We start from the raw sequence: 285,619 nt of genomic DNA on the forward strand, positions 1-285,619 counted from the left end.
ACCCTTCCTACATACCTGGCTAACAGCCATGGATGGATCTAACCGCCATGAATTTAGCTAGTTTTTGTTCGAACCCTGTTAAAGTCCTGCTGTTCACAAGGTGCTCCGGTGAGGCGTTCCACAGGCTGACCATGGGCTGCAGGTTGAACCTCCTTCTGTTCGCTTTAACCTGCTACCCATTCATTTTATTCGGTGACCCCCCCTAGTGCTTTTGTTATGGGTACATAAATAATTTTTCCTCGTTCACTTTCTCCGCACCAGTCATGCTTTTATGGCCCTCCTTCATATTCCACCCCCCACCCTTAGTCTCCTCTTTTGCAAGCCGAGAAGTCTCAGTCTTTGAACTCTTTCTTCATAAGGCACCGGTTCCAAACCCCTCATCGTTTTTGTTGCACTTTTCTGAACCTTTGCCAATGCCAATACATTTTTTTTGAGATGGGGCAACCATGTCCGCACAAGGTCTTCCAGACGTGGATGTGCTGCGGCTTTATATGGAGGCAATAAAATATTCTCTGCCTTATTCCCTCTCCCTTTTTAATGATTCCTAACGTTCTGTTTGATTTTTTGACTGCTGCCGCACATTGAGCGGATGTTTTCGGAGACGTCTCCACAACGACTCCCAGATCTCTCTCGAGTTGCTGTAGCTAAATTAGGCCCCATCATTTTGTATGTACAGTTGGGATTATGTTGGGAGGCTCAGCACATCTCAGCCTCAGTGACTTGGCGAGCTGCACCCACAGGGTGAGATGTGTAGTCCCGGTGGAGGTCTGGGAAACTGAGGCTGAGAGGAGACATGAGTAATCCAAGGTCACCCAGCAAGTCAGTAGCAAAGCTGAGGTTGAAGTGCAGGTGACTTCCGTGCAAGAGAAAGATGCTGAATGTCAAAAGAAGGCAGTCACGTACACACACGAGGCCTGAGCCCCTGGCTTATGCATGCTGCCCTCAGGGATTCAACACACCTCAGCAGCTCCCTGCTGCCTTAGAAGGGCTGGTGTGGTATTCCCAGGCCCTGGTCCTCACAGGCACATGATGTGTAGGGGCTGTAGTCATGCAAGCAGCGGGAGGTGGTAACTGTCAGACTCCGCTCTTCATAGGGTTATTCCGCAGGGTGTGGGTATGGAAGAGGCCTATAGGTGTTTATCTTTGGCTCCCCAGCAGCTCTGCCAGGAGGGTGCCTGGGCCAGCCCTGAGCACAGAGGAATGCCAGGCCAGTTTTTCAGGGGTTAGCTGCCACACTTCTGCCAGACCAAGGGTTCAGGGCTGGGCGCCGAGCCCTGTGTTAAGATTTATAGAACTGGCGGGAACTGCACAGGAGGACCTGGCACCACTCCCCCACAAATCTAACCTGCCCCAGGCTCTTGGAAATGCCCCCACCCAGGGCTGAGCTGACAACCCTGGGCTTACAAGGCCAATGCTGTAACCACTGAACTATCCTTTCCACCCAGATGGGCCTAGCTGGGAAGAGGGGCTGTGCTGGTATGTTTGGACAGCCGCACACCAGCTGAAGCACAGGATTTAGACATGTGGGCCCAGCTTGGTCATATCCGCAGCAGGGGCGGCTTTATCCAGAGTGCAGCACCGTGCCAGTTATGCCCAGGTTTTCGTAGCAGGCACTGAGAGCGCCGCGGACAATCTGCAGCCCCCAAAATGAGCCACCCTCTGGGATATTCCAGCATTGGGCTCCCGCGCTCACGTGCTGTAATGTCACTGAAATAGCTGGAGCTGCTGCTGCTTACTCCGACAACTCACCATGGGCCAGATGGGGGTGAAAGCAGCCGGCCCTTGTCAGGTACCTCCAGGGCCTGGCACAGTTGCAGCTTTTGGGTCCTAGGGCTCTGGCTGCGCACAGAGGGTGGCATATGAGGATCCCACTAAGGAGGTACAGGCAACAATGCCTCTTGATTCTCCCCCTCGGTCAACACTTGTAGAGCACCTTGGAGCTCTCCTGCCCTTAGGCTTTGGCTTGTCCTTTTGCTTTTGCTTTTCACGTGGCTGCATTTCACAGATGGCACCGGAGCAGTCTGGCTGGCCACGTACATCTGCTGCCAACCCAGAGCCTGCACTTCTTAGCTCCAAAGTGCTTGGTGTTCGGCTTACAGAGAAGCTTCTCTGAGAAACTGCATCTACTGAACAACACGTTGCACGTTGGTCCTTGCCTGGCCCCACGTCTGCTGATGACAGGACCACCAAGGGCCTAGACTTGCCAAGCCCTTGTGGGCACCGGATCCAGACTGCATAGTTTTATAGATTCATGAGAACATGAACAGGAGAGTGGAAGCCAAATGCTACCCGTGGTTACTCAAACAGCAACCTGGACTTTGCCCCACTGAAGACTGCAGAGTTGCTCCCAAGGTACAAAGGTGCCACTGACATTAGGAAGAGACCCAGTGTGTCCAGAGCTCCAGCAGAAAGCCGGAGAATACCTAATTGAAATCACAGCGGCATCGTTCAGCGCAGGTGGAGGTCTGTACAAGAGAGGCTGAAATTTCTGGGTCTCCTGCATGCTGTAAGGAACCAGCACAGATATGTAAACATGCCCTCCTCCTGCAGCAATCTTATCAACAGCATGTGCAAGTGCATTAAGGTGATTGTAAGTAGCTTCCTCCATCTCTGTGCACATCTCTAAGGTATGAACCACTGTACGGTGTTGGCCCAGAGAACAGACTGCAGTGCATGGTGCAAACACCTAGAGCACCATTACACAGTTCAGTGTTTGCCAAGACGTTGTTATTGTTCGGCAGCAAAATGTCTGCAGTAGTACCCAGTTGTACTGTTATTTCAAAAGAACACAGAGAAATTTACTTACTTAAACCCTTGGACTCCCAGTGGAGCGTAGGTCTTCTCCAAGCCTCCTCCACTTCATACTGTCTCAGGACAAAACTTCTAGCTGATCCCAGGGTTCAGGTAACTCACCCCAGTCGTTGTCCTTCAGTCTCAGCAGATTTTCTCCACGTTGTCCGAAGTCTTCCCCTTTGGGGTTTTCCTTGAGGGTTCCATGTGAGAGCTTGACGGCCTGTGCCGGATGATGGTTTTCTGAGAGTGTAACCTCGCCGTGCTCACTTTCTCATCTTGATTTGAGTGTCAAATGGTTCCTGTCCTTCTCTGTTCCAAAGCTCCTCATTTGTGACCAAGTCTTGCTCTTCTGGGCCAGAAACAATGGCATCTTCGGAGCAGCTCGGACCCTGAAAGCACTTAACCAGCAAACTTCGGCAGGTGCTTTTAATGCAAATTAGGCTTGTGTTCTTAAGTGCTTTGCTGACCTGGACTTTAAGAAAAACCAGAGGCAGCGAAGGTGGCCCAAGGGATGGATACTACACCCGGGCCAGGACATTACAGTCACAGGCCTACTTCATAAGATGAGGCAAATGCTCTGCTGCCCCTTGGTGCTGTTGATCCTGAGACTTGGCAGCAGGGTAACGGAGAGCCAAGTTCTAATCCGCACTGGGGAGCCCAGCTCAGAGATAGGCAAGAATTCCCCGCAGGCGCATCGGAGTTCGGCTCCAGGGGGCAGGTCACAGGGACTTGGCCTTTAATTTCTGCACAGAACTGGTGCCTCCTGGTGACTCTGGATTATTGCCTGTCGCCACTGCAGTGAGACCGAAGGGGGAATACAAGGACATACCTGAAAAAACGGTTTCTGGGGGTCTTCTGGCTGGAGGAGCTTTTGACAATGAGATAAAAAGAGGCAGGACTCCTAAGCTGCGTCTACACGTGCACGCTACTTCGAAGTAGCGGCAGTAACTTCGAAATAGCGCCCGTCACGTCTACACGTGTTGGGCGCTATTTCGAAGTTGAAATCGACGTTAGGCGGCGAGACGTCGAAGTCGCTAACCCCATGAGGGGATGGGAATAGCGCCCTACTTCGACGTTCAACATCGAAGTAGGGACGTGTAGACGATCCGCGTCCCGCAACATCGAAATAGCGGGGTCCTCCATGGCGGCCATCAGCTGGGGGGTTGAGAGATACTCTCTCTCCAGCCCTTGCGGGGCTCTGTGGTCACCATGGGCAGCAGCCCTTAGCCCAGGGCTTCTGGCTGCTGCTGCTGCAGCTGGGGGTCCGTGCTGCATATACAGGGTCTGCAACTAGTTGTTGGCTCTGTGTATCTTGCACTGTTTAATGAAAGTGTGTCTGGGAGGGGCCCTTTAAGGGAGCGACTTGCTGTTGAGTCCGCCTCGTGACCCTGTCTGCAGCTGTGCCTGGCTCCCTTATTTCGATGTGTGCTACTTTGGCGTGTAGACGTTCCCTCGCTGTGCCTATTTCGATGTTGGGCTGAGCAACGTCGAAGTTGAACATCGACGTTGCCAGCCCTGGAGGACGTGTAGACGTTATTAATCGAAATAGCCTATTTCGATGTCGCAACATCGAAATAAGCTATTTCGAAGTTGGGTGCACGTGTAGACGTAGCCCTAATCTCCCCTCTGGCACTGTCTCTCGCTGTAGCTGGGGGCAAGGACCCAGATCTCTCCTGTCCTGCTCTGTAGAGGCAGGAAGTAACAACGTACTGTCTGCAAAGGCGCCAAGCGCATGAGCTGCTTGGCTGCAGAAAGGCAGCTGCACGGGCAGAGGACTCATTCTGCACCTTGTGACCCAGCCTCATCCACAGCCTCTGGGTGCTCGATCTCTCTGAAACAACGCAGGGATGTTAGGAGCCCAGGAACGCCACTTGCCTTGTATTGCCCAGCCGTGGGAGGATCAGGTTTGCACCAGTCTTCCTTGATGCTGTCACTAACGCGCTGCTGCCTTAGCATGAGCTGGGCTGGCGGCAGCCGTCCACAACGGGGTCGTTGTTTTGCCATTGGAACTTGTTGCCTGTCCCCAGTTGCCTGTGCCGGAAGAACGTCCATCTTGGCTCGTGCCCCCCGAGAGTCCTGCTCATGAGAACTGGCGGTGAGGCTCTCGGGAACCAACAGTGGCACTCCAGCCCTGTACTTTCCCTCCTCTGCTCCTGGGGCCAAACGTCTCCCGGGGATAACTCCATGGTTCCTCTGGCGATAAATGCAGCCTAGTGCACTTACACCACTTGCAACGTTGCTGCCAGACAGGTCCAAGGTCACTGGGCTGAGCTCCTGGGCCTCTTGACTCCCAGTCCTGTGCTAAAGCCACTCTGCGTCGCCTCTTGTTTGCCTGGCACTAAAGCTGTATGGAGCTCTTGCACCCAGGGCAAGCCTTGGAGAGAGGGGTTAGATTCTACAGTGAGCTGCTGGTGGTTTCTCTCCAGGGAAAGCCCCCTTGGTGATACCCCCATAGCCCCTCACCCATTATTTCTTGGAAGTACGGCTCAGAGACGGGGCAGGCAGTTATTTAGGGTCTTCTTGGCTCTCCTTTCACACACACACACTGCAGTCAAAGCCAAGGCTCGTCACTGCGAGGCCCCGGTGTCAGGGCAACACCCTTGTGAGGCCAAGAGCATGAGCAGGTACAGGCTGAGTTCCCTCGCTCACTGGCAGGGCAGCTGTGCCGGTGATTGATACCTGGCGTGTGCTGTAGCAGGCCATGAGTGACTCCCGTGAGCTCAGCTGAAAAGCAAGGAGCGGGTCAGCCCCGAGCCTGGGCCCAGCTCGGAGGGCAGGCAGAGGGCTGGCCACCAGCCTCCCAGCAGGGTTGGTGCTACGACCTTCTCTCAGGTGGGACTGAGCCGAGCCCACATGGTGGGAAATGGCCGATGCACCAGGGAACGCTTAATCCAGCCAATCAAGTGCAGCGCTTGGATAATGGAGTACGAGCCCCAGGCTGGCTCTGTGCAAGGCACGCCCCATAGCCCACACTGCAACCCTTCTCTCCGCCTGCTTCAGGACAAGGGAAGAACCTGCTTTTGCCAGTCTGTAGCCCCCATCCTCTGCTACTGCTGCCTCACCCTGCTCCTCCTCTTCCTCAGCCCCCCTCCGCCCTGCCCACCTGAGCTCCTCTCCCTCTTGTCCTTCTGCCCACCCTATTCCCTGCAGCCTTCCTGCCTCCCCATCCCTCCTCTGCCCCGATTCCCCATCTTTCTTCTCTGGCCCCCTTCCCACCTCCACCACTGCCTCCTCCTCACGCGTTGAAGGGTTCTTTGCCTCGGCACCCTCTCTTGGCAGGAGAGATGGGTGCCAGGGCTCTCAGAGGAGGAGCTTCATTTGCCAGAATTCACTGTCAGGCCAGATGTCCCTGAGGTTATTCCCGCAGGATGTATCACAGGAGGAGGCTGTCCTGGCTCACATCCCAGGAAGGGGGCAAGCAAGGGACTCAGAGGCAGGGAGTAGAATGAGGGGCCTGGCCCCTCAAAGGGAAGGGTGCAGGAAGGAGGATTTGCTCAATGCGCTGGTTGGCACAAGACCGGCACCAAGCAATCATTTCGCTCTGGATTTAGCTTTGAGTTTAGCTCGGCTTTGTGCCCTGTTAAAGGGCAGGGAGTCCGGAAGTGCACCAGCCTCTGCGCTTTGGGGTGTTGGGAATTCACCACCAGCGTGGGTCTGCTTTGCTCAGGGGGATTTTCTTCCTCTAATTAGCTGCACCAACCACGGTGCTCTTGAGGTCTCGCTTTTTCCTTTGAACCCTATAAAGCGTAGGGTTGCTTGGAGACATGGATTCACTGCGCGGAGCCCAGTGTAAATGCCAGGCTGGATTAGATGAGACAGAGCTGACTGTGCCAGTCAGACCTGGGCTCAGAAGCCAAAAACCAGGAAGTTCAGAGCTGGGGTTTGGTGCAGCGCTGCTTCTGACTTAAGCTAGTTAATACAGATGGACACATGATTGACAAGCCGTGCCTCTGGGCTCTGGGATCGTGCCTGTCACTCCCTGGCAGGAAGCTTGTGTGTGTAGCTTTTCATTACTAACTTTATTTCCAAATCCAGTGGTACAAATCCATATGCATGGACCAGACAGAACAGCTCTCCCCACGTGAGGTCCCCTTCAACTGTGCCTGCTGGCTATGGCGTTGCTAATTACATCAGTCTAACTAGAGCCACAGAGGTGACCTGAGCTGGAGCAGGGGTGTTTTCCGGTGGTATTACGCACTGCCATAGACATCTCCTATTAAATGGCCTCCCATTGCTCAGTAGATTCGATTTCTCCCACATCTATTCCTGTATGGCTCTCATGTGACTGCCTCTCTCACCTGTCGCCTCCAGTAATTGGAGCCAGACCTTTGCCAGCTTGTTTTGGGAGAGCTGTACTGCAGATTCACAATGTCTTAACTTTTTGAGGTGCAACCCCCCCCCATTGCCAGACCCCAGTGAAGTGTTACACACACTAAGCAATCAAATAAAATGCTCAGGAGAACACCAAGAAACCACCACCCACTCTTGCAATTGCTGCATGGGAATCCTGGCTGCTCCCCACCCCCAAACAGAGTGCAAAAATAGACAAAGGAAAACTATTTCCCATGCAGGTTGATGTTCTCATGCCAAAAGCTTCACAAACAATATAGCTGAGAGCCTGGAGCTGCAGCCTCCAGTGGGGCACCGCAAGGCCACCCCAAACACCTGGCTGCGTAGCAGTGCGGAGACAGGAAACTGGTGCAGCTTTTCAATGCCAACTGGTTTGCCTGTTTCTGTCTGGGGCAGAAACTTTCTTCTGTTCTGTACAGCACCAAGCACAAGGGAGGCCCTGTCCTAGGTGGGACTTTCGGGCCCCAGGATACTGATAATAATGCCGAATTTTGTACCTCCCATGCTCTTGTACCGAGTTCCCTGGGAGTGCTGGTATCTGCAAAGACAAGAAAGGAATTTGGTTCATAAGGTCTCATCTGGAAAGAGCCCCCTCCTCCATAAACTCCTTGGAGCAGAGTGTATCAGGATTTGCACAGCAAAGGGCTCCATTAATCCAGCTGGAATTCTGGGACACTTGACTCCATCTGTCTCAGCCAATGCCCCTTGAGCACCGAGTGAGTGCACAACTAGAGCCTGTGCCGTGGAAAGGTCACTCGCAGAGGGCTGCACCTTAGACCTGGCTTGACAGACCCAAGCCCTGATTTTCCCCCCACCCCAGCCATGCTGAGCACCTTCCGCTCCCATCAAAAACCATCAAACTGCCCAGGGGTTCTGTCAGGAAGGGGCCCAGGACACACAACCCCTCCAGGGGCCAAGTGAGCAGGACCGGACGTTGCTCTGCAGCTTGCAGAGCTGGGCCCAAACCTACCAGCCACCCTGTGCCTGGGAGCGCTTGCAGGCTCGGAAGAAGACAAGGCCCAGGTGATTAATTGGCACAATAAGACACCTGAGGATTTCAGTTGTGTGGCATCCCAGTTCCAAGCTGCCGCTCTCCGCAGGATGCTTGGGGCTGGTGAGATCCCAGCATGTACGGAGCGGGCTGTGTAACCACGTGTATTGGCCACTCTTGTTTCCTTGCACCTTTACTCACCCGCCCCGTGTTTTACCCCTTCAAGAGCCCTGCGCCTCTTGGAGCAGCAGCACTCTGCATCCTGGACTCCCTTGGGATCCGCTTGTCCCTTATAGTCTGGGACCTTGGAGGATGTCACCAGATAGGCTCTGCTGCCAGCTGTCTCCTCTTCTCCGGTCTCAAGAGACGGTGAAGCGCGTCAGCAGAGTCGCCTTCTCTGCTTCCCCCACCCACGTGACGTCCAGAATCCACAGGACTGCTGCTGACAGGCTCTGGGCTAGAATAAATTACCCCGGGGAAGGTGGAGGGGAACGTACTAAATCGGAGAGGTGCCGCTGCTTGCAGGGGACCATGCTTCCAGGCTGAAGCCGCGCCTGAATGAACTCACGCCAAGAAACACCAGCCTGAAAACTCCTGCGTACGCATTGGCCAAGTGTGGGACAATTGCCCTCAGAAGCAGCACTTCAGAGGCTCTACCTCCTGGGGTGACATCATGAAATATGGCCATGCCAGCTCAGATGCAATACATCCTCGGGTTAGGTCAGGCATCCAGCTGGTTAGCAGGCACGGCTGCAGACTCGTTCACACAACAACACTGCAGTGGGACAGACTGGGTTATCTGCAGCTGACTTTGGGTACTGTGATGATGGTTGCAGGTGCAACATCTTCAGCTCTTACGTGGACCAGGCAGCTGTTATAGGTGCACCAGATCTGGACTAAGAAGTCCTCTGATGCCATTTGCTTGATGAAATCTGCCATCGGATGTCTTGCACTGATTTTTATTCATAGCTTGAAATTATTTTCTCAGTCATTTCCATGCATGAAATCCTGACTTCTGAGCTGTTGTGATCAGGGCCATGGCATGTTTCTTTCCCCGGGTTGGCTTAAGATCACCTGCAGCCCAGGGGGAGCCATCAGGGTTCAGCATTTAAAAGGTTTGCAGCAGATGTACCATTTCCGTAGGCGTCTTTCTGGCTAGCTACTTCCTTAGAATCAACGGTAACAGGGCAAGATGGGCACAGGGAGTGAAGGGAAGGTGCCTGGAGTTTTATAAGTCACCACACTAAACGTTCAGTGTTCCCTTAGCTATAGGGTGAAGTAGTAGCATCCGACTGTCTCTTCTCAGCTGCCTGGCTGTACAAAGGAGCCAGCCCAGTACACAAATGGGTCAGCCTGAGGGTTGTAACAGGGTAGGTGGGTGCGGCTCCTATTGCTAAACTGGGAAGGGGTGTGTGTGTGTGTGTGAGAGAGAGAGAGAGAGAGAAGTGCTGGGGAGCAGAGCCTGAAAGAGGTTATTAGAGAATCCCCAAGGGTGCTTTGACTGACTGCCAGAGACTGAGCCCCAACCCCGTCTAACCCCAGAATAGGGCAACTCAGTCTGAGGGGGGGTCACTGATCTGGTCCGTAGAATCTCTTCTCCTCACCTCCAGTATCCACGGAGGAAACGGCTTCCCCAGCTCATAGCAGTCCTCATTAAGAGCACCTAAATACAGACCGTGCTCTGGACTCCGGCTCTGAAAAGGAGTGTGGTGAATCACCTCACACTTAGCTCACAGCGGCCGACCTTTGTCATGTGACGTTTCGCTCTACTGCCGGGATGCCTAGAATAAGGAGCCGGCCCGCTAGCCGTGTGACTGCCTGGTGCCCCGCTCTGCACAACGACCTGTCGCGTTTGCTCTCTGCCACGTGTCGAGAGCAGGGGAGCAGAGATCGCCCTGTCTCCACCAGCACTGGGCACGCTGCCCCCACAGGAATGCTGGCAGGCGGGCCCCAGCGGTTCAGCTAGCCAAGGCACGTAAGTGAATTCCTGCTAGTGCAGATTCTCCATTCTTTACAGGCAGCAGAGAAGTGACTGAGCGGTCGTGCGGGGGCCCCTGTGCAAGCTCAGGCAGGCGTTTGCCTACCTCCAGCTGCCTGTGCACAGACGGGGGTTTGGGACCAATCCTTTGTAAAGATCAGGGGTTTCCCTTGGGATCCAACAGGCACACACACTGACCAGCAGCTGGGGGCCAGATTCTCAGCCCCGCAGGCTGGAAGAGAGCAGAGGAGGTGAAGGTTCATTGGTGTCACCTTTGTGCCTGCCATAGTTCGGGGTGGTCTTTGGGCTGCTGGAGCTTCTGCTCTGTTCTCTGTGCCCCCTGTGGGACATAGGGGACGGCAGGACTGCAGTGCATTTGAGTCATGGAATTGGCCTTTCCGACCCCCCCATAATTCTGGGAGCTAAGGAATGAGGGTAACAGGGGCAGGGCCCTGATCGCTAGTGCCCAGGGAGCCTCCTTGCCGATGCGCTGCTCTTAGGGGGGCTTTAAGGCATGTCTACACTGCACCCTGAGCCCACGGCAGTGGCACCCAGGCTCAGGAACCTGGGTTTTTAAGCTGACTCTTGAACCTACTCTGGAAAGCTGGGTTCCCAGTTCTGGATCTCCTGGATGTGGTAGAGGCCTTGCTGCCCCCCTGGACTCAATTCTGCAGCTTGAGCTGCATCCACACTGCAGGGCTTTGACCGCCACAGTGGGACTTGGGCTCTGACCCACTTGCCAAGCTAGGACCTGGGTCCTGAATGCCTGCAGACCTGAGCCAGGCTGGTCAGTGTGTGGACAGAAAGGCAGCTTCGGCTTTGCAGCCAGGGCTGTGTGCACTGGGTGGCTGCATCAGAGTCCCTGGGATTCAGGCCCAGTGGGTGACATGGGTGCATTAAACTGAGGTGTGGGTTCCTTTAGCTTGTCCCCATGCACTGAAGACTCACTCGGTGGGACACGCTGTCGAAGGGGGAAGCTTTTCTGGAAACGCAGGAGAGGGTGAGGCTGCAGCAGGGCCCACAGCATCTGAGGCAGGAGAAGGAAGAGGCACATCTCTGTCAAATGTGTCACAACCTGAGCGGGAAACTCCCCAGACTACCAGGAATGGGGGGAAAGTCTCTGTGAAGTGAGAGAAACTCGGGGCTCCTGGGAGTGCAGGATAAAAGCTCGGCCAAAAGAAGAACAATTAGGGCTGGGGGAGGGCGTGGGGCAGGCCAGTCCCCAGGCAGCCTCTGGAGCCGGCACTGCAGAGGGAGCAGGGGGAAGGCACAGGTTGCTGTTCCCAGGTGGTGTCAATTAATCCTACTTCATTCAGAGGAACACAGGCAGGGAGGCTGCTGAGGGCTCCTGCTGATTAATTGCCACTTAGCCTCCAGATGGGAAAGGCAGTGCTGGAGCCGGGGTTAGACTGAAAGGGAGTGCCCGAGGAGATGGCTGGCTTGGAGCACCGTCTGAGAAGGGCAAGCTGAGTGAGTACCCTCTCTGCCAACATTTTACGGCCCTGTTACCTGGAGCTGCTGGGTTTCTCTGCCTTGGCACAGGGTAGAGGCTCTGCTGGGCCAGCATGCCCTGGGTGGAAGATTTCAGTCCATTCCTAGGAGCCAGTCCCTGGCTCAGGCTTGGTACCTGCTGTGACAGTGAGGTGGTCCCTTGACGTGCGGCCAGTGCGCTGGTTTGGTGACAACCCCAGATCTCCTCAAAGAATCAGCAGGGAAGGGGAATCCATGGTGCTCTGTGGGAGTTTCTCCTGGGCTGTGCTGAGCTATTGAGGCGATGCTGCTTTGGGAGCTGTGTTTCCCCCACAAGGGCATTGCTCGCTGTGCTCCTTGGAGAAAGGACAGGACAGCTGAGAGGCGCAAATCCAGATCTTCGTGAAGCTGTTCCCCTTGAAGTTTGGGCTTTGCTAGCAGTCAGGCTTGTGCGCTGGGTCGATTGTTCTCCCTGGGTGCGCAGGAAGCTGTCTGCATGTTTTATTTCCAAATATAGCCCAGGTGCCTCTGCCAAGGGTCTTTCGCACCCAAGCTCTCTGCTTGCCAGAAACCGCAGCAGTCACCGTTGTCTGTGTTATAAATCTGAAGGGGGGTGGGGGGAAGGGACACTGCTCTCCATAGCAACTCCCCTGCTTCCCAGTTTGCTTCTAAAGGTCATATTATTTATTTATATTTTGGCTTGTATTTCCATAGTGCCTAGGAGCTGCAGGAGTGGGCCAGAACTGGATTACGTTAGGAGCTGTACAAATGAGCTAAGTTAGGCTGAGGGGGTGTGTCTCTGGGCTGACAGAATCCCTTTTCCCCAACATACCCCTGGGACATCCTGGGGACTAACCCATGGTGCTAGCAGCTCAGAGAGAAGGTGATGTCACCCCAAGCTCCTCTCCTGGCCATCGGTGAGACCGGAGGGGTAGAACGTGAGCGGCTGGGGAGGCTGCTTTTGCCATGGGGGTGGACAAGCTGGTCACGGTTCTTTGACCCTTGTGCTACCGTTGGCAGGATAGAGCTCTGTGACAGACAGGCAGGAACTCAGCCCACGAGCTCTTCAGGGGCAGGGACCTGGCTTGTGTTCTGTGTTTGCACAGCGCCTAGCGCCACGGAGCAGCAGGGCTCCGGGGTTCTGTGTCCGTACAAATGCTCGTCCTGCTACAGCATTGCATAGGCTGGTTGTTAAAGCCGGCAGGAAGGCGGTAGGTTTCTATAGTGATTTCTCTTCCATTCCTGTTGAAGGCTCTCGCTTTCTCCCCTCTCGGGAGAAGCAGAGCCCTCAGGAGGGTGGGCTGAAGCAAGCGGACGCCACTTAGACTTCACCTTTTTATTTCCAGTCCCTTCCACCTTCTCCTATTCCCAAGCAGAGTTGGAGTTCCTGCCCAGCCTGCCAGCTGGCAAAGGTGGGGAGGGCTGGGGACGAGGCAAACCAAGCCTCCCTGGCTCTCATTCAAACAGGTAAACAGAAAACTCAGCTCTGCACTTCCTGCTTTGGTGTCTGGGCTTCAGTTCCTGCTGAGCGTCTCCCCACCACGTGTTTTGATCATAGCATTTGAGTCCCTGCCACCAGCCCGGTCAGTGCCATGAGAAATGAAACTCGCAGGTTGTGAACTGGGGCGGAAGGCAGTGTTGATTCAGGCTGAGAACCTCTGGCAGCCTCCAGCCATTCCCAGGGCAGCTGCTCTGCCAGCAGGCTGGGCCAACAAGTCCCGGTTACTCATGGCTCTGAGATGTCAGGGGGTGGTGGGAGGGGCAGTGTGGATGGATGAGGTGCTAGCGCAGCAGGGCTAGGTGATGCAACAGGGTGACCCTTGCCCAGTGGGGCTGGCCTCATGTTTGCCAGGTAACTTCATTGTGATATCGAGGACACTAGGTGGTGTACAGCAGTTGTTCCCTTTTATGCCTGATTCTCCTTTTCAGGCCTGGATGCCCTAGGCAACCATTTGTGCTTTTTTTTTTTTGCTTTTCCTTATTTTCTCCTCATTCTCAAAGAGTTAGCTGCTGGCTCAAGAGGCTAGTTTAGGGATGCCCTGTTTACCTTCAACAGGGTCTGAGATGGGTCCCAAGACTATCTGCCTGGTACGGGAGTCTCTGGGACGATCACATCATGTCCCCTTATACAACATATACAATGTTATACTTCCACAATCCCCCCTTTTGGTCAAGGCTACGCCCATGACCAACGACTTACTGGATTCCATACATCAATCGTTCTTTTTCATTACTTTCACTGGTTGTTTCAAGGAATCCTGACTATCCTATTTGGAATTCTAATAATCTTTGTGTGTTTTCAATTGATTTCTTGTTGTATCCAAAACTGCACAAGACACACCATCCATCAGGTTACCCCTAACCAGAGTGCTAATCTAATGTTGTTAAATGTCACCAGTGAAAGTAATGAAAAAGAACGATTGATGTATGGAATCCAGTAAGTCGTTGGCCATGGGCGTAGCCTTGACCAAAAGGGGGGATTGTGGAAGTATAACATTGTATAAGTATAACGTTGTATAAGGGGACGTGCTGGATACATTGTATATGAGAGGGACATGCCAAAACATGTTACTAAGTATCTGAGGGAGCACACGTAGGGACAGTTAGCTTTTGAATGGAGAAGCAATTAAAATGAAGCCAGCATGTCTAAGAAGCAGGCATCAGAATGGAAGGTGTGAAGGGCAATTAGTTAAGTTAACTGAAAGCTGTTAAAGGAGATTGTTAAGGGTGGCAGGTAATTGAAAATATGTAACTGGTCTCAGGGATCTCGAAGGGTGGTGACTAAAATCTTTTTCTTCTTTTGTCTGTAACTTCTCTGTAACTTGTTCTCCAAAAAACTGTATAAATTAAGAGACACAAGCCCCACTCGGGGGGGCTCACTTCTAAATGTATTAGCAGAGCGGCTTTGCTAATAAAACAGAGTGGTCTGATAAATTGTGAGTCTGAGTCAAACTTTGACAGGTGACTATTGGCTGCTTGCCAAGGCTACCTATCGGACCTGAGAAAATATGCAATGTGTCAACAACCTTGTCGGGTTCTCAAAACAAGGGGTGTGGTTAATGTAGATCCAATAGTATATAAATGCTGGGGATACGCCTCGTATCAGAAACCCGGCGTAGACCGGAGCTGTGGGAGGTGCTATGTACCAGCCACTGGGGTCCTTCTGCTGTCCTTCGGGGGTTCCCGGCAGCAGAAGGGATGTAAACGTTGCACTCTACTCTGCTGTGTGCTTAATAAAATCTTTTAAACCCATACCCAGTTTGCGTGCTTATTGCCTCCAAATCCGTTAAGGACAGAAGCATTGCCTCTTGGCAGGTCAGTAACGGATAGGTGAGACTCTTAAGGCCAGCCTCTGCCACATGGGCAGGTGGGTTGCAACAAACCCCTACAAATCCTAACAAGTATTTCTGTGGCATCCTTTTACCTGGAATCTCAAAGCATTGAGTGAGTCTCAGCACATCCATTTGGGGCTGGTGGCACAGGGGCGGGTCTGAGCACAGCAGGACGGGTCACACAGTAAATGGTCAAGATGAGATTAAACCCCCAGTTTTCAGCACCCCCACTCCTGTCTTAATGGGTTCCTCCTTTTGAAAGCCCAGCCAAATCGGTCACTACTGAGCTCCTTAGCACAAATCTGCATACTTACTGATTCTGGAAAGGGAGCATGGGAATGCTCCCCCACCACCGCCCCACATCCTGTCCCTTTAAGTTCCCTCGGCCGGTGTGTGAGCATGGATTTAGGGCGGCCACCAATGGAGTCTAAAGCGAGCGTAGGCACCAAGTTATAGCGGTGCCCTCGGAACAAGCTGTGAGCAGCGTCTCAGGTTTCGCTTACTATCGCTATTTTCAGGGCTGTAAATCCCAGGGCAGTGCTGCTGGGGGGATGGGGGGGCAGGGCTTGAGTACAACTCGCTTCCCAGGAACAACTGTAGTTAGCTCTTCGAAAAGCTGAGCTTGTCTTCGACTCTCCGAGCAGGAAGTTGTGTGTTTTTTTTTCCCCATCAAACTGTAGCAGTAACTGGAGGGGCCCACGACGAGGCCGAGGGTTTAGGGCACGTCTCCAGCACGAGGGAAAGCATGATGGGAGGTGGGCACCGTAGCCAGCAGAGGATGTGCCCTCATTCCTGGGCGGGTTTTTTTCCTGTACTGGTGCCCATGCTGTCATCACTTCATTGTTGTCGTCTGTGCTCGTTAGATTGAAGCTGGCACGGCAAGGGAAGCTGTGTCCTCTGAGTTGCCAATGCCTCACCCGGCAGCTCCAGGAAACTGCCCGCCCAAGTCCGCTAGCCAGAGCGAGCACCGCATGTGCCGTGGTCGCCTCCCAGGAGAGACAGGAGATCTGATTTCGCAGTCCCCTGAGAGGTCGGGGTCGGATGTGAGCCCCAGAGAGGGAGAAGCAGCGTTGACTGAAATACTAAGGGCTGGATTCTGACCGGAACCTTCTCCGGTGGGGTTCCATCGACGGGAGCGGCATGCTCTTGGGCAGGGAGTAAAGGTGGTGGTGTCTGGCCTGGTAATGGGCATGAGTGCAGTTGTTCGGAGTATGATGTTAGCTGTGCATTCAGGGCCCAGGCTGTGCTTTGCATCTCCCTGAGGAAGTTGGGTACCCAGGGAAATGTGAGGCCCTGCCTTAGAGCTGCTGGGCCTACTCTGATCCGCATCCTGGGGTGCGTCTCTCAGGGGCCCAGCCCACCCCGGGATGCCAGCTGCTCTGCTGCCACTGGAGATGCTGCTTTGAGGGGTAGGATGGGCATGGACTGGCTCTGCTACTTGAGCACTCTCCGTTGCCCTCCTGGGTGGCTGGTGTGGCTGTGAGTGGGGGGGTGAAGGACCTGTCTGGAGGTGGTTCACTAGGATTCTGTGGTGTTTTCCCCCCCCACACCCCAACACCTGCAGCTATAAAGGAACATCAGCTCAGTTCTTTCAAACAGTTCTCTGCTGCTGGTTCAGGCCGCGTCCTCTGACTTCAACAGGCGTCTGCCCTGAGTCCAGAGCTCCTGGCCTGGCCCGTAGCATCCATCCCCACAGTCTGTGCAAAGAGATCCTTCTGGTCCTTTTTGTCCACTGCCTGAGACAATAATGGCAGGCAGATACGAGCGCGTGGGCTGTGCAGGAGAGCTCCAGGGGTCTCCTTTGCGTAAACCGGCCAGGCACCTGTTGCATGCGGCTGGCTGAGTAGGTCACAGTGCGGCGGAGTGCAGGGGCAGCGTTCCCGAAAGGAAAGTCACACCTGGCATTACACCCACGTGCAGAGAGAAGCACAATGAGAGAGAGGCTGGCTGCGTGGGAAGCTCGCTCAGCCACTGGCTCTTGCTGAACTTGGGCCAGCAGCTGCCTCCAAGGCAGCAGAGCTGTTCCATGGCTCACAAGCTCTCGCCGCTCCCCACCCACTCTCCCCAGTCTGCCACTGGGGGGACAGAGAGGAGTACCCTCATACCAGGCTGCAGTGTGGGAGTCTTGCTGGCTCTTAACCTGTCTCCTCCACACCTACGTATGAGCCGGGGCGTGGGAGCCCTTTGCAGCTGATATGCCTAGCGATAAGAAGCCTGAGCTGCTCCCAGACTGAGCTCTGATTAAGGCCTGACCTTTCTTTTCCAGCCTGGGGAGCACGACTCATACGCAGTCCTGAACCTGGGTCTCCCGTAGTACCTGGCAGTCACGCCTGATGCATTCTGCGCATGGAGGATCGGCGTCCCACGGCTCTGTGCTGTGGCAGGGCTGGAGGGAGAGGAGGTGGAGGGGAGACATTTTCAGTGGAAAATTTAAACGAATGACTTAGCCGATCCCTGTGATAACGGGGCAGGTTGTTGCCTGGAAGCAGGTGGAACTGGCCACAGGAGCTGCCCTGGGGTGGGGGCAGAGCAGCTCCCTTGTCCCTGGGCAGGAACTCTTGTGTGTCCAGCCCTGTTTGCAAATGAGCACCCAGTGCCTGAGTTAGGAACCCACTGCAGGGGGCTGAACAGGGAAAGCCTCGGGAACAGGTTCCCCCTACAAATTCAGGCACAGCTGCTGCTGTCTCTTGTGAGTTGGCCTTCCCACTGCTTCATGGGGGGCTCTAGCTGGCCGCCACCAGGGGCTTTGGGATCAGTGGAGACTCTACCGCCCTCCTGTTTCAGCACACGCATCACTCTTGCTGCTGTGTCCAGAGCGTGAGCCGTGTGCTCCCTCTCTTTCCGAAGCCGGCTTCGTATCGGAGACGAGGCCTTCTGGTTACAGAAGGGATGTGTGGCTTCAGCGTTGGTTAGCAGCACGTATCGGCCAATGGCCAGGAGTGGCTTTTGCAGACTTCTAGACCCATCTTCTCTCTTATGGTGGTACCTCGGGACCAACCAAGAACAGGGCCCCATTGTGCTGGGTTCTGGACCACCAGTACTACAGACCCTGCCCTGCTGAACTTATGATGTAAAGAGACCAGAAGAAGGGTGGGGATGTGGAACACACCACACATGCAGACAGAATAATGCCCAGGAGGCAAAAGCCCCGATAAGTCCACAATTCGTTTTGTGTGTCTATTTTTGTTTGCTTTTAATTTATGAAGGAAATTTGATTTACAAGGAGTCCCATTAACAAGTCAGTCCACTGACTGTTTGTCCTGCCTCGTTTGTATTGGGTGTCTTTCATCCCTCCGTCTCCAAGCACTTTGGAAAAACAGGCTGCCCCACTAACCCCATGCTGCAGCAGGGGAAACTGAGGCACAGGGCCACGTCCAGCAACTTGCCCAAAATGACACAGAAGGTCAGTAAGCATGCGAAGCATCACCCAGGTCTGCTGACCTGCAGGTTGGTGGGCTCTCTGCTGGGCCACGCTGCTCCGTTCCTTTCTAGCCTGCCCTGCGGAGGCCTCCTTCCATTATTCATGAGCTTTGCTCTTTTCCTGTCGTCTTTCAGGTTAGAGGAGGGGGTGATTACGCTGCTGCCCATTGACATGCAGTGGGGACGAGAACGGTGATGCCAGATGTGTTCACCTTCTCTCCATGGGCAAGAGGCTGAGTGCTCCTTCCAATGCCTGCGTTCAGTTAGGGGAACTACCTGCTGTAAATCATTATGCTCTTTCCCCAACTTCCTGGCTTTTCCATAAAGCTGCTTCATCGTGGGGGTTATTAACAGATTGGACTGTCCCCTCCACTCACGGCTGGGCGGCTCAAGGACAAGGAGGACCAGGAGTTTGAAAACAAAGCACTCCGTCGCCCCTCCCTCCCCCAGCTAAAAGGCGTTGGGGGCAGGGGTGGCTCTGTGTGTGTGTGCGCTGTTTCAAAGATCAGTAGCCCCTTTGACTTTCTGTGGGCCCCTGACAAACAGTGTTCAGATGCCTCCTAGTACCAAGAGGACTGGGACTGTTGGGAATTTGTCTGACCTAGGGTGACCACATTGCCCTCTGGCAAATACAGGACACCCGCCTCTCAGGATGGGGTGCTGCTGACCCATGTCAGGGCTCCTTGGCGACGGGGGCTGCTGCCCCATGGTGATGCAGTGGGGATGGGGCCTCTGGAAGAGCAGGTGACGTATTCCAGCACTGGAAGCTGCAGGCACCCCTCTGCTATCTCTCGCTTCATGGGCAAGGAAAATCAATACCCACCACTTTGAGATGCACAGAAGGGATTGTTATCTCTGGGTTGAGCCCAGGAGATAAAGTCCGCATGAAGGACAAGTAAACACCTTCTGTGATCTTAGAAAGATGGGTTCAAAAAAAAAAAAAAAGGGTCTCCTCGTTAAGTTTCCACTCAAGGAGAATTTTGTTGGCACATTCTGAGCAGACAAATTAAGGGAAGTCCTGAGCATGGGTATATCATGCAGCCTTGATGTTAGACCTCTACCTCTGTCTGTCTGCTCTGTCAAGAAAAGGGAGTTGTCAACTTTGCTTTCTCAATAACCTCTCAAAAATCCAAGCGTCCGCAGGCTGGTTTCACCAGAGTAGAAAGCAAAAGCGTAAGGCTTCTACCATCTCTAACTGGGAAGTGCCAATGTGAGGGGGAGGTACCAAAGGGGAAAAGATAGCGAAGAAGGTAGTTGCTGGCTGGATAGCTTAACTGCTTGCCAGCACCTTGTTATAACATTTCAGGCATGTGTAAAGTTGGACTTGGAGAGGGTTGTGTTTCAAAGGTAACAAAGGGTTGTAATACTTCTGCCGTTTGCAGACAGCCATACAGAAACAGAACATACCTCCTTTTGGCTAATTGGGGAACGATGGCAATTTACAATGAATTTCCTGCCCATGGTGGGGTGAAGTAGAGGCTCTTTGAGCTCGTGGGCTGAGAAACCAATATCCTGTATAAGACCTATGCGTTTCAGCACTTACCTTTTCTCTCTGGCTTTTCAAAGTTTGCATTAGGGATAACTAACTGCATGTCGACTTATATATAATCATTCATCCTAAAATGGGAGATTGTTGCTCAAGTCATAGGAGTTGCCCTGGTGTATATGATGGCAGACATGGGCATTAAAAACTGAGAATCCTTTCATCTCCCTCTGAACTGAAGCTAGCAATGGTTGTATAGCATTGGCACTGTACACAGCAATGCTACACATGTGTCAGCTCTGCACCTGAAGAATGCTGTCAAATGTAGGCAGGCCGAATGTTGTCAACCCACTGGAAAGAGGCTAAGACACAGGAATTCTGTTCTCCTAAGAGACGCAGAAGGGTACATTCTCCCAGGAAGTCCTAAGACAATGAAGATGTTTCTCTCAAACTCCACAGAGAGAGATGAGTCAGTGCATCACGCACCTGGAAAATGTAACGCGTTGGGGAAATATTTGTCAGAGTTCTCTGTTCTTATTTCTCTATCATAGCCAAGTGGAGTTTTATCCAGCTGCTCGAGTGAGAATGCCAAGGGCCAGGCTGACCAGGGAGACTGAAAAACAGTGCACTAAAATATTCAGCAAGGCCCAGAATGCCAAAACTAACCTAGCTCACCAAGTCTCTTCCTGGCAGGGTGCACAGGCACCAGTTCAGCCCAGCCTAAAGGGGGTTGAAAAGAGAGCTCTTCCTTTTCCTGCCAGTACTGCAGCCAAGTTCTTTCTTGGACCGACAGGGTGGGTGTGTTCTGCGTTAACTGCCAGGTCAACAGGGAGCTGCTACTTTTGATTTGTGTTCAGTTATTAATTGGAGGTCAGGCTAGTGGTTAAAGCCAGGGTTATCTCCGCATTACAAAACTTGGCAAAGTCTCCTTGTCTAACCTTCAGAAACGGTCATTAGGTTTCCCTTTTAGGATGTCTATAATTCAGTCTGGAGATGGTTCGGGAGGCCTTGGTATGTGTCATTAACACCTTTTGAGTAGAGCTTTTAATGCATTATGAGCTAAAATTGCAAATTCTGCACAATGGCATGAGACTAGGCACAGAGGTTGGTGGCACTTTTCTGTTGATTTGATTCTGAAATTCCTGTGCCGTTGGAACGGGTGGTGAGCTCATGGGAAGGAATTTGGGAACCCACGCTCGGAAGCGGAAGGGTTGCTTTTGAAAATGGATAAAGCAAGAAGCGGGTCTGACCGTTCACAGCTCCCTTGGAGTACCTCAGGAAGCCTCTCTGAACTGGTGCAGTGTTCTTTCCTGTAAGGCTCTTTGGGTCTACAGCATTTCCATCCTCTGGCAGCTCCGGTCAAGAGTTTTCTCGATGCTGCCTGGTAGCGCAGATGTAGAGCTATAGCCCAGTACCAAGCAAAGCAAACTCCTGGACGCTTTCAGAATCTTCATCTGACAAGTTACCCGAATGCCTCTGTAATGCTGTGGTCCTGGGACGCCTCAGGGCTCTGTTCCTCAAACTCCCACTGAGGTGATAAATTGGATTTTTCTCTGCTACAAAGGGCCTGGACAATGGAAAGTCACCTTGACAAAAACCGGCCGAGGTAGTTAGGATCGCACAGTACATTAATCTCAAACTTTCTCACCGTGTGCCGCAGCTTTCTCTTCCCCAGCAAGCCCAGGGGCTTGTGGAAAGGCGAAGAAGGGCAAAGTTAACCCAGCTCATGGTGGGTTTGGCTTGGGCACAGTTCTGCTAACAAGAGATGGTTGCCCATGTTATCCATGAGACCTTCTGAACAGCAAAGAGTTGAGCCTTTTTAAAGGGTTTCTGGGCTCTGGTAGGAACAGGAAGAGCTGAAATACCACATAGAAAGTGACTTTCCTAGGTTGATAGACAGTCAAGTCCCCAAGAAGCCAGAGGCGCTCCCTGAGTTACAAAGGCCTGACTTACATACATCCACATGTACAAACAAATGCTCCATTCAGCATCAGGCAGGGGTCACCTCAGAATTTATGGGGCCCTATGCAACATGATTAGACTGGTGCTTCTCTATCCAATGACATCCCGGGCAGGAGGTGGGGGGTGATGTGTGGTGTGTTTTTATAACCCTCAGCAACACACTAATGAAATACTTTTAAAACAAACTTTAAACTGAGGCCCTGTAGATGAACAGTAAATTGAGGAACTGACCGTATAGACCTGAGGTTGGCAACTGCCTGTTAAATGGCTCCATAAGCCCTTGAATGGCTCTTTCACAGGTTCAGCGTTTTGCTCCTAGTGCTGGCCGGCTTTTTCACTTTGAAGTTAACTAGGTGCTCTCTGGAGGAAGCAGAGCCACAGACCAAGGATAGGAAGAGATGGGTGGACGTTAAGATCCAGTGGTGCCCCAAATATTTGGATGCAGCCCAGAGTAAGTTGAAGCTGTCTAAAGGCTGGAGGCCAGACCTACTGCCTCACCAGCTTCAGATCCAAAGGCTGTAAAGGTGAACCACAGATAACCCGGCCCCACCTTGAGCTAGGCCAGGTCTAACTTAGAATCTGGGCCTCTGTAAAGACTTCATCTCTGTTCCCAAGCTTCCTTCATCTGTGTCTTCCTGCTTTGGCTCTTCTCTGTGCCTCAAAACTCCAGGGCTTCACTGCTCTCACACACTTCCCTGTCCATGCTCTTTTCACCACATGGCCTATTTCGTACCATCCCGGGGAAGCTGCCCAGCTCAGGGGAGGACGGCTCCCTACAGTTCTTCCTTCCAGGAACAAGGGATGGTAGGAAGCCCTCTTCATTGCCAGGAGGTCTTGGAGTGCAAGGGACAGCTCAGCATTCCCCAAATAGCAGGGCCACGATGACCCTTCAAATCCTAATTCCTGTGGGCTCCTGGAAGTGGGTGGAAATGTGCTTTGCCAATGGAGCCGTCCATTAAGGCTTGGCACAAATAAAAGTGGCAGAAAAATTTTTAATTCCAGAAAACAAGCAGGTGGTGCTTGTCACTTGACTGTGCTAGGCTGACGAGGTAACTTGTACCATCTCCAATGCCAAGGAACGTGGATATTGTCCCTGGAGAGATGGCTCATTAAGGCTGCATGGACTTCTCTCTCCAGTAAACTCTTTGGAGAGAGGCTTAATGCTTTTTTCTTTCTGATCTCCCTCTGACCAGCTCAGCCTTACAGCTGGTGAATAATCGAAGGAGAAGAGGCTCATGAACTGTTCTAAGATTGAATCCCATGTTCGTCCATACAAACAGCATGGGAGAGGCTTCACAGAGTCCTGGCCTCCAGCACCCCTGTCTCAGCCCTATCCCCCCGTACAAATCTGCTAACCCACCTCAGTCCTTTGCCATACGACCATCAGGCTAGTCTGGCTCTAGGCCTTCCATGAGCAGCTGTTTCTAGAAATGTTCTACAGTTTCTCTCCGGTATGAAGTCCGTGGTCTCTAGACTGTTCTTGGGCTTCAGTAGCGAGGACTCTGTCAAACCTTATCAGGTCAGGCCCTTGACCCCATTCAATCTGCTTTGCCCTGCTCTTGTGGCACAAAGCAATCTATTAACTTCAGTGGCCTCCCTTGCACAGGGAAACCAGCTGTGGCCTACAGATGGCCCAGCCAGCTTCTTTCCGCCCCCCAGCAACCCCTCACAGTCCACTCCTGTGCAAGACTTGTGGCTGAAGAAGCACAGAACCCGGGGAAAGGTGGAGAAAGCCTGTCTCTGCACTCCTGGAATGGATGGGGCACTAGGAAGAAGGGCCAAGCCTGGGGCAACCAGCCTTCTGTGCTGCCCAGAGCACGCAGTGGCGTTCCCTGCCCCGCAAGCTCTCCGAGCCACACTGAGCATGCCGAGCAGCTTTCCAACAGCAATTTCCAGGGCCTGGGTCTCCAGCCACCACTGCTGCCGCAGCAGCAGCATCCAGGAGCCTCAGGCCCTCTTGAATCACTGGGCCCAGGGTGTTAGGCCCCCATTACCTCCCTCCCACCCTGCATTAGCAGGCCTGCTCAGAGCTCTTGAGCCCCAGCATAGCCAGACCCCGGAGGTCTCCCGAGGCTGGCAGGTAGGACTGGAGCAGAAGCTGTTGACTAGCCGTAGAAGTGGCAAGTTGTGACAAGGCCCCAAATCTCAGCGAGGCTCATGTCTGGCCCCTAAGCTTCAGTGGAGGATAGGGGCCGCTTGGTATGTGTGTGACACACCCCACAGAATTCCACTGAGTCAGCCCACCCTCTGTTACAGGGTGCTCCAGTTTCCCGACAGCATGAGTCACGTTTGAAATGAGACCGTGTCTCATGTCCCGTTCCCCTCCCTTAACGCCCTTGTGCAACGTGACTTCGCTCTGGCAGCATCAGCCACTGGTGAAATGGAGCAAGTAATGTGAGGGAAGAACATGATGGTCTCTTGCACTTCTGTACTACTGGGTAGAATTTGCTGGTGGACCTTCCAGCAAGGCTTGCTTGCCAGCACCCAGTATTCCTGGGCTTGTTACTCAACCGGTGAAGTGACATGTAATATATGGGCTTCATTTCTGTATTCTGCCCAAGCAGATTCCCCCAAGGTCCCAGGGAAACGGAGCAATTATTTGGAAGCTTCCTTTTCAACCGATTGCTCTTTTTTTGTAGGCCTTCATTAGTCACCGATTTTTATGGTCATCCTGACTTCCTGCTTCTCAAAGACCAGAGAAATTTACCCCTTTGTTCCTGCATTGTGCCTAATAACTTGTGGGTGGGTCTCTCTCAGCAATAACCAGTCTTGGTTTACATACTTGAAGAGATGAAGAATCTGCCCCACCCGTAAGAAACGAGGTGCTTCATGAAATACAGCTGCCTTCAGGGATTAGGTTCCAGCAGTATCCCTGCTGATCCCTCTGCTGGGTTTCAGCTGCCCTGGAGAGCTCTCCTTTGGCATCGTCCTTTCACTAGGGAGCCAGGAGAAGGCACATCATGAGTCTGAGGGTCCCTAAAGGGTCTGAGTTGCCTGTTGCACAGAAGGACGATCAGAGTTTGGGCTGTAATCGGGGGGGGGAAAAGCTCCTAGTAATATAGAAAGTCACGGGAACATTCTAGCTTTGCAGAACCAGTCTGGAAATGCCCTGAGAAGGGAACAGGCTCGCTCATGAGTTGTCCGGTGCACTCTGCTTCCAAGAAAGGCCAGAAATAACATGGGAGGCCCATCAGTGTGCCTTTGGAAGGGCGGGGCCTGTGGAGAGCACACCAGAAGCCTCCAATTTACCAACCACTTGTATTCCAAAAGTTTGTTTGCAAGTGGGCTGTTTGGAACTTGAGATGTATTTTCCCCATAGAAACACTGTTACAAATGGTAGCTGGGTTCTCTGGCCAGCCCACACAAAGCCTATTAAACCCATCCTGTGTCTGAAATACTGTGTATTTGCAAGGAAAGATATTAGAACCGCTGTATTTTAACCTTGCAGGCTGGTGCTTGTTGCTAGGGCCATCCATACCCCTACGCAACATAAACAGCTTTGTAGATCATTGCGTTAGTCAGAAGCATGCGCCGTAAGCATCCTAGCAGCTGGAGATGCTAGTTCAGCCATTGGAAGGGTCATTGCGACCCTGCCATTTGGGGAACCTTGAGCTATCCCTCACGGTCTAAGACCACCTGGCAATGAAGAGGGCTTCCTAACATCTCTCTGCTCCCAGAAGGAAGAACTGTACAGAGCCGCCACCATCCCCAGGGCTGGGCAGCCCCCTGGGCGAGAGTGAAATAGAGAATGTGGTGGAAGAGCATTGACAGGGAAGTGTGTGTGTGAGAGACTGGTGAAGCCCTGGAGTTTGGGGGAAAGGGTTTGGGACACGGACAAGAGCCCAAGCAGGGAGATGCAGCCTAGAGAGTTTGGGAATGGAGAAGAAGTCTTTAGAGAGGCCCAGATTGTGCTAGATCTGGCCAAGCTCAAGGAGGGGCTGAGTTGGCTTTGAGTCACTTCCATGGCCTCTGGATCTGAAGCTGGTAAGACAGTAGGTCTGGTCTCCCGCCTTTAGACAGCTTCAACTTGCTGTGGCCTGCCTGGAACCCCATGGCCCCTTCCCAGCAGCTTGGACTAGCCGTAGCATGGAGGGCCTGTAGCCCCACCCTATCGTCTTTGTCTTCTGGCTGTATCTGCATCAGCAGTTGCCAGCTGAGATAAACATACCTGCAGTACTTATGACAGCTCTGGCACATTGCAAATAGCCACGTGGCCGTGGAGGTGTCGGCAGCGGCCAAATCAGTGAGCCACCTGAGCACCTGGGTTGGTTTTTGGATGGGACTGTACTTGGGCAGCTAGCTTGTTCCATCACCGTGCAGGTGTGGCTGCCATTTTGAGCACAGCAGCTCGAGCAGAGGCAGCACAGGTCGGGCTACCCAAGCTGGAAGTCGTACTTCCAGCTGCGGCATAGACATGCCCTGTGTGTGTGGAGGCAGAGGGTGTACAGCCATGATTCTGGGCCACCCAAAGGATCCCCCCCAGAAGCGCATCTTGCATGGCTGGACCAGGGGTCCAGAATCCAACCCGAGGAGCCTTTAAAAGAACTGCAGCATGGCCCGTGCAGAGTACATGCGGGGATTTAAGCACCTTGCGAGAAAGAAGTCGAACTTCGAGGCGTAGGGGTGAGTACACAAGAGGGTGTTTGCTTAATCTTCCTGGTGAAGTCTGGAGCTCCCAACCAGGAGCCCAAACCAACTCAAAGGGCTCTGTCAGGCCAGGCTTCCTGTGGGGAAAGTGTTGTTTCCTTTGTTCGTGTCTGCTAGGAAGTGTCTGGGTTTTTGACTTGGGTCCTGGTTTTCCTGAGTTCCAGGGGGAAGGTGAGAGCAGGAGCTGGGAAACTAGGGGCGTGGGAGTCGGCACTGGTTCGTATTTATCAGCCGGGGCAGGCCTGAGGGAAACCAGGTGTCAGCACAGAGAACGCCATCTGTGCAGGTTCACACCAGCTCTCTGCTCTCCGCTGCCCTCGGCGCTGGGGACATCTGGGGGAGGGGAGAGCTCCCTTCAGCTGTGCTTTGTCACCCTGGCGTGAGAGAAGCACGGTCGTGGCTGTGGGGGGCTCATGTCCCCTTTTACTCTGCTTTCCCCAGCCACCTGAGGGGATCCTGATCTCTCGAAATGGCCAGCAAGTCCTTGTTCGGAACCAGGCGTCTTAGGAACGGGGCACAACAAGTAAGCCAGGGTGACCCAAGGGAGGGAATGTCTGTTCTGGCTGGGTGGGGGATGGCTGTGAATTATTTCCTGCTGCCCCGCAGCCGTTCAGTAGCATGTCTTGTTCTGCCCATGGTGTGACGCTGTAGCACGCGACAGCAGCTTGTTCCAAAACCATGGGTGAGATCACTTCACTCTCCAAGGCTGTCCGGGCAGCCCTTATCATGAGGGTGCTCCAGGGTAGCCTCAGCCATGGGGCTATTGTGCCTCAGTCTGGACCAAAATGGGGCATTCCTGGGGCTTAGGCGGCATTTTGATCTTAAAGTCCATTTAGTGCTTGGCTTTTTTCAGGTGGAAGTGCCGAGGACAATTAGTGCCGGGTGTGGCAAAGGCTTTTGTGATTTGGATATCTTCTACCGAGACCCACCAAACTCATTCTACCTACGCCAGCAAAGGGTTGGATGTGAAGAACATGAAGTCTGACCCAGAACCCAGATGGGGAGGGCTCTGAGTTACGACAGTTCTCTCCCAGTTGTCTGGTGCGTGGCTTTTGCTCAGGGTCTCTCTGATCATAGCTAGGGTTAGGAAGACCTCTTCTCCTGGATCAGATTGGCCGAGACCCTGTAAGGCTTTTGCCTTGCTCTGCAGCATGTAGCAAGGGTTACTTCTAGGTTTCATCTAGTGTAAATAAGGGATTCTCTGGAACTTGAAGTCTTTCAAACCATGATTTGAGGACTTGAGTAACTCAATCAGTGGCAAAGGACTTATTCCAGGACTGGGGTGGGGAAGTTTCTGTGTCTTGAAAAATGCAGGAGGTCAGATTGGATGATCTTAATGGTCCCATCAGGTCCCACTGAGCTTTCACGCAGGCCTGGTGCCCTTGTTGGTAAGGAGGAATTTCTTGCGGGTTGAGCACAGGGCTGAGTCCTCAGCTGTATTCCTGGCTCGGTCACGGCCTTCCTGTGCCTTTGAACGAGTTGCTTAACCACCCCGTACCTCAGTTTCCATGTAAGTGTGTGGGTTTTAAGTATACAAGGGGGCTGTGAGGCTTAAAGAATTTGGTGCTATCGTAGGTCAGGGTGCTCGGATCTCTGCTGTCTCTGCAGTTGTTGACTCTTGAAAGGCTTGGAGAGAATTGAGCGCTGCCTCTTGAAGTGGTTCAGGTTTCCCTTAAACGGGAAAATGACCCGTTCTCAGCTGGCTGCGATCAGAAGCCTTTCCCTCTGATTTAAGACCCCAGAGAGGGGTACTCTTTGTAAGCTTGGAGCTTTGCCGTTGATTAATGGTCCCTTCTGGCCAAAACCTCTGCTTTTGGCTTTGTGTGGGGCTGAGCTTTGCGGTTTCGTGTTCAACCCGGGCCTTGCAAGCTCCAAGCCAAGATCAGATACGGTCACTTGGGGGCTGTCATGGGGTGGGGTCTAGGAAGGGGTGGAAGCATCTGTGGGGGTGGCCAGGAGGAAAAACATGAGAAGCGGGGATATGGCCGGAGGCAGGGAATGCAGCTGGTGGGGGGGCATCTGGGTGAGAGCGAGGCTAGGAGGGGGGATGCAGCCAGTGGTGGGTCATGTCTGTGTGGGAGGAAGGGTATGAGGGGGGACTGGGTCTGTGCAGGAGGAAGGGGTGGGGAATTGGGGCACTTACTTCGTGCAGCTCCTATTGGGTGGTGGGAACAGGTGGTTCTTCACAAGCCTGTGCTTGCAGGCACTGCTCCCTTCTGCTCCCATTGGCCACAATTCCTAGGCAATGGGAGTGGTGGCGGGGAAAGCTACAGGCAAGCCCAGAGCCCAAGAGCTAAGTTTCCTGTGGTCCCACAAAGTTCGTTCACAGCCGCCAGTCCTGGTTCTCAGGGTTCTGTGCTGTTGTTTTAGCTCTAATTTACCCCTAAATGTCTTCTAAGAGCCCAGTGAGCAGCGGAAGTATTGGTAATGCTGCTAGACAATATTGACCATCCATGGTTTGTGGTTCGGCAAGTTCTCTCGTCCGGCACTGGTCCAGTCCCAAGCATGATCTACTAGAGAGGTTCAGTCTGTATGTGAATTGCACGATTGGGCCTGTATGCCTCTCAGAATCAAGATCAATGTCAGAGCAGGAAGAAATCTTCACTTTTTCTTCAATTCCCCCTCTCCCCACACCTTTTTTATGCTTCTCAGGGGAGAAAGAAAGGAGGTAAGCGGAAAGTGCTGGCAGGATTTGACTCGCTCATTTCTGTAGTCAGCAGGATTACATGACTATAATCCTGTATGTATTTATATGTAGGAAAACTTAAATTGCACCGTGAGAGACTTCAGTATTCTAATCCTTTTCACATCAATCTTTCCATTCTTTTGAGACTGTTTATTCTTTGGGTCTGACAGGTTGTTCTAAAAAAAACCTGCTGCCCTGGCGAACACAATGTGGGTTAACCAAGTTAAAGTAATATGAATGAATTGGTGTTTGTAAAAACGCTTTGCAACTGGCAAGCACTTGGCAGTGGGTGTCATTTAAAAAAACCCATCACGCTGCAAGTCCCGAATTCCCATGGTGTACTCTGTATGTGGAATGCTTATCACCATGATGTGTTTATGCTATGTCATGTTAAGGCAGCATTTCCCACATGGTGTTCTGCAAAATAAGGGTTCTGCAAGGAAGTTACATTGCAATAATGTTTTTATGATTTAAAAATAACTCATATTTAGGGATTTATGAATTTTATTAAAAACAATTTTCACTTGTTTGCCACGATAAGTGTCCCTGTGTAACGTCAGCTTAGCTAGCGAGTGGTGACCATGATGTCATTACTCAGCGCTGCATGTATATTCAGTTGGTATGATCGCCTGTTATATGCCACCGTATATCCTCGTACTTACCCTACCGAATCTAGTCAGGTAAATATAACTTTTGTGCTTAAGTATGTGCAAATAAAGTAAATGGTGATCTCCCGGCCTTGTTTAGAGTTTGTTTATTATTTTCCTTATTTATTTATGATCTACTTTTTCAGCGCCATATATAAAACTGTTAGGGATTCTGCAGATTTCTTTCATGTTTAAAAGGGATTCCATGGCCAAATAAAACTGGAAAACACTGAGCTGAGGTTATTGCTGCAAACGCTTCTGCACATGATTACTTAATATTTACTTAAGCTCAATTCTGTGGACACCCATGCTTGTTGGTAATGTATGTCAGTAGCCCTATTTATTTTCTTTTAATGACCTATTGTGTAGCTCAATACTAAAAGTTACATCTGGTTTTGATGTCATTGGCCTTTTAAAATGGGCTTTCTCATGTTTAAGCCCAGAACTTTTTTTTTAATGAATGATTAAATTTTGCAAAATCCCATAACAATGTTTTTCATTAGAGTTCCCTTCTTTAGTTGAAAGGAAAAGTCAGTATTTTTGGATTTTAAAACTTTTGCAGCCCAAACTCTGACGTATTGGAGAGGTGCATAAGACTGAGGAGGTGGAACTAACTAGAAAATAGACGTAACAGCTGCTAATCTGTTCTCCTTGTTCAAGGTAAATGAAATGCAAAAGGTGAGCAAATAACAAAACGAGAAACAATAAAATAGACTTCCTCCTGTTTTAATCATTTGCGGTGGAATTAGAAACCCAAGTCAGAAAATCTGATGGCTTTTTAATTTTAAAGAACAGGGCCAGCTCACTGGTGTAAAGCATCATACCTCCAGTGACTTCAATTAAACTGTACCCAGTTATACCAGTTGGTCTCTCCTGTGGATCTTTGCAAAAAAGAAAATTAAATCTCTCTCGCTAAAGTAGTGTTCAAAATGTATTGAGCTTATTGGCTCTGTCTAGGTTACAGGGATTTGTCGGCAGAAGTTTTTGTCGGAGGATATTTTCCAGCAAAGCTTCTGTCGACAGATCATGGCCAAATTGCCAAGCAGATCGCCAGGCTCTTTCTCCAGCAGCGGTCCGGCCACACGCAGAAACAGAGGAGGCCGGTGCCGAGAGCTGGAGACAAGGTTGAGTTCAGAGACGGGAGCCCAGTCTTCCTTCCTGTCTTTTCACATAGCAGCTGGGTTGAAGCACCCCTCCTGCTCTCTGTGGTGCTGCGTGCTGCAGTCACTGTTAGTAACAAGCAAACTGAGGTAAGCAAAGCCGCTGCGGCAGGAAAGGTAGAAAAGGAACGACCAGGCCTCAGGGGGCCCGTGAAGATGCTGCTGAATCCTAGCCTGGTGCTGGGGTGATTGGGATATACTGGAAAGTCACTGGCATGGCAAAGGGCTCTTTTGTCTCTTCATCTCCATGCAGACAAATGCTTTTTTTGTGCCCGGACGGGAGACAATGCGCCAGGAGTTAAAAGCAGATGGCATCAGCCAGGCGTGATCTCAAATCTCCATGACTTATGGGACTTGATTGGCCATCCGCTGTTCTTCTTAGTTACCCACCCACCACCCTCCTTAGTAACCGCTCTCCAGGTTGGAGCTGATTCCTTCTCTCTGGTTGGTTTTCAATTCCTATGTAAACTCGTCGATCTTTCAATTTTAGGCAGCTTCTTTTTTGTCCCATAGCCCATTCCCTGTCACTGATGTTAGGGCAGCATGTGGGGCATGGGTCATAAGGGACTGGCCTGTGCTAAGAACGGTGATCTTTATTTTACACAAATTTTACCACTCTGCAATAGAATCTGCCTTGCCAAGGGATGCTGCAGTTGTGGCAGACTTTAAAAGCACTAGCTACTGTTCAATCTATTGTTGGCTGCACAGCTTTTAAAAGCCAGGGGCCAAATCCCTAGGTGGTATAAATAAATAAAATTCTGATTTCATACAGCCTGGGATTGGTGCCCCCTCCCCGGCTGCTTTTTTCTCTGTTCCAGTACAGCTGGTTTAAAATTTTCCATTCCAAAATGTTTGCTTGAAAAACGGCCTTTCCTCTTGGAGCAAATCTTGAAAAGGAAATAATCTCTCTGAGCGTTTTGATTGTGAATGGACAAACCCAATTCTTTCAATTTTTCACTTGAACCAAAAATTCTGGCAAGGGTTCTCAATTTCTAAAGGCCTTCCTGAAAGCGTGGGCCGAGGGGGCGGCGGGGTTGGTAGCAGGTAAATTAATCTCAGATGTAATTTTTGGCTGAGGTTTGAAGCTGAGCATGACTTTAGCTTTTTGTCCCTCACTTTCCACAGCCACCTGACTGTGGTCGATGCCCATAGCGTCGGCTTTGTTAAAGCACCCCCAGCCACCCAAGGTTAATCTTGCACAAAGAACTGGTGCGTTCACCCTGTTGGATGCATCCATCTCCTCTGTTGGCAACATGCAGACTACCTACCTAGGCCCCTGGTGTCCTATATATCATATTTTTGCTGTGTCTGTCCATCTGTCTGTCCGGGCAAGGTCGTGCCAGGTTCTCCGCAGCAGATTCTGGAAAATTCTACCAAATTCTTCAGTGTTCTGGAACGTCTCCCACCAGAGACGATGATCGCGCTGTTACAGAACAGGGTGCCACGTGACGCTCTCTGCCATGGCACCCGTCTCTTGGTGAATCGGGCGGCACCTGGAGGAGCAAACCGTATGGGGCTTATTCCACGCAGGAGTTTTGTTCTGTGGCTGTCTTTCAGCCCAACTTCTGCTTGCGAGCGGAGCTGCAATAGGCCCTCGGGTGGGTATGAGGAGCTCGGTAGCCAGGAATGCACATCTTGGGGGAGCTGAGAGAAGGCACAGCTGTGGGGTGAGGGCATGGATGTAAGCGCAGAATTTACATGCTCTCCACCTGTCAGTGACCCTACTGTTCAGCGTCCCGCTGCCTCCACTGTGCTGGGGCCCTTCCCCTGCTGCAGAGGAAGGAGCACAACTGCCTTTCCCCACTGCCTCCCCGGCCGCAGCCTGTCCCTGACCCATGCCGCTCCACACGGCAGTGCGACCATCACCCATTTTTCACTGCAGGGGGTAGCTCGGCGGCTGGGGCTCCCCGCCACCACTGACGCGCACTAGCCTGAGGTGGCCTCTGCTGTGAAGCGCTTGGAGACAAAGGGCAGGTGGCTCAGCAGAACCAAAAAGAGGGCGAGTGACTTGGTCCTGGTGTCACAGCAGATCAGTGGCAGAGCTGAGAGTCCAAACCCAGGAGTCCTGAATCCCTGTACAGTGTCAGATCTCCTGGGCCAAGCTGCTGGTATTTTCTTGGTGGTATCCAGGAACCTTACTTCCATCCGGGCGAGATGTGGGTCCCTTTGAAATACCCCAGTATGGCTCCTCATCCCCTGCCTCTGGCATGCAGTAGCCAAGTCTTCCAAGGCTGTAATTTTGTCTAATTACAGGCTAATTTTGGATTGCTGAGTCTAGTTTGCAGACGGTGCTGGTGACCTGTGATGCACACAGGGTCAGATCAGCTGGTCTGGTGGCCCTTTTGGGTGAAACCACTGGTACGGTCCATGTCAGTGTATTGATCACAGCCTGTCCTTCAGTGGGCGAATGGCGCAGGGAGGCAGCAGAGACTGACAGCTGGAACGCTGGGTTGAGGGTGGAGGGGCTAAATGACCTGGTTTAGCCGTTGGCCTGTCAGCTGAACTGTGCTGGTAGTCTGAGGTCTGTTTTCACTCCTACCTTTGCTGGCTTAGAATGTAAAGGGTTGTCTCTTTCCATGGGTATGTGCAGAGCCTAACACAGGGGGCTCCTGCCATCTGTCGGAGGTCTGTGTGCAGTACTGTAACACAGACCGATGATACAGGGCATTTCCTCCTAGCCTTGGGAGACCTTCTAAAGGGAAACCCCTGTTGGGGTCATTCCCAATCACCCTCCTGAAAGGCTCTTTGGTAATTTATATCCTGTGACTGCTGTTCTTTCCCCTTGGTAGATCAGGGACACAATTCCTTTCCCTCCTCTTGTTTGTACCCCTCAGATGCTTGGAGATGGTTAGCATACTCCCTACCCCTTAGCTGTGGGGCCTTTCTTTGTCAGGGATACTTACCAGGCCCAAGGTGGCTTTCAGTATCAAGTGGCATGGTCACATGTCTTTCTAGGACCAACCATAGCTTGGACTTACTAGGCTAGTCACAGGTCGTTGGTTTGATTGCCGAACCATTCAGGTTCCGGGGGCTCAGTAATGACCCTGGTTTAGAAATCTAAACCAATCCATGCTTCATCTTTCCAGCTTCACATACAAGAATGACGTGTGCACAGAATAGGAAATGCAGATTGTAACTGTAAAATTGATATGTTGCCTCATCAGTTTTGCATAAAGTATCTTTGAGTTATGCATATTCAAAAGTAAACTTTCATAAAGCAGGGTAGGAGGCCATGACACCATCCTCTGCACCTCGAGAGCACAGGCATGCCCAGTCAAGGCAAGGCCTTTGGGAACCTGCTGCTCTTTATCCAGGCTCCTCTCCCTCCTTTGCACACCCAGCCCTTCAGTGACAGCGCTACAGCTTGTGCACCCAGAGGAGAAGGAAACTATCCAAAAGGAAACACATTTCCTACTGAAGGCAGGGCAGGGTGTTTGCCAACAGACGGGCTAGGCAGAACGCATCCCATGACAGGCATATGTAAAAGAGGGTCCTTCTTCAGGCCTGTGTCTCAGAGCGAACCACGCTGAGTCAGATTTACCTCCTTGTGCTAAGTCAGCTAGGGATGGCAAAATCGCTGGCTAATTCTAAGGCCCCATAACTTCGACTTAGGCTGCTCAGCCAGGAGAGCTAATCTGCCCCCAGTGAGTTTTTGTATGCTGAGCTGGGAATGATTCCAGGTAAGTTTTTTTTTGTAAAATAACTCTTCAGAGAAGATCAGATCTTACAGTGTAAAAGGCCTGACTGGCTGTTTAATTTAGGAAACAACAATATCTATTTCCCCTCCCCACCTTAGCAAAAATATGACAGTTCCTGTCCCAGTTGTCATGGATGGTATAGATTCCTTAACAGGGTTGTAGCACTCTAAATAAAATGCAGGTTTCTAAAAAGCAACAACTCTTTGAAGGGTATTTCCCATTAAACATAAGGAGAGAGATTTACCCCCTTTTTGTTTTCCGCATGCTTAATAAATGTTAGCCTTGTTTAAGATGATTCCTGGCTTTGCGTGCTTGCTAATTTCCAGCCATGCTTCTGATAATGCCTTTTTTTAATTGCAGGCCTGCCTTCCAAAAAGAGGGCTGCAGTTTAAATTATTAGCACTAATCATGCTTCCAAATTAATTAGTCAGGGAACTCTTTTGTGTTGTTCCCAAATAAATCAAATCCTAAATAGCATCTGTTATTTTAAAAAAAAAAAAAAAAAGTGCAGTTTATTTTGAAAAGCATCCGTTAATCTGAAACCCATCTGAAGCAGGATTCCTCTTCATGAGCCTTAAGAAGTGGGGTGGGGTGGGTGGTAGTCTGGTGTAGTGGAGAGCACATGGACCAGGAAGTCTGGAGGCATGGGTTTATTTCCCCACATCGACCAGACCAGACCAGACCTGGCCCCAGCAGTGGATGTTGTAGGAAATTGTGGCTTGGAACCCAAGGCACGTACCTTGCTCACTTTACACTAAGGCTGCATCTGTACCAGACTCACTGTAACCTTGAGCAGGTCCGCGTGCCTCCGTAAAATCAGGACTGGTGGTACTTCCCCTCCTTCGTGAAGCTCTTTAAGCAGTACAGATGACATGTATCATAGCAGAGGGGAGTATTTTAGCTTTTACTGCAATCGATTGCGACGGCTGGGGTTTAATGTCATCTGAAAGGAGCGTGGGTGTGTTGATTTTACAAGTTAAACTATTTTGACTCGTCAAGTCCCCTGCTGGAACTGCTCAGATGGTAAACTGAGCTTGGGAGAGGGAAGGGAGGTGTGTGCCCAGATTAAATCCATAGAATGGACTGGTTTGTCAGGTTCTCTGTGGCCTCTCGGTCCAGCCTGGCGTGTCTCGTCCGGGCTCGGTGCAGTCACACACAGCAATGCTCACCGTGGTGGGTGCTCTCTGGCGTTCTCTCCTTTTGTCCATGTTTCTCCTCTGGTCTTTGCAACTGCATGGCTGCCGGGGCTCCTAGCTTACCTCTCCAGTGCCTCCGTCTCTGTTATACTCCCGTGGCCTCGTGGCTCACATCATTGACCTCTGCAGCAGGCCCCCACACCTTGCGGTTCCCCACATGCTGTTGCCTCTCCAGGCGGCTAGTGCTCGGCACACTGTGGTTTCCTCTATCAGAAATGCGGCTCGTTCTCCCCCCACAGGGTGTCCCCATCAGGGATCTTTCCCTGAAAGTTAGCAGCTTGAGTAAAGTGCCAGAGTTTCTTCAAAGTATCTGAGTCAGAGCCTCAGCCCTCTTCGCCTTCCTTTGCTGTACTCTGGCCCTGGGGACCCCGGGTGAAGGAGGCCATGCCTCAGAAGCCCAGAACCTTGGTGGGGAGAATCTCCTGCCATTAGGGCAGTCCAGTGGTTATGATGCTAAGCTAGGCAGTGAGAGATCAGCATGCAAATCCCAGGCATACCACAGACTTCCCGTGTGGCCTTGGGAGTGTCACTTAGTCTCTGTGCTTCACCTGTTCCTGACGGGACAGTAGCACTGCTTCCAATGTCTCAGTGAAGCAGGGGATAAAGGCATGAGCGTGAGGTGCACCGACGTTGCGGTAGATGCCTTCAATTCAGCCTCGCTGCTCCCCACTTCCACCCTATCCATAACTCATATTTGGAACCAAAACTAACCAGAACCAAAGGCTTTCTCTTTCCCATGATGGGAAATCTTGTGCATTGTCTCAGGAGCTCATTGCTTCATTCTCCCAGCAGAGCCATTCACCAGGCGCTGGGAGTGGCTGGTGGATTGTCTGGGTTGGGACAGCTCTGCTGAATATAATTCTCACCAGAGAGATGGCTTTGGTCAGTGCAGAGCCCCACTGAAAACATGTTCACGGTAACACTGGTTACCCCTGAATATCCCTCCCCTGATGCATCCCAGAGCAGAATTTGTCCAGAGGCTGCCTTTGAGCTGACGGACCTAACACTGGTTCACTTTCTCCCCTGCCCACTTGTAACCAGAGAAGTGCACCGATGGTTTCAAGGGGAGCTGGTTTGGATGGAGAGATTATTTTTGTCCAGTTCCCAGGTACCCAGTGCACCATGCCACCACCTTGCTGAGCCTGCCTGGTGGTGGTGGCAGTAGAGAGGCCAAGGACTGAACAGGCTGCAAAATGTGCTCCACCGCTGTCAGAAGCGGTAGCATTTCAGCGGGGCCTGATGCATTGGCTTTGTAAAGCCCTTGAGATGCGTGTATCAGTGTGAAAGGCTCCAGCTGGAAAGGAAAATAACAAACAGCCACTGGACAGCTCCTGGTTATGTCAATCTGTATGGAGGGTTGAGCTGTTCACCACTGGTTGAGGGACGCCTGCTTCTTCCCTTCTGACGACTCCTGTAAGCTGCTGGCGGAACCCCCGCTTATCACCGTTTTGAAACAAGGAGCCCAGCTCAAGACCTCTGTACTACGTCAATTAATACAGTCTGTGGCAGTAAATGAGAGGGAAACAGGAATGGACTCAATGGGATTAGGTCACTGAAATGATAAAGTTTGGACCAAATCAGATTTCCTTGGGAAGTGAAACGGACAGCAGCAATATGTCAAACAGCAAGATGAGACAGGTTCAGAAGAACTCTTGGGCTGGATGTGCGAGTAAGAACCTCGTCCTTAGGAGGTCTCCTCCAGCCGTACCCTGTGCTCTCAGGGTGCCCTTGAATGCCAGACTAGCGGTAGAGTCTAGCGGAGGAATTGCAGGCCACGCACAGCTCCTTGTTAAATGCAGAGCACTTACAGAGCTGGATCCTCAGGACAAGCTTGGTTACTGCATGGGAAAATGGAATCTCATTTACTCGGTTAGGATTCTATGGAGCGGCAACCTATAGGACTGGTGCCATCGCTTTTTGGGTTTTGTCGAGACACCACACTGGAGGTGGTTGAAGAAACCAGGTGGTCGAGGGCTGTGAGGCCAAGTATTGTCATGTGCTAAAACAGGAGCTGGAGATGAATTAAATAGTCAGGTTGCACCACAGCTGCAAGTTATAACAAGGGCACAGGGCCTAGTGCAAAGTCCTGTGTCATTTATTGATGAGCTGAAACGAGGGCTGAGCAGTGAGTGGCAACTCCTGCTGATGAGACAGGTTCAGCAAGCCCAGGGAAACCACTGGGAGCTTCAGAGAGCCCCGGTTATCCCTGGGTAGCGTGGGAGCAGGTGAAATTCAGCCTTGATGGGTGGAGAGAAATGATAGAATGTCCGTCTCCCACACCTTTACAGGGCTCTAAACAGAGGTGAAAACAGTCACAAGCATGTGGTCTCCCAGCCCCTTCAGCGCTCTGCCATTGGCCAGAAGCGCCTTGTGGTAACGACTTGCCATGACAGCCCAGCCTAGGCCCCACCTCTCAGCATTTTGGTGCCTCCAGCCATGCCCAGAGCGGGGCATTCCCTGCCTTTGACACCCGCTGCAGCCTAATGCAACCAGGGCAGAAGACATAGACGCAGGCACCATGGGCTGTGCAGCCACAATGCACCGAGGCTCCACTCCCTAAGATCTGGTGGCTGGCCAGCGCAGTCCCTGACATCTCAGCCAGCCCTGGTGCTTGGATGGCTGGGCAGTGGGGTTCCAGTCAGCCAGTGTGGTGGCTGATCTCCCAGCCCTGACCTCCCCCATCCCACTAATCCTCCTGTCCTGACTCCTAACCCCCCAGCCTCCCTACCCCCTTGCACTGAGCCTCCTGCACTCCATCCCATGCTCAAATTTCCTACATGTACTGTCCTAACCCAACCCTCCCCACTGTGATAGCTCCGGAGCTGTAAGGAATTTGTTGCTCTCACCCCGGTTATAAATGATCAGTAACTGCTCGGGGTAGAGCCAAGGCACTGTTGTCAGCAGCTCGGTGCCCACCTGTTTTGTGGGCATCCATCCAGCACTGTCTTGCCTCTGAAATCTGAGCCCTGGTTGCATGACCTACCGCCAGCCAAGCTCCCGGAATCCCCTTGCTTCCATGCAAGCCATGCACACGTGGAAGGGCAGGTGGGAGTTTACCATAGCAGTAAGTCACCTTTCTGGCTGCTACTCCCGGCCTCGCTAGCCCATGCCTGACACCTTTTAAATTCATTCATATTCAAGTCCTTTTATGAATGAAGTCAGACGTTTGCCGGGATCACTTGCTTGTGCAGGGAGGGAGCTCCACAGCCTTGAGCAGCCCTGCTGGTTGTCTGATGTTCCTGAGCTGATGCAGGTGCCAGGTTGAAACCGTACCGCTGGGCTCACCAAGGAATCCCCACCTGCAGTGTATTTGGGGTTTGCAGGAGGGGGTTGTCTCTTTATAGAGCACCAGGGGTGGTCAAGAGTGGACATGTGGCAGGAAGGGCTGAGACTCTGGGGAGGCAATGAACACTGTCTGTCCCTTAATCTCATTTTGTTTGGCTGGTTCTTGCTCATCTCCTTGGGATCCAACTCATCACCATATGCGGGACCAGGAAGATGCTTTCCTTACCCCGCCCATGGTCTGGTCCAGGGTTTCTGGAACGGTGGGTTGAGACCCCAAAGGGTTTTGAGTTGCCAAGGCTGGCTTAGACTTGCTGGGGTCGAGGGCAGCCGCGTGAGCCCATTTCCCAGAGCTGACAGGCTGAACCCCAAGGGTTTTGGCTGAGCCATGGAGCTTAAGTTACAGGCTCCTGGTTGGGGCTGAAGCCCTGGGACATGCCTGCTACCACCAGAGGTGATGGGACTCTGGCTTTGGACCACCCGCCTGAGGCAGCAGGGCTCAGGTGGGCTCAGGCTTCATTTTTCCCCCTCCTGGGGCAGTATAGTAATTCTTGTCAAATGGGGGATTCAGTGCAAGAAAGTGTGAGAATCCCTGGCCTAGTCCTGTGTCTCGCATCCATTCAGCCACACTGTCTCACCAGCTTCAGTGAGTGTCATCCCTGGTCCTGACAGCCACTGTAGTTTCTGTTCACTGGTTTTCATCCGTCGCCTCAAGTGATCTCTCATCCCAGAGCAGCAGAATCAAACTTAGTGGTGGCTGCGCCTTGACGGTCAGTTCTGCAGCTCTGGAGCAGTGAGCAGCTCTGAAACAACTGCTCCTGAGTCCTGGAAACCGTTGCTGGGCATACCGTGCCCCTAGATCTGGAAGAGGAATTCCCATTGATCTCACTGGCAGGCGCGGTACATGACCCATGAAGCCAGTGATGAGATGAATGAAAACAAGCTGGGGTTTGTACGAGTAGTAACACTTGGCTCGGATCGTTTTCACAGAAGTGATTTGCAAAGGTAGGGAAGTGTCGTTCTTCCCCCCCCAGCATGTTACAGATGGAAAAGGCACCAAAAACTGTGGCTTACCGGAGGAAATACAGCCAGGGGACGGGAAAGCGGAACATCTATTTCAGATTCCTTCATCATTTATGCCCATGTCAATCCAGAATAACTCCATTATGTGCAGGGGGTGGGTTCAGGGTTCACGTCACCGTCACCCGGAGCAGAATCCGGTCCCAGCTCTTCTGGCTCCCTGCACTGTGTTCAGCCCACTGAACCGCCACTGCCCCTCCTCCATGCAGCCCTTGCTGCAGAAGTCGTCCTGCTTTTTAACTGCCCATGCGTGCGGCCCCACGGCCTTGCTGACCTGTGTCTTGCTCTGTGACTGACTCATGACTCCCTGCCGTGCAGAAGACCAGTGTGTGGGGAGCCTGTCTGTTGGTCACTCTGCTCAGCCCAGCCATGCTAGGCAGGGTAAATTTGGGGCTGCCATTTGAAGCCGTGTTATCTTTCAGCTAGCGGACAAAATCTCCAAAGAGCTGCCACTGAGTCACTTTGTAGTATCTTAATTAGTTCTTTTATGCAGACGTCTCGTTACCCTTCCCATTGCTTTCTGTCTACCTCGGATGTAACTGTCACACCAGACAGAGGGTAAGTGCCTAGATATTACAAAACCTGCCAGCTCTGACTGGCTGGACCATTGTTTAATTTGTTTTCTTTAAGAACTGCAGCTTTAATGAGACTTTTGTGGGTAGTTTCCAGTGCCATTTTGGCCTGGAGAGGTTGTTAGTGCCTGTGAAAATGCAGGGTCAGTTTCATCTGTTCTATCTCATGTATTCTTGTTACGTTGCCCCTTTATTTCTGTTGTTTGGGGATGGTAAGCGGGAGAGAGGATGGCTTCAGCACTTGTTAAAACCGAACACGATGGAAGTCAACAAACACTCCACTCTGTTCCAGCAGCTCTGTACTCCTCTTAATCAGCTCACACTCTCCTCATTTTTTTTTTTTAAAGACTCTGGACTTTCTTGGTGAGTATCATCCCAATCCTAATAAATGGTTCAGCCTTGAAGTAGGAAGCATGGCTCTCTGAAGACTCATCTAAGACCAGCCTGACTTATTTGTCTCTCTGCTGGTGTGATGAGGAGCCTGGATATGCCCAAGTGAAAGGCCCTGTGGTTCCTGACTCTTTACGGACATTTATGCTCGTTTTATACTTATACCTCAGTTGTACCAGAAAGTACCTGCGTGCTGTGTCCTATTCAGTTGTGTCAGAATCACAGAACACTACAACTGAAAGGGACCTTGAGAAGTCATTGAGTCCAGTCCACTTCCCTCATGGCAAGATCATTGTTGTATATTTATCAGACCTGTTCTTAAATATCTCCAAAGATGGAGATTCTACAACCACTGTAGGCAATTTATTCCTGTGTTTAACCACCCTGACACTTTTTCCAAACATCCAACCTAAACCTCCCTTTTTGCAGCTTAAGCCCATTCCTTCCTGTCCTATCTTCCGAGGCCAAGGAGAACATTTTTTTTTCTCCCTCCTTGTAACCCTCTTTTAGGTACTTTGTAAACCGTTATCCTGTCCCCTCTGTCTTTTCCTTTCTAAAGTAAACAAGCCCAGTTCTTCTGTCACAGCTCATGTTCTGTAGACCTTCACTCATTCTTCTTGCTCTCCTCAGGACCGTTTCCAGTTTCTCCACATCTTTCCTCAAATGTGGTGCCCAGAACTGGACGCAATACTAGCCTATAATGGTGTTCAGCCTGCTTCCCGCTACGGTCTTATTTGGATTTCTGACAACCTGAGGCCCATTGTGGGTTAGAGCATGCACACCCAAAAGGGAGCTAGGCAGCTAGCCTAGAACAGAGAGGAGTCCTGAGGGGCAGTTTTCCTTCTAGTGTAGCCAAGGGAGTTTATATGTCTGCCCTAAGTGGGCATAGGGAGCCATGAATACTGGTTTTTAAAGCCTATGGTGTCCATCTGGGGACACATACGTGGGGAATTGTTGCATTAGGCCCTCCGTGTCGACTTCTGTTCCACCCATCTACACATCTGCAGGCTTCTGCAATTGCCTTGTTTTTGGCTGTTGAGCCTGCTGTGGGAAGTGGAGACACCAGCAGTGAACTCACAGAGTTCAGACGCTGGCTAATAGGGTTAGGAAGCCAGTGGTTATTGCAAGACTTCCAGTGGGACATGGTAAATGAGCCCTAATTCTGTAATGTGATTTCCTTTTCCCGGCCAGACTAAATGTTCTTGGCCACTGGGGATTAACAAAAATAAACAAATAAACTGGCCTCCCGAGCTCTGTCAATCTTGATCACTCACATCAAAGACTTGGAAGAGCTCTTGGCTGTCTGTGCCCATCGCAGCTGACCTGTATGCTTGTATGACGCGCGCTGGTAGGATTTCTAATAGCAAACTTCACATTCATCTCCCTGGCATTGCTGGGACCCCGTGGACAAGGAAATCCATCTGTGGCTGTGATCGTATCTCAAATGCGGAGGGGCGAGAGATGCCTTCGGGGAGCCAGAGGGAGCTGGATTGGCCAGGGGGTGGGCCAGGGCCCTTTGCCAAGCAGGGGGTTGAGAGTCTCTGCGTGATGTAGGAAATTGGAGGTCTGGTTCTACTCTCGGCTCGGAGTGGAATTTCTCCTTTTGACATCTCTAATGGCAGGAGTTCACACATGGCCAAAATGTACCTGAATCCCATGTTCTTCCCTTGCTCTCAGGGCCACTGAAGTCATGGCTGTCCCTTTCCCCAGGGAGATGAGTGGGGTTTCATGAGGCATCGAAGAGGATAAAGTGACTTCTGCATACCTAAGAAAGGTGGGAAACTTTAATGGATCACTGTCAGTGATCCCTCTAATTGTTTCTCTCTGGGGCAGAATAAATTTTATTCTGTGCACCAAGGCTGGTGCGATGTGCACCACCACCAGAATCACATGCTGCCAGCTGTGGGCTCTCTGTAGCTGGGTGGCACATAAGTTGCTCCTGGGTTGCCGTCCGAGCGCTCAGCTTACAGGGAACACTGACCTCTGTATGTTGCCCCATCCACTGCAAGAGTCTAATGGGGTGGGACATCAAGGATGAGCATGAAACTCGCTTGACTTCGATAGGGCTAATGAAGAAATGAATTTGACCCAGGCTGTTTGCAACTCGGTCTTGGTATTGTGTGAATCAGAGGCCTGGGGGCCTTGTCATCTGACTGGCCTCACAAAGGGGTGCAAGAGCAGGGCAGCTCCTGCGTGACCGATGAGTAACCTGCTGCTGTGGAGGCAGGACCAAGAATCTGCCTCGCTACTGAACACAACCGCCTACCCTTAGGTAGAAAGGGTTGGCGGTGGCCAGGCAGCACACACAAAGCCGGGAGGTGCAATCGAAGCGTTGCTCCACTGGAGTTACTCAAGGGTAAAGTTCCTGAGTATGTATTTGCTCTGGGAAAGACTATCCATCTCCAACAAAGTGAAAATCCACTATGGGGATGGTCAGTAACAGAAACGCTTGTTCCTGATATCCTGGGACCATCTGTCCCCTGCTCTATTCAATGAGTCTTTCCTCTCAGAGATCAATGGCAAATGCTGCTCCTGAAAGCGCTGTGACTCCAAAGTGTTGGAGCCCAGCAAGGACAGGAACTCAACCCAAGAGCAGTGATACCTCTTAAACCTGTGATTACAGCACTTATGACCTAGAGACCGTGGAGCCATTAAAACAACCCTAACCCTTCTCCAACTCTTCCGGGAAGTGGTCAATAGATCATCAGAGTTCCTTCCTCTACCCCTTTACGTTGCGTGCCTTCCAGGCTGTGCAGCCTAGGCCTGGAGCAGACGGTGCCCTCTCTGTGAGAGGATCTGAATCTCAGAGCATGGGCTGATGGCTGGGACGTTTTTGCTTGAAATGTGAAAAGCGCCCTAGCATATTTTAGGTGCTGCCACAATCTAAATTAATAAAGAACATATGGAACTGATTCTGATATCTCAGTTCTACTCAGGTAATTCCATTAACGTGCATTGAATTACTGCAGATACACCAGCGTAATTGAATTCAGGATTGGGGCTGTAGAGTTAAGGCTTGACCCGAGGAAAACCCAGCTGTGCATGTCTTCTGGAAGCTCTGGTGATTTTTAGCTGAACAATAGGCTGAGAAAAGTAAGGAACGGGGAACTTGCGAAAGCCGCAGGTGTACTACTTCCACGTATGGCCTTCAGCTACCCTGGCTCTCCCATTGGTTCTCCCTTTGACCTGCAGCCCTCTAGCCAGTCTCCCTTCTGCTGGTCCAGCCCTGGCTCCCTGGCAGTGCATGTTAATCCCAGCTCTGTACCACCTTGAACTGCTGTGGGAACAAGGTGGAATTTCAATGGCTTCATGGTAGGCAGGGTCCATGTGGGAGGAGAGCCTTGCACTTGCATTGTGTGTGTGACTGTCCAAGAGGAAACGCAGTAACTGGTGTTCATAAATAGTTCTGAGAGCAAAGTTGTTGAACCTAGTACTGTACTATGCTGTGACTCCTCCTCCCTGCACAAGCCCTTGAGCTCAGAAGCTGGTTTCTGGCCACAATTTATTGCCCCTCCACCTGGCAACCGCCCCTCCCGCCTCCAACTTCTCTAAAATAGTCCTGAAGTTCCCTGTACCATTCTGTTTGCCCCCTCGCTTGCCTGGGTGCATTTTGAAGCCTGCGGATCCGAGCAGGACTTGTTCATTGAGCATTTAAGGATTGAATAAGGGCTGTTTCTTTTGCTTTTCTTGTTTTGGGCTGTTTTATTTGCACCTTTCCTGCCCCACCCCTCTTAACTTTCCTCAAGTGAAGGTGTGTTTTACCTTGAAGGTATAAAAATTAAGAGAGAACAGAAAAGCTTTTGACCTGCCAAGTCCTGGGCAATGTGTTTCACCTGCAGTTAGCAGAGAGGGTTTTCCAGGATTCCCTGTGCTGCTGCTGCTGCAGCAGAGATTAGGAGTTTAAGTTAACAATTGCCATGAACATGCTGTGTTCTGGGCTTGGCTGGTAAGCAAAGCAAAACACCACGTTTTAAATCCTTATTAAATCATGAAGTCTATGTCTATTCCCTTGGGATTAACCCCTGTGGGCTTCCCTTGGTTGAAACCCCTGGAAGGATTAGAACAACCTGCTGTGTCTCCGGAGACCTTATGAGCAGGGGGGATGAAGGCCACTCAGGGCAAGGGAATAAACCTTCTGAAAGGGGCCTCATCCTCTGTCAAAAATCAGTGCTGGACCAGGGGGATGGTGTAGTAGTGCTGAGGCCCAGTCCGCTTAGGTCTAGTTCTAAACAAGCAGTGCTGAAGGGGGCTCCAAAGAGGATGGAGAGAGACTATTCTCAGTGGTGTCAGAGGGCAGAACAAGGAGCAATGGTCTGAACTTATGGAGGGAGAGGTGTAGGTTGGATATTAGGAAAAACTGTTTCCCCAGGGGGGCGGTGAAGCACTGGAATGCGCTGCCGAGAGAGGTGGTGGATTCTCCATCTCTCGAGGTTTTTAAGTCCTGGTTTGACAAGGCCCTGGCTGGGATGACTTAGTTGGAGTTGACCCTGCTTGAAGGAGGAGGCTGGACTAGATGACCTCCTGAGGTCCCTTCCAGTCCTAGAATTCTATGTTAGCTGGCTGCTCTTAGCCAGGCATGTCACGTGTGCTGCATGCCCCAGTGCATGCTGGGAAAAACAGCGCTATTGGAATATTTGCCGTCTGGGACATATGGACTGCGGGTTGGCTGGCTGGGCAGCAATCAATCCATCGTAGATTCTATAAATCAACCGCTGAGCACTCTACCATTTGACTCTGGTATTCTGGCAAAACGAGAAGAGTAAGCAGCGCCAGCAGGACAGCCTCAGCTGTCAGCCTCCCATGGCGAAGCTATGGCAGTAGGCAGACCGAAGTATGTCTCTGTCTCTTTCAGACGCGTTACTCATGTCACTGAAGTTGTGTGACTTAGGCCCTGTCTATACTACCGCAATTTGTTGACCTTAGGAACAGGCTCCAGCTGCAGATTTTCACACCTGTGCCAGCCCTTCCCCTGCCCCACCCTTCCTCCATTTATATCCTCGCTAACAGGTACTGCAGGGTGAACACAAACAAGCTATAAACCCTGCAAATAGAACTCAGCAACAGAAAACTGTTTCCTTGTAAGTACCTCTGGTTTTGCTGGCCCAGTGTATTGTGCGCAGGAGTCCAACTACAGAGCCCTGGGTTCTAGTCACAGCTTGTGCTGCTGGGTGACCTTGGGCAAGTCGCAGCCCTGTTCTGTGCCTCGGTTTCCCCATCTCTCAAATGGCACTAGTCCATGTGACCTCCCTTGAATGCTTTGCTCATGACAAACGCCAGTGAAAAGTGAGGCATTAGTTATGGCAAGGATTTCACTAGCCGATGCCAGGGGTACCTGACCGGCCCATGCTCCCTTCACAGCCTGCATTTCTGCTTGAGCTGCAGAAAGATCCAGTGAAGGGGAGAAAATAGTTCTGGTGGCTGCTTCTGAGCAGGGAGCAGTGGAATAAAGCAGGGGAGGAAAGGTGCGGTAAGCCACAGCACCTCTGTGAGTCAGCGCCAGCTGCATGGCTATGCACACAGGGCTGGGTTTCCTATGCACGCCTGCTGTCTTCATAAAGAATCCAGAGCAGATTAAATGCACCAGACTGACAGCCCTGGAAATTGAAGTTCTCTGTTTATCCAGGAAATAAGGTACAGCATGGACTGTGGTGATGCAGGTACTCAGCTAATTGTCAGTGGACTTCTGTTCTGACCTGCAGGGACTCCTGCTAGCAGGGTGCTGGATGACTTGTACAGCGGGGGGGAGGGAACCACTGAACCAAGCTATAAACTCTACGCACCCTGCCCCCCATAATCCCCATTTTTGCCTAGAAGCGAGAACTAAAGCCCAACATCCGTGAGGCAGACCAATACAAGCCTCATCCCAGGTTCCAATCCAGGTCTCCACCAGGTAGTTCAACCCTCTCCCTAGCTTGACTCGGAGAGCGAGTGCTGAGCTGTGCAGGCATCCGGGGGCAGCTGAGTTTTGTCCTCGCTGCTCACGACGCGCCAGGAGGCCTTTGGAATGCGACTAGGGGACAAAGGGAGACTTTTCTGTGTTTTACCTTTCAGCTGCATTTCCCCTCCCTTCCCGCCACCCCTCTCTGCACGGCGATTGCCCCTCAGGGCGGCCCTGAGGGTGGCTGCATCTGGCCTGGGCTCCCAGACCCACTGCTGCCACACTGTTGTGGTACTCCCTGCTATTGCAGACTTGAAATGGTCCCCGATCAGCCGCCAGAGCTCTTGCGGGTCTCGCAGCACAGGCAGCGCATTCGGTCGTGTTCCCAGTGTACCCAATACATAGGCACAAAGTATCTATATCTCCACCTGGTTCCCTCAGTAGCACTTGGTTTGTTTGCTGGATGGTGCTGCCTCTCTCCGCATCCCCAGGTACGACCATGGCTACGGCTAACAGTTCCTATTTAACCAAATGCCTTTGCTCATCTCCTGTCTCCAAGGGCACCTACCCTGGGGATGACTAGGGTTAAGAGGCCGTTTTTACCTGACCACCGACAGCACATCACTGATTACGGGGTGATTTTCATAACGTGTGCCAGGGTTCCATCACCAGTACTTTGTCCTTCCTGAGCTCAGTCAAGATTTGAATCCAGGCCTCTTAAGTTCCCAAACCGATAGCCAGGGTGACTTCAGAGGGGATTAACCCACTCTGGCAACCTGCCCTCTGGCCGTGCACGCTGCGATTCTCATCTCAGCATTCTGTGTGCACTGCCCGAAGGGACCCAAATCTGGTTAGGATTTATTCCTTGGTGTAGCCCAGAAATGTAGCTGTGCATTGTTTTGCTTTACTGGAACTCTTCTAGTGTGAGATGAAGCCAGGAAAAGCATGCTAGCCTTGGAAGCAACCATTTGTGCCCAGCCATTACACACCTGAGTGGCCAGTTTGTCTTCTGTACCCTGTCCGTAACTGATGCCAGCTCTCCACTGTAACCTTAGACCTGTTTGACTGTGTCACTCAGCGGTGAAGTTATACTGAGCCAACCCTGGTGCAGACCATGCTAGATGGATGGGTGACTTTCTCTCACCAACATAGTATCCCCCTGCCAGAGAGGCTGACTAACTATGCCAACGAGAGAAGCTCTCCCAGCATCTTAACAGTCTCCTCCTCATTGAAGCACTGCAGAGGCTCAAGTGCCTGTGGGCAGCAGCATTTTAATGGTAGAGCTACCCTGAGCATGCGGGAGGAAGGAAAGCTTCATTCTATGGGAACGCCAGTCTGCCAGGCCAGGGAGGGCAATGTTCCCTGTCAGCTGAGCACTTGGGCAGTGGCCCAGGAGAGATTTAGGTGCCATCTAGCTAATTAGCAGAGCACCTACAGTAGACAGCATTTGTTTATATTGGTGGTGCACATCCACTCATGCCTTGCTGCAAATAATAAAAGTTATTCTGTCCATGCATGAAAAAAATTAGAGGGAAGTGTGGTGGTCAGTGTTTCTGGGGGGCATGCACTTTCATACAAAAAGCTCGTTCAGAGCAGGAAGAATCTAGCCAGCAGCTATAGAAGGTTTGGAGGTTTTTTGTTTTTTTTCTATAAATTTTATTTTAAATGTAATTTAAACCTGTCCATTTGTCATAGGCTTAGGCCGTATGAGTAATGGCACATAGAGCTGGTTGTTAATAGTTAATAGAATCTTGTTTCATTTAAACAGCACCCAGCGCAATGTTATGTGAGTGTAAGGCTGGAGCTCGTAAGAGCTAGGGTGACTCTGCCACAAGCCCTGTCTGAGGATGAGCGGGGGGGTTAATGCATGAATTAATGTGGAGGACCAGCCAACTTTATTCCAAAATTCCATGTCATGTTAGGAAAACAAGGCACAGCCGGGGGAATTGTCATACCAGTTTAGGCATCTCACCTCTCCTCATTTGGCCACGTGGGGCTCTCGCCCTGCCAGAGAGGATGAAACACAAACGGAAGCACTCGAGCTTCTGAAAAAGCCTCAAAATAATCCAATGCAGCTCTAAAACTGTGGGTTAAAGTAGTTAAACTTTTTGTTGTTGTAGTTACTTCTCTTGTGCAGAGAGCTTCTAACAAAGATCAAAAACCATGAGAAGTCCTGTGGCACCTTATAGACTGACAGATGTTTTGGAGCATCAGCTTCTGTGCGCAAAGACTCAACTGGCCAGAAAGCTTATGCTGCAAAATATTTGCTTAGGCTATAAAGTGCCACAGGACCTCTTGTTGTTTTTGAAGATACAACCTAACTCGGCTACCTCTCCCCTACTTAACAAAGATCAGACCCCTTAAAGGAAGGATCCTGCTGAGTTGGGGCAGCTTTCTGTAAGAAAGTGAAATCTGAAGTCTGATTACTTCCCAAATTAGTAGGTGGGTTCTGCTTAGCATATGGCAGCTATCGATGGCCTAGAGCTCTGAATTCAGGGTAGCTTTGTCTGTGTGGTATTGTCTTTGTCTTGTTTGGCTCTGCTCAAGTGGCATTCCTTGCAGAAAGAGCCTTTGTGAACCGCCAGAGGTAGGTGAATTCAGTTAAGTCCTATGAAAATTAATAGCAAAGCCACTTAAGAAATTGGTTATTCATGTTCTTTCCTTTCAGCCATCTGCATAAATGTTTGTGGAACTTATAATGGCATTCTTCAGTTAAAATGGCAAGATCTTTTTCATATACCCCGGTCTTCAAAGCCCATTTTGGTGACCTGACAAATTAATGAAAATGAGTCGTCTTAAAGGTGAAAGAAATGTCACTCTGTCGCCAAAGTCAGCTTCTATCTCGTCTCTGGGAAAGGAGGTTTAACTTCATCCTGGCTGAAAAGAGAGAAGCCATTAATACCTTTTTAAATTACTCCAGCATTTGAGTATCTGATTAAAATTATTCCAGAAATAAATCTAATTCCTGGCGAAGCATCTGAGGACTGCTTGCCAATCAATGCTGAGGCGGAGCAGAATTGCCCTTTCGTAGATTGCAGAGGCAGCACTGGGCTGAGGGCTTGGACCCACTGGTCTGCAGTTGATTTGACACTGTGTGAGAGAGATCACAGCTCATGTTTGTTTGCAGTGCAGTGATGCTGGTTCAGAACTGTGCAATTGATGCAGGTTCAACTTAATATCCACTGCCCACTCCCCGGAGCTCTTTATCAGAAAGATAGGGTGCTCCTCCGGTTGAGTTCACATATTCCCGTTGATTCATCTGCCTTGATGGAGGTGGCAGGTGACTCCTTTAACTCATGAATATCCAGGTCTGGGGGTGCATATGTATTCAGGTTACTATTTGTTGGCTAGACATTTATGGCTCTTTGGTTTTGGGGGTGTGGTGTTTTTGTTTTGTTTTGTTTTGTTTGTTTTTACAACTGAAGTTAGAACTGTAAACACTTTATTTTTCTTTTGTTGTTAGTTTTCTGAGTAGTTAATAGAACTGGATTTTTATTTATTTTAATATATGCACCTTATAATCCTTCCTTTCTCACACCCTTTATTTCTGTAGACACCAAAACCTTGGTGGCCTTAGGTTCAGTACTTTGCACAGTGTGGCCTCGAATTGACTGTATCCTCCATGCACTGCAGAAATATAATAACTTATAGTTTAGAGGTGTTTTTCTTTGAATTTTGGCAGTGTTTTTAAATTTAAGAACGATATACTTAAATATAGCCTTTTTATATGGTGGGGTGGTGGGTTATTAATGTATACGGCAGAGATTTCATGGGTCTTTTCAAGTGGGCAAGAAATTTAACAGGTCTTTTTTTTTTTTTTTTTCCCCCAAATGAGTAACTTTTAAAAGCCTCTTTTTGGCGGAGAAAGGTGTGTGTGTGTGTGTGTGTGTGTGTGTGTGTGTGTGTGTGTGTGTGTGTGTGTGTGTGTGTGTGTGTGTGAGAAAGAGAGAGAGAGGGTTAATACTTAAGCCCTAGTACTGCAAGCACTCAAGTGTTCACCACTATAAGTGTCAATAGTCTAAATGGAAGTCAGTGGGACCTCTGGTTCCATTAGAAAGGGCTTCAAGTCAGCCCTGGGGTGACCGGATATGCTGCTTTTAAAGGGACAGTCCTGTATTAAGCCCTTAATTTAAAAAAAAAAAAAAAAAGGCCAACTGTCCCATATTTTCTGTCTCTTCCCTCCCATCAGGCCAAGTGGGTTGTACTACTGGCCCAATCCTTGCTCACCTGCCCATCAGCAGTGAGTGGGGAGGATCCACTGGCTGATGATGACCAGGATGTCCTCAAATTTTTTCATCCCTGTGCAAAATAATTTTTGCCATGCTCACTGAGGCATGTGCGGACGTGTTCCACCAGTAGAATCAGGGGCTGTGCGCGCTCCACTAATCATCTGGGCACCATTTGAATCTCTGCTGCGCAGCTGCCCAAGCACTCTGCTTATAGGGCGTGGGCTGGTGGTTGCATGTCACCACTGCTGTCTACCCATTGGCTCTCAGTGTGATTCTCTGGAGGGGTAGCTCAGTGGTTTGAGCATTGGCCTGCCACACCCAGGGTTGTGAGTGTAGCCCTTGAGGGGGTCATTTAGGGATTTGGAGCAAATTAAAAAAAAAAAAAAAAAAAGGTGGGGAGGAGAATGGTGCTTGGTCCTGCTAAGAAGGCAGGGGACTGCACTCAATAACCTCCTGAAGTCCCTTTCAGTTCTAGGAGATGTATATCTCAATACACTATTATCCTCTCCTTGCATTTCTGGGTTCACCTCCCCTCAAACCCCTGTCCCCCAACCTGGCCTTGTGTGTTCCACTCCCAGCACTGTGTGGGGAACCAGCCCCTGGTCAGATCATTCAGCTCACCAACAACCTGGCTCCTTCCTCCCAGCTCTGCCTTTGAAATCTCAAGACTCTACAGCCCAGGGTGCCTGGTCAGGAGGATCCAAGCCCTGCATGTGTTGAAATCCTACACAGGCTGACATGGGGACGTTCCCCCCTAAGTGGTGAGGAGCAAGCTGCTTCTCTCCTTTTTGCACCCAGGCAGGGGCACTTAGCATCCTCTTCAAATGTTTCTCCTGCCCGAGGAGCTGGACTTAGGGGGTGCAGGGCTGCTCTGTCCCCAAGGTACCCTCCCCTGCTGACACACCTCTCAGGCTGGGTTTGCAGAAGCCCCTGCAGTCAGGTTCCATGGGCCAATGTGCTCCGTGTATCCCTAGGGCTTAAGCCTTTCCTGCCTGCACTACAGGCAGGGGAAAGGAGGTGGCTGGCTTATGTCCATGGCCTGCAGCAGCTTGGAGGTGTTAGCTGCCACTCTACACTATGCAGGCGGCTTCTAGCCCTAGGGATATGGGGATGGGGTGGGGAGGAGCCATGACCTCCTGGGAAAACATGGGCCAAGTTGTCCCAATCCCTTTAGAGGGAAGCCTCTCCCGTCCCTTCGCTCCTGCACAGTGCCGGCAGGAGGCCACTTTCTGGGAGTGGGAATCCCAACAGCAATCCGGGGAGAGCAGCAGGTGACCTTCTGGAGATGTGGTGCTAGGCACCTGGACAGGCAAGTCCGGCCCAGGGGCCCAGCCAGACCTGGTGGGTGGAGAGTACTGGGTAGTGAGGGTGGGTGAGGTTGGTCAGCCCCCCGCATCCCCATGGAAGAGGTGTCCAGCGGGGTCTCAGTCTTCCATCTGTGAGCCCCAGTCCTGCTGGGAGTACCAGCAGGCTGTGTCTGAATCTGTCCCTCAAGCTCCACCCCTTCCTGCCATTGCCCCGCTCTCTCCCTCCCTCGTAGCACCCCGCCCCGCCCCACGCCAAGAGAGGTGGCCTCAGGAATGACTGGGAGGGGCTGGAACAGGGCTGGGTCCCCTTCACTCCCCACAGTCGGGGAGAAAAGGGTGGTGTAGTGGCAGGAAGGAGCAGGGCTTGAGGGATGACATCAGACACTCCTGCTAGTCCTCAGGGACTGGATGGCCCAATGGCTCCATCAGCGGCGGCTCACTGGCATGAGTCCCGCAGTCTGGCACGGGTCACCTCTCCATGTGCGAACCTGGGGAGATCAGAGGTAAAGACAGACTCCAGCTTTGCCGTGTTTCTTTTCAATGGGGGCTCAGTCGACTCGATGTTAATTTGAACGTTCGTACTGAATAGTTCTGCTTGATTGCCATTGAACTCACTTGAATAGGAGAAATTTCACCAGGTGTCCCTTATTCATCATAGGGAAATATGGTCACCCTGCCCCTTATGTATTTCAGAGAGCTCATCTGTTCAGGAAGCCCTCCTGAATGGTAAGTGCTAGGACCACCAAATCCAGTAAATAGCATTCCCTTAACATAACTGAGAGCAAGGTCCTGGTGCGGTTGGCCAGGAAAATAGGAGAGGATGGGCATAGGATGGCGTCCCATTAAAAACAGATAGCAACAGAGAGGGAGCTGTGTTAGTCTGTATCCTAATGAAACAAAACAGCAGTCATGGAGCAGTTTAAAGGCTAACAAAATAATTCATTAGGTGATGAGCTTTCATGGGACAGACCCACTTCTTTAGAAGTGGGTCTGTCCCATGAAAGCTCATCACCTAATGAATTATTTTGTTAGCCTTTAAACTGCTCCGTGACTGCTACAAAACCCTGTAGAAGAGAGAATCACCAGGCAGGTGACAGGGACTGGCTGAGGACACGCCCCCTCGTCCATGACTGCTCCAGCCCCTGGCCTTCCACCCCACAGGTGCCCTTTTAAGGAGGGCTGGGGGCTGAAGCTCCCTCTGCCCCCCAATTCATAGGAGAGCATCGCTGGCTGTGCCCCTAAATCAGGGAGTGAGGGGAAAGTGCACAGTTTGCTGCATTCCTCACTCTGGCTGGGGACTGCAGGGAGCAGGCCACCCTGGACCTGCCCAAGCTGGGGGACATGTGCCTCTCCCCCAGCTGTGCTCAATGGAGCTGTAGCAGCCATGGAGAGGTGCTACTCACTTGGTCCCAAGCTGCTGTGAAAGAGAACTGAGGCAGTCCTCCTCCGTGGGGCAGCTGCATGCGGAACTCCCCTTCCCCAGCCCCACCCCAGAACGATGATTTAAATGCAGGATGGACATTTTCATTTTGTTTTCCAACCAAAAATGAATCGACTTGAGGACCCGAGAGACCCCAGGTAAATCCTCCAGTTCGGTATAAACATAAAGGTGGTAAATCACCCTGGTTCAGTCCCCTTTGAGGAGCCAGCTGAGGCTCTGGGAGCAAACATAAAGCTTTTTCACTTGCTAAAATACGTTGATCAGGGCTAAGAGGGGTAATGAGCATTTTGAAAACAGCAAATGAGCAACTTGGGGTAAGCTTGTACTGCTTCAGTAATATGAGGCACAGACAAGAATGGCTGGAAAAAGAGCATGCATTAAAAAGACACCCTCACACTCCTATATCTTCCCTGGATTCTAAGTATTTTCCTTAAAGTCTGAATGCTTGTGGAACTTCCATTAAAATGTATTAATAAAAAGAAACTCCCTACAGGGTTCTGCAGCCTGCGGCTCCGGGGGCACATGAAGCTCTTTAAGGACTTCTGTGTGGCTCATGGTGCTGCCATTGCAAAGTGGGGAAAAAAAACCTTCTTGATTATTTTCAATGAACGGTGAACATTAAAAGCTCAATGAACCACTCCTATCTAAACAGCAAATGGTATGTGATCCTGAAACATTGGCTAATTCCCCCTTTCATATGTGCCGTGCATTGTGGGATATGATACTGTATCTGTGTTTTGGTTGTATTGCTCATAAAGTCTTGATTTTCAAAAGGAAAAGAAAGCTTGCGGCATTCCTGCTGTGACAGGCAAGACGCATTTTCATTAAGAAAAGTGAAATTAAATATGAAATGAAACTGGCATAACTACAGTGGGTTTGGGAGTGAACATCAGGAAGACAGTTGTACAAACACCCATATGTAAAGTGTGAGGAACTAGAATATATAAAAAGTTTGTGAACATCCTGGAGTAAACACGGAACACGTTCCAAACCATTGTGTATGCGCTGTTATTAAAACAGGAGTTACCAAATGTATTTCAGCAATGGAAAGTGATGTTATTTATCTCGTAGTCATGTGCATTGCAGCTCTTGAATTATTGATTGTTTTTTTTTACCGAATTCGGAAAAAAAAGCTCTTCTTGCTGTTTTGGTTGCCGAGCCCTGCTCTAGAACACGGTAATCCTGAATGTGATTTTTGAAGTAAAAGAGGGAGAAATAAGGCAAAGAGAGACAGGTCCCTCTGTGGCACTGATATAAGGATGAAGGAGTTCTTCATTTCTGTGGCCCAAATTACAGATTTGTATCACTTTGGGGACTTTCAGAGAGTCAAGCTCGGTTCAATTCAGGAACTTATCACTTGTGCCATCTCCTGCTAGTTAATTGCCTTTTTTATTGGTGTTGGTAACTAGCCTAAGTATCCACATTTGCTCTTCAGGGTGTTCCAAAGAAATAACCTAGCTACGTGTACATTAACTGTTTAGGAATAGAGTCCCTGATTCAACAAGTACTCAACATTTAAACACGTGCTGAATGATTTCCCCGGACAGACCAAAGGAAGTGGAAAAGCTGCAATCCAGAGTGTGGTGCATGCTAGCACCTACCATTTGTGATTTGTTGTCCGGACAGGGGCTGAGAAGGAAAGGTTTCGCTTCAGGCTGACAGAAGGTAGGGAAGGAGGAAATTCAACAATAATCCCTCCTCGGGATACCTTTATATGACTCTTTGCCCCAACCTGTGTTAGCTCTCCATAGGATGGGTGATTCTTAAAGAGAAGTTAAATTTGCGATGAGCCAACTAGTATAAAATCACAGGATGATCAGGTCAGTTGCTAATAAGAAGTGACTTTTGCATGTTGGTTGAGGTCCGACTCAGTCTGCTGAAAATGTGCCTTAATTGAGAGGAAAGTGTGCATGTCGTGGGGAGGAGAGGTTGAAGGGTGAACAGGAATGAGATCGGACCTCAGGATTCTTCTCGTGGAGGTCAACCAGAGGTTCTGGGGCTGTTACAGGAATGGGCGGGTGAGGTTCTGGGGCCAGCGACGTGCAGGAAGGCAGATTAGAAAAGCACAGGGGGATCTGGGTCTGTATTTATGCCATCAGTGTGTTGGCACAAGTAACGTAGAAATCACAAAGCCCATAGCTTTCCAGGGACTTTCCAGCCCTCCCACGATGGTGTGTTGTTGGATAGGGGTGCAACAGTGCAGGTTCACTGCCACCTTTAGGTAAGCATTAGTATGGGCACCCTCCTGAGGTCCCTTCCAGCCCTATGATTCTGTGTGATTCTGCAGACTGGAGCAGAGAAAGCAATCCTGGGATCTCTCTGCGCCAGGCCACCTTCTATCAGCTGCTGTGCTGTGTATGTGTATGCAACTACCCAGGCTGTGAAGGGTTTGGTCTCAATCCATTCGGCTGTTCTTTATTTGCAGGACAGCCATTGCTCCAGGGCACTTACAATAATGCATAACAAGCATCTGAGACAGTCCAGAGCCACCACTCCATGCTGGATTGCTGCCTTGGTTACTGCAGCCAGGAGCCACGCTGGGGCTGTGGGTTTTTAAGGATTCAGAGCAGCCTGTTCTGGACAGACTGATTCTCAATTGGGCCCTTTGGAGGGAGCTTGTCTGAGGCTGACCTTAAAACTGCCCTAACCTGGGGAAGTGCCCCCCCTGCCATCCCCAGAAGCTCTGGATAATCAGCGTTTCCTCAGAGGGATGGGGGAAGGTGTGTCACTGAGGGAGAAGGGAACAGAGCGCAGCACCACCAGAGAAAAAAACTTCTCATTGAGTGTATGAGCTGTGAATAGGTTCTCTCGGCTCCTAGAACCACCCCCATGCGCTGATTGCCTGGAACAGTGCTCAAACCAGGTCTTTTGAAATGGGGGTGGGGGGCTTTCAAGCCATGGAGGCAATTTTTGGGAGGGAGGGAGGAAGGGAGGAAGTGTGTTCTGTTCTGAATTTTGGTGCATCCCAAAAGCAGAGCATTTGCACTTTCCAAATACTGCTCAAGGGTAGGGATGGGCCTTCCAAGAACTGGGCACCGTGGTCCAGGTTTGGGCTGCGACCTGGGGCATGGGGGAGGTGTACAGAGGGTTTGGGTGGTGACCTGGAGCAGAGGGGCTTGTCACCCAGGGCATGGGGTGTGTGGAGGGTTTGGTGGTGACTGGGGGCAGGTGAGGGTTTGAGTTGGGAGCTGGGGTGCAGGAGGCAGTGGGGTGCCCAGTTCAGGCTCTAGCTGGGAGGCGCTTAACTTTGGTGGCTCTCAACCAGCAGTCCAGAAGGACCCCCACCCGCTGCTCCAATTGGCTGCCTGCTGGGGCCAGTGTGCATGTCTCTGTGTGGTGCACCCTTTGGGGAAGGAGGGAGGGTCGGATCCGCCTTGCAGACTGTATTTTGCCTGTGCTTGTTCTATGAGCTGGTGACAAGATGTCACAGCCAGGAAGGGCCCACTGTTAGCTAGAAGTGGGATGATGCCACCACAGGAAGGTGCAGCCTCCCAACCCTCTCTTCCCTGGTGGGGCTCCAGCCCATCTCTGCTGAGCTGGGCATTGCTTGCTGTGCTTTCCTGGCTCTGCTGTAGGTGCTGGGCAGGCAATGATGCTGTGTTGGAGAAGGATCAGCATTTGAACGCTGGTAACCCACTTTCCCCCAGGGAAGGGAGGCGCAGACACAGAGAGCCCATTTGTGGACACTTGTTACTGGAAGATTAGTATCTCCCAGAGGAAGGTAAATATCTGCTACCCCAGCACCCAGGCCTGGCCTGGATTGGACTCACTGATGGGAGAAGGAGGCTCTTGGCTTTTTCTCTTGACATGAGTTGTCCTTTTGATTCCAGTTTGCCTGGCATGCCATCCATTAGATGCATTCCTATGGACCTGCAAAGGTCTTGGTGCAGGCCGGCTCCGAGTTACGGCTGGGAAAAGAGGGTGCACCGCTGCAGACAGCCAAAGAACTGGGGGGGGGTCTGATTTTGCACCCTAGGAGGGGTGGAATTGGCAGGGCCAAGAGCAATCCACCCTTACAGCAGTGCAGAGTGGTGCTGCCTGCAGTACTTCAAGGGGGCCTGGAGCTCCAGCTGCCGCCACTGCCAAAAAAGCAGAGCCGGTGGCGGGAGCTCCAGGTGCCTTTGAAAGGCTGGCCCCTTCCATACTCCCACATTGGTGGGCCTGGGAGCATCTTTGCACCAGGCCAGGGCTTGTGAAAATTAAGGAGGTGCAAAGAGGCTCGGGGCCCCTGGAATGCTTGTAGCACACACAGGGCCAAACTTGCTCTCTGCTGCACTGGTTTTACACCCAGGGAGCTGCAGCTTCAGCCATCATAAATCAGCTTTGCTCCCCTGCCTTCCATGCAGCTAGAGGTGTCAGGGCTGAGCGGGTTTGCACCTGTTCCACCTCCCGGCCTATGGACTTGTGCAGATTTCCCTGGTGTAACTGAGAACAGAACTTGACCAGCTGGGTGTTGCAAGTGGTTGCTCTGAATTCACAGCGATGCCCAGGACCTTGCTCCTGCACCCCTGCTGCAGGGAGTGGGAGCAGGGCCAGGATCTTGAGGAGGAAAGCAGAGACTGGTTCTGGTTAAGTGTGGGACAGGGAGCAGAGCTTCTCTCTTCTTAAAATATCTGCCAGTGAGGTTGTGTTGGATTCCTTGTACATCCCCTGCCACCCTCTGTCCCCCTCCACAAGAGAAAGCTATGCTGCTTGGAGAGCAGGCTCAGAACACCATCCTGGAGGACCCCTTTCCCTGGGCAGGTTTATGAGCCCTGTGCTGAAGTCAGGGACTGCTGGCCTAACACTGCCTCACTGTCCACAAGGCCTGGGCTCAGCCCAGCTGTCATTCAGCTGAGAGCCTGGGGGCCGAGCTGCACCAAGTGGATGTCTCCATATCATGTTGATCAGTCAGTCTTCTTCCCCCACAACCCCAGGCCTTAACTTGTGTCTGCCAGGCTCCTTTCCCTGCTGAGTGCTTTTAAGAAGATGCCTTTGGATAGCTTACTATTAAATTAGTCCCTCCTGCATCCAACCAGAGGTGATTATGTTTTCATTAGCCAGGGTGATGTATTACAGCTTGATGTAACAGGCATGCTCCGGGTGGTGGGGCTTTATTTCTTTTTTGAACTAACTGGCACAGCAACAAGCCTTCCCATCTTTCCCAGGCTGGGTTCTTAATTAGCCTATTGGTTCTTCCTCCCTCTCTTCAGAACCAAACGTCTGACACCTCCCAGGTTGGGGTGGCTGCTTGTTTTATCACCTGGGGAAAGTGTTCTGGGCGGCTGTTCTCTAGCAGATGAGCATGCCTTAGGAAGGTAGGCACTGTCTCCCTCTGGCCCTGCCTTGTTCCACCAGGAAAGCCCTGGGAGGGGTTGGCTTCGGCAAGACCCCAGAGCAGGTCTCTAGGTGCAGGATTCTCCTTGTGGGTCTCTGCAGAACAGCTGTTTTGGAGCTGGGGGGGGGGGTGGAGGTGCGGGCATGGATGGGCTGCCCCTGCAAAGTCCAAAGGCTGATGCCCAGCCTGGGTCCACACTAGGCTTTCTCCAGCGGTGTGACTGCTCCATCGGGGAAGGGAGCTCAAGACAGGTGGACAGACCCAGGTCCCTCCTTGCCTGGAGCTCTGGAGATGGATTATTCAACTGAGAACTGTATTCCCAGGTGGGGAAGAAGCAGGTCGACAGCTCGCTGCCCTAATCCACCCTCCCCCAAGCCCAGCCCAGGCCTTTCCTGGCAGTTTTTGCCTGGCTCTCTGCAGTGTAATTCATAGAGGGTGGTTGTAGAAGGGGGGTGTGTGTGTGTGTGTGTGGGTGTGTGTGTGGGTGTGTGTGTGTGTGTGTGTGTGTGTGTGTGTCCGTCCCTACACCTGGCTGCAGCCCCCTCTTCACCCTGGAAATAGGGGACAGGGGGAGCCCCAGGGCCCAGCATGCAGCTTAATTTCCATCTCTTGCTAGCCAGAGGGGGCCGCACCCCTCAGGGGGCCCTGGACCCAGCCCTGCGCTCCATCCTGCTCTCGCCGGCTCCCTGGGGGGACTGTATGCGAGCCTGAGGCGAGCTGGGGGTGCCGGGGGCGGGGCGCGGGCTGGCTGTGGGCGGCGGGGGGCAGCGCTGCTGCAAGAGGCGGTCCCCCGGGGGCGCTGACTTGGCCCCGGCTGGCGTGCAAGCCCCGCCCTTCCCCGGGCGCGGAGGCCCTATCAGAGGGGCGTGGGGCGGCGCAGGCCGGGCCCGGCCGCGGGGAAGGCTGCAGCGCCCCTCCCCCCGCCCCGCCCGGCTGGACGGGCCCCGCGCCCACAGGATAAAGGAGTAAACTCCTGGCGCTGCTTCCAGCTGCTGCTCCGGCTCCGCGCAAGAGCCGCGCGGCGCTGCCGGGCAGGAGAGGCGGGCGCGGCGCAGCGCTGCACTGGGACGGGACGGGACGGGACGGGACGGGACGGGAGCCGCCCCAGGTAAGGCCGGGGCCCGGCACCGGCGCTGCTCGCCTGCGGCTGGCGGCTTTCGCCCGGGGCCTGGCGAGGGGAGCGGCCGGGCGGGCTGGGCTGGGCTGGGCTCGGCTGTCGGGGCGCCGGGCTCCCCGGCTCGGGCGCGTTTCCCTGGCTGCGGAAGAGCCGGTAGCGCTGGGGGGGGGCCTCTGGCAAACTTTTCCACAACTTTTCGGGCTGTTCGGGGTGTGTGTGTGTGTGTCACTCTGTGTGTGTGTGTGTCTCTCTCTCTCTGTCTCTCTGCTTTTGTGTGTGTCACTGTGTGTGTGTGTGTGTGTGTGTGTGTGTCTGTCTGTCTCTGCTTTTGTGTGTGTGTGTGTGTGTGTGTCTGTCTGTCTCTGCTTTTGTATGTGTGTGTGTGTGTGTGTTCCTCTAGCCCCCAAAGCCGCCCTGGCGACGGCCGGAGGACAGGCGTGCAGGGAGAGGCGCTCACCTGGGCCTGGGAGCTGTAGCCGCCTTCAGCACGTGGCGAGTCTCTCTGCGGCGCGGTGCGGTGCCCGGCTGAGCCCGGCGGTGCGCGCCCCGGAGCGGAGCGGAGCCCAGGCGGTTACCTGTCCCTCGGCTCCGTCCGCGCTGCTCCGCCGCGGTTCCAGCTGGCTTCCGTGGGACGCGCTGCCGATCCCTGCGGGTTCCCTCTTCCTCCCACTGGCTGCGGGGTCCCCGCCCCGCGCTGCCTCCCGCAAAGAGCCGGTGGGCGGGAGCGGAGGGTTTCCCGGGGCCGGCGCTGCTGGGAGCCTTCGCCGATCGCCCCCTGGCCCCCCGCGGGCGGCGGCAACGGAGCGGCGGGTGAGTGCGCGCCGCAGGGCGGCCGCGGGCACTTGTTGGACGGAGCGCGGGGGCGGCCGGGCTGCGCTTCCCGGGCTCCGTGGGGCAGCTGCGGGGCGGGGGACTGGGCCGCCCTGCCACGATCCCGGAGCCGCGCTGCACGCGCTTGTGGCGAGCTGCCCTGGGCTGCGGCTCGGGCGAGGCTCCGGGCGGAGAGGGGAGGAAGCCGCCGCCGGGCGTTTGCCGCGGGCCTGGCCTCTCCCTGCGGCCCGGGCTCGGCAGCGGGGCGCGGGTCCCCCCCTCCGGCCGGAGCGACGGCTCGGCTCCTCCCCGCGCCCCCGGGCGCTGCCCTCTGGCCGCCCCCCCCCCCCCCCCGCCCGGCAGGCGCCGGAGGTGCACCGAGCTCGGCCCCGCTCCGCCCCGCCCCGCTCCCCGGAGCGGAGCCGGGCAAGTAAAGCCGCTGCCGGGTGCGCGGCGCTGCGGGGAGACGGGCGCGGAGCTGGGCTACCCCCGGCCCCACTGCTCGGCCGCCCCGCCAGCGCCCCCCAACCCGTGCCCGGCCCGGGGCCAGCGGCGGGCGGGAGGACTCCTGCTGCCGGGCGCCCGGCGCTGTCCGTGGTGCTGAAGCGGCTGTCCGGCCCCGGCGCGCCGTGGCTGCTGCAGCCCGGCCGGCCCAGGCGCCGTGGCTCCGGGGCCCGGGTCCGGCTGCGCGCCCGGCGCAGGGGAGGCTCCCCTCGGACCCTGGCACGGCTCTGCCAGCCGGGTGCCGCTGGCCCCACGCACCAGGGCAACGGCGGCTGGTTACAAGCCCGGGCTGGGCCGGGCCGGGGGCTCCCACCGCCCTCGGCTCGCTGCAGGCGCTGGCACCGGCGGGAGGCGTCTGGCGTTCCCCGGCACAATGCTACGTCCCTTGTTCCTCCCGGCCCAGGAGCTGTCCCCCGCCCTGGGCCGACTGGGAGTCACACGCGGTACCGCAGTACCGGGGCTCGGGGGCGGCCCATTAGACAAGACAAACTTCAGATCCAGATCGCGATTCGGATTTTGAAGCTCCCGCCCCTCCCCTAACCTGGGGTGCCCAGCACCCAGACGCGGCAGAGAGTGAGAAACCCCCTTGGCGAGCTCTCCCCGCCCATGGCAGCCTCTCTTCTGCCCAAGTGAAAGCCTCGAAGAGGAGGGGGCGAGCCTGGGGCTGGCCCAGCAAGGTGGGAATTTCGGTTCGCTCCTTGGTTCACGGAGATCGCAAAATAATTTTTTAATCTTTTAAAAATCCCAATTTGCTGCCACGTGGCGCAGAGGAGCTGTGCCCACTGACTCACCCTGGTCTGTGTGTGGTACTTGAGCATCCTGCCTCTAGCTGAGCCAAGGTGGGAGCTGGACCTGCTGGTTTGTTAACAAATAAAGCAAAGATGCTTTACAGGGTAACTAATGGCACATCCAAAGGGTCGGATCCCTGCCGGTGTAAATCAACATTGCCCCGTTCAAGTCAGTGGAACTGAGGCAGATTTACACCTTTGGAGGATATCTGCTTATCTGACTGCTTTGGATTACTTAGTGAGGTGCGTTGGTTTTGTTCCCAGGTTTTCAGGTTAGGATTTTCCCCCTGAAAATCTAGCCGGTTACTTAATAATTAGATACGAAATCCCTGAAGGTCAGAGCCACCTTCCACTGAAGTCAGGAAAGACAGATGCTCCCTGATTTAAAGCATCAGCTGTTTGGTGAGAAAGGAGCTGTGCAACTGTGTGAGAGATAAAGGGGAGAGTTGGAAAAGCACAATGCACTGAACTGCCAAAATCCCACAGCCTTCCAATGACAGAGAATGCCAGCCTCTGCAGAATTTACCATCTAGGCCTACATGTAACGCCTGGGTGGTGATGTAGCTTAGGAGCTGGGGCTCTCCAATGCTGTTCTTTTTTGCTAAAGTAGTCCATATTTGCATTTCAGGTCAGTAGTGGATCGTATAAAGGCTCAGGAAATCTGCCCAAATGTTCAGTGACTGAAAACTATGTATAGTAACTGATCAGTCATGTGCACTTTGCTTGCATGCGTTAACATTTACCTTTGCAGAGTAAGGCAAATACTGTTCAACAGCCCCACAACAAGTCCGTGTGAGGAGGCAGATATGTACAGAAACTCTGACTGTGTTATGCTACTCATGCATGGATACAATAACTGGCATCAGATCAGAATGTTGTGGATTATCTGGTCACTCATGAATGTCCATAAACAAACATGTTCTGACCTAAAAATAGAGTGATCCATAAGCCAGTGTCTTTATTAAAACAGTGGGAGTGTGTGTTTGCTGGCACCAGCCTGTTCCAAATGAATTTTCTAGTACAATGCGTGCAGTACCTGAATCAAAGTACTCCTGTTAATATCATCTGGTTGAAAGTCACCGTTTACTGCAGCTGTACTGCAAGCAGTGGTAAGCACCAATGTGGTGATGCACAACTGGTCAAAATTTGTGGGTGACTAGGTGTAGCATGGATGTAAATTTGGACATACCTGTTGAGAGGCACACGAACAGTTCAGAGCTGCATCACTTGAATAGCTGAGCACTGCAGAGGCTCGTATCTTGCCTTTCTATAGCACTTTTTATCTGAGGGGCTCAAAGCATTCTCAAAACAATTAACTGAGCTTCACAGCTCCACATATAGACAACTAGGCCTATATTTTCAAAAATGATGTGTGCCAAGCCTTCTAAAATTGAATCCTCTCACCCCGTTCCCCACCCCTCACCTCCCAAAAACCTGGGGAAACCAAAAATTAGTAGACACTTGAAAATGTGGATTTGGCCAGATTTCTAGAGGAGAGGTGTGATTGGAATCCCATGTGCTTCAGTCCCTCTGCCACTCTGAATGCCAAAGTAAAACTATCTTTATGAGTAGATCCATAGAGTACATTATGGCCCAAATGTAAGAGCTCATCTACTCCTGCTCTGAATTCACCCCTCTCGCCAGTGTACAATAATAACCTTCCATTTGCAATACTGTTCTTATTTCCAAATCAACCAGAAGTGATGATGTAAGCGCAGGATTGTGCCATGCGGGCAAGGGAGAAAGCATTCAGAACACTCTGAGGAACAGATTCTGCCTCTCTTGTTTAGCTGGAGTTGTAACTTTCATGGGGCTTGATTCTGCGGTCTGCTTCCAGCACTCAATGCAAGTGTTTTCAGGGACCGCAGTGGATGCAGGATCAGGTCATTGCAGAGTAGTCTGATTGAAACCATGGGCCTATTGCAAAGTAAGGTGCTACTTAGCACGAGTGAGGTCTCTCTTTTTTTTCGAAGACCCTTCCCCAAAAACAAAACAAACACAAGAGACTCAGGAACAGAGTACTGGAAGGGATGTCCTGGGCCACAGAGTCTAAGCCTAAAAGCCCAGAAGGAACCATCTGGTTTATAGAGCCCCGTCCCAAGCAACTACAGGCAACACAATCATATAGTCTTGTTTTGTAAACTCAAGCTCCAGCTAAAAACTAGTGAGAACTCCACTTACTTTTAAACCTCCACTAACTAAAAATGGGGAAAAACCCAAACTGCCACGCAAAACATGCACCCACAAAAACCCTTTCCCCAGCAGAACTTTGACCCCTAAAGGCAATTGCCAGAGACTCCATAAAGTTCACTAGAGACTTTGCTATTGCTATTAATTTTGCATGGAAGCCTTTCATGTACTGCAGGGCTAGGAGGGGCATAGACCCCTTCAAGAGAAGAAACTGGGTTTCTGGGCCTAAATCATCAGTGCTCTGTGCTTTGCACTGTCAAAGCCCCAGTGAAAAATGAGAGCAGAAAGATTGAACAGCAGCACCACACCCCACTATTGTAAACAATGGCTTACGGGGAAAGACAATGATAACTTTGGGCCCCCGCTTTTATGCCAGCGTCCCTAGAGCTAGAAGTAGCCATGCTGGGTGGGAACAGTAGAAGATGGAACTTTGGAGGAAGGATCTCTGCATGGAAAATACCATAAGGCACTGGCAGCAGATTGTGAATGCCACTCTGTCTCGAGAAGTGGCTGTGCTTCAAACCAAGAAACCGTAACTCATGCCAGGCAAAGCTTGGTGCTTTCATGAGGATTTTAAATAGTGATGTGAGTCATTCTTTCTGAAAGTCTGTGACAATGAGGTTTATTATCATTTTCTGTCTTAACTGGGCTGCTTCTCTCTCAGGCTTGTTATATTAGGAACATTTAACAGCAAGCTAGGAAGATTTCTGGGGAGTCAGCAGTAGAACGCATGTAAGGGCATCACGGCTTCTGTGAAATTGCTCTGAAGCTTAATCCCTGGAACATCTTAAGTTGAGATTTCTGCCATTAATTTTACTGCTTCTGGCTGGCTGCATTAGAGCTGTTAAAGTCTGAGCCAACCTGCAGCAAGTTTAAACTGCTGCTAAAATGGAAGCATGTTTTCTTTCTTGTGCCTTGATTGGATTTCAAAGCCATATATCAACATTACATTTTTTCATTTCTTTCCCATCCATCTCTTGTACTTTTGTTAAGAGTTGTGGACAAACTCTTGTCATATCAGCAGAGAATCATTTGTCAAATTGGAGCCTCCGATAAAATTCCATTCCACTTGGGAAATTGATATCAGTGAAATTTATGTTCTACAGATGGACCTGGACCTAATAACTTTAATTATGCTTGTGGGTGGGGTAGAAGTGAATATTTTGCTCAAATTGTTTCAATATCACATTTCAGATGCAATCTCCCTATCGCAAATCCACTGATGAAATTGAAGTGGCAATCTTGTTATTGAAATATGTTTAGCCCTGAAACTCTAAAAAAGCCGTTTCCATCATCAACATAGTTGTCTTGGCAACATTAAAATTTATTTCCCTCAATCTGTTTAGACAGCTGTAGGTTATTTCACTATGTTTCAAACAAACTCCGGTGACACTTTTTATAAATAGGATCCAGTCTTGCTCCTGCTGAGGGTCACATCCCAGTGAGACGGACGCAGTCACTGATTTCCCAGGGAACGTGGAGGAATGCTGTACGGATGAAATACAATTGGCTGTTATTGCAAGACCTGTCGGTTTCTGGACTTGGCATTACTTTGTCATGGAATGCACCAAGCAATGATGATTCAGATGAATATGCAACCCTGTCCTAGTAATTGCGCTTATGTACATTGGTTCGCACGGAAGAAAATACTGTATCGCTTGGCTTTAGTTCAGCTATATTGGGATGCGTAAACATGTACTGCTTTAATTTAATGAAAACAAAACCCTGATTAAAGACTAATGTATTCTCTTAGGAAATGAACACAGCTTTATTTATATCAGAAAGTAAGCAACAGTTTTATTAACTGCTTTCCCGCGGGTGCCCTTACTGTATACATCCATAAAGAATTTGTGCTATCCGTGCCGCTAAATATATCCCGCTGAGCATCTAGGCTGGACATTTAACTTCTCCACTGGGATGAAGGGGAGAAGAATGATTCCCATCTTGCAAAGCTGCATAAATACAACATAGCTAAGCTACTGTGCCCAGTGTCTGCTATGGTCTCTGTGATGCTAGCACACCCCACATCTCCTGGGGACAAAGGATCAAATGCCATGCATAGCAGCAGACACTCTCTGCATCCAGCTGCCCTGGCTGCTCCCTCTGATCTAACCATGGGGTACCTGCTGCAGCCTCTTTTCTCTCAACTCAAAGCAGCAGAACCACACCAGCTACGTTACCAGAGAGGCTCCCAAATGCATGGAGGAATAGGCAAGGGTTGCCCCCTAGGATTAAATCCTAGCATCTTTATTTAGACACAGCTTCCACTGGAACTGATGGGAGCTTTGACGGAGTAAGAACGGAAGGAGTTGTCTCTAACCAGCTGGCACTTTCATGGGGATGTTAAAGGGTGACACTAGCATATTTGGCGCAGTGGAGGTGCAGCAGGGAAGGAGTTAAAATGCACTGCTACAGTCTGCGTGGACCAGCTAGGTGATTCTAGTGGTCCCACCAAATTCCCGGGCGGCCACTGACATAAAAGTAATAGCTAGTGCAACACCAGTATGCACAGAGTGCTGGCAATGGCAAATAAAATGATTTCTTTTACCTATAGCAGTAAGTCAGCCTTGCAAAACAGTCAGGAAAATGTACCACCCCAGGCACACAATTTACTTTCCTGCCCTTTGCTATGTTGACTGATAACAAAATGCATAATGTTTTACGTGCCCCTCAGAGAAATGCTACCCTGTTCAAAGTGGAGGTTTGCGAGGCTGGGGTAGATGAATATTTGGGATTTCACAACAATATAATTATGGGAGCCAAAAGGCACAGGTACTGCACATATCTACCATTGCATTTGTTTGCAGCAGTCTGGTGTTTGGTGCAAAGCAGTTGGCCACAGTACAGAGGACTGTCAGTGAATCATTTCAATGCTCTGTTTTCAGGTCCATAAATGCAGGTTTACAATAGCTGTGCACACGCTGCATCCCGTCGCCCTTTGTCAGCTTTGCTGAAGCTCTGTGGGTAGTAAAAATTAAATAGGCATAAATCTATCAGCTCCAGGGCTCTGTCTAACCATATAAATCCCAAGAAAACTGATTTAAACAAGACAATATTGTGCATTTAAAGCTGGCACTTAAAAATGTCAGCCATTATCATAGCCAAGATTTATGAGGGAGAGAACTCTAATGGTTTTTCTGAAGACCTGGGGAAAGTGAGTGCCATTCCTGAGGGCAGGTGTGTAATATGTGTATGCTTCTGGTAGCCAGGAACTGATGGCTGGGCTTGTTAGGGGGCTGTATAATAAACCACACAAGATTATTTGTCTTCTGTCTTGCTTTTAAATAAAATCAGCCAATTAACATGTGCTGGATTTTATTACTTGAAAATGGATCTGGTGCCTCTAAAAGCTTTTCTTATCAGTTTTTGTGGGATTTGGGGTTTCTTAAACCAGGGACAGACAAGCTGTTTTGATTTTTATGCCTCAATAACCATTAGCTCTTTTCTAGGGCCCAATTCTGCCAGCCTCAGGTGGTGTTCCCTGTAAGGTAGTGTGGCCATTTGGAGAGATTTAGCTACCACCCAGCTGATTAGCAGATTGCCTAGAGCCAGATCTTTTGCATCGACCCATGGTGCACATTTGCACAGGCCTTGGTGCGGATAGAAAATTATTTTGCACACAGATGGGGAAAAAAAAATCTGCACGAGGAAAAGATTAGCGGGAGCATTGCCTGCCATCGTGCCGACTAGATCTTTGTTCTCTGAATGGTCCCACTGAAGCCAAAGGGACTGTTCAGGGGGTGATGTACAACTGGGTGGGAGGGAGTGGATCAGAATCTAGCCCTGGGTTGAGACCTTTGAGCAGAGGTTCTGGAAACACGTCACAAGCCATTAAACCTTGCAACGCCTTTGTGAAGTGTGTTGACTGGAGACGTTATCCCTATTGTACACACAAGCTGTGTCTACACTTGAGAGTTTCACTGACAAAACAGGGATTTTGTCTACAAAAGTAGTGGAGCGTCCACACTAACATTGCGTTCGGTCGACATACTGTAACAGAGCTCAGCACTTTTATCGATAGCCTTCTCCTTCTCCCCCACCAGGCAGAACTCCTTTCTCGACAGAATCTGTCCATAAAAAAGCTGTGTGGATGCTCCGGGTGACCTCTGTTGACAGACAGGGCTTTTGAGTCACTGGACAGCCCTGTCTGCTGTGCTTCCAGTTGGCCATTCTGTCAAGAGAACAACCAGGCAGTCCGGCCACTCTCTGTGGACAGAGCAATCCACTTTCCTGGGTGGCTGCGATCTGTCAACAGAAGTTTTGCTGGCAGATCTCTGCCGATGGTAACTTCTGTCGGCAGGCTGCTGTAGTGTAGACATAGCCACAGGGAAGCAAATGGAAGCAGAGAGGTGAACTGATTTGTCCATATTCCTGCAGACCAACTGGTAAGAGAATGCCAGAGCGCTGGTTCACAATCCCTCCTCGTTGTGACCATTGGCTGCATGGAAACCAGCCTAGCATCAGACTATTGCTTCTGGGTCTCAGTAGGCTACAATAAGGTGTGTATGTTGCCACTTCTGCGTCCTACAGCTGAGCACAGCCCTCCTTATCAACAGCAGCAGTTCTTCAGGAGGGAGCTGCAGTGTGAGCATGCAGCTGTTAACACAGCGTACTCTTAGGTGCCCCTGTGCCCTGCTACTGTTGTATCGGAGCAGTTCATGCTCTCCAGTGTTTTTGATCATCAGCCCACACCTGGGAGGCAGGGCAGAGCTATTAGCCCCATTTTACAGATGTGGAATCGAGGCTCAACAAAGTAAGGGATTGATTTGCCCACGATCACATAGGCATCCTGTGGCAAAATAAGGAATAAAACCTGAGTCTCCCATATCCTAGGCTAGTGCATTATTTAACCTGGCTCTCTCTTCTAGGGCTCTGAGAAGACAATGATCCATCAGTGCATTGACTGCACTCAAAGCCAAATCCGGCTCACTGTATCCATATGAGTTACGCCAATGAAAGTAAGCAGGATTTGACCCCTAGCAGATGTAATGCTCTGTTATCTCTTTATCTGAACCGTTGCTCTTGATTCATCACAACAAAAAAGCGGTCCAGTAGCACGTTAAAGGCTAACAAAATAGCGTATTGGGGATGAGCTTTCGTGGGAAAAGACCCACTTCTTCAGCCCGCTTCTTCAGAACAGACTCAATATTTAAGGCACAGAGAACCAGAAATGGTAATCAAGGTTGACAAGTCACAGCTACTGTATTTTTGCTGGTTTTGCTAAGTCTGTGGGCTCACACGGTTTTGCTGCCCCATCTCCTCTTTGCTTTCCACTAGTGGAACACTCAGCTTTGGTCCAAAATTTGTCCTTTCAAAGCATAAAAAGAGATATGCCAAAGTTGCGACGGTCCCAGGACCTGCTTGTGCCAGGAGCCAGCTAACCCAGGAAGGCAGCTTGATCTCATGAGCAAGCACTTCAGAGAGAATACTGATGCCCCATTTCACCTGCTGCCCCTCTGCCTGGACCCCGCTTTCTGTCCCAGTCCCCCCATGCCTCCATTTACAAGTTCCTAACCAACTCTTTGCTCTCAGATGTGTCTGTTTTAACCTCCACATACTTTGCAAAAATTTATGAAACCTTACCTTAACCAAGGCAAGTCAACTTATCCGTGTCGTAGCATGAGGGAAACTGAGGCATGGAAGGGTTACATGAGCCCAAGGCAGTGTTGCCTGTTTGCTAAGTGCTTGGGTGGCTGCCCAGGAGAGAGTCAGGGCCACCCCACCCATTAGCAGAACACCCAGAGCCACCCGCAGCAGGCAACGTGTGTTTTAAGGGTGGTGCTCCTCTGGACATGCCTTGGTGCACATAACAACATTTAATCTGTCCATCAATGGAAGACATGAGAGAGAACGGTGGTGGAAGCTCCCATGAAGTGTGTGATTTCATCAGTGCTGCAAAGCTCCTGTCCTCTCATTTTTGCCCAGGAAGGTGGGGAGGGATCCTTATCCCTTATTTCCACCTACTCCCTTCTCTTTCGAGAACAGTGATGGCCCAGATTTCAGGACAGGCTGCTGAGGGGCACAGATGGCTCTTATTTAAATGTTACATTTTTAAGTCTCCAGTTTTGGGGCAAATATGCAAAGACGGGTGTGTAAAATAGCATTCTGAATCCTGCTCTGCTTCACCTGTGCCGCTCCCTCACCTCTTTTTCTTGGTGGCAAGCCGGTGCTGTCAGCTGCACTATGAAATGAAGACGTGGCTGCAGGTCAGCACCTGGTAGAGAAGGGTTGGAATCACACAAGACGAGCTGCTTGTGGCTGGCACTGCGAGGCCCATCCACTGACACCGTGAAGCGTGGGGCTGCTGAGGACAGAAGACCTCACTAAAACTGAACTGTTGTCATCTTTGGCTTGGTTTGCCATAGCCTATGTGACCTTCCTGCTGGAAAGGTCTGGGACACATTACCGGGATCAGAGCAGGAGCCAGGCTGAGTCCCAGCTCTGTGGGTAAGTCTCCAGGCCAGGCATTTTGGCACCTTCCACAAACTAATTTTGCTAGGGAGCTGACTTGCTCTGAGATCACTGGGGGGGAAGCTCTGGAGAGGAGCAAGGCAGGACTATTGTTTGTTGCAAACAAAGGATTAGACTCAAGACGATTTCCTGTGGAGGAAAGTCTGAGTTCCACCACATGTCGATTCTAAAGGATGTTGTGAGCTGTGTGCACAAGTGGACTCTGTCCTGTCTAGACCTTTGGCTCTGGTCCTTGGGCTTCCCCTTTGGAGCAGGTGTCTGGAATGAGTGTTTCTTATTGCTACCTCTGACTTCTCCCTGCAGAAATGTCTCAGTTAATTGACATGTGATGGCCTCTAATGGGCTATTGTGTGTCTAGGGAAAACGTGTATAATGGGCATGCCTTGACAAGCAGAGGGAGAGCTTGGCCTCTCAGTTCCCACGCACTACAGAGGTGACACAATCTGCTCTCTCTAGCTTCCTTGCAATGGCACCGGCGGGGCCTTTAGGAGGGACGTTGACTAGGCTGGAGAAGACTAAGAGCGACAGAAGGGACTTGATTCAGATACTGTTTACAGCTGGGAGAGACGCTGCTGACACTGGCAGTTATATCTGTGTAAAACCAGCACAAGCAAGATCAGAATCCAGCCAACTGTGTCTACATCGGGTTTGGGAAGGTTGTACATGGGGAAAAGGAAAGAGAAGTCTGACCAGCTGGGTTTCCGACCTGTGGGTAATTTGCATCCAGCTGTTGCCATTGCTCTATGGGGATGCAGTGCTCCTGGGAATGTCCCTGAGGTGTCAGCATGTTCTTTGTCTCTGAGCAACTGGTTTGGCTGATCCCCACACTTCCCTGGAAAATATTTTTAGTCCTGATAGTTTCAGCTTCTGTACATAACTTCACCGATAATGCTGCTGGGTGCGTTATGCCCTGGTATGATTGATCAGCAAATTAAGGTTTTAAATGATACTGCACTAGGCATAGCTTGTACAAACATAATCACAATAGTGTATAGGGTACAAACACAGGGGTGTGTTCTGTCACGGGGAGGTCTAAAGAATGAATACCTACCTGTTGGCATTGAGAGAAGGGGTGATCTCTGGTAAGCTTTTTGGCATGTATGGCGGGTCTTTAATTGTTCTTAATGTTTTCTCTGTAGTGCTTTCACCTTAAGAATAACTGTGCTTGCTTAGACAGGGCTGTGGTAACTCACCATGGTTCGCAATTACATTGTTCAGAGCTTTCGAAGTATAAGCAAAATAAAGGCATTGGCATGATTAGACAGTCCAGCTTGCTGTAACATGACAATATGGGCAGGAAACTGGGTAGCCTGGAAAAATGCAGCTCGGGCAGGAGAGAAACATGGGTCTGGGCCCCAGAGGTGACTGCTGGAAGCCAGACATCTAAAAGTGAGGGCCTTTATTGGAACCACAGAGAGGAACAATTACTATGAACTGTGGTAATGGCCACCATATTAAGGTGCCTAGATAGGTTCTGGGATCTTCTGAAAGTTTGGCCTGGTGTGGTCTCTAAGCATCTTTGGAGGTGGGTCTTTAGACCTTAACTGACCTTAGGAGCTGGGAGCTTCTGTGCCATTACCTTGGCCAAGCCTCTTTGTCTGCCCCAGATTGTGTGTCTGACATAAACCCACTGGGCCTGGTACTCAGAAGTGTTGAATTGCCATGGCTCCCAGTGACTTCAGTGTGAGCTCGGGATCTGGCTTCTTCCCGTGTCATCTGCCCTGGCCTGCCCAATAGGGGTAATGCACACGCTGCCTGCCTCAGGTGCAAGGATGAAATCCGTAAATGGCTGGGAATTGCTCCCTGAGTGCTAAATTGTTGTTTCTATCCCGGTCGTGTCCAGGGACTCCAGCTCCAGACCAGGCCCCTGTGCGGCTGCAGAACAGAAAGACAATCCCACCCCGAGGAGCTGGCAAGCTAAACGCTGTTGATGTGTAAACTAGCATCAATCGAAACAAACAAGCAGTCCTTCAGCCCCTTGCAGACTAACAGTTGTATTGATTAGGTAAAACCCACACAAGCTCATTGCACTTGTGCCCTCAGCGGTTCCAGGGAAGAGTTTTGCTCACACAACACCTCAGCCTGCTCGGCCCAGGAGCTGGTCTCTGACTGGCAAGAGTAAAACTCTGCCCCAGGACAGACCCAGCCTCGCCCTGACTCAGGGCACGCCCCAGAGGGGCTGATGCAGCGTGGGCTTGAGCTCAGATTGCCTGGGGGCCGCACACTGTGGTTTTTTGTTTGGTTGTTTTTTTTTTTTTTGCTCCTTTCCAGCTCTAAGGACTGGCAGCAAAGACGCCCAAGGAAATGAAAATGCTTTCGCCCTGGGCAGCTCACACTCCAGCTGCTTGGCCTCGTCTCCAGCCTAGAACTGCTCTGGCCACTCTCCCTGGTGGTTTCAATGGTTTTGCAGTTCTTTGCCTGGGGATAGTGCAGGGGACCACGCCCGCCTTGCGCTGCGGGAGGAGTCTGCTGGCTCTAGAACAGGGCTTTCCTCAGAAATCGTCCTCCTCTCAGGCCGCCTGTTGTTCAAGGCCCTGAGCTGTGCGCCCATCCCACCCTGGCGTAAGCGCGAGGGCCTGGCACGGGGTGTGACGCTGCAGAAATGAGTTGATTTCTTCCCCGTCTGAGCCCAAGGCAGGAGGCAGCACCGCTGGGCCTACAGACTCTATGCCGGGCGCTTTGCTGGGAATCTTTGTGCTTCGGCCCTGAAATGCGGCATCCACGAGTCTGAAAGGCGACCGGCGCGTTAGATGCCCAACTCCTGTTGAATGTCAATGGGATCTGGGGCCCAAGCTCCCTTGCAGCCCTTTGAAAAGCCTGGCAAAGAGCAGGGGTCGCCTCCCCGCGAATCAATTTACACCTATATCTGCCCTCGGGCCCATTCCAAATGGGACACAATGTTTCTGGGCAAAGCTTTGCTGAGTGCCCGAGGAAGCCGCCTCCCCTGGCAGGGAGGGTCTCCGGGACCAGGTGAGTCCAGAGAGAGGCAACCCCAGCCCTGCCCTGCATTCAGGCTGGCAAAGTTAACCTTTTTCCTGCCTGCACCCTGGAGCCAGGAGGGTTAGATCCCTTGGCACTGGACAGGCTCCAGGCTCCAGCAAGTGAGCCGTAGACACTAGCCTGGATTATTCTTTATTCTTCTGCCCTTTTGTTTGGGCTGAACTGCAGATCCGTCTGCCCTCCTCAGAGCTCCCTTTGTGCCAATGGACGAGAGAATCACTAACACTGAGCTCCTGTTCCTCTCCTCGCACACTGGGCAGGACTCTGCTCCCTGCTGGGGGCCATGCTCCCATGCTGACAGGTTTTCTTTAGGCCAGCATGTGGCCCCTGAGGTCCCAGACACTTTCACCATTGCCACAGGATCCCCAGGAGGGAGGGGGGAAGTTACTGATCCTGTGTTGAAGGGGGCTCTTGACTATTCAGCTTCCAGTTGCAGAAGCTCTGTGGGAACTTGGGTGCAGACAGGGAAACTTTCAAAGCACTTAAGTGACTTAGGAGCCTAAGTTCTATTTTTAAATCTAGTTGTGACTCCAACAGACCCAGGTTGCCGGCTCTAGGGATAGAACCTGCGAACGTGGGGGCCGAAGTCCTGCACTCTACCACGTAAGCTAAAGGCGAGCTGGCACTCAGCTCAGGCTGTAAAGCAGAGACTTCACTCACCCCAGCCGAGGGCTCAGTGCCTCTGGGCACTACATAGGTTAGGTCAGTAGGAGCTTAGGCCTAGTGTACACAATGCAGCCAAGCACACTAGAGAGATGTGTATTCTGCAGCTCACCAACCTCTTGCACGATAAGGGTACCCACAGAACCGAGCGTTGATTCAACAGTGCTGTGTTGTTATGCAGTAGGGAATTTTGGTGCATGCCAGCAGGGCTGAAAGGGCTGGTCAGCGTGCAGCACGATGGTGCACTTGTGAATTCACATCCCTGCAGCGTGCATTGTCACAGCTGATACAAATAAGGGGATTTCGACGTTTGCGGGGTCCTTTCGAAAAGGGCCCTGTGTAGACGAGACACACACGATCGAAACTCAGCACTTTCAAAGTGCCATGGCTGGCAGCATGCTAATGAGGCACTGAATATTCATTTCAGTGCCTCATTAGCATTCTCTGATTTGGCCGTTAGCATGGCCCTTTCAAAATTTTGGCTAAGTGTAGACACATCCCTTCTGATGTATAGTAACAGAGAGGGAGCTGTGCTAGTCTGTGCTCCAACAAACCAAAGCAGCAGAAATGTAGCACTTTAAAGACTAATGAAATGATTTATTTGGTGATGAGCTTTCATGGGACAGACCCAATTTCCAATACAGACTGACAAATATAAGTACAGAGGACCAACAAAGAAAGAAAGAAAAGAAGAAACGGAAAAAAAAAATCACCCCCTTCCTTCAATCCTATTTGTTTTGTCGGTTTTACTGCAATTTTTTTCATTGTACTGATAAATGTCAGTCTGTATTGGAAATTAAATTGATCTGAAGAAGTGGGTCTGTCCCATGAAAGCTCCTCACCGAATAAATAATTTTGTTAGTCTTTTATAGTGCTACATTTCTGCCACCTTCTGATGTAGACAGGTATGACCCATCTCCACTCTGTTCCTTGGTTTGCACATTTTTCTAAAGGAGTGATGGACAGATTCTATTTCCCAATTATGTGTAGCTTTGAGGCTTCCTGGGACTGTTAGAAATGTAGTTTTATGACTGAGCCACAGAGACACTTTCAAGTAATTAACGTATATGAGTAATATGGATATGGTGCATATATTTGTAGTGTGTGTGGCATGTAGGTGTACAAATGGCACCACCTTATATTCAAGCATAGCCTTTCTTTTTCACTCTGGCATTGTGGGTTAGCCCTGGTGGCACTGGAAGTAGCAGCACACATCTATTAGGGCATGATTAAGACAATACCGCCTGCTCTATGATTGGGACTAGGCTGATGGTGTAGAAATACTGGGATAAGCATTATAATGGTGTGCTTTACAGAGCTTTACGGTATTTGAGAAGGGAATGAACTGTGGAGCAGCGCTGGTACAAACGAGGCCTTTACATATCAATGTTTTGTAATTAGTTCCTACCCAGGACTGACCATTTATGTTATAGGTTATCCTTACTACTGGTGGTTGCGCTTTGGGCAGGGAACAGGACAAGCTAGCTCACCTGTTCCATGGGTAGCACAGCTGTTGATGTAAGGATGTCGATTCAGGTATTGTTCTTAAGGGTTTTTTTTTTTCAGATAACCTACTGAACGGACCATAACCAATTTATTAAGTAATGCTGTGCCAGGATGTAGTACTGGCAGCCAGATTTAAAACAGATTGTTTTGAATACCATGCATCTCACTTAGGGTGGAGTGTCACAGATCCCACAGCATGGTTGATGCTACCAGGGAATTAGTTTGTAACCCAGTTTGTAATTAATGCTTAGCTTTTTTCCCTTGTACTAATTTTTTTGTATTTCATGTTGTTTGCTGCTGTTTACTTGTGTGTGTGTGTTGTTTTTTTTTTACTTCTGTGTTGATTAAACAGTTGAGTGAATTGTGCACATTGTAAATATTCTACAGAAATAATACAGCAACACAGAAAACACATTAAGGAATTAAAAAAAAAAGAAACGGGCTAACTTGATTCAAATAGTGGTTGCTGGCTGATTGCCAATTTAATTGTTCACATATGCTAGATGGAGGTGTAGTTGATTGTTTCTTTAATTTATAAAACCCTTTATTTTTCTTTTCTTTACTCGGTATATCTTCTGATTGTGGATGTGATATAGTTGCATGGTTGGTATAGTATGTGGAATGCCACTTTAAATAGATCAAGTTAATGAATATAATGAAATCTTCTGTTTATAGTTTTTTCTTGTCTTTAGCATTGTTTACAATGTAATAGGAACCAAACATTTTTGTAGCATGTGCTATGCTTTTGCAATTGTTACATATACATTCATTTTTATTTGAGGTGCGGGACCGATATTTTATACTAAAAATTATGTTTAACTGCTTAAATAGATGCTTGCAATTTTTATGTGTAGGTGTATTGCTTTCCTCACTGAGTTAAGAGTTAACATCAGAATTTTTACTCAAGCTGATATTTTTTTAATTAGCTTGCCTGTGATCCCAATTTCACTTCTGTAAACTGCTTACAGGCACAAATACTGAGAACCATGACTTTCCTTTAACATAACTTAAAAGAATAAAAATTAAGACAAAAGGAATTTTAAATACATGTTTATGCAAATATTTTGAGTGTGTTTAACTTTGGGAGTTTTGTTGAATATTTTTAAAACATTTTTGCTATGATATTTTTAGAGCTATTTATTTAGTACTTAATAAGGTGCAAACAAGTTTGTAAAAACCCAAACAAGGAACTGACATTTTATTACTCTTACCTTTACCTGAATGGTGAGATTTCCTTCATGTTTGCTGTTTTGTTTAAATAAAAAAAACCTAGGGTTCGGATGCACCTTGGGCCAAGCGTACGCTGTCCACTTAGATTGATCTAACTACAGGATAAATCCACACAGCTGAACGATACAGTTCTACTAACCTAACTAGCCCCTGGTGTAGACAACACTCCGTCAGCAGGAGGACTTATCTCGCTGATGGAGCCGCAGCCTCTCATGGAAGTAAATTAACTGTGCACCTTAGGAAATGCCGCAGCATTTTAGATGCAGCTCTGCCTTGAGTCAGTTCTGCCAGGCAGAGTTTGGCTCAGGAAGGTATTTTGAAGTATAGGAGCCAGAGCCTTTGTTGGTGTAAATCAATGTCGTTCAATACAGTTCAGTGGAATGATGTTGATTTGCACCAGCCAAAGGATTGCCCTCACATTTTCCTTACTGGGGCTTTGTGCCCCATCAGCTCTATTGTAGTGGGAAGAGCCAGGCAGTGCTGAAGCAATTGCAGAAGACAGAGATAAAATGCGGCTTGGGATGATTTCATGGTTTTGAAATCCAGCTCTGGAGAGGATCTCTGGGCTGAATGTTTGGTATCTGGGTCTCCGAGGCATCTCTGGGGCCCAGAATTAGCTCTGTCCAAACTCACCCCTCTCTCTCTCTCTCTCTCTCTTTCTCTTTTTAAATCCCTCTTTATAGCTAGAGTAACTCAAGATCTCTCCAGCATCTACGGAGATGCCTGTGAAGTGAGACAGCTCCCGAGCACACGATCAAGGGATGCTTCAGCGCTGTCCTGTCCCCTCTCGAATGTCTTGTCCCTGTTCAGAGAGATGCCTAGTTCTGTGCCTGCTCCTTCCAGCCCAGCCCTCTGTTGGTGACACGCGTGTGCTGTCCCAGTGAAGGTTACACGAGCTGCTGGCGTCATTCCCTTACAAAAGAAAGAGGGGAGGGAGGGATGAATGAATAAAATGATGCTGCTGAAGACACAGCTGGAAGTGATGTGCAACAACTGATGCTCTGCAGCATTTGCAAGGAGGCAAGGAATTCCAGAGCCACCAAGTTCCTCCTCGCAAGCAGGGAGAAGCCCACACTCTCCTCTTAGCGTCTAATCACTTGGCTCAGCAGTGGGCCAGCCTGGGCTGTGAAGGTCTAGAGGTCTTGGACAGCCAGCTAGAAGCACAAGGGCTACAATGGAAGAGAGTGTGTTCAGCGTGCAGCAGATACAACCCAATGTCATTTCAGTGAGACTCTTCAAGCGCAAGGTTGGGGGTCTTGGGTTCCTGGTGAAGGAACGTGTCAGCAAGCCCCCGGTGATCATCTCGGACCTGATCAGGGGAGGGGCAGCTGAGCAAAGTGGCCTCATCCAGGCTGGGGACATTATCCTGGCCGTCAATGGCCGGCCACTCGTGGACGTAAGTTATGAGGGTGCCCTGGAGACTCTGAGGAGCATCGCCTCGGAGACCTACGTGGTTCTGATCCTGAGAGGTCCCGAGGGCTTCACCACTCACCTGGAGACCACTTTTGCCGGCGATGGGCTGCCAAAGACTGTTCGAGTAACCAGACCTTTGTGCCCCACTACAAAAGCTGTCGACTTGTCCAATCCAAGTGTCCCCAGCGGAGACCTGCAGCAGGGCGCGGTCCATGCCGTGGGCTCAGCTAGGGAGAGCAGAGGGGAAGCCGAGTCCCTCGTGCACACCAACGGTGTGGTGGCCGGCACCGAAGGGGAGGACACTTTGAAGGGAAGGGCCAGTGCCAGTGCCAATCCTTGCCTCAATGGCAGGGTCGAAAACAACGAGCTGCTAAAAGAAATAGAACCAGTCCTGAAACTCCTAACGAGCAGCAGTCAGGAGCTCAATGGAGACGTGCCAACCAAGGTGGAGACAAGAGATGTGGAAGTCCAGGTGGACTGGTAAGTACCTGCATATGTGTTTGACATTTGGTTCAATGTACAGTACAGGTTAAGAAGACACAAGGCAAATGGCTTTGGTGGGGTCAGGTTAGAACTTTCTCCAGGTTATGGGCCCAATGGCTACCGAGGCTTGATGGCCAGGAGAGAGGGGCAGGGAAAGAGGATGATGGCTCGAAAGGAGGGGAAAGGGGGAGAGCAAAATGTGGAAGAGGTGAAATGGAGTAAAAGGACAGGTGAGCGGGGGAGAAAAGAGGTGAACAGGACACATGGGAAAACAGTCAGAGAAGGAAAAGGGGATTGGAAGAGGACAAAGGAGGGGGAAAGCAAAATTTCATGGACACTAACTGTAGTCAGCAGTGTGAAATGCCAGGCTGGGCACTGGACAGGCATATGGAAAACCTGGCTTCTGTTTCTTGTTCTGCCACTGATTTGCTGCATGACCCTTAGGCAGAGTTTGGTGCCCTCAGTTTCCCCATGCTATTGGCCCTCCTCGTAAGGTGCCTTGAGTTTAGCTCCTTTTAGGTGCTGTGCAAGAGCTAAATCTTTCATTATTCCAACCCAACCTTCCGGAAGAGAAGCTCAGCTTGGTGTAAACGATGCTTCTAACTGGCAGTGCACTTCCAAATGCCCTATGCCCGTTCTGGCGCCCAGACCCAGCTGTTAGGAGTCCAATCCTGCTCCTACACAAAGCAGTGGGAGTTCATCCACAGATACCAGTGAAAGAAGGTTTGGATCCTAGACTTATTGCTCTGCCTCTTGATTTTTACACAAGCAGGAGACATGCTGTAAGCTGAGCGTCTAAAGTGCCCTCGAGAGCTTGCAAAACTGCCTTTTGCTAGAAAGTAACTGATGAGCTGCGTAATTCCCCCCCTCCCCCTGTTTTTAATTGTTATTAATTGTTCTGGTGTTTGTGAGCTCCCAGGAGAAGGCTCCTTCTTGATTAGCTGTCTCCTCCCAGCCATTCATTGGCAGCAATGCATTACCATTTTCTTGTCCCTTTCCTGGGGATCCTCAACGCGTTTCGCAAACGTTTAGGGTATGCCAGCCCCAAAGCAGTGAATCTCAGAGCCCAGGTCAACCCACTCTGGTTTTTAGGGGTTTGTGCTTGGGGGCTGAAAATAGCCATGCAGTGACATTCCTGTTTAGGAAACAGGGCTGAGGAGAGGGATGTCCAAGCCCAGGAGCCTGCTGGACCCCAAATGTCTATGCTGCTATTTTAAGCCTGGTAGCAACAGCCTGAGTCAGTTGACCTAAGCTCTGACTCACTGCCACAGTGTGGGCCTGCTCTCAGTGTGCCAGCCCCAATGTGAGGGGTGATTCCTAATGAACAGCTGGGGAAACTGAGGCCCAGAGCAGTAAAGGCCGACATTTGCAGAAGCGATCACTGATTTTTGGTCCTCTCAATGTGTGGGCGCACCCCCATTTTGGGAGGTCCTCCTGCTCAATTCCAGCTGCTGTTGGCGGGATCTGTAAGGACTCTGCACCTCCAAAAAGGAGATTGTGGGTATCTCAGGTTGAGTGCTCGAAGCTAGAAAGATGTTAAAACCAATGGTTGGTCATTTTTGGAAAACTGTGGGCCTGAGGGAGTCATCAGCATCACACAATCAGTCAATGGCAGAATCAGCAGTGGAACCCAGGACTTTTGACTCCTTTATGCCTAATTTAACTTCTAGACATCAGCCTGTCTCCCTGTGTTCCCCAATCCCTATCGGGTGTCACATGACAGCTTGGGTGGCATCACAGCAACTTCTGTGCAATTTACAATGGTGTGCCAGGGACTTGCTGGAACGTTGCTGAAAAGGAGAAAGCTGATTGTAGGAGGAAGCACCCAAGGATAAACCAAATTAATTGTTTGCCATGCTAGGAAGGTAATAATCCCACGTGAATCCGGTACGTACATGGGAGTTTGCTGGTGAATTAGTCTAAAGGCATGTTTATACTCATGAGAGGATTGATGCTCTGGAGGTCAATCTTCCAAGGTGTGATTTAGCACATCAAGGTTACGTCTACACGTGAAGCCAACATCGAAATAGCTTATTTCGATGTAGCAACATCGAAATAGGCTATTTCGATGAATAACGTCTACACGTCCTCCAGGGCTGGCAATGTCGATGTTCAACTTCGACATTGCGCAGCACCACATCGAAATAGGCGCTGCGAGGGAACGTCTACACGCCAAAGTAGCACACATCGAAATAAGGGTGCCAGGCACAGCTGCAGACAGGGTCACAGGGCGGACTCAACAGCAAGCCACTCCCTTAAAGGGCCCCTCCCAGACACAGTTGCACTAAACAACACAAGATACACAGAGCCGACAACTGGTTGCAGACCCTGTGCCTGCAGCATGGATCCCCAGCTGCCGCAGCAGCAGCCAGAAGCCCTGGGCTAAGGGCTGCTGCCCACGGTGACCATAGAGCCCCGCAGGGGCTGGAGAGAGAGTGTCTCTCAACCCCTCAGCTGATGGCCGCCATGGAGGACCCGGCAATTTCGACGTTGCGGGATGCGGATTGTCTACACGGTCCCTACTTCGACGTTGAACATCGAAGTAGGGTGCTATTCCGATCCCCTCATGAGGTTAGCGACTTCGACGTCTCGCCGCCTAACGTCAAAGTTAACTTTGAAATAGCGCCCAACACGTGTAGCCGCGACGGGCGCTATTTCGAAGTTAGTGCCGCTACTTCGAAGTAGCGTGCACGTGTAGACACAGCTCAAGTGTGTTAAATCAAAGAGCCAGGGTGCTCCTGTTGACTCTGGAGCTCCTCACAGTTGCAATTCTCATAACTGGAGTTGTGTACCTGAAGCTGAATTTCTTTTCTGGTGTAGACCTGACCCACGTTTGAAAGCTTGCAAGGGTTGGGAGCAGGGAATTAGAGGGAGATGAGGAAAAAGGTTCTGAGAAGTCATACTGCTGAAAGGGGCCTTGTCCTTGGAATATCTGCATTAAATTGCAAATTTCTGTAAAAATTGTTTCAGAAAAAAGATGGCTTTGAAGCTTTGGAGAAGTATCAGCTTTCTGGGGTGAAGTCAGCCTTTCGACAAAGCATTAACCTCAAAGCAAAACAAAAATATTCCTACCTGGAAATGCCACCTTGGAACTTCCTGGGAATTACAAGCTTGGGATGTCTCATGCCTCTCCTCTATGGCCTGGGTTAAGTTGCTGGAGTATCTGTAATTTTCTGCACGCCCCCACCCAGAAAAAAAAAATCCAGACAGCTGTAGTGAGTATCTGATGAAACTTGCATTTAAAAAAAAAATTCCAAGTGAGTCGGTTTCTGCAGGGTCAGGATGAGAAAGGTGAGCAGCTTCGACTCTCTGCTTATGAAGAGAGGTCAAAGAGCAGACTGGTCTGTCTCAGGGTGTATTCTTGAGTCTTTGAATTGTATGAAACGCTGAGCCCCAGGTATAACAGCACACCAAGAACCCTCAACTCTCCCCATAGTCTGGGGGGGCCGAAGGTTCTCCTGTCCTAGCACTTTGGTGGAATCTGTCTTGAGCAGCTGCCCAAAGAACTAGCAAGACTAGGTGGCCCTGAAGAAGGTACTTATTTAATTACACCTCAAAGCGCACATTCATCCTTAGGGAAGCTTTAAAGTGGTCTCTGGCAAGAAACTCTGGCACAGGCTTCACTCAGAGGCTGAGAACAACCAGAAGTCCTGTGGCACCTTATAGACAAACAGATATTTTGGCGCATAAGCTTTCGTGGGCAAAGACCCGCTTCATCACCGGGCCTTTGCCCATGAAAGCTTATGCGCCAAAATATCTGTTCGTCTATAAGGTGCCACAGGACTTCTGCTTGTTCTCAAAGGTAGAGACTAACACAGCGACCTCTCTGATACTTGTCACCATTAGAGGCCGAGGGCGCATGCAGCCCTGTAAGGATAGAAAGGCAGTGGCGTAACTCACTGCACTGCGGGTGAAATCCTGCCCTCACTGAAGTCAAAGGCCGAGCTCCCCGGTCTTGAGTGGAGTCAGCATTTCACCTTGTCTTTAAATTCCACCTGATGTTCCTGCCCTCTCTGCCCCTGCCCCTGTTTCCCTGGGGGTTTCATTATGGTCTCTCACACTAGCCTCAAAGAAATTTGCCATGTGCGACAATAAAGCTTTCAAGTTCTCACTTGTTCTAGTGCGCTCACCCTGGCAGCACAATGGGAGATCAGCAGCGCTAGCAGTTTTAGCCAAAAACACTGTGGGGAAAGCGGCAGAGAGCAGCTCTTTGGGTCAAAGAGAGTGTGTCCCTCGAGAAAGTTGTGGGACAGTCACCCCCATTCCTACCCACCACTGACTGAAGATGGTCATCTCATTTCCTGTGATATCTGCTCAGTTTAAAGTGGAGATGGCCGCATTAGACAAGCCTGCTCCTATGCAGACAGTGGGACAGAAAGCTCATGGAGATGGGACAGCAGGGTAGCTAAGGATTCTGCAGTACCAGACACCACTGACGTGCCCATAAAACAAGTGAGCCTCAGAAGAAGCAGATCCTGGGTAGGTTAGCCCTGAGCCCTGGGTCTGTGACCTCTTCAGATCTTAACAGGGAACTGGAGATCTCCAGGTGAATCCCAATTATTGCAGGTGCTGATGTTCGCTCTTTTGTCCAAGTCAGTCGTGTACGTTCACCTCCGTACGGTGTTCAGGGACACCGTGGTGTTCGAGTCCAACTTTTGGTCAGAACTATAGCTGATGTGTTGACCACTCATGGTCATTGAAGATCTGGTGGCACTTGGTCTCACAGTAAAGGTGTTAGTCTCAGCTAGAGCCGATTGTAAGTAATCTGCCTTCCTCATTCTCCACCGCCTTTGCTACTGAGTGCCGTGTTGTTCTCCTCCTGACCTATCACATAACATTGCGTTTGTTGTTAAGGAGCTGCTGCATGGTCCGGTGATGGCAGCATTTCAGGAAAAAGCCAGTTCCCTTTTGCAGAGCTTTGGGGAGTCTCTGGAGGAAAAGAAGTGGGGCAAATATGGAGTTAATGAATAGGTCAAATAGTGAGGCTCTTACTCCAGGCAAGAATCAGAGAGGCAGCTGTGTTAGTCTGTATCTTCGAGAACAACGAGAAATCCTCCGGCACCCGGCTTATGCTTTCACAGGCTCCAAGATATCTGTTAGTCTATAAGGTGCCACAGGACTTCTTGTTTTACTCCAGACAAACTCCCTCAGAAATCAGTGAGTGTTTTGCTTGAGTAAAAAAGGAGTAAAAACCTTGGGGATCTGACCCACTACTACAATATCATATGTGAGCCCCTAAGACCACCACTGGCAGGTCTGTAGATTTCAGCCAATGCTTCATTGGTCTGCAGACGCTGTATTCACCAGGGAAGATGCCTCGGATATTAGATGCCATCCACCCACTGCTGTTTTCTGGGTACACGCTCATGCTGTGTATTTGCTGTATGTCTGCAGGGTGAGTTATAAGTACAGCTGAGTGTGTGCTGCTCGGGGCAAACCAGATGTAATAGGGTTAATATAAATACACCCTGGAAATGGGCAGCAAGGTCTGATGAGAAGCAGCCTCCTCTTGCAGGGTCTCGGCAGGCTACAGGGCAGATACAGAGTGCAATTCATTCACCGCCAGCTAACCTTGTTCTATTTTTGACTCTCTGCCAGAAGAGAATTGTCATATCCCATTTCCTTTTCGTGTTGCCAGCCTTTATGTTGTTTCACCCTGTGGGGTTATTATTTTATTTTTTTCCTTTTCTCATAGGGCCCTTTCCTTAGCTCGATAGAAACATGGCAGTTTTAAACAGTAATGGCTTAAAGACAAGTAAGAAGTAAAGTGAGATGGAACATGGAAGTCATTTCATGAAGAATTTAGAAATCTGGCTTTATTCCGTACCCAAATGAAACCCAAAATTTTAAAAATTCTCCATGAAGGAAAATTTTGAAAAAATATCACTCTGGGGCTGCGTCTACACGTGCACGCTACTTCGAAGTAGCGGCAGTAACTTCGAAATAGCGCCCGTCACGTCTACACGTGTTGGGCGCTATTTCGAAGTTGAAATCGACGTTAGGCGGCGAGACGTCGAAGTCGCTAACCCCATGAGCGGATGGGAATAGCGCCCTACTTCGACGTTCAACATCGAAGTAGGGACGTGTAGACGATCCGCGTCCCGCAACATCGAAATAGCGGGGTCCTCCATGGCGGCCATCAGCTGGGGGGTTGAGAGATACTTTCTCTCCAGCCCTTGCGGGGCTCTGTGGTCACCGTGTGCAGCAGCCCTTAGCCCAGGGCTTCTGGCTGCTGCTGCTGCAGCTGGGGGTCCGTGCTGCATATACAGGGTCTGCAACTAGTTGTTGGCTCTGTGTATCTTGCACTGTTTAATGAAAGTGTGTCTGGGAGGGGCCCTTTAAGGGAGCGACTTGCTGTTGAGTCCGCCCCGTGACCCTGTCTGCAGCTGTGCCTGGCTCCCTTATTTCGATGTGTGCTACTTTGCCGTGTAGACGTTCCCTCGCTGTGCCTATTTCGATGTTGGGCTGAGCAACGTCGAAGTTGAACATCGACGTTGCCAGCCCTGGAGGACGTGTAGACGTTATTCATCGAAATAGCCTATTTCGATGTCGCAACATCGAAATAAGCTATTTCGAAGTTGGGTGCACGTGTAGACGTAGCCTGGGGCAAGCAAAATATTAAGATGTGGAGTTTTTTATTTTGGATTAATTATATTATAAACACAAAATTAAAAAGCCGGAGAAAGAGCTTGGAACACTTCTTTTTGGAACAAAAAAGCAGTCAAGTAGCACTTTAAAGACTAACAAAATAATTTATCAGGTGAGCTTTCGTGGGACAGACCCACTTCTTCAGACCATAGCCAGACCAGAACAGACTCAATATTTAAGGCATAGAGAACCAAAAACAGCAATCAAGGTTGACAAATCAGAAAAAAGTTATCAGGCAAAGCCTTTCTGCTCTCTGATTTGCTCACCTTGATAATTTTTTTTCTGATTTGTCAACTTTGATTACTGTTTTTGGTTCTCTGTGCCTTAAATATTGAGTCTGTTCTGGTGTGGCTATGGTCTGAAGAAGTGGGTTTGTCCCCTGGAAGCTCACCAAATAAATTATTTTGTTAGTCTTTAAAGTGCTACTTGACTGCTTTTTTGTTTTGATAGTACATAGACTAGCACGGCTTCCTCTCTGTTACTAAGCGACATGCAAGGCACTTCTTTTTGGAAGTGTGGAGACCAGATGTTTTGAGGTTGTCAGGGTGTCTCTCTTGGTGTGTTCGGAGTTTGATGGAACCGCACGATCCGACAGAGCATGGTTCTATTGATGCTTCACCTTCCACCCCTAAAAAGGTAGACTGCTTGGGCCTCGTGTTGACGGCTGTTGTAAGTCTTTGAGTGGTCACGTTTTGTTGTGTGCCTCAAGCCGTCTATTCAAACCACTGACCTGCCTGGTAGCTGAGAAACCCCCTGCAGCAAGGCAGTTAAAATCCTCTGCCTGGGTCCATATGACTTAATACCTTTTCAGTGTGAGTTGCCCTCTTCTGAGCAGGTACTCTCCCAGCAGGCAGCATTCCAGCCAGGCCCAGAGAGGGAATACTGCATGCTGGGGTCTGTCCAGCTGCAAGCTCTAGCTCAGTGTCAAAAATGGGAATGACTTCCGTGTGCTGTCTGATGTGTTTCCAGTACTCGGTGCAGTCTCCTGCAAGCTGGGAGCAGTGTTTCCAGTAAGCTGAGCACTTGGGCAGCTGCTCATGAGAGAGTCAGGTGCCGCCCAGCTGATTAGCAGAGCCCCTGCAACCACCCATCCTTGGGAGCAGGTGTTTCTCTTGATGGCGCACATCTGCGCATGCCTTGGTGCACATAACAAAATTTTTATTCTGCACATCGATGGCAAAAATTAGAAGGAACACAGACCTGGAGGTCAGGGGCTGTAGTGATAAGGGTGAGTCATTAGGAAACCTCGAATCTATTCCAGACTCTATTTGTTCACCAAGTGGCTTTGGACAAATCACTTCACCCCTTGATGCCTTGGTTTCCCCACTTAATACAGCCTCTCTGGAGTGTTCTTTTAAATAATTTAACTCTCTCTAAAAACATAGGTTGAAGGTCTCTAGTCCAGCACTCTCGTGATCTGACCAGTGCCGAACCAGAGAATTTGCCAAAGGTCAATATTGTCTATCTGCATGAGCAACACTTCAGCTTCTTACTGGGCTCTTAGAAGATGTTTAGGGCTAACTTAGAGCTAACTCACAAAGCAGAACACTGAAAGCCAGGACTGGTGGCTGTGAACAAACTTCATGGGACTACAGAAAACTTGGCCACAGCCATGACAAGTGAACCAGCTAACTAAAATCATGCTGGACCGTGGACGTTACTGGTCCAGAGAGTGCTGGACTGGAGAGGTTCAACCTGTACTTCACAGCAGCACCATGAAATTGCCAGGGAGGGAAAAATTGGAGCGCATCCTGATTTAGCGTGGCTGAGCAAGGGGCTCAGTTTACACCTCAGGACCCTATGGCTGCTCCTACTGAGGCCCCTGGCAAAACTCGTCTTTACTAAAGCAAAACCAGGCTTTAGCCTTGGGACTGGTACGATTCACTGACCAAAACACAAGAGACACTTGAGAACAGGCAAGGTCTCAGTTCCCCAGGAAACAACGCTGGAATACGTCACTTAAGCGTGCAGAACTCCTAGGATCCTGGGGGGAAGGAAGAGAATAGCCGAGGGTGGGAACTTTCGTGGGTATGATGAACCATTGCCTATAAAGAAAACAGCAGCCGTGGGCAGCCTGCATTTGTTTTGCTCGCAGTCTGATGACTGGGCTGCTGCCAGGGGAACGTACAGCCTGTAACTCCTAAGGCACCAGGACTGAAATGAAACATAGCGATCACAGGAACGTCAATAGAACTTAGTGCAGTAACCCAAACCCACGATTGAGGCAGGGGGAGGTGTTGACAGGAGGCTGCAAGATCACAACACCCACAATTCATGTGCCAGCATAGAATCATAGGACACTAGAACTGGAAGGGACGTTGCGAGGTCATCGAGTCCAGCCCCCTGCCCTCACAGCAGGACCAAGTACCATCTAGACCATCCGCTATAGATGTCTGTCTAACCTGCTCTTAAATATCTCCAGTGAGGAGGATTCCACAACCTCCCTAGGTAACTTATTCCAATGTTTACCGCCCTGACAGTTAGGAAGATTTTCCTCATGTTCAACCTAAACCTTCCTTGCTGCAGTTTAAGCCCATTGCTCTTTGTCCTGTCCTCAGAGGCCAAAGAGAACAAGTTTTCTCCCTCTTCTGCGTAACCCTCTTTTAGGTACTTGTAAACTGCAATCATGTCCACTCTCGGTGTTCTCTTTTCTAAACTAAACAAGCCCAATTTTTTCGGTCTTCCCTCATCGCTCATGTTCTCTAGACAATTAATCATGCTTGTTGCTTTTTTCTGGGCCTTCACCAATTTCTCCACATCTTTCTTGAAACGTGGTGCCCAAAACTGGATGCAATAGTCCAACTGAGACCTAATCAGAGCAGCATAGATTTATTTACTGTCCCCACTGGAAAGACGAGCTTGGCTGATGTTGGAGTAGAATTTCTCCATCGATGCAGAGTTGCAGGGATGTGATGTGAAGGCTCGTATCTTTTGTTTTGTGTGTTCTGCCTCCTTAAGTCTGCAAGGCATCTTCTCTTTACAGAGGGGAGTCTCTCGCTCAGCTCTTTCATGGAGACCTTACATTTTTTCTTTCTTGTTTGCTGACTTGCTTAATCTATAGTAAGATATTCATGCTGACTATATCTTCTGGCTGCTCTTTATGTATTGGAAACCCAGCTGGGGAGAACATTCTATGATGCAGTTTCTGAACCTGGCTAAACCCCCACCAGTGAATTGTGTGGCAGTAGAGGTCAGGCACTTTTCTCCCACAGCCACTGCCAGATCCAGGAGAAGACGTCAGACCTTGCTTACATCTCAGCTACAGTTGGCTTGAACATCCACAAGGGAAAAACTAAGATCTTGAAAATCAACATCAGTCGCACAGAGCCAGTCAGACTTGGTGGCAGGGCACTGGAAGAAGTTGAGGTCCTCACATACCTGGGCAGCATCTTCGATAAAGAGGGAGGCACCAATGCTGATGTGAGAGTGAGGATTGGGGAAAAAGAACAGCTTTCCTGCCCATGAAAAACACTGAATTCTAAGCAGACCAGAACTCAGACTAAGATCAGGTTATTCAACTCTAATCTCCAGTCAGTCCTACTGTATGGAGCGAAAACTTGGAAAATACTAAAGAGGACTGGTGATAGGTGATAGGGTTTTTCCACACAAAAGGATCCATAAAGTCACTTCGGTTTCACTGGACCATCAGCCAGAAAACTAGATTGATCACATCTGTATCGGCAGTTCTTTCACAGGATTGATGCAGGATGTCCACACCAGAAGAGGAGCAGATGTAGGTTTAGACCACCATTTGGTCATAATCAAATTCAAGGTCAAGCTCAAGAGGTACACCACAAAGGCAACCAAGCCAGGATTGAGATTCAACATGGTGCAGCTGAAGGCTAGAGAGACGAGCTGGTTTCCAAGTGCAGCTGTCCAACAGACATGCATTTCTGATAAACTTTACCCCAGAAGATGCTACTGTGGAACAAATTTGAGAAGGCACTGAAACAGCCTGTAAAGAGACCTGAGATAAAACATTGGGAAAGAGGACAAGGTGTCACAAAGAATGGATCACAGCAGAAATGCTGAGAAAAGTGAACGAACAAAAGGACAGAAAAACAGCAATCAACAACAGCAAAACAAGAACAAGAACAGCCCAGGTGGAAGCTCAGAGACTGTATTCAGAAGTCAACAGAACAAGAAGAGCTTTGTGGAAAATTTTACATAGCAAGGAGAACAACCTATAGGACAGAGAAACTTGAAAGAGCTATATGACATCACACAGAAGCTAGCTGAGTCATGGATCAGCCAGTACTGGATAAGGAGGGGCAAGTTCTAACAAATCCAAGTGAGCAGCTCAATAAATGGAAGGAACCTCTGAACTTACCACTTGCAAATATACCTCTGCAAATTAACAGATGCTGACCTACAAAAGAAGAAATCAGAAAAGCCATTGCCCATCTGAAAAGCAGACAACATCCCTGAAGAAGCAATCAAGGCAGGTAGTAAGACAACAGTCAACATGATGTATAATCTATTTGGGACAGTGAGGAGATCCCACGAGGCTGGAAACTTGGCTACTTTATTAAGCTTCCAAAGAAAGGCAACCAGAAGGAATGCAAGAACTAGAGGGGCAGTATGTTACTGTCTCTTCCAGGACAAGCATTCAGTAGGATTCTCTTGGAGAGAATGAAGACCAAAATCAATAGACAGCTTAGGGAAGAACAGGCCGGCTTCTGAAGTGAGAGATCTCGCACCAGCCAAAGGGCAGCTCTCAGAGCGATCGTAGAGTACTCGCTTGAGTGGAACTCCCCCGTATGTAACCTTCATAGACTTTGAAAAAGCCTTTGACAGTGTTGATAGACACACTTTGTGGAAACTGCTGCAATGCTGTGGCATCCCATCCAAAATTGTTAACCGGATCCGTTCAAAGTACAAACCTTCGACATGCCAGGTTGTTCACAATGGTGTCTTGATGTAATCCTTCAGCATTCAGTCAGGAGTGCAACAAGGGTGCCTCTTGTTACCTTTCCTGTTCTTGATCACAGTGGACTGGATTATGAGCAGGACAACAGATGGCCATCAACGAGGCATTCAGTGGACACTTTACAAACAGCTAGGGGACATTGATTTTGCTGATGATGTCGCCCTCCTTTCATGCCAAGATGAAAGCATGGAAGAAAAGGTCACAACACTAGACAAAACTGCCTCAGTGACTGGACTTAACATTAACAAGAGAAAGACAAAGACCATGAGGATCAATCAGCCCAACAACAACACCATCACCCTGGGAGGAAATGACCTGGAAGATGTGGAGCAGTTCACCTACTTGGGGAGTATTATAGGCAAAGACGAAGGAACAGACAAGGGTATCAGTGCCAGGATAGGGAAAGCAATAATTCCATTCAAGACTCTCCATCGCATATGGAGTTCTCAGATAATATCTGTGAAAACAGAACTGCGGATCTTCAACACAAATGTGAAGCCTGTGCTCTTGTACAAATGCGAGACCTGGCTTACTAAAAGGTCTTCAAATCACAAGCCACAGACATTTGTAAACGAATGCCTGAGGTGTGTGCTTCATGTCAAATGGCAGGACTTGGTCACAAATGAGGAGCTTTGAAACAGAGCAGGACAAGAGCCACTTGACATTCAGATCAAGGGAAGAAAGTGGAGATGACTAGGGCACACTCTTGGAAAACCAGCATCGTCCGTCAAGCACTCACATGGAAGCTGCAAGGAAAACACAAAAGAGGAGGACCTCGGACAATGTGGAGAGGATCTTCTGAGACTGAAGGACAACAACTGGGGAACTCCTGGAGTCAGCTAGAAGTTTTGTCTTGAGACAGAGTGAAGTGGAGGAAACTTCTAGATGACCTATGCGCCACTCGGAGTACAAGAGTTTAAGTCAAGTAAGTTACATTGCAAAAAACCAAGCAGTCCTGTAGCACCTTAAAGATGAGCTATTTATTTATTAGTTAATGAGCTTTCGTGGGTTTTATGCATGACAGTTCATTACCTAATCAATAAATTGTTAGTCTTTTAGGTGCTACAGGACTGCTTGGGGTTTTTTTGAGAAGCTACAGACTAACCCAGGTACACCTCTGAGTACATTGTGAACTAAGCTGCTCCCTGGCGTAGTTGGTTTTGTGCAGCAGAGTGTGGGAGCTCCTTCTGAGCCCGAAACATTCCCTGCAGCAGGAACTGCCATCTGAGAAGGTGGAAACTTTGAGAGCAAGCGAAGGAGAGTCACTTAAAAACTCCCCTTTGGCCCAGCTGAGTTGGTGAGGGTGGGATTCCTGCCAGCGGAACACTTATGCCAATGCGGAAAGGTCAGGTGAGATGGGAAAAGAAACTTATTTCTCTTGCCCTAAGCAGAGAAATGTGCGTGCACGTGTTCTCACTCTCCCTCTCACGCAGACAGAGCGCCTTTCCTTCCGCAGCCCGGCACAGAGCCAACGTCAGCTTTTCGCCCACAGCACAAGTGCACTCAGAGGACTTGAGCTGCAAGCCACCCAGCCCCAGCAGCATCCTCACCATCTGGTTACTGTGCTAGGTGTTGCTTGCAGCATCGGTGCAAAACATCAGACTTCCAGGCTCTTATTTGCTCATGCAGACAGGCTGCCAGGGATCAGAGCAGTAATTGCTCTTGTTTATGCGAGGGAAATTGGAGATGATCTACGGCCAAACAAATTCAGCATAGGCTGAACCTCTCTCATCCGGCACCCTCGGGACCTGACCGGTGCCGGATGAGAATTTGCTGGACGATGGGAGGTCAATATTTTCTAGCACGTTACCAGCACTTCCACTGCTCACTGGGCTCTTGGAAGACATTTAGGGGTAAATTACAGCTAAGTAACAGCACAGAACACTGAGAGCCACGACTGGGGGCTGGAAACAAACTTTATGGGACCACAGGAAACTTAGCCACATCCATGGGTAAGTGGTTGTGCAGATAACTAAAGTCATGCCAGGTTACAGAGTTTGCTGGGTGAGAGAGTTCCGGATTAGAGAGGTTCAACCTGTGGATCAAAACAGGTTAAGAGGCTGGGACTGAAAAGATCTGGGCTGAAATCCTGGGAGCAGTGAAGTCAATGAGAGAACTCCCCTTGACTTTAGTGGGGTATTTTTTTTCAGCCCTGGGTTCTAGCCACAGCTCTGCAATTGACCTGCTGTGTGTCCTTAGGCAAGTTCCTTAACTTCCCTGTGCCTGTTTTTCCCTCCCACATCTTAGTGATGTAATTTAACAAGTTAGTATGTAATATAAACCTAGCCTAGGTGTCTGTGTGGTGCCTCACACAATGGGGGCTCCATTTCAATTGGGCCCACACTGGTGCAACCCAGCACTGTCCGGCAGGGGATGGCAGACAAAAGTTGCAGTTTGCCCCAGGTCCCCCATTTGAAAAGGTTCTCATACTGGATTTGGTAGATCAGCCTGGCCACACCTGAGTGGTGCTGCGACCCTATTTGTCAGGTTGCAATAACTAGCCTCCAGTGGCTGCCTTCCCCCTGCCCCCCTTCAAACAGCTTTTCACCCTTGATTTCTTGATGTCAGTGGGTGCTATTCTTTTGAAAATCCTCCATTCCCCTGGTAATGTTTTAGAAATGGGGGCGGGGGGGTGCTCAGAACCCCTCGGAACCTCTGTGTGGTCTTGGCACAACATGCATGCATATAAATAATAATAGCAGCCTCAGAGGTACCAGCAAGAATAATGCTTGATTATGCTAACAGAGAGTAAAAGGAAGGATGATCCAGTGGCTAGAGGCATTAATCTGAGGCTCAGAAAATGAGCTGGGTTCGGTTCCTGGCTCAACGCTTGATTCTCCTTGGTTGAGTCACTTAGCTTCTATGTACCTCAGTTTCCGTCTGTGAAATGGGAATAATAGCCACACACTGCCTCACAGAGGCTGCTGTGAGGGTAAATGTACTAACACCAGGGAGGGTGTTTGGCTATTACATTAATGGGGGACAAAAAACAACCAAAGCATTGTGCCTGCTTTGAAGAGTTGTTGTATTCTGTGAGGTCACTGTGGTTTTTGTTCTTGTGTCCAGCCCCTGCGGGGTTTATGGTGTGGCACAATAGGTAATCTGAGCCTCAAAGCCAGACCCCCGGCAGGTGTGGGGACAACACATGCAGAACGTTCACAGCAGGTTTGATGCACGCATTATTCTGCAGGTAGAACACAAGCATTGTTTTACGAGTTGCCTTCGACTTTGAATGGACCCCAGGAATGTCAGGTGTGGTTGTGTATTTTATCTGATCAGAACCCTTTCACATGCTCAGAAAAGCCAAGTTTGGAAAAGAACAATTGCTTCCTTGTAGTGATGACAGATGGGAATTTCAGTCCTGTTGGAAATATGAAGTGGAGGCTTTCACCAAAGGCTACCTAGTGTTTAGAAAAGATCCCCGGGAAGCGGTGTAACATCTTGGCTGCTGAAGGGCTCGGACTTCATTCCATAAATGAACTAGGAACGTCTGGATTGGTTTGAAGGAGAAGAAACAAGCTGAAAGCTGTTTTACTTTGTGTACACCAAAAGCCGCATGCCTCGGAAAATCCTTGTGGAAGTTAATTTGCTATGGGCATATCGCTACTTTTTAAGCTATAAATTACCTCACCATCAGGGCATCTTTTTCCAATTACATTTTCAATGCCCTGTCCCTGATTAGGAACCCAATTCCTCTAAAATCAAAGGGCAGGCTCTCACCAGCAGCAGCCGTCTTTTGAATAAGTTTTGCAACAGGAGTGACTTTCAGTGCTCGACCGTGTCAAAGGAAAAAAGATCAGACCCACAAAGAAAGAAAGGAATTCATAGTCCATTTAGTCCATTCATTTATAAAACCCAAACAGTGAGCAACTAAACACTAGCACTGCTGTGGAAGAATGGGCAGTGAACTGCTGGGTTACATCCAAAATCGTGAGTGCTGATATCATTTACATGTTTTCCCAGCTAGTTTGACTGGATTATATTTTTATCACTCATAAATATCTAATTCCTTTTTATTTTTTAGTATTTCTGTCACTGTAGCTTTTGGAGCCCACTAAATAATTATCCCCAATGATCTCTTGTGGCGGTAAGCTCCGCAGGTCAATTCGGCATTCCGGTGGTGGGTTTTGTTTTTTTTTTTAAACAAAACCAGGATTTCTCCGTGTTTCTCTCCAATGATCCAGACTGAGTAAAAATTTGCAATATTCTTTTTTGTTTTCCCCTTAGCCCTCCAGTCTTTGAAACATGAACAGTTTTACATACGTGAGCACTCTCACTCCAGTGGAATTCACCGGATAAAATTACATGCACCTTCCCTGGGTGTTTACGAGATCAGGTTCTCAGCGCATCCAACGCCTCCCTGGAGAGCCTTGTCTGTTTGTTGCTTCCCACTTAGCAAGAGCAACAAGTTCCCTCCTGCAAACAGAGCTGTCTTAGAATAACCACCAGCTGTCTGATAGTCTATCCCCCTTCTTTCCAATCCTGTTTGCAGACTGGGGCCCCTCATTTGCTTTGATGCGTTTGTACATTCAGCGCACTTTGGTTGTGCTCTTGTTCCATTGGGCAGTGTGGGCAGAGGGAACGGGAAAACTAAAAGGAGGTCCCGCTCCTCCAGAGGTCGCCAGCCTGTGGCTCCGGATTTGACTGTGGCTCTTCAGAAGTTAATATGTGGCCCTTGCACGTGTGCCAACTCTGGGGCTGGAGCTACAGGTGCCACCTTTCCAATGTGCTGGGGTGCTTGCTGCTCACCCCCCAGCTGTACCCCAGGCCCTGTCCCCACTCTTCCCCTCGTGGTCTAGATCCATGGGGGCCAACGCACTAGCCACACGTGGCTCTTGGGCCGGTTGAGTGTGGCTAGTTGGCTTAAGCAGTAAATATATTTTCAGAATAATGTGGCCATTCTCCAGAGCAGTAGCTGCGATAGTGGTTACTGCTTCAGAAATAGTTGGACACCACAGGTCTAGATGGTGCTTGGTCTTGGCCTGAGGACAGGGGACTGGACTTGATGACATCTCAAGGTTCCTTGAAATTCTGTGATTCTGTAATTCCCCAAGTCCCACCCGCCTCGTGCCCCCACCTCTGAACCTGCCACATCCTCTCTCCTGCCTTCTTCTCTCAAACCTCCTGCTGGCTGTGAGACAGCTGATCGCAGTGAGGAGGAGGCACAGGGAGGGAGAAGGAAGCGCTGATTGGCAGGAGGGGGGAGCTGATGGGGGCTGCTGATGTATTCCTGTGCTCTTTTGGCAACGTACACTGGTAAAATCTGGATCCTCCTCATGCTGAGGTTGGCCATCCCTGGGCTACTCTTCCCGGACTCCTGTGGTGGCGGATGTCGGGAGCGCTAGCAAATGATGCGCTTAGGAATACGGCTTCCTGGGAGTGCAGAGGTGTAAGCAGGAAGATTATCTCTTCACCACCTGGGCTTAGGGAGCATGTTTCAAAATTCCCAGTGCTTGTTGGTGAGCTAACACAAAGTGATTCCTGGTCTTTGCCAGAGTGGGCAGTTGCCCCCCAGCCCCACATCCTCCAAAAAAAAAAAAAAAAAAAATCTCATGCAACTTTTCAGGCCTGTGGGAAGCTGTCCAGGGCCAGTCCCGTACCGAAGCCATCAACGGGGTTTGCAGCACACTGGCTCCTGTTCGCTCCCTCATGCAGGAGGCTGGGAGGTTCTGTTCTCCGGCTGAGCCGCTTAGAATCCCCAACAGGAACAAGCAGCTGGTGGCTCTGGGAACGAAATGACGAATATTCCTCCACCCTCAGTTTCAGGGACGCGGAGAGCAAGTCCCAGAAACCTGCGCAAGCCGGGACGGAAACAGACAGAGTTTCCAACGACCGGGGACGGAAGAGCGACGGCCCCCTCGTCCAGAACAGCCCCTACTCGGGAAAAGAGCAGGTAGGTGCCTGTGTCCCAGTGCCTGCTGCTGCTGTTTGGGGTCGGGGGGGGGAAGGGAGAGGGTGTAGCAGCCCAGAATTGGCTGCGATCCACTTGTAATGGCTGCTCCAGGGGAGAAAGGAGTGGTGCCCGGCAGGGTGGGAGAACGCTTGGGAGTCGGGCTTCCTTTACAGCTGTGAGAAGGGGTGTGGCCAAGGAGAGCACGTGCCCGGACTGATCCTGCTCCCAGAAAGGCCACTGCTTTCCGTGGGAGATGAGGGGCTTGGCGAGGTGTGTCCGAGCCCAGGACTGAGAGCGGTGGGCTTCTAGAACTCAGCTGACAGCAGCCAGCGTAAGTCACCTTCCTCTTAAAGCTTCAGTCACGTGCCGCCTGGCTCCGGGGTATAAGGTGACTTAGGAGAAGATCACTGAAGCCTTGGGTTGGGCCCCATATTGAAGCGGCATCTTCTCTGCCCCAGGTGCAGCGCTCAAGCCCTCCTTCGTGCACCTGACAGCACTGGCCCGTTACGCCCGAGCCGCCCCATGTGTCGCAGGGGGGTCACACGGCTGCAGCCGCGAGCTAAGAGTGTCCCGTACGGTGGCTACGCCGTGTCACTGGCGAGATCCTTTTGCAGGCGGTACAGCTGCAGCTTGCACTGAGATTGAGTCGCTGCAGCCCCTTGCCATGGGTGTGCAGAGCACCACGGGCAGGAGGACAAAGGCCAGTCTCCGTATAATGGGAGGGTTGATTGTTAGCACAAAGCTGAGCATTCCCCAGTGCTGCAGTGTCCAGAACGGGACATCGAAATAAATAGAGCAGAACGGGTTGCATGTTCGTAACAGGCCTCTTGCCAGCAGAGCCCTCCGTGGTGTTACTCTGGTGCTGGACAAGAGAATTTGCTGGGTAATGGGCAGTCAATATTTTCTAGCACATTACCAACACTTCCACTGCTTGCGGGGCTCTGAAAAGACCGTGAGGAGTAAATTACAGCTGAACAACAGCACAGCACACTGCCAGCCAGGGCAGGCGGCTGGAAACAAACTTTCGGACCACGGGAAACTTGGCCACGCCCATGCTAACTGGTCGTCCGGGTAACAGAGTTTGCTGGATGAGAGAGTTCCGGATTAGCGAGGTTCAGCCTGTAATATAATTCAGCGTAGAACATCAGAGGATATTTCTGGGGTGCCTTTCATCTGCCAGCACTTCCCAAACACCGGCTGCTTCTCACACCACCTTGAGGGATCGGTATTAACCTCATGTTTGCAGGCTGGACGGAGAGGCAGAGGGATTTTCCCCCAGCTCAGCGGGATCACACTGCGAGAAAGCAGTGTGGAACTTGGCCTTTGGACCTGTTGAGCCAAGTGCAGCTCTCTGATGGGACCAGCTGCTGAGGTAGGGCTAGAACTTGGTAGTTCCTGGCACCTAGCCCTGGGCTCAGAGCTTCTGATAATTGCTCACCTTCATTCTCAGTAGGCCATGTGGTAAAGGACACTCTCCAAAGGGAAAAACAGAGGCACATTCTAATGAAGAACTCCAGGAAACTCAGTATTGTCTCCCCTCAGCTCCATCACCTTCTAACATGACGGGCTGCACAGCACGGGCCTCATCTCCTGCCCCGTTCCTGGCAAGGAGCAACAGGCATGCAGGCGTGTGTATCAGGTTTCATGCCTACACGGAGCAGCTCCTGTAGCTGGGCTGGTGTCAGCCCATGCTTGCAGCCCCCGTCTTGTTCACATTTTATCTCCATTCTCTGCAGTCCGCTTGCTCCAGTTAGGACCTGGGCACTGCAGTGGCTGTGCTGAATGGGAGTGAGGGCCTCCCACCACCCCACCCGAGAATGGACTAACAAGCAGGGTAGTATTGCCGCTACGCCAAACTATTCACAATCAGAAAGGTGTAAAATAGCTGCTGTCTTACCTGTCCTTCCCTCTCACCCTTATCCAGCAAGGTTGCATGCAGAGTCTGGGCTTAGGAGCACAACTCCGAGTCCTCCCCTGCCCTAACTAGAGAATTCTTTCTCAAAGTGACCTGGTTCTGGGCTGTCCTGTCCATACGACACAGGGTCTCCTTCACACGGTGCACTCCGTGCTCACTGAGAACCTGAGCCTGAAAGCTGCTGAGCATCTTTTACCAAGTGACAAGTGCCCTTAACGCCCATTGAAATGACCAGGACTTAAGGTACTCGGTACCTATGCAGAGAGCTTAATTCTCCCCCCGCGCCTTCAGTGTACTTAGTGAGGTGGTGCAGGCAGACGTAGTGGTGGACAATGATTTGGAGTGTGGTGTTTCCATGGGCCTCTGGGAAACGAGGCGCTCGGGGGGGACCTTTCTAAACATTTCAACCTCTTCCTGGACTTTCAGCCTCTCTGGGACGGGTAACACCTGCCAACGCTGCATGGTAAGGGATTGGGGTTTTTGCTCTGTCACATCTGCTGTGATCTGTCCAAAGGCAAAATCCACTGCAGAGTCCGTAAGTAAAGATTTTTTTCTCAATTGGCAGTACAGGCATTAACAAAAGAACCAACCCAACCCCACCCCAGCACACAGTCTACAGGGGCGTGCACACAGGAAAGAGAGCTTTTAACCCTGGTCCAGAGGCTGGTTTAGACTGAGGAAGGCCCGACAGTTGAGAGTAAAGGCTGGAAATTTGTCCTTATCTCCCACAAGTGCAGCCCCAGATTGCAGATGATCCGGTTCTCAGAACCTCCTGGCTGATCTTGCCATATGTGCTGTCGTATGTGGGCACAAGGAGGTGAGTCCAAGAACTGTGATGCTCCTCACTCAGGTGTCAGTTACCTCCCTGCTTAATTCTAACTCTTTCAGCCTAATTAAGAGGGGAACAAGGCTGTGACTCCTCTCCCAGCCACGTTCAGGTTACCGCTTTGGTGCTTTCCCCTGGGCCTGTAAGTGCAGTCTTCCTCTTTTACTTTGCTAAGCTCCTTGCATGGGTCTGTGACAATAAGCACTTCATAACCTCCTGTGTTCACAGCTTAATTTCGCTCCATGTTAGTGCTGCTCAAATCCCCAGTCTTAAGCTGCTATTAAACTCATTTTCCCCCCACTAAATGTGCAGCCTTCCCTTTTATCCTCCCATCCCATGCGTTCTGCATCCTCCTCCACTACCAGTTGTAATCTCTCCTCTCCCCCTCTGCCACAGCCAGCTTTAGGATTGCTACTGTGCCAAACAAGGCTGGCCTGCGTGGGTTCGGGCCAGGGGAGGTTGCATCTCAGCGTGTCCTTTGTGCAGCCAGGAGGGGACTTGGCACCCTGCCACTCAAATCCCCACCAACATGGGTTAATTGGGAACTAAAGAGGATCAATTAACAAGCAGACCTGAAGCTGTGCAGCTAATTAGAGGGGGATGCAGCCCCCGCCCTTGGGAGCTGGTGAATGGAGAAGAAGGTGCCCCTGCAAAGCGGGGTGACAAGCAAAGCTGGCCCCTGTATGGCCCCTCTCTCCCCCGGTAAGAGGGAGCTGTCTGGGACGTGTATAGCTGTAGGATGGGCTGCTGGATTCCACAGTAAAACAGGGTGGGGGTGATGGTGACCTGGTCTCAGAGCAGCCTGTTTCCAAGGAGACAGACTCCTGGAGGACCACCCCCTGCACAGCCACATACCTGCATGTGATGCTCCTCCCGAATGACGCCCCTCCACAGCCTCTGCTGGACACCTTCCTCGCAGCCAAGTCTGTTTCCTCTCAGCCCCGAAGCATCTCTGGGGCCCCCCAAGGGTCAGGCTTTCATCTGCATGTCCGTGTTCTGCGGCACATGGCCAAGAAAGGGGGCGGTCAGGGAAGAGAGAGGGTGCAGGAGGGGGCAGGGGAGTGGGGTGCTTATCTGGCGCAGCTCCTGTTTGGTGGGAGGAACAGGTGGTTCCATGCCACCCTGCACGTGTGGGCACTCCCCCCTGGCTGCTCCCATTGGCTGAGATTCCAGGCCAATGGGAGCAGTGGGGGAAAAGCCTGCGGGCAAGCCCAGAGACAGAGCATCCCTGGGCCTATGGCAATGCACACGGCTCCAGCCCGGCACAAAGGAATAAAGCCCACACCCAAGCAAAGCCCGTAATCTGGAGGCTGGACTGCCTTCTCCTATGCATCTGTGATGACTTCAGATGGATGGCTAATCTGCACCCTTCGTGCTTATGATCACATGCCTGGTTGTAAAAAGGCTTCTGCATAATGCATGTGCGCCCCTGACTGCTCCATTAATCTCTTCATTTGTCCCGCTCCTGAGCTGTTGAGATCACGGCTACCTAATTAGAACATAAAAGGTTCTAATAAACCCTCCCTGACAGAACCCCGGCTAATGTTTGGTTTCAAGCAGGCGAGCCCATGAGGCTGAGTGGAGCGACAGCAAGCGCTGTGCATTTTTCTGCCTGTCATCAGTTTCCGTACTGTTGCACTGCTCACAAGCACTAGTCTGAGCACTGCACTTTTTCCTAGGTGCTATCTCGCAAGCCAGGGGAGGCCACATCCTGCTATGGCCAGCTCATCTTTCCACATATGTTTCCTGCTGCCTGTCCCGCACTCATGCTCACTCACACGTACGCTCACTTGCCTTCACTAACCTCATGGGATTCCCCCAGGGAAAGCACCAAGCACCCCAGAGTATTTCAGGCTTGAGCAGCTGGATCCACATTTCAAATGGCCGCCCAGTTCACGCGGGCGTGGCAGCCGGTTTTTAGTTTGGCCGCTTCTAAAAATAGGAATGCTGGCGTTGCTGGCTTTAGAACGCACTGTGACCATGGGAGTGCGTTACCGCTGTGCTGCTGGTTAGAGGTCCGCTCGCCACATTCAGGAACCAGGAATTTCACGGTAATGCATAAGGTGTTTTCTGCAATTTGTTGTGTCTGGTGGAAGTGGGCAGGAGTTGTGATTTTGCGAGTTTTCACCCCCGAGCATTCAAAAATGAGGGGACTGGCCCCCCAGAGCTGTGTGATTGCTTAGAAATCCAAGATTTCAAAAATAACAACTCTTGGGACTCTGGGTTTTTGAGCCTGTAGGGTTCGCCCTTTCACTTTGTTTTCTGCAACCAGGAGGGCTAGAGACACTTTAAAACAGAAGCTGAGAGACTTATTTAATCATATTACTCCAGCAGCTGGGGAGATGACATACAGCCCAGGAGAGCACGATCCAGGGTAGAGAGAGACTCCAGAGCCTGGGAGAGCTAGTATATGCTACCAGATAGAAGTCTGTATCCCCTCCCTATCCTGACCCATACACATGGAGGAGGGGACCAGACGCTGCACCTGATCCTATTGGCATTGAAGTGAGTAACAAAATCCCCATTTTCCAGGGGAAAAAATACTAACTTACCGAAGATTTTGCAATCGCACCGCTGCTCTTTAACTAGGACACCGCACTTGTGTGGTAGCTGCTATCTCGCCTTCCTAAGGAACCCAGACCACACGTCTACTCTTGCAGGTTTCACAAAGTGGTTTCAGAGCCTTCCTGAACAAGCTGTGTGGGCAGAAGCTTTAGCTCTGCTGTTCTCTATTGAGCACTTAGGCATTTCTGGAGGGCATTTTCACATGGAGCAAAGTGGCCTAGTGGGAGGCTGGGGGGGCGACGCTTCTTTCAGCTGGGCCAGTGTTGAGCTGGAGCTCTTCCACTGAGGCCAGTGGTGATGGCCTAGTGCAATGAAATGCAAAGCGCACTAGGTCCCAGTGAGCAGCTGGAGCTCGTGGTCTTGTTTCCTGCTGCTGTGTTTGGAACGGAGGCTGCGGGCATGTCAGATTATGTGTCTTCCCTGGGGAGTTTTAGGCCATAAGCTGTTTTCTTGTGGTGGTCACAATGATGGCTTGGTGTGCTTGCCCGGTTATCTCCACAGCTATCAGGCTGGTCAAATGTGTCAAGTGAGGGGCTGGTTTTTAGTTTGGCCGCTTCTAAAGGTAGGAATGTTGATGTCGCTGGCTTTAGAACATGCTTCAGAAGAGTGAAGACCATTTCCTGGTCTGTGGAAGGGAGGAAAAGTTAGATCCAGGAAAAGCCAATGAATGTTAAGTGACAAGATCCTTTAAAGGGGCTTTCTAAGAACATTGTGTATTACCCAGAGGCACTGAGACCTCACACTAGGGTGAGTGAAGTCTCTGCTCTACAGCCTCAGCTGAGAGCCAGCTGACCTTTAGCTTGTGGTAGAGTGCTGGTCTTTAGACCCTATGATTGCAGGTTCAATCTCTGGTGCCAGCAACCTGGGTTTGTTGACGTTACAGGTGGTGCATTGGCTGGGAAGAACTGCTGGAAGGTCTCAGAAGCTTGGGATGTGCTTCCTCGGCCCCAGGAAGCATGTAGTATCCAGGGGCACTGAGACCTCATACTACAGAGAGTGTTGTCTCTGCTCTACAGCCTTGGTTGAGAGCCAGGAGGCCTTTAGCTCATGTGATAGAGCAGTGGGCTTTAGCCCCTATGATCACAGGTTCAATCCCTGGTGCCAGCAACCTGGGTCTGTCAGCCTTACAGTTGGGTTAAAATATGTAGGTTATATGCTCTTCCTGTGAGTTCCTTTCTTTTGACCCCCAGTGTATAAAAGCCTTGGCAAAGCTAGTTGGGTTGAAACATGGACTTCCTTCATCACAGACCATCTCATTCAGTGCAGTCGCCCTGCCAAATTTCTGCCATTGCAACTACTTCATGATGTGTGATGGTGTCGTGAGCACGGGATTACAGCTTCCGTACAGGACCAGGCAAAGGAGCGCCAATAGCTGCATCGTTTGGCCAGCCGGAGCTCCCATTGGCCCCTGTGTTCTGGTCCCAGCCAGTGGTAAAAAGGAATATGGAAAAATGCAGAAGAGTTGCTGATATTTTTTCTTTCAGCCTTGGTGTAAATTAGCCCAGCTGTACACCACAGCGTTAGGTTGACTCGAGGCAGTTTACGTCAAGCTAACTGTAAGTCCACACACTGAAATGACATTCCTGTGAGCCTAACTTGCCCACTGTGCTGACTTAATGACTCCCCCTCTGCTGAGACTGATGGAGTGAACTCAGCAGCGTCAGACATTGTGTTGTTTATATCGACGGCTGCTGGCTTTCAGAAGCCAATAAATTAGTCCCCCGATGCTCCACACTGACAAAAAAATCCTTTGGCTTGTCTTCAGCCCTACATTTCTCCAGCAACAAGGGGCACTGGAAAGGGCTGCTTCCTGTTCATTCGTTCAAGAAATTGTCAGATATCAATATACCCTTCCTTGGAGTAGTCAAATCACCAACACTGGCTTTGGTGCATTTAAAACTGTGGCAGATAATGCACTAGTGAATATAATGTGGGGAGAAAGCCCTACAGTGACAGCGAATGGACTAAATGATCTAATCAGTCATTTCCCTCTCTTATTTCTATGACTTTTTGCTGTTTCGTAGTTGGGCTGCTTCTGAGTAGTGTTAACTTCACAGATACACAGAGTAACATTTTAATTGTGGGCAAATATTCATGCGGGTAGAGGTCAAGATCATCCAGTTCTCACTTGTTACCCAGCTCTCCATAGGAGAAGAAGTTGTCCAAGGTCCGTCAGCTGTTTCATCCAGCTCTTCTCCTGGAAGTGATCAGTGAGCAACAGTCTGACACATCACTATTTTTCTCTCCTTCAGCCGCCACCATCGGGTAGACAGTCCCCAGCTAAGAACGTCATGAATGGAAGCCCTTCCAAGTGCCCACGGTTTGCCAAAGTCAAGAACTGGGAGACTGGTTCGGTGCTTCACGATACCTTGCATCTGCAGACAGCCATGGTGAGTGGGACCCAGTGGTCCTGATTTAACTAGAAGAATTAGTTGTTTGAACAGATTGAGCCCATCTTGTGTGCTGCCATTGCGTCTTCAGAGAGCTGCTCTGCCCTGGATGAACAAACCAAAGAGAGGCATCTGAGCTCTTTTGACCCTTCTGATGCTGGTGAAACACGAATGTTGGGATCCCAGTGTTCTCTTTCTTTGGCAATAGCAGACAATGAGACACCTTGCTGTAGATTCTGCAGGGAAATGTTGCAGAGGGGCTTACCGCTAGAGTAGGGGAAGCCTGCTGTAGGCTGTCAAGTTGGGAAGGTAAGGCATGGAGGTGGCCCTCGGTTATCCTCCAGCAGCTTGGAGTCAAGAAAGCAATCCTAGGATAATTAGGTTGGACTCTTATGAGTTGTACGCCCGACAGGGTGAGGGACATCCCTCAGTAGTATGACTGAGCTCGGTGCCTTCATGCCTCCATTGCCTGAAAATGCACACATGAAAGTAACCACACTGGAAATTTATATCTCTAGATCATAGAATTAGAAGGGACCTCAAGAGGTCACCAGATCTAGTCCCCTGCCTTCACAGCAGGACCTATCGTCATTCCCGACAGATTTTAGTTGAAATCTAACCTGTTCCAGGCCCTTGCAAGCACCCCTCAAGGACTGAGCTCACAACCCTGAGGTTTACCGAGCCAGTGCTCTAATCACTGAGAGATCCCCCCGATCCCTTGTTGGCATTTCACCAGCCTGTGTGCCACCCGTCCCTCTGGCCATGCCATTGTGACCAACGTGCGTCTAGTAATCTGAGCTTCCTCTGTGGCCCTTCCGCCCTTGCAGGCCAGCGCATGCACAGAGCAGATCTGCATGGGCTCAGTAATGATGCCGACCCAGCACGTCCGGAAGCCAGAAGACACTCGGACAAAAGAGCAGCTGCTTCCACTGGCTAAGGACTTCATTGATCAGTACTACTCCTCCATAAAGAGGCAAGCGCTCTGGCACTGGCGGGTGGGCAGTTGGCGCGAGTTACGCGGTGGGGTGAATACCTCGGACCTGTCACAGTCAGTGCTGGACTCGAACTCGGACATGGCGGCGTGATCAGGTGGCAGGGCCCGAGGTCAGCCAAGAGCTGAAAATCTGAAATCTGCGCTGGCCTCGAAAGGGTGCAAAAGAGTAGCAGGGCATTTACGGGCCCGTCAGCATGCTGCTCTAGTTTGGACAACCCTGTTGTGGGAGCGCTCTGCTTCAGTGCGCCAGGTGGGTGGGTGCGTCTAGCAGGGAACACAAGCAGGTGATCTGTGTGGCGACTGTAAGGGCAGCCGTGGCTGATTCCATCCTGCCATGTGGCACCTCCAGAATCTGACCCGTGGCTCGGAGGGACATATGCCCCCACTATGATCACAGCTGGAATGTATGTGCGTGTGCTGCAACCAGGCTGCAGACTTGTGCACCAATGGCAGCTAGTGCTACCAGTCGAGTTGGTCACTTCTTCTCCTTTCTCCGCGTGTGCAGGTTTGGCTCCAAGGCCCACCTGGAGAGGCTGGAAGAAGTGACCAAGGAGATCGAAACCACAGACACCTACCAGCTGCGGGACACTGAGCTGATCTATGGAGCAAAGCATGCCTGGCGCAACGCATCCCGCTGCGTAGGCAGGATTCAGTGGTCCAAGCTACAGGTAAGTGGCAGGTTGCTCTTTAAAGGTTCAGTGAGCATAGAAGGGCAATCCAGGGAGAGACCTCTGGATACTAAGGACACAGTGACTCATCCTAGGGTCGGAACAGATCTCAGGACATCATCAAATCCAACCCCTTGCCCAAAGCAGGGCCAATCCCAACTAAATCATCCCACTCAGGGTTTTGTCAAGCCGGGACTTAAAAACCTCTAGGGATGGAGATTCCACCACCTCTCTCAGTAACACATTCCACTGCTTCTCCACCCTCCTGGGGAAATAGATTTTCCTAATATCCCACCTACACCTCTCCCTCTCCAATTTCAGACCATTGCACCTTGTTCTGTCATCTGCCACCACTGAGAACAGCCTCTCTTCATCCTCTTTGTAGTCCCCTTTCAGGTAGTTGAAGGCTGCTATCAAAACCTCCTCCCTGGCTCTTCTGTAGACTAAATAAGCCTAAATCCCTCAGCCTTGCCTCATAACTCATTTGCTCCATCCCTTAATCGTTTTTGTTGCCCTCTGCTGGATTCTTTCCAATGCACCCACATCCAGTGCTTTGCCCAGAGTGTCTGTGGGCGCTGGGGCTTGTTTGGAGGCTCTGGAAAGGACAGAGCACTGCAAAAGAAGGTGCTCAAGGGGGCAAGGGGTTACGCAGATGGTGGAGGAGGTATCTGCCTTTGAAACTGCAAAGCAGACTTTGGGGATAACACTCGTCTTCCAAAATATTCTGGGTTCTGGGCTCTGCTTGCCAGCTACCACTTTAAAAACTGCTGTGGATGGAGGCCACGGAGAAACCTCTGATGCCAAAGGAACTCGGCCAGGGTTACATATGGCACAGCCCCAGCGCACTTTTGGCTGAAAGCTGGGGGTATTGTTTGAGTGCATTGTTTCCAGGGACAGTGGGCTGTGGCTGCAGTCTGAAGCCATGCACCCATCCCCCAACCCCCCCCACACACGCACACACATACGCAGAGCAGTCAGTCACACCAAAGCTGATGAACAATTTGTGTAGCAGTTTCAAACTGGGCCTCAGCAAGGAGCCAGCCAGCCAGCCAGCCTGCCTCTCACTTAAAGTGAAGCTTCCTGCTGCTTTTAATTAACATGGAGAGGAGCACTGGCCTATGAATAGGATGCAGCCAGGCCTAATGCAGGCTGCAGTTTGCAGGTCGCTGCACAACTCTGCAAAGGCAGGTGAGTCCTAGCTCTTGTTCCCTGTAAGCTGAGCACTTGGACAGGAGAGATTCAGGTGCTGCCCAACTGATGAGTAGAGCGCCCGCAGTGGGTAGCGTGTGTTTCTGTTGGTGGTACACACCTGCACATGCCTTAGTGCATGTAACAAAATTTATTCCACACAGGGATGTCAAAAATCAGAGGGGCCGCTGGGCCTAGCTCCAACAACTGCTCTGCCAGCCAGGGCCTCACTGCAGGAGAGCTGATGGGCTCTTTGGTTTGCTGGATATGTCTGTCACTATTTATGACTCCAGAAGGCTCCAAGCACAGAACCAGTTTTAGTCCTGACTCCAGCTCCCCAGAGTGGAAAGGGCTTTGGTGCTAGGTGTTGACGTAACCCCCCGCAGGGGGATTTGAACCTGGGACCTAGATGCTGGCACCTGTATAATTTGAGTGAAACACCAGCTGGCTCTCAGCTAAGGGTGTGGAGAAGACTCCTCCTCTCTTTGAGTAAGTGGTCTAAGGCCATTTGCATAGGCCAGTGAACCGCACCCTAGGTGTGGGGGTTCCCCTGAGCTACTGCATGGCTTCCTGTTGCTGCAAGTACTAGACACACATATGGCTAGCCAGAGCCCGCATTGGCCCCAGGGCTTTCCAGGGTGCTGGGCCTGCTCGGGCAGAGACACACACTTGTTTAGGGAGGAGCGAGTTCTGCAGACCTCCCCTTTCAACTCTTCCAGGTGTTCGATGCCCGAGACTGCACCACAGCTCATGGGATGTTCAATTACATCTGCAACCACATCAAATATGCCACCAACAAAGGGAACCTCAGGTGAGCCCCCGGGGCCTGGGAGGGAGCCCTGGGTCTGCAGTGAGGGTTTTGCTCTCTCCCCATCAGCTGCCCCAACCAAGCCCATGTGGCCAGGGAGCCTTTTGAGCTGCTGTTGGATGGGGACTAGGGACGCAGGCTCCATTGGGCTGGCTCCCTGCACATTTCTGCCGTGGGAGCTTCTCCTTTCCTGGGGGGTCTGGAGGTTAATCAGGTCCCAGGAATGTTCGCAAGCACAGACCACGGGGTAGAAGCCATGGCAGCTGAGGTGCTGTAAATGCTGGCAGGGGCTGTCCTTCATCCCATGCAATTGTCACTCAGCCTTGGCAAGGACACATGCCCTCCTGGCTGCTGCCTTTCACGTCACTAACGCCAGCGCCTTCCCATCCATGCCTTTCAGGTCTGCTATCACCATATTTCCGCAGAGGACAGACGGCAAGCATGACTTTCGCATCTGGAACGCCCAGCTCATCCGCTATGCTGGTTACAAGCAGCCAGACGGCACCATTCTGGGAGACCCAGCCAACGTGGAGCTCACCGAGGTAAGCAGTACACAGGGACAAAGACTCCATCCTTCCCAGAGGTCAGCCTCCCACAGGGGAGTGCCTCATGGCAAACCTTCCCAGGCAGTCAGACGGGATGCAAGTATCAGAGAGGTAGCCAAGTTAGTCTGTATCTTCAAAAACAAGATGTCTTGTATCGGAGGGGTAGCCGTGTTAGTCTGGATCTGTAACAGCAACGAAGGGTCCTGTGGCACCTTATCGACTAACAGAAAAGTTTTGAGCATGAGCTTTCGTGAGCACAGACTCACTTCATCAGATGGTGGTCATGGAAGTCTGCAGGGCCAGGTATAAATAAGCCAGAGCAAGGCTGGGGATAACAAGGTTAGCTCAGTCAGGAAGGGTGAGGCTTATTACCAGCAGTTGATCTGGAGGTGTGAACACCAAGGGAGGGGAAGCTGCTTCTGTATTTAGCCAGCCATTCGCAGTCTTTGTTCAAGCCTGAGCTGAGGGTGTCGAATTTGCAGAATAAGAAGTCTTGTGGCACCTTATAGACTAAGATATTTTGGAGCATCAGCTTTTATAGGCAAAGACCTGCTCATGCATCTGATGAAGCGGTCTTTGCCCACAAAAGCTTATGCTGCAAAATATCTGGTGGTCTATAAGACGGGTTAGGGTTAGGGTTAGATGGGCTGCAGACCTCTGCCTATAACACGGCAGTGTTTCAGTCCATCTAGGTGTAGTAAGATGAAGGCTTACACCCATGCAGCCAAGGCCTGGACTGAGGCCTGAGGCCTAGCTACCAATGGACAAAACATGGCTAGCGTAAAGCAATGCTAAGCTCTGAGCAAAAGCCAGGCCCCCGATACCAGAAGTTGGCACAAACCGGGCTGAGAATGCAAAATACTAATTGGTGCCTGGCCCATGTGCAGAACACTAATTGGTACCGGTCATGAGTTGAAATCACAAGGTACCACCAGCTCATTAAAAAAGACCTTGGTACCCACTCCCCTCAGATGCAGAGCCAGGTTCAGGAAAGGGTCTAAAGGACAGCTTGAGGGATAGGGAGGATCTAATCAACCCACAAGGTACAGGGTGTTGAGTGGTAACCTGACAATGTCAGAGGGTGGCAGTGAGGGGTGATTTCTTTGTACCAGTATATAACGTGGGCTACGTCTACACGTGAAGCCAACATCGAAATAGGCTATTTCGATCAGTAACGTCTACATGTCCTCCAGGGCTGGCAACGTCGATGTTCAACTTCGACGTTGCGCGGCACCACATCGAAACAGGCGCTGCGAGGGAACGTCTACACGCCAAAGTAGCACACATCGAAATAAGGGTGCCAGGCACAGCTGCAGACAGGGTCACAGGGCGGACTCAACAGCAAGCCGCTCCCTTAAAGGGCCCCTCCCAGACACAGTTGCACTAAACAACACAAGATACACAGAGCCGACAACTGGTTGCAGACCCTGTGCCTGCAGCATGGATCCCCAGCTGCCGCAGCAGCAGCCAGAAGCCCTGGGCTAAGGGCTGCTGCACACGGTGACCATAGAGCCCCGCAGGGGCTGGAGAGAGAGCATCTCTCAACCCCTCAGCTGATGGCTGCCATGGCGGACCCCGCTATTTCGAAGTTGCGGGACGTGCAACGACTACACGGTCCCTACTTCGACGTTGAACGTCGAAGTAGGGCGCTATTCCTATCCCCTCATGGGGTTAGCGACTTCGACGTCTCGCCGCCTAACGTCGAAGTTAACTTCGAAATAGCGCCCGGCGCGTGTAGCCGTGACGGGCGCTATTTCGAAGTTAGTGCCGCTACTTCGAAGTAGCGTGCACGTGTAGACACGGCTGTGGTGTCCTGGGGGGACCGTCTGCCTGACTAGGGGGCTGTGGAAATTTCCCACTGACTGAGTCAGTCCTCTGTTACTGTACTTTGCTTAACAATAAACCTGGCCTGGGGCCTTCAATCCTTATCGGGCGTGTGGTGTCTGGGGGCCCTCCCGGGGTCTGCTGTGGTCATTGGGCCCACATCATTGAGCACACATGCAAGCTGCATTCTGGGTATCATCCTCGACAGAGCCAAAGATCCATCAGGACACCCCGGCAGTAAACCCGCCAAACTGCACTAGGCAAGGGGGCCGATAGGATTGCTGGGTCCCAGGCAATGTGGTGGGGAACTGGGGGGAGGGTCCATGCAGGAAAGGGCAGAGCTGTACCACCCAGGCCAAACCCCTCCACACGCTCTGGCGCGCGGAGCTGCCTGGAGTGGGTGAGGCACGGAGCTCTGCAGCATGCTGCCTGTGGTCCAGCAGTGATTTAAAGCTCTCAAGGCTCCGGCCACTGTCAAACAGCGGTGGCGGCAGCTGGCAGCCCCAGGCCCTTTTCAGTCGCGGGGCCCCATGGCGATTAACTCCCCCTGTCGGCAGGACTGAATCTAGGCGACCCACCCTGGTCTGCTTGGCTTTTTCTGAGGCGGGTGGGGAGACGCTCAGTGGAGGGTCCCTGCGGATTGCCATGGGAGCATGTAATTGTGCTTGCGTGCGCCAGCAGCCCTGGAATCGGAGCTTGTGTGTCATAGTGTCTCTACTGCTACAGCGGGGGTGGGGAGCCGCCGGATTGTGGTACGGATCCGGACAGTGACTTGTCTGGATCCAGCTCCACTCCCACTCCCCAGCATCCGGCCCACCCCGAAGCAGGATGTGGGGGGCCCTGAGCCTCACAGGCCAGACCGGGCAAGCTGGGGCCCGGTCCGGCCAAATGGGAACAGGAAGCAGGGGTGCCCGAGCTCCTGCTGCAGCTGGGGGAACAGCAGGTCCTGGCTCCCTGGAGAGGCTTTTCCCCCGGCCTCTCCCAGCACTGGAATTCCGGCCAGCCGGAGCTACCGGCGGGTGGGGCCTGGGAGAGGCAGGGAGAAAAGCCTCTCTGGGGGGCATTTCGCCAAGCTGCCGTTCCTCCAGCTGGGGCAGCGGAGACACGCTGAGGTACGTGCACCTCCCCCTCGCCTAGACTCCCCCACTCCGAGGCTGTTCCCGCCCCCATCCTGCCCTCCCTTCCAGAGGGCTGGTGGCCCCACCACGCTGCTGCCCCCAGCTCACTATGCACTTTCTTTCTCCCCAGCCCGGTCCAGCCCCCACACCTGCTCTTTGGCAGCCCCTCCCCATGCAGCGAATCCTGAACCTCAGGCCCTCCACGCTCCTTCTCCATCCTCCTGAGGGGACTGACCCAAAAGGTTCCCCACCCCTGCGCCACAGACGACCCCCGCCATACTGTCAGCTCAGCGGGTGGCCCGGGTTCTAAACCCGCTGTCACCTCCAGGTCCCCGGTGGCTCAGGGCACACAACGCAGGGACAAGGGTGAAGGCCAAAGCGGCCCTGGATTTGAGCCCATGGGCCGGCGTCTGTGCACCAGGCAGGGCGTCGGCTGAGCTGCCTGTTGATTGCAGAACGTTGTCCTGCGACTCAGCCTGAGGTAGGGGCTCTCCCCAGCTCCGACTGAGGAGGGACACCACTGATTAACGAGAAGTACAAGAGCCGTCTGCTGTGCAGGGCTTGTGCGACCCCCACGTCCTGCCTGTGGTGCCTGACCGTTGTGCTGCTGAGAAGGGTAACGGGAGCTCTCTTTGGCTGCAGATTTGCATCCAGCAAGGGTGGAAGGCCCCCAAGGGGCGATTTGATGTCCTGCCGCTCCTCCTCCAGGCCAACGGCAATGACCCGGAGCTCTTCGAGATCCCCCCAGAGCTGGTGCTGGAAGTGCCCATCAGACATCCCAAGTAAGCTGGAGCACGTCTGCGTGCTGCTGGGGAGGCGCTGCGGAACTCTGCTCTGCTGGAGCCGCCGGTGCCTTTCCCCGGGCCCAGCCTCGGAGGGGTCCACGTTTGGACCTGGAGTCCCACCAGCAGAGAGCTGTGCCCGCTTCTGCATTGGTGCAACTCTGGGAGCTTCTTTCTCCCCCCCGCTCCCACCCCCAACAGGCTTGAAAGCCAGAGACCCTGGTCCCTTTCTCATGGCTGGTTCATGTCACTTCAGCGTCCCCTGTCCCTCCGCCCTCAGGCTCCTGTTCTCCCCACAACTCCCCCGGTGTGATGGCCCCTCCACGTGCCCAGCCAACGCCCGGCTGTCAGACCTGGGGGGGAGATGGCCACAGGGCTCTGCTCCCCTGTTCCCAAGAGCCATTCTGAGGGTTGGTGAGAAGAACTGGCTGGCTGGAGTAAGACAACGCCGCCTTCAGGCAGCCTGTGAATAGCTCTTGCGGCAGATCCCCTGCGTTCCCCTCCTTGGGAGGATCCAGCTTCCTGGCTGATCCGACCGTGTGCTCGGCAGGTTCGCCTGGTTCAAGGACCTGGGGCTGAAGTGGTATGGTTTGCCAGCTGTGTCCAGCATGCTGCTAGAGATCGGAGGCCTGGAATTCACTGCCTGCCCCTTCAGCGGCTGGTACATGGGCACTGAGATCGGCGTCCGAGATTACTGTGATAACTCCCGCTACAACATGCTGGAGGTAGCCCTGCCCTCTCGCCTGGGGGCAGCTGTGGGGCTGGCAGGGGGGCCTTGGGGTATACAGACATTGTGGGGAACAGAGCACCAAGCTGGGCGTGTCAGTGCTTTGTGTGGGACGGCGCATGAAATCTAAGTGCTGTCTTACATCTGCGGTGAAGATAAAGGTGAGTGCCAGCCGCTTATGCTGCCTCAGGGCCCTGTGCACCTGAGAGCCCGGGGCCCAGCTAGTCCCTGGTAAATGACCCATGTGACAGCTAGTCAGGGCAGATACCGTCCCTCCCCCAGGCTCTGGGGTGGGGAGGAAAATTAGGGGATTGGGGCATGAGAGGGGACTTCTGGGAAGCAGGCTGGGTGGCGATGGGGGGGTCTGGCAGGAGGGAGGGTGCAAAAGTGAGTTTGGAGTGTGGAGTCTGGAGGGGGTGCAGGAGCAGGGTGGGGGCTGAGCGGGGGGAGGGGCAGAACAGACTGAGCTGGGGGAGCGTGGAAGGGGGTGCAGGAGCAGGGTGGGGGCTGAGCGGGGGGAGGGGCAGAACAGACTGGGCTGGGGGAGCGTGGAAGGGGGTGCAGGAGCAGGGTGGGGGCTGAGCGGGGGGAGGGGCAGAACAGACTGAGCTGGGGGAGTGTGGAAGGGGGTGCAGGAGCAGGGTGGGGGCTGAGCAGGGGGAGGGGCAGAACAGACTGAGCTGGGGGAGTGTGGAAGGGGGTGCAGGAGCAGGGTGGGGGCTGAGCGGGGGGAGGGGCAGAACAGACTGAGCTGGGGGAGTGTGGAAGGGGGTGCAGGAGCAGGGTGGGGGCTGAGCGGGGGGAGGGTGCAGAACAGACTGGGCTGGGGGAGTGTGGAAGGGGGTGCAGGAGCAGGGTGGGGGCTGAGCGGGGGGACGGTGCAGAACAGACTGAGCTGGGGGAGCGTGGAAGGGGGTGCAGGAGCAGGGTGGGGGCTGAGCGGGGGGAGGGTGCAGAACAGACTGGGCTGGGGGAGTGTGGAAGGGGGTGCAGGAGCAGGGTGGGGGCTGAGCAGGGGGAGGGTGCAGAACAGACTGGGCTGGGGGAGCGTGGAAGGGGGAGCAGGAGCAGGGTGGGGGCTGAGCGGGGGGAGGGTGCAGAACAGACTGGGCTGGGGGAGCGTGGAAGGGGGTGCAGGAGCAGGGTGGGGGCTGAGCGGGGGGACGGTGCAGAACAGACTGAGCTGGGGGAGCGTGGAAGGGGGTGCAGGAGCAGGGTGGGGGCTGAGCGGGGGGAGGGTGCAGAACAGACTGGGCTGGGGGAGTGTGGAAGGGGGTGCAGGAGCAGGGTGGGGGCTGAGCAGGGGGAGGGTGCAGAACAGACTGGGCTGGGGGAGTGTGGAAGGGGGTGCAGGAGCAGGGTGGGGGCTGAGCAGGGGGAGGAGCAGAACAGACTGGGCTGGGGGAGCGTGGAAGGGGGTGCAGGAGCAGGGTGGGGGCTGAGCGGGGGGAGGGTGCAGAACAGACTGGGCTGGGGGAGCGTGGAAGGGGGTGCAGGAGCAGGGTGGGGGCTGAGCGGGGGGACGGTGCAGAACAGACTGAGCTGGGGGAGCGTGGAAGGGGGTGCAGGAGCAGGGTGGGGGCTGAGCAGGGGGAGGAGCAGAACAGACTGGGCTGGGGGAGCGTGGAAGGGGGTGCAGGAGCAGGGTGGGGGCTGAGCAGGGGGAGGGTGCAGAACAGACTGGGCTGGGGGAGCGTGGAAGGGGGTGCAGGAGCAGGGTGGGGGCTGAGCGGGGGGAGGGGCAGAACAGACTGGGCTGGGGGAGCGTGGAAGGGGGTGCAGGAGCAGGGTGGGGGCTGAGCGGGGGGAGGGTGCAGAACAGACTGGGCTGGGGGAGTGTGGAAGGGGGAGCAGGAGCAGGGTGGGGGCTGAGCAGGGGGAGGGGCAGAACAGACTGGGCTGGGGGAGCGTGGAAGGGGGTGCAGGAGCAGGGTGGGGGCTGAGCGGGGGGAGGGTGCAGAACAGACTGGGCTGGGGGAGTGTGGAAGGGGGAGCAGGAGCAGGGTGGGGGCTGAGCAGGGGGAGGGGCAGAACAGACTGGGCTGGGGGAGCGTGGAAGGGGGAGCAGGAGCAGGGTGGGGGCTGAGCAGGGGGAGGGGCAGAACAGACTGGGCTGGGGGAGCGTGGAAGGGGGTGCAGGAGCAGGGTGGGGGCTGAGCGGGGGGAGGGTGCAGAACAGACTGGGCTGGGGGAGTGTGGAAGGGGGTGCAGGAGCAGGGTGGGGGCTGAGCGGGGGGAGGGTGCAGAACAGACTGGGCTGGGGGAGTGTGGAAGGGGGTGCAGGAGCAGGGTGGGGGCTGAGCAGGGGGGAGGGGCAGAACAGACTGGGCTGGGGGAGTGTGGAAGGGGGTGCAGGAGCAGGGTGGGGGCTGAGCGGGGGGACGGTGCAGAACAGACTGGGCTGGGGGAGTGTGGAAGGGGGTGCAGGAGCAGGGTGGGGGCTGAGCGGGGGGAGGGTGCAGAACAGACTGGGCTGGGGGAGTGTGGAAGGGGGTGCAGGAGCAGGGTGGGGGCTGAGCGGGGGGAGGGTGCAGAACAGACTGAGCTGGGGGAGCGTGGAAGGGGGTGCAGGAGCAGGGTGGGGGCTGAGCGGGGGGAGGGTGCAGAACAGACTGAGCTGGGGGAGCGTGGAAGGGGGTGCAGGAGCAGGGTGGGGGCTGAGCGGGGGGACGGTGCAGAACAGACTGAGCTGGGGGAGCGTGGAAGGGGGTGCAGGAGCAGGGTGGGGGCTGAGCAGGGGGGAGGGGCAGAACAGACTGGGCTGGGGGAGTGTGGAAGGGGGTGCAGGAGCAGGGTGGGGGCTGAGCAGGGGGAGGGGCAGAACAGACTGGGCTGGGGGAGCGTGGAAGGGGGTGCAGGAGCAGGGTGGGGGCTGAGCGGGGGGACGGTGCAGAACAGACTGAGCTGGGGGAGCGTGGAAGGGGGAGCAGGAGCAGGGTGGGGGCTGAGCGGGGGGAGGGTGCAGAACAGACTGAGCTGGGGGAGCGTGGAAGGGGGTGCAGGAGCAGGGTGGGGGCTGAGCGGGGGGAGGGTGCAGAACAGACTGAGCTGGGGGAGTGTGGAAGGGGGTGCAGGAGCAGGGTGGGGGCTGAGCAGGGGGAGGGGCAGAACAGACTGGGCTGGGGGAGTGTGGAAGGGGGTGCAGGAGCAGGGTGGGGGCTGAGCGGGGGGAGGGGCAGAACAGACTGGGCTGGGGGAGTGTGGAAGGGGGTGCAGGAGCAGGGTGGGGGCTGAGCGGGGGGACGGTGCAGAACAGACTGGGCTGGGGGAGTGTGGAAGGGGGTGCAGGAGCAGGGTGGGGGCTGAGCGGGGGGACGGTGCAGAACAGACTGGGCTGGGGGAGCGTGGAAGGGGGAGCAGGAGCAGGGTGGGGGCTGAGCGGGGGGACGGTGCAGAACAGACTGAGCTGGGGGAGCGTGGAAGGGGGTGCAGGAGCAGGGTGGGGGCTGAGCAGGGGGAGGGTGCAGAACAGACTGGGCTGGGGGAGCGTGGAAGGGATTGCAGGAGCAGGGTGGGGGCTGAGCGGGGGGACGGTGCAGAACAGACTGGGCTGGGGGAGCGTGGAAGGGAGTGCAGGAGCAGGGTGGGGGCTGAGCGGGGGGACGGTGCAGAACAGACTGAGCTGGGGGAGCGTGGAAGGGGGTGCAGGAGCAGTGTGGAGGTCTCTTGCAGGAGCAGAGGGAGTGTGCAGGGTTTGAGTGGCCAGGGAGAGGTGCTGGGGCGTGGATGCCTAGCTGGCACAGGTTGGAGGCGGAGGACCACATGTGGCTCTGTGCTGGAGGGAAGCACCTTCAATGACCATGATTTGGAGCCCTTCCTTGTGCAGAGCCACTTCATCCACCTCCCAGGCACAGCCTGCGGCCCGATATGGCCCTGGCTTGGGCTCACGAGGCTCTCCCACCCTCGCAGCCGCACTCCAGCCACAGCGCCCCACCAACGGTGCTGGAGTGTCAGCACTGGCTTGCGCCCCTCGGCGGAGGGAGGAGGCTGAACCCTGAGCCCTGCAGGTTCCCTGGCCCTGGGCTAAGGATTTATAGCAGCCAAAGGAAATGAGAGCGTTATTTACAAGGTTAACGCCATTGAATGGGGACACAAATTAATTCCAGTCTCAAGTCTTAAAACGTAATAGTAGCATCTGGCCGAGCAAAGCTCTGGTGGCCCTCAGGGCTAAGCCAAGCCAAGCGCACAGGATCTTTTGCTTATGCTTAGTAATCCTTGGCCCTCCAAGTCCCAGCAGCATCAAGACCCGCATTCCTTCTCCCTAGAGACACTTCTCCTCACCTCCTGCCCCCACACCCCCGGCTCTTTGAGCTGCAAGCTCAGCTGACGGTAGGAAGTCGCTTGCCTGACTCTTTTCCGGGATGGGACAGGAGCACGGAGCAGAGGCTTTTGTCCTCTTCCGTGTTCCGCAAGAGTTCATTTGGCGTGGATGGGCCTTGCTTGTGGGGCAGGACGTGACACCCTTGGCTGGCGATCAGCACTCTGCATTCATGTCTGTCTCCTCCCGGTGGGTTCCCACAGTCACAGAAGCTTGCAGTACAAAAGGCTCAAATGTTGCCTTGTCCTGTGGTTTGCTACTGAGCGTCGGGCGGGCAGCAATTGCCAGCTGTTCTCGAACATCTAGTCCCCAGCACTGCCTCATAACCGAGGCTTGTTTTCACAGTGCTACCGCACGGGTGAACCTGCTCCGTGTTGTCCTTATTCAAGTGAGGCGTGGGGCTGGCACCTGGTCTGTGCTGAGGGCCCTTGTGCAAGGCTGGGCCCTGACTGTTCAGGAGGGAACCAGGCCACCAGGACGAGATGCAGTGAGACAGGCAGGTTATGTACCCAGCAGCTTTGCCTCCATCGTGGACGTTCCCAGCCAGAGGTGGAGACAGGGCTTCCCCGGTGCTAGCTCGCTCTCCACAGCAGAAGCCTCAGGCCCTACTTTGCAGCCAGGACTCGGCTGCACTCACTGGTTACTGCATCTTTGCAGGAAGTTGCCAAAAAGATGAACCTGGACATGCGCAAAACCTCCTCGCTGTGGAAGGACCAGGCGCTGGTGGAGATTAACATCGCTGTTCTGTACAGCTTCCAGGTACCCCTGGGGCAGGGTTATTATAAACGTATGAAGCTAGACCGTCCTCATAGAGCTGGAAGGGACCTTGAGAGATCATTGAGTCCAGTCCGACCCAGCACCATCCTCAGCAGTTTTTTTTAAAAAGTCTATTTGCCCCAGACCCTTTCAAGGATTGAACTCTCACCCTGGGGTCTAGCAGGCCAATGCTCAACCCACTGATGTGCAGTTATCCTCTGAAGGACTGGCATTAGGAATAAGACCAGCCCCTGGGGCTGCCTCAGGAGCTGGCCAGGAAGGGGCTGTGGTGAGATCTGCCCCAGCCCCATGGCAGCAAGTGGTTTCACATGCTTTGTTGCAGCACTGTCCTGACCCAGAGGGGATGGAGACCCACGTCTGGGCTGTGCCACTCAGCAGGGGCTTTGCCATTTTGGGGCCTCCTTAATGTGGGTTGTCCCAGGCCCTGGAGTGGCCCCCAGGAGAATGTTATCACACTCAGGCTGCTGGGCCTGGCACAGACGAGTGGCAGGAGGCTGCCGACCTTAGCTCTGTGCAAGCCTTGCCCAGAGGGGATCCCCAGCCGCGCTACACTGCAGCAGGGGCAGCAGGTCAAGGATCTGGCCCTGGGTATCCACATTTGCATTTAAAGAGATGCGAGCCTTTGGCTTGTCCAAGCCAAAACTAGTGGTTGGGTTAGAGAGCCGCCTGGCACTGGGAGACCCTGATGAGGATCCTAGTGCCCTGGTGTGTCACGCAGGAGGTACACGTGGGCAACAGCTGGGTCTTAGGGAGCAGCGTCTTCCAGCAGCAGTTTTCCTTGGCATGCTCAACGTGAGCTGGGAGGACAGCCCTCGAGGAAGGGAACAGAGCTGGGCTGCGTGGCTGGCGATCCACCTTGACCAGACCACGGGGGCTCTGGGTCCCTCCTACGGGTTGACCACCTCGGGGGGCTCTAATGAGGTGAAGTGCCATGGTGAGAGCTGCCTTCTCAATCAGCCACCTCCCTCCCCCACCCCCAGACCCTTCCAGATGGTTCCTCGCTCCCCGTTGCTGCTGACGGACTCCTTCCGTTGGAAGGACGAGCGGCCTGCTCCCAGCCTTTGACTTCTCCTGAGCAGAAGCCGTGGATTGTCCGAACGGCCGCTGCAGTTTTTCACGGGGACGCTCGTTTTTAGCCCTCCCGCGGGCTCTGCTCCCAGCTCTGCGTCTTAACGCTCCTGTGCTTGCAGCCCAAGGAGCGCTGCCCTGCACTTACACCTGGCTCTCTTCTCCCTCCCCGTGACAGAGCGACAAGGTGACCATTGTAGACCACCACTCGGCCACGGAGTCCTTCATCAAGCACATGGAGAACGAGTACCGCTGCCGGGGGGGGTGTCCTGCCGACTGGGTGTGGATCGTGCCCCCGATGTCCAGCAGCATCACCCCGGTCTTCCACCAGGAGATGCTCAATTACCGGCTCACGCCCTCCTTCGAGTACCAGGTACCATCCACAGCCCGTGCTACACATCCACCCTTTGCACGCAAGGATCTGGGCCTCTGCCCCCGCCTCGGATGGCTCTGTAGCCTGACAGTTGTCCCTGCAAGGCGCGGTTCTGGGTAACGAGCCCGAGTGCTACAAGGTGCAAGGTACAATCAGAGTCAGGTTTGCAAACCTTCTGCACGTGTCTCCCCCGGAGCAGGTGGCTATTCGCATCTCTGCCAGAGCCAGAGAATCAACACGGTCCCATCCTTCATCCCAGGGCAACCCAGCAGCACCCCTCCTGGAGCCCATCAGCCATGGGCGGGCCTGCTCTCCCCCAGCCCTGTCACCCCTGCTCTTTCTCTACCATCCTGTGAACTTGAGTGAGCTGCTCCTGCCAGCTTGAAGGTGGAAAACCTGACTCTGTTCTCTGGCCGGCTGGGCACAGCATGAGCACTAGGCTGTAAGGGCAGCAACGGAGCGCTTAGCCCTGCAAAGAATGTCCTCATTGGTCAAATGCCTGTGCTCTTGCAGCTTTCCTTCAGCACCTGCTTTAGGCTGCATCCCATAATGAATAACCCGGGAAAGGAGCCATCTGGTCATCTGGGTTCTCCACCTACCCTGAACCTGACCGTGGAGATGGCATTGAATCAGTGGGCACTGCACAACTGTTCACCCTCTCTCGTAGCATCCATCCCTTCTCAGGGCCCTGTGGGAAAGTGGAAGGGTGTGTTCCTGTATCTCCCTGCTCGTTCGCTCGCGATGCTCACTGGTATCAGAGGGGTCGCCGTGTTAGTCTGTATCTTCAAAAACAACAAGAAGTCCTGGGCCACCCTATAGATTAACAGATTTATTGGAGCATAAGCTTTCGGGGGCAAAGACCTGCTTCATCAGATGCATGTGTGGGGGGCATTTCAGAGGAGGATTTAAAGAGGGGGGTCTCAGTCAAGGGGAGGGCCAGGGCTGACACGGTCTCTTCAGTCAGGGTGGAAATCGCCCATTATCGGCAGTTCACATGGAGTTGTGAACATCAAGAGAGGAGAAAACAAGTCAGTTCATTGCGGGGGGGTGAGGCCTGTTGTCAGATGCTCACTGGGACAGTCTCGCAGCTGGGAGGCGAAAAGGGCTCTGTCCTCGACCAGGCAGTGGCAAGGCAGCAGGGCTCTCACCGGCCTGGGACAGCGAGGTGAAACCCTGGTGCAACCAGTCGTTCCTCGCAGCACCTGCAGAAAGGGTCATCTCAAAGCTTAAAGAGCTGGGTTGCTGGGGTGGCTGGCACCACACAAGAGTCCTGTAAATAAAGGCCCCTGAAGAGGATCTGAGGCCAGCTGGTCTCTAGCTGTGAATGTATCAAACCAAGCTGTTGTTCCAGGCCGACGCAATTCCATGGCTGGGCCCCGCAGACCTCACCCCCATTGAATAACAAAGCTCTGCCCCTCAGCTGATGACCGTCTTCTTCCTCCTAGCCCGACCCGTGGAACACACACGTCTGGAAAGGCATCAATGGGACTCCGACCAAAAAGAGAGCCATTGGTTTCAAAAAGCTAGCCAAGTGAGTACCAGAGAGATGTCGCGCGCAGGCCGGTGACTGTTCGGCTGGCTGTGCTGAGTGGGGGCGGTGATGCAGCTCCTCACCCCCTGTGATTCCTCTGTTGTCCTCTAACGGCCTCTCCTTTTGCCAGAGCATCTTAGCTGACACAGGAGATTGGTTCCTGGAGAAGTAGGCAGCATTCGGGGCCTGCCACTGGAGCAGCGAATGGGACAGGGAGGGATAAAATAACTAAAAGCCTTCATTGGGTCTCTTCCCCCACATCAGTGCCTTCTCCAGCAGTGTGTCTCTGGTTGTCCTAGCCAGGGGGAGAGGGTTCAAAGACCTCCTCCCGCTTCCTCTCTCTGGGGTGATAAGGCCCGATTCTCCTTCCTTCTCTCCTTCCTGACACGATGTAACTCCCTTGCCGTTTCTCCCCTTTAACGCGGGTTTAAATGAAGGGCAACTCCTGCTCCCAGCATCCTCGTCCTTGCCTTTTGGGATAGTCCATCAGACTGCTCCCCTGCCATTGGAGGGGACCAAACTCTTTTATAAGTGTGATGGGGGAATGGTAGGGGTCCCCGATCCACCTGGATATAAGAGATGAACTCAAACCAGGATTCTGCATCTGGACATTCTGCAATCTAAACCGGTCTTCATATTTTATAGACTGTCCCATCCCTCCCATGGGCAGAACAAACCCCCTAGAGCTAAGCGCCCCAGAATGTCAAGCAGGGATCGGTCCAATTGTAGTCAAGCAGCTTTGAAAAATCTTGGGATTTTATTCCTGGTCTGAAAGCCTCCCCTCCTCGGGGGAGTGGGAGAAGAGGTGGGGAACGCAATGGACTGGGACTCAGCAGACTCGTGTTCTATTTCTGAATCTGCTACTGGCTTGCTGGGTGACTTTGGGCAAGCCACATCATGCCTCTCTGCCACAGTTTTCCCATCTGTAAAATGGGGATAACAACACTAACCTTCTTTGGACAGTGCTTTTGAGACCTACTTATGAAAATGTCCTATACACAAGCAAATTGTTGTTATTATTACCTGTAACATGGGTGTCATGTCACAGACTACCCGAACATGGTCAATGATGTGACAGAATCCTCTAGACATGGCTACATCTGTGTTCCTGTTGGCAGGATTCTGTTCTCATCCAATGTCCCCAGTCCCATTAAGCTGGTTTCCCTGGTGCGTCCATGAAGCCACCGCAACCAGAATACACCCTTGGGGCCAATGCCTGGTGCAGGGGTTTCAACCAGAGTTTGTGGGGGGAGAAGATTCGAAAAGATTAACTGAGCTATTGAGTTAGAAGAGGACACAATGGCTGTTAATTATAGCAGCTCTGTGTGTGAGCACAGAACTGATAAACAGCCTTGCAAGTAGGTGAACTTGGCAGGTACGATTTTTAAATAATATCCCCTCCATTGTTCTGGGTGCGTAGGTGGTTTTAATTTTTTTATTTAATTTGCTGTTAATTCTGCCTGGCTCTGAGCTAATCTGCTTTTTGCCTGCTCCCGCACACAAGAGGGGACTGCTTGAGTGAGCAGAACGTTCCTGGCCAGGTGGGGTTTCGTAACAAGGCTGATTTAGATACTGTCCAGAACTGGCTGTGTCGGAGCCAGACCATTCATCTCTTGGCTTCCTCCTGGATCCATCCCTGCTTCTGCTGATCTGAGCAGTTCCAGGGCTGGGGGAGGCCAGTGGCGTCTGACATGAGTGGGTGAAATTGACATGGAAGGGTGAATACAGGAGGTGTGTTACAGCCGCAGGTAACTACCATAATGAACCAGGCTGAGAAGAGGACAGGAACTGCCCGGAGGCAAATACATTGAGATCATAATGCAGGTGGAGGGGCAAAAAAATCCATTTTGGACTTTTTCTCCTCCCTACCCCCCGAACCCCTGCCCCTTATTTTAAAAAAATCTGCCCTCTGCCCGAAACCAGGACAGATTTTGCTGTAACCGGGGCCAAAAGGGAAAGGGGAGGGCTGGGAGCTGGTCATCCCAATTAGATTCTCATCCACAGTCCAGTGTAGCTGAAACTTGGATATTTGATTGATCCGGTTGCTAACTTGGTGTAACTTTAGGAAAAAATAATAAAGAGAAAGTGCTGAATCTTTTTGAAAGCAGATCTCCTGTGCCTACAACCCAGCTATTAGGTATGACCCTACAATAACAGACAGGCGTGTACATCATTATATCCATGGCCTTACAGTACATTAAGCGATCTGACTCTGCCAGACCTTTTGCCCCAAATTTTCCCCTTTGCCACCACTGGTAGCTGTAGCAGTACAAGCATCTGGAAGGACTCTTCACGCCCAATGCATGCCTAGGATCCAAGGAAGGATTGTAGCCCTGGCACCGAGCCCGTCCCACTTCTTGCACCCCTATGGCTACTGTGTTTTTTGTTTTGTTTTGTTTTTTTTTAGCACACCCAGCTTGATTAAAACCGGTGCAGGTATGTCTCCTACAGCTGGAAATTACACCTCCAGAGTAGACATACCTGTAGAGTTGCTCTGAGCTGGGTTAGATAACATTGGGCTTCAACCACAGGTGATCCCCTGTCCACACTAGTGCGAGCGCTGCTGGAGATGAACTAACAGCAGAAATAGTGGAAAATTCTGGGGCAAGAAGTGTTAAGGGGTGCGTCTGCTCAAGGAAACAGATTCCAGCTGCAGGCTACAAAAGGCAGGTGGTTAGAGCCAATGCCCCGCAGCACCATGTGTAACCCCAGCGGCTCTGAGACCACTGACAAGGGGGAGCGAAGTCTCCAAACTACGGCCTTGCTGAGGGCCTGCTGGCTTTTTGCTCACGCGGTAGAGCACAGGGCTATAGCCCCTAAGGTCACGTGCTTATTCCCTCCTGCTGACGACCAGCATTTGTTGGCCTTATGCGTGTACGGGTGAGTTGGTCGGTGGGCTTGATCCGCCAGGGACTGCTCCTGGAAGTCGCATCATGCCTCTGGTGCATTCCCCACTGGGCCAGGACAGAACAAACATGCCAGTTGATAGCGGAGAGGGGCAGTTCAGGTTATGATGCTATTCCCAGAGCCCAGCCCAGTGTAGTGGGTGGACCCTGTGCACAAAGAAGGAAATGTTTGTTTTTTCTTATTAATACAAACTCAAAAGCTTTGTTGGCATCTGGGTCATTGGAAACAAGGGAAACAGCTGTTTCCCAAATGCTGCCTAAGTGTGGGTGAGTGCAGGGGATGGAGCGTGAGGGCGTGAGCTGGCAGACTTCCTGAAAGCCAGCAGTACACTGGGGTCTGTCCACAGGCAGCAGAGGGCTGGTTCCCACTGCCTGGAGCTCTGTGCGCTGCCTTAACAGGCATGGCTCTCCCTCCACCTCACCCACTTGTAAGTAATGACTGAGTGGGGTGCAGGGGCTATTTAAAACAAAGTTTCCTGCTTTTGCCAGACTCTCAAACTCTCACTTCATTCTGGGATGACACAGCCATGCTTGAAAGCCAGGAGAGGGAGGGAAGGAGGAACAGGTGGGCGGATGGGGGAACATGCAGACGGGGCTTATGTCCAAGTCCCTCACTGAGGTTTCCTTTTGCTTCCCAGAGCCGTGAAGTTCTCAGCCAAACTGATGGGGCAGGCAATGGCCAAGAGGGTCAAAGCCACCATCCTCTATGCCACTGAAACAGGGAAGTCCCAGGTCTACGCAAAAACCTTATGTGAAATCTTCAAGCACGCTTTCGATGCCAAGGTAGGGTGCCAGCTCTCTGCCCGCTGAGAACGGGGCATACGACTGTGACTTGCGTACACCTGCGTGCTGTTGGGCAGCCTGAACTCCCAGGGACATTCCCAGAAATAGCAGGCCCTCAGCACCTGGCAGGATTCCACCCTGGGAAAGGGTAGGAGAGAGAGGCCAGGAGGCAAATGAAGCTGTCTTCAATTTTAACCCGTTTGGAGAGCCTTTGGGCCCATCTTTGCCTCTGTTACTCACCTAGCCCTATGGAATTTGGATTGGCCCCAGGGGAGCACAAATTGTCTCTTCTCAGCTCTCTGGACCCCCCTCCCTTTTAATATTATGGGTTGGATCTCAGTGCCACGCTCTCTGCCAGAGCCTCAGGCCATGCTCCCAGCCAGCAGAACCCCACGGACATCAGCGAATGGCTTTGACCCCTGGCTGCAGAGCCGAGTCAACTGACTGGTCATGAGTGTCCCCATGCAGGAGGCTATTACCAGCGTCTCTGTCTGTCTCAGGTCATGTCCATGGACGAGTACGATATAGTCCACCTGGAGCATGAAACCCTAGTCCTGGTGGTCACCAGCACCTTTGGCAACGGAGACCCGCCGGAGAACGGGGAGGTAGGAAAGACGTAAGAACAATTCCATCACTGCGCATGGCAGTACTGGCATGGGAGGGGCCATGGCACCCCTGCGTAGCTCGCTCATTGCAGAGAGGGTGAATGTCATGATCATGAGGGTTAGCCGGCAGCCTGGGAGTAAAAGGGTTAACCTCCTTAGCCAGGTGGGGTTGGCCTGTAGGAATGTAGGTAAGAATTGAATTTTTTGGCTCCTCCCTTTTTCTGTCCTCTGGTCTTGTGGTTTCTTTCCAGCCATGAGGGAGAGAGAGACAGAATATCTCCCTCCGAAAACAGGCCTTCCAATCTTCTGTAAGTGGGGTAAAGTTTAGATCAGTCCGTTAGGCTTTATTGTTTTATGGTTTGGGAAGTGGGATCTGATGTCTGTGCACTTTTTAGAAATGTTCTTTTACTGTCCTTGTAGCTAAGTTCTGGGCCCATTGTGGAGACTCCCCATGTGTTTTACTTTGTGACTTTTCCATCTCATCGTGAGGCTTGCAACACGAATATTGTAGTAATAAAAATTCTCTTTTTCTTTTTGTTAACCTGGTATTGGTTAATGTTTGTGTCCTGGTTTTTACTTTTGGGGCTGAGATTTCCCAAGTCGTCTCTCCCTGGTTTCCTTATTATTGCTTGGGTAGTGGCAGCAAATTTTATCCCCAAAATCTAAGGTTTTTAGGATTTTGCGGGGGGAAGTTTATCCCAAAACCTGGTAGATAAGGTTTTGGAGGTACTTTGCTGGCCCCCACTTCTGCATTTATCTTGCTAGAGTGGGGAAGGAGCCATGAAAGGGAATACGGCACAGAGGTCAAAGCATATGAGTGGGCATCATGGGACTCAAACCTGCCTCGCAGCTTAAGCTTGCCTCAGTTTCCCCATCTGAGAAAAGGGAGAACATCTACCCATCTGTGAGGTTCGATTCATTAAAAACCAGCTCTGGGTCCCGTTAAAGTCAGTGGAAGAATGCCCATCATTTACAGTGAGTTGGATCAGGCCTCGGTGCTTAGATAACATCTGATGTAAGGCAGCATGTACGGGCAAACTATTATTGGCCAACTTGCTGAGCTCGACAGGTGTGCTTGGGGTTTACAGACCAATAGATGAGTTCAGGCCCAATGTGTGGTGGAGATGGCCAAAGGTCGGCTCCTGCTGGTGAAAGCAGGCTGGAGCAGCCACACAGACCCACCCTTACCTCTGGAGTCCCGCAGAATGGCCTGTAGACCTGACGACCCTGCTTTGTTCCTCTCTTCCCAGAAATTCGGCTGCGCCATGATGGAAATGAGGAATCCCAATTCACACCTGGAAGAGAGGAAGTAAGAGGCTCAGACGTGAGCCCTGTCTCACACCCATCACAGCAGAGCTGGCCCCTAGCTGGGGCAGCAGGGACCACATCTATCCCATGGGTTATCAGCTTTAAAATCCCAACTGAGGCTATAAGCAGGGCCTCCCATGCACTCAGACAGCCAGTCCAATGCCCTGACCTTCCCCTCTGGACCAGACTGAGGTTGCAGGTGAAATTCCTTTGGCAGTTTCACACCACTCCATTGCCTGGTGGATGTTCGTCTAGCCAGGACTGGCCTCACGGTCTGGAGGGATCCAAGCAAGAGATCGGGTGGGCCCTGCCGAGGGTTGGGATTCAGCCTTCTGAGAGGCTGTGGAACTGGGCCTGGTATGTCGTGCTCTGCTAGATGAGGGGAAGAACCAGGTCAGGAGCTGCCCTGTGGCCCTCCCAGAAGAAAAGGACCCTGGGCAGTTGCTTGAGGGTAAAGCTGATCCAGAATTCTAGTGTTTGGCAGGCTGTGGGGTTGCCTGGTAGGCCTGGCTCTGGAGGACCAAGTGTATGCCTTCCCTGGCATGAAATCCCCTTTCCTCCCTCCAGCAAGATACTCCAACAAGGCAAGAGATGGGACTCGGAAGCGGGTGTTACTTTTTCCTTTGCAATGCCTTTTCTATCGGTTTGTTGGCCATGGCAGCAAAGCCAGTCAGGCCTGCAGAAATCCCAGCTTGTGAGTTACCAAATCAAACAGAAGAGAAAATGCAAAGCTAATTCTCTTCCCCTAAAGGTCTAGTTACTTATGAGGACTCGCCCGAAACGCTCGCCTTTATACCAGGTGAAATCCTCAGGTCAGAACCGATCTTAAGTACTTTGTTTTCCTTAGGGTGTGTCAAGCAATTTTCAAGGCGGGATCAAGACAAAGATGGAGACAAAAGATGGAGGAATCCCCCAGGGTCCGTTTATACCTTTCCCCTGTGGAGGGCAGTCCCTTGTTCTCTTTGTGTAACCGTACAGCTGGACGGAGGCTGTCCCATGAGCGGCTCACCTGTCCAAGTCCTTTTCAGGCAATCAGCTGCTGTCTGTTTGCTGGGTCGCAAGTCCACCTACAAGTTCCTCAGATGTGGATTGACACCCCTTAAGCTGTCTGTCCCCTCCCCAGCCCTGCTCCTAGCCACGCCTCCTGAAGAGGTCTTCACAGAAGCCAGCATTTGGCATACAAATATGCAGACGACAGTTGTAACTTCGCCTACAGGAATGTAGTTACCCGGACAAAAGTAGGATTTACAAGTCCAGCAGGTTATAACAATGGTCAGTCACAAGCCACCTTTTTGTTCCAGGATCCAGGTCCCAGCCCTGGGTTTAGCAGGCCAATGTTAAAACCACTGAGCTGGGCTGTGCCACCCTCCTGAGGCTGCTGAGCCTCACTTCCCCGCAGGCGGCAGGAACCGGAGAGGGGCTCCATTCCCAGCTGCTGCTGGGAAGCGGGGTGCAGCGGGCTGGCAGGGCAGGGTGGCCCGGTGCAGTAGGGCGGCGTGCGCTCTTGCTCCGGCTGCCTGCATGGTGAGTGCAGAGATAAGGGAGGCGACCTCTTGGTGCCTCCACCATGCATGGCCCTCGGCTGTTGGTAACGTCCCACCCACAGGGTGAGCGCCACAGGGCCTGCAGCAGCTGTCCAGGTTCAACCTATGGATGGGACGGCTCTGCACAGACAGCTGGTGTGACCTTGAGTGAGTCGCTTCGGGTGCACCTACACAGCGAACAGCACAGCAGCCATCTCAGAGCCCAGGCTGGCTGAGTTGGGCTCATGCTCAGGGCTTGAAAGAGACACTCGGGTTCAGGCTGGACCCTGGGGAGGGGGAACCGGTCCCCGAGCCCAGGCTCCATGAAGAGCCAAAGGTCTGCACCACCGTTCTGAGCTTCAGCTCTCATCAAGTCAGTTGACCCAGGCTCTGAGACTCGCTGCTGGGGGTGGTTCGCGGTGTGGCTGGGCCCTCAGGCTCTCTGTGCCTCCGTTCCCTACGTGCAGAGTGAGGGCAGTGGCACTTCTCTGTCCAGGGAGGTGCCCAGCTCCTGTGGCAGTGAGGACTCCAGGAAGATTCCTGCTGCTGCAACATTGAACTCGTCCCGGAGAGAGTGAACTGAACATGAGCCCAGCGGGCCCAAGCCAAACGCCAGGATCCAGCTCCTCCCATATGTTCTGACTCTGGATCCAGATCTCACGGTTGTGCCTCTCTCTAATGAGAACTCTAGCTGAGACAGACATGGTCTGGAATCAGGCCTGCTGGCTGCCTCAGTTTGTTCCCTCAGAGCCTTCACCTGCTGCCTTGGAGGCTGCTGCAGGGCTCTTATGCAGGAGGCTTCAATGCACTGCAGCTCTGAGGTCATGGAGTCCTCAGGCTAAGCCAGAGTTCTCTCCGGGGAATAGCCTGAACTCTGAGGGCCCCCTCTATCCTCCTCAGGACTCTTTAGCCTTCCACTAGGCTTGGCTTCCAGCCCTTCTGGGATTCTGCCAGGCCCTTCTTCCCCTTCTTAACAGCAGACGGTTACAGCCACTCGAGAGTTGGCAGTTTGGAGACGCCCTGCCCACCCTCTCTTACAGGTCCCCATCCTGAGGACTCTAAGCGGTCATGTTGTTCAGGCTGCAGCCAAACTGCCCTGTCTTCCCTGAAGAGGGCCTCTGCTTGCTTCCTCAAGATTGCCTAGAGGGGTGGAATCCCCATCCCTAGCGGTTTTTAAGTTCCTGCTTGACAAAGCCCTGGCTGGGATGACTCAGTTGGGGCTGATCCTGCTTTGGGCAGGGGGCTGGACTCGATGACCTCCTGAGGTCCCTTCCAGCCCCAGGATTCTACGCTTCTATGGTTGGTGTGGCCCAACAGCAAGTGCCCCATGAGAAATTTGGTGATCTGGGAACCAAACACAAGTCTGTAGCTTTGCTTCACACGGAGCAGTGAAGCCCAATTACCTCTAGGTGGCAATGTGTCACAGCTTTCCCAGGCAGCTCTATGCCAGTACCGCCAGCCCTTACCTTGGAGAGTATTTAAAAATAATCAATGGCGGTTTCTTTCTTATTTGCCTTTGAGCCTTGAGGGATCACATTTTGGAACTCTTGCTTCCAGCCATCCAGGTGAGTGACTTGCTATAAAATGCTGAGATTCGTCCATGACTCCAGATGTTGGAGCTTCAAGGAAGACTCACGAATATAGTGAAACTCACCCTAGAATATGTTCGAGTGGGCTGAAAGGCCTACCAACATTAGAGGGGTTTGGCCTCAGCTTATTGCAGTGTTGTCCAAAAACACCTGCAAGGCGCACGAGTGCTGTACTCAAGCTAAGGTTGTGTCCTTCCTTGTAGGACATCTGGCTTGGGGTTGAGCAGGGAACTGGGGGTCAGTTTTCTGGCATCTGTTACGGGTTTGGCTACTGAAGCAGGCAGAGACTTGGGCAAGTCATTTGACGTCTGCCAGAAGAGTAACAGAGAGGATAGCCGTGCTAATCTATATTCTGTCAAAACAAAAAAGCAGTCCAGTAGCACTGTGCAGACTAACAAACTAATTTATTAGGTGGTGAGCTTTCGTGGGACAGACCCACTTCAGATCATAGCCATACCAGAATAGCTGCCAGAGTTAGTTAATATTTATCAGGAGCTTTGAGATCCCGGTTGCTGCAGCATGGCAAAATGTTAAACACTCATTGTCTGTTATGAATAGGTGTCAAATGCGGCATAGTCCACATAATTGGGACATCAGCTCCCTGTGAGGTCTCTTGTGTAAACCTAATGGTGACAATGAAAGTCTGCTGCTTAATCAGACAGAATTGGCATCTGGCCTGCGATAAGATAAGTGGGGTTCAATCTTGTGTTAATGTGCAGGACAGTCTTGGCTTTGGTCTTTTGCTTTGTACAGAGCAGTGATGTTAATTATTTGCATACTGATTGTGATGGTGGTGCCTGCCTGCTGGGCAGATGCGTACTGAGACAGATCCCCACAGGGCTCACAATCTGAAAACCCATAATGGTTTTGAATGGCCTTTCCCCTAATGGGGGCAGCGGATGGAGCAGGACAATAGTCCACCCCTGGGGTGCCTCAATGAAAAGGATTTCATGGCTTTATTCATGTGCTCTCACCCTGTCTCTTCCCTCTTGCCATACACCTTATGGGGTCTGCTGGCAGGCGATGTAGCTGAGTGTGATACACATCTCACAGAGCTGGAAGGGACCTCAGGAGGTCATCGAGTCCAGTCCTGCCCTCTTGGGAGGGCAGTCCTTTTTTTATTTTCCCCAGATCCCTAAATGGCCCCCTCAAGGGCTGAACTCACCGCCCTGGGCTTAGCAGGCCAATGTTCCAACCACTGGTGGGCAGCTATGTCTAACTCAAGTGTCCAAGCCCAGCACTGGCTGCTACAGTCACTTCCAAGCACAGCTTGAGGGGTTGGCTATGATCCGTAAGGACCTGCCTGGCCTGGAGCAGTACTCCTGGTAAGCTGAGCGCTTGGATGGCCTCTTGAGAGATTCTGGTGCCACCCAGCTGATTAGCAGAGTGCCAGAGCTGCCCAGAGCGGGAGGCTTGTGTTTCTATTCGTGGTGCACAAGGTGCCCAGAACAAATTGTATTCTGCCCATGGATGGAGACAGATTAGCGGTAACACTAGCCTGGAGCTTGGATCTATGACAGACAGTCTCTGTCCTTCTTGTCCCACAATGAGTTCCAGCCCAGGGATGGTTTTGCTGGGTGCAGGGGCCTCTCCAGTGCCAGAGGCTGACTAGCGACACTCCCAGCTTGGCCATTCTCTCTCTGTCTCTGGGGAGAAGCCACCAGAACCCCAGGGCAGTGGCCTTCAGACCAGCAGGTGAAGAGAACTGTGCGCTGGTCTGTGCGCTAAGGTCCGCTTTTCTGAACTGGAGTATCTGATGACTCTGGAATTCTCAATGGGGCTAAATCCCAGAGGCACCATTGGAAACCCCAGCCCAATAGTCATATTTAGGGCCCTACACTTCATAAGGATCTCTGCTTCCTGGAGGGGAATAGGAATACCTTGGAAAACTCCAGCCCAACCCTCCAGCAAGTCATGGACTGACAACTGGGAGCCGGGTCATGTAAAACCCTTCCCTGCTGCACCCAGCCTCCCAGCACTCCTGATGCCATGAACTGGGGACCCCCAAAATGTTAACAGAGAGGTAGCTGTGTTAGCTCTCTCTGCAGCTTCAGAGGCACAGCACCCTGCTCTGCTCTGGGCACCGCTAACAGCCCCCCCAGGACAGGCAAAGAGCACAGCCCCGAGCTCAGGCCCTGACTGGTGACAAACTTCTTAGCCCTCATCTGCCTGGGGTGGCGGCCCAGGAGCGGGGCCACAGGGGCCGTAACGCTCGCTGTCGTTGCCGTTTGCAGGAGCTACAAGGTCCGTTTTAACAGTGTCTCCTCTTACTCGGATGCACGGAAGTCTTCGAGCGATGGGCCCGAGGCCAGGGACAACTTCGAGAGCACAGGGCCTCTGGCTAATGTGAGGTGAGCACGATGGAGAGGGAGGGAGGTGGGAGCTTGAGGGCTGAGCCCGTCTCCAGCAGGCCGTTAGTGCCCCAGGGAAGGAGGGAGAAGGGATGCTCCTGCTGCTCAGGGCTCGTCATCCCAAGTTGCAGGGCATGCTGGCCAGGTAGCGCTCTCTGCTGACCTAGTGTGGCACTGGAGGGGCTCACAGCCTTCGCTTCCCTTCACTCGGGCCCCCTTACGAATTCCAGCCGGGGTGTAAGACAGTCCCCTGCTGGGGGTCTGCTTTATTTGATCCCCAAATAGCCTTGAAATGAAGTCTTGTTCTTGGACTCAGGGGTTGTAAGAGGCACTGGCCTGTCCCCCTCAGAGCTGTGGGTGTGGGAGCCCCCTGCCCTCCTCCGGATCTAAGCCCTGATGGCTCTTACCTGGCTCCGGTGTTTGTTAGTCAGTTAACTCTCTAGGGCCGTGTCTACACGTGCACGCTACTTCGAAGTAACGGCGCCAACTTCGAAATAGCGCCCGTCACAGCTACACGTGTTGGGCGCTATTTCGACGTTAACATTGACGTTAGGTGGTGAGACGTCGAAGCCGCTAACCCCATGAGGGGATGGGAATAGCGCCCTACTTCGACGTTCAACGTCGAAGTAGGGACCGTGTAGTCGTTGCGCGTCCTGCAACTTCGAAATAGCGGGGTCCGCCATGGCGGCCGTCAGCTGAGGGGTTGAGAGACGCTCTCTCTCCAGCCCCTGCGGGGCTCTATGGTCACCGTGTGCAGCAGCCCTTAGCCCAGGGCTTCTGGCTGCTGCTGCTGCAGCTGGGGATCCATGCTGCATGCACAGGGTCTGCAACCAGTTGTCGGCTCTGTGGATCTTGTGTTGTTTAGTGCAACTGTGTCTGGGAGGGGCCCTTTAAGGGAGCGGCTTGCTGTTGAGTCCGCCCTGTGACCCTGTCTGCAGCTGTGCCTGGCACCCTTATTTCGATGTGTGCTACTTTGGCGTGTAGACGTTCCCTCGCAGCGCCTATTTTGATGTGGTGCTGCCCAACGTCGAAGTTGAACATCGACGTTGCCAGCCCTGGAGGACGTGTAGACGTTATTCATCGAAATAGCTTATTTTGATGTCACTACGTCGAAATAAGCTATTTCAATGTAGCGTGCACATGTAGACGTAGCCTAGATGGGCTCCTTCCTCTTAAATTAGCTGGTCGGGGTAGCCTGGACCGGGGTCCCATTACAGGGGCTGGCAACCCCAAGACTCCTCCATGCCATCCCATGGTGCCTCAGAAGTGTGAGCACCAACCTCCAGGCAAACTGTTGAGAACCAGGCCCAAGCACCAAATCGGGGGTGAGTTCTGGACTGCGATTTCAGCAGGCAGCCAGCTGGTGTGAATGCCCCTGTGTGCTGTAGCACCTGCAAAACTAAGGGTTATTTATTAGATGATGAGCTCTGGAGGGGCCGACCCACGTCTTCAGATCTGTAACGTTTCTTCCCCCCCGCGCCCTGGCTTCAGACCGGGGAAGGCTTAGCCCTGCTGCCCTTGTTTTGGGGCACCCAGAGGGCTGCAGGAGGGTTTGTGTCTTTTTTCCTGCTGGGCCCGCAGGCTGGGCAAAGGCCCGTGTGCCTGAGCCTCGCCTCTGCAAGGAGATGCTGCCTGCTCTGCCTTCACCATGATCCTGGGGTAGTTACAGCTCTCTGGTCTGTTTGCAGGTTCTCGGTGTTCGGCCTAGGATCACGTGCCTACCCCCACTTCTGCGCCTTCGCCCGTGCCGTCGACACCCTCCTGGAGGAGCTGGGAGGGGAGCGCATCCTCCGCATGGGGGAGGGGGATGAGCTCTGTGGCCAGGAAGAGTCTTTCAGGACCTGGGCCAAGAAGGTCTTCAAGGTAGTCTGCTTCCTGCATCATTGGGAAGGGAGCTGGGGGAAAGAGCACAGGAAGCTGTCATTGGGCCAATCTATTTTCAGTTGAAGCCAGGCCTGAGCTTGCCCCACAGAGGCCCCAGCAATCTGGTGCAATACAAGTCTTCTGGAGTGTGTAGCCAGCTCTGCACTTTGTGAGGGGGCTGCAGCAAAGACTCAGTTTTGGCTCCTCAGGTCATCTGCCCGGGCATCACTGCTCCCAGGAGACCAGACAGGGTGCGGCGACCTCGCTGGCCTGGTTCAGGTGGCACAGGAGGTGGTTAAGAGCCCTGGTGGGGACCGAGAGCAGTGCTCAGGACAACACAGAGCCTTCTCACCAGGCTGGGTTGCTTTTCTGGTTCCGAGGAGGCACCTAAGGACATTCTGGAAGTTGGTTCTAGCCAGGTTGGGCTCATGACTAGCCCAGTATTCAGAGTGCTTAGACTCTGGGGTTTGGCTCAGCCAAGGTATAAAGAGAGGAGCTCTTTGCCAAGTGCGGGTGTGAATGCAGCATCACCAACCCCACCCCTTCAAAAACCACATTTGGCAAAAAACAAACTGGAGACCCGGTTAAGAGTTGTCGGCGCTGAGTTCAATTTATTGCCCTTCTAATGCCCTGAGCTGCTTGCGATCACAGGGTCAGAAGGTTCTCCTTTCCGCCCTGATATTTTCAGGTAAATCTGACTCCAGGGCACCTCAGATATGGGCAGAGTTGCTGTGGACACCCATGAGCTGGCCACGCTGTGGGGCGCGGAACCTGGCCACCTTCAAACTCCAGAGGTGATGGGAACCCAGGCGCTGGTCTGGCCCATCACAAAGGAGGGGCCATTTCTGAGTCCAAACGCCCCACACTCTGAGGGCATCAGAAATGGGCTTCTGGTTTGTCCCTCTGCAGCCGAGGAGGGCAAGAGGTAGGGAACTATCTCCCCAGGGGGCAGGTGTGTTGGACATGGATCTCACACGGCCGCCTGCGTGGTGTTGGCCAGGGCACCTCCTCAGAGCCAGGCTGGGCTGGAGGCCTGGCTGGGCTGGGTGTGGGGTCCCCTGACAGCCTGGTGTTGTGCTGCAGGCAGCCTGCGACGTGTTCTGTGTGGGAGATGACGTGAACATCGAGAAGGCCAACAACTCCCTCATCAGCAACGACCGGAGCTGGAAAAGGAGCAAGTTCCGCCTGACCTATGTGGCTGAGGCCCCTGAGCTCACCCAAGGTGGGACCGCTCGTCTCAGGGGGCTTTGCATCTGGGGCAGATCCTGGGGGAGATGACAATCCTTGCAGCCAGTAGTGGGCTAACCTGGGCCATGGGTGCAGGTCACCTGAGACAGAGCTCTGCTGAGAACCTTTCACTGCTCTCTGTGGGTATTAGACCCTCTCTTGTCCAGATCTTATCCTGTCTAGGCCTTATCCTCTCTCCTCATAAGAGCGGCCATACTGGGTCAGAGCAAAGTCATCCAGCCCAGTGTCCTGTCTTCTGACTGTGGCCAGTACCAGGTGCCCCAGAGGGAGAGAAGAGAGCAGGTAGTCACCAAAGCGATCCCTCTCCTGTCCTCCATTTCCAGCCTCCAACAAACAGAGGCGAAGGGACGCCATTCCTACCCAGCCTGGCTAATAAGTATTGATGGACCTACCCACCATGAATGTATCTAGTTCTTGTCTGAACCCTGATAAAGTCATGCTCTGCACAGCATCCTCTGGCAAGGAGTTCCACAGGTTGACTTGCATCTGACGAAGCGGGTCTTTGCCCACGAAAGCTTATGCTCCAAAATATCTGTCAGTCTATAAGGTGCCACAAAACTTCTTGTTGTTCTCGAAGCTACAGACTAACACAGCCACCTCTCTGATACAGGTTGACTGTGAGCTGCGTGAAGAAAAACTTCCTTTTGTTTGTTTTAAACCTCATCATCATCATCAACCATGGGCTCAGCGCCCATTGGTGTCCCATGCCTCCCTCACTATTTTCTTCCATCTTTCTCTGTCCAGTGCGGAGTGGCTCAGTTTCTGTACACTAGCTCTGCACCAGTCTACTGTATCATCTACCCATTCTCTGTGGGGTCTGCCTCTCCTATTCCAACCGTCCATTATGCCCAATACCAGGGTCTTGATTTTTTTATCCATTGTTCATTCTGCAGATATTCCCAAATAGCTGTAATTTCCGTTGTATAACCTTCGGCAGTAGGTTCCCTTTCAGCTGTACCTTCCTATATAATTCCTCATTCGTGACCTTCTGCATCCATCCTATTCTCAGGATCTTTCTCTAATAACTCCTCTCGAATGCCAATATCCTTCTGTTGAATCTTTTGTTATCACCCATGTCTCACATCCATACAACATGATGCAGAATACACGTTTTCAAGATGCTCAGCTTTGTTTCTAAGCTAATCACTTTGCTTTTCCCGATCGTATCCATCGCCTTCAAAGTCGCTCTTGCTTTCGCTATTCCTGTCGCTAGTTCCTTCCTATGGTCTAGATCATATGTTGTGTTGCTCCCCAGATAAGCGTATCAAATTAGTATCTCTCCATCTCCTTTCAAATCAGCTCTACTATTCCAGTCGCCCATGGTGTTCGGATGTTCCATCTTCCAACTGACTGTACATATGTTTGTTGTAATTTTCTTTCAGTTGCCAACTTATCAACTCTACCCTGATCGCTTGATTGTTGCCACGGACCTTGTTTATCCGGGCGAGGTCTGAACTGGCATCTTTTATCAGTTAGTCGTACTGGCATCAGATTTCATTTGTGCTGTTGTTTCACGATCAGCACACTGGCACTCATCTGACCAGCCCTCCTCCTTTATCCAGGCTTGGGACTGGCATGGAACCCCCAGAGCCTTTATGGTGGAGTCGTTTTAAACCTGCTCCCCATTAATTTCACTTGGTGACCCCTAGTTTTGATGTTAGGGGCACAAGTAAATAACTTTTCTGCTTTCTCTGTACCTCTCATGGTTTTATAGACCTGCATCAAACCCTTGCTCTCTCCGTTCTCTCCCTGATGCCTTCTCAGCTCCCTTCCTCTACTTCTCTTCTGCTCTCTGCTCTTCCCATACTCTTCACCCGATGGCCAGCCTAACGCTGGAGAGAGAACTCCCCCTCACCCCCCACCCCGTGCAACTTCCAGGGACTCCAGTCTGACCCACTGTGGCCCAAGAGCAGAATCGAGTTGAAGTTTTAACCGGTTTTGCCTCTTCTGTCACTCACACCCCCTGCCCCCAGGCCCAGCCAGGGCTCTGCTGGAGGGAGGTGCTGCAGACAGCCACGGTCCTCACATGCTGGCATAGGGCCAGCAATGGCGCCCCTGAACATCCAGGCATGCTCTAAGTCGCATATTCAAAATGTTCCCTCCCACAGCATAGCCCGGGGAGGACCCACCTGCTACACCACAGCTCCTGCAGCTGTTCTGTGTAGCGCTTCCTCTTTCCTCCTGAATTCAGCTGCCAAGCAAGTGAGATGGTGGTAAGAGGATGAAGGGTGCGTACAGGGCTGTGTGCATCCAGCTGGTGGTGAAGGGTCTTTCTCAGTCCCCCGGTTAATGGCCTGCTGAGAGCAGAGAGCTGCTGATTCAGTCACTCCTTTCCCATGGCCCTGCAGGCTCCCTGAAGCTCACCAGCACAGGCACTGTGGGCTCCCCATGAGGGAGCTGGAAGGCCCAAGCAAGGACAGCCATGGATTCAGCCAGCTGATGTAGGCCAGGCCAGGTTCTGAAGTGCTGCTCCTGGTGGTGCAGGATGGTAGGCAGGTCGTTCTCTGGCGCTTTCAGTGGATTGAATTGTCTCATCGACAGGTCTGTACGGCATTCACAAGAAGCGAGTCTACGCTGCCCGGCTTCTTGCGCGCCAGAATCTGCAGAGCCCAAAATCTAGGTAGGTGTGGCAGCCATGTATCTCACCCCATAAATGTAACACGTGCTCATGACCAGTACTTGTGCATTCACGTGACATGCACACTCACAGCCTGCACTTGTGCATTCTGGTGAGGGGCAGGCTCACAGCCAACACTTGTGCATTCACGTGACCTGCACGCTCACAACCTGCACTTGTGCATTCCAGTGACATGCATGTTCACGACTAGCATTTGCACATTCACATGACGTACACTCTCAACCTGCCTTTGTACGTGCATGCTCACAACTGGCACTTGTGCATTCACGTGACATTCACGCTCACAACCACATTTGTGCATTCACGTGACATGCACCAGCACGCTTTCACTTCTTAATTCCAAGTATTGCCAGTATCAATCAGGACCGTGCTGGAGGAGCAGGTTCTGGCTAGCAAAGAACACCATGTCACAGGGGGGTGGGTGGCTAGATCTGAACGTATGGCAGCTTCTTTCCTAAGCTCATGTTCTTGCTTCTCTTTGGGTCATTCAAACATGGGATCACCTGGGCAGACATGGTGGGCTGCTCCTGGTTCTTAGAAAATCCCACCAAAAGAGACAGCGCTCAGAGATGGGACTCGGTAGCTCAGGGCTTGGGGCTGTCCAGAGGCCCCATCACAGCCCTGAGTTTGTTTTGTTTTTCACCCTCCTGCCGTAGTCGGTCAACGATTTTCCTGCGGCTTCACACCAATGGGCAGCAGGAGCTGTGCTACCAGCCTGGAGACCACCTGGGAGTGTTTCCAGGCAACCATGAGGACTTGGTGAGTGCCCTGATTGAAAGGCTCGAGGACGCGCCTCCAACCAACCAGCTGGTGAAGGTGGAGCTTTTGGAAGAGAGGAGCACGGCTCTAGGTAAGGGGGGGTCAGTGCAGATGGGGTCCAGCTGGCCCTAGTCTGGCCATTTCCTCCACCCTCCTGTAGAGTCTCTGGATGTCATCCTTTGAGGGCCCCATTCCCTGCTGCATGTCCATAAGGACTTCTGGGTTTGCAGAGCTGGTTTTAGCTCCCTGCCGTGAAAGCGATTGCCTGGCTGAGCTGCCGGGTGCACAGAGGGGGACGTGACGGCACCGCAGGGCTGTAAGGGAGGGCGTCCTGTTCCTCTGGGAAGCTGAAACCTCTTCATGTCCATGGAAAGTGGCGTTAAAGGGCGTTGATCACATAGGAATGGCCACACTGGGTCAGACCAAAGGTCTGGCAGAATACAGTTTGTTCTGGGCACAGTGACCAAGGCCAGATGCCCCAGCGGGAGTGAACAGAGCAGGGAATCCTCGCGGGATCCCTCCCCTGTTATCCATTCCAGCCTCTGACAAACAGAGGCGAGGGACACCATTTCCACCCAGCCTGGCTAATACCCAGTGATGGACTGAACCTCCGTGAATATATCTAGTTTTTGTTTAAACCCTGGTAAAGTCCTGCTCTTCACAACCTCCTCTGGCCAGGACTTCCATAGGCCGGCTGTGTGCTGCATGAAGAAAAGCTTCCTTTTGTTAGTTGCAACCCTGCTGCCCATTAATTTCATTGACGGGGAGCACTGAGCCCTTGTGTGGTGGACTGTCTATGGACCTGACACCACATTGCCCTGCACTAAACAGGTGGCAAACCTTCCCCCAGTCCCGCCCCCAGCCCCAGAGCAACACAAGACTGGCAGAACCAGGCTTGGCATGGTGAGTGTGGCCAACATACAATGTAAAGTCATCATGAGACCCAGGAGATCCCGCCAGGCCTCTTCCTTCTAGCCCTTCCTCATTCACTGCCTCACACTGGAGTCCAAGCCTCCTTTGGCTTGTCCAAAGCGCATTGACAGGCTCAGCTGATCACAGCCTTGCCCTGGATTCTCTCCCGGCAGGTGTCATCAGTAACTGGACGGATGAGAACCGCATCCCGCCTTGCACCATCTTCCAGGCGTTTAAGTACTACCTGGACATCACCACACCTCCCACCCCTTTGCTGTTGCAGCAGTTTGCCTTACTGGCCACCAATGACAAAGAGAAGAAACGCCTGCAGGTGCTCAGCAAGGTAAACCCAAGGTGCAGTTGGCAGCCCCTTTCTAGGGCAGGAAGCTTACATGCCGCACGCTCCTACTTCTGCTGGCTTAGTGGGTGATTAGGATGACTCTGTCTGAGGAAAGTAGTTTGCCTAGGTAAATGGCTGCCAGTGATTTGTGCTCTCCACTCCTGGAGCTGGATTTCCCAAAGGAATCCCAGGATTCCACTGCAGCCTGTGGAAATTACGCATTGCCAATGCCAAGGTGCATTCTTCCATCCTGACCAACGAGGTCTTCCTGGCGGGCTTCTTACCAGGGCTACTGATGCAGTGAAATGGGTCGATGTCTTTGCGCTGATGCCGCTGGCCTCCGCGTGCTTAATGCTCTGTGAATTTAACCTCACCGCTCCTTGCTTCTTGGAAGAGGGCTCTGGAGTTAAGTGACTCGCCCAAGCTCTCACAGGGAGTCTCTGGCGGAGTTGGGGAGTGAATGTACAGCTCCTGACTCCCTGTCCTATGCCCCGACCACTCGACTAGCCTTCCCCAGAAATCAGTGTGGGTGTCTTGTGCTGCTGTGTCTGTGGAAGAGAGAGTCTCAGCCTGGGTCCCTTGTGATTGTGCATTACTACGGGAGAAGTTTGGAATCCATTGAAGGATCTGCCAGCAACTTTTAAGCCCTGCGACTCAGCCCCGGGGTGTCCTTGAGCCCTGGATCCCCTGCCAGAGCTCTCATTACCTGCTCCATCCTGGCACGGGGCCTGTGCGGTGCGGTGTGCCTGGCCTGGAATATGAGCTCACTCGTTCTCTCCCCCACCCCGACCCCTCGCTTCAGGGCTTGCAGGAGTACGAGGAATGGAAATGGTCCAAGAACCCCACCGTCGTGGAGGTGCTCGAGGAGTTCCCGTCCGTGCAGATGCCCTCCACCTTGCTGCTCACCCAGCTGCCCCTGCTGCAGCCTCGCTATTACTCCATCAGCTCCTCCCCCGACATGTCCCCGGACGAGGTGCACCTCACTGTGGCTGTGCTCTCCTACCGCACTAGAGGTACCGTGCCGGCAGGGCTGGAAGAGATCCGTGGTTTCCATGGTGGCAGCTGGCTGGGTCTGTCTTATACTGTGGCGCAAGGTGCCCACGCTAGCACTAGGTAGTACCGAGACGGGGGCCTTATCTCCGTTTGCATTGTGGGTGGGAGCCAGTGGTCCCACTCTTTTTTTCCCATCCAAGTGTGGAATAAATGTTGTTATGTGCGCAGAGACATGCGCTGAGGTGCACCACCAATAGAAACACAGGCTGCCAGCTGGGGGCTCTCTGCTAACCAGCGGGGCAGCGTTTGACTCTCTCCTGGGTGTCTGCCCCGGTGTACAGCTGACAGCAGGTGTGGGCAGTAATTTTTGATGGGGCCGCTCCAAGAATTTGCACGCGGTCAAGGGCCGCACTCTTCCACGGTATTAACGGAGGAGGTATGGGGTCAGGTGCAGAAGGGAGGTGGGGTGAGGGACTGGGGCACAGGAGGGGGTGTGGGATCTAGGAGGGAGTTTGGGGGAAGCAGGAAGTTGTGACCTCAGCCAGGGAGCTGGGGTGCAGGAGGCAGTAGAGGGGTTTGGGTTGTTCTTCAAACAGACAGTCCTCATTGGCTGGAAACTGGCCAATAGGAGCTGCAAGATTTTGCTGGAGGCAGGGCCAGTATGCAAAGCCTCTCCCACCCTCCTCTGCCCCGACCTTGCAGCTGTTCACAGACAAACAGGGCCCCACAGCCAGCAGGGCAGGCAGGGAGTCTGAGCAAAGCTCCCACAGCACCCAGGAGCCAGACCTGGCTGTCGGCCGTATTTTGCCCAGCCCTGGCTCACAGGGAACACTGATGGGCCCTCTCATATATATTTTGGGCTGCGCCTCTCTGACCATCTGTTCACACAGCACTGCCTCAGGCCAGGCCTGGCGGCTGTGGTCGCCAGACGCAGCTGCTGAAGCCAGGGGCTGTCAAGCTTTTCCAGGACGCTCTGCGCTACTCGGGTTGCCAACTCTGACGGACTCCGGGAGATTTTTTTTTTTTTCCTCCCCAGAACGATGTGATGTCATTTTCTTCAAACATCCTTTTAAAAAATCCAGCCTAGTGAGGTGGATTCTGGGAGACTCCAGGCCAGTCCTGGAAGATTGGCAACCCTCTGCAGCACAAAGGCTACCTGCGCTTTTTTCAGCTTCCTCATGGCCCTAGGACGGATCAGCCTGCCCCTCCCGCAGCTCCTGCCTCCCACTCCTGGGAAGCTCAAAGGGATGCTCAACGTTCCTCTCCACGTGGCACTGTGTAGTGCTGGTGCCAGCTTGCGTCATCTGGAGAACGTTGGCACGGCCCAGAAGCCTGTTCCCATCTTCTCCAGGCGTGTGGGAGGAACCCTAGCCAGGGGGACGGGGAGTCTGGTTCATAAACCCCCCAACAGGAGCCAGGGCCAAAGTTCCTTGCAAGACTCACCTGGCTGGAGACAGCTCCATTTGGCCCTTGGCAGGGAGAGCATCTTAGGGCCATGGGAAAACCATAGACTCCCCTTCTCTGGCCGATGGCTTCTCCCTGATGTTTGCTGTCCTTTGTGAGTGCCGCAAGGTCCTGCCCCGACGAGAGCATCGCGGGGCTGGTCCCAGGGACCGCTCTGTGCCAGGCCATTCTGACCCCAAGCTCCAGGTTGGCTGCTGCGGGTGCCGCATTGCAGTGAGGACGGGAGAGGTGCAGAGAGCCAAATGAGCAGGGTGTGCTGCAGTGATCCCTGCACAGTGCTGGGGCAGGGTCCAAACACTCTCCTCCTTTCCTCTCCTAGATGGGGAAGGACCGATCCACCACGGGGTCTGTTCCTCTTGGTTCAACCGGATACAGACCGATGAAATTGTGCCCTGTTTTGTAAGAGGGTGAGTGGCCCGTTCACTGCGTGTGGAGTCCTGGCGAGCCAGGGTGGGTTGGGGAGGGAGGCGGACACATCTTGAGCCCAAGAACAGAGAGCACACAGTCTGTAACGGGGACTTCTGCAGCTGGTCAGCCACCTCACCCTGAACGGCAGAGCCGGCTCGCCACCCCACGGTATACCAGAACACGGAGCTGGGTGTGGTGCCCCTGCGCAGCCAGGGGCGTAGAAGAGAGAGCGCAGTGCAGACTGCAGGTGGGGCCATTACCACGCGCTCTGCACGGATGTTCTGCGCCACTGCCTTCCACACTCCGCACCTGCCTGTCTGAGCGTCTCCGTCCCCACAAGGCTCAGGCTGACCCCGTCTTGGCCTTGCCCCGTAAGGGGCACCACTGACTCGATCGTTTGTTTGTCCAGAGCGCCTGGCTTCCACATGCCACAAGATCCCCGAGTTCCCTGCATCCTGATCGGCCCAGGCACGGGAATCGCTCCCTTCCGCAGCTTCTGGCAGCAGCGGCTCTTCGAAATTGAGCACAAAGGTGGGTCTGAGGTCCTGAGCCTCTGGTGAGGAACAGGGCGAGCGGGTGACTCCCCAGCGTGTAATACACTGGCTGCGTCTGTGTGAGCATATTGCCCTCCAGGGGCTGGTGTGGGTGAGGAATGGAGTTAATTACTGGCAGCTGATGGAGCTGCTCCGTGAACTCCAAGAACAGGCACCAGTGCGTTCAGTGCTAGAGGCGTCAGGCTAAGTCACAAGATGGCTGCTGAGGTGAGCTGGGCTGAGTGTGAGGTGAACTAACACACAGCTGGGTCAGTGTCTTTTTCACGAGCCTGTTTTAATGAAAACAACATGATTTTTTTTTTTTCTTCAGCTACCAGAGAGGTGCTGAGTTAGTCTGTGTCTTCAAAAACAACCGGAAGTCCTGTGGCACCTGCGAGACTAACAGCTATTTTGGAGCACCAGCTTTCGTGGGCAAAGACCCGCTTGGTCAGATGCATGAGTGGGAAGCGGGTCTTCGCCCGTGAAGCTGATGCTCCAAAATAGCTGTTCATCTCTAAGGCGCCACAGGGCTTCTGGTTGTTTTTCCTCAGCTGTCGCTTCATTCCATTTTTCCCTGTTTTCTCGAGGTAAAGTCCAAACATTTTGGTTCCAAAGTCATTTTTATTGCCAGAAAAATGTTTTGGTTTGGTTTTTTGAATCTCCCACAAAAATGACTGAGCTGTTTCACCCAGCGCTGTCTCCCTTCTCACACCTTCCATCTGCTGCCCTAGGGAACCATATCCACAGTAGCCTCCCTCCGAGTGCACCCAATGGCTGCTGGCAGGGAAAGACGGAGTCCAAATGCCGCAGGTGTCTGCTCCATGCAGCAGGGTGTGGGCTTGGAAACAGGGGTGCAGGTGATGGTTTCCATGACTCACTGTTTTCTCACTTGCCTCTGCTCCAGCACTGAAGCCCTGTCCGATGATTTTGGTCTTTGGCTGCCGACAGTCCAAGATCGACCACATTTACAAAGAGGAGACCCTCCTAGCCAAAAACAAAGGCGTCTTCAAAGAGCTGTACGCAGCCTACTCCCGGGAACCAGACAGACCAAAGGTAATGCCCAGCCAGAGCCCTGCTCTATCATCTGTGCCTGACCCTGAGTCGCCACAACCGATCAAAAGCAGATGGTGAGCAGAGCCCCAGTACCCCCAGGAGCTGTGGGTTCTCCCAGCCACCTAGGGGAAGTGTCAGGCCTCTCTTATATAGTCATCTGGGGGGATTTGCCTGTACAGGTTGAATCTCTCTCATCTGGAACTCTCTCGACCAGCAAACTCCATAATCCGGCATGATTTTAGTTAGCTGGACAACCACTTGTCCTAGGTGTGGCCAATTTTCCCGTGGTCCCATAAAATTTGCTTACAGTCACCAGTCGTGGCTCTCAGGGTTCTGTGCTGTTGTTTAACTGTAATTTACTCCTAAATGTCCTTCTCAGAGCCCATATTTTAACTGCAGGTTATTTTTTTGGACCTCTGTGCTCTCTCACTCAGCCTGGACTGGAAATGCTAGACATCTGATGAAGTGGGTCTGTCCCATGAAAGCTCATCACCTAATAAATCATTTTGTTAGTTTTTAAAGTGCTACGTGACTGCTGTTTTGCTTTCTAAGAGCTCAGTGAGCAGTAGAAGTGTTGGTAATGCTGCTGGACAATATTGACCACCCATGGTCCAGCAAATTCTCTCGTCTGGCACCAGTCAGGTCCTAAGGGTGCCGGACGACAGAGGTTCAACCTGTACTAGTTTGAGGAGGTGATCTTGCCTTGATTTTTTTTAACAGCTTCATGGGCCAATGAATCCTCTGTGTAAGGCTCAAGAAGTCATTTGTGGCCCTTAACAATCCACTGATGCTTTCCCCAGCCAAGATGCCAAGACACTGTCTCAGTCCCATTGTGCCTTCTGAGTTTCCCCCACAGGTACTGTGACACTGTGAGCCTGATTTTCATGGTGCAGCTGGGGAACTCCACTGACCTGAGCTGGAGTTTCTGGGGCTTAACACCTCCAAACAGGCAAGCTCTGATTGTCTTCACTTCCCATCCCCGGCAGTGGTGCAGCCTTGCTGTGTGCTGTGGAATGTCTGCTGTGTTTCGCCCCAATGGGGCTGCCCTGCGCCGATGAATGGGTGAAGTGACACCTTTGCACAAAGCTGGGAGCTGTGGGTGGCAGGCGCCATACAATGTCTGTTACTGTCTGTCCCCCAGAAATACGTGCAAGATGTGTTGCAAGAGCAGCTGGCCCAGCCTGTGTACAAAGCACTGAAGGAGCAGGGAGGCCACATCTATGTGTGCGGCGACGTCACCATGGCAGGAGATGTCTTCAAGGCCATTCAGCGCATCATCAGGCAACAAGGGCAGCTGTCCGTGGAGGAGGCCAGTGCTTTCATTAGCAAGCTGAGGGTGAGTAGCAGCTCCACAGCATGCTGCAGGGCTCCTCAAATGCGTGTGCCAAGGGCATGGGGGCCTTTGCACAATCACCCGGGATGGCAGCATTGTGGCCATGTGCTCTGGGAGTGTCAGCAGGAAACATCTCCGCCAGCCTCCTAACCTGACTTCAGGGTCCAGGCTCTTAGCTCATGTACCTTGTTCCTGATCCACTGATCCTCCCAGGCTCCTGACTTGCCAAAGGAGCTTGAGTGGGGAGTGAGCAGCTAGAGGACTAGGCTGAGGCTGGCCAAGTTCCCTTTCTCTTGTGACCTCAGTCTTTACCATCCAGAGCCCTGCCGCTGGCCACAAGGCTCTGGCTCTGTCCTCCCATTTAGTGACATGGCAGAATGGCACTTTACAAAGCCGGCTGGACAAGGCACAGCACACGGAGCATGTCTGGGGGAGCCAGTCTGCACAAAGGACTGGTTCCTGGGGGAATTCTTCATCTGTTGGGGGACAGCTTCTACTTCTTCAGATTAACCCCCTTGGCCTTGTGCACATTAGCGCTTCTCCCACTGCCAATCCAGCCCTGGTGCAGCTCCAGGGCCAGGGAAGTGCCAGCCCAAGCTCTTGTTCTGGGTCCTTTGGCAATGCTGGCACGACCCAGCAGATGCCTCTGGAACACAAGCAATGCCCAGCCACCTTAACAGCCTGTACCCATCAGGACGTTATTTACCATCCATAAACTGGCTCCAGCATCCTCACTGTGGTAAACAAATATAAAAACCCGTGTCCATCTGTCTGCTTCTCAGGTATCACACAGACCCTGCTGCTGCACAAGGGCAGGCGTCTACCCCTTGAGCTACCAGGGAAGCCCCTTTAGTTGTCGGCAGTACAGGGCTGATGACTGACAGTGAGGCGCTTCTGATTCCATGCAGCGGAGGGCACTGTTTGACACGCATTCTCGTGTGTTCGCTATGGCTGTAGGACAGTCTCTGGCTCCCCTGGGCTTTCTTTAGTTTTGTACTTTATGGCATAAGGACAAGTAGCCATGTAGAGGTAGCAGGCACTGGCCAGAGTGTCAAGAGACCTGGCTCTGCTCAACTTCCTGGGTGACCTTGGGGAAGTCACTTCCCCTGCTCCGTGCCTCAGTTCCCCCAGGTACGCTTTTTCTGTCTTGCCTCGCGTGTCAGCTCTCGGGGCAGGCACCGGCACACACGGTGTTCGCAGAGTACCCAGCACAATGGGATCTCATCTCAGCTAGCCTCTCTAGGTACCACAGAAGTGCAGCCACTACTTTCTCCCGGTGCTACGCCTCTGCTGTCCTTGGTTTCAGGACGACAACCGCTACCACGAGGATATTTTTGGAGTCACCTTGCGCACCTATGAAGTGACTAACCGCCTTAGGTCTGAGTCGATTGCGTTCATTGAGGAAAGCAAAAAAGACACAGACGAGTGAGTTGGCGTGCTTGTTTTAACCTGCACTATTGTTTCTCAGATGCATGTGGGTTGTGGATTAAAACTCGGAAGAATCCTTTCATTCATTTGCATGTATGGAGCCTGTAAAGCCAGAGACGGGAACATGCGCCTGATCTGAATGGCAGAAACAGACAAAGCTGCGGTACCATTGCTTGGAGAGAATGGGCAACTCAGTGGGCCAAATCCCTTCCTGGTGTAACTCTTGCTTCCCAAAGGAATTACGCCAGGGGGTCTCTGACCCATTGCATCCACTAACGAAGCCTTTCCCAGACCCGGGCCACAACAGACAAGGGAAGCGAGAGTGGGCAGTCAAAACTGGAGCTGGCCGAAAATTTCCCAGTGGAATAAAATCCAGTGGAAGGGGCCAATTGGATGAAACTGACTTGTTCTCTGAGAAGGTGGTAGTTTTGCCAGTGGGAGCCAGGCTGGTCTGCTGTCAGGCTCCCTGGGACCTGTGGCTCTCCAGAGCCTGGGCTGCACATGGGGAGGGAAGCCCAGTGGCCAGCTCCCCAGCCAGAGGAACTAACTGAAGACCTGCTCACACTAGCGCTGAAAGGGCAGAATACACATTAGGCTCCCAGGGAGCTTTACTGGCTCCATGTTGACTCCCAGGTGACTCCACTGGTTCAGTAGCGACCCCCGTTGACTGTCGTGAGGCAGAGAGGCCGCACTTTGCATCGGCCCATGCTCCATGCCGGCTGGTGGCCCAGTGTGCTCTCTGCCTTTAAACACTCACTGTCCCCCACCGGGAAGCGGGAGCGCTGGGCTAAGCGTGGGGAGATGCACAGGGAGCTGGTCATTCTCTCCTTTCCCTTGCAGGGTTTTCTGCTCATAACCAGAGCCCACCGCCCCCGATGGGATGCCAAACCAGTTGCAGCAGCAGCCGCCCCCTTGTGCCGGCGGGCGCTGGGTTTTGTATTCACACGGACACGGCGGCTCCTTTTCTGCGGGGCCCGCCCATGGAAAACGCTCTGCCCCTCGTCCTGTCGTCGCGTCCCGGTGCTGATGAGTTCCCTTCCCTTCCTCTCTCTCTCGTCCTGTGGCAGTTTCCTTTCGCTCCCTGGCGCACTCCTCGGAACTCCCTGCTGGAGTGCGGTGGCTTTATAATCCGCAGTGGCGCTCACGAAACTCCGTTCCTTCGTCTCTCGGTCCGACGAGGGCGTTCCGCGGCTGCATGAAATCACCGCCTTGGTGGGCGCCTGCGTTCTGTAGCATGGGGGCGGGCTGGGAGGGATGGGGAGCCGTTCCTGATGGGGCAAGAATCTGTTTTGCCCAAGCCCCCTTCCCCCACTCCAGCTGGCACTTGGCTGAATTGCTGCACCTTCCTTGCTTTCCTTTGGACTCCCCGGGCCTGGCCCGTGCAGACATCGGATGGAGAGGCAGAGCCGCCCCCTCCGTGGCAGCGGGCTTTGTGGCTGTGAGTGGGAAACCTGGAGGGACCACGGCTTCCGTCTGTTTAAGGGTTGGTCTGCGTTCAGTGGGTAACAATTCACCTAAGTTAGCTCTGTGCTCTTGGGGTTGCCAGTCTCGCCTCCTGCCCCTTCTGGCTCCGTCCTTTGTCCCTTCTGGCCCTGGGCTGATCATGCTGGTCCAAAGGTCTTCACATGGCGCGTCCACGCTGAGCCCTGCAGGCTGGTGGTGTGCAAAGGCCAGCGTGGAGAAGCCCTCTGGTCACGGGAAAGCACAGGGCGTATGGTGCACTCTGCTTCTCAGCTCTCCCAGCCCGCAGCGGGAGCTAAGGGAACCGGTGGCCAGCTGGTCTGAGAGGACAACCGCTTAGCTGAGAGGCCTGGATGCGGAATTGGGACTCAGGCCTGGGCTGTGTCCCTCAGCGTCTCTGGACTAACGGTGGTGGGGGACACGTGAGTCCTCCGCAGCAAGGCAAGAGCACATAGAAGCAACAAGGCTTGACGATGGCGTGGCTCTGAAGCCGTCTCTGCCCAGGTCCAAGCAGCCCCTGCTTATCACACAGGCTGATAGGAATCCTGCTCTAACAGGTCCCCTGCAGCTGTTCCCAGCCTTTGGTACCAGCCCTTCTGGAAGCCCCAGTCACACCCCCTTCCATAAAGAGCAGCTGCCCTTGGAAACGCAAAGCACGGCAAGTCCATCCGAGTGTGATCTTGTGAGCTGGCCTCTCTCACCTGCGCCCCTCTCCCAGGACCTGAAAAGCTCTTGTGTCGCCAGGCTGGCTGTTCCTCTGCTGCATGCTTGGTGCCATCGTTCCACCTGCAAGCTGCCCAAGGGGCCGGGAGCTCTAAGGAGACAAGGGGGACAAGCCCAAACAAAGGCCCAGGTCCTGTTTAAAGCCAGACTGTGAGGTGCTGACCTCTTGGACCCATGCAGAAATGCAGCCCCATGAGCAGGGCCATCCCTACAGCTGTGTTGTCTGGGACAACGCCCCCCCCAGCCCCCACACCAAACCCCCCTCCCCAGGGGGCTAGCGGCAGGCCTGGCAACCGCAGCAGGGGTCAGGCTCACCTCTGCACTCACTGGCACTGAGGGGAAGCAGTGACCTGGCCCCTGCCTGCTGCAGCCCTCTGCTTGCCACCTGCTGCCAGTGTGGGGCCAGTTCCACCCCTGCCCCCCCACCCCCTCTCCTCAGCAATGCAGGGGGGAGCCGGGGGAGAGGAGCAGGCCTGGGCTGGCAGCTCTGAGTCAGCCCATGGACAGGACAGCTGCGCCCACGAGAGAGACTGACAGGGACTGCTATGGTGCTGCCAGCCCTGAGGCGCAGTCCCCTTCGCCTGAGAGAAGCTTTGCCCCAGCCCCTGGCTGCGCACTTTGTCTGGCTCTTCTCAGGGTGGCAGCTTTTCCTTCCGCTCTCCCCTCCCTCCCTAGGTGCCCAGTTCCTTGGGGGTGTCCAGAGCCCTCATCCCCTCTCCTGCCTCCACTGCATGCAGCCATCAGCTGTGACTAGACTGGAGGCAGCAACAGCAAGTTGCTTGCAAGTGGGTGCTGGCCCCCTCCTGCCGACAGCCAGCAAGGGGAGTTAATGCTCGAGGGGGCCAGGGCTGAGGCGTGGCAAAGAAAGAGAGTCCCTGCAACCGTGGGGCTGTTTTCTGAGACCAAGACCTGCCACCGACTCCCCGAGCCAACCTGCAGACACAACAGGGCCCGGTGAGGTTCGCAGCCTGCCCCGGCCTATGGGCAATGCGGCAGCTGGGTTGCACAGCTTCCGGTCGCGTTCGCTGGCCTCATGCTAGGTACCAGCCCCATGATTGCTTCAGTTCTGCTGCCTCCACCTGTCCACGTGGCTAAGTGCTCCTGTGTGCTGCCCCCTGCCACAGCAGCATCCTTGGGCTTGACCCCTCCCTGACCCCTCCAGATGGATCTGACCCAAAGGCCTGGGCTCAGAGGCCCCAGCGCTTCGGGAGAGCTCAGCCCCAGGGGCTTCACTGCTCCAATCCATCTCTCCAGCGTGTGCGGCTCAGCCCCAAGCCAGCAGGACTCTGTAAGGCTTGTGTGCTAATGCTGCCACCTGCTGGTCATTTGCATGCACATTGCTGTGGGAGGGTGGCCCGGCGGAGAAGGGGTAAATCCCTGGCTAAGCCCGTGTCCACACGACAGCGGTGACTTTGTCACTGGTTACAGCTGACACAGTTCAGTTTGCAACAGCCTCTGTGCCTCCCCACCTGCCCTGCTGCCTTGATGTCCCAATGCAGTATGGGAAGCTACCCTGCAGGGCCTCCTCGAGGATGGCTGAGCCCAGGGAATGTACCCAGAGCGCCGGTCATGGAGGAATGGACTCCAGGATGGCCCACTCTGCAGAGCACTGGGGCAAAGGGAACCAGCTCAGCTGAGGGGAGATGGGGCTTCTGTCTACACTGCAACCCCCCAGGGTGCTGAGCCGGTAGCTCCCTGGCAGGGGGAGGCGGAGTTGGCTGCTGTGGTTACTACGCGGGCAGGTATAAATGGGAACTGTCAGTCCCACTTGCTGGTTGCAAACTCTGGTCACTGTTGTATATCCTGGCCGAGAGCGCTCTAGCCTGCAGCAGCTGTAGGGAGCTCTTCGAGGGGGCAGGGGGGAGCAGGTGAGAACTCAGGCAGATGCTGACCCTTCCAGGTGCAGGTCCTGATCGCAGGAATGCAGATAGGAGGAGAAGCGGGGAGGGAATGAGAAGTATGCCATGGGCAGAAGAGAGCGTTTGCTAGAGATTGTGCCTCCTAGTGCTCTGCAGGGTGCAGAGAGGAAGAGACAACTGGCCTTGCCCCTGTCCCGCACCCTGGGGGAGTTTAGGTCCAGGTCCCACTGAGAGATCCATGGCTGACCATTCTGTAAGGTGCTGGATCAGAACCCTGCGTCTCCTTTCATCCCACTCCACCCAAACCTCTGGAGAGGTGGACTTTGGAGCCAAGCCGTGCCAAGGCCCATCTCTCCTGGAACTGTAGGTGCTGCCAGAAGCAAGGGAGGCCCAAAGAACTGTCCTTCTCCCCTTCCTCTTTTCACTCGTGCCCTTCATGTTCATCGCTGCTGGTCATTTTCCATTTGGTCCTTTGGCCCTGAAACAGCCACTAGCTGGAATGAGCTCCCTGTGTCTGGCTGACGTGGGGGTCTGGCTTTGGCAGGATGGATTGTTTCTCCTCCAGTCCAATAGACCCATGACCGGTCCTAAAAAGTTCAGCAATGGAAGAGGCGTGGCAATCTGATTCAGACTCTCCCCTTGCTTAAGGCTGGGATTTCCCCAGGCATCTGAGGAGCTAAGCACCCAACGTCCATTGAAATGACCACCTGAGTCCCATAGTTCTCTCTGGCCATCCCATCCAAGGGAAAGGGGCAAATAACAGAAAAACCCTATTATGGTGGGGTACGTTGAATTCAAGGGCTCCAGAAGCTGCCAGCAGCCTGACCTGCTGGGAAAGTAGACTTTGAACATGTGGGCTGACTTTCTTTTTAACTGAGCAAGTTCTGTTTACTTGTAAGCAGTTTCCGGCCTTCCCCTGCAAAGGTTTCACATGCTTAATTTGCTCCCTCAGCAAATGATCCTGCCAATCTCCTGTGCCATGCCAAAAATACACCTTTTTCACCCGCCATCTGCACGCGGGTTGGTTGGGTGAAATGTGTATGTATAATGCATGCATCGCACATGGGTAATGGAGATAGCACGGTGATGGATTGTATGTATGGCAGTTGATGGCTTTGCCTGCCCTCTGTCCATTAATCCCAGCCCCTCCCTTCCTGCTAGTTCCAACACTGCAAGCTTCGGAGCAGCTCCTGCAGCAACTGGCAGGCAGTTGGGATGGCTCAGTGGGCTGCTGAAACCTGGGAATTCCCATGAATGGCAAAGACGGCCGTCGCCACCACCAAAATGCTTCATAGTTGCTGCTCCAGCGTGTTAACACCCAGGCAGCTCCTTCCTAGCCCTGGCCAAGAATTAACTGTCGCTGAAAAATGGTCCCCATTCTTTACAACCAGCTCCACCCTTTACCTTAGGAGTGACAAGCCACTAACCAGCTGTACTGAGCCATAACAACTGTCCCCAAGGCTTTCCTTCTGCATCGCAGCTGCTGGGAAGTTTATACAGGGGCCAATGTACAGACCATTCTGCATATTTCAGCTCCTGGGGAAGGAGGCAGGTAACAAGACTCCTTTCTGCCCTGGCAAATTTACAAGCTAAGATACCAAAATGCAGAAGCCTGTCTCTGACCTGGCTGTAGCTTACCCCTAACCTATACTCAGTATTGATTAGAAAGTCTCAGAGGTATAGCCATGTTGATCTGTAGCTTTAAAAACAACAAGCAGTCCTGTGGCCCCTTAAAAGCTAACACATTTTTTAGGTCATGAGCTTTCGTGGGTAAAACCCACTTCCTTAGCTGAGGTGGAGTGGAAATGACGATCCTGGATTCTGTAATTTGCACTCCAGCTCGTCTGAGGACGTGGGTCTTACCCATGAAAGCTTGTGACCTAATAAATGTGTTAGTCTCTAAAGGGCCACAGGACTGCTCATCGTGTTCAATATTGATTAATTATTGACCTCTGTAAAATGCTTATTTTTTCCCCTCCCAAATCAATTCACTTCCTTAGCCTGTTACCAACGAATGGACTGTCCCTCCTGCACACCCCACTGGAGTGGCTGTCCCAGCATCCAGCCCTGGCTTAGCCAGGCGAAAGCAGGCAGTCGCAGTTCAGTAAAGGTTCTGATGATGGCAATGAGCCGTGAAGCGGCTAGAGGGAGGATGATGCTAGCACTCTGGACACATGCTCCTCTGCCAGTGGCTTGCTCCAGGATGATCCCCCGCATATGGAGAGACTGGGGGATGGCAGGAGCAAGGAACTGCACCTTAAAAAACCAAATTCTGCTCTCAGCTCTGGTGGCCAATTCCCACAGGTAGTGAATTTAAACTTGCCTAAATGGCAGCAGAAGTTACCCTACCTTGTGAGCCCTGTTCTGCCATCACGTACTTGGAGCACTGTGTGAGTAGGAAGAGGCTGCGGGAGCAGCTGTTTAGAAGTAGCCCTGGGTGCAAACTGGGTGCAAGATCCTTAAGACACATTTGGGACACAGAGACTTTATTATCGATGAGAGCAAAGGACTGTGACCTTGGTGGGGTTTCCATAAACTAAGTCAAGTACATGAGGCCGAAGTCAAAGCTGTTGTAAATCTCTGTAACACAGCTGACATCTGTAGAATTACTCTGATGTGCCCTGTGGGAGGGTCTCCTGGGGTTTCTGATATTCACTGAAGGAGAATTTTATGGTCTATGCTAAGGCTGCTGCTGTTAGGCTACATAGTTGTGGCTATTGCTAGACTGAGCCCTGTTGTTGGATTTGGAATTATAATAATAATTTCCTAATTACTTGCATAGTTCCCTAGAGGGTCGTGGCCCTTCCCAGAACAGACACAGAGGGGTGGTGCTCAGTGTGCCCTAACTTTGCTTCTGTGGGAGTGGTCAGGTGGTGCACAGTGTGCCCTAACTTTGCTTCTTCTGGGACATTCAGCAAAAGACCAGCCCTGCTGGGTCAGAGCAAAGGGCCATCAAGCCCAGCAGCCTGTCTAGTGGTGGCCAATGCCAGCTGCCCCAGAGGAAGTGAACAGAACACGTAATCCTAGAGTGAGCCATCCCCTGTTGCTCATTCCCAGCCCTGGCAAACAGACTAGGGATGCCAACCCTGCCCACCTGGGCTAGTAGCCGTGGATGGACCTGTCCTCCATGAACTTACCTGATATCAGTGGGAGCCGTGGTAAGGCCATGCTGAGTGCTTATGAAATCCCAGCCTGCAGCAGCATTGTTTACCACCTGTAGTGAGATCGCACAGGCTTGTGAGGCACTGGGGACCCCGCAACTTCCATTGGTTCCAGTACAGGAGGGGTCATCCCTGCAGCATCGGGCCAAAGGCAGCAGCAGTTCCAGTGATTTATTGCTTGGCATGCACCGACCCATACTCGTCCACAATGCATTATTCTCTAATAACCCTGGTCGAATTCTGTCCCAAGCGGCAGGATCTCAGCTCTGGCTTCTCCCATGCAATTATCTTTGTTTACTAAAAGTTCAGGGAACGGCTAATGAGAGAGTAAATTCAAAGCGCTTCTTTCTGGGACTGCAAGGGGCTCTAGTGGGGGTCAGTATTTTCTGGGTTTTGCTGAAGATAGGGGAATGGCATCTGAACCATTGAAACATCACAGCATGGGACTATCTTCTCCCATTAAAACAGGGTGAAAAACGGTCTGGACTCTAAAATGCTCCATGCTGGCAGTGTTGTTTATAGAGGCCAATGACAAGAAGCTGCAAAGCTCTTTTCAAACATTGCTGTTTGTAGAATCTCTGCTGGGGAGAGCTGCTCGCAGTGATGTGCTGATTACCTTTCTCACTCCTAGCACTAGGAGTGGGCCAGAGAGTGTGGGCATGATTCAAAGGCAATAAACCCAGCTGTGTTTGGGTCCCTGCAGATTTAAACAATCCCACAACACAAGCTTGGTCTGACTCACCACCGAATAAAGCTAGTTGAAAACTGGTCTGCATGTGGGGGTGGAAGGGTTTCCATGGAAAATGCAGCTTTTGTTGGAGATGGGGCTGGCAGAAATTCAAACTCTGAACACTTGGAAAACGGAAATCTTTTGGGTTTGGGGCACTGGTTTTTGGTTTGGGGCACTTTGAGAGGGGGGAAAAAGTATAGGTGAAAACTCAATTCTCAACGATAAAAGTTTGGATAGAAAATTTTCCACCAGCCCTAGATGGGAATGCAGAAAAACAGACATTGAATGCAACAACCCTGCCCCATCTGCGCTGGAGTTTATCCTGCGTCTGAAACCTTCGTTTTTTTTATTTTGTTTTGTTTTGTTTTTAAGTCATGCGTTCAAAAAATGTGAAAGTTTGTGATTCCACAAGTGCCAACCAACAAGCAGCTTTGGCTTTACTAATGAGGCTCCAGATGTACTGCATGTGTGTGAGACCTGCTCCCCTCAGTTTCAGCATGAGCAGCGTGCACCTTCCCAGGCTGTGTTTGGCTCAGCTAAAGAGTGCGGCGTTCATAGCAGAATCCGGTCACTTCATTTCCAAAACGGCAGCTGGTTGAACAATGCAAACCCCCAAATGGGAAACTATTTGTGGACTATTTTCACGGAAATTCCAAAATTAGACCAAGGTTTGACTAGCTCTTTAGCTGGTCAATAAAAGGGGGGGAAATTGGAAACATGTTTTCAAAAGATGGATGGGGGTGGGGATCTGAAAAAAAATCATGGCAGCTTTTTTTTTTTTTTAAATACTACCTTCAGAGGAAACAAAACAATGTTTTCAAAACCATATGTAAATCCACTCTTAGCCAATAAACCTGAATGACTCCAAAGCAGCCACTCACGTCTGTGTGGAGTACAGAATGGCGTGTGAAAACTCAGATGACACCTCTGTGGTAGGAATCCATTTTAGACACCTTCCTTCAATGACGTTTGCTGACGTGTAGCACAGAAGGCCGAGAAAATGCAGTGGAAACATCATTTCTGGGCACGATGCCGTAAAACAGACAGATTCCAGGAACGTCCCAAGTTTGGGTCAATTCCTGAGCTAGAAGACACAGCTTTGGCCCGTTTGGGAAGCCCCTCAGAAATCCTGGTTTCTCTGCTTGGAAAGGAAATGACGGAGAACTCCACTTTCATTTTGGCAAAGCTTGAGTTCAGGCCTGTATATGATTGGGGCAGGGCTGGAAGGACTGTCCGGTTGGACTGGTTTTAAGGCACCGCTCCCATCTAGTTAGAAAGACGGGCTCCAATTCATTTTAAAGGGACCTGAGTATCCAGTTCCCTTTGGTGGCTTTGACACAGGTTTGTAAATGATTGGTCTCACGAAGAGCTGTGGCACAAAAGGCCAATGGGACCCTGTATGAAATGTGACAAAGCTTTGGCAAAACTGCTGCATCCTAGAGGTTTCCTGAATCCTCTGACTTGCCTGGGTTTGCCCCTGCTAGCTGGAACGCCGTCGTTTCCAAATTCGCTCAGCCTAGTGATCCTTCCACCATCCCCTTATATCACGTGCCTTCAGTTTATTTTTTAAACGATGCCAGGGGTTAAGACTGGAGCATCGCCTTGACTCTCACGTGGTGTTTCCTAAGGTGGGGGGAGGGTGGGCAGATGGGTTCATTTTGTAGCAACAAATGTGATTCAGACGTAGGTTTCTTTGGAGGAAGGAGGGTGGGGGGTGTTGTATTTGATCATACCAGCGCTTTAAGCAGTCAGAAACATGGTTTCCCCTACCTCCGAGCTCTCAATGCTGCTAAAAATCTTTGCTGTTCATACAATGTACTCCAACACCTCTCTCATGGACTGACTCCTGCTCTGTTTGCGAGGTATCCACACTATTCTAACGCATGCACCTCTCTGTATAGTCCCAATCTTTTGATTTTACGGAATAAAATACCTGTGCCTGTTTGCATTACAGTCGAAATAAAAAAGTGGATTACATCTAGCGGCCTGTCTTGTTCGTCGGCTTTTTTTTTCTCTCGCATAGAGAAATGCTGAAAATCCCCCGCCTACATCCCAGTGTCCCTCCGTTGACTAACAATAGCAGAAAATGGCCAGTGTTTTAAAAAAGAAGGCTGTTATTTCTCAATGAGCTGTATTTCTCTGCGAGGGATGCGCATTTCCCTGCCGGGCTGCTTGGGTTCTGAGTGTTACATCATAACCCTGTTTGCATAGAGAGACCTCAATGGAGGAAAGTGCTCTAAGCTAAACAGGGTTAGATACCTGCTCTCCAGCTATTCCACAGCATCTGCAGTTGGAGTCAGGGTGTCAGGGTGGACTGGAAGGCTTGTCTGGCATGAAGAATGGTGGCAGGGGGCAGGTGAGATCTCTGTGTAGCTAAAATACTGCCTGACCTACTGTCATCTGATGCACATTTGCCTTTGCTTCAATACACTTGCTTTTTAACACACACACACACACACACACAGGGTGGGGGAATAAGAACAGAACACAGTGAGGCCCAAGCCGAAAGACTGGACCCTGCCATACCTGTACTTTGGATGCAAGTTTTAAGATCAGACTTCAGATCCAAATTTTGCATCTCAGGATTCAGTCTCCAAAACAATTAAAAACAACAAGAAGTCCCATGACACCTTATAGTCTGACAGACAGACAGTCAGGACTTCTCACTGTTTTTGCGGATATGGACTAACACGGCTACCCCTCTGATTAGGGCGACCATATCTCCCTCTCCCAAATAAAGGACAGGGAGATATGCAAGGGGAGGGGGTGGCTCCTCACGGCTCCACCAAGCCCCTGGGAGCCGGGAAGACGGTGGCAGTTGCCCACCCTCCCTGGGACACCAGGGAAGCAGCAGCCACCAGCCTCCACCAGAAGCCCCAGGGAAGCAGCAGCCACCAGGACTCCCCGAGCCCCAGGGAAGCCTCAGGGACGTGGCAGCTGCCCACGCTCCCCTGGCTTGCCTGAGGCTCAGGGAAGCGACACCTGCGCAGCTGCTGATGGAAAAGGTCAGCGGGGGATGGCCCAAATACAGGACAATTGGTCCCAAATACAGGGTCATCCTACTTAATCTGGGATGCATGGGCACCCTACCTCTGACACAAAACAATTGGCTTACTTATGAAGCTTTTCAGGCCACCAAAATCCAGATCCTGTGGCCTGTATCCCCAGGGCATGGCTAGTGGGAGGCTCACACCACAGACAAAGGGCTGCCTCCTGTACATGGGAAATGTAATAGAAACCTGAAGAACCAGGATAAAAAAAAGGCAGAACAGGTCCCAGGGCAGAGATTGAAATGGCCAACAGTTCCGAGACAGCAGCTCTCGTTAATAGGGTGGCACAATGCCCATGACCGCCCCTCTCCAGGATGGTCCTTCCAAAAGCTGGTCCGCTGCAACATGAGACCAGTCAGGTGCGGACTGGACATGGCAAAGTGGTAACATGACCACCCTGGGTACGCCCCCGCCACAGGGGCAGGTTAATGGGAGTGAGCAGAGAATAAGCTGCTTCAGCGGGACACCAGTGGCCTGAGTTCCCAACTCCTCCAGCCTTGGTCTGGGTGCAGTCCTGCCCGTGCAGCTGAGGTGGGGAGGGTTGTACAGATGGATGAGCTTTGCTGGTGTGGGAACAGCCTCATCCTGTGCAGGCAGAGCAAATTGAACAGGGGACCCGACTTTGACAGAGAACCCGGGCTCAGGTGGAGAACCTGGGCTCAGATGGAGAACCCGGGCTCAGGTGGAGAACCCGGGCTCTGATAGAGATCCCGGGCTCAGGTGGAGAACCCGGGCTCAGGTGGAGATCCCGGGCTCAGATGGAGAACCCAGGCTCAGGTGGAGAACCCGGGCTCTGATAGAGATCCTGGGCTCTGATAGAGATCCTGGGCTCTGGTGGAGAACCCGGGCTCAGGTGGAGAACCCAGGCTCTGATGGAGAACCCAAGCTCAGATGGAGAACCCGGGCTCTGATAGAGATCCCGGGCTCAGGTGGAGATCCCGGGCTCAGGTGGAGAACCCAGGCTCAGGTGGAGAACCCGGGCTCTGATAGAGATCCTGGGCTCAGGTGGAGAACCTGGGCTCTGATGGAGAACCCAGGCTCAGGCGGAGAACCCGGGCTCTGATAGAGATCCTGGGCTCAGGTGGAGAACCCGGGCTCTGATGGAGAACCCGGGCTCAGGCGGAGAACTCTTCCAGCAGACCTCTGCCTAAGCCTGTGACTTGTGCCGGCTGGGTGGCCCACGGCTCTGCTTTGCGCTTTCTGGGCAACATGGAATTAGCCGACGCTCCCTCACGCCTCTGGCCCCTGCCGCGCGGCTGGCGCGGAGGGCGCAGCGCCACGCCCTCATTTAAATGTTCCGCCCCGCTCACGCCTTCCCTCGGCGTCTTTCTGGCGATCGGCCCTTTGCCGACGCTCCCTGGCCGCGGCGAGTCCCGGCCGCGCGCCGGAGGGGGGCGGGGCCGCGCGCGGGTCGCCCGCTCAGGTAAACAGCCAAGATGGCGGCGGCGGAGGCCGGTGGGATGGGCCTCACCGACCTGCCCGGCGAGCTGCTGGAGCTGATCCTGTGCAGCGAGGTGCTGAGCGCCGCCGACATCGGCCGCGTCTCCTGCACCTGCCGCCGGCTGCGGGAGGCCTGCCAGGGTCGCGGCAAGGTCTGGCGGGAGCGCTTCCGCCTCCGGTGAGCGTCGGGCTGCGGCGCCGTCCCGACCCTGCCGGGGGGGCTCCGGGGTGTGTCCTGGGGGGGGGTCCCGACCCGGCGGGGGGGGGGCTGACCCAGTGGGGGGGGGGCTGCCGGGGTGTGTCCTGGGAGGGGGTCCCGACCCGGCGGGGGGGGGCTGACCCAGTGGGGGGGGGCTGCCGGGGTGTGTCCTGGGAGGGGGTCCCGACCCGGCGGGGGGGGGCTGACCCAGTGGGGGGGGGGCTGCCGGGGTGTGTCCTGGGAGGGGGTCCCGACCCGGTGGGGGGGGGCTGACCCAGTGGTGGGGGGGCTGCCGGGGTGTGTCCTGGGGGGTGGTCCCGACCCGGCGGGGGGGGGCTGACCCAGTGGGGGGGGGGGGGCTGCCGGGGTGTGTCCTGGGAGGGGGTCCCGACCCAGTGGGGGGGCTTCAGGACAGAGCAGGGGGGTGGTCCCGACCTAACGGGGTGGAAGCAGGGACAGATCTTGTGGGGTGGGGGGGTTTGATCCTGATCCTGCAATTGGGAGCACTGGGAGGGAGCCAGGTGGGGGTGGTCCTGACCCAGCGGGATGGGCACCGATACCAAGATGAGGGGAGGCGGTTCTGACTCAGTGGGAATTTTAGGCTCTCTGAGCTACTCTGTAGCAGGGCCCTTGGCCCTGCGTGTTTGGTGTCAGACTTACGTGTGTGTGGCTGGAGTGGGGCTTGGGCTCAAACCTGAGTCTGAGCCGGGGTCCAGGATGCTGGGTAGAGCCGCTGTCGTGGGCTCCATGGGAGAGCACCTTGACCCACCTGCCGTACAGTACCCTGGGTAACTCTGCACGGCAATTAGAGGCTGGTGTCTGGCTGGTGTCACAATGAGTGTGCAGAGCTGTAAAGCTATGGTATAGACACTCTCACTGCCCTGGGAGCTCCCTGGGCTCTGGCTGCAGCCACAGCCCCCATCTACACTGCAGTCCTACAGCCCTGTAATGTTGGCCCTGTGAGCCCGAGTTAGCTGATGCCTACTAGATGTGTCTGTGTTTAATTGGCGTGTAGACATACTTCTGGGACACCAATATGTGGAATGAACTGCCTCCTTCATATTCCCAGCAGAGCTCTGGGTTTGCCAGAAACGGTGACAAATATCTTTAATGTGTGTGTGGGTTTTTTAGAGTTGAATAGGTAATTGATTTTTTTTTGTTCATGGATAATAAAGTAATAAAATTATTAAAAATATTCACTAATTCAGGGAAAGTACATGCCAACCTAAGCCCGCTGCTGCACAATGACCAGCCGCGCACTTGTCATCACATCATCCATTATATCCTCATCTGTCATGCCAGGATGTTGGGGAACAGACACCCTGGCAAGAGCAATGCATATCTGTTATAATTCCCAACCAATCCCGTCTTGCTGACCCCACCATCTTCCTGTCTGCTTTTGACCCACCCCATTGTCAGTGGTCCCTATTGAGCAGGTTCCAGACTGGCCAATTTGTCTTCTGCAGCCAAACAGCATTGCCAAGGCTTTTGTGATAGCATTTGTGCAGCTGTGGCACAGCATAGGCGATGATGCACTATGTTGATGAATGCCTGCTAAGTTCAGCGGTGGTCTAGAAGACCTGCATCCCACCACTGAAGATGCTGTTGCTTGGCTAGATGACTCTGTTTGTGCAAAATAAACAAATATTACTTCAGTTTTTTCAGGCCGATGCCCACCCCCATAACATTTTGTTGAACGCGAAACAAAAGTTTTGTTGAATGCAAAATGGGAGTTTTTTAATTTCCTTTGTTTGGTCATTTTTAGATTTCGCCCTGTGTTGCTGCTGTTTGTTAAGAATAGCTAATTTATAAATGAAATGCCTTTTCAATATTTTTTCATTTTGCTTTGCCAAAGCTGTTCACCAACTTTGGGCTGTATTCTTGAATAGATTGTGTGTGTTAAAAAGTGCATTTGGGGGCAAGTTTGCTCTTTGCTGGAGATGTTTGCCCAGCTCTAAGAGATTAGAGGGCAAATATCCCACTTGTCAGATGGATGCGACTCGGTGCTACTCACTCCAGTAATTTTGGTGGTAAAATCAAATAAACAAGACATAAATATCTGCTAAATAAGTGACCTTCATTTTTCTGAATCAAAATTATTATACTCCCCATTACTGTCATGTCAAGAAGCGTGCCTGTGTAGACGCCCTTCTAGTAATGGAAGAAATGTTATATTCTAAGTTCCCATGAAGCTGCACAGCCACCCAGCAGGCTATCAAGGGCTGCATGTGTACACACCTGTAGGGCTTGGAAAATAGCGATGGTGGGTGGCAGGAAGCAAACTGGGGTGTACAGAGTTGTGGCTGGGGAGAGATGTCACTCCTTGCCTCTACCAGCTGCAGCAGCTCCAGGACTGGGAGAAGTCCCTTCTCCCCACCACAGCCCTGGGCAGCCAGCTGCTCAAACCTCTCATCTTTGGCCCCAGCCAGAGCCGAAACACTGCTGCACCTCAAGTCTAATCCTCTGCCCTCGCCCTGAGCCCTAATCTGTACCCCAAAAGCTTGTTCCCTGCCAGAGCCCTCATCCCCCCACATACCCTGAACCACTTGTAATTGAAAGGACAAATGGCAAATTAGAGAATTCTTTTGCCCTGCCACATGTCACCCATATCCATTACTGTGTTTGGTAACCCATACTGAGCAAGTGAACCTAACTTTGAGATTCTGGCTTGGTGGAATAAGGAGAGTAATGTTCATCGCTCCTATCCCAAGCCTTGGTGAAAGTTTGCATCTCTGCTGAAAAGGAATTTTCACAACACTTTGGAAAGAGGCTGCTGAACTCTCTTCTGTATTCAAATTCAACACATTAACAGGCGGTTTGAACCAAGATGGGAATTTTTTAGGTCATTATAGGGTCTCTTGCATACTTGGCTTAATCTAATTCTTGACTCCCCCCCACTTCTGCCCCTCTGCTCTCTGATTTGCTCACCTTGATAATATTTTTCTGATTTGTCAACCTTGATTACTGTTTTTGGTTCTCTGTGCCTTAAATATTGAGTCTGTTCTGGTATGGCTATGGTCTGAAGAAGTGGGTCTGTCCCACAAAAGCTCATCACCTAATAAATTATTTTGTTAGTCTTTAAAGTGCTGCTGGACTGCTTTTCTGTATTGGTTAGATACGTATGTATATACAGTAGTTCAGAAGCCTTTCAGTATAAGTTATTGCAAATCAAATTGGTTTGTGAGGCTGCCAAATTGGGTTGAATGAAAGAGTACATCCATTAATGCTTTCAGAAATCATAGACTTGATAGATAAAATTTTTCTAATTAACTTTTACATAAAATTGAACTCCCACAAAATCTCAGTTTGCATATACAACATACTGTTCTATGGACTAGGATTAATATGTAATCTTTGATTATTAAAATAAATAGAAAATATATTACATTAAATGAAAAATATGGGAGGCATAAAGTAATTTTCATTGTAATGCAGATACTGTACAGCTAGAATCTCCTGTTATAAAACTAAATAAAATTCACTAAATTCACATGGAAGTTGGAGCTATATGACGACTGTTGATATTCTTAGTTTTCACCCTACTTTAGCTTCAGTGACTGCAGAAGTAGTAGATCAGGGGTCAGCATCCCCCATCATGTGTGCCAAGAGGGGCAACTGAGCCAATTTTCATTGGCATGCAAGACAGGAGCTCAGCCCCACTCCTCCTCTAAGCAACCGAAAGCTTGCTCAAAGTCAGGCTGCCTGTGAATTAACAAAAGATCAGATAGTGCTACCAACCACCACCTACATGGTAAAACTCTGCAACTTTATTTATTTATTTACGAAGCTGTTGTTAGTCGGACTGTTATTGACTTTTAAAAGTCTCACCAGCACTGGGACCCTACATAGAGGTCAGAAGGTCAAATTTCCACATTCTGCCTCTGAAAGTTTGCTGACCGTTGTACTAGATGGGTGTCTATAATTCACTAAAGCCACTGGGCTTTCTAAAATAGAGTAAGTTCATCTGCTGTGTGGTTTTGTTCATGTCTTGGCACAAGAAGATAAACTGTTGCATTCTCTAACTGCCAGTTGGCTTCTAAAATTTAGTTTGGTTCCAATGATTTTTTTTTCTTTCTCCACCTGTGAAAGAGGCTACAGAACAATAGCTAGTTCATCAATTCAGCAAGCAGTGACTTTGGATAGCTAGCCAGATACCTTCATCACTAGTTATACTTTCAGGAGCAAGCCTGAACTTTTAGAAAGATTCAGAGCCGTTTTTTAAATTGATTGTGGGTGGCGATTAGTAGATCCTCATGTCCCAGTAGCATCCCCTTCTTTGGTAACAAAACTTTTGGCAAGAGTTTAGAATCTGACCTTGTAATCCTGGCCAGATTCCATCCTGAGTAATTACATTTTCTTTCTCTATAATTCTCACTGTAATTTCAGTTGGACCAATTATTCTTTACTTAACATCCTAATATAAACAGTTATTAGTACTATTGCAGTGTGGCTACATTTTAGTCATGGGTGAGCATGGGAATCCATTAGAATGACAGGTGCTATAGAAATACAAATGTATATGGGTAGCTTCTGAGTTTGTGTGTCAGCACAAAGTATTCTTATTTATAACTAATACTAAAATATTCTCCATATACTTCAAACAGTACAGTTGCACATTTATTAATATCTATAAAATATAAACGAAACCTGTTGTTATTTATTCTAAGAATCTGATCCCATTTTATTTAAAGCAAGTCATGTCATATTGCTTGGAGAACTTTTTTTTTGTTTATTTTCTAGATTTGTGACAGGAAACGGATTCATGAAAACCTGTAACGTTCTGTTAAAATTTAAAAAATATTAAAAATTACAGCGACTTGCAAGTGACCTCTTATCTTAAGAAGCTGCACACGGTTTCCAACTCTGCTGAGTGCAGTTCTGTTTTATCTTTTAAACACCTTCATTGTTGTGTCTTTTGAGCAGTCCTAGATATCACTGTGGTTTTTCCTGCTCTCTTACATTGAGGCTGCCACTCAGTAGGGTCTCATCAGTTTATTGAAAAAGTGCTTTTGTCAGTACTAGCCTCCGAAATATCGTTTGTGGTTGTATTTTCATTGCAAATATATTTTGTGGCTTAGAGATGGTGGTAAGGGCTTCATGCTTTGTTAGATTTCAGACTGAAGAGCTGATCTTGAAACGTGTGTGGGTTTCTATTTTAAAAGTACTAGAAGAAGCCTTTAATAAGATCTGATTTCAGAATTGTGTGATTTTTCCTGCTGTAGTTGACGTCTTTGTTTACATTTATCTAATTTGGTGTGCAGAGCTCCATTCTGCGTGCCCTTTCAGTTTTTAGAGATGTCAGTTGTAGCAGAAGAAACAAAATGCCACAAGATGAGAACAGTGTCCTCTTTAAGTGTTCAAGATTAGAAAATATATATAATTTAAAACTATTGGGTTATTATCCTATTGAGCTGAGGACTTAAAATTATTTTGTAAAGCTTTAGGAGAAGATTCTGAAAAATTCCTAAGGTATGTAGGAGCGTAAGTCCCACCACTGAAGTCTCTAACACCTATGCCTATTCAGTACTTTTACCTGTAATGCTTGCTTTTGTTTACTGTAATTTCTTCTGATTTAACCGCAACTAATCAGACTGGATGGGAATAGGAATCATACTCTGCTTCTTTTACTTCAGTACTGGATAACTTTTTAAAAAATACAACACGCCTTGACTTGGTTTCAAGTACTCAAGTCACAGATGGCTAACAATGTAGATGCGTAACATTTCACAATATTAAACATTTTCTGGAGGTTGCACCATTAACTGTTAAACTTGTTGCTCTGTGTGTGTTATAGGTGGCCATCGCTACTGAAATACTATAGCCAGACAGAAAGTGTTAATTGGCTAAAGGAATACAAAGCACGGCACAGTGCTGGCCTAGAAGCTCGAAGAATTGTAGCATCTTTCTCTAAAAGATTCTTCTCAGAACATGTAAGGCTTCTAATTTATCATATGCTTGAAAATAACCTAGCCATATGGGCACAAATATCTCTTATTGCATATTTTTCTGATTCTGAGGTTGAATGCTTATATTTCCTTCTTCTAGCCATTATTCTCATTATTTATGGGCATTGTAGTAGTATTTAGAAACTCCAGTCACGGCCCAGCACCTCATATGCTAAGTGATGTACAAACCATAGACCACAAAGACTGTCCTTGTCCTAAAGAGGTTCCAATCTAAATGTAATAGACAAGAGAACAGATGGTTACCAGGGGAAGTACAAGGAAACAATTCTCTATTATTGGCTAAATAGACAAGATGACTGTAGGGTGGGGGAAGGCATATATCATAAAAGAGTGAAAAATATGATGTTGATAAATGTCATGTTAGTTCAGTGATTCCCCACCTCCGCCACACACCCCTTTGGTGGGGCAGTTAACTGAGAAAGGGAACATCCAAAGGGAAAGGAAGAGGACAGTTCAAGGGAAAAGGGGCAGAAGTGGACTGAAGCTGATGCGAAGGGACTATGAGGGGGTTGGCAGCAGCAAATAGCCAATCAGTGCACAACAGGCAAAGTCTCTTATTGTTTTCAGTTTAGTTGGCTCTGCCATTTTTGTAGATTGTAGTATGACACTGCCGTCTTCTCATGAGTGGAGGGTGCTAGAAGTGGAGTGGGACGAGAAAAGCATCTTGTAAGAAACAATATGGATATAAGCAACAGACGTGCAAAGCACTGTGTTTTCTAGTCAAGTAAAAATAACTTGAATATGTTCCTTGTTCATTTCCATAGTACCCTGTAAACTTCTACATTCAGTGTAAAACTAACAGAGCAATGGTAATCACCCAGGCATGAAGAATTATTGCCCTGTTATATGTTTACTGAGGGCTCCCGTTGGTCATTCATGTTTACTTACATGCATCTTTATCATTGCTGAATGACAGCACATCTTCAGATCGCTTCAATTATTGGATACCTAGTACTGTAAATAAGTCCCCTGCAATGAGAATTCTCATTTGCCATGCCTGGAAAATCTGTTTTCAATTCAATTTCATGTGTAGACACTAAGTACAAAATTCGGTCTTGAAATTTCTTTGAAATGGTCTATTCCTGCTTGAGAAAGTGGAATCTTCTGGAGTGTATAACGCACTGTTTTGTTTACCAGGTTCCATGTGATGGCTTCAGTGACATTGAGACCCTTGGGTGCCCAGGTCATTTTTTTGAGGATGAGCTGATGTCTATCCTTAACATGGAAGGAAGGTGAGAGAAAATCAAAGGCATTGGAAAAGTTAAAAGACTTATTTCATGTTTGCTGAGTGGAGTTGAATCCTACAGGATCCAATATACTTTGTCAAATTCAGTCTCATTTCATCCTCCCTTGCTAAAATAAACAGATAAATGTCACAGCCTAATAAATCTCAGTATTGTGAAGTTTGTCTTGATATTCAGTTTTCTCTGCCATAGCTCTTGGTTTTTAAGCTTCAGAGAAAAGTTAATGGAAATAACTTTCCAGAAGGAATCCATTTTAAATATTGTACTGTGTTCGTGACTTTTGGCACAAAGTAATCCTTTCTGTTGTTTTTCTGGTTTTTGATAGGGAAGTGCAGCTTGTCACGTTTTTGTCTTGAAATCAGCTTGTTTGAGCCATTACAAATGGCACTGTTTGGTTAAATTGCCTAAATACAGGTGTGTTATGTTAATCACTTACAGAAAGATAGAAAGAAACCCATATGCCTCTGGTTCTTCTCTGTGTAAATATTTTTGTTGCCACTGTTAATCTCTGGAGTGGTGAAGAGGTGAGCGTTATCATTTAAACAAGGCTCCATTACAGTGCCATTCTATCAGTGGCATACAAACAGTAGAGGATGGTGCTCTGTTGGGATTGAAATGATAGTATATTGCTCTTAATGTGCCCTGGTAGCCTGTTGCCTTGATTAAAGGGGCTGTTTGAAAAAATATGAACTAGAATGAAACTATTCATTTAATTGTCTCTTCACATTTATTTTGTAATTTTTGTGTTGAAACTGTAGCTTTCATTTAATATTTGACAACTGGTTAAACACGGTTTGAGCCTTTGCACTTGCCAAATGCATTCCTATAAAGCAGAATTCATGCTAATTACACCCTGATTGAGCTGTACTCCTTGCCATTCAATATAGTTAGGCTAAATTATTTCTCTGAAAAATGTCCCATAAAGTGGCTGTCCCTATAGAGCATCCTGATTGATTAGTGTAGGATAAAGTACTAAGAGATTTGATTCTTTCAGTTGGCAGGATAGAAAGTAGGGACTTGGACTGTGACTATGCCATGGCTGGGAGGAGAAGGAAGAAGAGCAATGGGAAGGAATTGTCTTCAGATGTGTTCTAGTGAAAATGCCACAGCATAAGGCAGGAAACCAGACTAAACAACATTTATTTTCTGAAAAAATACAGGAAATTGTGCATCCCAGAGGACTCCCCGTCTATAACACACTGACCTGCATATATAATTCCACATATGCTACAAAACTCTGTAGAAGGACCTCAGAAAACTGAGACATAATTTTGTGTACCTTACGTACTCCAGAAGAGACCATCTCAAACAAGAAATCATGTTTCCAAACACTGGAAGAAAAAAATAAACTGGGAGGCCTACCTAGTGAGCATGCAGAAAACACAAATCAACTATTTAAATAAAACGCACATCTGACAGCCATCCAGCACCCAAAGTGGAACCCCACAACTCCACAGTGCACAGAACACCATCTCTCAGAGAAACCAAAGACACTCTGGCCAAGCACAGGGACACTGAGCGACAAACCACCTTCATCAATCAGTCAACACTACTCTTAAGGGGAACTGAAATATCCATTCTCTCCAAGAGACAGAATTTGTGTCTCACTGCAGAACCTGCTACAGTACTAGCATGTGGAAAACTAAAAAATTTCATCTGCTGACTCCATGACAACACTATCCACATTTACCACATTCCCACTGATGATTTTTTTTCTTATGGGCTGAGTGGATGCACCCCAATGGACAAAACCACATATGGTATCATTACATCTGTTCTTCATAAGAAAAAAACGTGACTCTGAAATCCTCAGCAAACATAGCCACCCCTATTTCTAGCGCTGATAGGATAGCTGTGCAATACCTGACATTCCCATCACCAGATAATGTTCAAAACTTCATATAACATAGGTGCATAATTAGTCCTTAATTATGATGTGTACAATCAAAGAAGAAAAACGAGAACTCTCAGATATCATGTAGTGAAAATAAGTCAAAAAAGACCCCCACACTATCTTTCACACAGGAATTTAATGATATCATCAAAATTTTCCCCAAACAATTCTTTGAAAAACTTCACAATTCCATCTGACAGAAACCCATTTCAGGAACTTTCTGCATATGATGGTATCATTAAATTCCTGTATAAGTGGGGGTGGTGGGGTCTTTGTTGAAATTGTTCTTGAATTCACTTCTCCGTCCTTGTCCTCAAAAGAAATACGCAAAACACCTTCAGAGTCAAGCTTGTGAGCATAAATTCTTAGTTCTGCCAGACAGTAAATGCCATGTACTCAGTAAATACACCATTTTTATGGCTTATTATGATGACTTGTGACACACCCCGCTGTCTGCTATAACCCTCAGTGGCTCATTTCATTTAGGTAGTTTCTTAACGTTAGGAACCCCATTTGGTTAATAGTCTGTTCCAGTGTCGTCTTAGTTCAGGCACACTGTGAGGCCTGAAAGCTTGTGCCTTCCTCCAAGAGAAGCTGGTCCAGTAAAATACATTTCCTCATCTGTGTATCTCTCTTAAACACATGGTAATAATAGTGGGTAAAGTAAAAGTATGGGAATTCTACGTTGCCATTCTGGATTTGGGACCTGTTCAGCTGTTCATTTTCTGGAACAGAATTTTGAGGGATCATTTAATGGTAAATTGGCAAAGGCCAACGGTGAACCTGATCAGTGTGATTTGACTGTAAATTGAAGCTGTTGGCATATAAGTCTGCTGATCAAATATGCCTTGGCTGCACTCAAGATCACTTCTTTAACCCCTAATGGGTCTTTGAAGCAACAGGCTTGCAGAGATTCTGCCATTATTTGTTAATACGGTACCTGATAAGATATTTATGTTTTTGTTTAATTCTGCAGGAAGTGTCTAACCTGGAAGTATTATGCAAAGAAAATTCTTTATTTTCTACGACAACAGAGTATTTTAAAAAAACTGAAGGCATATCTTGAACGACCAGGGGACCAACAGTCATTTTTAGAAGGTGAGTCTTGGCCTGAAAGAAGTCTCCTGGGTTATTGTGACAAGTTCATGATGTATAGCCTCTGCCTTACCCTGTAACTAGTCTGCCAGGTGTTTGACTGCACCACAGCAGACTCCAAGGATCTACACAGATCCACGGGGCAGAGCTGTGGCCTCTGCGACTCCGAATCTAGCTTTCAGGCACCAGTGATGCCTGTCTTTTTCAATGGTTCTCTGCAGCAAGCCCAGCCAAGCTAGGCTCCTGGGGCAGACTCATTCCCTCCCCTTTAGGGCACCGTGCTCTGCGTAAGTATCTGCAGTGACACTAGGCAGCCTTTTCAGAGCAAGGTAACCCTTGATTAATCCCTTGCAGTACAGAAACTGAAATTCTTTAGGTTAGCATGAGAGAGCCAGGTTTGAGGATATGGTTCCTATTGTTGGAAGCCAGGGAACTGGCATGCCCTCCTCTCCTTTTGTCTCCCAGTACCAGGAGAGAATCTTCTCTTGTGTCAATGTACTGTGCTCTTAATATAGACATACACTGAGACAAAAATGGGAAATTATTTGAAGAATAGTGGACATATTAAATGAAGAAGACCTCAAGAGTTGGGGGAGCATTAAAATGGAGCAATAAGAAGAGAGACTGAAGGGATATGGGGAGCTAGGCTCTGGTAGAAAGAAGTCTGAGAGGAAAAGGAGCCAGATGGAGAGCATGCAAGACTTTAAAGGTGAGGTTTTTGAGTTAGACATGGTAAGAAATAGCAAGCTTCTGAAAAGATTCTAAGGCAGGGAAGAAAGATGACTGGTACAGAATTGATCTAATTGCAGCTTTGCCTGTTTTACCTAAGATTGCATTACTTCTGCTTTCAAGACACTGGGGGACAACATAAGTTTCAAAATGTGAAAGTCTATCTGAGAAGTTGTTGCAAGATTAAAGTCTGAGTCACAGGCTCCACAACATTTGTATTAGTGTGTCCATATTTTATGAATTTGGCTGTGACTTTATATCAGAACGAATGACAGTTTTTAAAAAAGTCTGTTCTGCTAAAACAAGTGTTTTTAAATAGAACTGGAAAATAGACATACAAAACTAAGTGAAGCAAATAACCAAAATCATGTTTTTGTAAATAGTTTATTTGTTTCAGGTGCTGTTTTAATTGACCAGTACTGTAATCCTCTGTCAGACATCTGTCTAGCAAGTGTCCAGGCGCAGGTTGACGAGATCACAGATAAAGTTCGCAATGTCCTACGGACCAAAAATCCTAGACATCCAAGCTTGGCTCCAAAGGCAGGTACTGTAGAGAAGTGTTTAGTCAGCTCTTCCAGAGTGATGTTGCTAGTCTTGATGTTGCCTAAACAATGCTTATTTTGTTTGACTTACTCCGTAATTTTTAAATAGCCCTAATGTGGGTCCCAAGGAGATCTGGCACCTGGGAAATATCCACCTCCTTGGAGCTATTACGAAGTGATCAGCAATTGAATCACTGTACCTTTTAAGATGTGAAGGAGGAGAACCTTCTGAAGTGTTCTGTGCTGTTTGTGCTCTTTCAAGGAAGGAGCAGGCAGTTTGTGTATAATTACTCAAGTAGTAATCTGTTTTCTCAGTCAAGTTACTCTCTGTTCATTTTAGGAGAGGTCTTGATGGTTCCTGAGTTGGAGTTTCAAAGGCAGGTGCTGGACGCTATGAACTGTGTCCTATATGAACAATTAAAATACAAAGGAAATGAGATGGATTACTACAACTCCTTGAATTCATACATTCACCAGGCAAGTGTATATTTACTGAATCAGCCTAGAAATTACCCACTTCTAGTACAAGTTTGAGACACAATTCTCCTTAAGCTTTTTGTCACATTTGCATGGATGGACAAGTAAAATAAACATGTGAACACCGATGTTGCAAAGGGGTGGCTTGCTGTAAATTGCTCAGTGTTTTAACTCTGTGTATTTGCTGCCGAGTGAGTGAATTATGAGGCATTTTGAATAAAATTGCGTTTCAGCTGAGAACCATGATATTCTGTAAACTGAATTTTTTAACAGCTTGTGTTATGTGATCTATGGTTTGTAAGCTTCCCTCTGATTTAGTCTCATTTTTCAGGTTTTAATACGGAGGACAGGAATCCCTATTAGCTTGTCTGTTCTCTATTTAACAATTGCCAGGCAGCTGGGAGTCATACTTGAGCCAGTCAACTTTCCTAGTCACTTCCTGCTGCGATGGTGCCAAGGGACAGAAGGGTAAGATTTCTGTTATAGTCCGTTTGGCTTTTGGGAAGACTAATAAACCATGTTCCCCCTATAAGACAGTTCTCCCAGCCTGAAACTCCTTAGGCAGAGAGGTCAAGAAAAGCAATCATCTCTAACAGCAAGTTGTTAAAATAGGTCAGGTTGAAAGTTGCTAGTTAACTATTTTTTCACTGTATTTTTTCTCCTGATGCACATAGAACAGTTATTTTAATGCTCAAAAAAGAAGCGTTTTCTGCGGTAAACCATAAATGCAGGTGCATTCTGTCCAGTATACATCTGTGCTGTTTAATTGCTAAATCTAAACATCAGCATCAGCTGTGCATCATGTAAAGGGTTCTGGATGACAATAAACTTCCTGAATAACTGTAAGAGTACACTAGGGTAGTGCTTATGGTTTTTATAATTTTATAGCTTTTTTTCCCCCAAGGAATTTCATTTAATCATTTGTACAGCATAACTGGAAGAAGCAGAAGCTAGTGTATCACACACCAACCTGCTCTCTGAATCAGTGTTGGTGACTCCTTCAATGACCAAATTGGCAGTGGTGATACACCAAGAAGTAACAAGTTCAGGGGTAACGTTAGTGATCTCAATACAATGAACTTGGTTACACATAGGCCTGCTGGGTATTTGACTCCATCCAGACACCATATATTGCTATGGGCTGCATTGTGCACCAGTCTCTCATTAGGTAAACATGGCCTTCTTATATGTCATAGATAGCATCAGGTAGAGCAAACCTGAGAATCGTTTGCAAGCCTCTCTGTGGAGGAGCATAACTGATAAAATATTTTGTTTTATACCAAAACTCCCCACTTCAATGCTATGGTTATGCTCCTCAAAAGTCCTACTTTAAGTGAAATCCAATTTCCCCATAAGAATTAATGTAAATGGGGGGGTTAGGTTCCAAAGAAAGTTTTTCAGCAGACAAGACAGTATATACCAGGGGTCAGCAACCTTTCCAAGGCGGAGTGCTGAAATGTGACCTTTTGACCTCTATCTATGGTCCAAGTGTCAGTGATAACTTTTTAAAAGTCACTAATACTCCTACTTACAACATCTTCATTAATAAATTAATATGCAGAGCTTTGCCATTTAGGTGGTGGTGGATAGCAACAGCTGGTCTTTTGTTAATCCACAGGGGGCATGGCTTTGAGCAAGCTTCCAGCTGCATGGGGGAGGAGGGGCAGGGCTGAACTCCCACCTCATGTGCCAATGAAAATTTGCTCACATGCCACTCTTGACACCGGTGCTGGGGGTTGCTGACCCAAGGTATATACATATACAGTGTACGTATTAAACAACTTAATACGAAATACAGCGATAGTGATCGTAAAGCTTGGTTGAGGCGGTAGATTGAGGGGATGGAATATTTCCCAGGGAATGTCTTGCTACAAAATGATGAACTAGCAGTCGGCTAATCCCTCGAGGGCTAACACGTTGAAGTTGATGTAGCCCCACGCTCTGTAAGACAGCCTGGACTGAGGTGTGAGGGAGGAAACACAATAAATGCAGGGCAGTGGCTGCAAACGCTTCTCTGCAGAAACAGAACTTGATACTGAAGCCACATTATCCCACTGAAGTGCACCACTCTCTCTTCTCCAGATGGTACATATGTGGCGTGTGTGTGTGTGTAAAAAAGTGAGACACAGCTGCTCACTGTGTGTGTGAGAGGCAGACAAAAACGTGAATTGTTCTTTTAACTATGCTGGCCCCACTCCAAGTACGCTGCCCTTGTAAGTGGACCAGGAAGTCCAGACACAAGACGAAATCCTGCTTTGTGGAGATGGGATACAGAATGGGAGGCTTGAGGGAGGGAGGACATCCTGGCATCAGCACCCTTCACCCCATTTTCATCCCCCATCCCTCTTGCACAATGAGTAGGAGGCTCTGGGAGCAGCTCCACGAGAGAGGTAGGAGCAGCGCAGATTTGGGGCACAGGGGTAGCTGAACTTCATAGAGGAGCTGGTAGTGGGAGGCTGCCAGTCTATCCTTGTTTCAGACCCTCACAAGGACATGCTGCTTTTGCAGAAAATCCTGCACGAAGTAGACAAAGCAGGCAGCCAAACATTGTAAATGAGCACTGCACGGCTTTAAAAGAGTGCATGCTGTTATTGATAAGCAAGGTAACAAAGAAACAACGTTAACCCACCCTTAATCGGGGCAGCATTATGTTAGAAGTTACTGTAGTCTTTTGCCATGTTTGTAAGAAGGTAAATAAGAGGAAACTAACTAAATCCCATCACTAAAGTAGCTTGAGATACTGATAATATTCATCTCATAATAAAACACAAGAATAAGACTTCTGAAAAGGACAAATACATAATCCTATTTAAATGAGATGCCCATGTCTGAGTTTTATTTTCTTGATGTTTCTTTAGAAGCACAGACATCTTTGACTACATGTATATAGATGCCTTTGGAAAGGGAAAGCAGCTAACAGTGAAAGAATGTGAGTATCTGATTGGCCACCATGTTACAGAGGAGTTCTATGGAGTGGTTACCTCAAAGGAAGTCTTGCAGCGTATGGTGGGAAACCTCTTAAACCTTGGAAAGCGGTAAGATTTGCTTAAGCCTTATGAAGAATTTAAAGCCTTATGTAAATGTGGAGCTGAAAAATGCTGCTTTGCCTGGTAATATGCTTCTTTGTGGTAGTCATGAATATCTGTGAGGCATAAGCCATGCCAGTCACTTGGCATTTTTATCCATCGCTACTTATTATTTAAACAAAAAAGTAGTAAAGTAGCACTTTAAAGACTAACAAAATAATTTATTAGGTGAGCTTTCGTGGAACAGACCCACTTCTTCAGACCATAGCCAGACCAGAACAGACTCAATATTTAAGGCATAGAGAACCAAAAATAGTAATCAAGGTGGACAAATCAGGAAAAAATTTGCTTACCTTGATAAATTTTTTCCTGATTTGTCCACCTTGATTACTATTTTTGGTTCTCTATGCCTTAAATATTGAGTCTGTTCTGGTATGGCTATGGTCTAAAGAAGTGGGTCTGTCCCACGAAAGCTCACCTAATAAATTGTTTTGTTAATTTTTAAAGTGCTACTTTACTCCTTTTTTGTTTTGATAGTATATAAACTAGCATGGCTTTCTCTCTTACTTATTATTTAGTGACTTACTCGACAAGAATATTCTTGTCATAGAAAGTACTTAGCAAAACATATTTCATACAAGCAAATCAAGGTCTTGATTTTCTTTTGGGGCATAATTTTTACCATCCTGTAGAGAAAAAGGATCTATAATGTTTTGGTGCATTTATCCCGCATGATGAACTTTGTGTGATTACACTGGGGCTGTCATAATTGGACTTGTAATTCTGTTTCTCTTCATGAACACCTTTCTTCATATTGTTTAGGGTTCTTCACTGTTGATTATAGAAGACCAAAATGCCCAAAAACGAATAGCTCCAAGTATAAATGAGCAAGGAGACCCATATCACAATGCGAGAGAAAATAAGTTTGCAACTTGAAGAGCGAATTTTCTGAAAGGAGATATTGAAAACATGAGAATATTTTTCCTCCAAAGGGAAGGTATAGAGTTTGGAGGGCAGTTTTTATGCAGTTCCCTCCTACCAGAGTAGTGAATGCTTTAGTAACAATAAGCCTCTCCAGTTGGATGAGGGTACAAGTGCTTTCTAATGTCTTTAGTGATCAGGATGCTGAAGTAAGAGGAAAAGGAAATTAAGATTTAACCGTAAAACTGAATTTCTTCTTGTTGGTAGGGAAAGCACTGATCAGTCGTACCAGCTCTTGAGAGACTCCTTGGATCTGTACCTGGCCATGTATCCAGACAATGTGCAGCATCTAATGCTCCAGGCTAGGTTATACTTCCACCTGGGAATCTGGCCAGAAAAGGTACCCTAACATTTGGTCATATTTTTTTTTATCGGGGGTAAGCTGTAAAACAATAGGTAGATTCTGGGCTGTAATACTTGTGCGAGTCAGCCAACACTGTTTCTGTTGTATAAAAAAATGTAAAAATTATCATGAGTCAAATCAGTATTTCCCTCATATAGAAGTGACTTTCCTTTTTGTATTCCCCACTGCAAACCAGTGGATAGCCTCTGATCTGGGTGAAAGTTAGGATTTCTGTCTTATAGCTGTATTTTCATTTTAACTTGGGCTACCAGATACTCTTGATTATATCTAATAATCTACTTTAAAATCCAGGTTGTATGTTTCTAGATAGACTTAAACAGCCCTAGATACACAGTTGTTTTTTTTCTACATAGGGCGTAAGAGCTCTCACCAGATTACGGAAAACTGTTGCCTGACAAAGTAGATCTTTGGGATGACTGTTATGAACTAAAATAAAACTGCATCTTGGCGCTCTCAACCCATTCCCATTTTCTTTCATAATAAAAGAACTGCAAAAGGATGAGCCTGAGGATAATGGGGCTGATGCTTCAGGAAACCAAATAATTTGATGGACAGAGAACCTGGACATACAAATTATCTGGGTCACTCAAGCCATCCATCAAGCTGAGAATAAAGTACATAATTTGGGAAACCGTTTAATTACATTGAGCATGTTGCTGCAGTGCTGGTGCATATAACAGCAAAATTCATATACATATACAGTATACATATTGAACAACTTAACTGTACAAGCAATATTGATTGTAAAGCTTGGTTGAGGTGGTAGAGTTAGAGGGTGGAATATTTCCCAGGGAATGTCTTGCTACAAAATGATGAACTAGCGGTTGGCTATTCCCTCAAGGGCTAACACGTTGAAGTTAATGTAGCCCCACGCTCTGCAAGGCAGCCTGGACTGAGGTGTGAGGGAGGAAGTGCAATAAATGTGGGGCAGTCACTGCAAAATTGTGCAGACGTTTAGAATTGAGCACTTAAGCGCTATGGAGAAGGTAGGATATTTTTTTAAAGCTACTGTAGAAACTGCTGACAAACATAGTTTTCGTTCTCTCACTGCTCAAGGTTCTGGACATTCTGCAGCATGTTCAAGCGTTGGATCCGTCCCAGCATGGGGCAGTAGGGTATTTAGTTCAGCATACCCTAGAGCATATTGAACGCCGGAAGGAGGAAGTGGGACCTGAGGTGAAGCACCGTTCTGATGAGAAACACAAAGATATCAGCTTTTCCGTTGGCCTGATTATGAAACACAAGAGGTAATCGACTCTGATCTTTGTTTCAAGGAGTTGGCAATGTAACACCGTGTGCTCTTGATTGTATATGGAATGAAGCCTTTAGCTGCTTGCTTGCTTATTGCGATAAAATGTCATTTTTATGACTAGCTCAACTAGAGTTAGAGAAGTGTCTGCCCTATGTGCACATATGAAACCTGACTTCTGCATATTTCAACTTATTTGCCTAGTACGACGACCATGGAGATGAGCCATCCGAACCCTAAGAGCAGTTTTCATTGTAATAACTTTAGGGTACCAGGGTTTTGCAGGGATCTGTTTTTGGACCAGTTCTGTTCAATATCTTCATCAACGATTTAGATATTGGCATAGAGAGTATGCTTAGTAAGTTTGCAGATGATACCAAGCTGAGAGGGGTTGCAACTGCTTTGGAGGATAGGGTCATAATTCAAAATGATCTGGACAAACTGGAAAAATGGTCTGAGATAAACAGGATGAAGTTTAATAAGAACAAAAGCAAAGTACTCCACTTAGGAAGGAATCATCAGTTTCACACATACCGAATGAGAAATGACTGTCTAGAAAGGAGTACTTCAGAAAGGGATCTAGGGATCATAGTAGCCCACAGGTTAAATATATGTCAACAGTGCGACGCTGTTGCCAAAAAAGCAAACGTGATTCTGGAATGCATTAACAGGCATGTTGTGAGCAAGACACGAGAAGTCATTCTTCTGCTCAACTCTCTGCTAATTAGGCCTCAGTTGGAGTAGTCCAGTTTTGGCACCACATTTCAAGAAAGATGTGGAGAAAATGGAGAAGGTCCAGAGAAGAGCAACAAGAATGATTTAAAGGTCTAGAAAACGTGAGCTATGAGAAAAGACTGAAAGAATTGAGCTTATTTAGTTTCAAAAAGAGAAGACTGAGAAGAGGCGTGATAGTGATTTACAAATACCTAAAAGAGTGTTACAAGGAGGGAGAAAAATTGTTCTCCTTGGCCTCTGAGGATAGGACAAGCAGCAATGGGCTTAAACTGCAGCCTGCATGGTTTAGTTTGGACATTAGGAAAAACTTCCTGTCAGGGTGGCTAAACACTGGAACAAATTGCCTAGGGAGGTTGTGGAGTCTCCATCATTGGAGATATTCAGGAACAGCTTAGACAGACATCTATCAGGTATGGTCTAGATGGTGCTTAATTCTGCCATGAGAGCAGGGGACTGAACTTGATGACCTCTTGAGGTCCCTTCCAGTTCTAGTGATCTATGATTCTGTTTGCTGCAGAATAAGATGTATAATGTATAGTCTGAGAGCTAGTGGATGCTGTCCTGCTCTGGGTATTCAAATACTATGGTGAAGTTGAAGTTGGGACTGATCCATGAGTGAGTAAAGAGAAAGAAGGTCTCGGCATCTCTGAAGTGATTTACATGGGGTGGGTGTGAGGCAGAAACGGTGGTGGTGATGATTGTTGGTTTATCAACCAAAGATGAGAAGAAAATGGCTATGTTCAATTTTAAAAATTTGAGTTGCTTTACTGACACAGAGTTAAATTACAAGTTGACTAGATGACTATTCCAGTAGTCTCTGGGAATATTATAGAAGGTTTTCTTTGAACAACTCTACTTGCAGTTCCATCCTCAGGTGAATTGGATTAGAATTGGCAACAGGAGAAAGTTTTTGTTTTCAAAATTATTCTTAATTGGCTTTATCTTCAGTTTGGAGGTAGAATCCTGAATTTCTTAATCTTGTTTCAGTCAATGGTGTTCATCATAGAGGATGTGCCAGGAGCTCATGAGTACAAGCATGAAGCTCCCAGGTCCCTTAGTGACTCCCCTACTCTTTCAACACCAGTATGTAGCTGTGTACCTTTCAAAGTTGTTTTTTTTCCTACTTCTCTTTAGATATGGCTATAATTGTGTCATCTATGGCTGGGATCCCACCTGCCTCATGGGACAAGAATGGATTAGAAATATGAATGTCCACAGCCTACCTCATGGCCCCCATCAACCTTTTTACAATGTGCTGGTGGAGGATGGATCCTGCCGATATGCTGCTCAAGGTGAGCAAACAAGTCAGCATGTGGCTCATACACGTGTATTTCACTTTTATGTGGAGGTGTGGGATATCAGATCTGTTATACTTACTGTTTGAACACTTAATATTTACACTAAGGTTATCTGAATATTAAAACACTTGTGCTTATTATTTAAACACATGAGTATGAGCTCTGAAAATCCAGATTCAAGCAAGAATGAAACTGATAAGATTTGAATTATCTTGCTTCTGAATGCCTCCATAATTTGTCAGTGAAGTCAGTGCTGCTAGGAATAAACTCAAATGCTAATTTCAGTTTAACTTGCCACCTTCTGATATGTATTTTTAAATACATTTAGTAGTTTACCTGATTAAAAACACTGCTGAAAATGTTGTGTTTGAGAGAATAGATCCAACTTTCATTTAAATGTGAAAAATATTTGGTTATTTCAGAAGATGTAGTTCTGCAAGGGGCCTTAGAAGAGCCCTAAACAAATACCAAATGAGCTTTGTTATCTAGGCAGACAATGTTAAGGATGGAATTTCAGCCTTAACCCTGAATTTCTTGGCTTTTGTGTGTGTGTTTTCATCTTTGGGGACAGGTTCCTAAGGAGATTTGGACAAAAATCAAGACTAAAGTAATTGTGTAATGGAAGGTTTCATTTTTATGATTGCTGCGCCTCTTACAGAAATTGTTTGGGCCATTTTGTAATGCACTGTGCTATATATGGAAGTTAAATCTTGTGGTCAGAACGCAGGAATATTGGGTGCTAGAAACGTCTCAATTCTAATCCTTCCTGTGACACTCACTTCCCCTTTGATCTTGGCCAGAGTACTCCACTTGTCTTCTTCTCACTGTCTATAAAATGGAGGCAATACTTTTGTCATAGGATGTTGCAAATATTAAATATTTCTGAACTCTTTGATTTTGAACATTTATTCTGACTGAATATCGTTCAGCTTTCACTAGAGGGTGCTATCTAAATTAGTTTGCAGTACAATACATGAGAGTAATTTTAAAAAAAATTAAAGGTCAGATACACATGTAGGTGTAAAATACCTGGATATTTTTGATTCTAGATTTCCCCCAAATAATTTACTTTTCCCTTTGTAGTCCAACACTAAGTATTACTGGGAATTCTTGAATGTGCACCTCTGCTCCAATGCACATGTGGTTATTCAGCAGCTTACTAGATTGGTACCTAATGCCCAAATGCCCTTGTTCTCTCTTCAGTCAGAACCATCCCCTTCTCTTCTGCACAGCGAGCTGGTATCTTTGAAGGCCTTCACAGTAACAGACAGTCTGCTTAATTCCGACAGTGCTGTTCTCAGATGCTATAGTTTGGTAAAAGAATAAAAAATATCAGCCCTGCTCAGAAAGCAGAACAGGTGAAAGAAACTCTGAAGTAGAAAACTGACCAGATGAAGGCAGAGACAATATTGCTGGGCATTAGTATGTTAATTGTTCTTATTTCTCCATGCAGAGAACCTGGAGTACAACTTGGAGCCTCATGAAATCCTTCACCCTGACACTGGCCGCTACTTTTCGGAGTTTACAGGCACTTACTACTTGGCAAATGAGGAACTGGAGATTAGGTACCCTGAGGATTTGGAACTTACTTGTGCAACAGTCCAAAAGATCTACAGCACAGTCAAGGAATGAGTGTAACCTGAACACAAGGACAGAAGAAAGTCTGAGTTTCTTCTAAAGCCTCTTTTGTGGACAGAATTATGGAAGTCAGTTTTCTCAATGATCTTCAGGCTAATACCCTGTGAATTGCTTCACACTTTGTACCTGAGAGATAGCATATATCCAACAACCACTCAGTTACTATCTGCATACACTAGTCACTTAATTTGCGATGCATTGGTGTTCTGGACAAGGCAGTAATTATCTTGAAGTGACAATCACAGTAATGTGTGTTGTCCTCTTGAACTTTAATATCATGTTTATGATCCATTTTTCATATTTAGGTTGTGAGCATGTTATGACTCTACCTGGAGTCTGGAATAATCCATATTCTGGGTAAGGAGGTTGCTCATACCTTCAGTATTTTTATCTATATCTTTATATATCAATATATAGGTAGATATACTCTGTATATGGGGTACTTTTAAGGTCTCTTTGAAGTTCCACAACTGTTTCCTCAATTTTGATTTTCCCCTTACACTGAAAATGATTAGCATTGCTATCGTTCCAATGCTGAGATCGCTTGTCAGCCGTGGCAATGGTGCTGTACTGTTCCCAAACAAGAATCATGAGGTCCCATGTGGTGGTGAATTCAGCAGTAATTTGAATGGACTTCGTACGTATAATGCTTCCAGCTGTTACAAATGTACAGTTGAACCATTTTATAGAAAATAGGATCCTGGCAATTTTCTCTTCCCTATAAACTTCATGCTGGGACCCTGATTCCCCTTCATGATGTTGAATTTGCAATATGATCGTGTGTATCTTTCTACATGCCTCCTCTTACCTGGTTGAAACTGTTAAAACTCCTAGTTTGGTAGCGTAATAACTATTTTGTGATGACAAACTGCTGAAATCTTTGTAGCTATCTGACAGTTGTCAGATTGCAGTTGTGGCATGAAAGCCAGTAGCAACCAGCAGCTGGCAAACAGGGAACGGAGACCATATTTCCTATATCTTGCTGCCTTCTTTCTTTTGGTCAAAAGAAAAATTCCTCTCGAAGGGGAAAAGGGGGATTAACGACTTTTTCCAATTCTGACTTGGATCTGACATTCCAAATTATTTACAGAGGTATAGAATGTCCACAGCACTTTTGTTTCTAAATTAATAATTCTAGGCAGGCTGCAGTCATTGTTTCTAATTGCCCTCTGGTTTCAGAGTCTTCTCTATATAACTAAGTTATCCTGCCCTGTAGAGTAAGATGACACCCTTATTATTGTAACATTTTAAATCTCTGTACACTAACATGCACTCATCTTTTTAAGATAATCATTGATTTGCACGCAGTATTGTCTAAATATTGAACAAACTTATGCTTTCCACAGTGAAACTGTATGATCTGCACATTTAACACTTTAAAGGGGCAGTAGGAAAAATGATTAGTGCTAATAAAAAGGAAAGAATAAAATTGCAATACATTTTCGAGTTATCCCTGCTAAACTGAAGGAGGATTTAGCTTACAAATGGTCATTGATTTGTGAGGAATGTAGCTAAATCCTTCTGCAAATGCTGCAGACTTTAAACTAAAATCCAAATCTGCCTCTAAGGGCTTGAAAATGTCATTTTTAGAACATATCCTGAAAGATTGCCCATGTTTCAAGGACTGTACTAGTGGAGTAAGTGAGGGAACACTGCATTCAGTTCTGATTTCTAGGCTGTTGTGCATCTGACTCTGAAACATACAGTAGAAAGAGGCAGATTCCTCGGAATAAGGATTTCCAGGTTCTCATCTCTGCCACTACCTACTGTGGGACCTTTGTCAAGTCACTTCTCTCCGCCTCATTTTGTCGTCTATCGAATGGGTGGTCTGATATTTGCCTTTTGAAAATATTTGGAAAATGCTTTGAAATCCTCTGCTGAAAGGTGCTTTATAAATGCGAACTGTTATTCTGCTATTGAATATCAATGGTACATATGCAATTAGACTCCTACGCAACCTCTGGTCACACAGGAGTTTATTTTAGGATCATATTTTAGTGTGACTTGGTTTTCTTCTGCTTTTAAAAAACCATGAAACCAAAATTGAACCTCAAGTTATAATTGTAAATATGTATTTAGACACATTTTAAATATATACTATTTATTCACTGATGCTGGATGGTCTCTTAAGTACCCCCTACATCCTGATGTGTAAATTTTGATTTGGGCACTTTTTTTTTAGAAAGTGGATTCTGGACCTGATAAATCATAGTTACTATTTTTGATCTGTTTCGCAAATCTCTGACATCATCCTTTGTCACACTTAACCTGTTTCAGTTTGTGAGGTAGAATCATTGCAAGGTACTACTGGATATGAGACTTAAAAGTGATTTTTTTATAGCTACTTTCAAACAGTTGTTCCACTGTTAACTTGTATTTATATTATAGACTAGGCTGAGCTTGTCTATACAGTGGGCCTGTGATCTGCAGAATTATGTACGGTGAGTTACTTGTGAATCAAAGGATCGCTAGAACACCTCTGCACGTGTGTGAACTAAACATAGCAGATGTCTGTGGATGTTAGAAGGGAAATATCTTTTATATGGGAAAGTTTAACCCTGACTGTAGTTCTTCTCTGCCATGTGATTCTGTAAAAACTGCAGAGTTTTTTCAGTTTTCTTTTCATATGACCTAAGTTTAGGAGTAAAAAGATGGTGATTCCCAGTCCTACACACCCAGTTTGAGATCTGAGTCAAGTTTGGCTCCTTAGACACAATCAGTAAATGCCTTTCATTTTTTCATCAGTAAAAAGGGGTTTGTGGGAGAAATTACTTCCTCAATGATACCCATGCAATTCCATTTTTCCATGAGGGTGCAGAAGTGTAAGCATTTTGGATTTAGTAAACAATTCTCTTGCATAAGAATGAATTGCTCATTCCTAGTTTCATGCCTTGTGCATAGTTAACTGGAGTAAAAAAGAAGCGTGAGCTTATACTAATTACTAAAGTGGTCAAAATTATGTCTACACAGAGGGAGCAGATCTGATAAGTCAAGTGCCATTTTCACTGTGACTTCTTGGAGCAGAACTGTAGTTCAACCAGAGTACATAAGTAGTAGATGATGTTTCAGGAAAATGAAAGATGAGGGCCTTAGGGAAAAGTCCTTTGACAGGATTACAGATGTATATAGGGTCAGACTTGCTTAGCTTGACAAATCACTTCACTTGATCATTTTATCCTGAATAAATTACATCCAAAGCCAAATTCTTGCATTACTACTTCATGCTCCACATATAGTGCCCATCGTGATGTTATGTACGTATTTCTTATTTCAGCTTCTCTCACACTTAGAGAAAGTGAAGGTATGTATTTCAGTATCCCAAAGTAGCTCTGTAATATAGACATAGCCCTATAGATTAACAGGAGCTTTTATTGCCCCAGCCTTGTTTGGTTTTTCAAGGAGTACACTTTGTGACCGTTGGCACTCCCTGGGATGTCACCAGATGAGCTGAGGTACCACTGAGCCAATCTGGGCACTCTTTAAGCCTGTCTTGCTGAGTCAGGCTCTTAAACCCCCTCCAACGTGCACACGCAGGCAGGGCCATGCCCAGCTGCAGAAAGATACGATGACTGAGATGAGCTCCGGTGGAGCTTAGCTTAAGTGACTTGCCTCAGCACATACATGTCCACCTGCCACCGATGCACATCCAAAGTTCTGTGGCATTGGTTTCCTCCCCCTGTGGATGAAGGTACAGACGACTGCCTGCTCCCACACCCCCGGTTCAAACGTACATCAACTAGGTTACATTGTGAAGAAGCTGAGTGGTAAAAGGGTGTACTTTAAGTGGTGGAATAGAGCACAAAGAGCAATGCAAACTAAGCTAAAGTCACTAAAGAAACTGGTTACAACTAATGTGGCTGGTGATGAGAGCTGAGGGTATACTAGAGACGATGCCACCTGCAGTGCCAGGTTCTGATGCCAGAAGCCACCTTTGCCATGAGTGGAGATAGATACTCACGTGTCCTCTACTCCCCTATCCACATGGTCTGTGTAGGTCTACTTTTGAAAGAGTCTGTTTTATACTCTGGGACTAGCTTAGCCCTTGACAAGCTATAACAATACTTAAGTGCATCTTACCGGCCAGAGGAGCTTCGCTTGCCTTCTAGTTAAAGGCATAAGTGAGGAGGCTCTTTTTAACGGTGACAGAGTGGTGGCATGCTGAGCTCCATAGCCATTTGTACTGTGCCTTTGCCTTCCTCTCTACAAAGTTAACATCAAGGGCCACAATCAATGGGAACTTAAGTCTGTTGCAAAAAAGCAGCTTTACAATTGTTTCAGACATTTCCCTTCCGTGTGCTGTCCTCTCCTCAAAGGTTGGGTTTTGGTTCTGCTCATCACCTAGGAAATGCCTTTCATTTTTTTTTTCCTCCCTTAGACAAGCTCAGAATCACACTAGATCTGTACAGCACTAAACATGACAAGGTCTTGGCTTCCACGCACCACTGTCCTGCAAATATGGCTTATTAACATACAGCCTCTTTGTTTACTAAGGAAGCAGGAGCCCAGATAGGCTGGCTGCACAGTGTCAGCTAATTTTTACACTTACAGCTGCCGCCTGGGCGGTATGTTTGACCATGCAGCACCAGGCGGTGAGCGTGTAAAGAGAGAAGATAAGGGAGCAACGAAAAAGAAGAACAGAGTTTAGTGTGATGGCCGTGGTCGCCTCAAAGCATTGAGAAAGGATGTGGAATTGCTTACGCATGCTGAGCAAGTGTATCTAAACACCAGCTGACGAGTGACCACGAAATGCTGCTGGTTAGACTTGGGGTGGGGGTTGCGTTTTGGGGGGTTTTTTTCTTCAAAGAAACTGCCAAGGTGTGACACTTTAGCAGTGAGTGTGCCTCTGCAGAGCAAAATAAACCAAGCAGTTCCTGTAGCATCTAAAAGACTAACCCTATCATTTATGAGGTGATGAGCTTTTGTGAGACAGACCTGCTTCTTCTGAGCTGGAGAATTTAGCGAGAGGAAGGAAAAAACAGAGAGGAAACCAGATGAATCAGCTAACGGGGGGTGGGGAAGGAAGGAGGGGGCGAAAGAGAAATAAAACCCTCTGCGAAGTGTCACTTAAGTGGGAGGTCTGCCGTCACTGCAAATATGAAAGGTGGGGCAATTGTCCTTGTAATGCATAAGATAATTAAGATTTTCAGTGAGTCCCCGGTAATAGGTATCAAGCTTGAAAACGTTATCTGAGGGCCAGTTTGTATCCGCAAAAAACAATGCGACCTCCTGTGGCACCTTATAGACTAACAATTTTTTTGAAGCATAAGCTTTCGTGGGCAAAGACAAGGCATCTGATGAAGTGGGTCTTTGTCTACGAAAGTTTATGCTTCAAAAGAATCTGTTAGTCTCTAAGGTGCCGCAGGACTGCTCGTTGTTTAAACTTGAAAACGAATTCCAATTCAGAGGTCTCCCATTGTACTCTGGTGTTGAGATCTCTATGCTGGTGTTTGTGGATTGTTTTACAATACAATTAATCCTGACGTGTTAGGCAGGCAAAGATACGGATATAAAATCTCATCTTCAGGGTCTACACCGATGAAGAGAGGAATCAAACATGGCTAACCTATATAAACCATAATACTAACCTGTATATTCTGTAGGTGGTAAAAAGAAGCGGGGATTGTTGGCCTTTGTGGAGAAGGTGGGATGCATCAGTAGTTTAATGATGCCAACTGTTTTCCCCCTCACTTGTGTATTGCTGCCTACACAGTAGAAAGGGGATTGAGCTTTTTCCAGGTGCTTGAGGATAAGGGATACTCTGTGTCCCTGTGAGGCACATAGCCCCCTCAGGGTGGGTATGAATGAGCTATGAACTTGTGAAGGGGGCGACCTTGGAGGTAAACTGGCTGCCCAATGACCAGCCCACTGACTTCTAACAACCGCTAACCACAGGGACTTTTGGGCGGTGGAGGGGCAAGTTACTTGTGTGACCAGGAAGGGGGAGTGGCTGGGAAACCCCAGATGGGGAGGGGGGGTTAGTATCTGTGTGAAGTGCACAGCTGCAAGTGGAACAAAGAACTGAGTCAGAAGAAGCCTGCATGGAGGCCAGTGCTCTCCTCATGGCAGGTGATCCAGTCCCCAGTGAGTGGGTGAGGCAGCGAGGTTTTCTGCAGCAAGCATTGAGCTGTCCTGGCTGGGGCACAACTGAGCAAGCAGAAGAAGCTGTTGCGTTAGATGAGACACGCAGGGTGCCTTTGCTTTACCACATGAACTTAACATCTCCAGCTTGGAAAAGGCTGTCCTGCTACTGCACACACCTGCCGAGCTCCCACCAACGACGGCTCCGACGGGGGGCCCAGGTCTTCTGCATCAGATGAGGATGCAATGAGGCCTCTGCCCATGGCCGCCTTGCTTCAGCTCTTTGCCCACGAAAGCTTATGCTCCAAAAAATATTAGTCTATATGGTGCCACAGGACTGCTAGTTGCGTTTAGCAAGAGAGAGAGACAGAGACAGCTCCTCCTTGCTACGGATTTTTAACTCCCTTCGCTTGTTCTGTGCTGTGCTGCAAACTTTGCTGATAGGAATTCACTTGCCAGGCTCATCTTCGGCAGGAAGGGCAGATGAGTAAGCCACAAAGTCTATTGGCCTGAGCCAGCCAGTGGGCCTGGTCCTTCCTGAGCAGCCAGAACCTCCTGTCTAACTAAGGTCTCTCTCCCAGCTGGCCATTTACACAGGGCCAGAGCTCGCAATCGGGCCTGAAGGGGGGTGGGAATAAAGTTTCTTACTGGTACCGTCCTATTCCAATCAGCTCTTTAAATAGCTCCCTGCTGGCTTTTGCCACAGCTCAGCCAGCTGGAACTGCACACCAGGGCTCACCTGCTTCCTTTCACCTCCGCTTTGCATTGCAAACATGCACATATTACCTTCGTTTCTTTTCTGGGGTACCGATGTTCTACACGAGAGCAATACAGGCTGCAACTCCCCAGCAGCCCACACTGTCAAAATGCATTCTTATCCTTCTGAGAGTGGTTGGGTTTTTTTTTTTTTTGTAACTCTGACCCAGAGATGAGCCACGTGGTCGTCAGCTGTGTGGTCAGAAATGTTCAGTGGACACCTGAGCACCTGGTCTGCCAGCATTACAGGCACGACCATCCTGCTCAAAAAAATATCCAACACAGGTTGCTGTAGTAGAAGCTGCAAGAAAGCAGAACAAACTTCTTGTTGTTGTTGTAAGGGCTTTGTAATACAGGCAGCTGTGTGTGTCGGGGGCAGGTGTTGTAGCAAAAAACCTTACTACGCATGAGGCCACAAATGGTGGGTATTTTTAGAGGTGCTATTAAGTTATTTTAGAGCAATGATGGGATTGCCACTGCAGTCCTTATCTCTGGCCTTAAGCAGGGGCTGGCTTTGTTGTCTGGCCAGGACAAAGGGGACCTGCTGGGTGAGACGGGAGAACTGTGTAACGAGCCACCATGAAAGAAGTACCTGAAAAACACTACTGTGAGGTCACAGCTGAACGAGGAATTCCTCCCATGGGCTGAGTCAGGCGAGCTTTCCAAACACTGAGGAATGAAGCCAAGGTAACCTGGCTGAGGTTGGCAAGCAGCAGGGTTTTGAGCTTACAGCACAGGTGAGATAATTAATTGTTCCTGCTGCACCATTGACTCCAGTGGAGCTGCACCAGCATGACTTTAATCTAGTGGCATTGTGTTTTATACCCGGTCCAGGGGGAGCATTTGCTAGAACAGATGGAATTTCCACTGAGCAGTTCTTGGTGCTCAGCCCTTTGTCCATGAAATAACTCTCATTCGCTGGGGTTTCCTGGGCATCATATGTCCCCATTGCCCTTGGTTGAATCCCCAGAAATCATTTTGCACATGTGCTTTTTGCATTGTCAAACTGGGCATCCTACCCCCTTTCTGGCAGTGTAGCCAAATTGCCACATGAGCGTGGGAAGGAGGTGAAGCTGCAGGATAAGCCTCGAGTGGACACAGGAGGCTAAAAAAATGTACGCAGGATGCCTTGGCAAACTTTAGCCTATCAGGGGAAGGAAGGGCCTTTCACCAGGTTGGGTTATCCATGGCGCTCCTCAGCGGCTAAGTTAGTGGCACTGTTCACTGTCATTGATTTCAGTTCTAGGTGATTTATGTGACTTGCTAGCCACACCAAGGTTCATGTAACAAGGGGCACAGGGCGTAAGGCACTCACTGAGACGCCCCATAGCTGCTGGACTACGGTCCAGCAAACGGCCACCCAACCTGTCGGCTGACGTCTCCTATGCACCTAGCCACTGCTGTGCCGGTTGTGGGCATTGATGCGCACTCGTTGCGTGGCTCTTCACGTTCGGCTGCGTGGCTTTACCGTGCAGCCACCTAGGCCTTGCGATCACTTCGGGTCAGGAGTACACGAGAACGGCATCCAGAAGGTAGGCATGTCTCCTTCTTGTTTACAAGGAGGAGACTTAGGGCTGGGTGGCCCCTTTATAGCGGCCGAGCGATCCAAAGGAGCCATCCATAAGGGTGAATCAGGTCTTATGTCTTGTCCTTGCTGAATATGCCAGCCTGGGGTTGAACTGGGCTAGTCTGCGGTCACTGGGTGCCTTTTTCCTGGGAACTGTTGTCATAGGCTTCAGCATCTGCCCTGCCGTCTAACAAAACCAAGGCGATGCTAGAGGTGAGAGGGCACATGGGAAAACGCTCAGGAGTGCCTGCAAATGTTATGCTCAGCCCTGGAGGGAGCCTGAAACAATCGCTCTGAGCAGTGTGAACTGCATCACCATTTATCTCGTGAGGGGCTTGTCCCAGACCCTCCAGGTGCTCACTGGGGCCCACACACTGCACCTATGTACTTCTAAACTCCCTACAGCTGAGCAGAACCCAAGCCCTGGCTCTGGTGCCAAAGCCCATGCTTGGGGTACAGCTCGTCTGGCTAGCGCCTGCTTTCTAAAACTCAAAACCCTGTATTTCAGCTGCCCTGGACCAGTGCTAACCCCCAAACCATTCCAGTTGTTTAAATATCGCCTTCCAGAGGACACAGTATAAGGGAAGCACATAGGGCACAGGCTTTGCAGAAGGCATTTTAAATCATTACTTTTTTTTTTTTTGACAGCACAATAGAGATACAGGGACAAATGAAACATCTTCCCCTTTCTCGGTTGCCTCGCCACGCTGGGCCATTCTTCAGGGCAGTGTCTTCTAAAGAGCCTGGGATCCTCCATCTTCTGTTCATGGCATCTCCTCTCATTCAGTTCCCTCTTTTCTCATGCTCCACTTTGGCCATGGCACAGTGGGAAACTTTTTTATATCCTCCTTAGGTGACCCTCCGATCAGCCTCCTCAGATGACCAAAGTCCTCTAACACATAAGTCCTTACGTATATCCCGACCCATTTGTGCAGACTGCTTTCTCTGGGCCAGAGCCAACTCTTTGTCCAAAGCTGCAGCCATGTGACGACAGGACCCTAAAGCTGTAGCAGTGTTTCCTTGTGAGCCTCTGGGAATTCCAGTCCATCATGGAGGTAAGAAGTAGCATTAATAAATGTGAGTACTCCACACCCGTGCTTGCCACCGGGGTGGGGGGGTGGGACACAGCGTAATACACTTGTCTTAATAGTGTTTCTTCTACTGCAGTGCTAAATGCAAAAAACATTGGTGTGCTCCAAGTGTGTTCACGACAGATGCTCACCCTGCCAGCCTAAACAAGTCTCTTTCAAACTTGGAGGGCTCTTGGACCCTGCGGAAGCCTGGAGCACTTTAGATATATGTAACTCTGTATTATAATGAGTGCCTCACACTTCCTCAAGATTTAAACTGATGCACTGTACAGGCGTCCAGCTGGCACCGCTGCTTGTCAGCACCTTAACCCCTCCCGGCTCAGGGCTGCTTCATTCTCTGCTATCTTCAGTTGGTCGAACAACATTCGCTCGCCACCACCGGGCTCATATTCCTCCCACTCTCGACTCTAGCGTGGGGTAACTGGCTGCCTGAGGTTGTTTCAGCATATTGCTTTATACATTTAAAGGGATGGGTTCCTCCAACTCTATGCCAGAAGAGAGTCAAGAACTTGCTGACAAGACCGGCTGTGAGTACTGCGCTGTGTTTCGTTTCCCTATTGCCAATGTTTTGTTTTTAATCACTGCAAATGTCTTTCACGAGAAGCTGGCCAGGTCTCTTTCTTGTCGGATGCGTCTCCAGCGGCCGGCTGCTCCCGCAAGGTTGGCAAAGCGTGGAACGGCTGCGGAACGTGGTTTGACTGCAGAAGGGGCGCCAGCCTGGTTTCGAGGTTGTTCTCTGTTGTTGCAGTTTACGGTGGCTTTCGAAACCTAAACCAGCAAGATGACAGTGCGGGTGGGAGCAGGAAGGTTGTGTAAGTGAACTCAGAACATGAGTCTTTTTGACTTGGTTCTTCCTCGCTGCAGAGCCCTGTGAAGAGATGAGTTCGTTTTGAGTCTCTCTAGCCACTGACTGTGGGACAGATGGGTTCATGGGGACCACTCAGAGCTGAGAAATGAAATATAGCAACCTGCAGTGTTTTAACGACAACTGCCAATCCTTCAACCTCGCTGTACCTTGACATCCCTGGAGATAATACCAGCCTCCTAGGAGTGTGGAACCTCTGATCGTGTTGCTAAAGTGTGATGAGCTCCGTAAATGGGAGGTACTGTAGCTAGGCACTGAGTGCTCCACCAAGGAAGAAATGGGAAATGCCTTGTGAACGTAACACTCCTGGACAGGGCTCCTTTGCCATGTCAATGTTAGTACCACCGAAATGTGGGGTCCCACAGGCAGAGGGGGAGAAAGTGTATCCAAAAAGTTACTTGAGTAAAAGTTCAGCTGCTTTGGGAGGAATGTACACACGCACACATCACATCTAGATTGTACTCAAGTACCCAGACGTGAAAGCAGCTGCGCTTTTACTCAAGTAACTTTTGGGGTACTTTTTCCACCACTGCCGACAGGGATTGGTTCTTGGCCTTACACACCCTGTGGGGCCCCACATTATGGCATTCCCAACATTAACGCAGCAAAGGAGGGCAACCTAGGATGTCTATATTCACAAGGCATTACCACATCTGGGAGAAAAACCTAACAGCCTCACTGATAAAGTTTGCCCATGACACACAAATTGGGGGAGTAGTAAATAACCAAGCAGAGAGCAGTATACGTTTTAGTCTGGCTAGTTGTAAATGCATCTATCCAGGAAGAAAGCCCAACGGCCATGTGGCCATGGAGAGGTGCTCTAGGAGGGGAGCAGTGGTTCTGAAAAAGATTTAAAGGTTAATCCCCAGAAATTGAGCCCCGCCCCCCCACTGCAAAGGACTGGTGTAAGCATGGGATTCATAAGCAGGGGAGTCTGGAGTAGGAGCAGAGAGGTTAGTGTACACCTGGATTTGGCACTGGTGGGACCAGTGCTGGGTTATTCTGCCCACAACTCAAGATGTTTGATAAATTGGAGTAGGGTCAGAGAAGAGCTATGAGGCTGAGCAAAGGATTAGAAAACGTGCCATTTCGGCCAGGTGCACACAAGGCCTGAAAGTCGATCCTAGATAAACAATTCCAGCTACATCAATTGCACAGCTGGAATGGATGTAACTAGGATCGACTTATCTGGCCTTCCTCACAGCCGGAGGTTGACTGGAAACACTCTCCTATCAACCGCCTTTATTCCTTGCAATAGTGAGGCGTACAGGGGTCAACTGGCAATTTCACATGTCCCCACTAGATGCACAATATTGAACCCCAAAAGCTTAACCCTGACCAGGTCGATCTCCCGGTAAGGGTTAGACTCAAAGAGCTCGGGCTGGTTAGCTTACCGAGGAGAAGGTTGGGGGTAACACTTAACAATAGACTCTCAGCCCAGCAGAAGAAGGTGTAACACTGCCAGGGCTGGACGTTGAAGCCAGACAAATTTGGATTGGAAATAAGGGGCACAGGTTAATGGGGAGAGTAATTAACCTTGTGAACCGCTTACCCTGGATTGTGGTGGACTCCCCATCCCTGATCTTTAAAGCAAGGCGGGATAGTTTGGTAAAAAAGCTGCTCTGGGAATTTATTCTTAGGGCAAAATCGAAACAGAGAAAACAAGACCCATTCCTGCACACTTGGTACCAGCCTCTGGGACATTTCGCCCGACTCCAACATGAGGCTTTTGCAGGGACAGGCTTTTGTCAGCACAGGTGAGGCCCCCCCCTGTGAGCCTGTCAGTTTGTTGAATCAAAACAAAGGCTGCAAATCAGTTCAAGCTCACCCCAGTAAACCAAAAGCCCTTTCTTTCCTATCACTGCAAAACCCAGCCTAAGCCACTATAGACAAGCCATTCTGGGGGTGGTGGTACCATGCCAGGATTTGTTCAGTCTCAGGGGCGATCCACCGCCCACCACAGCTCCCACAGTTTTTGGGTCCTGGAGGAGCTATGGTAATTGTCCCCCATCGAGTACAACCCTACATGCACTATTCATAAGTTTATTGTAACGATGCTCCCAAAAGACAACTCACGGTGTTGCACAGGCTGTTGCACTGGGAATGCATATGGTCCAGCTGTTGGCCTGATCCTAAAATGGATCCAAGCAACCTGCAGCTGGAAAAGTCAAAATTCAGTTCTCGATTCTAGTCCCCGCCCCCAAATCTCAAGAGATTCAGTTGGGACCTTTTTGTCATCGGACAAACTGAGATCTGTGGCTCTGGCTGTAGAGGCACACCATATTTGCAGTCAACCATAAAGCCTGTCCTCCTTTCGCCCATCAACCTCACTCCTTGTGTGAGCAGCACTGCAGGGAGGTCAACTGCCGACCCCAGAGGAACCAATTTTGCATGGCTTTGTCAGAAGCGCAAAATCAGACTCCGGGAGAGCAACCTTGAATGGGTGACGCGCCTGTTAAGTGTACACAAATCCTTAGTATGAGCAGGTTTCATTTTAAAAAGTGTGTGTGTGTGCACAGATGTAATATAGAAAATCACTTACATGCATTTTGTAGTTAGTACCTTAGAGGAAGGTGAACATAGCCATTTTCTCACTTCAGATGCTCTGTTTCTGTACTTCTCTGAACTTTTAGCAGCGTGAGGGATTGCTCAGTGGTCAGTGCATTAGCCTCATAAAGCCAGCGTAGACAGTTTGGTCCCTAAGGGGGCTGTTCAAGGGGCAGGGGCAGGTTTGACATGAATTAAAAAAAATTCTCAGGGAGTATAGGTCCTGCCATGAGTGCTAGACTTGCTGACTTTGTAAAGTCCCTGCCTGTCTTATGATAGGATACAGCCCTCTCACCTGGTGCCCTCAGGACCTGACTGGTGCTCGACAGGAGAATTTTTGAAAATATTTAAGGGTACACAACAGCACAGAACACCGAGAGCCAGGACTGGTGGCCATAAACAAACTTTATGGGCCCATGAGAAACTTGGTCACACCCAGGATGTGTGGTCATCCAGCTAACTAACATTGTGCCGGATTACAGATAGCTCTGGGATGACAGACTTCTGGAGTAGAGAGGTTCACCCTGTAGCAGTTTCGCCCCCTAGTTCACCATTTGTTCTCTTAGACATTACTAGAATTTTTTTAATGCAAACTCTTCTTGAGTACAAACAAAACACATGCCACAGCAAAGCAAAAGCAATAGCGCTGCAGGTGATGAAGTCTTCTGTTTACAGAAAAATTAGCCTGTCTGCTGCAATCAAGGCAGACACACCACATTAAGTAAAACAATAGTGGGCCAATTCATTAAAACCAAATGAACTTGGACTCAGTCTAACATACAGTCCTCCAGAGTCTCACCCAAATGGTTAAACTTACAGCTAGGAAGCTCACCTGTTACATGAGGGCCTTTGGTTAGGAGATGAATAAATTTTACTCTGATCTGGAGCATCAGCAAAAGAAAATACTGTTTTACTGCTACAAGGGCAAAGGCATGGCCATAAGCAGCCACAGTGTCATGAAAGTCCCTGGATTTGTACCACTGTGAAAACGTTTCCTTATCACTAATTGGGGGGGTAATTATATGCAGGATACCCAATACGACACAGATGTGGCTTGCCCCAAGATTCTTTCCCTTTTTCCTATATTGCTTAAGCTCACAGGATCGGTACTGTGGCGTTTAGCAGCCCTCACTGGAATAGCCCTGAAAAGTTAGAAACGAGCAGCTTTCTAGCAATAAAAGCCTTCCATGGAAATAACTGATCTTTCCAGCCGTGGGCTGGAAACTAGAGAACAGGTTGTAATAACCTTCCTGCTTCTAACACTCTGCAGTGTCAAGGAGCTTATGGCCAGGAAATGAGCTCGCCCTTTGTAGCTGGGATTCAAATCAGGTTGGAGAGGTGTGACAGTTTCAGCCAGAAATCATGTAGTGTTGTCCTGTGGGGTGGGGGTGGGGGGGGATGCCGTGTTTCAGACATGCCTAAAGTGCTATAAATCTGGGCTGATTTAGCAGAGTGTGTTGTGATGGTTTCAAACCAGATGAGACAATTCGCATCCTGCCAGAAGTGCAGAAGCCTGGGCTAGATGACCTCACCAGGGCCTTCCCAGGCCTTACAGTTCCAGGATCCGCTGACTTTTGCAAGCTCATGAAAGTGCTGCTTATCACACAGTTTCATAACAGACCCATGTTTCTGTGTGACACCCCAGACAAACCACCCCACCCACCCACCCCTTCCCGCAGGGCTGGATTTGTTTTAAAGCAGCCAAGAGCAGAACTTGGGCTCGCGAGGGTTTTAGGCCTCAGTCTAAAAGAAAAAAGTTGCATGACACGCTCCCCCTGCCTCCCACCTCATCCCTGGTGAGCTTCCCTGCAGAGCTGGCTGGCGCGACATTCGGTCCTCAAGCTGTACTGACAGGGCAGCCTTGTGCCAGTAAAGAGTTTTTCATTTTGCAGTTTAAAGTGATGAGTTTGTTTGAGGGTTTTTTTGGATGTCACTGCGGTTTTCTCCCTTGAGGATTGAAATCTGTTTCAGTCATCTTTGCCCCTGTCGCAGGCTACAGCTGACAGCGAGGACACATGGGAAGGTGTGAGAAAGGACTTGATTACAAACAGCAGGTTACCAGCTGAGTCTGTTGGTTTCATTCAGTCCGTAAAGGAGAGCTGGAGAGCACTGGGTTATTTTCCTTCGTGTTTCTGAATTAATACAGGCCTAGCGCCCAGCACAGTGTCAATTTCCCATGGGGGGGCACAAAAGAAGTCGCAAATCTGTTGTGAACTCAGTTGCCCGCAGTTTGAAACATTCGTAGAGGACGTCTTGGCCCTGCTAAGCCGTCATTTGATTTTGGTCTCGGTTTGCAATTGTTTCAATGCGTAATTTCAAAACTAGAGCATGTACGGGGCAGTTTGTGCAGCCCTCAGACAATGGGGTTATGGGCCATAAAACAGATTCCTGGAGGCTACCACAGTACAAATGGGGTGAGCTGAGACATACGCACCATAAAAATTATCCTCACTGCCGTTGCAAAGCTCTGTAGTCTTAATGAGACCTGCTGTGCCCTGGGGCTTAATTATGCAGGCAAACGCCCCCACTCCCAAATGATGCGTTTCAGCACCAGTGGAAACCTAAACAACAGTAACCCTCTGAAAGTGCATTTGAGTCCAATGCTCAAATAATTTGGATGGACAAATCATAAATGCAACTGCACCAGAAATTAAGCAGCAACGAATAAATTTTGGCATCAGAAACATGTTCCCCATCGATCTATCTCTAAACGGATGCTGTGTTTGGCTGTACAAATCAGTAAATCTTAATTCTTCACTGCTACTTCACTTTGCAAAGCCTCTTTCATTCAGCTTGTGCCCCGAAAAGCTTTATGGCATGAATACAGTTACAGAATTGACTAATCGGAGGCGACACAGGAGAAACCATTTTTCTAACCAGCGGAGATTTGAAATGAGCAGAATTGAGGGTAGAGAGAAGCGGGGCAGCCATTCCCGATGTGATGAGTGGCAGAGCAGAAGGCTCTGTTGTGTGAACGGAAGGGCCTGTTGCCATAAAGGGAGAGAGCTAGAGAGGCTGCAGCAAGCCCAGGATTAACTCTAGTCGTGGCATGATGTTTGAGTGGGCGTCGCAAGGACAAGTGATGCTATTGCACCTGCCCCGGAGAGCTGGTGTCCTAGCTGTTTTATACTGCAAGAAGTAAGGGCTGTAAACAGCCAAAAGAGAGACAAAGTGGTCTAGTGGATAGTGCACTGGGCGACCTAGTGTCTATTCCTGGCTCTGCCACAGACTTGCTGCGTATCCTTGGGCATTTCACCTCTCCCTTCTTTGCTGCTCTTTCCCCACCCACTCTGTTTGTTCCATCCCCTAGACTGGGGCAAGGCTTGGCTTGTATTATGCAACTGTAGTGACTGCCTAGCACTGGGGGTCAGCAACCAGAATAGCAAGCAGAGCCATTTTTTCCAATTCGGTTAAAAAAAAAACCCCAATGATTCAAGAGCCACAACACACGTGAATATGAGATGGTCCTTAATGAATATTGGCAACCCATATTTTTGTAACCCCCTTGTTTAAGAACAGCGCACACAATGATTTGGAATGCGAGCCACATTTACTGCAAGACATTCACAAACCTGGCACAGATTCTAGTGCCTCACACTTTACATGTGTGGGTTTGTGCCACCGTCTTCCTGACTTCCACTCCTGAACTGTCTCTCTCTCTCTGGAGACCGCTGTGGGAGCGACCCAACATTTCGAGCTCACATTTGCTAGCTCGATAGGAGTTGTTCATTTGGGGGCTTTCAGAAGGTCACTGTTTAGCGAAAATAATCAGGAGGGTATTGGTTTTTTTTTAAAAAAAACCTTTGCAATTGTCGCATCGGGGCCCACACTGAAGTCCTTAAAGAGCCACTTGTGGCACCAGAGCTGCAGGTTGCATCCCCCCCCCCCCCCCCCCGCCCCCAGCGCAGTGAACCCCAAGCTTGACAACTGCTGGGCTAGAGGGTGCTCTAAACCAAAGAGCAATGGCAAGCGGTCGCCGTTAGCCGAAGCCCCCCCCCCGACCCCCAAAAGGCAGCTTGAATCAGGCTGCTCTGATGTGAAGCTATTTGCAGCTCACCCTGTGGGGCTCGGGGGTTGGAGGGGAGGTTGCACAGTGGATTCAACCTTCTCTTGTTTGGCTACATTCCGGCAAGTGCCCTTGGAATGCCTGCAGCGGCCGGTACAGCAAAAGGGCCCTGCCACATTCCAGTGAGACCCTCTAAAGAGCGTGTTGAGAGTCCAGCACGGCGAGCACGCTGCTGTGGCACTGTGCGTTTGCATACGCTCGTACTGCACTGGGCTCCAGTCTGCACTTTAAGTGCCTGTGCTTGCAGACAGGTGGATAGATTGGCCTAGTGGAGAGCTCGCTCGGCTGTGGCTATTAGATTAACATTTTAGACCGGGAGAAAGGCTGGAGCCCTGGCTTTTCCTGATTGGCTGCATGTGCGTCTGAGTCAAGCCCCATGCGCACCAAGCCAGGAAGGGTTGTTTGCAGGAGGAGGAAGTGGTTTGTTTTAAATCATTGTTTAAAGAAAGTCAAACCCAACGATTGGAACCGGCTCGGGGGTGGGATTCCGTCGGGATAAGGTTCAGAACGGACCACGACCCTCCATTGCCACAGCGACATCAGACACAGAGCGAGGCATGGTCCTTTGCGGCGTTTTTGACAGAGGATGGACTCCAGGGACGACCAGTGACGCTGCCATGGTTGCTGTGGGGATGAACGTAGACATGTCCTTTCTAAGGTTGAGCTGGGGGATGAGTGGCCGCACAAGGCCCTGCCTCATGGGGCTGGGGTGATCCACATTCTCCATCTTACGCTTGCAGTACGGTCAAGGCCAACACGCCCATTGACTGCCAGTTGCTGAACCCAGGGATCAGGCCGGTGAGCTCCTGCTGCTTGGCCAGGTGACATTGGAGCAACACTAAGACTAATGGAGGAAAAGTCTCGGCTAGTTTTCCCTCACCAGCTGTGGGGAGAGTGCTGTGAGACATGGTCAATGCTCATATGCAAGTCCCTCACGGCTGTGTATCCACGCTGGGCCTCCTGCTGCCTTAATCCATTCTCAGAGAGGCAGGGGCCTGGAGAGCGAAGGGCAGGGAGAGGAGAACAGGGCGGTGGTCAACAGCCACCAAAAAGCCAGTGATTTTTTTTTTATTTTACAAATATATCACATGCTTGTATGTGAGCACCCGGAGGTGCGTCTCCCTCACTCCTCAGCCTCCAAAGAAGTCAGTCACTGAAGGGCTACACCCAGCATGGAACAACACAGCCCATTTGGGCTCCAGTACCCAGGGAAGGTGGACAATCTAGTCAGAACAGTGGTCACCTGCTGCTCTCAGCCAGGGCTTGGGCGCTGCTCTGCGGGCTGCAGAGGCTTGTGCCGATTACATTAACCACTTATTGGACAGAACTGCGCACATCACAGAGCTGAGCCTTTCCCTCTAGCTGGAGCTGGAAGGACAGAGTGGAGGAGAGAGTAAGGTAATGGCAGCGGTGGGGTGAATGGGACAATTGTTCCAAGGATTTTAGGGGGAGAGATCAGACAAAGTAGCTCGGGGTTGGGGGCGGGGGGGGGGGGGGGGGGGGGGGTCCCTCAGGTCAAACCAGGACCATTTTAGGATGATACCGGGAAGTGGTTCCTAACAATGCAGCTGTCGGACCACGAGAGTCTGGAGCTGTTTGCAACCGGATTAGCCCAGCCCCACCTGTAAATGTCCCAGGGAATCATCCTGCCTTGGCGGGGAGGTGTTCCAGGTAACTCAGCAGGTCTCTGACTCCCCTGATAGTCTGCTCAGGCCTTCACCCAGGAAGGGAGCGAGGCGGCTTTTACCACCTGGCTTTGGCTGGAGGAGAAATCTGATTGTTTACGGCCACACCGTGCTGATGAGCCAGTGACTCATGCAGGCCAGAGCTCCTGAGCCAGAATAGTAAATCAGCCACCTGAGAAGTTAAATGCGTACCCTGCCCCGGTGGGGAGAGACCGGAGTGATGATTAGTCATTACCAGCTGTCTCTTCGGTGGCTTTTGTGAAACGAGCTGATGAGCACAAAGCAAGTTTCCAGGGCACAGGTGTTTCTATTACCCAACTATCTGTCACGACAGGCTCAGCAGCCGCCTAGTGGGGGGGGGGTGGGGCGGGGAAGAAATCTGCATTGGCTTCTGTGATCTACATCTATCCAGCACCTTCCAAGCCCACAAACATTGGCTTCGACAAAAATAAACCTGCCATGCGTCCTCTCTCTCACAAACATGATAATGATAAAGTGATATAGCTTAAATTCCTCTCCCCTACCGGGGTTCTCCATTGGGGTGTCTCTGGGTGCCCAGGAAAAAGCTTAGTCAGCTACCTCACAACTGAAGCTCCCATATTTACAGTATAGCTTTGGTTCCAGGCACGCTGCTGCAAAGGCTACATTCTTGGGCTCAGCTCTTCAAAGGTGTTTAGATAACATATTCCTGTTGATGTCAAAGGGCATTAGGCGCCCAGATATCTTTGCACTTGGTCTCTGTGTAGACAGCAAGATGGGATTCCATGTGCACTGTGGCCCAATGAGCCCACATCAAGGCTTCTCAGCTTGCGAGTAAAAACGTTTGGCTGGCTAAGAGCCTACTGAGCTCAGCCTGAGCTCTGGCAGCTAAACTGGGCCAAAGTGATGCTGCAGGGCCGAGGAGGCGCTCGATTTCACCTGCGCAAAGCCGAACTCTTTTCACACTAGGCTCTCAGTTATACCTGCACAAAGTCCCGGCCGGCTAATGGAGGCCACGAGGGGAAGGGGGCAGGCTGGCTGCTAAGCAGCAAACAAAGCCCCCTCAGCTGTTTGCTTGCAGACAGAGCAGGTTTGAGCTGGACTCAGTGAATATTGGCTAGGTAACCAGCAGATGCTGTTTATTGAGGGGGGTGGTATGGGTGTTATTCCTGGCTCTGCTACTGGCCTGTTGGGTGAACTTGGGCAAGTCACTTCATCCCTCTGTACCTTAGTTTCCCCATCTGTCAAATGGGCTTGATGGTACCTGACCTTTATAAACCACCCCAAGAGTGATGAACAGAAGCTTTGTCTAAGAACTATGGCCACTTTTCTCAGCATCACTTTTCAGGGCAGCATCATAGTTAAGTACTTCTCAGCTGGGGCTAGATTCTGTGCTTGCCCCAGGGAGACCCAAGCTGAAGAGGGGCCATGCGCTTGCGAGGCCACATCTGGAGTACTGCGGCTCGTTCTGCCCCCACCCCCACAATACAGAAAGGGTGGAGATGCTTTGGAAAGGGTCCAGAGGAGGACAAAGAAAATGACTGGGGGAGGGGCTGGCGCACATGACCTGCAAGGAGAGGGCTGACAGAGCTGGGCTGATTTAGTTTGCAGACGAGGTGACGAGTAAGAGGCAGGGTTTGGTAGCAGCCAGCAACCTCCTGAAGAGGCTGGTGAGAGGCTGTTCTCAGCAGTAACAAATGGCACGACAAGGCACAGTGGGCTGACATTCCAGAGCAGGAGGTCTGGGTGGGCTATTAGGAAAAAGGAGGCTGGGGGGTGAAGCGCTGAAGTGCATTAGCAAGACAGCTGGCGGAACCACCACCCCTGCAGGTTGTCAAGTCCCGGCTTGGCGAGGTCCTGGCTGGGGAAGATTTAGTTGGGGTTGATCCTGGTTGGGGGGGTGGTGGACTGGATGACCTCTGGCGGTCCCTTCCAGCCCTAGGCTTCTACAGTTCTTTCCTGCGGGTGCTGTGTCGACTCAGAAGCTGCCTCCCTCCAGCGTGCAAGCTGTGGGGAAAGGGAAAGGCAGGCTAGCTCCATTTCCTACCTGTAGCAGCTGCGCAGGGCGCAGCGGTGCTGTTGTGCAGAGGCTGTTTTCCCTCTGCCATTTGTAGTATAACTGCAGCTGGTGCAGGCGAGGGAGCGGGCTGCCACTGAGCGGCCAGAACGGAGGGGAGCGTTCTGAAGGGAGTGTGACAGTCTGGCCTGCAGGCGCCCTTGGCCGCATGGCTGAGGAGATGTTTGCAGAGGGGCTGTCCCCTGCCAGAAGCCTCCGCTAAGCACAGGCTGCCCGGACTGAGGCACAAGTACATGGACGTCAGAACAAAATGGACCTCTTGGCCTCTACAAGGGTCGGCCCCGGATTCCTGGCTGTTTACGTGTGTGCATTGGCTGGCAGGGTGGGAAGCAGAGAGTTTGTTAGAAGACAAATATGTATAGGGTTGGCCCAGCCCCAGCATGAGCTGAGCTCCGGGAACGCTGCTGGGAAATGGATTCCCACGACTGCCACCAGACCTAGACAGTCGTCTCCCCAGGATGGGGACGGGCTTGCGTTGTGCTGGCCTGGGTGGCGCTGGGCTTCAGACCCTGCCTAGATCCACAGCACAGCGTGAACAGACGGACGACTCCCCTGTCTTTGCGGCTCGAGGCAGCTGTGCCAGCCTAGGGTGGCTGCGAACTGGGCCCCGAAGCCCTGTGGGGGTGTGGAGCCAAGGGCCTGTGTTTCATAGGGCTCTGAGTGCCTGGAGATGCAGCTAAGTGCCTGTGGGAATAACCAAAGCACCTGGAGGCCTACCTGTGCCACCTTTAACAAGCTGCCCTCGCTCCGCAGGCGGTACCCTCGGGCGACAGTGGGAGCTGGAGCTGTTAGAAGTGCAATTGGAGCTCACTCGCCACCCCGCACCCCACACCCTCAGGCAGAAGGGGCTCAGGCGCCAGGGCCCTAGGCCGGCCTGACTTCGGGCAGGTGTCTGGCTGCTGGGGCTCACCCACATGCTCAGGATCGCCACATTTGGGGAAGGGATGTTAATGTTTCACTGGTACCGCCTCAGGGGTACGCCTCCCCCTGAACGGAGGAGTCTTACCAGGTCCGGCTTATTGATGAGTGTTGGAGCCCACCACAAGGCTGGGAATCCAGCCCTGTGCAGCCATCCTGGGCAGAGGTGGTCCAGCCCAGCCAGAGCAATCCCTATCTGCAGCAGCATGGGGAGCTGGGGGTAGTGGCCTTTCCAGCCACCCCCTCCCCTTAATAAGTTAACTGGTTAAACTGGAGCTGGCAGGAGCACTGTCGACCCACTCAGCTCAAATGCTAACGCTTTCTGACCTGCTGCATCACGACGCGTACGAGACACTGGTTAGGGTTAAATTCTTAGTGCTCATTCTCACGCCGTTACTCAGTCAGTGGAGAGAGAGAGACGGTCGGGACGCCTGGGTTTTAGCTCAGCTCTGGAAGGGCAGTGGCATCTCGTGGGTGACAGCAAGGGGCAGATACATTTGGTCTCTATCTAAGAACATCAAAATGGCCGTAATGGGTCAGACCAATGGTCCATCTAGCCCAGTAGCCTGTCTTCCAACAGTGGCCGATGCCAGGTGCTTCAGAAGAAATGAGGAGAAGAGGCCATCGTCAATCCATCTCATAGGCCGAGCCTCCTTGAGCTTGTTTCTTTCTTACTGGAACCCTGTCACTGTTTGGGCCTTTCCATCAGTCCATAGCAAAGAGTTCCACAGGTTGACCATAAAGAACTACTGTAATATCTTTCGTTTGCTTTAAATCTGCTGCCTATAAATATGATTGGGCGACCTTCTCTTGTTAGCAAAAGAAAAAAAAGCAGTCAAGTAGCCCTTTAAAGACTAACAGAATAATTTATTAGGTGATGAGCTTTCGTGGGACAGACCCACGAAAGTTCATCACCTAATTAAATTACTTTGTTAGGCTTTGAAGTGCTACTTGACTGCTTTTTTTGGTTTGATAGAACACAGACTGACTCGGCTCTCTCTCTGTCACTGCTCGTGTTATGTTAGCGAAGGAGTAGATAACATTTCCTATTCAATTTTTTTTACACCATTCATGATTTTCTAGACCTCTCACATATCTCCCAACTGTTAGTTGTTTCTTTTCCGTGCTCAGATGTCCCAGCACTTTTTTAATCTCTCCTCACAAGGAATCTGTTCTTTATCCCTAATCATTTCGCTTACCCTTTTTTCTAAATCCAATGTACCATTTTTTAACCGGTGCCCACAGGCTCAGGTGACCCATAGATTTAAACTAGTGCAAATGGTGGATTTTCTGGAACTTGAACGCTATAAATCGTGCTTTGGGACCTTCAACAGCCAGTGACTCCGAGGATGTGTCGACACTTGCACTCCTCTTTCGAACAAGGTACACAAATGAGGTAAATTGAAAATGCAAATGAGGTATAAATTTGCATACCATGCACCTAATTTGCATATTCTAATTTCAAAAGAAGAAAGTCTGTGTAGACGCTGCTGTTTGGAAAGTAAATCCCATCTTTGAAAGAATCCTTCTTCCCATTAAATAAAGGGAAGAAGGAGTCTTTCGAAGATGGGGTTTACTTTCCAAACAGCAGCGTCTACACTGGCTTTCTTCTTTCAAAAGAAGCTCTTTTGAAATTAGAATATGCAAATGAGGTGCTGAATATGTAAATTTATGCTTCGTTTGCATTTTTATTTACCTCATTTGCATACCTCTTTGGAAAGATGCATGCAAGTGTAGACACACCCCCTGAGTCTTTTACAGGCGTAAGCGAGTGAGGGGCTGTTGCCTGAGGTTCAGGCTAGATGAGCATGGCAGCCCCTTCTGCCCTTAAAGTCTATGGCCCTTTCGAAAGGGGGATGCTAATGAGCCACTTCGGCAGCTGCTAATAAGACACTGCCATGCATATGCAGCACCTCATTAGCATAATGGCAGCCGTGCGCATTTCGAAAGTGCCACTTTAGAAACACGCGCCACCAGTGTAAGGGGGGGGGGGCCTTCTGAAAGGACCCCTGTGGATTTCAAAAGCCCCTTCTCCCCATAAACCAGCTGGGGGGGGGGCTACACTGGCAGCATGCGCTTTCTAAATGCGCGCGGCCGCCATTATGCTAATGAGGCACTGCATATGCATGGCAGCGCCTCATCAGCATCTGCCAAAGTGGCTCATTAGCACCCTCCCCCCTTTCAAAAGGGGGGTGCCAGTGTAGCCACAGCCATTGGTAACTTCCCAGTCGGTGGATCAAGACCTGTAAAATATTTCGGCCACTAAAATGATGATGAGGTTTCCAGTCAAGGCTGTAAAACAAAAATAAAAATGGAACAAAGCCAATTTCTAGGAAGTAGGAAAAAATACCAGTGCAGACCTGTTATCTTTTTGGCAACTGTTGTTAGGATCGTAGAGCTGCCAATGATTTTTAATGTGCTTGTGAGCTTACCCACCCTGCTGTGAAAGGCCCATTAGCAAAAGTGAGTTTTCTGTCAAATCCCATGTGCTTGACTGTGCCATGTCTCTCATTTCTGGGCCAGGGTAGCAGGGAGTGGGCAGCTCAAATGGCACATGGACAAGAGCTAATAGCATGTGCAAACAAAGCTGACGGCTGCTTTTCCCCCTGCTGATAATTTTTATGGTCAATATTTGTGCATGGCTGAAAAGTACCAGCCCATGTCTGCTTTGAGTCCTTGTATGAACACGAGTTTCTGGCAAGGCGTAAGTGAAAAGAAACTAACTTCCAGTAAGAAATTAAAAAGGCAAGATATCAGTGAATGGTCGTGCCAGAATTTATTTCAGATTATTGGGTCCAGTTCCTCTGCAATGGGAAGGGAGCCCTGCCTAGTGGTTAGAGCATTAGTTCCAGAGTCTGGAGTTTGTCCCAGATGCTGTATGACTCACAATGTGCTGCTGTGCAAGTTGCCTTCCATCTCTTGCCTCAGCTTTCCCATCTGTAAAGTGGGCATAATACCCACGCCTTTTGTGGTGTATGTGGCATAATCCATGTTTGTAAATCTCCTTGAGGTTGCCAACAAACAGTGCTGTATGCCAGTGACTGGGATGGCATTCATTCCCAGGTCTGGGGTTTCTGAACAAGGCTGTATTATTAGTTGTAAGTTCTCTGGAGTTAGGGATAAATGTCAGAGGTTCTGCTGGCATTGCATCAAGTGCCCCCCAGCCAGTTCAGTTACAGCACATACCTGTAAGTACTGAATTATTGTACCTGATTAGTCTTCAGATGCAATTACATGTGTTCCACCATGAGGACATAAAATCTGCCGCACTGCAGCAGAACAAGTATCAGAGAGGTCGCCATGTTAGTCTGTATTTTCGAGAACAACAAGAAGTCCTGTGGCACCTTATAGACTGACAGACATTTTGGAGCATAAGCTCACGTGGGCAAAGACCTGCTTCGTCAGATGCATTGGGCGGGCAGTGTTTCAGAGGGGTATTTAAAGAGTGGGGTCCCAGTGAAAGGGAGGCCCAGAGCCGACACAGTCTAGTCAGCAAGGTGGAGATGGCCCATTGTCACAGTCTAATGGGGCGATATTAACACCCAGGGCAGAGAAGCTGCTTTTGTAAGCAGCCAGCCACTCCCACTCTCTGTTTAATCCTTGGTTAATTGAGTCATATTTGCAAATAAATTGCAGCTCAGAGATTTCTCTCTCCATCTGATTTTTGAAATTTCTTTGTTTCAGGACTGCCACCCTTAAATCTGCCACTGAGTGTCCAGGGAGATTGAAGTGTCCCCCCCCGCCGCCACCCCCCGCAACAGGCTTCTGTACATTACTGGTCCTGATGTCTGATTTATGTCCATTTACGTAGAGACTGCCCAGTTTGGCCAATGTAAATTGCAGACGGGCATTGCTGGCATATGATGGCAGATACTATATTAGTAGAGGTGCAGGTAAAGGAGCCACTGCTGCTATAGTTCATGTTAATTAACCAAGAGGTTAATAGTGGAGTTACCCCTCCAGGAATCTGGTCTCACCCACTCCTCCTGGAAACGTGAATGGCGACTACAGATACAAACCAGCACCCTCCTTGCAGCACCCATTACTCCCCCTCCTTCAGGCCAGCTCAGGTGTAGGTGCACAGCTCCTGGCCGTAACTGGCCCCTCCCTGGTAAGCCCTGTATCTTTTTCTCCCTTGGAAGAGGGCCAAACTTGAGTGATCAGGCCCCTGGATTCCTCAGCACCAGGAGTGGCTTTTCGGACACCGGCCTCTCCCTGCAGGTTTTCCTCCAACACACATATTTCTGTGCACCCTAAGGCTGGCCCTGCTCTCTGCTGCCTCTCCGCTTCTCCTGAACAGTTCACAGCTTGAACAGACATCCTTGAGCTAGGCAACAACTCAGGGCTTCCTCCACCCTTCCTTTCACTGCAAATTGCCTAGCCCCACTGGAGAAGAAGCAAGGGAACAATCTCTTATTTCCTCCATGGCCCCTTTGGCTTTTCCTCCCCTCTGTGGAATTTCAGCACAAGATTCCTTCTCACTGCTCATGGTTCCTGGGATGGACTCAGCCCCTTTCACAAAGTCATTTCCCAAAATAAATGGGGCCAAAAAATTCTCTGACACGGCAGCAAGAGTTAACAAGCCTGGTTTTGCCTGCTCTGAACCATGCATCTGCCGAAAGCGGGTCTTTTCCCACGAAAGCTGATGCTCCAAAATACCTGTTAGTCCCTAAGGTGCCACAGGGCTTCTTGCTGCTTCCCCAGAGAAAGTCTGGAAGAGTCTGGGAGCCCTGTGCTGAGACGTCATCTGGTTAGGTTTCAGGTGTTGCCTGCTTTGCTGGGTCGGGAGATGTTATTGACAAACAGTGTTTCCTTTTTCCTAGTCACTTTGGAACAAATTGAGCACCTTCATCGGCGATTCAAGCAGATAAGTGGGGACCGACCAACCATCCGGTAGGATGCTTCCTATTGCTCTCTCCTTTGCTCATTGCCCTGGCTGTGGTGTTGTTTATAAGCTCATTCCTTTACAAGACCCTTGTGAGCTTCTTGCCCTGTCTCCCTCTGGGATCACAAAATCCTGCAGAGCACCATCTGGATTATATCAACACCGTGCTCTACAGCCCAGCGAGAGAGAAAGAAAATGAGAGTAGCGGCTCAGGTCAGAAAGGGACCATGTTTGAGTCAGACAGGAACGGACACCACAGCACAGTGGAAAAGTTTCCCTTTTTTGGACTTAGACCTTCAAGCTGAGTTCCTGATCTCTTTCTGGTCGTCAAAGGTCCCACAGCATTTTTCATAAGTCAGTGGTGTCCATGTTGAATCCTCCACCGGGGAGTTACTTAAGCTCTGATCTCAGTTTTTAGCTCCCAACGGTGCCCTTGTCTTTACTTTACTTTCTATGTGGCTGTGTGCAGTTGTTTATATGCTGTGAAACATCCACTTTGCTTTCTTCAGCTGCTAAAATATGAGAGATGGTTACAAAATATGCATAGAGTTGGTTTTTTTTTACTCCAGCACAAAATAGCTTTCTGGCTAAAACACACATTTAAAAACCCCTGAAAAATTAAAAGCTTTTGGTTACAAAAAAAAAAAAAAAGTTCAGTGTTTAAAAAAAATATTTGTAACCAGAAGTCCCATTTTTTTAAAAAAAAATATGTATTTTTGAAGAGCGAGAGGTTCTTGGGGTATTTTTTCAGTTTTGTTTTTCATAAAGGGAAATAAGTTGATAGAAGATTTTGAACAAAAAGCTGTTTGTGTGCAGGGGCTCTGGAATCAGCGCTGGGGGGTTGGATGTTTTGTGGGGAGTAGTGGGGGGTGAGGCTGGCTGGTAGACAGTGGAGCAAATTCTAAAACCACTGAGTTACAATAACTCTCCATCCCTACTTGGGCCCTCTGAGGATAGGTCCATGCAGGGAGCTGTACCAAGCACGTCAGAGAGGGCAGAAAAAGAACCAGGGAAGGTGACAGTGAACAATCTGGTCTCCATTTCCTGCTATTGTAACTGGTTCTCTAAATCCTGTAAGTGACCTTACCCCGTGGGGCCACTTCCTGCTTGTAAATTGACTGCTCCTGTTGTTAATAAGCTGCGGCTCTGGCAGGCAGTGGGGCTTCTGAAGAAGCTTATTTTATACACATCCATATGTTTATCTCTAAGCATGGCCTTTTCCCCCTCCTGAGCCAGGGAGGAGAAGCCACTTCCAGAAATGCTGTGTGGGAGGTAGGGGTTGGGGAGCCTCCAGCAGCTTTTCCCAGACGTGGGAGGAGAATGAGAACATACGCAGACTGCAGGGACACCTTCCCCTGCCTGGCTGGGGGAATTAAAAGGAATCCCTCTCTCCAGCCAGAAAGGAGGCCTGCTTCCCCCTGCCTCCCTGCTGGGGACACCACCTACGCTTAAGGGAAGTGGATATAAAGTGCTAACATCAGGGCAACCACTGGAGGATTTGGATACCTGCTTATCCAGCCCCTCTACCTTTGCCCAGGTGCAAATGACTCCTGAGGGTGCAGGGCCGTGACAGGAGTGGTCTGGGGCTTAGATCGTTCCAAAGCTGTCAGAGAGGTTTGCTAGCAGCCCCGTTCCCGGCCCAGCCCACCACAGAATGGTCCGGCTCCGTGGACACTTCTGGTACAAAATGGGGTGGAGCAGCCAGCATGGTGGATCCCTTCCAGAAGGACCATGCTGCCATCCAGATGTGGCCTCCATGCTCCCAGGGATAATGGTCGGGAAGCAGAAGCTACCAGCTGAGGAGCTGGGACCTTGACTCCTGGCCTGGTGAAGGTGAGGCAGGTTCTATGCTACCTGTTGTCCACGGCACGGAAAGCCCACCCCTCCCGCCTCAGCATCCCCCAGTTACTGAACTACAACCTACCCCCGCGCACTGGTTGGGGCTTTGCTCATTGGTTAGAGGTCCCAACACTCTTCTCCCCCCCGTCCAATGGCAAAGACTTATCGCGTGTCCAGGCTCAGTCCCTGCCCCTGCCTTCGCTTTGGCCAGCTAGCTCTGAAGACTCCACTCTGGGTTCTCCAGGAGAGCCGCTGGCTGCAGGGACAAGACACTGGGCCCTCCCTCTCATGTTGTGTCCCCCTCCGTGGGAGACCAGCCCTGCTCAGGAAAGCTGCTCCTTCCATAGTGAGTTTTCCTGCCCTGATGCAATCGCTCAGTAACCAGCCACCCCACGCTCTCCCCGGCCCTGTGATGAGTCAGCCCCACCTGCAAGGAGCCACCGGTCGACCTTTCTGCTGCAGCGCAGGCAGCCGGAGCCCCAGCCGTGACAAGGTGGCACCACGGTGCGGTGAAAGCTGTCTGGCAGGAAGGTGCCCCTGGCAGGCACAGAGAGCCACAGGCACCTGCTTTGCATAAGTTGTCTGTCACTCTCCCCCCTCGTCTTCGAGAGAGGAAACAAACCGCAGCTGTCGCAGTGGCTGAGAAAGGAAATCCGCCCCCCAGCAGCGTGGTGCAAATGTCTCAGCCCGCCAGAGGCCCCCCCCTGCCTTTTCCAGGGGTTGGGGACAAGCACCAGGCTCATTAAAACTGGTGTCACAGCAGCAGAGCACGGGCTGTGGGCTGAACCGAGGTGACTCCCTTCCCCTACTGAGAGGCCCAGGCCCAGAGGCCTTGTTCTCCTGAGGGGAGGTGGGAGGTTTGTTGGTAGGGGCTGTGCCCCTGGAGCAGGCGAGAGTCTCTTCCCCTTGCCAGTGCCCTGCGGGGCTTTCTCCACCGCAGCCTCCTTTATGGTGCAGCTTAGGAACCCCAAGACAAGCGCCCAGGGTGGCTATCGGAGTGGGATGGTGCAATACCTGGATGAACTGCACCTCTGGCCCCTTGGGGTCTAGTCAAGTGCCACAGTGAACTACCTCGCTAACCAGATGCCTTAGCATCGTCCGTGAGGGACTGGCTCCCTACACACCCTGCCTCAGAGCCCTTCCTTACCCCTGCCACATACAACTTCTCCTCCTCCCTGGGCTTTTGGCTGATGAGTGCCCTTTTGATCTCCACACTCCAAGCCTGGCCCCACGCTGCTGTGTCACCGGGGCCTGGAGCCAGGCGCCCGCCATCTCTGCTGTACTGTCCTTCCGTGGCCTGTGGGGACGTGCCAAACCAGAGAGCTACGGCATCGATTTGCTGCCCAGCCCCATTGAGCGCCAGCCATATAGGCACAGGGCAACCAGTCCGCTCCCGTGCCAGCATAGAACGATGCAACCTACAGGAGATGCCACTAACCCCATGCACCACGACCTCCCTCACTGCCTGGGCCACATACAGCATTCATACAACTGGTCCATCTCTACACCGCCTGCTGTCCCAGGAGAGACCAGGTCCCCTGGCCCCGGCTCCTTGCTTACACTCAGCCCCTGGCCCATTCTTGGTGCCTTTCTCAAGATGGTTTGTGCTAGCAGGTTTGCATCCACCCAACTGGCCCCAGCTGGGGTTCGCACCCATTTTTCTTCAGTAGCAGCAACTGCCAAGAGGTGGCCAGGTTAGCGTGTTCTGAATGATTTGATTCAGGTCCTTCCTCCTGCAAGCTCAGCTGCTGAAACATGTTCCCCACTCAGCTCCCCGGGGAAAGCTAGGAGGAGATGGTACATTTTGCAGAGCTCCTGTCCTTTCCCCCCCTACAGAACATCCAGCCTTCTTAGGCAGAGGGGGAACTCTCTGATTCAGTCCCTGTCTCCATATATGACCATCCCCTCCTCTTCCCTGGAGCCTGGCACGTGAGGCTCAGAGCTCACTGACCCCCCAGCCACGGGCAGGGGAGAAAATTGCCTGCACTGTCCCTAGGGCTGATGCATGGGCCTGTTAACTCCTGTGGGGCCTGTATATCTCTGCCACTGCGCACCTGGGCCTGCCTTTGCTCCCTCCCCACGAAGCACAGCTGACTTCTGCAGGGGAATGCCAAGCACACCAGGAAGCAGCAGTTTCCTGGAAGGGCTGTTAATACTCTGGAGCTTCACCCTGGCTGCTTCATGCCAGTCGTGCACATGTGCAGCTTCAGAGAGGCAGGGGTGGAAGCGGCAGCTTTGCTTCCCCAAATTCAGACCACTAAAAAGTCACCAGTCAGGCCCCTAAAATCACGCGCTTAGGAAAAAAGAACACATTGGGCACTTTTAATTTGCTTTCTGGTATTGGGTCTTTTAGGGATAATGTTTTTCAAGCTTTTCTGCGCTATGAGGATTAAAATCTTTTTTTAAAACGTCTTTCTACATAATCACAGGACTCCAGGAGCTGGGGCTTTCTGTAAACATGCCTCCAAGTAGCACGACCTGGCAATGCTGGCAGCCTGGCTTCCATAGCATACAGTATCGCTCAAATCATAGAATTACAGAGCTGGAAGGGACCTCAAGAGGTCATCTAGTCCAGCCCCCTGCTTCAAGCAGGATCAACTCTAACTAAGTCAACCCAGCCATGACTATGTCAAGCCGGGACTTAAAAACTTCTAGGGATGGAGATTCCACCACCTCAATGGCCAAGGCACTCCAGTGCTTCATCAACTCCTGGTGAAGTAGTTTTTCCTAATATCCAACCTACTCCTCTCCTCTCTAACTTCAGACCATTGCTCCTTGTTCTGCCCCCTGTCACCCCTGAGAACAGTTTCTCTCCATCCTCTATAGAGCTCAGCTCCAGGAAATTGAAGGCTGCTATTAAATCACCCCTTAGTCTTCTCTTCTGCAAACTAAATAAGCCCAAATCCCTCAGCCTCTCCTCATAGGTCATGTGCTCCAGCCTCTTAATCATTTTCATTGCCCTCCACTGAACCTGCTCCAGCAAATCCACATCCTTTCTATACTAGGGGGCCCAAAACTGGATGCAACACTCCAGATGCGGCCTCACCAGTGCCGAATAGAGGGGAACAACAACTTCTCTAGATCTGCTTGAAATGCTCCTCCTAATGCACCCAATATGCCGTTGGCCTTTTTGGCTACAAGGGCGCACTGTTTACTCATATCCAGCCTTCCATCCACCATAACCCCTAGGTCCCTTTCCACTGTAGTGCTGCTTAGCCCAGTCAGTCCCCAGCCTACAGCAATGCTTGAGATTAAGTGCAGGACTCTACACTTCTCCTTGTTGAACTGCATTAGATTTCTTTTGGCTCAATCTTCCATTGTCCAGGTCACTCTGGATCCTATCTCTACCCTCCAATGCATCTCTCTCTCCCCCTTAGCTTCATATATCATCTGCAAACTTGCTGAGGGTGCAATCCAGTTCCCCACCCAGGTCATTAATAAAGATGTTGAACAACACCGGCCCCAGAACCAAGCGTTGGGGCACTCTGCTTGAAACCGACCACCATCCAGATATTGAGCCATTGATCACTACCCATTGGGCCCGACCGTCAAGCCAGCTTTCTATCCATCTTACAGTCCAGGTATCCAATCCATACTTCCTTAACTTATGGGCAAGAATGTAGTGGGAGACTGTATCAAAAGCTTTGCTGAAGTCAAGGTATATCACACCACTGACTTCCCCATGTCCACAGAGCTTGTTACCTTACCAGAGAAGCTAATCAGATCGCTCAGGCAGGACTTCCCTTTGGTGAATACACGTTGACTACTTTTGATTACTTTCCCCTCTTCCAAGTGTTCCCAAACGGATTCCTTCAGGATCCCATCCATTATTTTCCCTGGGTTGAGGTAAGGCTGACAGGTCTATTATTCCCTGGATTGTCCTCCTTTCCTTTTTTAAAGATTGGAAAAAGGCAAATGTAGTGCCCATCATCTACACTACAGCAACCTGTCAAAAGAAGTCCTTCCAGAAGATCTCTTCCAAAAGAACTTCTTCTGAAAGGGCACATCCACACACAAAAATGTGTGATAACCTCAGAGCTGGGAGGCTGGTTTTTTAATGGCAAAGCAGCACAACCCAAAAGGAAGGTTAGGCTATCCCACTAGGAAACAGCTGTTGGTGGCTGTATGCTCCTCTTTCATGAGCTGCATGGTACCTGTCTGGTGGTCTCCTTCCTCCCTGAACACGGTTGCTTAATCAGCTTAATGAAGCTGGTGAATCTGACTCAGTGGTTGTGCTCTGGAGAATGGAAACGGGTTAGTGCATAGCAGGCTGTGACCAAATGGTCTTGAGGTCTTCATGGAACCAGATCCTGTTTCCTGTCCCTGCTCTGATGTCTTAAAGCAGTAACTGATGTCTCAGTTCTCTCTTCTGCTCACATTCACCCATAAGTTGTTGGTGTCTATGTTCTCTTTGCAGCAAGGAGAGCTTTGACAGGATCCCCGACCTGGAGTTCAATCCAATTAGAGCCAAAATTGTCCGTGCCTTTTTTGACAAGAGGTAAGACAAACATCTCTGGCAGCTAGCCTGTGTGTGTGTGTGTGTGTGTGTGCGCGCGCGCAGGTGAGAGTGAGAGAGACAGACACACACACACACACACACCAGGACACCTTTGGGATACTCCGTAGAACCTCAGAGTTACGAAAAGCTCAGGAACGGAGGCTGGTTCTGACTTTGAAAAGTTTGCAACTCTGAACAAAATGTTGACTGTTGTTTCAAAAGTTTCCACTAAACATGGACTTAATATAGCTTTGAAACTTTATTATACAGAAGAAAACTGCTGCATTCCTCGTTTGTTTTTGTTTGTTGTCATTTACAGTTAATACAGGTACAGCTTGACCCTCTCTAGTCCAGCACCCTCGGGACCTGATCAGTGCCGGATGCGAGCATTTGCTGGATGACAGGAGGTCAATATTGTCTAGCGCATTACCAGCATTTCCACTGTTCACTGGGCTCTTAGAAAACATTTAGGGTTAAATTACATTAAATAACAGCACAGAACACTGACAGCCAGAACTGGTGGCTGTTAACAAACTTTACGGAACACAGGAAACTTGGCCACACCCATAATAAGTGTCATCCGGCTCGCTAAAATCGCTCCGGATTACGGATGTTGCTGGACGAGAGAGTTCTGGATTAGAGGTTCGACCTGCACTGCATTTGCTTTTTCTCCTGTCTCTGCTGCTACCGCAGTGCATAGTAATACTTCAGACGAGGGGCGTGGTTGGCTGGTCAGTGTGTAACATTGGTCTTTGCAACCCTGAGGTGCAACTGTATATCACAACAGTGCGTTAAGTGCGGTGAATATGCCACACGAGTGGCTAAGCACCCATCAGCCTCAGTGTCACAGACCTTCAATGTTAGACTGGGCAAAGGACTAGAAATACAGGGCAGGAATCTAGTCCAGGCCACCCTGCACTGACCAGACCTGGACAGAGAAGATGAGCTAAGTGGCTTCATCTCTCTTCTGCTATGGAAAGCCACTTGCTGCCTGAATCTGGCTGCCAGTAACGTCATCTCTGGCCTCTCCATCATTTCTCCCTTGTCTTCATCTCACGCCTCCACAGGAACCTACGGCAAGCGCCGGAGGGGTTGGCTGACGAGATCAACTTTGAAGACTTCCTGACCATCATGTCCTATTTCAGGCCTATTGAGATGAACATGGACGAAGGGCAGCTGGATCGCTTCCGGAAGGAGAAACTCAAATGTGAGCCTTACTCGGGGTCCCTGGTTTTCTGGGCGGGCTGGGCAGAAACACTGCTTCTCTAGCTCGTCCCAGTATGCCTTTGGGGCTCCATGACTGGGATTTGGCTGTCAGCTACTGGAGCCCATAACCGAGCTCTCTTCTTCCCTAGTTCTCTTTCACATGTATGACTCGGACAACGACGGGAAGATCACCCTGCACGAATACAGAAAAGTAATGTGTTCTTCTAGCCTACCCCTCCCCCAAAGACCGCCCCAAGAGCCGTGCCACTCCTCACGCCGCTCTCACTTGCTCCCTGCTAGGTAGTGGAAGAGCTGCTGTCTGGGAACCCCCACCTGGAAAAGGAGTCAGCAAGGTCAATTGCGGATGGAGCCATGATGGAGGCTGCCAGCATCTGTGTGGGACAAATGGTGGGAGCCCTTTGGGTGCTAGCATGGGGTGTAGCTATTGTGCCCTGCAGAGGGATCAGGTGCTGCTCCCTGGGAGAACGTGCTGCACAGCCCCGGTGTGTTCTGTGTAGCGCAGTCTGCAGCCGGGGACCTCTTACTGCCCTAGGGGGCTGTTCTGGGGCTGGGCACAGAGGCCTTAAGGTGGTGCTGTACATGGCATTGACACTTGGCTCCCTGCCTTGTTGTCAGTCATTCCAGTTGCAGCTGGTCATAGGTCTGCAAACTGGGCGTGCACGCACCTCGCTGCTGGAGTAAATGGCTCAGCTCTCACCAGCGTTCCCCCTAATTTTTTCCATCCATGGGCAGAATAAATCTGATGTGCGCCGAGGCCTGTGTGGGTGCGCACCAGCAATAGAAGGACAGACTGCTGGCTTTGGGCAGCTGCGTGCGCTCTGCTAATCAGCTTAGCTTGCAGGGAACACTGGCGCTACCCACAGTGTGTGTATCGACAGCTCTCATCCTGCTTCCACTTGCGCCCCCCTGCAGCCTCGGCGCCGGGAAGGCTGGAACTCCCAGGCTGTGCACCAAAGTAATTTGCCCCTTTTCACTGTCCTGAGTCAGCATTTGATGCCTGTTCCTTGGGCCCAGATCAGAGGGGCAGCTGTTCTGCTGCTACCACATCTAGATGCAACTGAGAAGCGGGTGATGGTGGCCAGCTCTGAGAGTGGAGCTGCACCAGCCATCAGGGCACTGGGGCTTGTTTGCTCGGTGAGTGATACTGCAGGGTTCCTACACCAGTGGCTGTGTCTGACCAGCCCAGCATCTTCAGTCCCTAGAAATCCACTTGCCTTGTGATTGGCTTTCTACTCCATGAGGTTTGTGCCTGTATTCTTTTTCTCTAGCTGGTAGTGTGGGTGTCTCTTCCAGCCTCACCAAGAGCAGCCCATGCCAACAAACTGGTTACACTTGGCCCTTTTTTGCCTGGTCTTATATAACAACAACCCTTTGCACCCTAGCACAGAGCGCTAGCTAGGTCTTATCCCGGTTTTGCTGGGGGAGGAGGGGAGACAGGCACAAATGCAGAACAAGCCAGGTCTCCTGACTCCCAGGCCCCTGCCCAGAAATCCTCTCTCCTCTCAATGTCATCAGTGCTGTTAACAGAACAGGAGTGGCATTAATTCTGTGTCTCTTCCAACACCCTAGGAGCCAGACCAGGTGTACGAGGGAATTACTTTCGAAGACTTTCTGAAGGTTAGCAAAGACTCGTGTGTTGGTCCCTCTAACGAGCGAGAGCCTCGTTGGGGTGGGAGGAGCCCTGGAGCTGAATTCAGCAGAATCTTTTCCCCCAATCTGCCTCGTGCAGCTGTTGCAACGCAATCCCTGGGGTGTCAATGACCGTGTAACCCACACAGCTACTGGGTGCAGCTCACTGTTCCACGTAATGGTGCTCAGCCCACTTACAGAGAAAATGAACGCGTCACCTCGGCAGCCTTAGCTGAGAGCCAGCTGGCTTTTCACTCCTGCCATGGAGTCTCCGGCACTCAGCTCTAGAGGTCACAGGTTTGGTTCCACCTCTTGGGTGTTACAACAGCAAAAGTACTTGTGCATGGCACCTAGCCCTCTTGCACTAATGTGCACGAGGCTGATTCTGGGCAGGGCTGGCTCCCAGTGACATTACAAAGTGTCATTCAGAAGGAGGAGTTTGGGATGGAGGCTGCCAGCGAGGGGGGCCAGAGGGTTTCTGGAATGTGGTCCTTGACCCCAGCTGAACTGGGCCGAGACAATGAACTAGCTTCACAGGAGCTGCCTGGTGGCAGCAATGTGCAGCCCTTACCAGCGCAGGCCCCCTGCGTGGGCATTCAGTGTCAGCATGGAATGGCTGGACTGAGAAGGCCCCCCGCCTTGCTGGAGCACCAGGCAAGACCATTGCTATTACAGACACTCCCAGCCCATTTAACCCCCCCTGCTCCAATTCCAGGTGTGGCAGGGGATCGACATCGACACCAAGATGCACGTCCGCTTTCTGAACATGGAGCCCATCGCCCCTTGCCACTGACCGCCGCCGCCGGAGCAGAGATGCTGAGCTGCAGGGAGATCGTGGAGCCTGGAGCAGAGGAGCAAGGCCAGCGACCGGCAATGGCAGGTCCCCCTTTTGGGTACCAGACACCTGTTGTTTTGCTGCTGGTGCATGAGTGATGAAACCCTGTGCAGTCGCCGTGTTCCCACAGGGACAGTGTTGTGCTGGGTAGAAATGTCCGACTGCCGAGCCCTTTGTATCATAAAGCAGTTCTGTTTTGTATTCTCTGCTTGAGGAACGTTTTCCCCCGTCCAGGCGGCCTCCAACCTGGGCCTGCAGCACCTTTCCATGCCCACTGCCAGGGCAGGAAAGTGCTCTCTTCTGCACTCTTGCAGCCAAGGATAGGCTCAAGCGCGCAGCAGAGGTGTGGCCAGGGAGGGGAGGAGAATTTTTTTTTTTTTTTTTTTTTAAAATCTCAGCTTGCAATTTGTGCGCTGGTCTTTTCTGAATCGTTGACAACAGCAGCCAGAAAACCCCAAAGGCGGGACCTGTGCTTGATTTAACAGGCAAACGCATTCAGATGCACTGTACAGGCAGGCCTCCTCCAGTCAACCTGTGACTCATAACCTACACACGAACCCTCAGCTCACCTTGTTCCTCATACTCACCTGCCCTCTGCCCACTAACTACAGGGCCTCAGGAGTTCCCACCTGCTGAGCAGCTTCAAGCAACCCCGTCCACCTGTTTGCATGTAGGCTCTTGCGGGGGAGCAGGATCTCTTGCAAATAAACTCGTACAGCATCGACCCTTGGGAGATCTCCGTCGGCATTTCTACGTCCTGTCGGAATACGCAGGATAACTGCAGCGTAAGAAACAAAAGCACCTGCCTTAAAACATTTGCTTTTTGTTTGCACATTTCCCGTTCTAAACGAGCCCAGCCCCGGCTGGAACAGGGACACATTTAAAATGTTGCCAAAGGGAGGGCCCAGAAATGAAAACCTTTCGCCAGTGAAAGGGGCTAAGAGCCAATAGCCACTGGGATGGTCACTTCCTCCTAGGCCTGCCCCATTGAAACACCGTATTATCTGCAGAAAAGCAAACTGAGAACCTCTTGTTGCTGATATTGTGAATATATTTCTTCCCTTGGACACCTGTTCCCAAGGTAGTCTTTGGTAAGCCGAATGAGGGGAAAAATACTATTTTCAGAAGCTCCAGGCTGCTTTTTAAAATACAGATTTCTGCAAAATACAGGGCACAAACAATTCAGGGGAGATCAGCAAAAATGCTCCTGTTCCACAAAGGGGCAGGGCAGCCCCCCTCTCGCACCTGCCAGTAAAACCATTATGCCAGCGCACAGGGCGTGGGTGTACCCCGGAGCTGGTTTACAGCATGTCTCTGCCTCAAGCAAGCACCCTAGGGCCCGGTTTTGTTTGGTTGCCTAGCAGAGATTTGCTCTTATTAAAGGGTGAGCCCATGCTATGCTGGGAATGGTGAAGATACTTGAAAGCTAGCAAGTTCTTAAGCCTGGACACTGCCAGTGAGGGAGGTTTCCTAGCGAAGGGACGTTCACTGTATGGGTGGGTCTACACTGGCCTAAATGGTTATGTTATGTTGCTCTGGGGTACAAAGAAGCCCCCCACCCTAGCTGTACATCCCCCCTTCCCAGTGATGCAGGTTGCACAGTCCCCACTGGCATTGTCACTGGAGGCGCTGCTGGAGGGTTGGATTTTACACCAGCTCTGCGCAGCATTTCTGATCTCCCCTGAATTGTCATCTTCCCCCACACCGTGGGGCTCACAGAAAGCACAGCACCCAAGGGGAGAAAGTCTTCAGTCTTAGCACTGCTGCTGTTAGGCTCTACCCTCTAGCCCTTGCTCAGCTACAAATTCCCTGGGCCTGTAATGGTCCATACCGGTCCCATCCTGCAATGCTGCCAGCCCAACCTCCATCTTTCCTCTCGCCAGCCCTGCTGCATGGCAGCTCTAACCCACGGTGTTAGCGCAAGGGATGAACAAGCTACACCTGCCAGTAATGCCTGGCCTTTACATAGGGCTGTGTAGCAGGGCTGCCAAGTGTCTGGGCTTCTCCTGGCGCCTCTGGTCAAAACGGGGTGCTGGCAACTCCGTCTGCCCCATTTTGGGATGGAGATGGGACAGGGCACCAGCAAACTCCCTATTTGGCTCAACCCAGCTCCTAGCAGTGGGGGCACTTCCCTCTGGCTCCTGGGCAAAGGGACGACAGGGGTGTAGGGAACCCATCATACATCGCCCTGGCCCTGTGCACCAGCTCTGCAGCTCCTGCTGGCCAGGAACTGCAACACAGGGACAAGTCAGCACTTCCAGGCAGTCCCCCAAGCTAAGTAACACCCAGATCCTACTCCCTGGACCCCCTTTTCACACCCACGCCCCTGCCTCAGCCCTGATCCCCCTCCCAGTCTCAAAAATCCTGCCGGCACCTGCACTCCACCCCCAGCCCTGCCCTGAGTCAACCTCCTGCAGCTCACGTGGCCGATAAGAGCCATCCAGGGCCTCCCTTTGTTACCTCCTCTCTTCTTTACCCTGTCCTTGCACCCCTCACAAATGGCTGGCCCTGAAGAGGGAGGCAGATGGGAGGGTAACAGCAGGGAAGGTGAGAGAGTAGCCCACTTTAGTAACACCTCAGCTCTTTGGCACGAAAAGCTGGCAAGAGGAGAAAAAATCCCACCTCTGTCCTCCTCTAACCCCACCCTCTCCCTGAGAAGAGTACTCAGCCCCAGGAGAAAGGCAAGGTCCCGTCAGGGAGCAGTCTTGCTTGCTGCCACTCACTTCCGTCTTGCAAGCTACATCCTGCCTGATAAAATGGGTCCCTGGGCTTTATTTATAGCCTGTGGTTATATTTTACAAAATGCCTGGGTGAGCGTGGAGGGAGGGAAAGGAATATACATAGGGCTGATCAACTTGGCAAAACCAACAAGAAGTCCTGGTGCACCTGATAGACTAACATATTTTGGAGCATAAGCTCTTGGGGGCAAAGACCCGCTTTGTGAGATGCATCTGATGAAGTGGATCTTTGCCCACAAAAGCTTATGCTCCAAAATAGCTGTTAAATCTATAAGGTGCCACAGGACTTCTCGTTGGTTTTGAAGATACAAACTAACTCGGCGACCTCTCTGCGACTTGGCAAATTACTTCAGCCTCCAGCTGCAGTTAAGGTGACCTCACCCCCAGAAGTAAAGTCCTTAGGGGTGTGGAAGGGTGGCCACCTGAGGAATAATTAATAAGGCTGGGGCTTTTTTGGTTAGAAGAGAAACCACTAAGAAGAGAGGGAACAAGAGGTCTACAGAATCATGGCCAGGGTGGAGAAAGTAAATAAGGAAAAGTTATTTCCTCCTCATAACACACGAATGGGCAGTGGGGTGTGTGCGTGCCAGCAAATGAAATGAATAGGCAGCAGATTTAAAACAAACAGGTGGAAGTAATTCTTCCCACGAGGTGCAGTTGACCTGTGAAACGCCTTGCCTGAGGGTGCTGTGGAGGTCAAAATCGTAACAGGGTTCAGAAAAGAACCAGGTAAGTTGATGGTCCATCAACAGCTGCTAGCTGGGATGGTGCCCCTAGCCCCTGCCTGCCAGAGCTGGGAATGGCCAACGGAGGAGGGGTCATTTGATGATTATCTGGACCTTCCCTCTGGAGCCCCAGACTGTCAGAAGACTTGCTGCTGGGCTAGATGCACATGACTCAATGCACGTATGTAGACAGAGGGAGGGCAAGGGAGGAACAAGCCAACTGACGGAGCTACTGCCAGCTGGACAGCCCGTTAACGACAGCAAGGGGAGCATGCTATTTTGGCTCGGTAGTGGGGCTATCCACGGTAAGTCTGCAGCATTTTAAATGTGGACATCGCTCGAGTGAGTGGAAGGCAAGAGGTGAGGGTGCTTGTGCGGAGCGACACGAAGAGAGGGGCAACCACAGCGCTGTCCCTGGAAGGAAAGATGCAGGGTGGAGCACTGACTGCCACGTACGGTGGGTGGAGCGCAGCAGCTGCATGTCCTACATGAGAACATGAACATTTCCCTAGTAGAGCCGAGCAAACCTGGTAGAAGTGAAGTGCAATTGTGGAGTCAGACAGTTACAAAAACACAGCAAAGCCTGAAGACGCTTGGAAAGGGGCTGTAATCCTGTTACAGCGCAGGGCAAAATCTGGCCGAGTACTGGTGTTCTCCTGGCTGGGAAGCAGATGCAGCAGCCGAGTGCAAAGCTGCAGTGGTGACTGACGTCTATACTGTGGCTGGTGCTTTGCAGGCAGGCAGACTTCCAGTGAGGGAGCCCGGATTCACGCCCAGGGAGGGTTAGCACTGTGCACGGAGAAAACAACAACGAGCCCCTCCCCACACACAGGATGACAGCTGCTATGGGGCAGCTCCACAGAGAGACCAGAGCTGGGGTGGAGCACAGTCCCAGTTCCAGGCCCACTGCTCTCCCCACAGGACAAGACAGGTGGAGGGGAGCCGAGGGTGCAACTATTAGCATTGGAGACCATTTCTGGCAATGACAATTCAGACCAACTGTATTGCAAGGGGGAGATGTGGGATATTCAAGGTGTGGCTGTGTAGAGCCACATGTTCAGGAGCTTCTGGACAGCCTGACAATTCTTCACAACACACACTCTATCAAAATTTACTCTGCAGTTTCTCTTTCACAGCAACCCCTTCAGTCTCTTAAAGAACAATAAAGGGAGACAAAATAAAAACAATTAGATGAGGCAAGGAAGGAATGTGCAATCGTCACGATGGATTCCAGGAGAAGCTGGGACAATGTGCAAGAGGCTTTGGCTACCAACCAAAGGGAGGGACACTGTTGTATAGGATCAAGGAGGCAAGGTTAACGAGTGGCCTAGTGACTCAGAGCCTGGCACAAGGCTGAGCAAAGGTTTACTGGGCACAAAAATCATTGTATTGTATGGAGGACAGAGACACAGAGGTGGGATATCTGGCCACCCTTGCATGTTCACAGTAGATTAAAGAGAGGGACATTTTGGACCAGATAATGAAATGCCTAGTTAGAGCAAGAACGTCTCCAGTGGATTTCTACTACAGGTTGAACCTCTCTGATCCAGAATGCTCTCCTCCGGCAACATCCGTAATCCAGCTTGATTTTAGTTAGCTGGACAGCCACTTACCATGGGTGTGGCCAAGTTTCCCGTGATCCCATAATGTTTGTTCCTAGCCACCAGTCCTGGTTCTCAGTGTTCTGTGCTGTTATTTAGCTGTAATTTACCCCAAATGTCTTCTGAGAGCCCAGTAAGCAGTGAAAATGGTAATGCTGCTAGCCAATGGTCTGTCAAATTCTCTAGTCAAACAATGGTCAAGTCCCAAGGCTGCCAGATTAGGAGGTTCAACCTGTACATGCCTGAATGAAACCAGAGGCCCAGGCTGTAAACCACAGAGCAATAGGAGGGAAGTTGGCCTCTCCAGAATGGAAATGATTGATAAACTATGCTGCAGAGATCAGAAATACCAAAGGCTTCTTGGAAACACAAAATGTATTTTATTGCATAGTCAACTTGGTTGAGTTTTGTCTACACATTTCCATTAATGTGCTGTGTTAAAGAAAGGTAACAGGGTTGTCACAACCCAACAACGTGTAAAAATGTGCCTGGGGGTCATGGAAAACACCACCAGACAAATACAATAAATAATTGTAAATGATTTCTTTTTTCGGGCTGGAAAAATTACCCTGGGACTATTTTCAGTATCCAGGGTGGTTAATTTAATGAAGAGGCAGCCCACTTCACAAACAGACTTCCTAGGACACTCGTAACATAAAATTGTGTCAATTTAATTAAAGGTGTAATTTTAAACCCATTGAGTTAAACCACTGAAAACATGTAGATAATCTGAATCCACTTTAAACCTGATTCCTGTTAGTTTAGCATGCACTGAAAAAAATACAGGTACAACCTACACCAACAACCCACCAGTTTTAAACTGATGGAAGTTAAACATGCAGGATTTGGCACCAGCTTAGCCAAATGAGTTTTACCCCACCAGCTTAGCCAAATGAGTTTTGCCCCACATTTAGTTAATCCAGTGCAGCCTCTGGCTCTGGACAAGGCCTTAGCTCTACTCTTCTTGTTGAGGGTCAGACCCAGCCTTCCTTGAGCATGTACAATTCTCAAAGGGAACAACATGAGCTAATCACAATTGCCAGGGTGCAAGACAGAACCTGCATAACCATCTACCTTGGCAGTTATGTTCTCTCTACTTTGCTGAATGGGCATGATCAGCCTCAAGTGTCACGTTACCTAAGAAGGTAAATCTGGAATGAGAACAACTTCAGAGACAGTGAAGGGATGCTGCTGAATTTCAAGGCGCTGCAGAGAGCAGGCAAATGACATCTGTGTGCAAGGCATTAGCCCACCCAAAAACCTGCAAGGAAGGAAGTCCTTTTGGAAATTTTTAGTATACAGATTAAAAACTGTATTTCAAAGTAATCGCCAGGTGCATGGCAAGCTTTGTTCCCAACCTGCTCCAGCATGGATGAGAGCGAGCTGCCCCCTAAGAAGAGCATATTGTGCTTGGTTCAGTTGCAGATCACTGGACATGCTCTGCAGCACATGCAGGTTGTGACTCTCCAGCAGGCCTTCTCCCAGTTCCAGTTTCTTTTGCTCAAGAAAGCAAAGCATCTGCATGTGTTTGTGCTCTTCTGCACCCTTGTCACCCTGTCGAGAAAGTAGCCATTCTTTCTCCCTCTGTCACTCAGGGCTCTCCTTTCCGCCCCCCACCATCACTCACAAATTTGCCAAGAGGATGAGGTCACCACTCTTTTCACTATGAGCAGTGAGAATGGGCCGTTTCCTCTGGCTTCAGTCTCCCACTCATTCTTCAACTTCCGTTGACCAGAAAGCAAAATGTAAAGGTCATTTTGGATCATCAGTATATTCCAGTGATAGTTTTAGCGGCAGCCTCAGAATCTGCTCTTGCAGATACCTTCAGTTTTCAGCAAGAACTCAGCTCATTAAATAGGCTGTGACAAATCAACACAATCTTTAGTAACCATCTTTTGTGATTCGCAGTCTCCTTTCTGCTCCATGATGGCTGGTTAGGGTCTGGGTCACAAAACCATTCCTAAATGTTGTCGTAGGGGACAGTAAGGCCAATGTTGTAGTTGTAACCAGTCACTTCATCGTAGGAAGAACGACAAATAGGAAGGACACTCTCTTGAGTCAACTGGTCCACTGAGAATTCATAAGCATAGATGATTCCTCGATGCCTGGGCCAAAAAAATATACACAATGTACCATTTCTAACAGTGCTAGAAAGAAAGTCAGATCTTTACCAACATCTGAGAAATCTAGTATCCTGCTTGCAGAAGCAGCCAACATTGGTTGCTTTAAGAAAGCAAATAAGGTCTCAATACACCATGAACATTTGTGCAATATTTTAGGTAAAAGGAAATCCCTTCCTAACACCCAAAATGTTCATTGTATGCCCTTCGAGACGAGATTTGATTCACTTACTTTAGCAATGCATGGATGTAACTGTTACCTGCCCTAAAACGATCTAATCTGATGCAGGGACAGGGAAAATCAGTATATTACAGCTTGGTACTTGGAATCAGAAAGGGAAAGTGAACTGATCTGAAAAAATACCAAGACTTTAGTTTAGGCTTCAGCATTGTCTCTTCCTGAGCTAATGCCACCAACTAACATTTAAAGGAAGACAAGGAGCATGTTCCCTGTGCTGCTTCAGTGGCCTGTGTGTTCTCCTACAGAAGAGGCGACTTCTGAGTTCAGAGAGAAAGAAAGAGCACTTTCTTCAAGGGTCTTGGGAAACCCTGATCTGCTTTTAAACATTGCACATCTATCTGGTTACTGGTTTTGCATCAAAACCTGGGTGGGTTTTAACTGACATTTTCACAAGCGTCTCTGCTTCTCTAAGACGGGGTAAAGTGCAGAAAGTTCTGTCCTCCCAGACTAGTTCACTCACCTACGATGAGCTGTCAGGTCATCATCCATGATGCTGGCACCCCGGGGGTTCTTCTCATCTGGGATGTTTGCTGTGATGAGGCTGTGAGTATTGAACCAGATATGACGGACTGGGTGTCTGGAAAATAAACAGCAGAAATGGGGGAGAGAACCCACTTACACCCGGGTCAGACAACTAATGACCTAATCGGAACACAGGAATTGTTATAGCAAGTTAGCCAATGATCCACCTGACTTAGCACACTGTCTTTACTCACAGGCTGAGATCCTAGACTGTCATTTCTCCGGGCAGTGCAGTAGGACATCAGAGTTACAAACACCTCATGAATGGTGGGTATTTGTAATGCTGAGCAAACACCGTGGTTGTTCTTTCTCAAGTTTACAAATGAACATTGTCCGAGTACAGCTTTGAAATTTTACTGTGCAGAAGGAAATTTCTGCTTTCCTTTTATTTTTCTTAACTTATATTTGACACGGTATTGCACTATACTTGCTGATAGGGGTTTTTTTTTTGTTTTTTTTTTGGTGGCGGGTGGGGGGGGGGATCTCAGCTGATGCCTAATGGTTATTTCAGGTTCCAAATGAGGTGTGGATGAGCGGTCAGTTTGCAAATCTGGTGTTAACTTGAGAGTCTATGCTGTACCTATTTAAATAACAAAATGATGCTTTTAGCACCATCTAGTGGAGTATTGCTAGAATGCAGATGGAACTGGGACCACATCCCAGGAACTGCTGCGAGGTATCACATATGCTCATCGTCTCTGTGAATACACTAACATCCAAGTTAACTGGATCTACACGCCTCAGGTGGAACTGTGAGTTGTGAACGTTTCAGACCTTCACTGCATGACACAAAGCTGAAGTGTTCTTCCCATCCTTCACTCATGAATAGTTTAAATATTGACCTCAGAGCTCCTGGTTTCAAGGCAGGATTCTTTCAGTATGAGACACTCCCAGAAGATGATGAAATAGCTTATCTCATCGGCCTGCTTACATCATCTGTCATCCCCCAAACAAACAAATCACCTCCTCTGCTTCCCCATCCCTGGTTGTGGGTTATGGACACAGACACCTGATAATGTGTCTCCTTTCAGTGAAGGCCTCCAGGTGCTATTTATTCAGATTATCTATTTTTGGCTCACCTACAGGTTAATAATTGTATAACTGCTAATTCTAATGACTTCAGTCAGAGGCTGTTTCCTCTTCCACCCTTAACACTCATCACATACCAATTGCCCTCTTCTCTGCCATGCTCATTAAGTATTGACTTGGAAGATAATCAATGCAATAATGTCCCTAATGCAACAGCTGCATCAACGGAACTTAACTCATGGGTCAAAAGAGAAGGAAACCACTTGATATCAATCAATGACCTGACTTGACTTCACCCGACAGTAAATACCTTGTCTCATCCACCTGGGCCCTTGGGAAAGAGTCATTAAAATTAGGACATATCTCTTCATTTTATCAAGAGATAACAGGAGTATATCACTCCCAGTGTTACTAAGGGCTAAACTCTATGATCTTCGCTTGGGCAGAACTGAAATTGAATGTAAATTTTGCCTGAATAAGAACCATCTAAGGAAATGGTTAAGACTTGGCCCATGAAAATAAAGTTTCTTTCTTCACTTCCAAGATATTATTCAAGCATTGTGTACTTTGAGGACAAATAGCTGTAGCTATGTCAGCCTACTGGTGCAGAAGCATCAGATTTGGCACTCTGAGGTCTGCATTTTAAAGGGATGTGAACGTGTTGGAGCAGGGTGTGTGTATGCTTGAAATTAGAATAATCTCTGTAGTCTAATTTTTTTTTTAATTTTAAATTCTAAAGTCTACTTTTTCTTTTTTCTTTTTTTTTTTAATTCTAAAGTTGTTTTTTTTTTATTGAAGTCCTCCCTTTTGACCATCGGAGGCGCTGAGTAAACAGATAACACAAGAATAAAACTGGCAAGCCAAAACTGCCTGAAAATCAGGATTTGTATAGTGAGAGATTTCACTAAAGTGAAGACAAATGAAATTTAACCAAAATTCAACACCCCACACACCAGTATATGATACTCTCCTACGCACCCTGCACCAACCCTGACAAAAATATTTCCCTTTGGTAGTGTTTTCAAGCAATACATGGCAACATTGTCCTATGGAAGGGAAGCAAATGAAATTAACAATTGTCTAATCTGAGAAAAATGCAAAAAAATAAACCACCAAAAATAAATCAGATTAACAAAATTACCGTCACTGCAGAAATGATGTGTTAGAAGAAACTTATTAAAAGGACCTTGGTCTATTTAGCATTTTTGTTTTGTTAGTGCTCCTTTAAATTAAATGAGCAACAACTCCCATGAAAATTATGGCAGAACACGCTCGCTCGCTCGCTCACACCCACCGCCATCTGGAACCTTCTTTAATCGAAGAGTCCAACTGAACAGACCACAGATTCCACTAGAGACTGAAAACTAACAACTATTGTACTGTCTTCAGCAACTTTAGGCATAGGATGTTCAGGACCAAAGTGACAACATGCCAGCTCAGTCATTCCTAGTGCCCACTGGATCTGGTAATGCTCTGGCAGCAAACCCTTTGAGCAGCTGAAGTTACCTGGCGTGCATTTCCCAGAGCTTGGTGCCCATCCTCTGATCCCACACGCAGACCAGACCCTCCTCTCCTCCACTGACAATCTTCCAGTCATCCATCTGTACAGCAGACACTCCTAAATGGTGGGCATAGAGTGAGCACAAAGATTTGCTTCTGCGGAGGTCAAATACCCTGACCCTGAACAAATGGAAATAAGAACAGATAGAGGCAGCTGTTAACACTCCAATCTCCAGCTCCTGAGAATTCAAACACTGTTTGGATTATATTAGGGCATTGATTACAGTTGCATTACACTTACAAAACACCAGAATACTTTTAAAGCGTCTGCAATTCATTGGTAAAGGCAGAAACCCAATAAAAAAAAAACATCTGCAACTAAAAAGCTATCAGCAATCCGACTGCTCTATTGGTTAGATGCCATCTGAGGCCATGTCTACACTACAGGCACTATGTTTCGTAGCTGTGCCACAGTAACTCGAGTTCTAAGAATTTCCGCCCAGCAGATCGTTCCTTTGTCTTGTGAACTGCTTACAGTGCAGTGAGTAATAAACGACAATCTAGCTGCGGAATTGCTATGGCACCTGTCTCCTTAGTTTCTAAGCACTATCCGTAAAAACCTCAGGACAATACCAAAGATGCAGTTAAGGGACAAGGAACCAAATATGACATCAAAGAGGAAAAAATCAAGGGACTCTTTGGCTAAGATGCACAAGAGCTGACATTAACTCTGAATAAAGCCACCCACAAGCATCCAAACAGATGCCTTTTTTAAGTTTCTTTGGCCTAGATTATAAAAAACAACTAGTGACGGGGGCTGTCCATCTTCAGACACTTTAAAAAAAAAAAATCCCGATTTTCAGCAAGTTCCTAATACTCTTTAATTTAGCAAGTCAGAAATCAAACCGCACTCCGAGCAGCAAAGTCCTGGATGAACAGCTGAGATTGCAACTGCTGGAGCAATTAACCAAAATAGTCTGTATTGTCTATTGAAGGCATACCCACAGCCATTATTCTTTAAAGTTTCTATTCCCATCAGCATGAGCAAAAAAAGTCTGCCTACAATATTTCATTCCAAGTTTGGTCTTCTTCAGTATCCTGTCCTATGTTATCACTACAAGAACTTTAAATGTGTGGGAAGGGCTGAGAAGATCTATATTATTCTTTTTTACCAGATACACACACACACTTTTGCCAGTGGCCAATTCCGATCTTACAACAATTTCACACAGATGCAAACTCTCGCTCCTATTTTATAATAATACTAATGAGATCAGAATTAAGACCACTAATATTTTTTTTCCCTCAAAAAGACCAGGTGGGTGAGGTAATATCTTTATTTGGATGTTTTATTTTATCTCATCCACCTTGTGTGTAATATCCTGGGATCAACATAGCTACAACAACATTGCACACAATATTTTTACGAGTCAATCTCTATGCTAAAGCTCCTTATTACTAAGGGACCATTAAGATCCTAGTGGTCTCCAAATAGATTGTGAAACTGAAAAAAATTAGTTCTATTAATTTATGTTTGGCTATGATCACATATGACTGGAAAGAAAATTCTGTTTTTATACTAGGGCCCCAATTCAGGAAAATTAAGGACAAGTTTAGGTGCATTTTTGAATAATAATGTTCTCCTGAATCAAGAACTTGAGATACATAATGATTGGGTAGAAGAGAGAAAAGTTTCAAACCCATCTAAGAGCAAAAAGTACCCATTAGAGAGGGAGAAACATCTATGAACTCTCATTTTGAGATAAAGAAAGGAGTTCATCAGTCACTTCTTTCCTTATTTACATAGACAATGAGAATGGATGTCTTTGTGCATGGTAAGGATCACTTATACCAATTAAAATCTGTCTCAGAGCTCAGATGAATACAAATCTATATCACTGCCTGATATGCCTAAGAAATCATGCTGTGCTAAAAGCCCGAATGCAGTAAAAAAGGGGAGTCTCTTTTTTAAAAAACTTAGTATTAAGATAATATGATAAATGTCAGAAATGGAACAATCCAGCATACTAAAGTCCAAATTGTATTATGTTCATTATTCATGGCGTGATCCTTGTGCTTTTCCAAGAAGCCCTCCCTTTTCCCCTGTTCTAATGAAAACCACACCATAGGAGTTTGCAAATAACTCTATTCCAACAATTAAAACAAAAGGTGACAGAACCATCCAAAGACTCCAACAGGGTAGCATCCATCTGACAGGCAGAAAAACATGTTGGAACAGAGACGGGAGTACACTGAGGATGGTTCTGTTGCAACACCTATGGCTTAACTCATCAGAACACTTCCAGACAGAACAAAAAGCACTCCTGGCTTTCTCCCACTTCAGCAGCGAGAAAGGAGTCTCTGGTGTGTATTAGAACATTGGGTAAGGATATAATATTGCTGAACCTCTCTTATGCACAGCACTCTCCCCATCTTTGGCTGCAAGTGCCTTCTATAATAATGAAAGTTTCCCTATTAGTAAGCACGGTTGGAAATGAAACTGCCTCCATCCCAGTTGATACATCAGCAAGGGTCCAGCTTTCAGGCACATTTCCATCCTGCGAGCCCAAGGAAAACTAAAAAGAACAGTTGAACTGTTTACAAGCATCAGAGGGGTCACTGTGTTAGTCTGTATCCGCAAAAACAAGGAGAAGTCCTGTGGCACGGCATGGTGTACACTAACAGATATATGGTGTACATGGTGCACACTAACAGATATACTGGAGCATAAGCTTTGTGGGCAAAGACCCGCTTCGTCAGACACATCTGAGGAAGTGGGACTTTGTCCACAACAATTTATGCTGTAATATATGTTAGCCTATATGGTGCCACTGGACTTTGTGCTGGGTTTTTTGAATTGTTTGTGTTTGTTTTAAAAATAAAAGGCCTTTTACACACCTGAGATGAAGCTCCAAATAACTGGTGCCTCAGTTATCACAGAGGCTGCCATTCCCCTCTACGCTCTGCCGTGACAGTTATGCTCAGTGGGAACGCCTCAGTTCTCTACTAGTCCAAATGAGGAGCAAGCCTTTGCCTCTGTTATTTGATTGCTCCAGAAATAAATCTAGCCAGGTTCAGGGGTAGATGTAAACCACTATATTCTCAGCCAGCTTTCCCACAATGGCAGGAACCTGATTCCCCAACAGACAGATTTCCAATGTTCACACAGCAATATTGTCAATCTATCCAACTACACACTCAGCCCAGTAGAAGAGTCTGTCCTATCACAGGGATTCTCTTTTTACCCCACCACCCACACAAACATGATGCAGTTCTGAAGGGACCTAGAAGCCTATTTTTTCCACCTCCGACTCCAGGAATACCTTCAATATGACACTGAGCAGAGCACTGACCCACAGACACCCTCCCACCAACAAGAAGAAGAATTTTGCACGGACTCCTCCTGATGGTCAAAGTGACAGACTGGACCTGTACACAGAGTGCTTCCGCCAACACGCACAGGCTGAAATTGTGGAAAAGCAGCACTGTTTGCCCCATAACTGCAGCCGTGCAGAACGCAATGCCATCCACAGCCTCAGAGACAGCTCTGACATTATAATCAAAGAGGCTGACAAAGGCGGTGCTGTTGTCATCATGAATAGGACAGACTACCAAAAGGAGGCTATGAGGCAACCCTCCAACACCACATTCTACAGGCTACTATCCTCTGATCCCACTGAGGAGTACCTAGAGAAACTACACCATCTGCTCAAGATACTCCCTACAAAGCACAGGAACATACACACCCCTAGAGCCCCAACCAGTGCTACTAACCAAGATCCATAAACCTGGAAATCCTGGATGCCCCATCATCTCAGGCATTGGCACTCTCGCCGCAGGACTGTCTGGCTATGTAAGCTCTCTACTAAGACCAGCACTCCTAGTTATCTTCAAGACACCACCGACTTCCTGAGGAAACTACATTGCATTGGTGATCTTCCTGAAAACGCCATCTGGCCACCCTGGATGTAAAGGCCCTTTACATCAACATCCCACACGAAGATGGACTACAAGCTGTCAGGAACAGTATTGCTGATGAGGCCAAGGCACAAATGGTGATGGAGCTTTGTGACTTTGTCCTCACCCACAACTATTTTAGATATGGGGACAATTTATACCTTCCAATCAGGGGCACCACACAGCATGCCAACATTTTTATAGCTAGCCTGGAACAACGCTTCCTCAACCTACGCTTCCTGGAACAATGTCTCCTAGCACCCCTCCTCTGCTTGCTCGACACTGATGACATCTTCATCATTTGGACCCCTGAGAAGGAGGCTCTGGAAGAGTTCCACTGTGATTTCAATAGTTTCCACCCCACCATTAACCTCAGCCTGGACCAGTCCATATAAGAGATCCACTTCCTGGACACTACAGTGCTAATAAGAGATGGTCGCATAAACACCACCCTAAACCGGAAACCTACTGACCACTATGCTTACCTACATGCCTCCAGTTTCTACGTGGGGCACACCACAATCCTCTGTTTACAGCCAAGCACTTAAGTACAACCACATTTGCTCCAGTCCCTCAGACAGTCACTTACAACACCCTTACCAAGCATTCCTAAATCTACAATACCCACCTGAGGAAGTGAGGAAACAGATTGACAGAGCCAGACATGTACCTAGAAGCCACCTGCTATAACACAGGCCCAACAAGGAAAACAACAGAACACCACTGGCCATCACCTACAGCCCCCAGTTAAAATCAATCCAGCACACCCTCTGATCTACAGCCCATTCTGGCCAATGATCCCTCAACCTCACAGACCCTGGGAGTAAGGCCAGTCCTCACCTGCAGACAGCCCACCAACCTGAAGAGAATTGTCACCAGCAATTACACACAACGCCACAGTAACTCTAACTTCAAGAACCAATCCCTGTAACAAACCTCAGTTCTAACTCTGCCCACATATCTACATCTGTGATGCCATCACAGGATCTAACATCAGCCACGCCATCAGGAGTTTATTCACCTGCACACTTACTAATCTGATATATGCCATCACATGCCAGCAATGCCCCTCTACCATATACATTGGCCAAACTGGACAGACTCTATGTAAAAGTATAAATGGACACAAATCAAATATCAGGAACAGTAACAGAGGAGAATACTTCAATTTCCCTAGACACTCAGTAGCAGATTTAAAATTAGCCATCCTGCAACAAAAACACTTCCAAAGCAAACTGCAAAGAGAAACTGCAGAGCTACAATTCATTTGCAAATTTGACACCATCCATTTTGGATTGAACAAAGACTGGGAATGGCTGGCCAGCTACAAAAACAGTTTCCCCTCTCTTGGGGTTCACACCTCCACATCAGCAGCTGGAAGTGGGCCACATCCTCCCTGACTGACTTCATTAACTCTCGCCTTCCTCTTGATTGGTACTCCCTTCTCTTCATGTGCCTCTATATTTATACCCGCCTCTGGAATTTCACTCTAATGCATGTGACGAAGTGGGCCTTTGCCCATGAAAGCTTATGATCCAATATACCTGTTAGTCTATAAAGTGCCACGGGACTCCTCGTTGTTTTGGCAGACACAGATTAACACGGCTACCCCTCTGGTACTTTCCCGATGTTATCCACCATTTTAGGTACCCTCACGGAAGGCAAGGTAGCTGCTGTTGAGTGTCACAATACGTGCTCCTCATGCTCATGATGGTATTTCGTTCTCGTTATTTGCTATGAAGTGCATCTAGACTGAGTCCTGTGACTCCTCCCAAAAGAATCGCTCCTTTCCTCAAAGGAAGGGAGATAGGATTTTTGGCTTTGTTTTTAACAGATGATGTTGAATAGATGATTTCCCCAATCCCATAACAATAAGGTCAAATTTTGGCCTCAAATCCCAAGGAAGGCCATTTTAACTCCAGCAGCAGATTTCTCCATTGGCCATTATTATTTAACATTCCTACTGTGAATGCTTCATTGAGAATACTTGTTCTGCAGCAGGAATCTGGGGATGTGAGGTCCACTTGATATGGATGGGGGTCCAACTAAGAAAAATTTATGCTGCTGCTAAAACCCTTTAAACACACCTTCAAAGTAATTTCACTGTGTTTTAGATGGAGGATGGTCTCTTTTCAGAGATCCTATTTAACTGCTAACCCTCTGGACTTCTGGTTTCCTGTTAGCTTAGCTCCAGCCCGGCCCCCATCCACAGACACCCGGGCTATAAAATTCAGAATGAAAAGCTTTACATATTCATATTCTGAGAGCAGAGGACTTCAGCATTTCCCCTCGTATAAGGGGAGTTGCTTTCAATTTCCTACATCAACAGGGATATCAAATTTGTCTGTGCTCTTCTGTTTCCACATAGACATATCGACGCACCATTAAACAAGAGAACAAAACCACAAACAGATTTTTTGGATTCACAGAACCCAGCCATACTGAGGAGAAATTATTACCTATTAATTTAAGAAAAACTTCTTAAGGATTCTGTTACCTACATCAAACTCAAGCTGCTTCTTTTCTTTGTTGATGAAGTAGGCAGTTTGCTTACATTGTCTCTTTGCAGAAAAGAAAAAAATTGTTTGACAAAATAATCATTTTTGCAAGCTGCTCCACTGGCAGGACAGAGGTCTGGGATTTGGCAATGGAAAGTATCCGCCTCACAATCTGATACCCACCACCGAACCAGACCACCACCTGCAGCCACATACCCAGCACTGAAGGGAGGAGGCAAGGAACGAGAGCCATTAAAGACTGGCCTTTTGCCATCCCACATCTCTTTGGTGCAGTGGAGTGACCCTGCAGATCACCAGCCAAAAAAGAAAACCTAAAAATTGGACTCAAAGGGTCTTTTTAAGCACTTTAATCCTTTCACACTGACTGTTCCCAGTGCGTCCGTTTCTGGCACCGCATACGATGCAGGGAAAAATCCAGCTCAGCAAGCCAAGGAGTTAAAGAGAAGCCTGTTAATCAGCTAAATAGAAGCTGGAATCTGTTCACATGGAAGTCTCTTTGCTGTCACCTGAGGGACTCTGCAGTGTTCTGAAATACACTCTTGACATCCTTTGGCAGGTGGACCCATCTCATCCTACATGATTCATCCCTTAGGTTATTTTTTTTAATATCAGAAAGTGAGCTTTTAAATGCCAAACTAATTTTGTGGGTGGGGGTCGGGGACAGGGAAGTGGAAGATATTCCAAGTGATCTCGCTGGGCTGTACAGCAACTGTGTCCACCAAATGGCTTAAAAAGAAAGCCTTTCCATTGTGCTTTCAGAAACAAAGTAAAACGGCAGCCACATCCAACTATTACCTAATACTTTGTTCCTGAAGTTCATGCACACTGTGCTCGCAGTATATGGGGGAGAACTTAACTCTCTCAGCTCCAGATACTGGCCAGCAGGAAATAAGGGACAGAAAGTTAACTGTAGCTCTAGATAAGGTATTGCTCTTGCTTGTACGTACCTCCTGTCTTTATTGCCTGAAACAAGCATCCATGGAGGACTATTCTGGAGGTTGACACATGTGAAGTCACCCAACGAGCTGCCTAGCTTTGTTAAACACTGACCTGTTTCCAGGTTGTAGAGAAGTATCTGGCAGAAGGAGGGAAAAAATACACAAGATGAAATATAACAGGGCCATGCTGAGTGCATTTTGCTGTAGCATAAACCAGAGCATTGTCATTACCGCTCAGATTTCATTAAATAAATGATTTACGGGCCTAGTTCTCAAACTTCTAGCATGTCATCAGGATACAGACACGCCTCTACTGAGGAGAGCAGCAATAAAATGCATACCAGTACGGCAGGCAAGCAGATTGGCACTGTAATAGACTATCATGAATTAGGGATAAGTAGCTTGAACACTAGACCAGGACAACCCTGGTGGAAAAGGTACAAATTCTGCCAGCCCAAAGGAAGCTACGCTGTGTTTGCTTGCTCCGGTCATACTGAATCCATATTGAAAAGTGGATCTGCTCATGAACAAACTCTGAATTGTATTTGAAATAGGACTGGAATCAAAGCAAAATGGTCTTAGAAAGGGTACCAGATAAAGAACTGTGAGAGAAAGATTCCATGAACTATGGCAAGGAGAACAACAGAGAAACATAATTTGTATTGATCTTATAGGAATGCAGAAAAGTCTTGCTTAGATGTTCAATTAGACAGATAAAAGGATCTTTCAACTAAAAAAAAAAAATCACAGTTTGGCAAGGGGGTTAATTTTTTTTTATTTTTAACCTACTACAATTAACTCACAAGGTCACTGCCGCAAAGAGTAGAAAAAGTAATTTTCCTATTTGTGTAAGTTCTGCATTTGAAAGCACTATGTTTAAAACCAGTTTGACCATTTTCCAGCCTGTCAGCTTCACCTGTTTAAGCAGGACTTTCCCAAAGCAAGAGCAGACCAAAAGTATGTTCAAAAACAGGACAATGCGATCACACCATAAAAATTGGCAAGGAGGCTGAGCAGACAGTGGAAAGCCTAAACATACATTTTAAAAAATTGTGACGTTAACTAGATTTCAAGCTTGTCCCATGTTAAAAAGCAAAAATTTACGTCCATTTAATTTTAAGGTTGCATAGTTAATATCAATCAAAATGAAAAAAAAAAACCCATGGGTTTCTATAGCAACATTAACAAGGTCATGTGGTACAGATGCAATATTTTCAAGTCCTATTTTTCCTGCTATAGCCCAGCGGTGGGCAATAATTTTTGATAGGAGACCCCTCCAAGACTGGTAAGTGGTCAAGGGCCACACTACTCTATGGAAGAGATGCAGAAGGGAGCTTGGGGTGGGGACTGGGGTGCTGGAGAGGGTGTGAGTAAAGGAGGGTGTTGTGATCCAGGACAGAGGGTTGGGAGACAGCAACTGGGATTGGTTATGGGTGCAGGAGAGGACTCTGACCTGGGGGAGGGGCACAGGGTTTGGGAAGAAATTGTGACTTGGGGGAAAGGGTTGCAGAGGATTTGTGTTGTGACTTGAGGGACAGGAGAGGCAGCATCTAGCTGGGAGGTACTTACTAGGCAGCAGCCCAGAAGGACTCTGAGGCAGCTACCCTGCCTGCTTCAGCCCCAGATAGCTCAAAACTGCTGCTCACTCCATATTGTTTTCTGCTCCAGACACACTGGAGGTCGGGGAAGGCTTTGCCCTCTGGTCCTCTCCCCAGCAAAATCTCTTGACTCCCATTAGCCAGAAACAGGCCAATGACAGGCGAGATTTTTTCTGCTAGGGGCAGGGCAATGCATGAAGCCTTCCCCACCCCAGGATCCAGAGCAGAGAGCTACACAGAGAAGGAAGCATCTTAACATCTGCTCTGTGCCTGAGCATCCCGTGGGGCGGTCCAGTGGCTTGGTGGGCTAGATCCAGCCTATGGGCTGTATCTTGCTCACCCCTGCTATACCCTGAGATTCTTAATAAATTTTACGTCATGGCTTAAAACAAACATGAAATATCCGGTATGTGCAACATAGGCAAGTTAGTTCTGTTGTATGAACCTTAATATTTGCATTATCTGATTTTCAAATTTCAACTGAGCAACCTTGAAATTGCATTACCAGTTTGTTTGTTTTTTTTAAAAAGGTAGGTCAGAAAAAGTTACCCATACCCAATGCAGATAAGTGTGTGGACAGCTTTCACTGGACTTTTAAGTTCACACCTGACCAAGAACTCCTCTCAATTTTCCCTCAAGGTAGTTTCTGCAAGGCTGAATTACAGCGGTAACACACCTCTTGTAATGGCTGTCTTTTGGCAACAGAAAGGTTTTTTTTTTTTCCCCCAACATTTAGAAAATGTGAGGAATGCAGCAAAAATTGATGAAAGATTAGTTTTTCCCACATTTCTTCTGTCCCTGCGAAGAAGGCAATCGTGTCTGTAGGATGGATTTTGCACAATACATCACTGCGATTTTTACAGATTTCCCTCATGCAAGCTGTCCTAGCAACAGCCAGTGTGCTTGATCCAACCCGTTTCCCCCTCAGGCCACGAGAAAAGAACATATATTAGGATGATGCTGTAAAAAGAAAAGGCTTCATCAGGCTTTACTAAATATATTAGCAGCAATTCAGTAAGCATCCATAAATGAATTCTCTTCAATAGTATGTTATGTTTATCATTACCCAACCAGACAACTCTGCCCCACAAATCTTGGTCCTGGACAGTTTCCTTTGTGAGAGTTATCCAAGTTTGTCTATTAACATCCATCAATATAGTACTGATGTACCATGTCTCAAAATTAAGCCATTTTTAGTGTGTGTTTTTCATCATCGCAGAACTCAAATATACCTGAAGAAATTTTACTCAGTTTTATAGAAGTAATTATCTTTTAAATAAAGACCAAGTAATGAAGATACCATCCCAAAAAGATTAATTCATTTGAAAATCAGAACCTGTGAAATGGATACAGTTTCATAGATATTTGGGGGACAAGAGGGTGATGTAATATCACCATCTTTCGTCTCAGGCTCTGGGACCAACACAGCTACAACAACAATGCAAACACCACTGAGATTTCACATAAATCACCAATGAAATGCACCTGTTTCTGAAGAAAGACAGAGCAATCCACTAGTGCACACTGCACGTAACTCAAGAGGAAAAGACATTCTGACCAAGGCACTGTGGCAAAACCATTAAAATTGCAGAAGAAACTAATGGCCATGCTTGGCACACCTGACTTCTGCTTTGAAGTCTCATTTGAAAAACAATAATCTCCACTGAATTCAGTTTATTTATCCTGAGCTGTCCCTGTCAAGAATCTTTCTTTCCAAAGAATCTAGACCATCCCTTTCTGGTTGCACGCATAGCCCCTGGAGACAAGACAGTGCCTCTTACTGTTCTCGAGGAACTATTAATTCACCTAGTAGATCTTAGCTCCAATCAAACCTGTCAACATAAAATTGGATCACAGTTTTCAGATATGTATCAATATGATCAGAATGCCCTCTATGAAAACTTGTTAATATGCAGGGATTTAAATATCTTGACCTTTTCTAAGCAAACACTGAACCCACGACTATTCTAAGTGCATGCCAAGTTTCATTTTCAAAAATCAAAACAATTTTCCAATTCTGTAGTAAGTGGGCAAAAAGGGATTTTTAAACTAACACATTCACTTTGTATGTACACTTGTGTAGTTTACAGTCTGCCAGATGCTTTAATCTTTTATGTATTAAAAACTATTAAAAAATGATTCAGGCTTCCCATAAGATGTCTGTCTCAATTTCCACTCTCTATCTTCCCTCCTCTTTTTAGAGATTTGTTTAGGTCGCGTACATGTTTTCTGCCTTTACTGGCTCTTTGTCTGCAAAAAGAAGCTCTTTGGTGGTGTTGGCACACATTTTCACCTCTTCCTTGTTCAGCATAAGATTTCAATTTTTTAAACCTACGCTTTTTGCTTTTACTGTCTACCAAGCTTCAAACCAGAATACAATTTTACACCTGAACTAAAATAGGGGCGTTATAACTGAAATGACAACACAATTTTGAAGTTGCTGTGACATTTCTGATGCACTCTGCTGTAATACCCTAAAGTAACTAGGATTTTCTCTATAAAGGCCAAAGATAAAGAATGAAAATATCTAATCAGTAGGGAGTTAAAATAAGGGTCTCCATGTTCAAGGGCAAACAAAACATAAGGTCTCTAGGAGGTTTATAATCTTATAATGCACACAGCAAATGGACTACCCTTTTAAAGATACTTATAAACCTATAATGGCTAGTGACGTAATGGGTAGAAATCTGGTAAAAGTGAGTGAACCAAGAGCTTTTAGGTGTGAAATGGGGTACCCAAAGGTAATATTTTAATGAGGTGCCCTCTTCTTCCAACAGCACTTTTGGGGCAAGGGGGTGAATGACATTACGTCTAAGCAGATACAATCCATATATATATTATATATGGATAAAACAAAACAAACCACAAAAAACAAACCAAACACCACAAAAATCAAAGTCTTTAGCTACTAACACTTTTCAGATTCAAAAGTTTAAGTTACTGGATAAAAAGCAAGTGATATTCCAGAATCTTAAATAATTCAGCAAGCCAGAAATATCCAAAGAGCACCTTTACCATTACATTTAGTTAAAGACCACAGAGATTAGAAAACACATTATCCATCTCAGAGGTGATTCTTTCCATGTTACAAGTCCCTTAACAACCTTTACCATCTCTCCCTTGCGCGCTCTCTCTCTCCCTTTTAATAAGGCTGAGCAAATGGGATTTCATTTTATCTGACTGCCACAGACTAGTGATATTAATTATTCATGCTCCTACTCTCTCTTTTGTTAAGGCACTGCATTAGACTAATTCCCTTTTTGTTGCAGGAGTCGGACGAGTCTCAGCCTGTGGCTACTGTTTTCAGCGAGATGCGCTGAGAAATAGGTTCGCAGACTTATTAGAAGGAATGAGGTCAGGTGGGAGAAAGAGAATGAAAAGCTTACTGCAGTTAGGAAACTTTACATCAGCAGGTGTGTGGCAATTTAAAAAAAAATGCAATCCAAGAATCTAACAGAGAGAATACCAAATTAACAGACAAAAATTTACAACTTCTGAAGCTAGACCAACTTCAGCTGTGAGCTTTGTTAGATCTCATAGCTTAGGAAGGTACAGCATGGCATAAATACTATGGATGAGACCCTTCCAAAAAACAAAACAAAAAACCACCACCACCCAGGTGCTGGAAAAAATGGTGCTGATGGAACTCTTCCATGCACATCCAATACCCCAGCATGGGGCTAGGGGGACTGTGCTGCTGAAGATGCCTTTTTTGGATGGAACATAAAACAAAGTCCCCAAGCACTTGTTATCAAAGAGCCTGCAGTACTTTTCACAAGAGCAGGGGTGTTCACCCCAGCAGCCTGGCTAAAGGCCAGCTCAAGCAATTGCATTCTGAAAAAGCGGGATTTGCTCTGTAGGGAGTTATGTTTTTCCTTCTTGCCCTAAGCTGTTGTGCTTTGTTGCCAGTAAGCAACTCGAGAGGTGGCCTCCTTTCAGTAATGGGTGAAATGCTCTTTATACATGTAACCGTAAATAATTAACAAATAAAATAATAAGGAAAACATATAACAATAGTCACCGTACTGAAATCATTAGCTTCTTCACTTTGGAATAACATCCTGGGCACACATGTTCCTGAAACATCTTACCTTTCCATTTATTTGAACAGACAGCTAAGAATAACACCACTTGGCAAATACAGACCTATCCTAAGATTTCGAAGTGCTTTAAACAAGACACAACATTACCCTTTTTTACAGTGTGAAACTGAGGACCAGAGAAAAATTACATGACTTGCCCAAAGTCATGAGAGGACTCTGCCAGTGTTGGAAATAAAATATGCATTATTTTCATTTCAGTTCTGTGGCCTATCTGCTAGATTATGTTGCACACGTTGCCTGTATATGCCAACCTTTGCTCAGCAATAAGGAGGATAATGGAATTGCTGGTCAGTCATGGCTTCCTTTAATAAAAGAACAGAACTTTTTAGGTTCTGGGCTATTTTTTTTTTTTTTTTTTTTAAATCTATGGATCAAGACACATTCAATCTACATACCATCTGGAACAGTGGATACAACTACCTCGCTTACGTTTTTCCAGATCTCATCAAATTAAGCTTAGCCTTTGCTGGATGCTACTGCAAGTTCTCAATTTTATTACTCAGAAGCATGTGAGAAAAATATAAAAAGTTTACAAGCTTTCAGGGGAGAGTTTCCTGGTGTAAACATAAACTGTTACACCGGCTACTGTAAATATAACACATAATACAGCAACACAGGAAATTTGACTATTAAGAAATGCAAGGTCAGCATATTGAGCCTGGTACACAGAGACAATGTTCTGGCTCCATAAATTTAAAGATGAGCTAAGATTTAAGAAGAGCAGATGAGAGTATTACAAAAAAAAATCAGAAAGAGAGCCAGAGATAAAAAGAGTAAATCATACACTAAACAGCCAGTAAAAAAAAAAAATAATAAAAAAGTGGTTAATATGCATGAATAATGGATGTTTGATTTAAAAGCAGTTTACTCCAATATGATGTAATTTTTGACAATCAGCCAGAGAGACTATTTTGCAAGTCTTTGCCAGATATAAGTCACTGTGCAGGACTCATAACACAACCATGTCTGTGAGCATGTGGAAAATTGACTTTCCGGCCATCCCAAAGGTGACTTTACACTGGCAAACAAAAACTCTTACCTCAGGTGCACTTAGCTATGCTCCCCAGCCCTAAGCTGTGCTCTCTCAGCTCAGAGAATCCATGAAAGCATTGTTAGGAATCATCTAAACAGTCTACAGTGTTCCCAGCAGGGCAATGCTCTTTACAGAATCCTCCAAATACTCATGGCCTGCCATATAAATTATCTATGAAGCTACAAGCAAATGTAGGTTTATTTTTCCTTCTAATTTTTATTTGAATAGAGTCAAAGAGACTCAAAGCTAGTAGCACTAAGAAGAGCCAGACATTGTGTACACAGGCAGTGTACAAGCTTCAGCACAACAACTCTGCCAATGCACCTGCAACCCCTGCTGTTCCAGTACTGGACTCTTCCTGAGCAGGGCCTGCCAATCATACAGCAGTGTGCCAACCTTGATGGTTCTGTGTTGTGGACAGATGTCTGCTAGGGACTGGAATGAGGTCAGCAAAACTCATTTAACATGTGGCTGAAGACCGATGTATGAGTTCAGATAGCCAGAGGTGACGGGATATTGGTCGCTCTGAGTCATCTACCATACAGAATGCCCTCTCCCCGTCCCTCCACCCCCCACACACACACTGCCTGCCCACCTGCCCTTCTGCCTGATACAAGTAGGGTGGGTAATACGAAGGCAAGTTAGTCTTCAAAACTGAATGAGTTATTTGCCTGGCTTTGCAGATAATCTCCTTAAATATTCATGATGCATCCTAAGGGCAATATTTTCAAAACCAGAGATCCTTGTCAAAGCGTTGTGCCAAGTTTTGATGCAGGCATATATAAAGTGGCTTGTCATTTTCATTAGGAAACATACGTAAATACATTTTGCATAATTTTTATAAAAAGTTGCAAAAATGAGTGGTTCTTTTAATTAAATGAACATTTACAAGTTTTCAATGGAAAATCATGGAGGCAGATTGAATTAATCTTCAGCAAGCTACTGGTTAAATACTATATTGTATGTGTGCACACAAGACGGAGTTTTCCTGACTTAAGTACCAGGATGTAACTAACAGTTTGAATTAGAAAGACAATTACAAGTTCAGAAGACAGTACCTTGAAAGGAAAGAGACACACTTACACATAGGAATCTATATTTAATACAGTAAACTCTTTCATATCCAGCAGCCGTGAGACCACAGAGGTTGTCAGATATTCAAATATTCTGGATAATGGAGAGGTATATCTGGCAAATGTATACTACTAACGAAAAACAAGATCCAGATATTAAGAAAGAAACAAAAATGTATGCGGAGTACTTCATTTACCAACAACAGTATTACTGTACATTTTAAACTTATACTGTATTTGCTGCATTTATTTGTATTTACTTTACTGTACTTATGGAAAATTCACTTAGGGTTAAAATGCCAGTTATCTGAGAGTTCCAGATGATATGAAAGAGTTTACTGTAAAAACACTTGCTCAACTTGGAAGACCTGATAACCAAAGACATAGTGAAATTAACAATGGAAGAGACAATGAAAGTTAATTAAATAAGAAAGGAAGTGAATTTTAGTCAAACTCTGGGTTTGAACAAATGCCCCCCTCTCACATGCACAGAACCAATGCCACCCCTGGTTTAAGTCTACTGGCATTAATGAAATTACACCAGGGATGAATTTAGCCCATTATGCTTCAAACCATTACACCCATGCTTTCCATGGTCTGCAGAGTGCTCTGGTAGTGCCTAAATAGTCCCAGGATAAAATATTTCTGGAAAACAGCACTTTCCACATTGGGCTGGCAACAAAAAACAAAACAGAGCATTTAATGGCCAAAAGTACTCCCACAAAAAATGATCACCAGCTAATAATCAACAGTACACAGTGTATGAAACAAAATGGGGTGCAGATTGTATACTGGAATGATTTAGCTATTAGCAAGCAGCACTGGAATTCACTACCAATATGTGTCTGAGATCTAAAGCTCTTATAGAAACAAACTGTCAAATTGTGACTAAAGTAATCAACCAATGCAAAGTCCCTTCACGTCTGTGTGTGGAGAATAATTATCATAATAGACATTAGTAATTAATTTCCGGTGTGATGTCAGCTGGTGTAGCAATGCCAAGCAAGCGTCCTTGTCAAACACACCCCAGCCGTCTGGACTGCTTCAGTCACATCGCCCTGATTACGATGTGCATTGATGCACTGCTTAATGCAATCTGCCATCAAATGCCAAATACTTCAGAATTAAATTAGGAAATATGTCCGAATACACTGAATGATGCTAAGGACTCTAAGTGGATTTCTCTACTCCTTTACAAGGCACAAACGCAATAGCCAATGTAATGATCTTGAATGAGGCAATTCTATCTTCTAACCTCCCACCTCTGTCAGGGAAAAATATTGGATTAGGATGGCAAAGGAATTAATAAAGACAATATAGCCTCATAGCACCTTTCACCCCTAGAGATAATTATGGCTCGTTCAGTATTGTGTGAGAGAAAGGGGATTTTAAGAGGAGACTAAATGCAGATTAACGTCAAAGGCAAAACTATACAAAAAGAAAGCTGCCCCATTCTACTTGGTGTCACATGGAGAAAATTGATAGAACTGCTTTTGCACACCACTTGCCATAGTTCCCAACCCAGCAACAACCCCTTTTGCCTTCTCTTCTCCCAGGAGTTGTGGTTCCCCTTCACCTCTTTCCTACTAGCTCACTACATACCTGAGCAGGAGCAAAGGAATTATCAGTGAGAAAATTAAACAGAAAAAAGACCCAGGAAAGATTTCCTAACAACAAGATCTGTTAAGTGAGGAGCAATCTCCCAGAGCAAGCAACAGAAAACCCACTGCATGAATAATTTAAAATGCTACTGGGCAAAGCCAGGGTGGGAGAAGTTTTTTGGGCCACTGACTCACAGAAAAATCACTCAGTGGCCACACACAAACCAGAAGCCTCACTAAGCCCCAAGTAAGGAGGAGAAAAAAAGCCCTCACTGACGTGCCCTGCAACTGAGAACAAGACAAAAAACACTCACCCCATTCCCCTTGAGTTCCAGCCCCAGCAGGGAGAGCACCAAGGTTCAGGGCTTATACCCAGAGACGAATTAACTCTTCTGGGGGAGGCTGGGGTTAGCAGGTCTTGTGGGGGCCCCTAAGGCTCTGGGGAGGGGCCAAAAATGAGCGCGGAAGGGTTCAGTGTGCAGAAGGGAGATGTTGTCAAGGGGGCTGGGGAAGGGATGCACAAGCGTGCTGGGTTTGCAGGGTGTGGGAAGGTGGTAGGGTGCTAAAGCAGGGTTGGGGTGATGGGTACAGGTGGAAGGAGACAGAGGAGTGGGGCAACTATGTAACACAGATCGGGGGGACACACAGATGGTGGGATGAGCTGGCACTAACACTCCAGCCACATGATCTGAGACAGAGGGGAGAACTCCAGGCCTCATGGGCCAGATCAAGGGAAGCCATGGGCCACATCCAGCCTGCATGCCATAGGTTTCCTATCCCTGTACTGGGCAATACAGGGAACAATCTGCATACTGCCAGTGAGGTATAATTAATACCAAAAAAGTTTCTTCAATCTGTAACGTTTGTGATATTCAACCACAGTTAACCCACAGAGCAGCTGTACGTTTCTGATGAAGACATCCACAACAAAACCATTTACAACATTTAAGTGGCCTTCCTGAAGTTTCAGGATTAATACTCTATTGAGATGACTCAGGCAAATCACATTATCCAGAGCAATAGTTTCAATCGGTCTGCAGCCTCTGGATGACAGCCCTGAACTGATTCACATTTGGGGAAAAAATATACCACTAGAAAAACTAGAAGCTCCCCCTCATCCTTCACAGTGAAGGCTTAAATTCTACAATCAAATTTCCTGCTCTGCAATACAAAGTTTCTGTGATGAGTATGTCCAGTGGACTGATCCAGAGGCTAGGCCAAAGCTTTAAAAAAAAAAGTGTATGATGTAGCTAATGACATATGTCAATCTCTCTGAAAAATTAAAAGCTTTATGGAGTTATTGATTTCATCGGGGAATTCAGCCCATTTGATCCCTGGAGCACTAATATGTGCCTATTAAGTGTCAATAATTCAAAAGCTGTAGCGCTTGCCTCAGCCATCCGTTTTTTAAGCATGGATTCAGTGCAGTTGCAAAAATGGAACCTGTAGCTTATCAACACCGCCACTGCCAAAAGATGCTTATGAAGGTAGCAGAATGCACTATAGAAGGCTTCAGACAGACAAAGATTATTTATCCATCCCCTAAAGCAACATCTCACTATTCTTATAAGCTTGGAAGTAGTTCAAAAGACTGAAGTAAAAAATAATAGTCTCCAGGGATTGCACAAACAGGGTTTTTTACCTCGTTATTTAGGATGCCTCAGGTAGGTTTATTTTTGAAAAAGAAAACAACTCCACCTAAAGGATTGCAGCAATGGAAGATAACTCTCTTGTTCTTGTGGGGAGGCGGGGGAATGAATATGACACTTGCATGAGCCTTTTGACCAAGAGCATGTCTACATACACACCACTGCAGTTGCACCAATGCAGCTGTGCTACTGTTACTATCTGGTGAACCCACTCTATGAGACCAGGCAAGAGCTCTCCTGGTTACAGAATAAAATCACCTCCGCGAGCGGCAGTAGCTATATTGGCAGCAGTGGGCTCTCCCTATGAAATCTATGGACGGTGGAGCACCCTGATTGCATCTACATAGTCCCAGGATATAGTATTTCTGGAACAGCACATTCTGCATTGGCCTCTTAGTGTCAATATTTAAAAAAAAAAAAAAAAAGCTCAGGAGGATGGTTTATTCATACTCTAAGCAATATGCATTACACTGATTTAAGCTGTAGTATAGTTTAAACTACCAAAGTGCTGGCATCTCCTCATTTCGTGCTTACCTAAACAAATGATGAAAATTTACATAAGCCTCAGAGCGCTGTGTTCAGAAATTGACCGTCTACTTTATCCGCAGAAAGCAAAAATAATTCCTTTGGCCTCTGGTAATTGTTGAAAGGGCCTGAAGTTCTACAATTTAAAGTTGTGACACTAAGAACCACTCAGCGCCAACTGACAAAAGGTTCAATATTCTTTAGCAGTAACTCCCACCAAGGCTGACAAATGTATTCACCCTAGCACTCTGCCGTCACAGTATTTATCTATAAAGAGTGTCCTACAACAACTTAATGAAAGCCAGGATCATCCTTTTCATTCATGTCACTATGAAATGTAGGTGTTGATTATATTTAAGAAGTTATATCTGCACACTGAAAAAATGTGTCCTTACAATCATGAGCTTTTCCACTGAGTGACAATACCCATTTAGATTCCTCCCATTCTTTCTCAATACCTCTTAAATCTTAATTATTTTAATAACAAAGTATTTGTTTTCACTACAAACAGACTAGAGGGTTGTGCTAGTACAAAGGACCTCATCCGGAGTTGTGCCAGTCCAGCGTGGAACACACTGTCTTTTTGGAGCAAACTACTCTGAGTGTCCAGTTACAGGCTAGAGCCCGCAGCAAGTGCTCTGAGGGTGTGAGGGTTCGTATGCCTCTAACAACAGCCTGTACCTTGAAAGCGAGGTCTGCAGAAACCTGTAAGTCTGTGCTGGTGGGGTCGGAGGCTGTCCGTTTCAGTGCGCTGAACTGCAGAAGGCACACACAAGACTGTGTCGCGCTGAGGTGAGGTAGCGACCAGGTGGCAGCGTTCCCTCTAATCGCTTTGTTCATGTGAGGAATGACTTTTGTTATGTGCATTATACAGCGACGAGGTGTGACACATCTCCTCCACACTGATGCACACACAACTCATTCTGCACATGGATGATCTGTGGCAGTGATGGGGCCAAGGAGTTTGAAGTGTGGGAGGGGGTGGAAAGCAGGGGGATTGAGGGCTTTGGTGGAGGTGCAGGGTCTATGGTGGGTTGGGGATGAGGGGTCTGGAGTGCAGGAGGGGGCTCAGGGCTGAGGCAGAGGGGTGGAGACGACAAGTTTGTAGTAGGGAAAGGGGCTCAGGGCTGGTGCAGACAGCTAGGGGGCAGGGACTTCAGGTACAGGCTCCCCAAGCAGAGATGGCTGCCTGCAGCCCTCTCACTACTGCAGCTGCAAGCCAGCTGAGAAGCACCTCTCTGCTGGCCAAGGCAGTTCCGGTGGGGCTAGGTTAGACGAGGGGAGGTGCGTCCTTCACCCGGCTGTGGCAGCTCCATCCTGGGGCCAGCAGGCAGAGGCAGCACTCTGCTGGGGAAGAGGCATCTTTTTATGTGGCCACCTTGGACCCCTGCACAGGTTTGTTAGGCAGCTATGCGGCTGCACAGATTAGAGGGAACTTAGACCCTGAGTAACCTGGCAAACAACACAGAAGTTTACTGTAATGTGACTCAGAAGACTTGCGAATTTAATACCTTGTTGGTCTCATTCAACAGCCAGCCAAAGCCTTTTACTCCAAAGGCTGCCTCCCTGGCAGAGACATCTAGACATGTGATGGGCTGACCGTACACAGAATGGAGAACTTTGCTCGGCTCTCCCGCTTTCAAGAGGTAGACAGAATCTTCAGCAGCTGCTATAGTCACAGGACTCCCAACAACATCTGGAACCAGGCAGAGTAATTTGACCTACAACAGCAGAGACATTTCTTAGTTTCCGCTTCATAGGAAAATCCCTTTACACCGTCATCAGAAATACTTACCACGCCGCAGGAGGTGACCTGCATGAGGTCATAGTAAATTTATGGAGTGACCAGAATTAGAATCCTTTTAGTTTTCTGCTAGAACTGCTAAGTCCACAGAAACATTGCTAGGTTCAAGTAATGTGCTGGTGCAACTGCTGAGGGGTTCTCAACTGGGGAGCAGGGCATCCTGGTCACGCTGCTTTTGCCAGACTGCTAAATGGGAGAGGGGTTGCTGGGACTTTCAGCAGGGAAAAAGTTGAGACTCCCTGAAATAGAGAATTGCACGCAGTGTTTCTAATCCAACATCAGAGACAACCGAAAACGTACACTCTTCAGGGTTTCTTTCAAATAGCAGATATTGGTATTACATACAGAGATAGTGGAAAGAATCTTTCTGTAAATCCACAAAAATCAACATGATGGATCACTTCAGAACTACATGACAGGGCGTCCCAGTTCCAGTGAAATTATTTTACTAGAAAACATGTAAAAATAATTGGCTTTTTTGTTCTGTTTATGTATTCTGTTTCCATTCAGAAGATGGTGAAGTAGAATTAGAGTCTGTTTAATCAGAAGTCTACAGCTACTCCTGGTATGGTCTGTGTTCTTGTACTGGTCAGAAATTAGAACATTTATACTGTAATATGCTTACTTCCTCCCTCATACCATTTAACAGACCTGGCTCATACTAAACTCTGGATTTTTTTTTTTTTTTAAAACATAAAATAACCTCAGAACTCCATAGACAGAAGGTGCAAACTAAAGACGCTGTGCAACCCGTTACAGCTTCACAAGTGACAGCATTAACTAGCTTGTGATATCCTGCTTCAGAACTCATCAGCCAGCACTGATCTGAAATTCTATGTGAGAAAACCTTGATCCACAAATGAGCCAACTTAGTTTAATGTTGACAAAAAATAATTAAAAAACAACAAAACCTCCCACACCATATGGGCTCAGCTTCATTTTCACTTGTGGTTTAGGCCAGGATTTCATCCCAGCTCTTCAGGGATGAAAGGCTCATGCATTAACTCACTGCAATACCAGCTAGCTGCTAAAGCTCTCACGCAGTTCATGCAACAATTCTATTAAGGACACGGTAAGATTTCACTTGGCCAGGAAGAAGGAGATCTGGAATATCTGTAACCAAAAGTGAACAGCTGGAAAATACTCACCAGTTTCTGGATTTCAAACTGTGCACTAGTTTCCCAGTATCCCCTGTCGTCAGGGCTTTCCACCTTGACCTGGAAGCCAGATGCAGTTGCTATGGCTGCTCCCTCTAAGCCAAGGGCCAAAGCCTGTATCGTTTGATTGTGCTGGTAATGATGGATAGGTTCACGCCCTATCATGAGACTCCAAGCATTAATAGTCCCTGCATAGAAAAGGCGAAACAAACGATTGTTACTCTATTTAATAAAGAAAACGAGTTCAAGCATGGCAGTGCCTGGAGAGGAGCGAAAGGGTTGACACACAGGGGGCAGGTTCTGGAGCAAAATTTCAGGAGTACAGCCACTGGAACTCCAGCACACTGCCAGGTTGCATAAAGTGGGCGCTAGTGTAGGTAATAGCTGTTCGTTCCCTGGGCGAGTCTTATGTTCTGACTTTCAGAGAACATTGGTACGTGCCTTGACCCTACTCCTCTCAATGCGCTAAAGATAGAACAGACCATTTGCTGGAACACAAGCAGTTCCAAAAAAAGAGCTGCAAATATAAGACCTCTCTATTTACACCTACCCTAATTTAATGACAAGGAATCACCCTCAAGAAGCCAGGTTAAGCTCTTCAAGTGACCTCCTCCTCACATTCTCACACTCAAAGCTGTTTTGTATAGTTTTGGATTGTGCACAAGAGGAAAGGATGGAAGATTTTGGTGCCCTTCTGAAAGTGGAATCAAAGGTTTCATCCTAGCAGGGCAGTTACAATAGCTTGCAACCATTACTTAAATCCCCAATTTCGAAGTTTTGGAAAAGGGGGGGAATTACAGGCAGAAGATTATCACGTTCTGAAAGCTAAAGAGCACAGTATCCCTGGTTAGGGAAACATAACATTGATCCCTTCAATGGTACGGATCAGTGGGTAAAAGGTTGCAATTGCACTGGCTTGCTGCATAAATCAAAAGAATTCCACTTAAAAAGGAGAGTACATAAAGTCAAGCACTTTAATGTCAATGAACAAGTGTAAATTGGAGTTATTAGTGTAGCGCAGGGCTGAACACAGAGTGAGCTAGAGCTCACTTCCAAGCTACCCCTGAATTGAAATGGAGCAGCAATTCTTCAGCCTGACAGGACCAGAGGTGGAGAAGCCTTCCCGCTACTTGAGCGCGGCAACTAATGATGAAATGATTAATGGTGGCTACTACTTCAAAAGGGGACATTAAGGCTCCGACAAGCAGCTGTGGACGGGCACCCATGCCAGTTTGCAAACGCCTCTCCTGTGTCCCGAAGGAGGCAAAGTGAGAATGTGGTAATGAAACTGCTCATAGTGGAAGTGGTATCTAAATGAGTTTAAATTGATTTATACTCGCTTTTGTAAAGATTATTTGATATCTTGAAAGTGCTACCACTATAAAGTAATGTAGACATTCCTTAAGGACTCTATCTAATGGCACTCCCACAGAATATTTATATTCTTTGTCATGGGAATGAGAACCATAATGGAGACCATTTTTGTTTTATTAGGGATGCATATTTAAATTAATCTGCTGTTTGCCTAAACAGTTAGCTGCCTCTGTTTGTGTGCACAAAGCCAAAACTGCAATTAGGCTTCCATTAAAAAAATAAGTTCCAACTAAAACTGTCCCGATGGAGTCATAAGGACTCAGAGCAGAACTTTCCAAATTACTTCTTAGCCTAATGGTAAATTATGTTAATTGCCTGAAAGGTAAATAACTGCTGAACTGGTTTTGAAAAATAGAATGTTAGCACATAGCACATGCGCGCCCATGCCTAAAACAAGTTAACAGGTTTCCACGGATGGTGTAGACTATTGTTTGTTTTGGGGACTGTAGTTTATGCATCAGGGTAGCTCAAGGCTGTTGTGATTTTTCCGTTACCTCACTTTGTAGTGGACAGCAGGTCCACAACTACATATAGGCACAAAAGGGCTGAGATCGCAGGCACTTTAGATCAGCTACTGAGTACATCAATATTGTGCTTAGCTGAGTTTTTGAGAAAGGAAGAAGAGGTGTTTAGTTTTGAGTACTGCACCCAGAACTACCGCTTTAATTAGATCTAATCAGTTCATTTGTAAATTTATTGGGAGAAGGTCCTATCTGCATATTTTTCTGCAGGAAAACTACTCCTCCACTAGCATTCTGTGACCAACAACACTGAAATAACTGTCAGAGGAGACAACAGAAACAGAGTAGTGAATAAATCCCTTCTCTCATCGCAAAAGAAATGTTTTGCTGTAAACTTTGTGGTTTCCACAAGACAGTATGAAGTAAGCCCACCACGCAAAAACCTGTCCTATCTCATGAATAAAAAGGAGCACTCCAGGATTCAATGTTTTGGTTTCAGAGTTTGAGAAGCAAAAAAATCATTTCCATAAAATGTTTACGGCACACGGTATCCATTAAAAACAGGAAAAGGGCTCTGCTTATGCATACAGACTACGCCTACACTACAGCAAGCTTTTGGAAGAAGCTCTTCTGGAAGATCTCTTCCAAAAAACCTTTTGAAAGACCATTACCACACACAAAAAAATGGATCGAAAGATCGATCCGCTCTTTGAATAGACAGCATTCACACAGGCCCTGCTCTTTGGAACGAACGGGCTAGGGATCAAAAAATCTGGCACCATGAGGATTGCTCTTTCTAAAGAAGGGCCAGCGGAGCATCTCCACATGCCTTTTTTTTTTTTTTTTTTTTTTTAAAAAGTACCGTTCGAAAAAAGGTGCTCTCTCTCATCTAGGAGAGGCAGAAGGCCACTGGAAAAAGGGCTGTGTTCTTTGGATTTCAGATAGAAAGAGCACACACTATACTCTCTCATTTAACTAATCGTCAACATCACGTTTTTCACATATTTGATAAAACGCCAAGTCTTTCCCCAAGACACTTACATTCCAAGTCAGAAAAATAAAATACATAAAATATTAGCTCTAGCACACAGGGGTATGCAGCCATCATTGATAAGATTGGAAAATTAAGGTTTTGTGAAGACACCAGGTTCCAGGATTGCTTTAAACCATCACGCCAAGAACACAAGATGACTAGGGCAGCAGTTTGAAGGACAAATGCAAAAGAATGGGGAGTAAGAGCTGACTATTATACGAGTGAATTGAATATGATGTGCACACAATTTTGTGTGTGCCTGGGAAATGCATATAGGGTTTGCTCAGTGCCAGAGAACAGTTAAAAAAACCCCTTCAGGATGCCAGCAGGGAAGAAATATAGGAGCTTTAAAGTGGTGGTTCTCACACTTTTCTATTGGTGACCCCCTTTTCACACAGCAACCTTCTAAATGTGGCCCACCCCTTTTACATTAAAAACACTTGTTCCATTTAACATACCACCCTTACTTCTGCACTGCTGCAGGTGGTGGCTCAGATGTCAGAACCGGACTACCAGGCAGCAGCCACCGCTTTCTATCTTCCCAGCTCTGAAGACAGCACTACTGCCAACAGTAGCGAAGCAGGAAGGAAGTGCTACAACAAACCCTACAATAACCTTGCAACCCTTACACAATTCCTTTTTGGGTCAGGACATCTTCAACTACAATACTGTGACATTTCAGATTTAAATATCTGAAATCATGAAATTTACCATTTTAAAAATCCTACAACTGTGAAATTGACCAAAATGGATGATGAATTGTGTAGGGACCTACTCAAAACACTTCTCATGAGACATCACTATGAAGCACAGAAATGGGAATGCAGGTCCTTCCAATCCACAGCACCAGAGAATGCATTAAATAATGGGCAAATCAGCCTTTGCTTCATCCATTCACATTGGATTTAATGGGACAAAATAGAGAAGCACCATTTTTATAGTGGAAAACACCTCTGTTGACCTAATGCAGATTGTAAAGTGTTTTTTAAAACGACTGAAACTTAAGATATGCCAGAGTGGATGAAATCACTACTCTACCTAATCTGTCTTCCTGCTTCCAGCAGGAAGCAAATATTTCATTCCCACACAAAGCTTTGCTACGTGGACGTTAAGGTTGCAAGCACACAGCAGTGTTGGAGCACATAACTTCCAAGAGCCTTACAGTTTAAAAAAGTAAAAATCCATCAAATGCTAGGAACATTCAAAATTGAGTAAGAAAGGCACTTCCACAACGAGCCAGAGTCACACCACAACCTTAACTCTGCTCCAATGGAGCTGTGACAGTGCAGCATTCACAGAGTGACTGAGAAACCCTCACATACTTACTTTCCTTTTTGGCTTAAGGAGACCGATGTTCAGTTAGACTGTCAAAGAGCAAGTAACTCTCTGGCCATGCCTACACTAGCCAAAAACGTCGAAATGGCCATGCAAATGGCCATTTTGAAGTTTACTAATGAAGCGCCTCATATTCAGCCTCATAATACATATTCAGCGCCTCATTAGAATGCAGGCAGCCGCGGCACTTCAAAATTGACATGGCTCAATGCCGCGTGGCTCGTCCAGACGGGGTTCCTTTTCGAAAGGACCCCACCAACTTCAAAATCCTCTTATTCCTATGAGCAGATAGGAATAAGGAGACTTCAAAGTAGCCGGCGTCCTTTCGAAAAGGAGCCCCGTCTGGATGAGCCGAGCGGCGTCAAGCTGCGTCAATTTTAAAGTGCCACGGCTGCCCACGTTCTAATGAGGCGCTGAATATGTATTTCAGCTCTTCATTAGTAAACTTCGAAATGGCAATTTGCATGGCCATTTTGAAGTTTTTGGCTAGTGTAGACGTAGCTTCTGAGACTAAGAGAAAGCAGTCAGTTAACAGCAAGATAGTGCAGCTGTTGATCTGTGATATTACACATCATGCTTGCACTTCCTGATGATCACTTGGCATTAACATCCACTTTTTTCACTCTTTGTTTGTGCAGTGCCTCACACAACCATGATTTCAGATCGAGGCCTCTACATGCTTATTTAAAATCAGGCAACTATGTAGGGTTTTCCCCTGAATACAGGTTTGAGTGAGATGTTCCCCTTTACCAATGGAAGCTTCCCACACAACTAGTTTTATATGTACTTTCACATATATTTGTCTCTGATGCCATAGACCATGCTTTGCCACCATACTAACCTGAACAGTTTTCACATCAGTGCTCTAATCATCATAAGCATAAGCAAACAAGCAAAATCTTTAGCTACATTTTTAAGTGTTACGTATGTAGCTGTCAGCATGGGCTTGTCTATCCCAGCAGAGCCCCCTAGTGGAAACGCAGCATAAGTTGACAAGTTCTGTGGACATAGCTACACCACCTCCCCTAACGGCATTAACTAAGCTTACAAAAGTGCGCCACTCTTGGCAGTTATATCTTCACAAGGGGCTTTGCTGGCATGGCTTTGTTCGCTGGGGGGTGGGGGCGGGGGTGTATGTGATTTTTTTCCCTCATTGTCCTAGCTGATCGCTATGCCAGCAAAACTTTGTCTTGTAAACTAAGCCTATACCAGTATCTGTCCCATCTCCCTTTTAGTGAGTTATCACAACAGGGGATAACTGCCTGATACTGCTACAAGCTAACAGTTAACTCATTCTTTTAAGTGGAAATGGACTGTGATTTGAAGATTCCAGTTGAAACAGTGGTGACAATTCATGCTGGGGGTTCGTTTCATGAGCTTTTCTTCATTAAGACAACACTGTTAATAGGCCAGACTAAAGGCACCTTATTGAGAAAATCATCCATGTGGCTTCCATTTTAGAACAGAGAGCTGAGCCTCCGCATTGTGGGGAGGGGAATCTCTTCCTCTCACTTCAGATTCAAAGCAACACAGTCATGTGAGATTTATAGGGTTTGGTTTTTGGGTGGAGTGAGCGGGCATAAACGCTCACATTAATGTTAATTCGCCTCTGTTCTGTTTAGGAGTCCAACTCCCACCTTTCCTATGTTGATCCAAATTAACTTAAATGTAAATCTTCTTATTTTAAAATAGTGTATTTTACAATGGGGAAAACTGAAAAAATAACAGCAAACTCGTTATCCGAAATACTAAACTATCTACAACTATGATACTGCCTGAAGTTATAGGGAAATAAACCACTAGAAAAACCTTTTTTTTTTTTTAAAATTAGAACTGGCCTGAAGTCTCAACTTACTATCTTGAATTCTCAACTTTTGCCAAAAAACATTCGCAGTCTGAAGTAATATGCAGCAACATAGGATGTCCTTTGGACTACTAAAGATAGAAATAAACATTGAATATAATTGAACAGTTGAGATTCTCATCCTGGCTCAGTGAACAGAGTTTAGAACTAGAAATAAAAAACCTTGGATTCTGTTCCCAGCTCTAGGACTCACTGGAGTTAAACTATTCCGTATCTCCTTTTTTCCCATCTGTAAAATGTAAAATATTTACATTTACCCCTTTACTTGGCAATCACAAAACAGAAGAAAACTTGGAAAATTATTTTCAGGTCTTCAGACAGAAAACTTAAAATTCCAGTTAATTCTAATTCATTAAAATCTCAGTAATTTTTACATACCTTTTACCAAAGAAGAGAAACAGTACATTCACAGAAAGATTTATCCAGGCCCTCTTCTTGCCTAAAGCATGTGAAAGCTACACTGTTCGGTTTTATAACTATTTTGTGCCATGTTTTGGAACTCACAAGTATGCAACACGTAGACCTATTCACAAGAACACTCCATTTCTCTTACTGTAAGCATTGGGTACTCGGTGAACAAGGCAAAGGCTTTGATAGTCGCTCACTTACCATCCTGCATCATGATACTAGTTTTTCAGTTCAAAAGGGGTGCTGCATCACATCCTAACAGAACAGGCTTATTAGTCAGTACTTTCTCATCAGTGCAGAATTCACTTGTGTTTGTTCTGTACAAGCCTATGAAAGTATTTATGCAGACTGCTGATTAGATATCAAAGTATTAACCTAAATGGGAATAACATTATTTCCAGTCTAAACCAACACACAACAACTTAAGTCTTAAAAGGATGTTCTCATTTTACACCACAGAAAATTTCCAAAGTCAAACCACGAGAATCTGGGGGGGAGAGGGCAGTTAAATTAGACTTCAGGCCCCCAAAAGCTGTTGTTTACGGCCAAAGTCAGGCAAGCATGGAGCAGATGGAGTCCTGGCAAGGCTGCTACTGTCCCTGCATTAGCAGCATCTGCTCATTACCCAGAACCCTTGCCTGCTTTATCTAATGCTCCAGGAAAAGCATTTTGATTTGATTCATTTCAGTACGGTAACGTGCAACTCAATTAGTGGTAAAATCAAACTGGAGGACTGCCAATGCTGACAATAGGAAACAAGGCAGAAGAAGTACAAGGCCAGTGGGTTGGAATTCAAAAACCACAACTGTGGATCAAGTTGCCAAATCTCATTGCCCCAGGTGTACATACAGTGTGCCTAGTGGGCACAGGGAATGGAAGATGGAACTTACATTTTCTCCCAGTACAGTTTTTCCATCTACCTCTCCTTGCATCTGCTTCCTCTATGGTTGACTCACATGGAAAACCATATGTGGGTGCACTCACCAGGACTCAGAACTCAACTTTTCTTCAGCACAGCCAGAGAGTCACAGTCTATCATAGCATGCAGGCACAAATTACAGACAGCATTCCTACAGGATGAACCCTTTGCTTGCTATATTTCTTATGTCTCAGAATTGTTTGCAACCACAGAACTGTAATACATAGTGCTATCAGCAAATGCTGAATGAGCAGAATCTGCCTGCTAGTTCTTCTGCACAATTGGAATGTCAAGGACATCCATGCTGGAGCTCTGCTGAACTGGAAGAAACTGATGTCATCTCAATGAGTCTGCTTGCCTTGGATTCTTTGCCTCACAACATGCCTTCCAACACCAACAGATGGGTTCTGTATATTACTTAAACTTACAAAGGGAAGAGAGGTGGAAAAATATAAAGGCACACACTAATTTAGGAAGTTTGTCACTTAGATGAAGAATAATTCTCTGCACTGAACTGTAAATATGTGCTCTGTCATTCATGATAATAAACGATTGCAAATCAATAAAATATGCCTGTGCATATGGAAACAAAGCTCTTCTGACTAAGACTCTCAAATAAGAATAATTATTGACCTGACACAAGGTCCATAAAGAAATATTCCCAGGAGAGTTAAGACATGCAGGTTTACTCATACCAGTTACTTATTCTTACACTGAAATACCCAGTTCAACATAAGAAGCATGAGACAAATAGATAGGCAGATGTGTAGTCAAGGAAAAACTAAAACATAAACTAATACAAAACCAAAGAACCCTGCACTCTTCACCGCTTGCACAAACTGAACAGAAAGCCAGAGATCAAATTGCCTCGTGCTATAAAACATAGTGACCTTAAATGACCCAGCTCAATTTATATCATTAACAGCTGGACAACAAACAATGATAAGAGTTCACACTGCAACAAATACAATCAAAATTCTTTGTTTCAATAAGAGGTTTCCTTTTGTGTTTTAAAAAAATTAAAAGTAAATACATAGATTTGGTTTGTCTGTCATACTTCTATTTTTCTCTCCTCTGCCAGTTAGTGACATTACAGTGTATCAAAATCAGCACTAATACTGTAGCTCTGTAACAGATTTTTCTTCTGACCAGTGAGAAGAATAAGTCCTTGTTGCATGCCTCCCCGCAAACTTCATGAAAACTGGCATATGAATAGGAGTGTGCCCAAGGCTTTTTTCTGACAGAACACACCAGAACAGTGTTCCAGCACTTTTCTTCCCGTGAATCTGGCCCACAGAGCTGGCACTGCTGCCATTTTGGAAGCTGACTAGGTGGCTCCGAGCCACATGTGGCTCTTTAAGAAGCCATTTGGGGCTCCCACTGCTGCTGCCGCTCACTCTTCTGGCTCCCTGCCTGCCACTCTGAAAGAGTAGGATTCGATTTAATTGGTTTAACAGCTAGCAGGAGGGATCCGGCTGTTAAACCAATTAAATTGAGGCCTATTATTTCAGTGCGGCAGGCTAAGATGCATTTATCTGGCAGTTTAGTCTCTTTCAGAGGTTGGTTTTCAGGGTGTTATAAGTGGCCTTACAGCCAAGTCCTCCTGGGGTGGAGATGGTTCAGTGCTGTGTTGCTCTGAAGCAGGGGTGAGAACCTCAACTCTCTGACTTGACAGGGGGAGATCAGAGCTTCTGGCCCAGCAGGACAGAGTGGTGGGGAGCTCCAGAGAGCAGGAGCAGGCAGGCATCAGTGGCTTGAACCTGGCAATAACCCCAAGAGGATTTATGTGATCCCACCTGTCACAGTTCTTTTGATCTCAAATCACGTGACAACTTACAGGGAGGATGGAAGATATAATGGTGATTAGCTTTGCTTGGAATACTCCTACAGCAGGATTCCAATTACATGAATCCACCTTACACAAAACTCCCTTTTTTCATGACTTGTCACCATGTGTTTCTGGCTTAGTCACTCTGCCTCAACTCTCTCTCACACCCACACCCACACCCCCTGATATATGCTAAACAGGAAAAGATTGTAAGGATTACACTATATTCCTATTAAACACGCTAGTAAGCCAAAGGTTTTATTTTACAGGTAAGAATGTGTGATAAGATAAGCGAGAGGTATTGCTTACAAAAAGAAATGTTCCTTCTTCACCATATACTGGTATCCAACATTAGTGGAAATTAAGGTATCATTAAAGGCAATGTTCTTTACATATTCCCTGGAGAGAGTATACGCACAGTGTAAAGAGTGAAGATGCACAATTCTGATTAACGAGAAACAAAGTTTAGCCATATTCCCATACACATGCCTCAGGAACAACAAGGCTGCAGGAAGAATATTTTACAGCAGTTGATTTGCTTAAGATGGCTTGGTTGGATTACTGTCTGGCATTCAAACTCTGTGTAGCAGTTCCAGTGGGAATTACACATCAGGTTTAATAGGTGCTATGTTCCAATGCCTCCTAACGCATTTAGGGTTATTGGCCAACTTTTTCACATAAAAAGCAAGCATGCTCAACTGTGTATGTATACAGAGGATTATAGAGACACAAAAAGCTGAGCACAGCTGCTTCGTTTTTGTAAAGCTTTTGTTTAAAAAAAAAAAAAAAAAAAAAAAAGGAGGGGGAGGAGAGTTGTGGGTTACTTACCATCCTCATAAGCCGCTACAGCCAGAGAGCTGTTTATCCTCACAAAGGAGACATGTGGCTGAAGTCCAGGATCAGCAGAGCCATGCACTGGTTCCAGAATGGGAGCTGTATAGTTCCAGGTGCGAGTGTCCCACAACCTCACATCTCCTGATGTATATCTGGAAGAGAAGAACGTTATTCATTCCAAAAATATTTGAAAAGATTTGGGGAAAGACAGACGGGAGGAGGACAGCAAAAACAATAAGAGCCCTAACACCAAATCCGACAGGAATGGGACTCATTCTTGTTTAAGTCCACCGCATGGCAACATCACTAACACATCTTAGATGCAGAGTGTGAGTCTTCTCTACTTATACTGGCACAATTCCACTGATTTTAGTGGACTAATTCCCAATTCACACCACGGTTCAGTACAGAATTTGGTCCATTAAGACTTTCAAGTAGTCTAGAAATAAACCTATTAAAGTGATCCCAATGTAATGACAACAACGTACATTAACTTTCTAGAAAGAGTGCAAGAGGAGATGAATCACTGCTCACTCTATTACACCACTGATGGCAAAACCTGTATTATAGCTTTTAAACCAATTCTCCTGTCCTTAAGACTGGCATTCACTGAAAGGGTGATGTACAGAAATTTTTAATCAACAACAGTATTTTCACATGCACAGAAGACAGACACCGAAAACTGATGTTTTGGTAGGCATAAGCCTTCCAATGCCTGACCTACGCATCAAAGTTGACTGAGTCAGGTCCCCAGTGACTAACTGATTTGTTCATACAAAAGAATCCTGCCTTTAAGATCCAGGTGGTTTTGCCTTCTCACAGAATGCTCTCTTGCTGAAGCACATGATCTCTAGTTTTATTCCGCTGAAGAATACCAAAAAAACCAACCAAACAAACAAGCCTCTCAGATTACACAAGCCATACCTAATAGCTGAATTAAGGTCACAATGAAGAGAGTGGTGCAGACCCACACTAATAGCTTGTGTTCAAAGGCACCAATCATAAAACTGGGGGTGGTGGGTATAGAAGGGGGCGGGGAGGCAGTAGGATTTATGGATTTGGGAAGACTTGCCCATCTGACTTAAGGTTTCAGAGTTAAGGTTCGCATCTTTCCTGACTTAACAATGGAGTCTGAGAGGTGAGTTTTTCAGGACTTCCAGTGATTACACAGACAATATTTTTAGCAGCACTTATGGTTTGTTTATTTAGCAGCATGATGATATTTAAGCAGCACTTAAATACAAACTGAAGGTATAACAGTCACACTGTATAAACATCGCCACCACTGGAGCAGCCACACATTCCTCCCACCAGGGGTGAGTCACTGGTATCTGGTTACAATCAAAGGATTTCACTTAACAATACTCTAACAGCAATACCAGTTACTTAACTAACTGCACTTATGGTTTAAACTTATGCTAAGCAAGCAGGATGTACTACTCACTGATTCCTTTGAACCCTCTACAAGCAGAGACCAGCTGGCTTCAATCGGTGAGGAAGGAGTTATTGCAACGGTTAGGTTAAAGAAGAGAAACAAAAGATTGTTCCAGGAAAGACAAAGATCAAAAGAGATAGAGCTAGTAGAGACAGAGAGCCAACTGGGGCGAAGAACACCCCTGGTGTGGATCTGTCCGGCACACTTCCCCTCAAACAGTAAGGGGTTTTTATACCCATTTGACCACAATGATTAAATTAGGGGCTGACCTCACAGAATCTTTGTCAATTACTGATATCTCAAGTTTCCCGATGATCTCAACCTGAATGTTTTTAGGACCAAGTTTCTGATAAAAGATTGAGGGGAAAACACCGCCAAGTGACCTTTATCCGAATTTGGTTGGTAATTTCACACCTTTTCTGGTGGGAGAAACTTGGGCACCAATTGGCGTCAGAAATGTACCCTGGATAGTGAAGATTTACGCACATATCTTACTGTGACTAAAATGACCTTAACCTTTCTTACGGAAAACATTTGGCAAAAAGTCCCGTCCTGCCACATGCCACGCTGGCTGCTTGCGTTACTGCTGACAGGACAGATAGAAAGGCGTAGGCCTTTTTGGGCCTAAGTTAGTTAGACTATCATGGCTTCTTAATACCTCTGGCTATAGTATAACAAATCCTTACTCAAAACTATATTTTAAACTACGTTTAAGCTAGCACAGGCTACGTGGGAGAGTACTGGAGCTGTATGCAGAGTGGAACAGTTTGCCAAGAGAATGTGAGATGAATACCCCACACACCAGCTCCCTCACTCCTGGTCAAAGAGGAGTATTAATCTGGAATGGAAAAAATAAAGGACCGGTGCACATTAGTGTTTAATATGGAATCACAGTTGGATGGAAACAGTAAAAGCTCTAAAACCAGTTTCTTTCTCACTAGTTCCATAGTGCTTAGATGCAGAGTTTTACAATTAAACACAATCCCCTCTCTCACCAACTTAGACATCCACCTTAACTTTTTCCTTTTAGAATAATTTTTCCTTTAGATTGAGAGTGCCTCAAAGCAGAAGATTGGGCTTCTCCTTGTTTATTAAGCGTATAACAATCTTTTCCCGCTATACAAGTAATAAAAATGAATACTACTACTAATAGTAAATGAGAGGAAGGATGGTCTTGTGGTTAAGGCACCAGACATGACTACACTAGCACTTACGACAGCAAACTTTTTGTACCTCAGAGGTGTGAAAAAAAAACACATAAGCAATATAAGTTTTGCCAGCATCTGTATGTGTGTGCAAATACAGGAGAGTGTCTCCTGCCAATATAGCTACTGCTGCTTGTTGAGCTCTTTTGATTACGTCAAGGGCAGCGCTCTCTCGCATGAGCATAACATGGCTCTTACGAGACTTACAGCAGCAGAGCAGTAACAGTAAGGGTGTGCCACTGCAACCTTGTAAGTACAGCAAGCCCTGGCTGGAACGGACTAATGCAGGGAGGGGTGTCTGTTAATGCTGAAAGTCTGTTAAATCTGAGAGTTTACTGTATTCACCATAGTGCACCCTCCCCCCGCCAAGCTCCCCCAGACATCGCCCCCCCGCCCCCAAATAAATGCAGGCAACTCACCAGAACTGAAGGAGCTACCACTACCGCCACTTGGAGGAGCTGCTGGGGTCGCCACCACTGGAGGGGCATGTACATGGCTCTTCCAGCTGCTGTGGTGAGTCACCGGCATTTACTTTCTTGGGGGCAGTAAGGGGCCTCGCAGACAATGCATTATTCCCACAGTCCTCTAAATCGGGGTCCAGTGCATCGAGGGTTTACTCTAAGTGTGGACATGGCCTGAGGCTTGTGAGATTTTGGAAATTCTCAGCTCTGCCACAGACTGTGCGATGTTGGACAATTCACATAATCTCTTAGTGCATTGGTTCCCCAGCTGCAAAACGGGGTTAATATCGTTCCCCTTCTCCCACCACGTCTGCACAGATTGTGAGCTCTTTGGGACAGAAACTACCACTTATGTTTCTAAAGCACCACGCAGAATGGGATATCCATCTCAAATGAGGCCTCTATGCATTATTGCAAAAAACATTTATCTACTACAGTTCTACCTCCTAAAACCAGCACTCTCTGGTTGGGCATGTTCATGGATGTTCCAAGACCAGAGATCTCTTGGCCCTGAGGATGCTCTGGCCTGGCACCCTGGGGCTGGAGCCATGCCAGCAGCCCAGTGGGGGCTGAAGCCAGTGCCCACGGGGCCGGCATGGCTCCAGAAGCCCAGTGGGGGTGCTGAAGCCAGTTCCCAAGCGGCTGGTGCAGCTTCAGTGGCCCAGCGAGGGCTGAAGCCAGTTCCCTGGGGCAATAAGGGGACACAGCTGGTAGCATGGCTACAGCTGGAACCAGCATCCACATAGCCAGCAGCTGGGTCCAGGGCTAGCAGCCCAGCCACATCTGGGATTTAGCCAGCGCAGGCCAGGCTGTAAGTAAGGGGGCTGTGTAGTGTGGAGCCACCAGTATAGAGGGGCAGCAGGCTGTGGGGGCAGGGACACCTCACTTCGTAAAGCAAATTCCCTCATTCAGGACCAGTCAGGTCCTGAGAGTGCTCGACAAGAGAGGTGCAACCTGCTTTATTAATTTGTGATACTAAGGCTGCGTCTACACGTGCACGCTACTTCGAAGTAGCGGCACCAACTTCGAAATAGCGCCCGTCACGTCTACACGTGTTGGGCGCTATTTCGAAGTTGAAATCGACGTTAGGTGGCGAGACATCGAAGTCGCTAACCCCATGAGCGGATGGGAATAGCGCCCTACTTCGACGTTCAACATCGAAGTAGGGACGTGTAGACGATCCGCGTCCCGCAACATCGAAATAGAGGGGTCCTCCATGGCGGCCATCAGCTGGGGGGTTGAGAGATACTCTCTCTCCAGCCCTTGCGGGGCTCTGTGGTCACCGTGGGCAGCAGCCCTTAGCCCAGGGCTTCTGGCTGCTGCTGCTGCAGCTGGGGGTCCGTGCTGCATATACAGGGTCTGCAACTAGTTGTTGGCTCTGTGTATCTTGCACTGTTTAATGAAAGTGTGTCTGGGAGGGGCCCTTTAAGGGAGCGACTTGCTGTTGAGTCCGCCCCGTGACCCTGTCTGCAGCTGTGCCTGGCTCCCTTATTTCGATGTGTGCTACTTTGCCGTGTAGACGTTCCCTCGCTGTGCCTATTTCGATGTTGGGCTGAGCAACGTCCAAGTTGAACATCGACGTTGCCAGCCCTGGAGGACGTGTAGACGTTATTCATCGAAATAGCCTATTTCGATGTCGCAACATCGAAATAAGCTATTTCGAAGTTGGGTGCACGTGTAGACGTAGCCTAAGAGTCCCTGCCCAGTGGAGAATCTTGTAGACAGACCATTTGGAACTATGGCATAGACAAAGTGACGGCTTTTCTTTTTTTCTGGCAATTGGTTTAGTTCCACACAGCTCAAAAGCGATTGTATATAAATCAGCAGAAAGGAATGATTTCTCTTCCTCTCCTATACGGTTTCCACTGAGATCATGGCTCAAGCAGTTTTCTCCTACCACCAAAGGAGAACTGGTAGCAACCCAAACTCACCTTTGCCTGTAGCCACTGCCGCTATTTCTGACAGAAAAGTTGGAGTCAAATGACCAAGGCAGAACGTACATGAAGGGAATGTCTACTGTAGATATCCTTTGAAGATACGGTAGCAGTAGCTCCATAAATGAAGGTAGAGGGTGCTGAAATGGTTCTCTGTATGCCCCCAGACAGCAACGCCAAAGTTTTCAAAGATTGTTCACTGATCTCGTGTGACCAAACCAAGACACCTGGGCCTGGATTTTCAGAAGTGCTAAGAACCTGCTGCTCTCATGATCTTCAACAGGAGTTGTGGGGGCTCAGCATCCCTGAATATAATTATGTACAACAGGTCTTAATCTGGGCACCTAAAAATCAAAGCACCCAGAATTACTGGCCTCTGGCTTCCTACTACTCAGAAGCAGCAATAGATATATGTTAGTGTTTTTCTCTCAGCAGCAGCAGTCTATCCCTTCAGAACGAGGGACCGAGGTTGTATGTAAATCTTCATCCATTACAGGAGAGAAGCAGTATTCACAACCTCAAACATTCAAAAATTGTAAGTCAGGCCCTCCAAATGATAAGAGCTGGAATGTGATAAAGCTGGTGTTGCCTTTATTTCCCTTCTGTTCTCTGAGCTCTAGGGACTCATGCTTCCAATTCCCCTCACCTCCCAAACATGAAGGCTAAAAACCTCATTTTTAAATAAAAGGTATGGTTCTTCTGTAATCATATCATTCCATTAACAAATATCAAATACTACTAGAACTGACTGCACTGAGCAGCAGAATATTTGCCTCCACACTTAACAGAAGGAAAAACAACTGTCTCTCTTCTTACACAAATGCCTATTTGTTGGCACTTACTAAGATGTGGGAACGTAAAAAGAAAGTGTAAGGGACTGGAGTAGGATGCTGAAGGGTTGGGCAAAATCAGAGGAGAAAAAATGAGAATTTGATATTTTGATAAGCACAATACCTAACTTCTCTGCATTACGTACAATATAGTCGTTCTGGGATTTAAACTAGGCTAACACACTAGAGGAAAAATAATAGAGGATTGGTGCTTGATTCCTTAACAGTAAAACTGCAGATATTTTAGTATGAAAAGGAATTTTTAGAACAATTTTCCTTTAACACTTTTGTAATGGACATTACAATTTCATTGTTAGTATCATAAACTTTGTTAAACTATTGAAGAAAAAAGCTGCTTTTCTACTTCAAGCAATTCATTTTTACCTCAAGGGATTTACTGCACAAGGCAATGTTTCACACTCATGTAGCTGTTTCGCCTACTAGAGGTTGGCTCAGCAGAATAACACTCCACAGAATATAATCTGCTCCTGGGATAGATTAATTCCAACATTTTTATTAAAGATTCACCCCCCAAACCCAATAGTTTTTAGTGTTCTCATACAAATTTTTTTCTGATGATTTGCGCTAAATTGAGAACACCACAAAATGAAGTCCTTTATGCTCAGATTAGGTACAGAAACTCTTAAGCCCATTCACATGTTGGACTCTCCGCTAAGATTGTCACCAAGTATGACAATTAAAGCTCGTCTGGGCTTCTTCATACCAGGAAAAATATTTTATTTTTTTAATAGCGCAATAAATAGGTGCTAGTTCCTAAGGCCTGGCTACCAGTCAGCTGCTTTCTATTTTGCCATTGCTGTTCTACTGAATTCCGTAGCAAATTCCTACTCACTTTCCTCGAAACAGAACTTTTTAAATACTACTCCATTCAAAATAGTTAATTTTACAAAGCATCCTGTGTTGAAGTGCGTTAGAACGGTCGGTATTCGCCTCCTTCCCAATCCCTGAACACCAGCACTGGCTCACAATGCATTCAAGATCCAGTTCCAGATCACACACACTTTAATTACGCTCCGCAGTCTTGCTGAGACTTCCAATGACCCTTTCTCTAGCTAACCCCCAGTACTCAACAAGAGCCCACCTCCTTTGTCCCACTCTGCTACCTTGCCAATAGGGTGAGAAAGCCTTTGCTTCTGGAACTCCTGTTATCCAGAAGACCCTTTAACCACTTCAGCACTTCTAAAAAGAATCTTTTCTCCCTTTGACTGTTTTAATGTTTTTCTCCTATGTTTCTTTATTGTAGAATATACTGAACACAACCTGACATAACTGATATTACAGTTGGTAATGCTATTATGTAATTCTCAAAAGAAGTCACCATATAAGAACCACACTGGGTTAATTTGCTTGTGTTAACTAAACCTATTTTTAATCCAAGACTGAACACATGACATTGAACACACGCTTTGCATCAAAATACTTCAAAAATTAACTAATCCTTGAAACATTCCTTTGAGACAGATAAGGATTACCATCCATATTTTACAGATAGGAAGATAGAGACAGAGAAGTTAAGGCTCAGATTTTTAAAGGTACTACATCTCACTTTCAAGAATAATTTAGGCACTTTGAAGTGAAAATTCCATTTATTCTCTTTTGAAAATGGGACTTAGGCTCCAAAATCAGTTAGGCATTTTGCCAATCAGTGAAGTAAAGCTGAAATACCTTTAAAAGCCTAAGCCTAACTGACAAGCCCAACTCCAAAAGCATTAGTCAAATTTGATTGCGCATTACAAGAGTGAGTTTTTTTTTTTTAATCTGTTTACTTATGGAAAAAAAAATTAACTAACTTTTTTTTTTACTAGGACCAACCTTACCAGAAGGTAAGTAATAGTTTCCTTAATTTCTTTGCTGGTGAAAGAGAAAGACAGGTGGATAGAAAAAAAAACCAAAACAAAACCAAAAACATTTAAAAAATAAATAAATAAAACCACAGTGGCCTGCTTCAGCCAGTCCACTGTGGCTGACTCAGCAGCGGGCAGTGAAATGCAGCACATGTGGAAGAAAACAAGATGTGGGAGCTGAATACCGTTCCAACAAAGTGGTACTGAAGAAGCCGACAATTTCATAAGCACAAAAACTGGGAAACTGGACAAAAAATCAGAGCTGGAAAAGCTTAACTGTATTGGATAGCAAGAGCCAGAACAAATTTGGGGAAGGGGGAGGAAGACTGATCTCTCTCCAGAGCCCCAGATGTCTTTATGGTTGCCTAATGACAATTACCTTCAACCAATTAAGACACTGCTATCACAGTTGCATTGTTAGTAAGCCTTTGGCCCTCAGTGTTGATGGCTATCTAATTAGTGTTTGTGCAAAGTACAACTGCAACTAATACAGAAGCTAACAAATACACAAAAGAAAAACTGTTATCAGGAGCATTTTCAAAACAGAAGTGAATTTGTTTTGTCAGGCCATGGCAACAGTGCTGGCAAACTGTTTCCTTCTTAATGTTCTCAGTGCTGGCAGGACAAATTTTCACTCCAAACAAATAGGTCATATGGGCCATCGCTTGTTTTCTGTTCTTCTACAATACTGGTATAGATTCTTGACTTGGGCTACCCCAAGTACATCATTTCACGTCAACTGGCTATCCTTAAATAGTTTACCACCACAGACCTCTGGTAAGCAGGCTCACAATTCAGTGTGGTACGCTGATACTTCTGCTAAAGAATATGTAGCAAGAAAAAGGGGGGGAGGGAATCACCACACAGTTAGGTTTAAATTTCCAGAAGCCAAAGTCTGTTCTGTTTCCAGATACCTGTGGTGATCAACAAAACAAAACAAAAAAAAACACCCCAACAACTTTGTTTCAGGCAGTCAGTGGCCATCTGTTAATACTCAAAAGATCTGATTATGAAATGCTTATTAAGTCACAACTCTTACTGAAGTCAGTGGGAATTTTCCTCAAGTAATGATCCACAGACACAGCACCGAGTTTAAACAGTGCCTGTTGATAAGCAAATGAAATAATAATGAACACTTTGTATTGTCATGCTGCACCGAACATCTCAAATCTTTCATCTTTATTCTACTAACAGTAATTAAACAGTCCTTCATGAAGTTAATGAAGGTATCTAGTCAGTGGGTTCTGGCATAGCACTGTTTATTGGTGAAGGGGGATCCTTTTTGAGAACAAAATGCAGTTAAACATGCAAATCCAGTCACAAAAATCCCAGCCTCGTGCATTCAAATCATGCACACCTTACCACTTGTATTTTAGGTATTTATATGGCACCAATGTGATAACAGGGGGGCGCCTCATAGTCTTTAATGCATTTGTCCTCAATACCCGTGAGGTAGAGCAGCACTATCATATCCTTTTTACAGATACAGAAATTAGCATACACAGACCGAAGTTCTTGCCCAATGTGCTAAAAGGTAATTACCTTCCACAAGGCCCATAACAAGGTGATAGATTATATATTCGGTTCCAAATACCTCAGCAAAATTATATCATGTTAGGAGTCCATCAAAAAGCAACATACAGTCCATAGAGTGATTAAACAGATTCCATGGCCTTGTCTATATTTATACAAAACCCTCAAATCGTCACTGCTGTCAGAAAGAGTAGAAGCTATAGCAGAGGCATAGCTTGGGTCTGCATACCAGTGTCTGACAATGCACAAAGTGAGGTTAGATGACAAGGGATAACAACGCCCACTCTTACTTATGCTCCAGCTTCCTTTACTAGAAGCTGTTTTTGAATACTAAAAGTGCATCCAAGTTTAGTGGGGAGGGTGGGGGGAAATTGAACCGCTGGTGGCTGATCTTCCAAGGTTCGATTTAGCACACCTAATGGGGATGTGCTAAATCAAACGGTCACAAAACCGCCATTGACCCAGGTACTTGTGGCAGTCATGAGAACTCCCACAGCGTAGACAGTGGCAAAGATTGATTTTAGATGCATTGACTCCAGCTACACAGTTCTCGTACCTGGATTTGCGTATCTAAAATTGCTTTTACCTCCCAATGTAGAAATGGCCTAATTTTGCCAGTGCATTCATAATTTTTTTTATATATATATTTTCGTCTCTACATACGTGTGTGTGAGTATGCATGTAGACACGCACATGTAGGGAAACACAGCTTGGATCAATGATGATTAAGAGGAAGGAGATGCAAAAATGACCTACACATTTAAATTTGTATTTATATTTAAAGACTGTGATCACCAAAAATGGGAAGGAAATTACCTAGGTCACAAAAGACCATAACGAGAATAGGATGAAAATAAGAAAAAGAAATTTAAGATGAATATCAGGAAAGAGGAATGGTAGAAATCTCGTCACTTAAAAGAACACTAAACAATCTTGAAGGGTGGAGGGAGGGAAACAGTATATGGAACAAACAATGTAACTGGTAAAAGGGTAAGCTGATTTTTTTTCCCATTTTTGATGTCCACAATTCCATCCCCACACTTACTGTTGAGTGGCTTGTGGTTATTTAAGACAGATGTCTCAGTTTACAGCCAAATGGTAAGTGTGGACCCTTTTGGCGTCGGAGTATGTGCGACTTTATACTCAGCAAATTAACTGTGGGCATCATTTTACTCCAGTCCCTAGAAAACAAGAGCTAATAGCACCCAATGATGTGCTGTTGGGGAAGGTATGTTGTTTTTGTTAAGAATCTGTACTGGATGTAACAAAACAGCATTTCAAAAGAGCGTGCAGAAATACTTACAAAAGCTGCAGATATGAAACAACTTTTCGACCAATAAATTAGATTCATACAGCTGATATTCCATGGCAGGTGGAACAAAGAGAAAATATTAAACAGCATCCAAGACATTTCCTGTTGAAAGCCAGCAACCTGCCCTTAAAAAAAAATACCTTGCAGCAAATTTGATTCTACAATTTGATTATAATTCCTTCCTTAAATCCAAGGCAAAACATGATTTTTTAAATCTGTTTCTATAGCATGTGAGTTTTCTACACTGGTCTAATCTTTGTTAGCTGTGAATAAGAAAGTACCATAATAACCAAATTAACTAAGAGTGCCAGACTGCTGCATAGCTGGTATTCACCCCACTGCCACAGAATCACTGTGCAGGGCTGTTGGTACTTCTTTCTGCATAATAGTTTCAAAAGGGGACAAAACTTCAGTGTGAGAAACATACAGTAATTGCTCACATACCAATTAGGAACTGATGAGAAATGATAGCTTGGTTTAATATGGTAAGAAGTAATGTGTTCTTACATCAGCAAGATACGCAAATTCCGACACACTAGTGAAGAGAAGAATGTACAAATTGAACTTTGAGGCAATATTTGTAACAGCCCAAAAGGCATAACAATATAAAAACTTAAAAATGGAATATATGAATTTACTACTTTTATTACATTTAATTTTAAAGGAAGGACAACTCAAATAGTCCCAGCAGAAAATTGGGATTTGCAAAGTGTTGCAAATGGAGGAATATTAGGCATCATTGCAGCTCAAAACAGCCGTGCAGGCCTTGGACCCTGATAAAAACCTTTGGGTAAACCAATAGCTTAATGGTCAGAAAAATACAGTCGGAGCTTCTACAAAGAGCCAGTCTCAGGTTTCTTCTGCCAGTTTCACCTGAAAGGCTCTTTTTCACTAGGTGGCAGCGAAGTGAATACACTTGTAATCTGAACTCTCTCATGTTTTGTAATCCTATCTGAACTCGTGATGTCATTTGTTTTCAATTCACGGACAGGCAACCTGCAAAAGGAAACAATATTAAGCTTGGACCATTTTTTATTTTTTTGGAATTCACAACAAAGACTTGAAAGGCTTTTTGGTCTACTAAATGTCTCCTTTCTGGGTTTTGTTTTTGCATTTGGACCCTGCCATATCTGAAAAAGTACTACTGAAATGGTGACATCACAAGAGTGGAGAGTGAAAATTCAGCAATTAAAAGGGAAAGGGATTTTAGGGAGACAGCTTAAAACTTATCTTTTTAAAGTGTATGCAAATTTAATGATTATATATTTTGGAGAAACATCTTTGTTATGTTTTCAAACAAACTGGTCCCTTCAGTTAAGCTGCACCAACTGCCAATATGAATTCTGAGATATGTCTATTGACCCTCACAGCAAAACCAAAATTTAGAGCAGAGTAGACAGAAACAGAGTCTCTATCGCCACAAAGAAGTTAGGTGTCGTTATGTAGGAACAAACCCTAGAAATAGCCAACTGTAGCTACAGTTTGTTATTGCTCATATGTAAAATAAACAATTCCAGGATGTTGGGTGGTCTTTGGACAGGGATCCAGCCTGTGCTGTGGGTAATGCAATGACTCCATGGCTATGTCTACACTAGCCCAAAACTTCGAAATGGCCACGCACTTTGAAATTGACGTGGCTTGTCCAGACAGGGCTCCTTTTCGAAAGGACCCCACCAACTTTGAAATCTCCTTATTCCTAACAGCAGATAGGAATAAGGGGATTTCAAAGTTGCCGGGGTCCTTTCGAAAAGGAGCCCCATGTGGACGAGCCGCACGGCAGTGAGCCACGTCAATTTCAAAGTTCTGCGGCTACTGGCATTCAAATGAGGCGCTGAATATGTATTTCAACGCTTCATTAGTAAACTTCGAAATGGTCATTTGCAAGGCCATTTCGAAGTTTTGGGCTAGTGTAAACACAGCCCATATGTCACACTCCCGGTTAAACTTTGTGGCAATGTGAAACAATGTCTCTCAACACACAAATATATGTAACCTTCACAAGATAAAACTTTTCTTCCCCCTTCTCCCCCTGTCCGCATTTCTCCCACACAAACAAATTCAGAACATCAGAGGTTTCACCTCTTCACTTCCCAGTTCTTGTAACAACGGTCTCACTGTTCATGGACTTTTATGGGACACATGTAGTTTTCAGAAATATAATAAGAAAGCAGTAAATTCAATGGCAAAGAAAGTACAATTTCCAGAGAATACTGTGTCATGCTACACACACAGAAAAAAAAATCCTGAAAAGGAAGGTCAGAGAATTTTGTTTGTTAGTGAATTTTTTGTGGGTTGGGGTTTCAGAGCAAAGAGAAATCAGGCAGAAATCACAGTCAAGTGAGTGCTAATATCGAAAGATACTTCCAACACAGTTCAAGGATGCCTGCTCCTAAGCATCTCACATATAGCCTATCAGGCAGCAATACAACTACTCATTACAAAAGCAGGGTTCTGTGATACTGTCAGGATCCTCGAACAAGAAATAACCCATTGTCCTAATGAAATCCAAATGACTTGTCAAGGACACTGACTTTCTGTGCTTCAGGGATTCATTGTGCTCGCAAAAATGGAGTGATTTATAACTGACTACAACACACGATAAGGTAAAGCACCACCAAATTCACCGGCCCATCATAAACTTCATTTCTGTTCAGGTGTTCTTACTGTAGAGGTCCTGACCCAAAAAAAGCAAGGGGTGCGGGGGGGGGGGGGTTTGGGTTCGGGTTCGGGTTCAGCTTTAAGACTATTGGGCTGAGTGGCAGTACAGCTACCCTTACTTCTGCACCGCTGCTGGCAGTGGCGCTTGCCTTCAGAGCTCGGCAGAAGTGCATTGTATGGCCAGCCTTATTTCTGAACTGCTGCTGGTGTGACACCATCTTCAGAGCTGGGCTTCCATCCAACACTTTGTGACTGTCCAGCTCTGAAAGCAGTGCAGAAGTAAGGGTGGCAACAATTTGACCCTCTTAAAACAGCCTTGTGACACAAACACCCACAACTTCCTTTTGGGTCAGGACCTACAACTTCAGAAACGTTGGTCTCCCATGTGAATCTGTATAGTACTGAGTAAAAGCACACAGAACAGCAGCTTTCGCGGACCATGACATATATTTCATGGCTGTGACTTTGGTAGGGCCCTACCAATAGGGACTATCAACAGTAGCAAAGGAGATTAACGCAGAGATTACTGTGCAAGTGTACATTAGTTTACATGATGGCGATGAATGTTTTCTGACTACTATAATGAAAGAGGAAAGTATTGCTGTAGAACAGAGATGTGCTACAGATATTTACTGCATAACAGTCAATCATATATTGAAGCTAATGTAGTCAGAACTTGAGGAATATTTTCCATGCCAATTTATAAGGTATACATACACACAGCTAAGCTATGGCTTGAGTCAGTTTTGACCTTTACATTTTAACAAAAACTTCAGTTATGTTTGCAAGAGACATTGGGAGTGGATGGAAGGCCAGAAGCTCTTTAAGTGGATCCTTTGAGACGAGTAACTGTAGAAAGGCTGGTGTGTACAACATTGATTGGGAGTGAGGTAACCACAAACATCACTGTCTCAAATGAAAAGGAATTCAAGGTCTGACCCAGAAAACAAGCATCGTAACCACCAGATAAAATTTTAATGACAAACACAAGATGCTCCACACACAGGCCAAGCTGAATTATCGGATGTCAAAGCCATAAATGCAAGGTTCTTTTAGAAAGAAGAAACCTTAGCAGCTGCCTTCGACCTACAGCTCTAGCTGCAGTAAATCAATCCTTGACATTCTGCCATTTTCTGGCTTGGGCATTGGTAGCAGGATAGAGAGAATGTGGAAGGTGGGGAGAAAAATTATGGGTTTCCCTATGTAAGGGCAAGTTGCAAACTGTGCATATTTTGCTTCCTTACAAGAGGAAGGAAACAGGACAATTTCTCGACCTACTGGGTTACAAATGACCGCATAGTCCTAACTAGGGTACACAGGTAACAATAATAGCTTTGCAACACAAATCAGGAAAAGAGTGATAAGTCACTGTCTTAGATTTAGCTGTCTATCACTTGTTTTGGTTCCTTTCCAGGCAATTTAAAAAAACCCTGTGAAAACTGAAGAGATGTGCTATTCCATTTTTCTGCCATGCAGAAGAAAGTACAGTTAAGCATCTAGCTTGTATTTATTTTTTTGCAGAAGGGTGATGACGCTGAGCCACAAAACGACACTATAAAATTTAATGTGCTAAGTGTTACTGTTTTCAAAGTAATACAATATTAAAATGACACTAGTTAATTCATTTCAAGACAATAATTTTTTAATGTCCCAATCCTGTGGACTGTTACCAGCTGAACTTTAAGTACATGATCAGTCCCATTGACTTCACATGTTTAAAGTTAAGTATAAGTGTTTGCAGGGCTGGAGACAATCATTAAATGTAAAAGATTACTGATATTGATACTCAGAAGTAAACTGACTTCTGTTAACCTCAGCTATTAAATTACTCATTCACTACAAGGATGCAACAGCTAAATATTGATCACTGGATTCATTACAGTTTTATGACTTATAAATCTGAAAGATGTGCTCCTATTAGCCACAATGCTATAAAGTTTTTTTTGAGGGTTTTTTAATGTTGGAATCCAATAACCACCTATTTCAATTAAACCAGAATTAAGAGCAGGAGAGGGGAACAAGGCAAGGTACCTGGAAAAGAATATCATAGTTTGGAAGCTAAATACATCTCATAAATGGCAAATATGATTACAGGTTGTGAAAAGAGTACCAATAGTCTCATTTCAAAACCAATTAATCTTAAAAGCCTCTGGGCAGTTTTGGTACAGTGTGATATTGTATGCTATCCTGAAAGACTCAGGACTTGAATGTCATTCCTAGAATGCCAAACACGTCTTTTCTTTTGGTAAATTGTATTAGGTATCTGGAACATACTTGTGTGTAGACAGTTAAAAGGAATGTTCTCATGTAGCTTACATGCCAAAGAAAAGTGAATTGCAAGTAGAAATAAAACAAAAAAGAAAGAAGTAAATTTATGTAAACATGTTTTAATAGGCTAAATTGTTGTTAGTAACATAAGTAATTTAGTTTAGTATGATTTAACCTACTAGCGTTCTCTTACTGTTGTGCCTTATGGCCTTGTAGGGTATTGTTCACCAACACTTTTCAACTTTGACAGTGGGATTTGAAAGGCAATTCTGAAGACTGTGTTCCCTAACTTGCAAAACTCAAATAGTAGATTGCAGCATTTCTTTAGTAGTTTAAAATACGCTTACTGCCAAGAGTCCCTGTATTTTATGGACTGGTTTGTTGCAATACCCACTGATTTCTGGGGCACCCTAATGCAGCACACTAAGAAAACTGCAATAGCTTCAGATAAATTAAAAACAGGTGTTTTGACTGGATTATATATGCAACCAATTGCTACAATCAGAACATTAGTCATTTTTTATATTGAAATTAAATTTCTCACACATGGTCTCAATTTTCAGTTTTGTATGTTCTGCAGATATTCCTACAGACAATATACAAATTGCAGGGCAGATGTTAAGGTGTGAATAAGGAAAAGGGAATCTGGACATTGTGTCAGCTGTACAGGATGTTGTATTTGGCACACCACATACACTGTCCAGATCCCGGAGTAAGGCCAAGGAGTATACTTTACCAGTTACTGGGTGCAAAGACAGTATCAAGCTCAAGGCTGATATACTGCAGGCCTGATTCCCAGATAGCAGCTGGAGCACTCTAAGAGCTGCTGTAGCAGTATCAGCTGATATGGCTCACGGCAGCCAAAATGGCTATGCAGAATTGACAAGTTCAGGACACCTTAATTTCAATAAACTTCCTCCAAGATTTTCCCAATATAACCATAGCATGTGGTGGCAAATATGCTAGTTCTATACTAGAGGATCCTCCTTATAGCAGGGGGAAAGGTGCGAAATCTTCTCAGTGCCTATGGCTTTATGGTTAGAATTCACCAGTGGTGCTATGCAGAGAAGCCACAATGCACCCTGAGTTCTGGCCCATTAGATAGATGCTACTGATAAAGTGATAAGCAATAAAATAGTTAAAACTGATAGTATACTGTTTCAGAGCTAACTGATGGGATTATATATACGTTAGGCCTCTCAGAATTGTTTTGTCATGTTGTTCGTAGGCTAAAATAACTACATCAGTTTCTGTTGCTTATCGTCGTGAAGAAAACTGCAAACAAGCACTTAAAAAAAAATTAAGCAAAAACTTTGGAACACAGCGGCCCAGCAAAGAGTGGGTTCACAGAAAATTCTGCTACTGTCAGATGACAGAGTACCTTGGGCCTGTGAACAGGAGCACAACTACTTTGCTAGTGACAAACTGACATCCATTGAAGTGATTGCAACAGCAAAAGAACACACTTTATGACATTAAACAAATATTGGTAGAGTTAAGAAGAAAAGCTAAGGAAGTTTAAGAAGAATAGGATACAAAAGGGAACAAGCAAATAGAAACTGGGGACTGACCCGGAACAACAACCTTTTTATACCCAAGTTGAGGAATTTGGTATGTGAGGTGTCATTTTTATAAACCGTTTTCTGTGATCCTATCATATATAAATGTGCCACTGACATGAAGTGTTGCTATAAAATGTCAGTTGTTAATGTGCTGCAGGACTAAGACAGTTTGATTATGTCTTTTAGGCTGCGTCTACACGTGCACGCTACTTCGAAGTAGCGGCAGTAACTTCGAAATAGCGCCCGTCACGTCTACACGTGTTGGGTGCTATTTCGAAGTTGAAATCGACGTTAGGCGGCGAGACGTCGAAGTCGCTAACCCCATGAGGGGATGGGAATAGCGCCCTACTTCGACGTTCAACATCGAAGTAGGGACGTGTAGACGATCCGCGTCCCGCAACATCGAAATAACGGGGTCCTCCATGGCGGCCATCAGCTGGGGGGTTGAGAGATACTCTCTCTCCAGCCCTTGCGGGGCTCTGTGGTCACCGTGGGCAGCAGCCCTTAGCCCAGGGCTTCTGGCTGCTGCTGCTGCAGCTGGGGGTCCGTGCTGCATATACAGGGTCTGCAACTAGTTGTTGGCTCTGTGTATCTTGCACAGTTTAATGAAAGTGTGTCTGGGAGGGGCCCTTTAAGGGAGCGACTTGCTTTTGAGTCCGCCCCGTGACCCTGTCTGCAGCTGTGCCTGGCTCCCTTATTTCGATGTGTGCTACTTTGGCGTGTAGACGTTCCCTCGCTGTGCCTATTTCGATGTTGGGCTGAGCAACGTCGAAGTTGAACATCGACGTTGCCAGCCCTGGAGGACGTGTAGACGTTATTCATCGAAATAGACTATTTCGATGTCGCAACATCGAAATAAGCTATTTCGAAGTTGGGTGCACGTGTAGACGTAGCCTTAATGTTCCTATGAGATCACTTCTATATACTAGTTCGGCTTCTTCTAAAACAACAATTACAAAATCTGTAAAATACAACTACTGTAAGGGCTTGTCTACACTAGATCCCTACTTTGAAGGGAGCATGGTAAGTAGGGTGCTGGGAGTTTATTAATGAAGTGCTGAGGAGCATGTTAATAAACTCCCAACATGCTACTTACCACGCTCCCTTTGAAGCAGGGAGCTAGTGTTGGCAAGCCCTAAGTTTAAAATCCTGCCTTTGTTGAGGTAGTCAAGAGTAATGTCATCAGCAAGTCTGGGATGTTCTAAGAATCAAAAACTATTTTAGAGTACTGTCAAGAGGAATAATAATAGCAGAATAAATGGGTGGTGATAAAGCTTGAAAATGGAATATAAATGAAATTACTGAAAACTAAGTCTTTAGGTCTGCATCTTAAATAAGATCAAATCACGGCACTAGAGCGCTTCCAAAAGTAAAGAAAAATAGTCTCCCTGGGATATTCTTAATCTAGAAAACAAAGCACTCTCTCCTGTAATTCAGAAAGAACTGTTTTCAGAAAGCAATAAAATTGCAATATTATTTCTCTATAGGTCTGTTCAACTCTGTCAACATTGAATGTGCTACTGCAATATAACGAATAGTTGTATTTAATCAGAGGGTGCAAGGGTGTGTACTAAAAGTACAATGGAAGTAAACAACCTTTCAATTTAAGTACTGCAGTGACCATTTCAAAGCAGGAACAGCAATAATAAAGAAGAGTAAGTTCTTTCCTCCATCAATATCCCAGCTCCTGCTAAATCATGTTGCTTCTTCCTGTTGAATATTCAGCTCTCAGTCCATTCTTTTAATTTCAGTCCCTGTCTCAGTCACTGTAAATCCTTCTTCTCTGGCCTCCCACTTCACTCACTACTGCCATTTATTTCAAAAAAATCATTGTTGCATTTACCTTCCTCTTTTGCCACCTACATTACATCACTCTCCCTTGGATCCAGTCACCTTTAAAAAAAAAAACAAACCTATATCCAACTCAACATTTATTCTCACCCTCAAGGCTTTACACATCCTTAAATCATTCAGCCTGTCTCTTTGCCTTGCCTATATTGGTGGAACCTCCCTCATCTGGCACCCTTCGGATCTGAGTGGTCCCATAAGAGGCAATTTACCAGAGGAGGGGAGGTCAGGCTGGCTAGCTAGGGGGAACCCCACTCCTGCAGGGCTCCCCCTCAGGGCTGCTGAACTCTCTGTCCCCGGCGCCCCCCCTCCACACCATCCGGCAGAGGTCAGCGTGACTGTGAGACAGCTGACAGGGCTCCACACCCCATCCTACTCCCAGCCACAGGGCTGCCAGTGTTCTCACACCCCAGGCCAGGGTCCCTGCAGCTGAGGAGGCTGGTGGGGCTCCATGTCCCAGATGGCTCCCAGCCACAGGGCTACCAGGGTTCCTCTGGCTGGGGTCCTGAAGCTGCTCTGTGGTCCAGCAACATCCTTTGTCCTGCTGGATGAGGGGTGATGTCAGATGAGAGAGTACCAGGTGAAGGAATCTGCACCTGAACCAGAAAAGTCACCCTAGAGTACATGCATTAGGTACTATATTAGTGCCTACATTAGTACCTGCATTAGTCCCTACTGGCAGTAGGGACTCACACTCCATTTAAAGGCTGTGCAACTTTTCTAGGACAGAGGTGGTTTTAGTCACCCCTTATTCTCAACTTGCCTTCCAACCTTCTCTCTTTACTCCTTCAATCTCCTTGTCTCAATACTGGGTATTTTGTTTTTTTATTATTGCCTATCATACATCCTGCTGCATGTGAAAGTTGCCTACACTTACAGTCTCTCCTTAGAACCCAGAAATCTTTCAGACCCCATTTGCATGAGTATTCTTTTTCCATTTTCTTCTCCCACTTGTGGTCTTATAGTGGGAATGGCGGGAGAAATGGATACGACAGCAGTGGTGTAATGGCACTACTGTAGATGCACTGTACTGGTGTAAAAATGACCCAAAGGAAAGCTACACTGGTGTAAAAAGTGACTTGTGGTGCAGCTTACCTTCACGTTACTTTTTACACAAATGCAACTCATCTACACTATGTTTTCATATTAGTGCAGCTCTACAAAAACAAAAGCAAAAACAGCATAAGTAAAGCCTTCGTCTTACCTGTTTCCAATTGCCAATTCTTTCAAGAGGGAAAGTTTTAAATGTCAACTTTTTAAATTTAAGCGTCACTGCTAAGGTGACTTGCAATCGAGACTCACAACAGTCTTTCATCGTGGTGACAGTACATCCCAACTGGAAAAGAGCTGCTGTTGTAAAACGTAACTCCTCCTTCTTACGTCTGTCTGGATTTGCTTGTGAATTAGACCTAATTCAGCGCACAAGTCACACTGAAGAAGACTGCACAAACATTAAACAGTTTCATGCTTACCCAGCAATGACAACACCATCACAGGAATGCACATCACATAAAACTTTTCCCAACTCATACTGCAGCTGGCTCACAGCTCCAATGCGGTTCTGCAAAGAAATACAGAGACACACTGTTGTTTCTTTAACAGGTTCATCCAATACCAAGTTCTCCTGGAAGCACACACCTTCCCTTTTATGGGTTAAGGGATTATACTATCCATTTACTGGCTGTCAACGGAAATAATATCCTTCAACTATGTGGTTATCTCTTTCCGTTTCTGATTCTCTATATCACCAAGTCTTCCCTCAATAAGAAGAATGACACTGATTTACTATGCAAGGGATTGCCGTATGCTGCCACAAACTACAAGCACCTCTCACACATCAAATTAAGAGATGACTCAGGATGAACTAGAGAAGGGGATGGAAGAACACAGGTTGATTCCAGCAGGGACTCTTAAGAGCAGTGACTGAAGGACCCAGTCTTTAACTAGTGATTACATGAACAGAGGGTGGCAGAGCTACTGTCCAGTATTCAAGCACATTTTCAAAACGAAAGCAAGACAGGCAAGCAAGCAACCAACAGCTATGAGGAGAGCTCACCCTGCACTACCTTCATCTTCTTATTGGTGAAAAAGAAGGCAATCAGAGACTCACATTTCACTAAGACTAGAGTGACTTGTTTGACAGGTCTCTGTGGTCATCACTGAATTCTATTTTTAAAAATTCTTTCCTTTTACCTTCCAATTGGTTCTTAAAATGCACTCTTTGGCACGGCAATCTTGAAGGGTACTTTTCCAGCAAGAACAATCAGAGATGCTGGCATCAGGAAGGTACCCTTCCTGTTGGCACAATCTGTACCAAAGCACTTCATCTTCTGCAAGTACTTTCCACGTTCTGCTCACCTAAAAGCAGCAGAAAGGAAAAAAAAAAATTCAGGTCAGGCAATTATCCCAGCCCAAGTTTCATCCAAATTAAATGCCCTTCTTTTGTCCTACCTTTGTAACAACATGCCTTTTTAGAATTCAAGAGGAAAGAGAGGTAGGCAGTATTAAAGGTTCAACATAAATTCACATTCAAAATTGTTTTCACTTTTGTAGGCTAACAGCGATGTAAGCAAAAAACAGCAAGGAGTCATGTGGCACCTTATAGACTAGAAGATTTTTGGAGCATACGGTTTCGTTGACAAAGACCCACTTTGTCAGATTTATGGAGTGGAGATGCATCTGACGAACACGATCTTTGCCCATGAAAGCTTATGCTCCAACAAATCTGTTGGTCTATAAACAGACTAACACAGGACTTCTCTTTGTGTTTGTGGATACAGACTAACATGGCTACCCCTCTGATACTTGTGATTTAAGCATTCCCCCTCTGAAGCCTTGCCAACAGCGACGGATTAGGAAGGTGACAACAATAAGATACAGTAATACCTCAATTTATGCGGAGGTTGCGTCCTGGGCTCTCCCAGCTAGGGGGGTGGCGGTTTTGATTTGCACTTAACTCGCATTAATGCAAGTTAAGCGCAAATCGAAATGCGCTTCTCAAGGGTTTACTGTATCAAATACTCTACTACAGTTTGCATCAATAAGAATGAAGTATTAAGCTAAATTTTTAAAGTGGCCTCAAGTTGCTGTCTGTTTCACAGAGTACTGCTTCACCACAATGAACTGTGAATGGGGAATTACCACTTTAAAAGAGTGATTTCTCTACAATTCTTACATGAAAGAGAACTGCGAAATATAACGTGGAATAACTCCACATGGGAGATGCTATTGTCAATGAGATCAGCGATAAGCCATACACTGGTTCAGACATGTAAATACCACCTGAAGGTTTCACTATATGTTAGTGAGTTACAATCAAATGTCTAGAGCCCATTTTCAGTTCTAAGGTTGTGTCTCACTTACAAGTGTCATATAGCAAGTAATCCAGAATTTATACCATGCAGTTCCATTGTACATGCCATTGCCAATCATCAAATGTAGCAAGTAAGAACTAGGATGTCCAGACTGAAAAAACAATAAGCTTTATAGAGATGCAGTTATATTTTTGCTCATAAGATCAAACAGCCAGAAACACCAAACTGCAGTTTGAGATATTAACTAAATATCTGGTAACAAAAATGCAGTCACCAAGTCACCTCTGCAAAACATGAAAACTCAGATTGCCACATGTTGCAATGGTGCTTAATATTAACTGCTCCTGTGTCTTGCTTACACCAAAGGACAGAGAAGTACAGTCAATCAACAAACGGCTGTAGCAACAAAATCCTAGAAGCTTTATTGTAACTTACTTGATAGTCTACTTACTTACTAGTCTCTCTTCTGTTTTTATTATTATTATTATTATTATTTTAAACCCATTGTGAGATTAAAGTGATGCCTTTGCAAAATGAAATCTCATTAAGAATCACAGAAAATTGTAAGCGTCTTACATGGGGACACAATTTCTCTAAGGGGAAAAGAATTTATTATGCACTCCTCTATGACAAACAGTGCAATTTGAGCGGAGAACTGGAAAGGAATAGCTATGTAATGACATATTAAGAGTTATGCAACCATGACTGAGTGGGGAGTAATCCCTTGGAAGCGGGTTCAAATTCTATGGCTGCACAGCCTGCCAAGCTTTTCAGGGTCAGTAGCACAGAAAGCTGCTCTTTGTTGGCCTGGCCACTCACGTCCAGCATAACTACTATTCCATTTATTGACTACAGACCTTGGTCCAAACTGACCGCATAGGCTGAATTAGTTTTCATCACTGGACAAGACAATGATCTGGATTACAGTTATTCACTTAGAAGTGATTGTGTAGTGTGCCTTTGCTGGCTATGTGTATCTTTAAACTGAAAAACAAGACTTCAATGGCCATCATCACTTCCATCCCTGCAGGGACACCATCATGTAGCTCAAGAGAAACAAAATGATGCCAAAACTTCACACTGTTGTAATCCAGTGGGGAACTCGCCTTTCAATTCCAGACATTTGAAAGTAATACAAATCTATACACTGTTGTCTAGAGTCTAGACAACGACCAAAGTTACCATTTTTTGCTGGCCTAGACAAAAAAGCAGCTGTTCTGCAGGCGTTAAAACTCTGGGCAAAAACGGTGGCTAGGAAACGAACCTCTCTGTGTCTTTAGCTGGAACACATTTTTGCTGACATTGATGAGGCAGGCTTGTGCACAGAGAAGTAAACAAAATCAACCCATGCCAACTTCTGCCCTGTTATCAGTGTACTGAAGAAAAATAAAACCTTAAGTGTTGCCAAAATGGAAAACAGTTGTTGAGACAGTTCCAGTTTCAAGTTTAAGTTGGTCTTAAACATGAGTAAAAATATTAGAACTGTAATAAATAAATTAGTTTCATTTTACCTTTCCTGAACACATTCAAAGGGGTGGGGAAGAAATTCTATCTTATGGGGTTTTTGTTAATCAAATCATATTGAGTCCTGCCAGTTTACAAGCATGAATTTCCAAAGAACGTCTAACATAACCTTTCCTTAATGCACCAACACTGGCATGACCATCCCTAGTAAAAGCCCCACTGAGCGAGCCTCAGCTGCAAAAAGTCTCTAATAAAAGCGTCTCAAGCATTTCACTTCACAGCACCACTGCGAGCTGTGGCATTAAAAACCATCTATTGGCTTGAAATCAGCTTTATTAGCTCGGCTAGAGTTAGAGTTTCAGGTGACGCCCTGAGAGCCAAAAAAACCATGGCTTTGTGTAGATGTGTACACATTCACAAACTGCTTGCTAACTGCTAGTCAAAGAGCTCAGCTGAAACACTCAAAACTCTCATTAAAAATAAACTGGAACCACAATTATTTCCTAAGTTAGTATTATGTAAATCTCTAAAGTTTATCAACAACAAAAGCTTGAATTCCTTACCCTGTATGTAGGGCCTCTTTTTTTAATTTCACCTTTTATATCGCCATTATCTTTTTATCATGTTACATCACACTTCCTGCCATTCTCCACAGAGAAAATTCAGCGTCCCCACAACTCCACCTAAGGGCATCACCGTGTCCTTCTCACATACAGACAACCATGAAAGTTTTGTTCACAAATTTAGAAATTGTACCTAATTTAAAGCCATTTGCATTGTTTAATAAGATCTCTAGCACTCCTCCCATCAGATTCCAGACTTCTGTCTTGACTGAACAAAATTCAGTTGAACAAGTACTTGGCCCTCCATTCCTCTCTTCCACAACCACGCTGCACAAAATCACTACAAATCTTCACCACAGGATGAATCACAGGCATTTTTAGCGAGGAAGTACAGGCTGTAATGTGGTGCACAATGTGGCGTAAAGGCTCATACAGTAATTTCATCAAGAGCCACTGAGACTGCTTTTGTTATTAACAAAAGAGTTATCAGTTCCCTCAAAACACCAAAACAAAAAAGCAGTCCAGTAGCACTTTAAAGACTAACAAAATAATTTATTAGGTGATGAGCTGTCATGGGACAGACCCAAAACACCAAGTTCAGGATGTCTCAATCCATCATTTCCTCTGCTTTCCCTCTCATCTGACTGACTAGCTTTACTTTAGCCTACTGAACATAAGAAAAACAGGTAAGTCCCAACCTCCATGCTTCAAAACTGCATGTGAGAAAACTAAAAGACAATGACAAACCATGTGTTAGTTTTTACATATATCATATTAAGCATTATTAAACAACTCGAGATAGTTCTCAATTATTCAGGTTAATAACTCCATCAGCAACAGAACCAAGCTATTGAAAATTAGTGGGTCTATCCCACGAAAGCTCACCACCCAATAAATTATTTTGTTAGTCTTTAAAGTGCTAATAGACTGCTTTTTTGTTTTGATAGTATATACACTAACACGGCTATCTCTCTGTTACTTTGTCTTGCAGGATCTTTTGTTCTTGAAATACAAGTGTCAGCTCCTTCAGTGACCATCTTAAATATATACAGTTAGATTGATTAAT

General features: G+C 48.8%; 4 protein-coding genes across 8 annotated transcripts in view; 3 read left to right on the forward strand and 1 right to left on the reverse strand.

The window, feature by feature from the left end:
- Nucleotides 1-9,896: 9,896 nt before the first annotated feature.
- Nucleotides 9,897-153,178, forward strand: NOS1 (nitric oxide synthase 1). 3 transcript variants are annotated; one of them, XM_075012302.1, is made up of 29 exons: nucleotides 9,897-10,109; nucleotides 78,272-79,481; nucleotides 96,823-96,955; nucleotides 104,514-104,651; nucleotides 105,479-105,624; nucleotides 106,151-106,313; nucleotides 108,221-108,312; nucleotides 108,710-108,851; nucleotides 112,439-112,578; nucleotides 113,129-113,303; nucleotides 118,281-118,382; nucleotides 119,647-119,841; nucleotides 121,287-121,372; nucleotides 124,917-125,061; nucleotides 125,562-125,666; nucleotides 126,917-126,975; nucleotides 132,321-132,437; nucleotides 134,126-134,300; nucleotides 135,384-135,522; nucleotides 138,090-138,168; nucleotides 138,843-139,036; nucleotides 140,031-140,200; nucleotides 141,000-141,210; nucleotides 142,974-143,061; nucleotides 143,472-143,593; nucleotides 144,500-144,648; nucleotides 145,790-145,984; nucleotides 147,288-147,406; nucleotides 148,250-153,178. In XM_075012302.1, the coding sequence occupies exons 2-29, from the start codon at nucleotides 78,763-78,765 to the stop codon at nucleotides 148,263-148,265; spliced, it is 4,314 nt and encodes a 1,437-aa protein (XP_074868403.1). In that variant the 5' UTR covers nucleotides 9,897-10,109; nucleotides 78,272-78,762; the 3' UTR covers nucleotides 148,266-153,178. The 3 variants fall into 3 exon arrangements, with proteins under 3 accessions (XP_074868403.1, XP_074868402.1, XP_074868404.1); XM_075012301.1 differs by lacking the exon at nucleotides 9,897-10,109 and adding an exon at nucleotides 11,436-11,582; XM_075012303.1 differs by lacking the exons at nucleotides 9,897-10,109; nucleotides 148,250-153,178 and adding an exon at nucleotides 11,436-11,582 and having other exon boundaries at nucleotides 147,288-147,410.
- A 6,605-nt stretch (nucleotides 153,179-159,783) lies between these two features.
- Nucleotides 159,784-183,378, forward strand: FBXO21 (F-box protein 21). Of its 2 annotated transcripts, none has more exons than XM_075012836.1 (12): nucleotides 159,784-160,011; nucleotides 165,827-165,962; nucleotides 167,136-167,230; nucleotides 170,113-170,234; nucleotides 171,397-171,504; nucleotides 171,843-171,979; nucleotides 172,311-172,447; nucleotides 174,838-175,014; nucleotides 176,194-176,326; nucleotides 177,407-177,597; nucleotides 179,469-179,626; nucleotides 181,086-183,378. In XM_075012836.1, exons 1-12 carry the CDS (start codon nucleotides 159,830-159,832, stop codon nucleotides 181,262-181,264), a joined length of 1,755 nt encoding a protein of 584 aa, XP_074868937.1. In that variant the 5' UTR covers nucleotides 159,784-159,829; the 3' UTR covers nucleotides 181,265-183,378. The 2 variants fall into 2 exon arrangements, with proteins under 2 accessions (XP_074868937.1, XP_074868936.1); XM_075012835.1 differs by having other exon boundaries at nucleotides 159,785-160,011; nucleotides 171,358-171,504.
- Nucleotides 183,379-191,025: 7,647 nt separating this feature from the next.
- TESC (tescalcin) lies at nucleotides 191,026-218,774 on the forward strand. Of its 2 annotated transcripts, none has more exons than XM_075012608.1 (8): nucleotides 191,026-191,289; nucleotides 207,723-207,792; nucleotides 214,041-214,121; nucleotides 215,189-215,328; nucleotides 215,477-215,538; nucleotides 215,628-215,735; nucleotides 216,918-216,965; nucleotides 217,693-218,774. In XM_075012608.1, exons 1-8 carry the CDS (start codon nucleotides 191,232-191,234, stop codon nucleotides 217,768-217,770), a joined length of 645 nt encoding a protein of 214 aa, XP_074868709.1. In that variant the 5' UTR covers nucleotides 191,026-191,231; the 3' UTR covers nucleotides 217,771-218,774. The 2 variants fall into 2 exon arrangements, with proteins under 2 accessions (XP_074868709.1, XP_074868710.1); XM_075012609.1 differs by having other exon boundaries at nucleotides 215,267-215,328.
- Nucleotides 218,775-222,520: 3,746 nt separating this feature from the next.
- FBXW8 (F-box and WD repeat domain containing 8) overlaps nucleotides 222,521-285,619 on the reverse strand; it is a 71,951-nt gene continuing 8,852 nt past the window's right edge. The window contains exons 3-11 of the mRNA XM_075012896.1: nucleotides 281,406-281,570; nucleotides 280,685-280,773; nucleotides 260,296-260,453; nucleotides 250,237-250,433; nucleotides 248,796-249,005; nucleotides 235,712-235,839; nucleotides 228,295-228,468; nucleotides 225,698-225,814; nucleotides 222,521-224,981 (exon numbers count right to left, since the gene is read on the reverse strand). Of these exons, the coding sequence (XP_074868997.1) occupies nucleotides 224,837-224,981; nucleotides 225,698-225,814; nucleotides 228,295-228,468; nucleotides 235,712-235,839; nucleotides 248,796-249,005; nucleotides 250,237-250,433; nucleotides 260,296-260,453; nucleotides 280,685-280,773; nucleotides 281,406-281,570 (1,383 nt within the window). The 3' untranslated portion in view covers nucleotides 222,521-224,836. The remainder of the gene's footprint in view (nucleotides 224,982-225,697; nucleotides 225,815-228,294; nucleotides 228,469-235,711; nucleotides 235,840-248,795; nucleotides 249,006-250,236; nucleotides 250,434-260,295; nucleotides 260,454-280,684; nucleotides 280,774-281,405; nucleotides 281,571-285,619) is intronic.

This window comes from Carettochelys insculpta, chromosome 18, assembly GCF_033958435.1.
Source record: "Carettochelys insculpta isolate YL-2023 chromosome 18, ASM3395843v1, whole genome shotgun sequence".
NCBI lineage: Eukaryota > Metazoa > Chordata > Testudines > Carettochelyidae > Carettochelys > Carettochelys insculpta.

Coding starts and splice junctions, on each gene's coding strand:
- NOS1 (XM_075012302.1), top strand. CDS start 78,763: ATGGAAGAGAGTGTGTTCAGCGTGCAGCAGATACAACCCAATGTCATT. Junction 118,383..119,646: donor CTGTTCTGTACAGCTTCCAG/GTACCCCTGGGG, acceptor TCCCCGTGACAG/AGCGACAAGGTGACCATTGT. Junction 134,301..135,383: donor GGGCCAAGAAGGTCTTCAAG/GTAGTCTGCTTC, acceptor GTTGTGCTGCAG/GCAGCCTGCGACGTGTTCTG.
- FBXO21 (XM_075012835.1), top strand. CDS start 159,830: ATGGCGGCGGCGGAGGCCGGTGGGATGGGCCTCACCGACCTGCCCGGC. Junction 170,235..171,357: donor CCAACAGTCATTTTTAGAAG/GTGAGTCTTGGC, acceptor TATTTGTTTCAG/GTGCTGTTTTAATTGACCAG. Junction 171,505..171,842: donor AAGCTTGGCTCCAAAGGCAG/GTACTGTAGAGA, acceptor TGTTCATTTTAG/GAGAGGTCTTGATGGTTCCT.
- TESC (XM_075012608.1), top strand. CDS start 191,232: ATGGGTTCCTCCAACTCTATGCCAGAAGAGAGTCAAGAACTTGCTGAC. Junction 214,122..215,188: donor CGTGCCTTTTTTGACAAGAG/GTAAGACAAACA, acceptor ACGCCTCCACAG/GAACCTACGGCAAGCGCCGG. Junction 215,539..215,627: donor CCCTGCACGAATACAGAAAA/GTAATGTGTTCT, acceptor GCTCCCTGCTAG/GTAGTGGAAGAGCTGCTGTC.